Source organism: Thermobia domestica, chromosome 10 (genome assembly GCF_964235325.1).
Source record: "Thermobia domestica chromosome 10, izTheDome1.hap1.1, whole genome shotgun sequence".
In the NCBI taxonomy this organism is placed as follows: Eukaryota; Metazoa; Arthropoda; class Insecta; order Zygentoma; family Lepismatidae; genus Thermobia; species Thermobia domestica.
In genome coordinates this window covers 36402016-36646621 of record NC_137463.1, presented here as the reverse complement: position 1 = coordinate 36646621, position 244606 = coordinate 36402016, and the positions used below count along the sequence as shown (strand labels likewise).

Sequence of the window (244606 nt, the reverse complement as noted above, 5' to 3'; positions counted from 1 at the left end):
CATTTCTTCCACAAAATAACAATTAAATAATAAATACATATTACCTGTTACAGTTATCTTTAAATAAACATATAGTAGCTTATATTCTGCTGGAATTCGAAAACTTACTACAAATATCAACATCAAATCGACACTTTTTAAAATCAACAACCTATCTTTTTCATTTATTTATATTTCGCTTCGAAAAAGTTTTCATTCTTTAAATTTAGATCATATGTTACAGACCGGAAAGCTTATCACCACACTTCGAAATATGTAATGCTACGGCGAAGGTTAAGAATAGCGGCGCATTACAGACTCCCCTTTGTCTGAAAAAAATTTTGTCGTTGGATAAAATTTTCTGAAATTCAATATTCACATTTGTCTTCTTCTGAATAAAATTTAGAAGTTCGTAAACCTTTTCGACTAATCCGTTGTACATACGACTATTTAATTTTAAATTAACTTTAAAGTTACTTAGTTCGCTTGGCTTGCAGTTAATTAACATTCACAATTGCACACTTCTGAATAGTTTCCTTTTCCATATAAACGATAACAGTTTGTAGAACCACCAACTTCCATTATAAGATAATAACTACAAAAATTAAACATCAAACTATCAATAATGAAATAATATTAACTTTGGCACATGTTAAACACAATACCACTTCAAAATTTGTAAAGTTCTTCCCGAATCATTCAACCGGTATCAAATACAAATTCAGACAACCTTTCCAATCGCAATGGTTTACTGGTATCTCTGTTGCTGTGTCCTCTTTTGATTTTTATTTCTCCTTCCTTTTTATGTCTCACATGCTTCCAGTTTGTTCTCAACTTCTTCCTTCTCATTTTCTTTCTTCCTAAGTGAATCCTTCTCTTTTTGACTTTACTTTGTCTTTTATTTCTTAACTTCATCTTTTTCTTCCTCCATTTCCAACTTCGAATTTCTTTCTTTTCGTTTCGTCTAGTTTCTCTATCCTGGATTCCGAATCCTGATTTCTTTATTTCTTTATTTCTATTTCGAATCTTTCCATTTCTGTCTCTTTCCACTTCATTTTTGTGTCGACCGCACGGATTGCACATTGCCACAGATGGGTTACTCATACCTTCCATTCCCTCTAAAAGATACTTCTTACTTTGACTTACGTCATCTTTACACTGACTGACCAGTTTTCTTCCACGTTCTTCTTGTTCTCGGGCTCGGTATTTTTCTACAAACGTACCAGATGTCAACCTTTTCCTTTTCTTCTTAAAATTCTTCTTATTTCTTCTTCTCATACATTGATGTCTACCATTTTTCTTTCGATGACATACCGAACAATACAATTTTCTTATATGATTACTTAGCTTTAGGGATTTTCCGGAGTTCTGTGGATAATATTCTATTTTCTGTTTTCCAGTATTTTCGCCTTTCTCTTCTGATAAACTCTTTTGAATACTTTCACTGAAAACTTGTTCTTCTAATGGAATGACACATATATTTTCTCCACTTTCTTTTTCTTCCTTTCCAACATATTGGTTTACTACTGGAGTCTCCGAATCATCTCCTAACAAATCATTTACTAGTTTAGTATCCTCCCTAGTTTTGCTATTTTCAATATATCCTCCCTGACACTCAAGCGCTTCCATCTGATTTTTATTTTGTTGTTCCACTTTATCTACCGCTTGTGTTTGTATTTCAGTACGATCAAACTCAGCAACTTCCTTCCTTAAATGGTTCTTAAAGTCATCTAAGATATTATCCACTTTCGTTTGCAACTGAGATGCAAGTCGTGAAAATGCTTGATCCATATACATTTTTATATCTGTATGAATTTGCGTGCTCTGTTCAGCAAGACAACACATCATCTTTACGGTACTAAGATTGGCTTCTTTTGTTTGTGCATTACCTCTACCATCTCTAGTCTTTTCTTTTTTTATTTCATGGTATTTCTCTTCTACACTTTTCTTTTCTTCTTTCTGTCTGTGTCTGTGGTTTCCATTGTTTTTCTCCTTCGGTTTACTTCTACTGTGACCTAGGTGTCTTCTTTTCTTCTTTTCTCTTGTTTCTTCCTTATTTTCACTTCTATGTTTTCTCTCCTTTTTAGTATCATCTGCATCACTTTTACTTTTCTTTGATTTCTTCTTTTCCGTTACATGTTTTGTTACATCTTTCACTATTTTCTTCTCTCTCTTTTCGTTCCTTTCTTTTATGTGCCTATATTTTCTGTTTTCTTTATCTTTTACATTTTCTATTTTACTTTTTGCTATTTTCTTCTCTTTTCTCTTCTTTTCATCTGTATTCTCCTTTATTCTTTTCCTTTCCTTTTTCTTCTCTTCGCTTTTAATAACACCTTTTATTTCTCTGATTTCTACTTCCATATTTATTTTATTCCTCTTTAATTATAGTTCGGAAGAGCCTCATCTTCTTCCCCTCTTTCTATCTACCACCTTTTATTATTTTTTTTTTCATAATAAACTATTCACAAAAATTCTACAGGTTAGTTTCACATTGTTCCTTTCCCACAACGTTGTAATCACATTAAAATCCTGGCTGGGTCGCCATATTGTAGTAAACTAAAATAATCCACATATTCTTTACTACTAATTTTATTACTGTACTAATTATTATTTACAGTTAGTCTTCTCTTCAAAGTTTATGGTATGATTATTGTTTTCTTCCCGTTTGTACACAGAAAATTCTTAAAAGTATTTATAGTTGAAACTGTCGATAGAAAAGAAAAAGCGTAGTCCTCTTAAACAATATTATTCTAATTGAGATGTTAGTTAATGCTTTGGCCCTGCGCATCGGAGTCGCCACCCACTATTTCTATAAAGTAGGAAATATAGATCAATCAGAAGAAACACGATTCTTCGTGTGTTGTGAGGCAACATATGAAGGAAATGTATAATTTACAGTTTACGGTAAGTATCAATTATAACATAACTTCATTTATTAACAAATCCATTATTTATTTATTTTCTATATTTCTTCTTTCTTTCAGGTTCAGCCTAGATTTCGCACGACGTGTCCTTTGAAGATCTCGTTACATACGTGGTAAGTATACGACTTCCTGTACTTTTATCAATTATAACCATATCTTATATTTCTCATTTATATTCACATTACTCTATTTTCACTCTTTATATATATGTGTATATATCATTTAATCTATATATATATTTCACCCATTTACATTAACTAATATTTTATTTATTTTATTTTCCAGGTCAGTCGACTCCCACCATATTTGGTAAATGAGCATCTCCAGAAAGAAAAACAACGTACGTGGATAATGAACCTTATATGTATATTAATTAGTTTAGAAGACCATGGTTTTATTTTTTAATGAAATTATTAAATGGATTTCTTCAATTTATTACTGAATTGATAACTTCCAAATGTAATTTCCCGATTGTAACATCCACTTTAATTTTCCGTAACTGTATTGTCGTTATAATGTATATTTATCATTTCTATGATCCAAAATTATAGAGTTTGATATACACATGAAATTTTGAACAGTTTGATTATATCTGTATATTTTATATTTCAAATTCCATATTTATGGTGGCAGAGAATATTGGGAGAGGAAGAAAGTCTCTCCCGACCTAAGTTTTCAGTTAGAATTTCATAGTGTATTGCCACATTTCTTCCACAAAATAACAATTAAATAATAAATACATATTACCTGTTACAGTTATCTTTAAATAAACATATAGTAGCTTATATTCTGCTGGAATTCGAAAACTTACTACAAATATCAACATCAAATCGACACTTTTTAAAATCAACAACCTATCTTTTTCATTTATTTATATTTCGCTTCGAAAAAGTTTTCATTCTTTAAATTTAGATCATATGTTACAGACCGGAAAGCTTATCACCACACTTCGAAATATGTAATGCTACGGCGAAGGTTAAGAATAGCGGCGCATTACAGACTCCCCTTTGTCTGAAAAAAATTTTGTCGTTGGATAAAATTTTCTGAAATTCAATATTCACATTTGTCTTCTTCTGAATAAAATTTAGAAGTTCGTAAACCTTTTCGACTAATCCGTTGTACATACGACTATTTAATTTTAAATTAACTTTAAAGTTACTTAGTTCGCTTGGCTTGCAGTTAATTAACATTCACAATTGCACACTTCTGAATAGTTTCCTTTTCCATATAAACGATAACAGTTTGTAGAACCACCAACTTCCATTATAAGATAATAACTACAAAAATTAAACATCAAACTATCAATAATGAAATAATATTAACTTTGGCACATGTTAAACACAATACCACTTCAAAATTTGTAAAGTTCTTCCCGAATCATTCAACCGGTATCAAATACAAATTCAGACAACCTTTCCAATCGCAATGGTTTACTGGTATCTCTGTTGCTGTGTCCTCTTTTGATTTTTATTTCTCCTTCCTTTTTATGTCTCACATGCTTCCAGTTTGTTCTCAACTTCTTCCTTCTCATTTTCTTTCTTCCTAAGTGAATCCTTCTCTTTTTGACTTTACTTTGTCTTTTATTTCTTAACTTCATCTTTTTCTTCCTCCATTTCCAACTTCGAATTTCTTTCTTTTCGTTTCGTCTAGTTTCTCTATCCTGGATTCCGAATCCTGATTTCTTTATTTCTTTATTTCTATTTCGAATCTTTCCATTTCTGTCTCTTTCCACTTCATTTTTGTGTCGACCGCACGGATTGCACATTGCCACAGATGGGTTACTCATACCTTCCATTCCCTCTAAAAGATACTTCTTACTTTGACTTACGTCATCTTTACACTGACTGACCAGTTTTCTTCCACGTTCTTCTTGTTCTCGGGCTCGGTATTTTTCTACAAACGTACCAGATGTCAACCTTTTCCTTTTCTTCTTAAAATTCTTCTTATTTCTTCTTCTCATACATTGATGTCTACCATTTTTCTTTCGATGACATACCGAACAATACAATTTTCTTATATGATTACTTAGCTTTAGGGATTTTCCGGAGTTCTGTGGATAATATTCTATTTTCTGTTTTCCAGTATTTTCGCCTTTCTCTTCTGATAAACTCTTTTGAATACTTTCACTGAAAACTTGTTCTTCTAATGGAATGACACATATATTTTCTCCACTTTCTTTTTCTTCCTTTCCAACATATTGGTTTACTACTGGAGTCTCCGAATCATCTCCTAACAAATCATTTACTAGTTTAGTATCCTCCCTAGTTTTGCTATTTTCAATATATCCTCCCTGACACTCAAGCGCTTCCATCTGATTTTTATTTTGTTGTTCCACTTTATCTACCGCTTGTGTTTGTATTTCAGTACGATCAAACTCAGCAACTTCCTTCCTTAAATGGTTCTTAAAGTCATCTAAGATATTATCCACTTTCGTTTGCAACTGAGATGCAAGTCGTGAAAATGCTTGATCCATATACATTTTTATATCTGTATGAATTTGCGTGCTCTGTTCAGCAAGACAACACATCATCTTTACGGTACTAAGATTGGCTTCTTTTGTTTGTGCATTACCTCTACCATCTCTAGTCTTTTCTTTTTTTATTTCATGGTATTTCTCTTCTACACTTTTCTTTTCTTCTTTCTGTCTGTGTCTGTGGTTTCCATTGTTTTTCTCCTTCGGTTTACTTCTACTGTGACCTAGGTGTCTTCTTTTCTTCTTTTCTCTTGTTTCTTCCTTATTTTCACTTCTATGTTTTCTCTCCTTTTTAGTATCATCTGCATCACTTTTACTTTTCTTTGATTTCTTCTTTTCCGTTACATGTTTTGTTACATCTTTCACTATTTTCTTCTCTCTCTTTTCGTTCCTTTCTTTTATGTGCCTATATTTTCTGTTTTCTTTATCTTTTACATTTTCTATTTTACTTTTTGCTATTTTCTTCTCTTTTCTCTTCTTTTCATCTGTATTCTCCTTTATTCTTTTCCTTTCCTTTTTCTTCTCTTCGCTTTTAATAACACCTTTTATTTCTCTGATTTCTACTTCCATATTTATTTTATTCCTCTTTAATTATAGTTCGGAAGAGCCTCATCTTCTTCCCCTCTTTCTATCTACCACCTTTTATTATTTTTTTTTTCATAATAAACTATTCACAAAAATTCTACAGGTTAGTTTCACATTGTTCCTTTCCCACAACGTTGTAATCACATTAAAATCCTGGCTGGGTCGCCATATTGTAGTAAACTAAAATAATCCACATATTCTTTACTACTAATTTTATTACTGTACTAATTATTATTTACAGTTAGTCTTCTCTTCAAAGTTTATGGTATGATTATTGTTTTCTTCCCGTTTGTACACAGAAAATTCTTAAAAGTATTTATAGTTGAAACTGTCGATAGAAAAGAAAAAGCGTAGTCCTCTTAAACAATATTATTCTAATTGAGATGTTAGTTAATGCTTTGGCCCTGCGCATCGGAGTCGCCACCCACTATTTCTATAAAGTAGGAAATATAGATCAATCAGAAGAAACACGATTCTTCGTGTGTTGTGAGGCAACATATGAAGGAAATGTATAATTTACAGTTTACGGTAAGTATCAATTATAACATAACTTCATTTATTAACAAATCCATTATTTATTTATTTTCTATATTTCTTCTTTCTTTCAGGTTCAGCCTAGATTTCGCACGACGTGTCCTTTGTAGATCTCGTTACATACGTGGTAAGTATACGACTTCCTGTACTTTTATCAATTATAACCATATCTTATATTTCTCATTTATATTCACATTACTCTATTTTCACTCTTTATATATATGTGTATATATCATTTAATCTATATATATATTTCACCCATTTACATTAACTAATATTTTATTTATTTTATTTTCCAGGTCAGTCGACTCCCACCATATTTGGTAAATGAGCATCTCCAGAAAGAAAAACAACGTACGTGGATAATGAACCTTATATGTATATTAATTAGTTTAGAAGACCATGGTTTTATTTTTTAATGAAATTATTAAATGGATTTCTTCAATTTATTACTGAATTGATAACTTCCAAATGTAATTTCCCGATTGTAACATCCACTTTAATTTTCCGTAACTGTATTGTCGTTATAATGTATATTTATCATTTCTATGATCCAAAATTATAGAGTTTGATATACACATGAAATTTTGAACAGTTTGATTATATCTGTATATTTTATATTTCAAATTCCATATTTATGGTGGCAGAGAATATTGGGAGAGGAAGAAAGTCTCTCCCGACCTAAGTTTTCAGTTAGAATTTCATAGTGTATTGCCACATTTCTTCCACAAAATAACAATTAAATAATAAATACATATTACCTGTTACAGTTATCTTTAAATAAACATATAGTAGCTTATATTCTGCTGGAATTCGAAAACTTACTACAAATATCAACATCAAATCGACACTTTTTAAAATCAACAACCTATCTTTTTCATTTATTTATATTTCGCTTCGAAAAAGTTTTCATTCTTTAAATTTAGATCATATGTTACAGACCGGAAAGCTTATCACCACACTTCGAAATATGTAATGCTACGGCGAAGGTTAAGAATAGCGGCGCATTACAGACTCCCCTTTGTCTGAAAAAAATTTTGTCGTTGGATAAAATTTTCTGAAATTCAATATTCACATTTGTCTTCTTCTGAATAAAATTTAGAAGTTCGTAAACCTTTTCGACTAATCCGTTGTACATACGACTATTTAATTTTAAATTAACTTTAAAGTTACTTAGTTCGCTTGGCTTGCAGTTAATTAACATTCACAATTGCACACTTCTGAATAGTTTCCTTTTCCATATAAACGATAACAGTTTGTAGAACCACCAACTTCCATTATAAGATAATAACTACAAAAATTAAACATCAAACTATCAATAATGAAATAATATTAACTTTGGCACATGTTAAACACAATACCACTTCAAAATTTGTAAAGTTCTTCCCGAATCATTCAACCGGTATCAAATACAAATTCAGACAACCTTTCCAATCGCAATGGTTTACTGGTATCTCTGTTGCTGTGTCCTCTTTTGATTTTTATTTCTCCTTCCTTTTTATGTCTCACATGCTTCCAGTTTGTTCTCAACTTCTTCCTTCTCATTTTCTTTCTTCCTAAGTGAATCCTTCTCTTTTTGACTTTACTTTGTCTTTTATTTCTTAACTTCATCTTTTTCTTCCTCCATTTCCAACTTCGAATTTCTTTCTTTTCGTTTCGTCTAGTTTCTCTATCCTGGATTCCGAATCCTGATTTCTTTATTTCTTTATTTCTATTTCGAATCTTTCCATTTCTGTCTCTTTCCACTTCATTTTTGTGTCGACCGCACGGATTGCACATTGCCACAGATGGGTTACTCATACCTTCCATTCCCTCTAAAAGATACTTCTTACTTTGACTTACGTCATCTTTACACTGACTGACCAGTTTTCTTCCACGTTCTTCTTGTTCTCGGGCTCGGTATTTTTCTACAAACGTACCAGATGTCAACCTTTTCCTTTTCTTCTTAAAATTCTTCTTATTTCTTCTTCTCATACATTGATGTCTACCATTTTTCTTTCGATGACATACCGAACAATACAATTTTCTTATATGATTACTTAGCTTTAGGGATTTTCCGGAGTTCTGTGGATAATATTCTATTTTCTGTTTTCCAGTATTTTCGCCTTTCTCTTCTGATAAACTCTTTTGAATACTTTCACTGAAAACTTGTTCTTCTAATGGAATGACACATATATTTTCTCCACTTTCTTTTTCTTCCTTTCCAACATATTGGTTTACTACTGGAGTCTCCGAATCATCTCCTAACAAATCATTTACTAGTTTAGTATCCTCCCTAGTTTTGCTATTTTCAATATATCCTCCCTGACACTCAAGCGCTTCCATCTGATTTTTATTTTGTTGTTCCACTTTATCTACCGCTTGTGTTTGTATTTCAGTACGATCAAACTCAGCAACTTCCTTCCTTAAATGGTTCTTAAAGTCATCTAAGATATTATCCACTTTCGTTTGCAACTGAGATGCAAGTCGTGAAAATGCTTGATCCATATACATTTTTATATCTGTATGAATTTGCGTGCTCTGTTCAGCAAGACAACACATCATCTTTACGGTACTAAGATTGGCTTCTTTTGTTTGTGCATTACCTCTACCATCTCTAGTCTTTTCTTTTTTTATTTCATGGTATTTCTCTTCTACACTTTTCTTTTCTTCTTTCTGTCTGTGTCTGTGGTTTCCATTGTTTTTCTCCTTCGGTTTACTTCTACTGTGACCTAGGTGTCTTCTTTTCTTCTTTTCTCTTGTTTCTTCCTTATTTTCACTTCTATGTTTTCTCTCCTTTTTAGTATCATCTGCATCACTTTTACTTTTCTTTGATTTCTTCTTATCCGTTACATGTTTTGTTACATCTTTCACTATTTTCTTCTCTCTCTTTTCGTTCCTTTCTTTTATGTGCCTATATTTTCTGTTTTCTTTATCTTTTACATTTTCTATTTTACTTTTTGCTATTTTCTTCTCTTTTCTCTTCTTTTCATCTGTATTCTCCTTTATTCTTTTCCTTTCCTTTTTCTTCTCTTCGCTTTTAATAACACCTTTTATTTCTCTGATTTCTACTTCCATATTTATTTTATTCCTCTTTAATTATAGTTCGGAAGAGCCTCATCTTCTTCCCCTCTTTCTATCTACCACCTTTTATTATTTTTTTTTCATAATAAACTATTCACAAAAATTCTACAGGTTAGTTTCACATTGTTCCTTTCCCACAACGTTGTAATCACATTAAAATCCTGGCTGGGTCGCCATATTGTAGTAAACTAAAATAATCCACATATTCTTTACTACTAATTTTATTACTGTACTAATTATTATTTACAGTTAGTCTTCTCTTCAAAGTTTATGGTATGATTATTGTTTTCTTCCCGTTTGTACACAGAAAATTCTTAAAAGTATTTATAGTTGAAACTGTCGATAGAAAAGAAAAAGCGTAGTCCTCTTAAACAATATTATTCTAATTGAGATGTTAGTTAATGCTTTGGCCCTGCGCATCGGAGTCGCCACCCACTATTTCTATAAAGTAGGAAATATAGATCAATCAGAAGAAACACGATTCTTCGTGTGTTGTGAGGCAACATATGAAGGAAATGTATAATTTACAGTTTACGGTAAGTATCAATTATAACATAACTTCATTTATTAACAAATCCATTATTTATTTATTTTCTATATTTCTTCTTTCTTTCAGGTTCAGCCTAGATTTCGCACGACGTGTCCTTTGAAGATCTCGTTACATACGTGGTAAGTATACGACTTCCTGTACTTTTATCAATTATAACCATATCTTATATTTCTCATTTATATTCACATTACTCTATTTTCACTCTTTATATATATGTGTATATATCATTTAATCTATATATATATTTCACCCATTTACATTAACTAATATTTTATTTATTTTATTTTCCAGGTCAGTCGACTCCCACCATATTTGGTAAATGAGCATCTCCAGAAAGAAAACAACGTACGTGGATAATGAACCTTATATGTATATTAATTAGTTTAGAAGACCATGGTTTTATTTTTTAATGAAATTATTAAATGGATTTCTTCAATTTATTACTGAATTGATAACTTCCAAATGTAATTTCCCGATTGTAACATCCACTTTAATTTTCCGTAACTGTATTGTCGTTATAATGTATATTTATCATTTCTATGATCCAAAATTATAGAGTTTGATATACACATGAAATTTTGAACAGTTTGATTATATCTGTATATTTTATATTTCAAATTCCATATTTATGGTGGCAGAGAATATTGGGAGAGGAAGAAAGTCTCTCCCGACCTAAGTTTTCAGTTAGAATTTCATAGTGTATTGCCACATTTCTTCCACAAAATAACAATTAAATAATAAATACATATTACCTGTTACAGTTATCTTTAAATAAACATATAGTAGCTTATATTCTGCTGGAATTCGAAAACTTACTACAAATATCAACATCAAATCGACACTTTTTAAAATCAACAACCTATCTTTTTCATAGATTTATATTTCGCTTCGAAAAAGTTTTCATTCTTTAAATTTAGATCATATGTTACAGACCAGAAAGCTTATCACCACACTTCGAAATATGTAATGCTACGGCGAAGGTTAAGAATAGCGGCGCATTACAATTCAACGTTCTGAGAGTAGGTATCATCTTCTCTTTTAAAACCCTCTAATCAAGCTGGAAGTGGTAGAAATCAAGCATTTCCGTTTTTAAATGTTGATTGCTACAGAGTAAAAATGGTAAAAAGACAGCAAGAAGCTGATTTCTGCAATCAATTAAGCTTTCCAAGAATATAGTTCAAAACAAATAAAATTTCTTTACGTGATGTACACGTGGCACTCCTACTTGTTGATTTGATTTGATTTAGCATTCCTTTCTGCAGCGAGGCTATATGAGACGTGGATCTACAGCTTAAAGTAGAATCCAAACCACATGAGCTCCCACCGAGAATCGAAGGCGGGTTTCCCACGCCAAAGGCGCGTACGCTAACCGCTTAGCCACGAGGGAGCTCTACTTCTTATTTATATATTTGAGATGAGATGAGTTCTGGGCATGTATATTAAATTGTTAATTACTTGCTTTATTTTGTATTTTGTTTTTCTTTCTTTCTAAAAATCATTTTTGAAGTTATAGATAGTAAATAATGTTTATTTATTTATTTATTATTAGCATGACATATATACACACTTATTGTTTATTACTTACTTATTTTCTTTTACCTTCCTTTTAAGGCTTATTTTTGTACTTTGAATTACCAAGATAATAAGTTTTCTTTTATTAATTTATTTTCTTATTCTAGTGTCACGATTATAGATTTATAGGCGTTGCTAATAAATATAAACGGAACAAATAAATACTATTTGAAGTGCTTCTATTAGAAGATTGCTTGATAGATGAGTAAATATAGTATTGTACAAATCAGTAACCCGCTAAATACAAATGGTTAAAACACTGCATACTTACCCATTCACAATTTCGAATTTCGCAGTTACTATTGTGCTGCCAAAATGTCTTGAGCCGTGGCAAAAATGCGAACTAAAGCTGACACCCTCATACACCCTCGCGTTGAGCCAATAAGGGTTCATCTGTTGCTAAGCGAGAGAAAATGAGTGGAATTCCTTCAGACGATAGCAGCGCTTGCAACGGAAGACTAGGGATCAAGTCAATGTGGTATAATAATAAATATAAAATATTTAAATGCAGGTTAATGATTACCGGTATAGTAGGGACTCTTAGATCCAGCATTCTATCGCGCAGCGTACTCTGTAATTCGGCATCGATCGAGCTGATTGCGTTTTCTTTTTAAGTTTGATTTGGGCTTTAGTTAACCTTAACCACTAAGTGGCGACACTAAGCGGCCTTTGTTTTTAGTTCACTCAGTGTTTATCTTGACTCTCAGTGTTTATCTTGACTCTCTCTCAGTTTTCATTTCAGTACAGGATTTTAGGATTTAGGATTTAGATTTCTGGGCTTTCGGCATCTAAGGCCATTTAGCCCTTCACGATTTGAGAGATGACGTTCCTCGGCGAGCACACAATCCGGAGAAAGGGAAGGAAGAAGGGATTGAGGATGAAAGAAATCAGCCTGGGACCTATAAGTTAGGTACTACCCCGGCATTTGCCTCGTCTGAATGTGGAAAACCCAGGAAAACCTCAGTCAGGGTGGCTGGCCTGAAAAAGGGTGTTACAATTTTTCGACCGAGTGACCCTACCGGGAATCGAACCCGGGACCGCTCGCACCATTTCAGTACAGTGTTTCCTATATATATTACATCTGCACAATATTACAACTGTGTACATAGAGTGTACCTTACTGTGTCCAGCACAAGTTTTTCAAGTGCTCCTACTATACAACAAAGTTATAGATAATCGTATAGGAAAAGGCGAAAACAAACTCTATAATGCGTGATTTCGATATTGTTCCTTCGACAATTTATGACATAAATAAACAAAAACAAAAATAGCTTAAGAAGTTTGCTGCTCAAGAATGATGAAATGCTTTGTTGGACCTGTATATCGTGTGCAAAGTTTCAGAATGTGCACAAAGACACAAATAAAATACATATTTTAATCGCTCGCATTTTCATCTAGAATGATTTATCTATGGTATTCCCGTTGAAACTATATTGAAATTTGGTAATCCGGTAAAAAGTTATTGACGAATTAAAGGGAGTTTACTTTACTTTAAAATTATATTACCAATGGATTAATTGTGTGTTGTGTAATAAAGTTGGTACCGGGAGAAAAACTTCCACCAATGATACAATTCAATAAAATCAGAAATCTTTGATCATCCTAATCTTTATCAGAGATATAAACTAGGGTTGCCATATTTTGAAGATTAAAAAAAAAAAAGGACATTTTTGCCGACAATTTCAAGAATAAAATACCTTTAATACCAAATAGACTTACAAACTTACACGTGTGATTCCAGGTCGAGTCCTCCTTTATTTCCTACAGAGACAAACGTACCCGATTTATAAATCATTAATTCAGCTTCAAAGTCATCTCTACTCCTTCTAAAACAAGTATATTTCTTCTGTAATTCAATTTAAATTTAAATTTAAAATTTCCTTTTAAAATATTTAAATTTTATTTTAGGCGTTTTATTGCATACAAGTACAAACACAGCGACAGGAGCAGAGTATCGTCATCTATCAGTGTCCAAAAGTGTCTCGGTATCCCCTTTCTCACCGATGACCCCCGGCCCGCAGCCGAATGGGGTGAATTTGAAAGTTAATGCGATCGGATTTTCACCATTGATCTCAGCGACAGCGAAATATCGGTCATTTTCTACTACTTTTACATGTTCCGGTAAACACCCCCTCTGAGATCCCCTGGCTCGAATTTTGAAGAAAGAAAAAAAAAACGCTTCGTCTTGAAGCCTGGATCCAGGTACCCGTGACCAAAATTTGGTAACTCTCGGTCCACTCATCTGGTCCCCAGGCCGCACACAGACAGACAGACACACAAACAAACTCTTTTTATTTTATTTATATTAGATTTAAATTTGTGTAAACAACACGTCTTATCAAAGGAAGTAACGGAAGTCGGTATTTTAGAAGCTATGTACGCACAGCACTGCCACCTAGCAAGTTTGAGAACATAACACAATCGTTAAGCGCAAGACAAGTGTTGCCTCACACACGCACACACACACACACACACACACACACACACACACACACACATTATATATATATATATATATATATTAAAATTAAAAGGTCATTGGTCTATTATTGTCTAATAACAGTACGCAACAGAAAAACTCGGGTATTTTACCAAATTTTAAAATTTTGCCCGGACAGAAATTTTTAACTTAAAAAAGAGGACATGTCCGGAGTAAACCGAACATTAACAACCCTATATAAACAATGAAAATAATATTTATATATACTAAAGTTAATTTATTCACATTTCGATAAGATGTACAAAAAATTTATTTATTAACAGACTTAGCACTATACAATTGACAACAAAGAAAAAATACACAAATACTGTTTATTTCGTAAGTCTTCTTGTTGTATTTCATAGCAGTTTATAAAATACTGATAAATCTCGCCATTGGTTTCAATGGTCCATGAAAACTGTCGAAGAATAATCGACTTATTCACGATTATTAAGATTAAATACGCAGTTTTCACCACGAATTGCATTGTAAAACTTCTATCTTTTTTTTTTTTTTTTTTTTTTCATAACTTTAAACACCACTATCTTCATAAACACGTTTCGAAAAGTGTGATGGCTTTGTCCTGTGATGGTGTCTCATCACCATTTTGTCTTGACCTCCTATCACACAATTTATTGCGTTTCTTCCTAAAAGTAATAAGAAACAAATTAGTAAATATCGATTCTCATATACGTATATTAGAGTCACATGCTTTAAAGAGGTATATTATAAGCACTTTCGCTAAATACTTCAGCAGATAAGAAGAAGAACAGTAAGATAGAAAAAAAACTAGAACATGTTACTGAGGTAGATTCTCCTAATGCTAGAAATTCAGACGTAAATGATAAAGAAAATGGTTTAGTTGTAAATTGTAATATTATTCCAAGTAGTTGCATCAGTGTGTCAACAAGTCAACAAAATTTATCTGTAGATCAGTATGTGTTCTTCGAGCAAATTAAAGCTATGTTCGAATAAATAAAAAGTACACAAGTAACAATAGAAATACACAAGCCACTAGATCGGTATATCTAGTATAGAAACAAGTGTTGCCAATCTAGAAACGAATATCAATAATGTTCGGAGTATACAAAATAAAATGCAGATAGATATTAGGTATGTAAGAACAGAAGTTGCCACTAACAAAACTGCACTGTCTTATATATAAAAAACTATTTACAGGGTTTATCCGGGAAGTAGTAGGACTGATTTTTTCCAGCCAAAACGTGGTGAAGGAGGGAGATGTTACTGCGCTGGTTGGAGGGGGTGGGTCTTACTACCAGCACACCAGTCGTCAGTCGTCTCCAAGCCTTCACGGAGTGTAGACCGAGTTTAAGGTAAACCTCTTTCAAGGTGCATTGTCATATCAACAACGAATCGTTTGTTAGAACAGCATCACGCGGTGAAATTTTGCATCAAACTGGGTAAAACTGCGAGTGAGACCCATGACATGATCAAGACTGCTTATACGAGTGATGGGAGGGGTCGATCAAGTGTTTTTGAGTGGCACAAATTATTTCGGGAGGGAAGAGAGCAAGCTGAAGATGAGTAACGGTCAGGACGCCCTTCAATGGCAAAAAATGACGAAAACTTAGTGGAAGTGCGAAATCTCTTGAACTCTAACCGCAGATTGAGTGTGCGGATCGCCCGCGTCCGTCCAGCAATCGCTAGATCATGGAAGCTTTATCACAACAATGCGCCCAGCCACACTACCTTTATTGTCATGGACATCCTGTCTAAGCATGGCATCACACAGCTTCTCCAGCCACCCTACAGCCCAGATGTCGCTCCTGCAGACTTCTTCCTCTTCCCCCGACTGAAAAGGGTCATGAAAGGACGGCACGACGGCTCGATCCTGGCCATTCAAAACGTCGTAACGGGGGAGCTGAAGAATATTCCAGTTTCTGCATTCCAGGGAGCCTTCAGTGATTGACAGATTCGCTGGAAACGCTATGTTGATGCAGAAGGGCCATATTTTTAAAACTATTAAGTCCATGTGCCAAAATTGGGAATAACTTTTTCTTTAAAAAGATCACTTTCAGACAAACCCTGTAGAAGACAAAATTACTGGTTTGACACTCACTTGTCCAGCGTGTGTGCTTACATAATATCAATAAATAGCAAAGTAACAAATGTAAAAGAGGATACGAAACAAATCGATACTAGAGTTGATCAAATAGTTGTAGAATTAGATAAAATTAAGATATCTAGTGCACAAGTCAGTAATAATTTAAAGAACCTAGAACAAAACTTGGAAGGAATCTTCTGATAGGATAAATGGTTCTTTACAGAATCATTCTGAAACTGTAGCAAATCATAAGCGACAAGTTAAATTAGAAATAACTAGAACCATTAATCTGGAAAAGAGAATTTTAAAGTTGGAGTTGAAGGTTCTGATAGAAATGAAGTTATGATAGATCATCATAAGCATAGGTATTCTGCCCTTATTGGCAGTCACTTGCCGCAGCTGAGAAGCTTCCATGCTCCACAGTCCTCCGCTAACCTCTTCGTCTTCATGTATAATCTTTCTGTTTTTATAATTCCCATTAATTGTAGCATCCTTCGCCCTCTCCCTCTATTTCATGCCACCATACCCTCTAGCACGTCCCTCATGATACAATTTCTTCTCAGACAATGTCCCAACCAGTTTCTCTTCTTCTTAATAATAATATCTGAAAGTGTTCTTTTTTCTCCCACCATTTCTAACAGCCTCTCATTCGTTTTCCGCTCGGCCCAACTAATTCTTTCCATTCTTCTTCACACCCACATTTCTAAGGCTTACGGTCGTTTTTTGTCACTTTTACGTTATGTCCATATTTCTGTCCCATAAAGTGAAACACTCCACACGAAGCATTTTATAAGTCTTTTTCTCAACTCTTTATTCAAGGTCCCACAAAACACTTTTCTTCCTTCTAAAGCAGGCCTGTCCATGAATTGGCTCCCGGAGCCGAAGCGCGAGCGACCACGAGCGGAGAAAAGAGCAGGTGAACACAGATGGTGGTAGCTTCGCCCCTTCCACTGCATCCGATAAGTGTTGCCAACCACCATGATGGCAAAAAACCTACGGCCAAGCCTGGTCAGAAATTCGCACGATGTTGAAGCATTGAGCAGACGCAAGCGTGAAATGTGCAAGTGTGCTCTCCCCCTCCCCCTCCCCATTTCGAAAGCAGTGACGCGAAAACACTGCAGGAAATAAAATTGGTACGTTTTTTGGTCGAGGAAGACGCATGATAGAGGTTACAGTTAGCGTTGAAGTAACTAACAAATGAACAAGAAAGAAAGAAAGAAAGAAACTAATATTAAACATGTCAGCTTACAGACGTAAAAACGACTGCAAAAATCGGAAACCAATTGTTTCAGACCTTTGCAGCTTGCTTACACAATTCGTGACGTTGTATTACATTATCACTCGGTCTGTAAGTTGTCACTCGCTTCACGTTTGCTCAGTTGTAAACGCCTTTCGTTCCTAGATTGATAGCAGAACGACGGGAGATTGAAAATAATAATAATAATAATAATAATAATAATAATAATAATAATAATAATAATAATAATAATAATAATAATAATAATAATAATGCGTATTATTATTATTATTATTATTATTATTATTAGTAGTAGTAGTAGTAGTAGTAGTAGTAGTAGTAGTAGTAGTAGTGGTAGTAGTAGTAGTATTCGGACCAAAGAGGGATGAAAATGGGGATTGGAGGAAATTCATAATGAGGAATTGCATAGTTTATACCGCTCACTTAACATTGTTAGGGTCATTAGGTGTAGAAGGCTCAGGTGGGCAGGCCATGTAGCCAGAATGGAAGAAATTAGAAACGCTTTCATAATTTTAACTGAAAACCCAATTGGAAGAAGATCACTAGGAAGACCTAGGCGTAGATGGAAAGACAATATTAAGATGGATCTTGCAGAAATAAGAGTACAGAGTAGAAACTGGATCCAGTTGGCTAAGGACAGAAGTTAGTGGAAATATTTTGTAAACGCGGCATTGAACCTTCGGGTTCCATAGGGCATATAGTTAGTTAGTTAGTTAGTTATTATTATCTAAAAGAAATGTTCAAATGTTGTTAAGAGACAATTACACAGAAGAACTGAGTTCCGACCAAACACTAATTTGCCGGAAGGAAATTCCAGTGCAGTCCAGCCCACTTTAAGCGTTATCCGTGCAACCCACGTTTCATGTTCAAGATATTGGGAATAATTGTTCGTATCATTCAGTTGGAACGTTTCCTTCCGATTTTACGCTGTTACAGTAGCCCTACAACATTGTGACTTTCAAAATCAATCAGTATCTATCGAAGAAAGACAAGCGTGTAGCTTCAGTCGTTGATATGATTTAACATTCTTTTTCACTTTTAACAAGCCACCGGCAAGCAACCAGCCAGGCACAATATGTTTTTCATTATTAAAAAGACACTTCTTGTTAAAAAAAAAAACACTAATGGTAGTCACTAATGGTCACTCTTAAAAATGGAAGTCTCTTTGGCTCTCTTAATATTTTGTTTGATTCTTTGCGATCAAAGTAACTTTAAAAGTGGAGTAAGAAATATTATTCTTCCTATTGATGGTGTAATCGTGGCTTCTAATCTCCACAACCAACCCCTTGCTAAGCCTATTCGTACACACATACATTCATAAGCTAATTTTCTGGAGATAATACTTAGATAATTACAAACAAGTGCTACAGTATTTTTTTTTTTTTTTTTTTTTTTTTTTTTTTTTTGTATCAACAGATTCTCTCTTTTCCCAAAAAGCGAAACAACATAATATAACAAACCCACACGCGGATTAAGAACTTGATTATATATATATATATATCTTGAAAACCGGTTTTCTATTGGGCAAACTAGCAAATTTTTATAAATGTAAGCGTTGGTTTGATTCCACCACATCCTTCTTTAACAAAAGGAAAGAAAAAAGAAGAAAAGGAACGTACATAGTTTATCATTTGATTGCTGTTACAAGTTTGTGTTGTCTATAGTTAACGGTTACCACATTGTAAAAAACACTTTACACTAAATGGCAATCAGTTACCATACATACTTTTTTTTTATTTGGTGAGCTAGTGATTACCGCCAAGGTTGACAACACTTCCGCTCCTCGAAGGACGAAACCCGAAGATTCACGAAGCACGAACAATGGTATTTGCACGTAGAATGCTCGTGAGCGCTCACGAGGAGAGTTTCCACTATCTGCTCGCCGTGGCCAGGGCTGTTCTAAAGGCTTCTTTCGCCATTCCTATCCTTGCTTTTATTTCAGGTCCGCACTTCATGTCATCACTAAGAATACTACCCAGATATCGAAAACTATTCACTTGTTCTATTTTCTCCCCACTCACTTTTATATTTGACACCGACCTCTTCGTTTCAATCACCATGGCTTTTGTCTTTCTAACATTTATTTTCATCCCATATTCTTCAAAGCCCTTCCTCTAGTTTTCTAACATCCTATTGATTTTCTTTTCTGATTCTGCAACAAGCGTCATATCGTCTGCAAATGGTAAAAAGGTAAAGTAACTCGAACCAACGCTTATCTAATAATAATTATCGAGTAACTCGTAAAAGGTCGTTTAGAGAAACGCGTAATCGAGATGTTTTTATTTTCGGAAACCAAAATAGTGAGTCGGAGGAGAAGGATAAATTTGAGGAATAGTCACGTTACCGAAGGATGAGGAATAGTCACGTTACAGAAAATAGTCCCATGTTTAATGATCAAGCTGCTTGGTTTAATAACCAAGTTAAATAGGTTAAAATGAGTTAATTTTATTTCACTACTGTCCACATCCGTTTATGAAGGTAGAAAGTTGTGCGAAAAATTATCCTTTACATATTCAAGCACTTATAAGTTGATAAACTTTACTTACCTTCCAAATACATCCTCTTCCTTGAATTCTGCAACGTGAGTTTGGCCAAAATTAGAAGGCACTCTTAATATTGACTCTGCGTACATATATCGGTATTTGGGCAATGCAGGTCCCCACTCTGGCATTGGCCTCAAGCAATTAAGAATCCTCTGAAACGATTGACGAATATCGTACCAAGATTAGTTCTTGAAACAACCCAAGCATGATTCACAATAACATAAGCTTTCAATAATATTAGGATAGTAATTTAAAGAATCAAATTGCATACAAATAAAGTTAATGATTTATAGCTTGTCTTATCATTACCAGTAACATAACAGAGATATAGTATATCCTAACTTGATGAAACTTTAATATCATATACAGGGTGGACATAAAGTCTCTCCCTGATAACAAATATTAATAACAAGAAAACAAAGAATGATACAAGCATGCAGTCTGAAAACATCGCTTGTATGATACTTCAATATTTTGCCACAGCCTGTGCTGCCATCTACTGCAGCTGACCGCAGCGCGACAATCATTTGTTTAAAAATGGTGTCAGCAGAGCAGAAAGCGAAGTGTGTGTTGTGGTGTCAAAAAACAAAATTTCCCGTCACAGTTCAACGAACATTCAAGAGAGGGTATGGACAGCAACCAGCAGATGTTAAGAGCATAAAGGGATGGTATAGCAAGTTTATTGCAACTGGAAGTGCTTTAGATTATGGTAGAAGCGGTAGACCGAGCGTTAGTGAGGAACATGTGGATGCTGTTCGTGTTGCTTTAACCCGAAGTCCCGGAAATCCTTGAGTTGCGCATCACATGAATTGGACATCCCGAGGTCAACTGTGTTAAAAATTTTACACAAACGCTTTAAGTTATACGCATATAAGGTGCAGATTGTTCATGCGTTACCGTTCCCGACGCACAAGTTTCGCATGTGAAGTCGCATGGATGTCTTGAAAGCAATTAATGGAGCACATACGGAAATTCTCTAAATCAGGTGAAAGGGTTTTTGAATTTTCCCATTATTTTTCGCAAACCGCATGCTTCTATCATTATTAGTTTTCTTGTTATTAATGTTTGTGGAGAGATTTTATGTCCACCCTGTATATCTAACTTAACTTGGCCTCTTTAACATTAAGTTATAGCAATCTTAAGTTGAAATAAGGAGACTGAATTACATCAAGGAAATGAAAATAAATTCATTAAAAATTACAATAATCATTAGTTTGCATTCTTTATTTGCTCTTAGCTAGCACGTTTTCAGTGTGCAATAACACTTAACTTACTTGCATCAGTGAGAAGAAAGATTAAGATCAATTCCAATTGAAAGAAAAGATATTTTACATGATTAAAACGTTAAATGAACCTTTTGAAGTACAAATGTGCTGCAAATAAAGTGACAAGTAAGCTTTGATATTAACAAACAGAACATCTTTTAAAATATGTTATTGTGATAAACATTAACACTTTCATTCCTACGTACCTCTTTAAGAGATCCCTTTGCTTTTAGGAGTTCTATCGCAGCTACTGCAGGAATCGGACTAAAGGTGAAAAACGTTAAGGACCATCCTAATACCACAGCCCACGTCGGGTATACATAATCATTATAGGTAACACTTTGGTAGCTTATGGCAGTGAATAGTAGAAGAAACTAAAAAGAAATTAAATTAAATTTTATTATTATTATTATTATTATTATTATTATTATTATTATTATTATTATTATTATTATTATTATTATTATTATTATTATTAACTCACAATATATTTATATATGGTGCAGTCAGTGTTCAAACAAATCAAATTGATATTTTGGTCATTTTGAAGATACTTCATCTTTAAGATTTCTATCTGAAGCTCCTTTCAGAGCTTATTTCTATTTGAAAATTATTTCAGAGCTTATCTCTATCTGAAGATCATTTCAAAGCTTATCTCTGTCTGAAACTATTTTCAGAGCTTATCTCTATCTGAAGATCTTTTGAAAGTTTATCTCTATCTGAAGATCTTTTCAGAGATTATCTCTGTGTGAAATTATTTTCAGAGCTTATATCTATCTGAAGATCCTTTAAGAGTTTATCTCTAATGTTCCTTTCAGAGCTTATTTCTATCTGGAGATCCTTTCAGAGCTTATCTCTATCTGAAGATCCTTTCAAAGCTTATCTCTATCTGAAACTATTTTTAGAGCTTATCTCTATCTGAACATCCTTTCAGAACTTATCTCTATCTGAAGCTCCTTTCAAAGCTGATCTCTATTTTAAGATCCTCTCAGAGCTTATCTCTATCTGAAGCTCCTTTTAGAGCATATCTTTATCTGAAGATCCTTTCAGAGCTTATCTCTATTTAAAGTTCCTTTCAGAAGCTTATTTCTATCTGAAGATCCTTTCAGAGCTTATCTCTATCTGAAGCTCCTTTTAGAGCATATCTTTATCTGAAGATCCTTTCAGAGCTTATCTCTATTTAAAGTTCCTTTCAGAGCTTATTTCTATCTGAAGATCCTTTCAGAGCTTATTTCTATCTGAAGATCCTTTCAGAGCTTAAAATATTCATGTCCAGGTATCGTAAATAATTTTTGTCATGTAAAAAGCAGTATTAACTTTTCTATGTACTGAAGCGTACAGTACAAATTTTATATCTCTTTTTCTTCCAATCTTGGTAATTAGATTTGATTCCCTTGTACTCTGAACGCTCCATATTATTTCTCATATTAAAGTTAAGGTTATAAAGTTCATCTACCTCGTAACATTGTATGTACACAAATAAACCGGATGTAACGCTTAAAATATACAATTAAAATATATGCAAAGAATGTCTGCTTTAAAACCAAAACTATTCACAGAATTGTAATCATATTTAAAAAATGAGAGAGCATTTTTATGATATCGAGGAATTTCTTTTAAGAAACCACTACTTGTCAATAAACTAATCGATATGTTACAGAACGTTCAGTTTTACATAGGAATATTTCTGAACTAGAGGGCATACTATATGCCTGATGTATTCTTTGGTTGACGTATAGCCCAGAGAGAAAGAAATAGCAGTATGGAAACAATGTAAAGCTATGAGACTTACATAATTACAATAATATTTGACTTCAAGAGAAATTAAAAGCATGATCTTACAATATATATTACATGTTCTGATTAGTGTACACTGTAAAGTAGGGATGAGCTGACAAGAAAATTTCTCGATGCATGATACGAAAGAAATTTCTGTTTTTGCAATATTGTTTTTGCTATATTATGCAACAATGTAGTTAAAAAAAAAAAAAAAACTAATGGCTTAGTTTCAACGTGTTAAATCCAAATACATTGTTTCCTATAGCTACTTCTTCTATTTAATAAATTTTATCTTTAAATCTTTTCAAAGCAGAACATGAAAAGGTCTTCTTAAATATTTCATTGTTAATTTACAAGTAGTATTTGTGTAATTAAGAGTAGGCGTGTCATCGTTAGGAAGAGGAGCACACTGTTAAGTTAAGAGCGTAATTTCTTATAACTAACTAACTCTATGGCCTATGGAACCTAAAGGTTCAATACCGCGTTCACAAAAGCTCTCCATTGACTTCTGTCCTTAGCCAACTGGATCTAGTTTCTAATTTGTATTCCTATTTCTGTGAATCCATCTTAATATTGTCCTCTCATCTGCGCCTAGGTCTTCCTAATGGCCGTTTCCCGATTGAACTTCCAGTTGAAACGTTGAAAGCGTTTCTACTTTCTTCCATTCTGTCTACATGACCTGCCCACCTACGCCTCCTAGATTTGATGATCCTAACAAGATTTGGTAAACCGTATAAATTATGTAGTTCCTCGTTATGAAGTTTCCGCTATTCCCTGTTCTCATTCTTCTTAATTTCTTACAAATACAGTACATAAATAATCTTTCTCAGCAGAACAAAAACTGCCAGATTATTATTGGCTACAAACAACATACATTTTAGCGCCATAGAAATTAGTTTTTTTCTTTTTTTTTTTTAGATTTTCTCTAAAACTACTCATGAGATTTTATCCTCAAGTATGTAATTTTGTTCAGCTGTTTGTCGTCGTTGATCCTTACATGACTTCGGGTAGTTAAAAGCAGTCGGCACATTTACATCAAAACAAACTACTTTCATTGCCTCCACAGCGACTCAAATAGGCTAGCTAATTGTGCGGTTAAAAATTAAACTGGCTAAGTTGCATATTAATATTATACGATTTACTTTATCGAATAGTTTTGCAAAAGTCCATGTAAATACGATCATCTCCTCGTAATATCTACTTGTCCTCCTTATTCTAATGTACAGTATTTGCTACAGAATTGTTAATAATATTAAGATTTTAACTGTCGATTTTACGTTGGATGAAACTGTAATGGTACTCAGAGATACAATTCGATATAATTTTCAATACATTTCTAGAGAATAGATTCAAACAGCTTTGAAAAAGTACTAAACATCGAAACTGGTCTGTAATTTTGAAATTTTTGCCATTATTATATTTGGAATTAGATTTTTTCTTTTTTTTCTGCTCACTGGAGGATTTACAATTGGTAATTAAAAGGTTCAATATATAGTTTTAAGATAATTTGTGTTTTCTTTTCAATAGTATTTTTATCACAGGAAATATTGAGAAAATATAAGCTTGAACAAAATAATACCAAAAAGTATAAATGTACTCTGTTGTTAAGGTATCAGAGAAATCAATGTCCTTTTTCCTAATATAAAGCCTGTTATTGTAATTTGTTATTGAACGCATTATGATAATAATTCTTAATTCAACTAAATAATGATCTTTTGTGTGTTTTATAGCCGGTATTTCAAGTGCTTCCCGCGGACACTTATCTTCAGGGATTAGACAGAAGAAATTCTAAACCTAAGCCCTTAAGATAAGTGCCCGCGGTAAGCACTTGAAATACCGGCTATAAAACATATAAAAGGAATATTATTTAGGTGAGTTAATAATTATTATCATATTGTAACGTGATGGGAATTAATTGATGAAGGAAAAAGATATTTAATTAATAATGATCATAACATTTTGTAAATTATTGCTATGCAAGGGCGCCCATCAGGGAGGGGGCAAGGTGGGGCGCTCGCCCCCCCTAGAGAAAATCATACTTCGGAATATCGAAAACCCAATAGAATTTTTATATTAGTTACAGCAAAATTTGAACCTATATTTGAAATGTCGCTTATACTTGCCCCCCTTGGAAACCACAATATGGGCGCCCTTGTTCCTATGTTAAATGGAAAAGAAAATTCAACTAACAAACTGGTGCTGTAAGTCATTCACGTATCTTCAAAATAATTAAGGAAATCACGTAGTAACATAAAACTATGTGCATATAGAATATTCCTTCTAATAAGGAATAATATCTATGTAGTAATGTGTTGACCTAAAAATATTAACGCTTCCTACTTCAAACAACCAGGAAAATTCTTGTAATTGTTTAAGGTAAGCGAAAAAATAATCACGCCACTAAAACTAGGAAAAGAAGATAGGTGGACTGAAATGGAAGAAAACTCGAAACAGTGTGTGTGCTAGTATCTAAAGAAAAGACAATAACTCCTCCGTCATTCTCGTTGAATGAATTTTGGTGAGTACAGAGCTAGACGAAGACTTTATAAACGCATTGCTTATATTTGACTATAACTGCAAATCCTTTCTATCGTTAAAATCTTGCTTCTTAATTGAATATGTCAATAGATTGTCTAAATGAGAGCCTAACAGGCCACAGCACCAGTTTTGGATATTAAAATTAATCTGATGTCTCTAGTTTTATTTAATGAATTAAGATATTACCTACTTAATGCATAACCTGCAATTATCTGAGCTTAATGATTAGTTCATTAAGAGCATGTACTCAATAGCCCCAGTAACTAAGTTATGTTCATTAATTTCTGAAGTATAAAAATGGGTATATTCATGGTGTCAGCGTCCGAGTTCGATTCCAATTAGTGACAAATTACAATATTATTGTATTTCTCTATTCGTTTTAATATAAAAACTTGATTTCTTTGTTTACATATTTTAAAAGATAAGTTTTTATTCTCAGAAATACCCATACAGAGTTTTTTCTTTTAAAAAAAACGAAAGAAAGAAAAAAACTGGCAACTCAATAGTTTTGAGATATTCTCAACCATATGTGTGAAATTATAATGATTAATCTTGAAATTAAGATCACTATCGGGCAAAGAAGATTTCACTTTTTTTTTTTTTTTTTTTTTTTTAATTCCTTTCATACGTAAGAATATAGAGCTCTTCAAAGACGTAAGTGATCAAGATTTTTTAACAAGAATATAAGTGAAAAATCCCTCTATTAATTAAACTTTTTTTTTAAATAAGAGTTTTATACTTACAACAATGGAGATAGGAGTCGTATACTTCCAACAGATTTTCCACCATATAGATGGTGGACGACCTATCATGATATGTATATCTTCCATAAATCTATCAACGCCTGTAACAAGAAAGAATAATTATTATCCCTTTTTAAATGTCAATTTGTTTTGTTTAGGATAAGACAATTCACAGTACAACTATATCTACATGAATCAATACAAGGAATTTAGACATTGCAAGACCATACTCAGGAATTGTAACTATCATTCAACTTACAGATTTCTGTAATTCCTGTAATCTTTAGAGTTTCAAGCTTTCGACTCACCGCTGGAGTCTTGATCATAGAAGTTAGAAACAGGAAGAAAAAGAACAGAAACTTCAAGGAATAAGAAAGAACGGACTTACCAAAGGGACCAAGAACGGACTTACAAAAAAAAAACCGTCAAGTGCGCCAGCGATCTGCAGATGAAGTTGAGGCGAACTAAGGAAAAAAAACCTTCGCTAAACTCTTTTTAGTTCGTCTCAACCTCATCTGCAGATCGCTGACGCACTTGACAACGTGTTTTTTTGTACAACACAGCTTTCCCCTTGGTAAGTCTATTCTTTCTTATTCCTTGATGTTCCTGTTCTTTTTCTTCCTTTTTTAACCTCCATGACCAAGACTCCAGGGGAGAGTTGAAAGCTTGGAGCTCTAAAGATTATAGGAATTAGAGAAATCTGTAAGTAGAACAATACAAAGAAATTAATCAGAAAACACTTTTTGTTTCCACATTAATTGCATAATGTTATCTATATAGTAATCATATAATAATAGCTATTCAAATTTGACAGTGGAACCTTTTAGATAATAATAATTTTAAAATGTATACAAGAAATATTTTTAATAATACTTTGTGAATTTTTGAATAAATGAAATGAGTCATATCGTTAATCTAATATTACTCTTTCATTTTTGGTTTGTTTACAAGTTTTCTTTATTTCTTATCATACACAATGGTTGTTACATTTCCAGATTATTATTATTATTATTATTATAATATATTATTATTATTATTATTATTATTATTATTATTATTATTATTATTATTATTATTATTATTATTATTATTTCTATTCATCCTATGTCATTGGATGAAGTTAGGATGTCCTTAGGTATGTTAAGATTGTCTGAAAGAAGGTTTATTCTGGATCTTAAAGTGCTACATTTAATTCTTCACGGTAATTTGAATCTGTTATCAATAATAACTCTGTATACAACCAGTCATCATATAAGAAATACGAAAATATTTAAACCCATTCAGTTTCTCAATGATGTATCAGTAGCCAATGATTTTGCCAGTGTTATTGACTTTTTTTTATCATAATTTTAGCAATACACAAAGACAGTTATATAATCATTTCATTATCAGCTGAGAGTATTATTTTCTCTTATATAACATCATGTTTGTTTTATGCATGATTGTTTTTCCTTTTTCTGTGCATGTATCATTTGTATCTATAATGTATTATGTTTATCTTTTTATTTGCATGTTATTTGTATGGAAATTGTAAGTGGGCAGTTTTCTCTGTAATTTCCAGTATGCAATAAATTATTATTATTATTATTATTATTATTATTATTATTATTATTATTATTATTATTATTATTATTATTATTATTATTATTATTATTATTATTATTATTGATTTATGGTTATAATTTTAGGTAATTTGTATGAGCTTCAGCGAAAATCTTCTATCATTAAGACTTGCGTGGAAGAACAAAATCAGTTCCCGGTCTTGTCGGCGGACCTTCAGTTACTATTTTCATGATGCATTTACTTAAGCTTATAAGTGACCTACTTTGTCGCGTCGCGTTAGGGTATATGATATTAAATGTCAATGTAACCACAAACTAGTGCAACGTAAATATGATTTATGAATTAATATGCAAATAGACGGTTTAGATTAGTAAAATTAACATCATCATGAAGTCAGTTTCCAAACAAAAAGAGATACTGTATTTATTTTAAATATATTTTTCACACATTTCAACTCTATAGACCTGTATGTAGATTATGATAGTTTCTTGCCGCCGCGTGCAAATGTATGTATGGTAGAGCCGGGCTTGATACTGTGGAAGTCACGTCTCGTAAAAATATCCACAAGGGATAGATTATTCTTGGAGCCTTTTTTTCTTGCCTTTTTTCTTCCAATTTCCTCAAATACGACTTTCGTGATTTTGTTGATATTTCATAAAAATTATATATAACAGATCATTTCTAATATAAATAGTCTCAAAGGATAGTTTACTTTCTGAGGAGAGTTTTCTTTGCACAAAGATTTCCAAACACCTTACACTTTTATTTGTAATTCACAAACAAATGTTTCAGTAGTGATTTAGTTTAAGAAATTGAAGCAAGAACGTTTAATGTGATGATCCATACCTTTTATTAAACGTTAAAATGATTTCAATCGAAAAATATACTTCATTCTACCAAGAATGATGTATGATTAAGACTAATTGTTGGAAGATATTTCCCTATTCATTTTTTCCTTGATTTCGTTCTATAGAAAGGAAACAAACATAACAACCTGTCCAAAAGATCTGTAAATTGAACTATATAGTGGGTGTTCCAAACTTCACGCAAGAGAAAAAAATGTAAGAGCTAACAGTTCAGGGTTATTAAAAATAGAGCGCTACACAAAACAACAACGCGTATTCATTGTTAAGCACTATTTTAAAAATAATGAAAGTTTGACAACTACAATTAGTAATTTTCGTACAAAAAATGATCGAAATGGTGATATAATTTCAACAACTGTGAAGAAATTAATTTTTAAAAAAAATTAGGGATACTGGATCAATTTGTAATCTTAAATACTCCTCCAACAAATGCAGTTACAACGTGCCATTGTTCGGTACAGATTTAGGGCTGGAAGCATCATCGGACCATTCTTCTTCGAAAATATGGCTGGTCAGTCAATAACAGTTAATGGCACTCGCTATCGCAAAATGATAAACTAGTTTTTTGTGACTAAATTGCAGGATATGAATGTGGACGACATATAGTTTCAACAAGACGGTGCCACATGCCATACAGCTCGATAAACAATTCAATTACTGCATGAGTCATTTCCTGGTCGTGTAATTTCCAGTTACGATGGTGAGAATTGACCGCCCAGATCATGCGATTTAACGTCGTTGGACTTTCTACTGTGGGGTTTTTTGAAGCTAAGGTTTGTACCAACAAGTCCACGACCACCCAATCTTTGAAGGAGGAAATTGAGCGATGTATCAACGAAATTCAGACACATTTATGCAAAACGGTCATGGAAAATTTCAACTTAAGAGTGCGTATGTGCCAGCAAAGCCGTGAAGGCCATTTACCCGATATGCTATTCCATACATAATCCTATACTGTATACTTTATGAATCAATGAAATATTTACAATTTTTAATTATAAACCTGTGTTTTCTATCAAAATTACTTCTTCTGTTAATTTTGGGATGCCCATTATATATATATAATATAGACACATTTGTCAAATTATAGATGATAACCAGAATTGTTCTCTTATAAACAACAAAAAGTTAATTGTTTTTCCTTCTGTAAATTAAAAGTAAGAAGTTGGATTTCACACTTCACTTACCATATACTCTAGAAATTACAACTGTTTCTAACAACGTTACAATCATCAAAGTAAATGCAGCACTGTACCAGTCCATCAATTGCAGAACATACATGCCTCCCTGAAACGGAAATAATTCACTTACTGTAAGTAATAGTAAATCACATGCTTGAAGAAAAATTTAATTCTTGAACAAAAAAATATTATTCTAATGTCAATGCACAACTACTCAACAAAGGAGAAAAAAATCATATTTTCCATTATCACCTGACTATTTGTAATAGATCACTTTTGAGTTCAGAATGAATATAATTTGCACTTCTATTACACTTAAAAAAAAAAAATAAAAAAAAAAAGTTAACCTAGCTTTACACCACGTAACAGAAACATAAATAAGAATTTTCCTAATCTAATAATGATGTAAACTTACGAAAATTTAAATAGGATAACACTTTCTTTCATATGGGAACTTACGGAGACAATATTATACACACATTTACGTTTTCCTCGTTCGATGTTCATAAGAGCTTCTCAGATAATAATCTTCAATAAAATACAGATACCATATTCCTTAATTCTTATAGTATTTTTAATAATATATGTGAAGAGATAATTGATACACCTATCTAACACATAATTTCGATGCGCGTAGTTCTGGGTTCGATAAGGACAGGTTTTTCGGTGTTTGTTCAGAATCGTAAGGGGATTTAGGTGGTGTCTCAACTAAGAGGTAGCGAAGTTCAGAAAACTTGAGGATCGGTTTACTGACTAAATATGCAAAACTAAAAAGCCATTTGGTAACCATGGCCTCCTTCGTTAACGGAAACACGAAAGAGACTTTAATTTGTTTCATACATATACAATTCTAACTTTCCCCTTATAGTTTACTAAATTTGACGATGTTGACGGATGATTTTAAAAAAATCTATCACAACGTACTTCTTTGAGGTCACTGTAATACAGATTTCTATTTGATTGAACTAGATTCTAATTGTCATACAACTAACTGCATGACAATTAAACCCCGAAAGATTTTTCATTGCAGAAACAAAATCTTGCCATTACGGTAACATGCTCAGGAATTTTCACCATCATTTTACTTACTTGAAATTCTAATTCCTGAAAATATGTTACATTTACTTGTTTTTGGCTCTTCCTTAGAGCCCTGTTATTGGAGGATAAAAATTGGAGAAAAAGTAATAAAAATGTTAAGGAAATAAAAGGGAATAACCCAGTAGGGTAGAGCAATGCAAAAACATCTTGTCGATATCTGTTGGTCATATGACAAATCTTATTCATTCTTCTACCCAGTGAATGTGTTCCTTTTCATTTCTTTGACACCATTTGACACATGATCGGGAGCTATCGACAAGATTTGTTGTTGTAGCAAGTTTTGTACTACTCTATCCTGGTGAATCCATTCCTTTTAATTTCCTTCATCGTTTGACGTGTGACTGACAGCTATTAACAAGGTAATTTTGCAGCGTTTTATCCTGGTAAGTCCGTATCTTTTGATTTCCTTTATTTTTTTATTGTTAACTTTTTCTTTCATGAACAACGCTCGAGGAGAGAGCCGAAAGCTAGAAGATACACAATATTTTCGAAGCAACACACTGAGCAAGGCTATAAAAACACAATCACGTAACAGTTTCAACACAATAACTTTCTCTTCACCAAACTTCACAGAAGAAGGAGTGATCTTGATTAAAGTACAGGTTCCATATTCCTCAATTTTTGTAGTATTTTTATATTCTTCTAGTATTCCACTCCTATGGAGTCTGATGAAGACACAGTTGTTGTGTTGAAACCATTACATGATTGTGTTTTTTATATATTACCATATAGCCTTACTACGTGAGTTGTGTTTAATTTGACAAGATGGAAGCAAAGCTTGATAGAATAGTTAATTTTTTCAAGAACCAGAATTTAAAATAAAAACTAGCCAATAAGAATTCTTACCTTTATCACTAACAAATACCTTATTATTATTATTATTATTATTATTATTATTATTATTATTATTATTATTATTATTATTATTATTATTATTATTATTATTATTATTATTATTTAATTTTCTTCTGGATCCATCCAAAATTCTTCTTACAGACACTTCAACTAAACCCCTATACACTCCGAGGACTTTTCTAACAAACGAGTTTTCCATTCACCTTAGATATTTCAATCTTCAGATGACAGCTGAAGTTCAATATTTTCTTATTTATTAGGATATAGATATTTATTTCATCCCATTTTAAAAGCAATACAATCTAATTTTTCAGTATCAACCAATTGCGTTTACCTAGTCGAATCTATTTTAACAGTAATTTAACATAAAGAATTGTAACTAAAAAATTTTCGTTTATTGTCTCCAAACATATACACGATATTTCGCTTCAGCCAAAATCGTAACTGAACTAGTCTTTCACATAAAGGAAAAATAAGAAATGAGATTAAAGCTGTTATCTACCTTGTTTTGCATTAAATTAACAAATAATTGAATATGTTATGTTATGTAATGCGTGAAGCATTAACGTTTATCCGACTATTTCTTTCAATTACATAACCAAATAGTATATACAACCCTATCGTATCCTAAGATAGTCTGAGGCAAATACAGAAATGTATGAAATAAATTTAACAACCACTAAAGATGCCCAATCAAATTAAAATTTTAACAATCAATTTTGTAACTGTTATGTTATTTCTAATTATTTTCTACTCAATAAACATACTATAATTTTCTATTAGGTATGTAATATCACATTCAATTTATTATTTTTGTTAGTTCGCATTTGATTAGGTTATATACACATTTACCGATTAAGTTAGATTAAGTTAGATGTTCAACAAATTTTTCAATTGAACAAGGTATTAATAGTTTTCATGACGGTTTCTTGCTAATGAAAATTTACGATTTTAGCTTTGCTTCTTTTATTTTTCTATATAACGATGCTCTACAATCGATCGAAAGTACTTACAGTTTCTTCCTACGTGTATTTTTATATATTGGTATTACTCCACAAAAATTTTCTTTTATCAATTTTTTAAAATTAATCTTATATAGTTAATGCTTGTACTAAACTTCTTGTATTTTACTGATGGTGACCCCACCTTATTGAATTCTCATTGGTATTTCAGGCAAAATACACGAATGTCTTTCATCATGATAAATTCCTAAGCTTAATTGTCAAAAGTTCTCGAATATAGCACTTCGGTAGCAATAACTAATTACAAAGAATAAACTAATTACTAAGAATAATATATATACTAGTGCACTATTGAAGTATATATATATATTTTTTATTTATCTTTACAAGTTGCCTTTACCCGTCTTATGGTCAATCTTGAGAATTTCGTTGACCAATGCTCCTTCTTGTGGAAATCTTGTAGAAAATTCTATACGCTTAAGTACGACAAAGTCTTGAAATCAATGTTAGCATGACCATATTGTTTCCAATTTGGTGATATTTAGTGTACAAAAGTTTTTTATTGCCTTCTGCATAATTAATTTCCTTTTATATATATTGTGTCGAAAACTATTACGCAATACATTTGTGCTTATGATGAAATGAAAGAATACATTTGAATCGTAATCTTGACTTGCGGTGACAGATGGCAACGGAAGCCTAATTTCCAAACTATGTCTATGTAGTATAAAGCATCCTATGTTTTGGAATGTGAGAAATGTTTTCCCGTTATTTCATACAGCGTGCATTTTGAATATAGTTTCTAATTATAGATCAACTTTCGAAACTAAAATAGTTCTATTTAGAAATTACCGTAAGTTCACATATTAGAAAAACAGTTGTTCTATTTGTGATACGTAAATTCAAGTATTTGAAAGCCCAAAACATATTATGCCATTTAAAGCATAGTATTAAAAATGTTTTATAAGATAACTACACAATTTACATTTTAAATGTTACGTTATAACTGAAAGAACTACAAATATTTCGCACATGAAGTAAGTCACTATCTTTGTATTTGATCACCAAATCATTTTGAAATGGTATCAACAATTTAAGGGACTTTGAGTGAGCTCCAGGATTGCATTACAAGATATATTTATAACCATTAGTATGGATATGCTAGATCGCATGTCAGGTGAACTAGACTGGTTACTGCTACTGAAGTTATATTCTAGAAAGTGAATAGTCACTAGTTCTCAAAACTTAGCTTAGAATAGAGTTCCGCCGTGCATGTGATAGTGTTAATATCTCTTAAAGGGAGGTGCAGAAGAGGAAGTGGATCATTTCTCATTGTACACTTTTTATATTTCCTTTACAAATACTCATGAAAACATCTACATTCATCTATAACTACTTTACACGTCTTCATTTCATTTATTTTTCACTTTTTTCAACTTTTACTCCTTGACTATCTGGATAACTGGCCCTCATCTTCCCGTTGCAACTTCTTTACGATTTTGACTATTATTACACCCTATTGTGACTATACCTTTCTTTACCTGATTTTGACAAACTGTTATTCCTGATCTTGAATTTGCACAATTACAATTTTTACTTTACTACATTTTCCTTACTATATATTACAGACAATTCGACTAGAAAGTCAGCCAAAAAAATCATCCGCCATTTGTAAGCTTCTTTACAATTTTTAATCACAAATAATTCAATTTTCGAATAAGTAATTCAAGTTACACACAATTATAGCATACTTGGCCAATCAGGCTGATGCACCTAATAATTAAAACCACCGTGAATGGCGAAGAAGACAAGACAAAATAGCTTAGAATACATCCGAATGAAAGGCATTCGTGTATTACGCCTGAAATATCGATGAGAGGTAAATGAGGATACAAAAACGTTAGTACAAGTATTAATTTTGAAAATATTTTATATACGTTCAATTAGTTAATAATAATCTTCTAATAATATAATATAATAGTCTTTTTTAGTATATACTATTTCCATGCCCTGTTTATGTCTTCGAAGTAACTCGTACCGGTTGCGTAATATTTTATCTTAAAAATTAAGATAAAGAAAAGCTTAAACGGACTACGTACCTGAGTAACACACGGAATTCCCAGGAGAAAGAGAGCAATACAACCAAGGCCTGTGATAAGCGTCTTGTACGGGAAGAGAGCTCGTATTTCGTCCGTAAGTGCTGATATAATACACTCGAACATACCAAACTGAGAAAAACAAAAGATAATAAAGGATTACTACACATATTAAAGATTATTAATATTACCGATCAACTTTCTAAACTAATAGAGAATTATTTAGAAATTACCGTAAGTTTACATATTAGAAAAACAGTTGCGCTATCTGTGATATGTAATTTCAAGTATTTAGAAGCCAAAAACATACTGTGCCATTTAAAATGTAGTATTAAAAAGGTTTTATAAATTATTTGCATAATTTACATTTTACCATGTTACGCTATAACTAAAAGAACTACAAATATTTCGTACACGAAATAAATCACCATCTTTGTAGACATGTCGTTAGTATCGAAAGTATAATTGGGTTTCCACAGAGATTGGTTAATTATTGCAAACAATAATATCCTAATTTTCTCAACTATTATGACATGTTGACCTATTGTTAATGAAGTATCTTTTGGTTACAAAATCCTGAAGTGGTACCACTAAATAACTACCAAATTTACTAGAATAATTTAATACGACGACAACTATTACGATTTTTTTTTTTTTTTTTTTTAAATCTGAAAATTCCTTATTAATGGTAAATCACCTACGAACGCTTAAAAAAATCTAATAAAGTAAAGTATTAATTTCAATGTATTGTTGAAATGCACTGAAATAACTGAAAACGAATATAATAAGAAACTAGTATTAATAAGGTGGCAATTTGTTGCAGCGGTCAAAAGAAATGTAATTATTCAAGCAGCAAACTTGATTGTGTTTTGGCGGGAAATAAGATACAGAACCAAAATTCATTTTTAATATGCTTACTAACAAGTTTTCCATAGAACTGATTTTGAACTAGCAAATTTGGTATGAAAGAAACACTTACCTGTGAATCAAGACCAACAGTGAGCAACATTGAGAAAAACAGCAATGCCCAAACTGGTGGTAACGGCAGTCTTGCAATGGCCTGAGGATACACTATAAACGCTAAGCCAGGCCCTAGAAAATAAATATTTAAGATATACATAATGGTAGGTCACATATTCCAAAAACTGAAAAAAAAAGGTTCAACATTTCCACGCAATTCAATACAACAACGCACACCAAACAAGCTTCTTCTACCATCTACAGGTACGTTTTCAAATTAAAGTACTTACATAATGTTCTGTAGTTCGATCCCAACCCATTCGACCTAATAACTTAATTTCATCGAAAGTGGCTGTCACCATTATGTTACCCTGAGCCGAGCACAATTCCACATGAGCCATACCCTTAGGTGGGAATTTTGGGAGGGTGGCAAATTTTCTCGGGTAAGTTGTGTTTTCATTTTCCAGTTATGGAAATTATAGAAACTTGATAGCAAACATTGATATTAATTTTCTAATGGCACAGGTGGTAAAACTTAAAATACAACGATCCATAATGATTTGAATTTTGGTTGCACTATAAATGTTGTGTGGTCCACTTCAATACTACTATGAGTGTCACAGTGAAATAAAAGACTGATATTACGTTAATTTGGTAAATTAAGTAAAAAATAAGTCTGATCAAAGCAAACACTTATTATTAGCAATCTGTGATAGACTTTCGGCGATGTGTCTTTATCAGACACATTACCTGAATAAAGATAATGTCTCTGATGAAGGCCATGTTATACAGAGCTACTGTAAATAATCTTCTCGATTTCAAACTTTAATAGTTCACGTTTATATACCCGCAGTGACATGCAACTTACGTTAAATGAAAGAAAAATTCAAACATTTTTAGTAACTGCCAAAGTTGGTGTTCATCTACGCATTCTGCCGATAGAAGGATAGTAAATCACGATGGTAGAAACGAAGACAGGAAAACATCTCGAATTTCATGTAAAACAGTCTGTAGTTAGTGTTTAACGAAGTTTCAGGACGAATTTTGTGTTAGATTCAATCGAGCACTTGATTCTGAAGTGGTACAGACAATTTGAAGAAAGTAGGTGTATTTGCAAAAGGAAATCAACAAGCTGGCCGGAACTTGAGGATTCAACAGTTGATTGTGTGCGTATGACTTTCGCCAGAAAGCCTACAAATTCAATGGTTCGGGCAAGGAAAGAATTTAACTTGAAGCAGACAATAATATGGAAGGTTCTACGGAAATATTTGAAATTTCACCCACATCGATTGAAATTATTGCAGGTGCTTAAAGTTACTGACAAAAAAAAAAAAAAAAAAAAAAAATTACTTGAGTTCCGCGTTGCGATGAAAAAAAAAATCGTTAGTGTGAGTCAGCTATGTCTGGAGATGAGACTACCTTCTATCTTTAAGGCAAAATAAACAAACAAAATGTGAGGATTTGGAAAATCCCCATGGCTATGAATAATATATCCGTGATTCGTCTAGGTGAACTTGTTTTGTGCAGCCACAGAAAAAATAAATAAATAAATAAATGGCCCTATGTTTCTCGAGAGCACTGTAAACGGACATTCCTATCTTCACTTGCTGGAAACATGGCTTTTCCCACAGCTGGAAGAAGACACGGAAAATTTTATTTTCCAGCAGAACGAGGCATCCTCATATTGACATTGGTATGTCAGAGAAAATTCAACAGAAGATTACCAAATCAATAAATAGGACGAGCTAGTCGTGAGAATTAGATTCTGCTTCCTCGGCTCCCATGGTTGCCAGATATAATCCCATGCGACCTTTTAGTTGGATAATGTTAAAAACCAAATGTATCGGCCACCTTTACCTAACAATATACCTGAACTTCGAGTACGCATTCAAGAAGCAGTTGCATCTATTAGCTCTGAGATGTTGGAAAGAATGTGGCAAGAATTAAGGCTATCGGACTGATGTGTGCCGAATTACAAAAGGCACTCATATTGAGCACTTTTAACGTGGAGCAAAACATACATGTATTAAAATTAAAAAACTTTGAGTTTTTATTTCAATTAACATAAGTTACTTGTCATTGTGAATGTAAACTTAAGTTAATAAACTCTGAAACCAGGAATATTATTTAAATAGCCATATATTGTCAAAGTTGTACTAAAGATCAGTAATAATAAGTGTTTGTTTTGGTATACGTAGTCCCAAAGCTAGAATGTGCAACATTCTGATTTGATCAGCAGGATTTATAGTCTATGTAATATAGAGAGTTTGATACAGAGAGAGAGAGAGAGAAAAGCTGTTAGGTTATAATGCCATGCACTAAATGTTTGTGGCAGAGAAATTTGTGGTAATGAAATTTAAAAGAACACATAGTGGATATATTTGTGTAAATCATAGTTTGTAAGACTATTCTAATAATTAAACTACGCTATTGGGGGATATTTGAGGGAGAGATCCCTTCTTGCAAGTCTATTAGAAATTTAGTAAATACGTATTAAAATAATTGTAAGTATACAAAGAATAACAAAAACTGCTAATAAATTAACTGAAAGGAGATGCCTTAGTGTTTGCATATACCTAATATGGTGATTAAAAAGATACGATAAATAGTAAAAAAAAATGGAATACGAAGGATTGTGTATGAATTTAGTATAAGAATTAAATTAGCTACAGCAGATCGTCCTGCTATGATCAACATTATTTGGTAATGGAGGCCTACCTGTATTATTTAATATTGCACAGGCATCTGTATGCTCGAACACCTTGCATTATTGGTAGATGTTGGAAACACTCAGTGAGCTCTTTTGGAAAGGCGCTCGATTTTTTTTTTTTTTTTTTAAGCGGTCACTAAATAAGTCCTGCGGAACTTCGTTGCACAAAACGTCTTCGCCATTTTGCTTTTCCTGTCAGTATTCTCTCATCTTCCAAAAAGGGTCACATACAAGAATTACCTACCACGCGCAATATTAAATAAAATTTTGCCAGTTGCCTCTTATATTAAGATACAATTTGTTACTTTATTGTAAGTCGTAACAAATACAGGTTGCCAGACCGTAAAAATGTTTTTGAACCATGCTGTAGAATAAAATAATTCAAGAAAAATAAATAAATAAATAAAAACTAGTAGTCATTCCAATGAAAGTTTTCCCATTTGGAATATATAATGATTTCTCCCCATTCAGTCTGCACAGATGATTTATGCAACTGGGCAACTAGACTAATAATCTAACGAGTAACTCTAGAGCAAAATACATTAGGATTAGAATTATGAATTAGATTTCTGGATTTTCGGCATCTATGGCCATATCCTACGTATTGAATGTTGATTTGATAATCAATAAAAGCCTCCTTGAGTAAGCACTTTCCTCCATCATAACAAATTATTACTTCCTTAAAAGCTATTTGCTCTTAACCATTTCCTAAAGCCAATATCTTCATAGTGAAAATACCAATATTAAGATAACTCACGGGACAAATTACAAGTACATAAATAGTTGTGTATGTATATATAATACTTCAGATAAATTCATTCTTAAAATGTTGACAAGAAAAATCAGGTTACAAATTTAAGATACCGACCGACAAAGAACTTTCTAGCTTCTTAAAGACTTTTATTAAAAAATATATCTAGAGCTTCAATGAATCTGAAAAGTCCTTTAAAAAGAAAACAGGACAGTTTTTTTTTCTCAGAGTAACACGAAAGCTTTTCTTTTTGGTATAGTCGAGAATACCAGGAATGTTTCTTTTCTTTTTTATTTTTTTTTTAAATTATTTTAACATAACTCTTCTTACCTTCGCTAACAACTTCAGAAATTGCTTGTCCAGTTTCGTGTGCCATGAATCCGATTACACTAAACACAACAAGACCAGCGAACACAGATGTACCACAGTTTATTAATGGCAGTAAGAATGCATCTCTGTAGCAGTTATGATGAAATCTGTTGTAGCTTGCCATGGTAAGGATACCACCCCATCCAGGTCCAACAGAGTAGAAAATTTGAGTGGCAGCTTCTCCCCAAACCTAAAATAAAATTAAATTAAATTATGATATATGCATACACACACACACACACACACATATATATATATATATATATATATATATATATATATATATATATATATATATATATAAAGTGTGATCAAAAAGTACGGTAAATATAGTTGTACAGTGCCATCTATCGATGTTGTATCCACTTCAACCAATAAGCTCGGTAGCCTAAACCTTCGGTACATTCAGTATCGAGTTTGAACGAGTTGTGACATGTTAGTTGGCTTCTAGAGGCAGAAGAGTGAGGACGTGTTAAGAGTATCTGTCGCGCGCCAACATTAAGTTTTGTTCTAAGGTGCAAAAAACAAGTGCCAAAGGAGCTCACGAAATGTCAAAATCAGTATATGGCGATGAAGCACTAGCACTGAAGACTGTTTACCAGTGGTATGTGTGATTCAAAACTGCAAGAAATCGGTTGAAAACGAGCAGTGATCGAGACGTCCTACGACGCCAAAAACAGATGAAAACGTGCAAAAAGTAGCATAAATGATTAGCTCAAACAGGCGAATGACTATTCGAGAGCTTTCCGAAGAACTAAACATCTCGTATGGGTCCGTGAAAAGCACTTTAACTGCCGATTAAAAAGACAAATGTTTTCCTTCTTCACCACGAAAACGCGCCCTGCCACACCTTTCTCTTGATCCGAGAGTTTTTGGCCGAAAAAATATTCCTGTCTGTCCACACTCGCTGTGCTCTCCAGATATAGCACAATGCGACTTCTGGCTCTTCCCAAAAATTAAAATCGTGCTTAAAGGAAAACGTTTTGACACCATTCCTGACATTGAGTGGGCCACAACAGAGCAGCTGAACACCCTTCCAAAAGAGGCCTTCCAGAAATGCTTCCAGTCATGGATTCAATGTTGGGATAAGTGCATAGCTAGCCAACGGCAGTACTTTGACAGAGATTAAATAAAATTTCATGTAAGATTATTATTTTATTTCTTTTCGTATTCGCCGTATTTTTTGATCACACCTTGTACATAATCGCAATTAGATTATTATTTAACTGGCTTAAGTTCCTTCTTTACCAGTTAATAGATCAGATTTGGATAAAATAGATGTTTTACAATATTCTAAATGTTTAATATTAGCGTTTAACAGGAAAAAGTCCAAAGATCAGATGTACGTCAATCGATAGTCATCATTGAGATAAATAAAGTGATATGCGTAAGCGTATATCCTCATGAATAGTTTCCGAGAAATTTAAGAAAAACTTTTTTGTACACTTAAAAAAATGATGTGAGATATCCATGCATCTTATTAAGATGAAACTGATACTCAAGTATAAACTAATCAAACTTTATATTAAAATGAAACTGATACTGAAGTATACACTAATCTAACTTTATATTAAAATGAAACTGATACTGAAGTATACTCTAATCAAATTTTATATCAAAATGAAACTGATACTGAAGTATACACTAATCAAACTTTATATTAAGATGAAACTGATACTGAAGTATACACTAATCAAACTTTATATTAAGATGAAACTGATACTGAAGTATGCACTAATCAAACTTTATATTAAGATGAAACTGATACTGAAGTATGCACTAATCAAACTTTATATTAAGATGAAACTGATACTGAAGTATGCACTAATCTAACTTTATATTAAGATGAAACTGATACTGAAGTATACACTAATCTAACTTTATATTAAGATGAAACTGATACTGAAGTATACACTAATCTAACAGAAACTGATACTGAAGTATACACTAATCTAACTTTATATTAAAATGAAACTGATACTGAAGTATACACTAATCAAACTTTATATTAAAATGAAACTGATACTGAAGTATACACTAATCAAACTTTATATTAAAATGAAACTGATGCTGAAGTATACACTAATCAAACTTTATATGAAGATGAAACTGATACTGAAGTATACACTAATCAAACTTTATATCAAAATGAAACTGATACTGAAGTATACACTAATCAAACTTTATATTAAGATGAAACTGATACTGAAGTATACACTAATCAAACTTTATATTAAGATGAAACTGATACTGAAGTATGCACTAATCAAACTTTATATTAAGATGAAACTGATACTGAAGTATGCACTAATCAAACTTTATATTAAGATGAAACTGATACTGAAGTATGCACTAATCTAACTTTATATTAAGATGAAACTGATACTGAAGTATACACTAATCTAACTTTATATTAAGATGAAACTGATACTGAAGTATACACTAATCTAACAGAAACTGATACTGAAGTATACACTAATCTAACTTTATATTAAAATGAAACTGATACTGAAGTATACACTAATCAAACTTTATATTAAAATGAAACTGATACTGAAGTATACACTAATCAAACTTTATATTAAAATGAAACTGATGCTGAAGTATACACTAATCAAACTTTATATGAAGATGAAACTGATACTGAAGTATACACTAATCAAACTTTATATTAAAATGAAACTGATACTGAAGTATACCCTCATCGAGCTTTCCATTAAAACACGAGCAAGACATGAATACAGAGTATGGTTAATGAAAAATAGATAAAGTTATAACTTTTCTACTTTACTTTATTCTTTTGTGCAAGAACAAGACATGTATCCTATATCAATAGATAGATTACATCGAATAAAAAAAGACATGCTTTGAGGGTGAATTTCCATGCGTAGTTTTCCAGAAAATCTACAAAAAACTAAGTTTTATGATGTTTTTAACAAGGAACAGTTTGAACATGAAATGAAACGTTTGAAAACCTTCATTTCCGGATCATAATAGCAAGAAGATATTATCTTCAATGCTCCTCTTAAACGTTTACAATTTATCCACCACTTTAACCTTGGTTTTTCTTTTCCAAATATTATCATAATGTTACGGATTTATTTTACAACTGGAATTAGCGTTGCCTGTTGTGGATGCAGCTTCTCTAATTTAAATCTAATTAAAAATGATTTAAGATTTACTGTGCCCCAGGCGAGGTTAATCTGATGTACTTGATGGTTTTTGTTCTCCCAGAAGAATTCACAGTACATTTACCTGTGTACCGTAAATGTAATAATAATAATAATAATAATAATAATAATAATAATAATAATAATAATAATAATAATAATAATAATAAACACTATTAACTAGCAGATTGTAGACTCCTAACGGTGACGAACACATTTCTAGCAAAGACACACATATTTCTAACAGCGTCACACATACATCTAATAGTGTCACACATACTTCTAACAAAGACACACATACTTCTAACAGTGTCATATATACTTGTAACAGTGTCACACATACATCTAACAAAGACACAGATACTTCTAACAGTGTCACACATACTTGTAACAAAGACACACATACTTCTAACAGTGTCATACATACTTCTAACAGTGTCATATATACTTCTAACAGTGTCACACATACATCTAACAAAGACACAGATACTTCTAACAGTGTCACACATACTTCTAACAAAGGTACACATACTTCTAACGAAGATACAGATACCTTTAACAGTGACACATATACTTCTAACAACGTCACACATACTTCTCACAGCGTCACACACAGTTCTAACAGTGCCACACATACTTCTAACAAAGATACACACATACTTCTAATAGTGTGACACACACTTCTAGCAGTGATACAGATGCTACTTTGAATCCCTTTGTCCAGTAAAATCGAATCCGCTTAGAGATTATTGAATGAAAGTTTGTTTTTTAAAGCAAATTACACGCTGTACGTTTTTATATGTCAAAATATAATTACCTTGATATCAAGCAGGAGCTCCCATCTTGGGCTCAGATAGAATTTCAGTCCTTCCATTGCACCAGGTAATGTAAAGCCATGAATAAGTAATATTACCAAAACAATGTATGGAAATGTTGCCGTCACATACACCAACTATTGAAAAAGAGAAAAAAAGAAAGAAAAAACACACTTTATTTTTAAGGAGAAAAGGACACTAAACACAGTATTTGAAATATTAAACCCTACAAAATGAAAATTGTCAATTTAAAATCGATTGTTATAGTAGTATATTTATTTTTCTTTTAAAAAGGAAAATTTTTTTGTATATAGCTGTTGAAAAAATTACTACTGTATGAAAGATGGAAGTTAAATTAATTATTGTATTAATCTTGCTTAGACAAAAGATGTTTTCTTAAAGTACAGTTTAGAACATACTATAAACACTATCTGCAATAACCTGTATATACATTTACATTGTTTTTATGTATCTGTATATTAATTTTTGTATAACAAAAAGTGTAAGGCAAAACGTAATAATGAAACATAACTATGAGCATTTCAAACACCTGGTTTACATATACGAAAAACAGTGGCGCATTTTGTAATAATTGCAACTGTCACTCACAAATTATGTACTTTTCAGAGCAGAAATAGTAGAAAATATTTCATTTTTAATCCTATTTCAATTATACGAACTTAATAAACATTTTTTTTTTAAAAAAAAAAAGACAAATTACTACTATAAAATATATTTGTTCATACACTTTTTCGCCTTTAAAAAAGTGTGTATGTTGTGTTAACTAAAGATTTTGGAATTTTAGGAAAACAAAAAACATACTTAAAACAATACTTAAAAGACTTTTAAATTTCACTATTTTCTAGTCAAAATAAATACTGCTTAAGGTTTTCATCGTCTTAATATTTCATGTAAGGTAACATTAATTGGAGTGATTATTACTATATGCTATATAATTTCAAATATTTGATTATTTGTAGCGACTATAAAGTATTAAACTTCAGTATTCTCTTCAAATTAATTAAATGCTATTTACGATTTTCATTGTCTTAATATTCCATGTAAGATAACATTAATTGAAGTAGCCATTTTACACTATATAACCATAAAAGGAGAAATTCAATTTTAGTGACAACTAAACTTTAAAAGGAACCATATTGTTGTCTTTGTAGATATTTTTATATATTTATCCTCAAAGTAAATTTCCGTAGATATGTAAATATAATCTCACTTTATCATATACTAATATGAAACTAACTATAAAATATGTAAATTGTGCAATAAATTCAATATATGATTAAACAATTACACTATTTATAAATGACAATATTCGAAAACTTTCGTTTTTAAATGTAAATTTATATCCGTATAGCGTGTAGAGAATATTGAATTTATGTAATCATGTATGCAGCTTAGCTACCGGAACGGGACATATTTTCTTCAGAAAATATAGTTATCTGTTAACAATTACATTTTTATCATGTTTTCATTTATCTCCATTATCTATATTATTCCTTAATAACGTTAAAAACATATCTGATAAAATTGAAAGGTAACGTTATTTCAATTCCCTACGCATGATTGTAAAATACAATTTTGCTTCTCCACCCTTGAAAGGAAATTTTTGTTGCGTTATTGGTGTTAAAAAGAATCGTGTTTTTACAAACTAAAAGAGGCATTCATTCAAATTTCAATAAAATCGAATTACTATGCTTATCAGTCAAAAGTATTAGCTTACATTTTAATTAGGTTTTTATGGTTAATTGACTTTATAACAATAACTCCATATTATTATTGTTATTAAGATCTTTGTCTTCAAAAAGATAATATCTTGTTTAATAAAAACTAAGTAATTACTCTTCTCAAGAAAGCTAATTTAAAACATTCCATATATTTTTGTCGACAGTAGAGTTTTAAACTTTATTATTTTGATTTCTTTCAAAATAATTAAATGTTGTTTAAGGTTTCTATTATCTTATTATTTTAGATCTTTCTCCTACTAATATGGTATGCTATTTTGTACATGATGTTTCTTTTGCTTTTTACGATTATTCTTAAAATTTGAATATTTTCGTTTATAATAATTTTACACAAACGTTATTTTTACCTACATTTCATGACTAGAAAGCGATTATCTTGCCAGCAAAATTACAATTTTTCTCATTTATTTTTATTTGTCTTCCCATCTTACGTACTAATAAAGTTTTATAATAGTATGTAGTAATCCCTGAAATGGGAGATTAAGTGGGAATTTTAATAACTATATTTTCACCTACAATGATTAAGTTGCTTCTGCGAGATATTTGAGGGACAAAATTACAAATGCTTTAAATATTCAGTTTAAATAGCCAGTTTATGCCATAAATTTGTAACTTTTTCATAATATTCTAAAGAAGTTTTATAATACAGTACAATATAGTCATCTCTGAACTGAACGATTAAATTGAAATTTTAATAACTACGTTTTAATCTACAACGACTAACTTGCTTCTGCTATATATTTGTCTAACGAGACTAGTTCGATGAGATTACAGATATTACATATTCAGCTTATATACCTAGTTTATGAATGTGTTAGAAGACTTATCTTAGTAAAGTAACGATTTGTAATACAAATTTACATGTGTTTCCTCGATTTATATTTCCTAATCTTTATAGTTCTGTAATTTTCTGTTTATGCATGTGATAATTCTTTCAAAGTATTTATTTTCTCGCATAATTTGGAAAATATCACACAATCTATTCAGTGCCTGAGTAAGAGACATGAATAACTCAGTAGATGAAAAATATCTAACATCTTAATTCAGTAATTATACTATAAATGATAAGTTATCGCAGACAGCATTGTTTACAGTATGTTGAAAACAATTTTTAAGTTTCTTACACTACTGATTCCATTAAGTGCTATCACAAAATATTCATACAAAAAATGCTCACACACTCACAATCATACATGATATGTGCACCAACATCATTCGTTCAGAATTCACATCAAACACGTAAGATCAGTTATACCTCTTTCCTCAATCGGCTGCTCGACATACAAAAGAAGATGTAAGTTACATACGATTGGATTACACATCACTTTCTTTTCTTAACACATTATGGTGTAAAAAAAAGTTATGATGTGTAGCATTATATATATTTTTTTTTATCAGTCTAGTTTATTTCGGTTGAAGATTATTTTATTCTTCTGTACACGCTAAATCACATTACTACATTCTTATTTTATTTTTTTCTTGTCTTAAATTTAGTGTAAACTTTTATTTTTAATTGGTGATGTTGCAAAGTTTCTTTTTCATATGTACACAATTCCAGACAGATTTTTTTTTTCCCTGAAACACGAAACTGATGCTTCCATTTTAACCATTCACATACTATTGTTAACCATTCACAGAAATTTATTTTCATGTGAATTTTCCATCAGCTGTTTAACAATCATTCAGTTCGAAGTCAAAAATCTCAAATGTGGTGTGCTACGTTTGGTAACGATGGTTCTAAAGAAAGCAGTTCGTTGTTATTTGTGCTGGTGTTAAAAATACAAATTAGAATGCTAATACAAAGCATATGAAGTGGTATTTGGCATGATGGTTGAATTCTATTATATTCTGTAAAATTTTGTTCTTGTACTATTAGTATACAACAACAACGTAGATATATACAAATATTTATTAGAAATACTACAAATATTTGAGAACTAAACAGTGAAAATGAATCGAAGCAATTATTTCTCGATATATGATACATAATGCAAATATCTATTTTAGTAGTTCGATATTAGATACACTTCTATCGTTTTCTGTTTAATAGATCAGATATAGTTGGGCTCTTTTTTCCTTTTTTAATCAAAAGATCCAATATATTTCAATAAAAAATCTTCTTGTGGGCCTTATATCTGGAGAATTACATATAGTGTAGCCAAACACAAACTATCAATTAACTCAATATGATATGTTTATCTGAAGAAAATACGAAAATTTGATTTAGAAGTCGTTAAAAAAAATTGTGGCCCCTGATCCAATTGACCCAAAAGATCCAATCTATTTTAACAACAAAATTTTCTCGTAGGCCTTATATCTGGAGAACTACATGTAGTGTAGTCGAACCTGAACTATCAGTTAACTCACCATGATATGCTTATTCTGCAGAAAATACGTAAAAGTCGATTTGGGGCTGTTCAAAACTTTTGTGGCCCCTGATCCAATTGGATCAAAAGATCCAATATATTTCAACAAAAATTATCTCGTAGGCGTTATATCTGGAGAACTACATACACTGTAGCCAAACACAAACTATCGGTTAACTCAGTATGATGTGCTTATTCCGTAGAAAATATGAAAACTAGATTTAGGGGCCGTTCAAAAATTTTAGGGTCCCTGATCCAAAAACTAATTATTAGCCAAGATTGCAATCTTTTGATCCATTTTCTTTTAGTTTTCTTAAAATTCTTGTTTAATATTGAAAACAGTTTTATTTTAACCTATCTCGAATAATTGATGTTTTTAACTAAGAATGAGAAAAGCACAAATAACACGACTGCGAAAAAGATTAAAGATTATCGCACAAATTTTATTGCTCGAATTACATATTTTGTATACAATGACAACCATTGAAATTGTGGTTCGAAATTATTAATTCTATATAAGTTATTCATTGTCTTAATTTTGAGCTTTATTTGTTTATTTTCCTTTTCTATGATAGAGTCTATGAAGTATACCAATGTCAAGTAACCTGAATATAATTTGCTATTCTTGCGATGTAAATTAATAGACGTATTTATATCTTGCTAACAATATTTTAGTAATCCAAAATCTGTAAATATTCCAATACTTTTGTCTGTACTTACGGTATTCTTAGATATCAAAAGCTTATCGCAGTGACTAACTGCGTCAAATCAATTAAAACGCAGTTTGATTTGTTGTACGATTGTCAGTAATCGAAATGTACTGTTACTGGCCGTATTATAATTGTGAAATCTTCAACCTACTAATTTTCTTCTTTCTTTCCATTTGAAGTAAATTTGAACTTTCTAGTAACAAAAAATTAACCCAAACCGAACTATATATTTATTTTTTTTTACTTAATCATCATCATTATAAAATGTGAAAAATTGCAATAGTTTGTCTGTCCGCTTCAACAGCAGAATTATAATGTTACCTAAAATCCTTGGTCCAAATTGGTGGCTACACGTAATGCACCCAGGGCACAGGGCACTGAAATAGGTAATAATTGCACAATAACTTTTATGTTGAGGCAACTAAAGTTTGCCAAAATGGACTGAACCCATGCTCTATTACATTGAAAAAAGAAAACCACACAATAATCCATAAACCAAGTTCCCCTACCCTATCAAAAATAGTAATACTCCCATCGCCACACACCACAATTACCTAAGATTTACTTTTGCCCCACTTATGTGAATTAAATGGAAGCTAAATCTCTACTACATATTACAACGAAATTGTTCATTGCCCGAAAAATAGCATGCATATTTAAAATTTTAAAAAATACACCTGAAACACGATTTACAATACACAAAGATATCAATTATTGACTGGTACAAAATTTACCATAATTTATTAGCTATATGCATTCCAAGCTAAAATCTAATCAGTAGGAGTTTTGAACACCTGATGACTTAACTAAAAGAAAAAAAAGAAAATACTCAAAATTTCTTTTAGAGATTTAATTATGGACAATAACAGCATCTGCTTCCATAATGTACTGCATATATTTGGTTTGTAGGTATCAACCAACTAATGTATGCAAATGCGCTAACGTAAGAATATATATAGCTCCTGCACAAATTAATGTCCCAGTTTGTAGCCGAAATTTACCATTACCATAAGCATAAGTAAGGAAATATTTGAAGAATACAAAATTTTTAGTTTTTATGTGGTATACTTAATCTATGTTCCTTTTGTGTGTGTAAAATTAAAGTTTTGTAGAAATATGCATCAGAATGAAATGCTTTGAGCTCAAAAATGCTTAAAGAAGCCTGCATTGGGATTATTTATCAATCCTGCGTTGAATAAAAAGCGATACTAAAGATGACTGACATTCCTATTTCATTGTTTTGGTTGTAAAATTTTTTGATTGCAATATTATTGATGAATTCAAGGCAAAAACTGCTGAGTGCAACTGGGTAAAAAGAAAAGCTGGGTGACATGCAGTTATGCAATTGATTCTCGTTATCAGTTTTAGTATACATATTAAAAATACCTGTCGTATTTTTGTCCTTACATTTTGGTAAGGGAAATGTGCATTAATACCACAATAATTACTACAAACCTACAAAGAGATGACCCACTCGCAAGTTGATTTCAACACTGTAACAAATCACAATACATCACAACCTCATCTAGAACTAGTTTGAACAAATATTATGACACTTTTTTATTTTATAAAAACATATACTACTCTACCACACACAAACATTTTCAAATTTAGTTCTCCAAAATTCACACTTGAAGTTTAGCATTTCATTCTTTCCTTAAATATTTTAGTTCATCTGAAACTACATTTTTTACGTTAACTGATATCAAATTCAAGTCTAAATTTTTTGCTGTCTGATTCTTGGTGATTAAGATAACACATGTATTAAAACCATTTTAAGTCCTTCTTTATTTATTTGTTTGTTGTTATTGAACAAAAATGGAATATTCATAATTTGTGAACCACTCCCTATCCATTGACCATAGTTAATACGACTTTTCTCTGAAAATTCACACTCAAATCGAGTTACTTAAACGGTCAAATAACAAAAAGGACTTAAATAAATTTTGTTTCTGAGATTCATGTGATGTTAAAATATAGAATACATGTGTAAGTGGTGAATTTTGAGAACGTTTACTTACTTTTCGAAGCATACTATCACTACTCGTTTACTTTATAAAAGAAAATATAAGATCTAAGACACTCATATTTTGGAAAACGCGTAAGTAAAATAGGCAGAGAAAAATAACAGTGAAACTTAATTGTGACTGTTCTGTTTCGGTTCTATCAAAAACAGAGCTAGCCAATTTCTTCGGACATGCTGACCTATATTAACATACGTAATTCTTGAACTTAAGAACTGTGCTCAAGTTAATGCGTATTTCGTAATAAGACAAAGAAAGTGTTCGGCCTTATTGTATTTATTTATACTCTACTGATTTTAATAAAATTGTGATTTCATGGTATCCGTAATTTTATGAAATAATATACTATGAGTAGGATTTTGGTATAACTGGTGCATATACATTATTACTTTTGTTCTTTACATTAGTATTACTGTCTAACTGTGGTCACTTGGCCAGAATTAGCGTATTTTTTTTTTAAATTTACTGCAAACAAATTATAATATTTTACCTTCTAGAAAAATAGATTATGTATCCTAATATTTATATTATAATCGTTTGTGTCTTCAGTTTTAATTATTATTTGTGACGTCAGTTTATATTTTAAATTCTTGAGAACGAGCCATATACTTATTTATGTATTCTTGTGTTTGTCTATTATATTATATTAAATTATATTATATTATATTATATTATATTATATTATTACATATTTCTTTTTGAGTCTTCAGTTTTACAATTCAGTTTACTTATTAGTAATACAAAGAAAACCTAACTTTAACAAGCGGTCAAATCTCATCGTGATATATTTGTGCTTAATATGTATTGCTTTTAGTCAAACCTTTTTGAGATTTTTTGGGTTATTTCTTATTGTCTATTAAAAATATTTAGTCTGAAAATATTTTAAAAGAATAACTAACTAAACTAACTCTATGGCCTATGAAACCAGGATGTTCAATGCCACGTTCACAAAAGCTCTCCATTGACTTCTATCCTTAGCCAACTGCATCGAGTTTCTACTTTGTATTCCTATTTCTGCGAGATCCATCTTAATATTGTAATCCCATTTGCGCCTAGGTATTCGTAATGGTCGTTTTCCGATTGGATTTCCAGTTAAAACTTTGAAAGTGTTCCTACTTTCTTCCATTCTGGCTACATAAACTGCCCACCTAAGCCTCCTAAATTTCATGACCCTAACAATGTTTGGTAAACGATATAAATTATGCAATTCCTCGTTATGAAGTTTCCGCCATTCACCATTCCCGTTCCTCTTGGGTTCGAATATTTGTCTTAGGATCTTGTTTTCAAGCACTTTCAGTCTGCGTTCTTCCGTCAGAGTAAGCGATCATGTTTCGAAACCTACAACACAACAGGCATGATTCCCTCTGTCATGATCGTTTTATATATTTCAAACCTCAAATTCCTCGACAGAATTCGCGACAACAGAAGGTTTTGAACTGACTAATAACACGAATTCCCTGCTTTTAATCGACATTTAATTTCTTTGTGGATATAGTTTTGGTCTGTTAATATTCATTCTAGATTTTAAAAGAATATACAATAAAACTAACTAAATTCTTAATAGTTTTATTTATATGTAATGATTATAAATAAACCATACATTGTGTTTTTTTATGCCAAATAGTTGATTTCACCATGTCCACTAGCATGTTTTGGATATTTTAGTCTATATCTCTGTTCTAATAACACTATAGAAGAATAAACAGCAAAACACCACAGTGTATCGATTACTTATTAACTGCAAAAGATTATTGGTAATATTTGTAACCAAAAAGAAGTTCTTTGAGGTTGTAAAGACTAAATTTATACGTAATATTCAATGTATGACTTAAAGTTTAACAACTTTCAGTATATATGTATATTGGATTAGATTATGAGAATCTGAAATATGAGATCAAAACTGGTATGTTCTATTCATATAGTACTTTACATTATATACGATGTGCTGACAAAACACAAAAGAAAAAATTCTTTAACATGTTTATTTAGTTAGGTAACTTGTTTAAAACATTTTCGCTTCTGGTTAGCAATATCACGAAAATATTTTGGATGGCCTTCATTACAAAACGAAGAAAAAAAAAGACTTTCACAAAGCTCAATTAGAACTTCACATAAGTTTCACTGCACCAGGTTAGTTCTCTAAGTGACGAAAATATGAAAATACATTACATTTTTAGTTTCTAATTCAAGTATTACTTAATCACCTTTAATTGCTAACAGCAAGTTTTTTTCTATGGTAGTAAAACTTAAAGACTTTTAGTACGAATTTCAGAACAAAAAAACATCTTTTTTCCTTTGCTAATCGATTATATCGCAAAAAACAAACACATAACGGAATAGAACTCTTAGTACGACCTGTAAGAATTTATTCTATAAAATATTTGTATTCATTTGCTATAAAACTACTATCATCTAAAAGAAAAATCTTAGAATATGTTCTAATTTTTGGTAATTCTCACACTAATTCCATTTATAACTAAAATACGGTATGGTGAAATTATGAAATGAATATGAAATTTTAAATATCTTATCATTTATTTAAGGGTCAAAGTGGTCGCATCCTGTTCTGATGGTCTTGTTAGGTGAGTATGAATGATTTTGGGTTCGAATGCTATTTTTAAATTTTTTAATCCATTGATTTAGATGAGAAACTATTTTTCCATTCTTTAAAATGAACTGGAATTTTAATGTGATATTGCTGATTTCTTCTTTAAGCCTAGTTCAATGTCCCTTGCACTTTCAAAGTGAGTTTTTGTTATGTATAAATTTAGTATGACTTACATTTTCAAAACGATTTTTTGTTACGTACAAATTTAGTACGACTTACATTATGAAAATGATTTTTTGTTATGTATAAATTTAGTATGAGTTACATTTTCAAACCGATTTTTTGTTACGCACAAATTTAGTATGACCTACATTATCAGAATGCATTTTTGTCATGCATAAATTTTGTATGACACATTCTCAAAATGAATTTTTATGTATAAATGTAGTATGATTTACATTATTAAAATGTATTTTTGTTACGTATAAATTTAGCATGATTTAAATTTTTAAAATGAATTTTTGTTATGTACAAATTTAGTATGGATTGCATTTTCAAAATGAATTTTTGTTTAAATTTTGTATAAATTTTGTATGGCTTACATCTTCAAAATGAATTTTGTTATGTATAAGTTTAATACGACATATTTTCAAAATGAATTTTTGTGTATAAATTTAGTATGACTTACATTCTCAAAATGAATTTTTGTGATGTATAAATGTAGTATGATTTACATTATCTAAATGAAATTTTTTATGTTTAATTTTAGCATGATTTACATTTTCAAAATGAATTTTTGTTATGTATAAATTTAGTATGACACATTTTGAAAACGAATTTTTGTTATGTATAAATTTAGTATGACTTACGTCATGAAGATGAATTTTCGTTTTGTATAAATTTAGTATGACTTCCACTTTCAAAAAAATTGTTATATATAAATTTAATATGACAGTAAAATTACATAAAACCAAATTTAATTTTCACGACGTATGAGACATTTAAATAGACTTGAAGACAAAATTAGTAGAAAAATTTCAGTTCATTTAAAAGAAAATAGAAAAGTCCCCATATAAATGAACGGACTGAAAGAAATAAAGATAACACAAGTATTTAACACCGATACGTTGTTGATGTGTGGATGCCTAAAGCGAACAACTAACAAACAAATGAAAAGAGAACAAGCGCATATTTTTTACCTTGCCTGAAGTTTTCACTCCTTTAAAGAGTGAAAGAAAAACAAGTACCCATGCTATAAATAACGAAGTCAGTAATGGTGTCCTCACACTTCCAAGATCATCGATGCCTGACGAAATTTGCAGTACATAATTGCTGCAAGAGAGAGAGAAGCCAATTAGCACTGGTAAAACTTAAAGAAATTTGTTTCGCTTAATATAGACCATATATATTCTATTAAATTCTTCTATTTTATAAAACATACTAGCTACCACAATCGAATCGGTGAGTGGAGAAAGGAAACTATTCCAATAATAAAGGAGAACATTTCGCGATAACAATTTCTCTATAGCATTCGCAATAGCAATTTAAGTGTCTTCATCACAGCGAAATTAAACTACTGCTAATTTTAGAGTTTTTCTACAATATCTTCAAAACAAATAAAAATATTCGAAAAGCAAAAACCTAGTGCACTAGACAATATTATTTTGCATCTGATACCGTTATCACAACTCATCTATCTGCTTTCGATTTGTAATTGTCGATAGATTTAGATAGCTTTTGCGGGTTCTGTAAATAGAACCCGCATACCAAAGGCAGATAGGTGAGTTGTGGTATCGGTATCACATGCAAAATCAGATTGTCTAGTGCACTACGTGTTTACTTTTCGACTATTTTTATTTGCTTTGAAGATATTGTAGATTATTGCTTTGAGGAAAAACTTTAAAATTTGCGGTAATTTAATTTTGCTGTGGTGGAGACTCTTACTATCGTCATTACGTTTCCAGCATTTTGAGACATAAAAGGTCTTAATATACTCTAGAAACGTCCCAAACATGCATTATTGTATAAGCAACAGCGCATATTCTTCCGGTAAGCGATTGTTTTTCATTTTCGAAAAGTAAGGTGATGTGGAATTCATAGTTTCCTTTCCCCACTCACCGATTCAATTTTAGAGATATAAAATCTGCAGTTATAAGTCTCGCATTTGATGTGTTTTGATAATCTAAATTGTACTGCTGAATTCAATCCTCCTAGGTAGATATACCAATGAAGAGGACTGAAAGAGTTATCCGGTAAAATTCGTGGTGAAATGGCTAACGGTTACAAGTATCTTAAACAGCAATATCTAAACAAATGATATTCCTGTGTAAGAAAATGATGAACGTACTCGCCTTTCGTACATATGATTCTAAGTCGAATTACCACTAAAAGTTCAGTCTCAATTGTTTATAAAGTAATTATGTAAACACATAACATGAAAGAAGAAGCAAGTAATTCAACTAAAATTGAAACTTAACTAAAACCACAGGGAAAAGTATATAATAACATAACATAATTCAGAACTGTTAAGAAAACTGTACTGTATTGTATTCTTTCGCTTACTAATAGCAGACAGCATTATTACATTACGATTTACTCTACGAGTATAATAAAACAAAAGATCATTAATAATAGTATATATTTGTAAATATACCATATTGTGTCCATTATATGTACCTTTAAGATATCGAAAATATGTAAACTTTTAAAGAATGTGTTAGAAATTTAATCTAAAGTACCAAATTTTATGATTTAAGAAGGTTAACATTTTTGAATCAAAAAATTCCAATATATTTCAATCAAAAATTTTCTTTTAGGACTTTCATCTGGAGAGCTACATATAGTGTAGCCAAACCCAAACTGTCACTTAACTCAGTATGATGTGCTTATTTATATATATATATAAACGCGACTTAGGAGCCATCCAAAAGTTTTGTGGTTCCTGATCCAAGATCCAATATATTTCAATCAAAAATTTTCTTGTACGTCTTATATCTAGAGAACTACATATAATGTAGCCAAACCCAAACTACCACTTAAATCAGTATGATGTGCTTATTCCGTAAAAAATACGAAAACTCGATTTAGGAACCGTTCAACAATTTTGTAGCCCCTGATCCAAAAGCTATTGGCCAAGATCGCAATCTTTTGATCCATTCTTTGGATCATTCCTAAAATTCTTGGCCGAAGATCGCAATGTTTTGATCTATTTTTCTGGATCATTCCTAAAATTCTTGTTACAGTATTTGATCAATGTTCCTTCCTGATTATGATTTTCAGCATAAGTCAAGTACTTACAATTTATCAATTTTTTATAATGTATTCATTTAGTCTGAATGATAATACATTTGCCTTAGCATTAAAAGTGTTAGGGGATAACAAGAAGCCTTCGTAAATATATTTATCTTAACCTAATCACGCAAATAAAGTGCAAAAATTACAATAATAATCAATGGCATATTTAGTTTATAATTAGACAAAAGTATTCCTGTTGATTTTTTCCGTGTATGTTTGAATACATTAAAAAAAGGAGTTTAAATTTGAATTTTTGATATTCTAATCATTAGTTTTATCTTTTCAAAACCGATTGCTTCAAGTTAATATGAAGACAGTATTTTCTACCTTATATATTATAATCCTAATTACAAAAAGAAAATTTCTCACTCTGTGTGTCATATTAATTCCCAACAGTAATCAGTCACATTGGTAATTGTCGCTATCTTCGCTGCCTGTGCGATGCCAATAGATGTCAGTAGCGTTCAGGCAATTTGTGGATTTAATTGTGACTTAAAAACTGTATTTTTCAATCTAATTATTTCAAAATAGGACAAACCATATTTAGATTTTAGCATTAATATTTGTGTATTTCTGTAGTAATCTCCTGCGACGATTTAATTGCAACTTAAACTTTAATGTTTTAATTTAATTATTTCAAAATGAGACATGTTTAGATTTTAGAATTAATAATTGTGTGTTTCTATAGTAATCTACTGTGACGATTTAATTGCAATTTAAACTTTATTGTTTCAAATTAATTATTTTAAAATGGAATGTGAATTGTTCCAATTCACAAGAAAGGCGACAAAACTGACTGTAATAATTATCGAGGCATCTCTCTTCTGTCAACAACCTATAAAATCCTTTCAAATATTCTATTAGCAAGACTGACCCCATACGCAGATGAAATTATCGGAGATTATCAGTGCGGATTTAGACGAAATCGATCAACTATCGACCAAATATTTACCATTCGCCAAATACTCGAAAAAAAGTGGGAATACAATATCCCGGTACATCAACTATTTATTGATTTTAGAAAGGCTTACGACTCGGTTAGGAGAGAAACATTGTACAACGTTCTTACAGAACTTGGAATACCGAGAAAGCTAATTGGATTAATTAAGATATGCTTAAGTGAATCCCAAAGTAAAGTCCGGGTAGGAAAATTTTTGTCCACGAGCTTTCACGTCCAAAATGGCCTGAAACAAGGAGATGCGTTGTCGCCATTATTATTTAACTTTGTGCTGGAATACGCTATAAGGAAAATCAAAGATAGCAACCAGGGCCTACAGTTGAACGGTATTCACCAGGTGATGGCATATGCTGATGATGTAAATTTAATAGGGGATGATAGGAGAACAGTAGAAATAATTGCAGAGATCTTATTAAATGCTTGCAGAGACATGGGTTTAGAAGTAAATGCAGAGAAAACTAAATACATGGAAGTGCGTCGGGACCGTAATACGGCAAATTGTGGAGGCGTTAAAATATTAAATAATACTTTTGATAAAGTGGATACTTTCAAATATTTAGGATCAATATTAACAGAGGAAAATCATATTCACGAAGAAATTAAATGTCGAATAAAAGCAGGGAATTCGTGTTACTATTCGGTTCAAAATCTCTTGTCGTCGCGAATTCTGTCTAAGAATTTGAAGCTTAAAATATATAAAACGATAATCATGCCTGTTGTTCTGTATGGTTGCGAAACATGGTCACTTACTCTGAGGGAAGAACATAGACTGAAAGTATTTGAGAACAAGATCCTGAGAAGAATATTCGGACCCAAGAGGAACGAGAATGGGGAATGGCGGAAACTTCATAACGAGGAACTACATAGTTTATACGGTTTACCTAACATTGTTAGGGTCGTTAAGTCTAGGAGGCTTAGGTGGGCAGGTCATGTAGCTAGAATGGAAAAAAGTAGAAACGCTTTCAAAGTCTTGACTGGAAGACCCATAGGAAAACGACCATTAGGAAGACCTAGGCGCAGATGAGAGGATAATATTAAGATGGATCTCGCAGAGATAGGAATACAAAGTAGAAAATGGATGCAATTAGCTAAGGATAGAAGTCAGTGGAGAGCTTTTGTGAACGCGGCACTGAACCTGTGGGTTCCATAGGCCATAGAGTTAGTTAGTTAGTTAAAATGGAACATGTTTAGATTTTAGAATTAATATTTGTGTATTTCTACAGTAATCTATTGTGACGATTTAATTGCAAATGGAACTTTATTGTTTCAATTTAATCATATTTATCTTTCCTGGCTGCAAACGTCAATTCTGTTATCTAGTTCTTCCCATAAATGTTATAATATTTGTTAATAGCAGAACTGTCTTTATCAAATCTTTTGATATATCATGTAACGTAAGTCTTTTGTTTGTACGAATCTCTTTGTTGTACTTCATTCCCCGTCACTGTAGAATGATTTTGAGCAAACTGAAACACGCAAATGTTTTCTTTTTACATATATATAGGCCAAACTCATGACATCACTAATACTAGAACCTCGCTCTTGTAGGTACTACAAAAAATTAATGAGATTTTGCGCCTAATAATAAAGTTGATTCTACTGTACCTTTATTTTTATTAACTCCAAAATCCCGGAAGTGAATTACGGTACGTGTCATATATGACCACTAACTCACTCTATCGACTATGGGATCCGGGAGTTCAATTCCACATTCAGAAAAACTCTCCATTGATTTCTTTCTTAGCCAACTGTATCCAGTACCTATTTTGTTGTTCTAGTTTTGCGAGGTTCATCTTAATTCTGCCCTCCCATCTGCATCTAGGTTTTCCTAATGGTCTTTTCCGATTGGGTTTTTAGTTAAAATTCTGAAATCTTTCCTATTTTCCTTGTATTCTGGCTACATGACCTGCCCACCTGAGCCTCCTAGATTTAACGGCCCTAACTATCTTAGGCAAACGGTATAAATTATGTAGTTCTTCGCTATGAAATTTCCCACATTTCCCTCCCCCGTTCCTCTTGGGCCCACATATTTGACTGTCATATATGAATGGGTTAAATCCAGAAAGGTATAAGTGCATAACTCTCGTTTCCAAGAAAAAAAATAGTTTACAGTTGGCTGAAATTCTATAGGTTTCTTAAGAAATGTGCTATTACGAAGAACTATATCTCTGGTAAATAACGTTATTCTGCTTAGATCTCTTTACCACTTTAATTTTTTTTTTTTTTTTTTTGTGTAGTTGTCATTAATGAATTATTTTAATTTTGACTAAAAAGTTATTTATGTTGTTACGATTTTCTGTCATGTGTTTAATTGTTGTTTTGATAAACAGTACTATTCTAAATACTACAAGTAATACTACAAGTACCGTACTATCCTAGGTACTAAATTGTGTTTAGTACTTACTATAAATTGGGTCTTCTGATGCAGAGTTGAGGTACATGTTAATGCCAGATATAGGACAAATCTTTCACTTATATTCCTGGTATTAACTGTCAAGAAAACCAACTTTTAATGTAATTTCACTAAATTAACCATTTATAGAAACAAATAAGTAAGCAGAAGAAGAATACTTACTTCCAAAATTCTTGAGTACTTGTTATCGCGGTTCCGTTTATTCTTGTTAAATTTTTGATTTCATGTGTTTCAGCACAAGCAGGTGTGTTCCATGCATTACCACACGAAGCCCATGGTATATTTGATGTGAAGGACAAAAACAAGTAATACAATGTCCAGCAAATAATTATATTATAATATATACACACAATACCCGAGATGAATACCATGGAATATCCAATACCTGTGAAATAAAAAAAGAGGCATATATTATAAGAAGTGGTGATTCGATTCAAAGAATTTTAAATGCTACAAAATATAGATACATCTCTGATAACATGATTTGTAGAAATTGTTGTTCTAATTTTCGTTTGAAACCTCATCAGGAAGCTTTTTTTTTTTCGAACTTTTTTTCTTTAAAACTTGCAAATTTCGTTTTCCACGTTCCGACTTTCTTCAGGTAATAGCAAAGAATTAAATTTAAGGTTTATGGCAATGTTCGATTTGTGGGGAAAGGATGACACTGGGGCTTTTACTCTTCTGAAATGGCGTTGAAAACCTGCGCTATCTTTTTTCTGTTATTTATTTACTTTTATTTATTTATTCATTTATTTATTTTAAATTAATTGGAATTTTAGTGGACATTTTTACTGATTTCTTCTCCAACTTTATTTAAATGCCCCTTACTTCATGAGAATTAAATTTTGTTCTATATAATTTTAGTAATTAACTAGTCAATTACCCGCTTCACTGGATTAAAATAAGAAAAGTTAGCAATATGTTCAGTTAGCCAATCACTTTTTACTATTACTAAAGCGCTCTCTGATATTAGTCGTTTTCGGTTCTTTTTTTATATCTCTCCCTTCCCCAAATTGCGGGGCTGAATTTGGATTTAAACGACATCGGAAATGTCACTGTTCATCTCAGCAACCCCGAAAACTATGGATTCAACATTAATATCGGTCACTTTCAATCATTTTTTGCATATCTCGCCCTTTCCCTCTCCTACGTTGAATCATCAAAGTGAAATGATATAAAAAAAAAAAAAAATCCCAGGCCCGAACCTTATTTATGTTAAAGATTTGATCGAAATCGGTCGGCTGGTTTAAGAGATATGATGTCAGAAAGATAGTCATTTTCGATTTTAATATTTATATATATATTTCCCCCTCCCCTAAGTTGCACTGTCAGAATGAAATGATAAAAACCATCTCAGGCCCCAACCTCTTCTGTGTTGAAAATTTGATCGAGATTTGTTGGGTGGTTCAAGAGTTATTAAGTCACAAATAAAATCATTTTCATTTTTATTTATCTAGATTTTAATGAAGCTTATTTGTAAAGCAATAAACTATGATAGACGCAAACACGATGACTAAACATCCAAAATACACGAGACGAAGAAAGCACTCGAATAAAAACAAAAGCTTCTACCCGGAAACATCGACATAAAAGTGGGAAAAAAAAATGCTGATGAAAAATATCTATGGAGTGTGACGTTGCAGGATATGATGTATGGACTCTAGGAGAAGAGGAAAAACCAGAAAACGATAGCAAGATTTGATACTATAGAAAGATGTTGATAATTAGATGGTCGGATATAGAATCAAATAAAAGAGTACATGATGTAGTAGGAGTAAAAAGAAGTACATTGAAGACTATTCCACAAAGAAGTGATAGCATGATTGCACACATGGATAAGACACATGAATAAATCATACTATTAGCAATAGAGGAAGTAACAAAACGCAAAATATGTACAGAAAGGGAAAGCGATTGAAATATAATGTCTAAACAACACAAAGGTATAGGTAAGAAAAGAGTAGAAAGCTGCACCAATCAATCACTTGAAAACAGCTTTCTGAATTTCTAGAAAATAGGTTGTACAATATTTATTCTAATAACTTTTTATGTGTTATTTATTTTATTCTTTGAGCATGTGTACCAAAAATTACATGGTTTTCGTTCATATATTTTAGCTCATCTAATAATTATATGCATTATTATTTTTTCTGACGTATTCGACGTTGATTTTTCTTCTATAACCTTTATGTACATTAGGATCTAGTGGCCTACCACCACGATTTAGCACAAACATAGAGGGTATGCCCACTGCTGTTCGGCCTATTTAATGGACCGATATGGTTCACATAGTGCACCGTCAAGATTTGTCCCTTAACCTTGACTTGACTAGCGATGTAATCCCTATTATTTAAGGAAGTGGGATACGCCCACTGCACGGTCAGACTGAAGTCCTGAGTGCCTGCCAGTTACCTACTGGTGGAAGCGGAGTGCTAGTGAGCCAGTCCTCCCATGCTCTGGAGATATGGTGCCGGAGCATTTCAAGGAAAGCTCATTTCCCGCCCACGCTCGCCGTTACCCGGATTCCTGGGGTTGGCTCTCATGAGCTACCAAATCCCACGGTATGACAACAGCCCATAGAGTCCAACCCGATCCGGCAGCCCCAGGCATGCACGAGGGGCTTGTTCAATCTTTATGTTCAGTCTTGTTCAAAAAATCATGGCCATCAGCCACGCACTCTTACTTATAGATTGAATTAAATAAAACTAATATGGATTCGTTTTAGCCAATTAGAATATTTATTTAGAGCAGAAGTATTACAACGTTTACGTATGGTTCCGAGAATACGATCTTTTAAACCAAAGTGGGTGGCTATTGCTATTTGAACAATACTGTACAAAAAAAAAGTATAATAATAAATTGAAATGAGCTGAACTAAACAACAGATATATCTTACCCTTGAAAATTGGCGCCACTCTCCATATCGTAATTGGTCCTAGACTTCCAAACTGTCCAAGATTAACTTCAAGCATAAAAAGTGGCATTCCACATAGTATCAAAAATAGTGTATACGGAATTAGGAAAGCGCCACCACCATTTTGATAACACAAATACGGAAACCTGTTAATTACAAAATAAAAAGGGCCGAAGCGAATGAGTAAAGTATTACTGAAACTTTCACAGCTACATTAAGGTATCCTTCCAGACCATATATTAATTTGCTGAAATTAAAGTAATAAATGATTAGGAATTGATTGAACAATATTTCTACAGCATTAAATAGATATGACTTCCAACTGCTGCTAAAGACAGGATCTCGATGATTCGTTTTAAAAGGAAACAAAAATTACATTACACTAATCTAATGGTTACATTATCGTTGTGTAAACAATGTAAAATGCGCTATTATTTAACACAAAATCTCTCTTTCTTTCTCTTAGATTAGAAATAATCAATCAATGTTTCGTTAATCAATTAACTAGAAATATTTAAATTTAAGAGCTCTTCTGTCATGATGTATTATCTTCTTTTGGTTATTTTGAGCTATAATATTGAGATGTCACCTAGTGGCGTAGGCAGCAGGTGGGCTCACATGGCTTAAGCTCCCTAGTCTTTTCCTTAGTACGAATTAATCTTACTCATAGTATGTGAACTTAGGGGCCACTGTGGCTCAGTGGTAGAGCGTTCACCTCTGATACGTGAGGTCCCTGTTTTTGATCCCAGCTTCCGCCAAGTGGACTTTGTGGTGGACAAACACCATGTTCGTGGGTTTTCTCGGAGTTCTCCCCTTTCTTTCTACTTTATTTATTCCACCATTTCATTTATTTATCATCATCACTGTCTCTTTTAGCCTAGCCGGCATAATCGTGAGACGTAAAACTGAATGATTTCATATCATTTTTATTTCCGTTTGTGACTCTTAGTATTACGACGTTTTATAATTTATCACAAAATACTACTGCACTGTCATGTTTAAAAAAAAAAAATACTTCCCACAAGTTTATCTTTAACCCTTCAGCAGATTAGTTACATACTATATTCTTTGTAACTTTTGAAATTCTATTTATTGTCGTTTCAATGTTTTATCAGGGAACTGAAAGAATATGTAAGAAATAACCGAGATTTTTCAACATAATATTTCATTTTAAATTAGCATTTTTAGATATTAATCAATATTTTAAATCGCGTATATTATTGACCACAAAGAACAGCTAAACTGAATGCTAATTTATATCAGCGAAGTTGCTTATCCAACAGACAAAACCGCTCAATGCTTTTGAGACTTTCTTAAAAATTAATGTGATAGTAACATTTAATCAAATGTCAAAAATTACAAATAATAGTTATATCATAATAAATATGTCCCATAATGCTTTTATCCTTTGTGTGTGCTCCTTTGGCATAGTAATTATTAGCCCCTCCCCTCCATATAATGTTTCCTTCTGACTACATTACTGATGTAACGTAAAGATAAGAGTGTAGAGTCTCTGCCTGGTATAATACTTAATTAGTTGTTTCAAAAAATTTACAAATAAACATCTAATAAGCTTTTTGAACGTGATCTTAAAAAAAAAAAAAAAAAAAAAAAAAAAAAAAAAAAAAAACAGAAGAAAGAGAAATTAAGTCATCATTAACACTTTTTTCTTAATATTAAAAGTATTATCACATAATTATGCAAACAAATCTGCGGAGAGCGAATCAAAAGTTCTAAACCTTCTTTGTCAACAATAGCTCATCAAATCTAAGATAATTCTATTTTCTAAAACACTAAGGGTGAATCACAGATTAACGTTCCTGAACAAATATCTCTTAAAGCATTGTTTTATGTAAAAGTTTTAAAATAAAAAAGTTTTTCACGAAAAGTTTTAATATAAGTTTTTCACGAAACAATCAGATTTTTTTAAATTAATAGTGACCTTCAATATTATCATTTATAAGAATGAAAGCACGACTCGAAATTCAAAATATCAAGGATGAACGTTCATTCCGGTGTTTCTTAGGACTGAGAAGGAATATATTGAAACAACATGCTAAGCATTTATATATTAATTCTTTAGATACCCAAACATTTCAGAGGGGAAAAACTATTAATGTACACGTAATGTAAAAATTCGAATATTTCTTACAACAATATCAATATAAAATTGTAATATACGAATAGTAATTACTATATGATAGTGTTGATCGAGAATCTGAAAACATATTGATAGTGATTCATATTTAAACATTTTTTTTTTTTTTTTTTAGAACTGAAATTTATTATTTTATTTTACCGTTATAAAGAGTTCTTGTTTTAACAAATAACCCAGTACTCGTTTCTTTAAAAATGAATATAGGAACGAAACCCATGTCTCTATTAGTAGCAAAAAGACTGCAGTATTTTTTTGGTCAAAGTCTGGCTATGTTAATATTTTATATAGTTTGTTTCAGAGAATATTTTAATCACAATAACCATTTTAGATTTTAGTTTACAGCTGAGACGAAGTTCCCAATTAGAAACTACGAGGCACAATAGTTTCAGCTTATAACTCTTGAAACTGTTTCCAGAGTTTTTTTTTTCAGTCACCTGTTCCTTGTTCGCAGTGTTTCTTTCAGGCAGAGTCCTCTGGAATGACTATCGCCCGCTCCCCTCCTAGAGCTGAGATAAATTAAAAAGCGATTACATTTCACTCTTGTATAAGGCATGTCCTTTATCACACGAGAGGGATATCATCTTATATAAATAGAATGATAGTTTCTGTCGTTCCTTCGCCCAACCATATTAAAGTACGCATTCGCAAAATTTCAATATATATAATAGTGGCCCAATGCAGCTCTCTCACATTTTAATTTTGCCTCGCCGGATTGAAGTTTGTGGGAAAAAGAAAATCTGACTTTATGTATGGGTCGTAAGTATAGAGTGTGACAATTATCAGGAAGGGATTAAAACTTATTAGTGTCTGAAGTAATTACATAATACCATTTATTTTACACACAAATTATTAAATTTATCTGATGGAATTATATAACTTTTGACTCGCCCTCTTCATTTACACGAATGTAAACACATACTTTAAAGGAAAATATTACATTTCTATGCTGTTCTAGACTCCATATATGAAGTACGGTCTTTAAGTAAAAGAAGCTGGAAGTCTGGTTCAAAATACATGTTAAAACATTTACAGGCTGTTGTTCAAAATGTATGTTAAAGCGTTTTATAGACTGATTTTTTACGGTCATAAAACCTTGGTCAGAATATCTCGTTAATACGTAGATAGCATATCGAATTTGCTCTCATATTAAAAGACTGTCGTCCACAAAACGTACGAAGCATCATGATCTGAAGCAACGTACGCAACTGAAATTTTTTATTCAGTTCGAAAATCATTATCAATGTTTCGAATACTGAAAATACTGTATTACATTCGTTCAAGACCTACCAAATTAGCAATTTAATAAATACATGTTTTCATATTCGAATATGTGCTAGTACGCTCATTGTTTCCTATATGAACGTCGTAATGATAATATAATATATCAAAATTTCTCTTGCATGTTATAGTTTTATTGATATCTTTAATAGGAACACTTGATTCAGCAAACATGTGATGTGAATAAGCATAATGTATTAAAAAAGAATGTTCTCGACTAATATATAAATTCTGCTTCTAACAAACCTAAAAATGAATTATAAGAACTTTTACAATGCAGTGGATAGACACCCAGCTTCTTTTTTTTAAATGTTTAATGAATTAAGTACTTATTTTAAAAATTGATTACCGAAAAGACCGCCCAACGTACAAGAGCATTCAACAAAGTGTACTGCATATTGTACCTGAGATTTCCTGTTTCCTGTGATACATTTGGTAACAATTATAATATCTTAAGATTTAACTTCCTTTAACATTCAAAGATGATGGGTATCAGAGTCTATGATGATCTTGCAATTTAATAAGCTTAAAGCATGCATAAGTCTATATAAAATATGACTTTATGCATAACGTTTTGATTGCATATGTGCTAGTATTGGATAAATTAAGTGCTGTCTTATTATTCTAGCAGAAAACTGATGAAAGCACACGTGTTTGTTTAACCGATTATCTTTCAAATACATGATTACGAAACTTAATAAGACTACTGATGCAGCTGAAAATAAACTGAACACAAAAGTCCCATGCTGGCAAGGAAATCAACTTAAATTAGTATTCGTGCCTGAAGTAAAGTGTGTTGCGTCTATGTCTATTAATGAGCCAATTCCTGCAGTTGGAGTTTATAGAATGTTTTATGGCTGATGGACTAGTTTTAACGGTAAAATACTTGTGGAACTGCCTGATGTTCAAGGTTAATCCTCTTCCAAATTGCTTTCAAATAGCTGCATCCAATGAATTTCCGTCAAGCACTATAAACGCTCATCGCCATGTCACCGATCGAACATTAGTAGATATCTGTCAGAATGGTACTGAACGACAGCTCAAAGAATTCTAATGCGATAAAACTCGAATGCATAATGTGAGTTAGTTCGATTGATATTTAGCATCCCTTCCAGCACCTTGGCTATATGAGACACGGATCTACACTTTCATGTAATCCAAACAAAGGCGATATATCAGAGTTTGGTAGGAGTCAGTGAGGGCTGTCACACGGCTGGGAACGAGCACATCGGAAACAGTGCCATTCATCGGGTCTTCGCGAGCTGCCGTGGCTAGTGTCTTTTACAGGTGGGAAAAGGACTGTGAAACCACAAGACATAGACATAGAGTGGTCACGCATCATTAAAGATTTTGGACATCGTGAACTATCGAGGTTGGTACAACAAGATAGGGCACAAACTGTGGCACAATTAACAGCAGATTTTAACAAATTTTAACAATGGATAAAGCACGAGTGTCTGAGCACACATACTGAACACTGTTAAATATGGGCTTCCACGCCCGACGTTCCACATATTTACCAACTTTAACCGCACAGTATCATCGATAACGACTGTAATGTGCATATGCCCATCTTCATTGAACCGCAGAGCAATGACATAATGTTGCATGGTGTGACGAGTCACGATACTGCCGTCATCACGTCGATGGCCGGGTCAGAATCCGTCTCTTTCAGGAGAACACCTGGTCGAAAGGTGCACAGTAGGATGACGACCAGCCTGTGGTATCTCCATTATAATTTGCGGAACCTTCACATGGTCATTCATGGATCCAGTAGTGCATGTAGAGGGCACCATGATGGCTCCTAGCTATCGGCAGGTCATTGATGATCACGTACACCTATTCATATTGGACATATTTCCACCTAGGAATGGCATTTTCCAGCAAGACAACGCTCCTTCTCACAAGAGCAACGTTGTGCAATTTTTCAATGAGAATGGCGTTGAATTTCATTTGCTGTAATGGCCCACATACTCATCCGATCTCGACCCAAGTGAACATTTTGAGGATGTCATTGAGCGTTACATCCGAGTTCATCGACCCCCTCCGCGGAATTATAGGAATGTCTGTGCATGCAGATGTGGTGTGCATGCCTGCAGCTAGCTGCCAAGGTCTCGTTGTTTCCATACCAAACCGCATTACTGCTGTCATACGAGCTGGAGGTGTACATACGGATATTACGTAGATGTTCTGGCTGGTCGGTGTGTGTATATAAGTACTATATGTGTTTGTTTCGTTTAAAACTCAAAAATTGCTAGAACTTTCTATGAAACATCCACAATATCTTATTGGAATCTCAAGTTTGTATAGGCCACCTGTCATCATACTTAGCTTGCGGTACGCTGACCAATAATTGTGAAAGATAGAGGGCCCGATTTTGGATACATAAAAGCTTGATGTGTTCTCCGAGTTTAAGAAGAGAGTTCAAATACTTTCTTCTTCTAGTAACGGCTTCTTAAGCTAATACAAGCATAAATTTGTGCATACACTTTGTTGAATCAATTGCAATTGAAAACATGTTTCTTATTTAGTAACAGAAATTTTCTCATGAGATACATTACCTAGCCTACTATACCTTATATTTATTTACCTTGATTACCTTGCCTACATACTAAGGAATTTGATTGCTACTCCTGTGGAACCTCGCACTTGTTTGATAGAAGGCAACGGCATAGTTTCACCTTCAGAAAATAAGCAGAGATTTTTCAATTTTTGCTATATCTAACCATACATGAAGACTAAAAACCATCACACATTTCTCGCATCCAATCTTTCAGATAACCAAAAAAACTCACACCAACTCTCAAATCGATGAAGAGAACTTATGAATTGAATAAATCAGTGCTTATGTTCAGAAAAAAACATGGAAGCCTTTATAAAATGTTTAAAACTTGAATGAATAATATGAGAAAATGTGTTGAAAGTTCAGTGAATTTAATAAAAGTAAGTTTGTCTGCAGTGTAAGGTTTCGCCAACTAATTTTCTGTATAACATTTTTTTTTTTTTTTTCACTACTGAACAAGCGTTTTTATTTCAGAGTAATTGTCTTGACAATAGAAAATTGAATAAAAGGTTATCCTGACATTCGTTTAAGGTATTCACAATGAGATGGTGATATATTCGCAAAGAGAATAATAAGTTTATAAAGAGTAGCATATTGTGTAGGTACGGTTTTGAAACACTTGACAATTGGCTGTTAGATCTAAACGTTTGTACAAGGATATTCAGGAAGAACTGTTTGTTTCTATTTAACAGAAACAAGAAAGAGAATGAATGAAATTGAGGTTTGCATAGATATGATTGCTTAAAATACTCCATTAATGCTTACGCTCGTATCACACACATTCAATGTACAATCATGCAACAATCTTACAGTTAGTCAAATGATGTTAAAAAATTGTATTTCAGTCTTTTGAAGAGTAAATATTTACTTTTAAAAAGTTATTTATTTTTACATCAATGAAACTTCTAAAAAGATGCATAAAACATATAAAGCAAAATGATATTAATTTCAAGAAATTAATATACAAAAATACATTCACAAAACCATGTACGTACACCAATTCTAGAAATATCTAACATAAAAGTGCAAGTGGTTTTGATAGAGACTTTGTTTTAAATGTCTAGGCACAATTAGTTTTGACATCAAGTTAGTAACTTAAAAAGCGACCAAAACGTTTCGGTTGTTCTATGTTAAAATATGAATATTATGAATTTCTACAGAAGTTGTTTCTCTCTTATGTCATTTCATGCTAGTTATTTATGAGAAAGTCTGTTTGTACTGTATGTGTATATATGTAATTTGGGAAATTGTTCTGAATACGACGACCACGATAAATAGTGAAGAGTAAGAGATTGCTATGAATGACAATAAGCTATGAATGAAGTCCCAAATTAATGAAACAGAGACACAAAGTAATATATGCATAGGAACTTCGATGTGGTAGGAGAAAGATAAAATTGAAATGCAGTTTGCTAGATGATAATACTTAAGTAGATTTGCCTTCATGGAAGTCTTACAGAAAACAAGACATGTATATAAACACAGAGAACAAAAGTACATCTGTGCAGTACTCAAGAAATCTTAACAACCAGAAAGTACGTACCTCCATATATTTCCCAGTCCAATGGCATATCCAATAAGCGAGAGTATAAAATCTAATTTTCCTGTCCAATTACCTCGCCTAGTTTCTGCATCTTCGCTGGATGTATCGCTTTCAATGCTAGGCGTAGGATCGTCTATATCTTCTGGATATTTTGGAGTCTGAAAATAAAACATATCAAGGCTATTCTTATTTGTCAGAAACAAAACAGGGTCAAACAGGTTCAGAACATATGTGAAACAAGAAATTTTCTGTAGAAATAATTAAGAAATTTATATATGTAACATTTGCTGTATGTACACAACACTGTAATTGGGTATTAAGCCTGTTGTGTTGTATATTAAATAAATAAATAAATAAATACGCTAATACTCATTTAGAAACTACATTTAGCAAGAAGTATCTTTAATTTATTTGAAACTTTCATGACAGCAAGATATAATATCTCTCTGTATTCCACCATGCTCGATATAGACTGGAAGTTACTGCTGAATGTACTGTTAATTTAAGCAATATATATATATATATATACAAATGAAGATGAAGGTAAAGAGTGAAATCACTCAAATTTAGAATTCAAAATAATATAATGTTATATTTTTAGCTCCTAAGAAACATAACTGCATCCAAAATGAATGTTGCAATTAAAAATTATGCCCATTTCTGACTTCCACTTTAAGTCAGGCATATCAATCATAATATCACTTGCTGTATTAGTATTTATGATAGCACAATCCCTATCATTTGGACGGTATATTGTAATATAGGCACTAATCTAGCAATTCACAACTTATAGTACAGTTTTCACATTTTTTTTTATGGCCATAATATTTTCGATTTTCCTAACATTTTCAGTTTCGTCTGTTAGCCCGGTTCGAGCGTCATACTGAAGACGGAAAAGTGAAACTAGAATAAAGTAAATCAAACCAAATCAGTGAGTAAATATGAAAACCGACGAAGCTCAAACAAATTCTTTTCTTTCCTTTAGTTCGAATACAATTATCAAAGAGTGAAAAATGAACAACTGGACTCAGAATCGAATCCGGTTTCCTGCTTACCGTGCCAATACATTAACCATTACGCTATTCAATTTGGTCTCTGATCAGTAGCACAATTTTCTACTCTTTAAATCTCCGAATCACCATTCTAGTGCGTTAATCACTACGCTGCTTAGTTTGCTCTCTGATCAAGCACAAACTTTTGCTATTCTTATCCTAAGTTATAACAGATACTGGATTGTCTAGGCACAACAGGAATTGTGGTTCAATCCGTGTGGGAAATTGTGTGGCAAATCAAGGAGTGGACTGGGTAGCGTAGTGTTTAATGCACCGAGATATTATGCTAGAGACAAGAGTTGGATATCTAATCCAATATATATATATATATATATATATATATATATATATATATATATATATTTAGTTTAGTTTAGTTTTTAGATTCAGTAAATTCGCATCTGATGCGAGCAAAATAAGTTATTTCCACCATTTATCTATCTATGTTAGTACGATATACAATTCACTCTCAATTAATTTCTGCAGCGTTATAATTAATGATCATATGTAATCATTAGATAATAGATAACTGATCGCAATCTTAAACATTGCAAAAAGATGACTACATTTAAAATGATACTGATATAATAAAAGTGCTTCCTTATAAAAAGCATCACTGCTGATGGGTCTCGTATCATATTTTATGACATTTTTAGTTAGATATATATTATTAGCATGTAAATTCTGAAGAAAGAAAAAAATGTGGGAATGAAGTGGAGTATTCGAGATTCATTAGAAACTAAAATGTGAATCTCAACAAATAAGGATTGAAATAGAAAGTGGAATGGAAAAAGAAAATGTAATTCGAAAGGGATGTCACCTCTCATTACTATATTCGATACACGCATATTTAAAAGTAAATAGTGAAGAAGAGTTTGCTTAAGGAAGATAGTACATCGGTAGAAAATAGAAGGATTGCACATGCATATAGCTTTTGTGGCAGAATCTGAAAAGAGAAATGAACATTATGTTTAAAAGAAATTGGAAAAACGCTGTGAAGAATTTGGGGTGAAAATAAACCTTTGGAAAACAAAAGCAATGGATTTGAAACGAAATGGTCAGTGTCAGTCATAAATGTAGACACTGTAAATGACGAAATTAAAATAGGCTTCTACCTTACGGTTTCTATGTAACATTGATGATGTGAAGTGGAAGCGAAAAGGAAAACCAAAAACTGGAATCGCAAATAAAGGACTTAAAGCGTGTTTTCTAGGCTTTTGAATAATGTTTCTAAAAACAAATGACAAATGTTTCATACGGTACAAAAATGTGGGAAGTGTTTAAAATTGAAATATGGGTGTGAGGGGAAAAGTAAGGACATTTTAACTTTACTTGTGGAGCATTTTAATCGTGGAACGGTAAAGGAGGTAAATATTTAAAAACGCAAAAAGAGAGAGGTAAATAAAAAGGAAGAGGAGGAACTGGTTAAGACTTTATTTGAAAAGAAGTGATAGGACGTGATAGAAGGTGTGGCGAGCAAAAATCATGAGAAAAAAAGACTGAAATTCATGAATTGTATTTTATTAAAGACGACTCTCACAACGAAATGAAGGAGCTGGCGGAGAACTAATGTGTAATGAAGCTTCTTAACTTGTCCAGCAAGTGACCTACTAGTAATTCAACAATACTTTATGATAATGATGAAATGTAGAATTCGCTTCAGCCGACTGTGGTAGGTCTTGAGAATAATTCCTTTCGATAATGTAGTACATCTCGATGTACAATAAATATTACATACTCTGCCAATATTCGACACAAATATTGATTTGACGGTAACTACAAAATGATACGTTTATTACTGAATTTTTATTGAACAAGGTTATGAAAACCAAAACAAGGTTTTATTTATTATTTATATCCTTATCTTACAAATAAATCAAATATTGGCCCTATTTAACGAAACACGTAACAAGGAAAATCTTAATACACAATATCAATATAACAAGCGAATTGAAGTATAATTTCCTGTATCAGTAACCAAGACTCAAAGTTTACCACAATTCGAGAAATTCAGTAATCAAAGGAGTTTCAATTAGCTGACCAGCGATTAAGTTCTCGTAAGCAAGATATGTAACATTAACCTTATACAGTATATTGACTTGCTATACATATTTCGAAATTATCACATTTGATGTGCTTTTTTTATTAGTTTAGGTTTTATAGTGTAAGACCAAGAAAAAGTACTGTAACTTCGCCATTTAAAATAAGAGTTAACATTACATAAATATTTATTTGTCGTATTGCTGTTACGTTAAGTCTTTATCGTATTTAATCTCTTTATTAGATTAATTCTGTGTTTTCAGTTCTGTATTTTTTTTGTTATATTTTACTTTGCGTTATGAACTTATTATTTTTATTGTTTACTTTTTATTTATTTATTTGTAATTTTCGTAACGTATTTATGTAATTTTAGTTTTGTTTTGGAACTTTTCTTGTTTGTTTTAGTTTTATATTTTGTAATTTTAATTTGTAATTTTTTTTCATATAAGTTAACTTGATAGGTACTCATTTCGTATAATTTATCAAAGTTTATTTACTTATTGTATAATTTTTAAACATGAGATGGCTGGTGGAATAGCATGGATAAATCTTCCCAATCTTAATAAATATATCGAGTGTTCTAAAAATGGCGCCAACGGACTATAGAGCACTATTCTACAAGTTAATATAAGGCAATATTATATATATATATATATATATATATATATATATATATATATATATATATATATATATATATATATGTGTGTGTGTGTGTGTGTGTGTATATATATAATTGCATACCTTTTGGGTTCTCGTTCATAGATACGAATTGCACTATGTGGCAACGTTGGAGATAAAGGAACATAGAGTAGATCTACCAATCCATCAAATAGTTACAGTGATTCGTTCCAGATGGCAGTTCAAGTCGATAGATGTTGACAATAGCACCATTTATTAGCGTAACAATCGATCTAACTGTTTGACGGATTCACACAGCAATGCTAACGATAATAAGTTAATACGCGACGTTGCCACATAGTAGTGAAACTTTTGATTCCCTACAGCGGCTGAAGGAATCCCCGAAGTATATAATATTTTTGCTTCATTTTGACCTGAAGAATAACACGCTGTTGACCGTGGACACCATTTTTAGAACACTCGATATATTTCAAGGTAATCTGTTGAGAAAATAATTCTGTGACTTTGCAAGTGCAATTTGCAAGGAGCTAAAATTATTCTTGCTTTATTCAGTTGGGCTTTTTTATGCAGTAATAATTTTAGTGCTTCTACACTATAATTTGCAATATAGCTTCAGCTTAATATTTCAGGTTTCTTTGTGAAATGCAAAAAAGGAAAAAAGAAACGTTCATGTCCATTGAAGTGAAAATGTTGTAGAACAGGGTTTGTAATAATATTACCTCTAACGACAACATGTGCAGTGCTTCGGTAGCCAAGTACTCTGGGATTGGTCAAGGTCTTATAATTATGCTCAGTGTTCAGCCTATAAGTCTCTCTCTCTCTCTCTCTCTCTCTTTCTTTCTTTCTTTCTTTCTTTCTTTCTTTCTTTCTTTCTTTCTCTCTCTCTCAATATATATCTATATAGATATATTACTTGAGGCATCTTTGAAAAATGGCCTTTGTAAAACGTGTTGCTATGCTATGAAGCAAAATTTTCCATCTCAATAAATGTACAAAAGTGTTTTTTTTTTTTTTTTTTCAAAAAACTAAATGTTTATTAGTGAATGTATTGTTAATTGACATTATTTCAAGTCATCGTATCACTATAAGTTTTATTTTATTTAATTATTTTAAGTTTTTGGCTGCTACAGTAGTTTCATTTATAGTTCCTTGAAAGCGCTTAATTGTTTTAGTACAATATGATTATTCAGTAGTCGATAATAATGTCATTTAGCTAGGATAGTGAGATAGAGAGAAACGTAAATATTTAAATTTACAAAGTAATGCGGTTAATGCAAAAAATGGATTTCTTCATTTTTCAACTTAGCGAAATTGTCAGTTTTTATTTCTCTTCTTTTTTTTCTTCTTTAAAAAAAATTCTAATAGTAGGTCTAGTTTGTGTGTGGAAATATGTGATTCTATAAAGTACCTAATAGTTGTTCAAATGTAGTAATTCTTTCCCTTTCTTGAACTTAAAACTTTTGATGTTAATATTTAAATGTATAAGAAATAAGTTTAATAATAATTAATGAAGTATATAGTGATTCATAAAAACCATGTATGTATCTTTATATATTTTTTAGTTATATATTTTAGTTGACGTTGTATATTTTTTGGTTATAATAATGATAATAAAAATATTCTAATCTATTTTAAACGATTCATTTCTTCTGTTAAGTTTAACACACTAGGGTTGTACTATGAATGGACGTAATAATAAGATTTTTTATTTAGTATTTCACGATTATGCTCTTTAGGCCAAAAGAAACACATGGTCAATGTGAGAAATGGTAGAAATAATGACATGAAGAGAATAGAAGAAACAAAGGAACCTCGATAAAGCTCGAGGTCATAATATTATCCACTAACAAGTTTTACATTCTTAAGTTCAAACCAGGAACTCTACGCACCAAAGGTGAGCACTCTATCATGAAGTCACTCTGCCCTAATAGGACAATAGGATTAAAAAAAAAAGTTGAGAATGCTCCAAGAGCATTGCCAGAACGAACTTAAAAAGAATTAATTTTTCTTATTAACTTCTACAGGCTTCATACTAATTGTTCTATATACTTTATTATTATAGTCATTAAACAATTACTGTAATATTTATAATTTCCTTGAATACTACATTTTTTCCACATATTTTGTTTAAGAGTTCTGTTAAAACATTCTACAATATGTTGTTTTACGAAGACAACAAACATTACAAATGGATTTTGCAGATATGTAAAAAAAAAAAAAAAAAAAGAAAAAAGAAAGAAAGAAAAGTATGAAAAGTATAATATAATTACAAACACATATTATGTAGTATTGATATTTGTATCACGATATGCATATTGTATTCCGTTAAAAACAAAGAAAGGTCCTGAAATTGTAAAAGCAAGAACAAAAATTTAAAAAAATAAGTTGCCCGTGTTTTAACATACAAGCAAATTTAGGTGGTGAATTTTATAATCAACATGTAAAACGAATGTTTAAAGAATATAAAATTAAATCATTATAGTGCTCAAAATTTAAAAATTCGCAAAATATCATCTCTCTATGGCTTACGGTTCCCGAGGTATGGCTCCTTAAATCTCCCAAAATCGGATTTTTTTGGGGCCAACATCTCAGTAACGGTAAGAGTCACGCGAAAAGTTCCACCACTTTCTCAGATGGTTTTTGATGCTCTATCGAATTGAGGGCTCAAAATTAGAAAATTCGCAAATAATAGACACACACACACACACACACAGAGATAATTTGGTAACGAACTTTTTTAAGTTCGTTGAAAATCAATATCTTTGATTGGCAATAGTAAATATTCGATATTCCACATCTAAATTGAAATTGAAGTTAAAACTAAGGGAAATGATCCCAGCTCGCGCCGTGTGGACTTTGTGGTGGACAAACACCGTGCTCGTGGGTTTTCTCGGGGTTCTCCCGTTTCCTCCCACTTTTTTCATTCTACCATTTCTCTCATCAATCATCATCACCGTCTCCTTTAGCCTAACCGGCATAACCGTGGGACGTAAAACTTAAAGATTTTATTTTTCATTTACTTTTGTAACCTTCTGTACTTGGTTTTAGATGAAGCATTTTGTATGTCTTGCTTTGCGTGCCTTGAATGCACTGTCGTTTACAATATCTTGTCGCTGTCTTTAACATGCTGCATATTAATTAATATTACCTTTTTCATCCAACATTTCAGCCAAATAACATATTGCCTGTTTATATTGAAAGGATCCACAAAACAATCATTTTTTACAAATATTTTTCGGTCATTCGAGGAAAATCGTCAAGATCATGTGAAGAAATAGATTAAACAGAATTTCTCTTTTCGCAATTTCTTCTGTTCAATAAAGGCTGCAAAGAAATTTTCGTTTCCTGAAGTTTTCGCATATTTCACAGATTGCTGTGATTGCGGATGGTTTTCATCTGATGTCACATGTATGGAGAATTTAGTATAGAGAACTAGCAATTATATCATACGGACTGATACTAGCTATCATTTCATTGTCAAATAGAATATTTCATCCAACAGACGATACTTTTCTTTCAGCATTCCATGTGTAGCTTCAACTGCTCAACGAATTCTTGTAACAAACGTGTATCATTTGCTTCTGCAGTGAACAATTGTGATTTTTTGTCTTTAAATGCAGGCATAGAAACTTCATAACCTTAGTCCTCAATATAAGTTTTACAGGGTCTATATTTTAATCCATTGACTAATAATTTTCTAATATAAAAGTACAATTCTTATGTAGATGGGGGGTCTTGCCCGCCCCCAAGAAAAATCGGAACAGACGCTTCTGGCAGTCAGTATTCCTTTTTTTCGCGACAAGCTCACACAACCACAAAGATTTATTGTTTCGTATTTGTTTTAAACTGATAAAGGTGTTCATTCCCAAATAAATTGTTAAATATTAACAGTTTGACTAGGGATGGGGACGCAACAGGCCATCAAATGGGGCAGAAGTAAAATTGACACTTCAGGTGTAATTTCTCATTCATTTACGTAGCAAATATGTTAAAGATACATCAATAGATGTTCGTTTTGTAATTGCCCCTTCTAGGTGTGGTATGGTTAGTTTTCGCTGATTTTGACCACGGCGTACCCGTGATACAATTTTGAAAAAAAAAAATATATATATATATATATATGTGTGATTGTAGGGTTAAAGTGACATCTAAAATTATTTTTCTCATAAATGTGCTCGCAGGCCATCATAGGTCAAAAGGGGCTCAAAATACTGAATCGAATTTTTTGAGGGAGAAAAATGGTCGGAAGGAGCTGTTAATTTTCGCAGACAAAGCCCTTGTATACACCTATGCATATATCGAAGTTTGAACAAAATCGATCGAGCCATTCTTGAGAAATAAATTAATCCCATTTTTTTTTTTCGATTTTGCGCCATTCCTCATGAACCAATCAGAGTTGAAGTTTGAAACATTAGGGATTAATGTATTTTGGGGGTACCTACATATCACCCACTTGTCGTCCCAAGATTCTTTTGGGGCCATTTCACTATACTACTTATCCACCCATGCCCTTTTGAAACGAGTCTAGAAACATGACGATTTTAAGAAGTCTGTTTTGAGACGAGGAATGGGACAAGAAGAAAAATTTCACGAATACCTTGATCAACACTAGTTCACCCAAGTCCTAGATCTCAAACAGTGTTTTAGTGTTACTTGATTCATAATATAAATACTATAAATTGATAAACTGATTACATGAACACAATGAAAAACATTTATCAACGAAAGATATACAAGTCATTACGCAATATATTCCAATAATAAATAGGATTTAAATGTTAATAAATCAAACACTTCCAGGGCCTCTCATAATGCGGGAGGATTCCGATAACTTCCTGATGAAATTAAGAAAAAAATTAGGGCATAAATTTACAAGACGAGTTGTGAAAGTATTCTCCGAAATTTTGAAACAAGACGAGATTTTTTTATTTTTTATTTATTTATTTATTTATTTATTTATTTATTTATTATTATTATTATTATTATTATTATTATTATTATTATTATTATTATTATTATTATTATTATTATTATTATTATTATTATTACAAAATTTACGAGACGTGACGCGAAAAATCTTATATCTTGTCTCTTCTCGTGAGTAACACTGGTATAGTTGTTGGTTAAAACTTCTTGCTTCATTAAATACAACTCATCAAGTATTTATCACCATCTGTGTTTCGTCTCAACGCTTTTACACTTTCATTTGTTTGTCGCTTATCTCCCCCCTGCTGTTACTTTCAAGAGTCAGATTTACTGCGAGTAAACAACTTCCTGATTTCAGAGAGTATCTTGATTGGCAATCTCTTAATTGACATTTAATCTGATGCAAATTACAGATTGAATAGAGGGAATTCGTTAGCGGACAAGAAACACCATTAGAAATCAGTAACTTTTTTCGTGGATTCTGTTGCGGAGTTAGAAAGTCACAGATTTACTCTATCCATATTTCTTTGGTTTATGTTTTGAAACTATGTTGTTCGTATTTGCACGAGCATACGTGTATGTTAGTTTCTCAAGCCATTTGTTGGTTTGTAGTCTGGAAATCAATTCCTGTTCTCTCTTCCTCGTAGGTCTTCACTACAGCGAAATTAAACTACCGCTAATTTTTGAGTTTTTCTGTAGTATCTTCAAAACAAATAAAAAATATTCGAAAAGCAGAAGCGTAGTAAACTAGACAATACGATTTTACATGTGATACCTTTACCACAATTCACCTATCTGCTTTAGCTGTGCCGCTATTTACAGAATCTGCAAAAAAAAAATGTTAAATCGAAAGCAGATAAACAGTTGCAAATCGAAAGCAGATAAACAAGTTGTGATAACGATATCACATGCAAAATCGTATTGTCTAGTTCACTACGTTTCTGCTTTTCGAATATTTTTATTTGTTTTGAAGATATTACAGGAAAACTCTAAAATTAGTGGTAGTTTAATTCGCTGTAGTGAAGACCCTTAATAGCTTACATCCCTAACTCGAGGCTGCCTACAATGCCAACTATATATTCTAATTTCAAAGCAAGTTTGTGGCGTTGACGGAATAGAAACTGCTATTTGCTCTTGAAGATTAGATTTTCTTACTATTCAGTAAACTACGTTCATCGAAAAATCATATTCTACAAAAGAATCTTTGTCATATTAAAGTCAAGATTTAAAAGCTGGTATTCTTTTTCTTTCAACAAAAATGGATCGATCTGATTTTCTTAATCAAACCTTCAATTACTTTCTTCAATTAAAATTTATCACCATAGTAATGCGAGACAAAAAAAAAAAAAAAAAACTCGTAGTTAGGGCATGATGGGGCTGAACCTCCCCTACAACCACTTTCAGCCCACGCGAAATTTTCAGTTTTTTTGCTGGTATGTATAAATGAATGTTTGGTAAGCTCAAATTAACACCCTACCTCAATCAATGATCTCCGTTCCCCTTGTTTTAGTATAGTGGTTACGGACAGGCCTGGACAAAACGCACCCTAGAAACGTCCTCCCCACACGATAAGATAATGAAATTATGAAACACTGTGGAACAATTTAACAATATACATAACACATATTTTAAGAAGGATTGGAGAGACATTCACACAGCAGTGGATTGAGAATATTTGATTATACCTAGTATTTAACCGAAGTACTGACACCTCTTTTCTGCAAGTAAAAAAAAAAATGCAATTATTCTAGCCATTTATTAAGCTTCTATTTTTATGAAATGAATTTTTCAACTTAAATCTACTTGAAGGTTGGAATAATAGTCTATCAATTATTAGATAATTATAACCAATAGAGGGCAGCACCTGCTAATTCTTTGCATTTGTTAAGTTTTTGACACTTGTCTCAGGAGCCAACCAGAACGAATAGTATAACATATTCATGGTGAGCATCTTGTTTTTCAGGGTGAAAAAACACTATTATGCCTACATGTCAGAGGTGGCTCCGTGATCTATTAATCTTTAAGAAAAGTCGTGAGCGGTATCCCGCGATGGTCTGTCATATAGATACTATATTGATCACTGTTATTGTTTTATAATTCTCTAGCGAGCTAGTAAACAGGTAAGTAGACCACAAGTCACTTCTGAAGTAAATAAATAAATAAATAGTCTTCAATCTAAAAAGATTGGCCGCCGCTGCTATATGTATACATTCGCATTCAAGTCAGAAAGATTTGTTGTTTTCAGGACAACAGCGGACGTTAGCTTGAACGAAATTTTCGAAAGTGATGAATTTATTGATATTTCTTGATTTCGTTGAGTGTACATCCAGTTGGATTCCCAATAATCAGAGAAAGAGAGAGAGAGAGAGAGAGAGAGAAAGAAAGAAAATGTTTGATTTGTGACACTTTTAATTCCTCGACTATGAATCAGTAGCGACTTCAGATTTTGCCAGAAGGAGGCAAGATTGTTCACCGACATAAAAAGTTTTACCTTTGTTGTTAGTTTATTAGTTATCACAATTGATTAAAAAATATGTTTCTCAAACTCACAGGGAGGGACAATTGTCCCCTGCCCTCCCCAAATGATAGTCCCTGCCGTAAATGTCAATACCATTGCCAACAATAGTTACAAATCAATGCTAATGTTCTTCGCTATTAAGTAATCATTCCCCCCCCCCCTTCCCTCACAGCGGAACAAATTATGAGAACTGAGAGCTTGTTCGATCGTTTCCTTCCCCGTGACCTGACCTAATGCCCCAAGTATTTAGTGTTCTCGATCGATTCGAAATAGCTTCAACTAAAATGAAACATGTGCGTCTAATAATACATTGCATACATCCACAGCAACTCATACTTGTGTTCTCTCATGCTACCCTCTTCTCAGGTCAGAAATAATCTTTCAATTGATTTGACGTATCTTTCCATTCTTCCCTAAACTGACCTAGACTTTCCATTCCCATGCACTTTTTCTAGGTTAGAAATCTTTCAATGCGTATCTTTCCATTCTTCTCAATCTTGAGCTAGAGTTTTCCTTTCCCTTGAACTTTCTCTTCCTCGTATCTCGAATTATTTGATCCGTGTATTTCAATCACTGCCTTCCTCTGGGCACATTTCCATCATTTTCTTTGTAACTACTAAGCGTGATTCTTACATGTCTCATAATGGATTCAATCCTATCTCTCTTCTTTTCTAAATATTCTCCAGTAGACTGCTTTGTTCTCCTACCATTTTGAATAGGCTAACTCCTTTCATTTGACCCTGCATAAGTATGAAAACAGAAGGGATAAAAGGAGGCGACATACCTCTCAGAGGGACAGGTACTGAATAATTGTGTGAGGCTGGTCCATTAAGATAATGTAATTAGTGTAGAATTGCCAGCTTTTCTCTCTGAGATTCCCAGCCTGTTTGGAAAACTAGAATTTCGGGAGCTTGAATGAAAATGATAGAATTGAGAATTGGAAGGATCAGTGTTCTAGCCAGGAATACTTCCGGGGAAACTTTGCTCCCTCCAGCAGCTGGCCAACCACCCTTCCTTCGCCCCCTTCCCGGAGCTGAGATAAATTAAATTTCGCTTATGTATAGTTCTGCAAAACACGCCCTTCATAGCAAATAATGTTCTAATGCAGTCTCCTCACATTTTGATTTTGCTCCCTTTTCCAGGGCAAAATTTTTCAGAAGAGAATCTGGCTAGGATTAAATACTAAATTATCATAATTGTATTAATCAGATAGGGTAACTAAATTATGGTCAATTAATATACACCTGATACATTGAGCACGGTCGGAGATACGACCTGCAGAGGAAATTTCGTAGCTCTGGGGGGGGGGAGATCCTCCGGAACCATCTGAAATCACCATTGATTGTACTCATTAGCATTTTTGGTTCCAGGTAGCGAAAAATTCAAGAGCCTTTTGTCTGTCTATACGACAAAAATTGATATAGAACGTTTTACCGTAAAATAATTTATTTTTTCAGTTTAACTTTTTGCATTTAAAAGAAACTATCTTCCTTTCATGGTTTACTGCTGAAATTAAATTAAACAATCAAATAAGAAATTGAATAAATATATTTTCTTTTGTAATTTATTGACTTTTTTAAAAAAAGAAAAGTTGCCTTCTGCATGATTCTTTTTAACTATATACTTTTAGTATCATAACCTGTTATAAACTGGGTTTCCGTAATAAGATAAAGTAAAACAACAACTCCTCAAGACAGGAAAACTGGACGAGAAAGATGAGTTTTTTTCAGGTGCCGTATCGAGTTTTACGAGACAGGAAAACATGTGATCATGTATAATATGTTTTTATCTTGATTAGTAACAACTATCAATAACTAAAATAGTTTTAACATAGTAGACGTGTCATGTATACTACACGGGAAGGCATTTGGTTTGTATAGCGTGATATTTTTCTAAATTAATATTTCTACCCGTCTGGTTTTAGTAGAGAGATTAGAGTGAAGAGAAAATACATTACTGGGACGTTTAGAGTAATCGATTTCAGGAAATCGCTTCTTGTTACCGGTAACTGCTCTATAATGACCAATGTTAAAACAGGAAATGGTTGATTTCTGCACTTCCGGTCAGGGGAGGATCTAGGTCTGGACTGGGGATCTAGCCCCCCGTTTTTTATTGACAAAAATAATTGAAGCTATTATTTATACATTTCTGAAAGTTTATAGTAAACTCATGGTATACTATCATAATGTGGGTTCTGGCTACTCCTCCCCAGTTTTTATTTTCTAGATCCGCCACTGCTTCCGGTTTGAATATTACCTCATCAACGAACTCGATTCGTAGCCTTTGACTCTCTAGATCAGTGCTGTCCAAATGGCGGCCCGCCAAACCATTTTCTATGGCCCACAAACTCTCACGATTTACGGTTGTTATTGCTGATACTATTTTCATTTATATTTATTCATTCTTTTAATGTTTTCACTCTTCTTTCGAAATAAGGCATCCATTTAGTGATTCTGTACAACAAAAAGGCGAGGGAATCCACGACAACATCTTTTCCTAAATCTTGGAGTTTGGTCGGAAAAGAGTGTCAGTGTTTGCTAATACTTATTTGTGTGAAAGTGCATTTTCCACCATGAGAATTGCGAAGAATCGCTTCAGAACCTGCCTTGGAGATTCTTCTCTTTTACATCTGCGGCTCACAACAACAGGAATGACTGTAGATATCCCAGCCCTTGTAAACGCTGCTAGTCACCCTCATTTGTCACAATAATATTTCAAATACAATTTTATATTTTTCTTTTGTAGCGTAATAATAATAATAATAATAATAATAATAATAATAATAATAATAATAATAATAATAATAATTATTATTATTATTATTATTATTATTATTATTATTATTATTATTATTATTATTATTATTATTATTATTATTAATTAGCTGCGGCCCTCCACTTTACGAGTAAAGACAGTTATGGCCCTCGGGCTCATTATAATGGGACACCACTGCTCTAGATCCTGGACAAAATTGATTATCGGGTCCGGGTTGAGTTGAGTTTTTGTCTTCCGGACGGATGGATACGCATCTTTGCTCCCGGTCGGACGGATACACATTTTGTCTCCCCGAACGACAGACTCTCTTTTTTTTTTGTCTCCCGGACGGACGAACAGGCTAGGTACTTATGTGGGTGACTGTACATACGAAATATTTTGGTGAACCAATCTCCTTAATAATTTCTAAGTAAGCAAGGTGAAAAAAAAAAAAAAAAAACTGGATGTTAAGAAATAATTATTTTACTTCTTAACAGAATTTTTAACTCGCCTTAGACGGTAAACCTAGCCTAATTGAAAATAATAATAATTATTATTTAAATTACACTCACGTCAGAATTAAAGAGAAGTGTGTTATAATATTGTTTAAAATTCCATAATTTTAATCGCCAACTTCAGAACGACTTTGTACGGAGTTGACAAGTCTGTTTTTTCCATGCTGAAGCAGGACTGTAGCCAGCCCAAAAATGTAGGGGGAAGGGGGCGGCTGAAGTTAGAGGGGCCCGATGCAACCATATTATAGTTCATTTGCCAGTCTGCCGTGCAAAGTTTAGGGGGGCAGCCAAAATTTAGGGGGGCCTAGACCCCCCTGGGCCAGTGCTGAAGTCCGCCTTCAATTTGGGAACTACTTAATACTTTAAACAAAAACAACTCTCCGCTTATAGAGAGCTAAAAGCTAGGAGTAAATGGTCATATGAATTACCGTCTCTTGGACATTTGTTATATCTTCTCTCAAAGGCAAATGAAGAGTGAGGGCAAAGACACAATCGAACCAAATGAAAAGCAGGCCACTTCAGAAAAGAAACGTAATGACATTGAGTTTAGCCATCAAAACTGCAAAATACTTATAAGATCTATATTTATAACTTCTTTTTTTTTTTTAAAAAAAAAAAAAAAAGGTCGATGCCGCAAGCGAAAAATAATATTCATTTCTTGGACAAATATATGGTAACGATATCTTAAGTTAGTTAGCCTTTTAAATTAAAAGTTTCCGTGCCCTCGAGACACAGAAAAACCAGTCACGAAAGGATCACAATATTGTAGATTTCTATTGGTAGTTAAAAGGCATTGCACTTAGAAGTATGTATGAAATAGGAAGTGTCAATATGTATATTGAATTTACATTCAGAATAGCTATTGCCATTTAGTCGATCAAGTTGCACACATTCCACCTTCCACGTAATGCAAGGACACACATGGAATAATTCTGGGACTCATACCATTTTCTCACATCGAATGGATGTTATCAATGGCGGTTCTTGAAGGAAGTCCCAACGGTATAAGTTATTTTTTTATCGTTTCCAATCAGTGTTTCTTTCAGACATGTTTTTCTGGGGGGCAATGCCCCTCGGAGCTTTGAGAGTGCCGGGAGCCACGGTGGCTCAGTGGTAGAGCGTTCACCTCTGGCGAATGGGGTCCTAGATTCGATCTCAGCTCGCGCCAAGTGAGTTTTCTGGTGGACAAACATCGTGTGCGTGGGTTTTCTCAGGATTCTCCCACTTTCTTCATTTCACAATTTCCTTCATTTCTCATCATCACCGTCTTCTTTAGCCTAGCCGGCATAAGCGTGGGACGTAAAACTTAAAATATTTCGTTTCATTTATCTCAGTCCCCCCCCTCCCGGAGGAGATAAGGCCAACACGTACTAGAATAGTACCAGGTGGGAGACAAATAGTTTCAGAATACAATAAATAAATAAATATTTTAATATTGCTACTGTACAAATGTTCTAAAGCTCATGCTGAAGCTATTGGTTTATTTATTTACTTATATTTAGAGATTAGGTGGCACCTTGTGTGTGTAACTTCCAATCTTAAACAAATAAGTGACAATCGAACGTCTTGAAATGAAAAATGAAATCTTTAAGTTTTACGTCTCACGATTATGCCGGTTAGGCTAAAGGAGACGGTGATAATGAAAGATGAGTGAAATGGTGGAATGAAGAAAGCGGGAGGAAACCCCGAGAAAACCCACAAGCACGGTGTTTGGCCACCACAAAGTCCACACGGCACGAGCTGAGATTGAACCAGGGACCCCAAGCATCGGAGGTGAACGCTCTACCACTGAGCCACCGCGCCCCCGAATTGAACGTCTTATTGCACGGACTTCAGAAAAATGTAAAACAAGTAGCTGTAGGTTTTGTTAGTACGTAGTTTTAGAGTGCCCCCCCCCCTCGGTACATGTTTTCTGAAGAAAAAAAAACTGTTTCCAAGTACGTGAAGGAAACTTATCTTATGTCCCAATTGCTGTCTACAATAATTAGAGTATTAGGTAAATTTTCTTTCCTTATTTTGAAGAGAAAAAAGTCGACCGGTGTGAGTTCCTTGAAGTGCTGCCATCGGGTGTTATCTTTGTTAAAAGTATCTCTGTTATCTGTGTGCAGTTGGTTCGAAGGGGACACGTAGCTCAGCGGTAGAGCTCATCTCTGGTGAAAAGGATCCCCGGTTCGATCTCGGGTCACGTGAGTTTATAATGGACAACATCTTTGTCTATAGATTTTTTCGGGATTTTTCTGTTTCTCTACACTTCATTCTACCAATTATTTCATAAACTGTTCACTACTCTTCCATTAACACATTAAAGCCCACGCTCGAGACTCGGACGGCATAAAATGTTTGCGCGTCCCGTGCCCGAGTATATAACTCGGAATTCCGTCGCGATACCCTTGAAAACCCTATTTTGTGAATATATGTAGGTGATTTTACCTGTAGTCATTACATTCATGCCAAAATTGATTTACAATATATAGCTCGTTTATTCATGCCAAGTGTAGTTCGTATATAAAGAATGCCATCTTTTACGTGTGGTGGCTCGTGCCATAAATACAGTAAGTCATGGTCCAATCATATGCAAAGGGAACTTGTGGAAAACACCCCCGATAACTAAATGTCCAATCAGAACCTTCAAATAATTGACAGTCGCTTGTCAACTCCACGTAGAGTTAGTTGACAAAAGATTGTTGTTCAATTATATATATCTGATGTTCTAAAAATGGTGCCCACGGACCACAAATAACGATGGATAGATAGATTTGTATACCCTTCGAGTCCTCGTCTGGAGATACAAATTGCGTTATGTGACAACATCGCAAATAAACAACCATACAGTAGATTATCAATTTATCAAATAGTTATATCAGTTCTTTTCAGATGACAGCTAAAGTCGATATTGATTGACACTAGCATCACTTATTAGTGTAGCAATCAATTCAACTGCTTACTGTATTCATAGAGAAATGCTTATGGCTCCAAATTAATCTGCGACGTTGTCACATTGTGAATTTTCTTGTTTCCCCATAGCGGCTGACGGAGGCCCCAGAAGGGATTCCATCATGTAATGTTTTTGCTTTATTTTGACCTGTAGAATAGTGTTCTGTGGTCCGTGGGCGCCATTTTTGGAACACCCGATATATATATATATATATATATATATATATATATATATATATATATATATATATATATATATATATATATGGTCTACACTTTTTGCCTGAAATATGTTTCATATTGGCCATAGTATTGGGATTAAAGTACGGACAGGGGATGTTAAGACGTTGCAACCTCACAAATACGGTTTGGAGGTCAAAAGAGGGTTTGGAGGGAGGAAAGGGTAGGTTTGTAAAAATCAGCACGGGAGCTTGAAGGTAATTTGCCGAACTGCACTTCTGTTGAGTGAACACACTATACTAAAAGTCCCTCGCTTATTTTCTCACTTTGGCTGTGCACAGCATCATCATTTTATTTATTTTTTAAAGCAAGTATCGCTTCTTTCTTCTTTTTTGAAAGCTCTTCAAGAGGTCTGTAGGTAGCTAAATGACGCACGTTTACCTAGATGAAATCTTGTTCAAAATATACATTATTTCTGGTTCTTTTAATTCATAGTTCGGTAATTCTTAGTTGAATAACGTAATAATCCCATAATTCCCTCATGATGCTACGTAATAATCCCATAGTTCCCTCATGATGCTACGTAATAATCCCATAATTCCCTCATGATGCTACGTGATAATCCCATAATTCCCTCATGATTCTACGTAATAATCCCATAATTCTCTCATGATGCTACGTAATAATTCTATAATTCCCTCATGATGCTACGTAATAATCCCATAATTCCCTCATGATGCTACGTAATATCAAAAACTATGACTCAGGATCACAAGTGTTAACCTGCGGACATTTTTTTTTCTGCTCAACTCCAATCTCGGGTTAATAATCCAGTAAAAACTCGTTTCTTCAGTCATTATAGATCCTTGCTCCCATGACATAAAATTGTATTCTTCCTTCCTTGTTTGTTTGTTGGAGTTTAGCGTTCCTATTTCAGCACCGAGGCTATACAAGACGTGAACCTACAGTTTCAGGTGGAATCCGAACTACTGTAATGCCGGGAATTGAACCCGAGACTACGTCTACCAGACGCACATGCTAGGAACTGGGTAAGCGGGAAGGGTTTGCGTTCTTCCTGCTATCGTAAGTGCTAAACATAGGGAGTTCACAGGACTATTGTTTCGTTCAGTGACGTTCTTGTTACTTTTGTAACGTATGACATTTACTCATTATCGTGTAGTACTCTGAAATTAACGTCCAACTACAATTCTTAAGTAATTTTAGAGACGCTAGATATACGTATGTAGTATCTTTGAAACGGTTAAACAGTGCAAATGAACTAAACTTGTCCATGTATTATGCAGTGTTGTATAGATGGTGTGAAAATTGCATAGTAGATTGCTGTGCGATGGTAGAACTCTGCAGGCTACGTCAATTTCATCGAGAAACGCTTGAATTTTTAGTGTATTTCATTACATTTGTCTCTAAGACAAAAATTAGTCCATTTTTATGTGAAGAATTGGGTAGGGCAATCGAGCAAGAAGGTTTTCTTCGTATCCCGGATGTTTAAAGTTAAAAATAATTCCACCGGATATAGGACTTTCCTTTTTTCCATATTATCACCGACATGATCATAGAAATTCTGTCTCTACAGACGAGTTGCAAACTGAGGATTTTTAGCGCGTTATCGTATTCAGCTAACCTTTTTGTTCTGACAATGCAATTTTCTATTTAATGCCGTTCCCCATCCGTAGAATTTTGGCTCCTTCCTATTTTTCCTTCCACTCACTTTATATCAAAATCCCTCAGGATACAATTCCTTCTCGGATAGTTGCTCTCACTATTATTTAAAATTATATCTCAGTGGTGGCTCTTAAGGGGAGTCACCGATAATAAAACCTCTATCGTTTCAAACTAAGGGAAAACAATCTACATAAGGTTCTACTTGTTGTAAACAAGAATTAATACGTTACATAAGTTTTCTTCTAGTTTGAAGCAATGAAAGTTTGCTTTTAACCTTTGTGACTTCCTTCAAGAGCCGCCACTGTTGCATCTAATATTATTCCTTCTTCAACCTGTTTTCCTAACACCACCTCATTGTTTTTCGCAGCTAAATCTGTCTAGCTGAATTTTCTCATTCTTCTCCACATCAACATCGCTAAAGCCTCTAGTTTTTTTCCCTATGTCTCTACTCCATGGGCGGCGATTAGGGGGGGCAAGAGGGGGCAGTTGCCCCCCCCCCACTTTTTGAAGTGAGGCCCTAATTTATATAGTTTCGTTTGGAAATGTAAACAGGGTGTCCACACAATTTAGAGAAAAAATCTTTGACTTTTCCCTGACTTTCCATGACGAAAATTCCAGATTTTCTTGACCCCTAAATAACTTTAAAATATATAAAAAAGAAAGAAACCACAGCCTTCACACTCCCCATAATAGTTGGCCTTGTTCTCTTCCGCTCCTGTTTCTTTCTTTTTTTTTTTTTTTTCAATTTTCTTTCCAAAGGAATGTAAATTTACAAACATGTGCATTAGGCCGATATTGATTAGGCCTACATATTTAAATATTACACAAAATGTAAAGTTACAAACGAAAGTGTGCAGTATACAGAGTACTTAAGATATGAAAAAAATTACACATTATATGCTTACACATTATAATACCAATTACTAGAGATGCAAAAAAGCCGGCTTTTTTGAATCGATGGTTTTTTTCACATAAAAAGCCGGCTTTTTTTGGGAAAAAAACGAGAATTTTGGAAATTTTGGCTTTTTTCAACTTCATGATTTTTCTATCTAAATAGCTTTCTTATAGTATATTCTATAGTTAGATAAGAATTCCATGACCGGAATGTGATATTTCGCTCTGAAATTCACCATCAAGATGGATGGAGCACATGTTTTACGAATTAAAGCTAACATGAAGAATGTAGTATTTGAGGGTAATTTTAGAGGCTATTTAACTTTATTTTAACTTTTGAGTTATCGACATTTTTTTCTTCTCTAGTTTGTCATCCGTGTTTCATTTCTAAGAGCTTTTAGTACTCTAGCTTCTAGCGCAAAAGTTAAACTTGCCCGTTTTTCTATTTATCCGTCAAAGCGTACGTTTTTCAATATATCCGTCAAACCGTACTTCCAAATTTCTGTTATACTGTAGCTGTGAAGTGATTTAGCAATAATTTTCCGGACACAACCTTCAATACCAATTTATACAAATAATCAGTAGCGGATTTAGAAAAGTACTTTAGGAGGGTTTTTCTGATTGTTTCGTTTCCTAAAAAGTCCTAATTTTATTTGGGAAGTGCTTGAAGTTTATGAGTACAGGCATAACTAATATTTCGTTTCGTTTACATGTTTAGCAATAATCTTCCGGATACAACTTTAAAAATCATTTTATACTGAGAATCAGTGGCGGATTTAGAAAACTATTTTGGGAAGGGTTTCTTACTAATGTTTAATTTTTTTAAACATTCGTAATTTTTATTTGACGGGAGCTTAAAGTTTATGAGTAAAGGCATAAATAATAGATATTTCGTTTGTTGCAGACATTCCGTAACTTTGGGGAACGGGCTTCAGTCCGAAAGACCGCCCCCCTAACCTTCGCAAAACCGTCACTGCTGGTAATTAGTAATATTAACGATTTAAAAACAATAAAAAAGGAAGTCGCCCAACTCACAGTACACGCACTATTTCTACATTCACAGATGGAATGAAGAAAAGCTTTGTCAGAATGGTCGAATGCTGGTTGAATCCCGGACTTCCCGATAGAAGCGCAAAAGCTAATCACTCAGTCATGTTTGTTGTGCAGTTGTATTTAGCTTAACTTAAATATATTCCGTAGTCTTTTTTTTTGGGGGGGGGGGTAGTTCCGTAATGATATGTTGAATCCCTCTTGTTAAAAATTCAGAAAACTTGAGGATTGGGTAAACTGTGATGGTGGTTCTATAAAACTTAACTGTAGAATTTCAAGAATATACAGAACCAAAAGCTCTAGATGGGCAGCCTTTAAGTGTATCATATAAATCTAAGTATTTCTCTTATGTTTTATTTTAATTTTATTTTGTTTCAAAAAGAGGGTATGGAATATTTTGAAGTAAAAATACTACATACTATTTTGCTAGTTATTTGTGTATTCTTTAAAAAGAAGTGTTTACTTTTAGGGTTGGCTGGTTTACACCAACTTTTTTTTTTTTTTTTTAATAACTGGTTTAAACCACAAAAATAAAAAGAATGAAAAATGCGAATCGTGTGAACTTCATGGTAACGTTTCCAGATATCAAACCACCTGCAATAGTTTTATTTCCCTTTCACCTTTTAATCAAGGTGTCCCATGTTCAATTCTCGGAAGAACCACAAACCTTCTTTCATGCTTAACCCAAGTAGCGGTTCGGATGTCAGTTTAAGCGAAAGTCTTCTCCTTGATAACCTCGGTATTTCGTAAGGATGTTAAGCCTAAATATACGAAACAAACCAAATTGTATATTTCTGCATGCCTAAATGCCTTTTGTTTTATAAAGAAGCCAATATTGCTTAAATATATTGATAGAAATTGGCAAAATTTATCGATTGCCTACGTAGCTTCCAACATTAGCTTGGATTGGACTTTCAATGATATCTACGTACCGGTACTAAATTTGTAATTTAATACCTCAGTTTTAGCGTACTGATTATGGTACGTTGACCTTTAAATTTTACATGCAAAGCAATAACAGGATTTTCCCGTTATTGTCTTACATTTCAAGTAATGACGGGATTTTCCCAATGGCTAGGGCGGGAGATTCTCAACTAAAGAAATTTACTGACCGCACTTCTTTAAGCTTATGGGAGTTCTTCCGGCATAACCCCGCTGTTGCATAATAACATCAAGGCGAAACAAACTTATTTCTGTGAATATGTAATATAAATACATAAAGCAAAAAATCTAAGTCAAAAAAGCCTGGTTTAAACCAAAAACGCCTGGTTTAAACATCCCCCAAAAACGGGTTTTTGGCATTTTCAAAAACAACCACGGTTCTTGCCAACTCTGCTTACTTTTGTATATAGGAGGTTAAAAAATTCTTATTATATACATTGGTTAATCCTGTGGAATTCATAATGTAAATATGTTGAAGAAAAATTGTTTGAAATATTTTTTCGAAATTCATAGTTTATTTTCGATGTTTTATATTATTATCAGCATCAACCACTAATTAAATGATTTTTTGTGTTATAGAGAAGCGATACAAAGTCTGTTTTATCAATTTAAAGCAGTATTTTGAAAAAAGCCCAAAATTTCCCAAGCAAAAAAGAAAAGCAGAAAAAACCGAGTTTTTTTTCCAAAAAAGCCGGTTTTTTTCCGAGCCCTTGCATCTCTACCAATTACACAGCATTATAATATTGCCTATAGTAATAAACAGTTCATACATGATTTTACTGATTATTAAAAAAAACACACACACACACATTATGTAACACATACTTTTGCTGGTGCAGTTGTTAAATGCAACCCATTTAGAAATTTTTTCCCATCCTTTCTCGCATAGTTTTCTTCTCATTGATCTGAATATCCTTCTAGTTGTCTCCGCAGTTTAATTTTCTTCTCTTCTTCCTCCAGCTCCTTTAGTTGTTGCTGAATCTTCCGTTTCTCTCCTCTTCTCGTCTCCAGCATTTATTTCTCTTTTCTTTTCCAAATACACCTGATATTGCCTCATTGAACTTCTCACTGAATTTATCACATCTCTTGTAATTATTAATCCTGATGATCCACCTATTCTTATCACAGAATCATATATGATCCGTTGAGCCACCAGAGATTCTTCTTGTAAGTTGTCAACAATGAGAATTTTATTTATTGTGAAACCACTTTCAAAAAATGCGTTTCCGTGAAAGAAGATAAAACACAAAATCATAACTGACCATAAGTCAACGAAGTTCTTCATATTTCCTAAGACTAAGTAAAAAAACTCATCAAGTTCAATACCATCTCTGTCATTGGCTATGAATTCATTCGAGTGTTCCTTAAATTCTTCAGTCTGAGCTTTCACTATGAGCTTGAGATACTATTTCTTCGCGTTCTCAGCCACTTGTCCAGATATCATCTTGACACCATGCAGTTCTTCTAGAACAGCGTCTACCGTTTTGAGCAAATATGCCAGGATGCAGTTAGACATGTTTCTCGCAAAAAATTAGTTTCAGCAACTATATCAGAGAACACTGACTCCCTCAATATCATCATTGAGAACACCACATTTTGCATCCAGTAGCAGTAAAGAAATCAACCCTATTTCATAAATTCAGTAATTGAACAATGGACCTAAGTCGATTTTTCCCTGACTTTTCCTAACCAATCTGCCATTTCCCTCACTTCACCTGATACATTTTTAGTTCACCTGATACATCGATCTTTCCCTGACTTTCACTTATTTTCCAGAATGTGGACACCCTGGTAAAGGTTTTGTATGTATTACTGTTTCATAGAAAAAATGGTGCCATATGATGTTTGCCGTTGCGTGAGTACGTATTGGTTATTTGTCTTCCCGTGGAGTTAAGAAAGCTACAGGAATTGCGTTTTAATTGCAATTCAAAGCAATTAATATTACAATTGCATACTTCTTTATATCTCATAGCATATGTTTGCAATATTTACTGTATTTCATTTTCTAAGAATAAAAACATTCATTTAATGGCATGTGTAAAATTAAAAGTATAAGTTGTTCATTAATTCCCAGTTTCAATATAACTTCTGCAAAACAAGCGTCATTATTCATTACTATGATTAATATTATCCCTTCTATTTATTTGTTTTGCAGATTTATTAAACAATCTGATCACACAATTTTCCAGACAGAATTTTAAGATGTTCATGAGCAAGAACTCAAATCTCTTCTTACACTTTCGTTGTTTTAGAGTATAAAGGACTAGTACCTACCTATATTGCTCTTATGTATTTACTTAATAAAATAGAAATACAATATACGGTATTTTAAGTGAAAAAAGATAGTATCCTATCAGTTATACAACCTTTCATCAAACAGTGTTAGGAACAACCAGGAAATCTAACATTGATATACTTAGGTACAATTGTTCACATCATGCCTTGCCCCCCTACTTTCAACGTCCAACCGCCGCCACTGCTCTACTCCATAGAGCAAAATATCATACAAGGATGTCGTTCATGATGTAGTAGAAGAAAATATTTCATGTACTTAAAAAGTTTATTATAACGTTTAAGAAAACATTGATGTGTTTCACGAGGAGTACTTCCGTTCAAACTATATTTTTTTAAAAAAACTTTTTTTTTTTTTTGTACATAGTGAATATCTTCATATTTGAAAGTTACATGATTTTATTTTAGTGTTGAAGTTACACAAGTTTTATCCAATTTAAGCAATGAATAACAAGACCTTTCTTTTCTTAATTTACATATCTCAATCTTTTTGTTAAATCAAGTCACATGTTTTGTTTTTTTTCACTTATTCAGACAATGATAGGCACAAGACAATGAAACTTCTAGTTTCTTCAATCTTTTTTTTTTTTTTTTTTTTTAAGCTTCAGAAGTTACTTCCTTTGATAGCCTATATATGTGCTTGTTTTGCCTTCCTATATTTACTATGTGTAATGCGATAGGAATGTTTCCCTCATTCCCTTCTGGGCAAGATTATATTTTAGACTATTTTTCTGGTTTTTTACTCACTCTTTTCCCTATAAAAATCTTAATTTTCTGAATATTTCAAAAGAGGCTGAAACCCCATCAACTCGTCTTTTACGAGTATGTACTAGTGGGGGGCACAAAAACCGGTTTTTCGGTTTTCTCCAAGGTTCGGTTTTCTCCATGGAAGGGTTAGTTTTAATTAACAGGCTTTGAATTCCAGTCTAAGACAACAGCAGTAAAGGTTATAGAAGCCATCATCATGATCACATATTTCAACTAAAAGCACCTAGCCACTCATGATTTGAACTGCAACTCTGGGAAATTTATTCAATCTAGATTACTAGCGTGATCCTAATAGCATTACAATCTTATCGGGCCCAATAGCGTGATCCTAATAACATTTAAATTTTATAAGAACCACCTGCGTGATCCTAATAACATTTAAATCTTATACCTCCCACTAGCGTGATCATAATAACATTTCAATCTTATAAGGTCCACTAGCGTGATCCTAATAACATTTCAATCTTATAAGGTTCACTAGCGTGTTCCTAATAACGTTTCAATCTTATAAGGTCCACTAGCGTGATTCTAATAGCAGTTCAATCTTATAAGATCCACTAGCCTGATCCTAATGCCATTTCAATCTTATAAGGTCCGCTAGCCTGATCCTAATAACATTTCAATCTTATAAGGTCCACTAGCGTGATCCTAATAACATTTCAATATTATAAAGTCCACTAGCGTGTTCCTAATAACGTTTCAATCTTATAAGGCCCACTAGCGTGATCCTAATAACATTTCAATCTTATAAGGTCCACTAGCGTGATCCTAATAACATTTCAATCTTATAAAGTCCACTAGCGTGTTCCTAATAACGTTTCAATCTTATAAGGCCCACTAGCGTGATCCTAATAACATTTCAATCTTATAAGGCCCACTAACATGATTCTAATAAAACAAATGATTCTTCAACATATGAATAAAAAAAAAAAGTGATGACACTTTTCTTTTAAAGTGTTGATAGAAAACTATTCAATGAAAAATTCGAGACAAGATTTTGTCGTTAGTTAAAACTAGTATGCAAACAGGTAACAACTATTTTTTTCCCGCTGCAAACGCTATAAATAAATTCCGATAACCAAATGCTCTGCAAATATAATTGGAAGTTGATGACTTGTCTAATGTCTTTGATTGGCCTCTTTTCCGAGGTTACTGGAAACAACTAGCCAACCAGTCAAGGTAAGTAAATATACATATGTTCAAAGCCTTTGTGACATTTAAAAATAATTGGTGGAAGTACATTTTTAGAAAACCTGTTAACCAAGTCTTTTTTTTTTTAATTTTTTACGACCGCGTAAATTTGCATTGAAGAAATCAAGGTATGAGTCGTTGACATAGAGAAAATAAGAAGAAAAAATCTTGCTAAGTGCTTTCACTTTCTTTTAGATAACTGTACACATACTACCAAATCACTCCGTAAACTTCACGCTTCTCCCTCCCCCTCCCCTTCTCTGCATTCCTCCCACTAAACGTCTTTTGCAACACGACCGCACAACTGCTATTCTGTTCGAGTCGAGATATCGATCCAATGTGACGTCATGGAAAATTTCACCCTCTTCCACTCACTCAGTCCAGGTGGTGTAAAATCTAGGGAAGTCGTGTCTCTGCAATGTTGCCAGAAGATGTATCTTTTCCAGCTCACAATTGCAGATGTGATACATCACTCGCCTATAGGAAATAATTGACTGTGCTGACTCGTACTATCTTTTTCAGTTCGGGTTACAGTTGTGATTGAGTGTTTGCACTAGTGCTGTTATCAGTAGCGTACGCAGGAATTTATTTCGGGGGGGTCCAAATCCAATATGAGAGTATTTTATATTAAAATTCCTAAAATTACCCTTAAAATTAGGCTAAATTTACACAAAGTCAAAATTTCGAGGGGGGCCGGACCCCCAAGACCCACCCCCTGCGTACGTCCCTGGCTGTTATTGTTCGAATATTCGTTATTCGAAAATCCAAACATTCCTATTCAATATAACGAAATTTGTTTAAATATTCATTATTCGAACAATCCATTATTCGAATAATTGTTCGAACAACTATTCGAATAACGAATTTTGTTCCAATATTCGAACAATCCATTATTCGAATAATTGTTCGAACAACTATTCGAATAACGAATTTTGTTCCAATATTCGAATAATAAATGTTCGAAGAATACATTATTCAAATAATTGTTCGAACAACTATTCGAATAACGAATTTTGTTCCAATATTCGAATAATAAATGTTCGAAGAATCCATTATTCAAATAATTGTTCGAACAACTATTCGAATAACGAATTTTGTTCGAATAATGAATATTCGAAGAATCCATTATTTGAATAATTGTTCGAACAACTATTCGAATAACGAATATTGTTCGAATAATGAATATTCGAGGAATCCATTATTCGAAAAATTGTTCGACAACTATTCGAATAATGAAATTTGTTGGAATATTCGAATAATCAATGTTCGAAGATTCATTATTCGAATACTTTTTCGAACAACTATTCGAATAACGAGTTTTGTTCGAATATTCGAATAATGAATATTCTAAGAACCCATTATTCGAATATACACCCAGTGGCGTACAGCAAAAATATGGGTGTTTCGGTGTTTAAACCTCCTTTGCCGAACAGACCCAACAACCCAAAAGCAGCGAAACAACATATTTGGGACATTACTGCAGAATTTTACAGTTGATTAATGATGGTAACTGCTTGAGCTCAAATACTCTTTTATTAGATTCTTGGTGTGACATACCATGTTTCGAATATTTCATGTTTTCGCAGATATAATGTCATGTTTATTCGTCTTCCCATACGTGGTTTTTGGACATAGCCTATACAACAAGAATTCACAAAACACTATTTGGGACTCAGCGGTATCTTTTATATTCTAAACGACAAGATTTACAGGTCGATTAGATTTTGACGATAACTCATAAGAGAAACGTGTAGCTTATCTTTTCTCTGAATCTGACGCGTATGTAACCTCAGAAATCTTGTAATTATCTTTCAATGCAATGATTCATACAGAAAGAGGCAAACAACAAGCAAAAACAATTATGTTTAGTGAAAAGGCCATGAGAGAGGGGAGAGAATCATGTTTGTTATAGTTGCATTAGTAGACTCACACATACTCCTCATGTATATGACGACATTTCGTCCTGGGATCACTCCGGGTTATTAGGTCTATCCAGGCCAAATCGAGTCACTACGAGTCTTAGGTCTGGTGAGTTATGCGTCTGACTGCCTCTGAGTGACCCATTTCATCACTGCCCAACAACAAAGTGATAAAATATTCAAATGTTATAGTATGGTTATTTGAAGAAAGATTAGTTAGTATCCGAGCAGAAGCATCAGATTTAATTGACCCTATATAGCAGAAAAGTTTGTTCGTGGGGGGGAGTACAAAATCAAAATATGAAGGGGGATTCTGTGAGAAACTATTTGCTACAGAATGTGCAACTCACAAGAGTAACATTTAATCGCAGCTTACTTTAGCTTAGCTCCAGGGGAACAATTAGGTATCTCCAGGGGGATAAGCCTCCGGAAAGATGCTTGGAAGAATCACTGCCTACGTAGGCCATCCGTCGGCATGATTGGGATTGGTTAACTACAACAATTATTACGTTACCCCAACGCAGATAAAAAAAAAAGCAGGTTGGGGAATCAACAACTTGCCAACACTTATCCAACGGTTTTGATCCCGTATTTTCACCAGTATCCGAAATTCTGTGGGGTTGGAGAAATTTCCCCCAGTTAATGTTCTTGGTGGTAAATTCTCGCATTAATAATTTACTACAGTGTGTGATAAAGTGACAATATTTTCAGAAGTTTGCACACTAATTAGCATATGTAATGTATTGCATGTTGAGCGGAAGTGGCTCAGTAATAGAGCGTTCACCACTGGTGTATGATTCCTGCAAGTAAACTTTGTGGTGCGCAATGCCGTGTTGGTTAATTTTCTTGGGGTTCTCCCATTTCCTTCCACTTTATTCATTCCATCATTACCATCCATCTTGTCACCGTCCCCCTTAGCCTTGGTGCATAATCAACGGACGTAAAACTAAAATAAAAATTATTATATATGTAAATAATGCATGAATTGGTGGTTAGCGGTATTCCTAATCTATCTATAGTATATACTAAAATGTTACGTTTATGTGTATGTGACTAATTCCCACAAGCTCCCTCAAGAAACGCTCAATTTTCGCTGGTACCTTCAAATTTTGTGTAATTTGATAGTCCTCGTTCATTTTTTTAAAGCGCCGTTATTGTCCTATTCAACTTTTGAAGGAACATTTTAATCCCATATAATTGGTTGATATCCTTGTGTTAGGCAACCAGTAAAAGAGCTAGATATAGCAGATTGACTAATATTGCAGGCGCCTTGCTTTCATCTGAATGGCAAAACCTACAGTATTACATGCTGACAATTTCAAAAGCCTGTGGAGCCGCAATAATGCGTGCTCGGGTATGAATATATAACGGGAAAAATATCTACTTGGCAAGGTTTAAAATACAATTTTCTGTTTGAAGTATTATGAACGGGTACTGGTAATTTTATTTTCAGGATTGGGAAGCGTAGTTACACAGGCAATTCAGTTGGTTGTAAAATGCTCCGCAAAGCGATGACAGTTCGTTAGTCTACCGGTTCCGAAAGATTGACCTATTGTCTGTGCTGCTGCAGGAAATATCCGATTTTTTTAAAAAAAAAATCCCTCAGTTGGATTATTCTTTTCCTCCCTAGTTTTCTTTCCACCATTTATTACACCCATAATAAGAATTTCTTTTAATAGGTGGGGCCGCGGTGGCTCAGTGGTAGAACGTTCACCTCTGGTGCTTGGGGTCCCGGGTTCGATCCCAGCCCCCGCCAAGTGAACTTTGTGGTGGACAAACACCGTGTGCGTGGTTTTTCTCGGGGTTCACCCGTTTCCTCCCACTTTCTTCATTCCACCATTTCATTCATTACTCATTATCACCGTCTCCTTTAGCCTAAGCGGCATAACCGTGGGACGTAAAACTCAAAGATTTCATTTCATTTTCTTTTAATAGGTCTTAAATCACCTCTTTCTTCCCTACCGTTTCTAACACTATTTCCGTTTAGCAACTTATTATTATTCTCTATTCTTACCTTCATTTTGAAGATCTCAACTCGATTTATGTTGATCATTTCTACTTTTCTCAGCTCCACATACCGTACAATACCACACTCAAAAGAACTGAATCTTCTTTTGTTAATTCTATTTGTTGGCGAAAGAAATACGCACGGAGAGGCTTCTAATGGATGAATGAGTCATTTCCGGTAACAATAGAAGTGTAACGTTTCAAAAGTTCCAATTTCGGTTTCGAATAGCATGGCTGCCAGATAAAGGAAACATAGGTCTGTTTATGATTCACATTTATTTACTGTATATGTAGTGCTTCTTTCAGGTATACATCGGGAAGAGCTTTTTCTTCCTCCCATATCACTCCGGAGTTAACCATTCACCTGCCCGCAGCTAAGATAAATTAAATTGTGATTATATACCACTGTTGTGTAGAGCATATCCTTTAGAAAATACTGTCCCAATCAGGGACGTACGCAGAAATTTATTTCGGGAGGAGTCTAAAGCGTTTTGGGGGGGGGTCCAAATACAATTTGAGGCTAGATTATATGAAAATTTCTAAAATTGCCCCTAAAAGTAGACTACATTTACAAAAAAAAGTCGGGATTTCGGGAGGGGTCAGGACCCCCAGGACCCACCCCCTGCGTACGCCCCTGGTCCCAATGCAGCAGTCCGCTGATTTTGTTAGTCCTCTGTGGGTAAAATTTTCCTGAAGTACGCCTGTTTATATGTAATATTTTTTCCTTATGTTCCGTATGTTTGATATGTGTAGTTTCTTTTTACGAAACTTTGATTAAAAAATTTCAGTTCTCCCTGTCTCTCTGTCATTATGATGATGTTGGTCAATGCAAAACATAACTGTTATAAGTCCCATCATAAAATAATTCATTACTCTATGATTCCATATGTAGCACTGTTTTTTCTTTGTTTTGTTTTTTGAACTCACTGGAGGAAGTATATTAGATATATCTGACCCACCCAGTGGTGATTTCAGGTTTCCCTTGGAGATAAGAGATTTCTTATACACGAAAGGTCAAAATAGTACAGCAAAGATCAGGTAACCAAGGGCACATCCACGAGGTCCACCAGTCCGGACTTCCCCCTCTAAAAAACTTCCTAAATCAACATACATTTGTACTTTTCCCAGTAAAACTACTTGTTTAACAGGGAAATGATTGATGTAGCATGAAAATTTGATTTACGTTTCATTTGAACCCTTTCTCTTATAAAAACAACGCAGTTCTGACAATATAGGTGGAAGTATTTTACAATTACTTAGCGGATACAGAATAATACTCATTCAATATTACACAGACGTACAGCTCACAGATGACGAGAAGAACCCTAGCAGAAGTTGTGTGACGTAGGTATGGGCTCGCCCACTTTTCGCACAGGGCTTTCAAATGACACCACGGAATAACACATAGATGACTACCCGGAGTAGCAGACGACATCTAAATATAGACCACACCTCAAAAACCGAAAATGGACTTGACCCTGTCGTTGATATTTCCCCGCTTCCCCCGATTTTAGGGTTCTTCTCGTCATCTGTGAGCTGTAGTGCTTCTAATATTGGACCCCTCCCAACAAGAATTTCTAGGTGCTCGCCTGGACACCTTGAACACGATCGGAAACATGCACCGGGATAAAAAATTTCGTTGTTCGATAAATAAATCTGCAATTTTTTTTTTAAAGGCAACATTTCTTCATAAGAAGGTTCTAATGTAAGTACATTTGTTTTTTTCGCGCTCAAATACTCAAGAATGACTGGATTGGTTCACTTATAAAAATATAGTGGCGTACACAAAGGAGGGGTTTCCGGTTTTTAACCCCACCGCTAATTTTACAGTAATTATGTGATATCTTCCAATAGATAAAAGATAATTGAAATATGGAACAAGAGCGCCCTAGACAATACTATTTTGCGTGAGGTACCGTTATCACAAGTCACCTAGTGGCTTTCCGTTTTCAGCCGTTTAGAAACGCGAAAATAAATGCCGCTATTCAACATGGCTCGAAATCGAAAGCAGATAAGTGAGTCGTGATAACGGTATCTGATGTAAAATGATATTGTCTAGGGTGCTCTTGTTCCACATTTCGATTATCTTTTATCTATTGCAAGATACCACATAATTACTGTAAAATTAGCGGTATTTTAATTTCGCCGGGATGAGGCCTCTTAAGGTACGCATACGAACATCCTGAAACGATATAATCTTGGCAGCTTCAACCCCCCCCCCCTTGATGAAATTTTGCGTAAGGTACTGGGTTCACAAAAAAATCAAACTTACTAAAAGTAAAAAAACGAATCAAAAAACTGTATGTATGTATGATACTGTACGTTTAAAGATATGACTGTCTCTTGTTTTAGTTCTGGCTACACTGTACGTCAGACTGCATTTCTTTGCTGGAAGCATGCGCGCTGGACTGCAACAAACCACTCATTTCCACAGTGTAAAGCACGTGGCAAATCGTCAAAATGACAGGTGATATCTTGCAAAATGATTGCAGTCTCACATTATTGACTTCCTGGAATCTAAGTAAATTACTTGGTGAATTGCTTTGTGCTATCTCGTTCTCTGGCACAATTCAACAGATGACAGAGCATTTCGCAATTACTTTTATTCCATTCTGATTAATTATTTGAAGTGAATAGTAGAATGTCGTAGGAAGGTCAAAGTTTTTCATGTCTGCTATTTCTCTGATTAATCTGAGGTTTTAATGTACCAACAAAGACAATTCGTTATGGGACCAACAATTTGAATGCTGCAATAAAGTAATTACTTGAGAACAATTTTGTCAAAGTTGGACCTCTCGGTTGAACTCCAAAAACATGGAAAAGCAGGCTAATATCTTCATTCACTTTTATGCTGCATAGGTGTGAAATTGAGGAGGAACGCCGGAGGACGTCGTTTCCCCACTTCCAAAAAATATCTATGGCGTCCCTCCACTCCCTTAAAAAAAAAGTATAATTGGCAAAGATAGGCACGGGACACGACATGACGTCATCCGTCCCCCTACCTTTTCAGATTCACTGTTCCCCTAATATTACTTTTTTTTTTTTTTTTTTAAGAAATACTTTTGTAAATAGTAAATTACAAGACACGAAACTATATAGTTATGGCTTTGGTTTCAAACACAACAGAACTATGAATTGTTCATGAGTATTTAAGTTGAAATTTCTCTCCTGGAGAATTCCAATTTTTGGCTTTGGCCATTTGGCATCCAAGCTGTCCAATTTATTCACGTGAACATAATTATGGTAATTATAATAACTAGAATACTTATATTTGAGTTAGTAGCAACTACAATCCTTTTAACATGTGGCTTTTTGTGAAAGGATAGTTTAGACTTTCAGTTACGTATAGCTACTGCTTCAACATTATTCATGTGAGTAACACAGTTCGTAGTGCATTTTTCTTCAGAATGAAATAAGTTTTCAAATACTACCATGACCATGCGTGCTGGTGTACTGGAAAGAAAAACTGGGGATAACTCGAGAAATTTCTCTTTTCAAAATCCCTTTTGGGAAATGTGGCGTTCTCTATAGCGGTTCCAGCTAAGACTACCCGAACATAATATACAGGGTGTCTACTAAAATTCAAAAATGAAATTTCGTTACTTTTTCGTGATCTATTCTTTACCAAATCTTAAAAATTTCATAACACTCCCAAGAGCGAATTTGGGTGCGAAATAGGCCAAATTTTCATGCATGCGATACAAGCGTGGTTTGCTTGCAATTTGATAGCGTCTCAAGTCGACCATACACATTTCTGGTGCTGAATTTTGACGTTTTATAGAACAAAATTTTCCAATCTGTGTTTACATTTGTACAGATAAAAAAAATCGTGACCCAAAAGCTAAATTTCGTGACTTTTTCTTGACTTTCATAACCGTTTTCTGATTTCGTGATTTTTTCGTGACATTCGTGACTTTCGTGACCGATAGACACCCTGATATACCTTCAGAATACTATGGGATATACTGTAGGCAGTGTTCGAAGTGGAAAAAAAGCAGTGGCGGTATGTTTTATTATGATTTTGAGTCAACATACCGGCTATTTAAATATTGTCTTGATCGCTGAAACAAGCAAAGACGGTATGTCCTCATTACTGAAAAACCAGAGGCGGTATGGCATACCACTGCATACCGTCTCACTTCGACCACTGGATATAGGTAATATTTGTGCCAAATTTCATTGCGATATCTTCAATAGGTATGAGGGGGAAATACTTCCCTATCCTGTTTGACAATTAGTACATAATATAACAAAACATACATAAAACTAGACTTTCAGTTACACAGCTATGGCTTCAGCACTATTCATATGAGCATTCCAAATAACCTACAGAATTACTTGTCGCTTATGTAGAAAACAAAGCAACACCAGCGTCTCAAAAACAAATTCTGTCACGGAAAAGCGACTTCCGTTTGAAGCACAACCAACAGCGGAATAAAAAGAAAACTTTCTGAATATATGGAAGAAAAGGGAAGTTGAGGGGAAGCTATTAGGTTCGTTTTTTTTTTCAATATTTGTGCGTGAACTACACAAATGGAATATCGATAACAATGCCGAAAAACTTTTACCCATCTTGCGTTGCCAAGCAAAAGGACAAAATGCTGCACCGTATTAAAAAAAAAAAAAAAAAAAAAAAAAAAAAACATTATTGCGTTTCAAGGCAAAACTTCAAGTGACGTCATCACCCCTATTTTTGTCTGCATTGAAAAAATGCATTTCCTGTTATTGACTGATATCTCTAAGAAATAAGAAAGTACTTTCAAGCAAGCATACGTAGGTGCCTATATTTTCTAGAGCATTTTAGTAGATTTTTGTTTGTTTGTTTGTTTGTTTGGGGCACGGTGGCTCAGTGGTAGAATGCTTACCCCTGGTGTATAGGGTTTCTGGTTCGATCCCCGTCCAAGTAAGTGTGTGGTGGTCAACATTGTGTCTGTGGGTTTTCTCGGGGTACTCCCGTTTCCTCCCATTACACAAATTATTCCATTATTATTATTATTATTATTATTATTATTATTATTATTATTATTATTATTATTATTATTATTATTATTATTATTATTATTCACTTGCTTTAACCAACGTCTCCCTTAGCCTAAAGGTTATATTCGTAGGACGTTAAACTAAAAGATCTCATTTCATTTCATTTTTTACTATGTTTATCTTGCAAATTAGGGTGAAATATTTAGATTTCTTGAATTAGGCATAGAGACTCAGTAGTAAAGCGCTCACCTCTGGTGCAAGGGCTCAGTGATTCGATCCCAGGTCATTGTTAGTTTGTGGTGCATAACATTGTGTTTCTGGGCTATCTTTGGAGTTGTCCGTTTTTTCCTCCTACATCCTCATTCTATCAATTCTGTGATAATCATTCACTATTATTAATCATCCATCTCTCTCAGCCTAAAGAGCATAATCGTGGGACGTTAGACTGAAATATTTCATTTCGTTTCATTTGAATTAAAAATACCAACCCCCATTTGAGAAAAAATGAAATCTTTGAGTTTTACGTCCCACGGTTATACAGGTTAGGCTAAAGGAGAAGTGATGATGAGAGATAACTGAAATGGTGGAATGAAGAAAGTGGAAGGAAACGGGAGAACCCCGAGAAAATCCACGCACACGGTGTTTGTCCACCACAAAATCCACACGGCGCGAGCTGGGATCGAACCAGAAACCCCAAGCACCGGAGGTGAACGCTCTACCACTGAGCCACCGCCCTCCCCCCAATCGAGAAAGTTGAGCATAATGGGAGAGAGGGAAGCTAATGCGCTGAACACATATTATCGAATTAAAAAGTCGTACAGAACAATTTATGATCTGTAGCGCCACGGAAATGAAGTTTGTGTGCTTATACTGTATGTAACTTTTCCACCTCATTGTAACTTGATTTCCCACAAGTTATTGAGTCGTTGTGGATTAGAAGTTCACTATAACGTTTTTAAGATTTTTTTTTAATCCTATAAACGTAGAGAAGCAGAAGATGATCAGCAATAGTTCACAGTGCATCTTGGTTTTTGATTTTGTTTCATTAAAATAATAATAAAAAAAGAAAGAAAAATTTAATTGTCTTTTGGTAGTTTGTTATAAGAATCCTGGTACGGTACTGGTACGTATTGTTCCAGTAGTTTCAATAGATCGTTCGAGATAAATCCAGTGCGATTTGCATACAATACATAATAAAGATAAGTGTGTGTAATGAAAAGGTAGAAAAATAAAATTGATCTTGCATCTATTATTTTGATGAAAACGTTAAGCATTTTCGAAAAAAATAAAATAAAATTCTTCCTCTATTACGTAGCACTGGTTTTTTACCCCAGGAATAAAAATATATACACTCACTGGCGTCTCTGGCATGTAAAATTTGGGGGGACATCAAAGAGAGTGATTTAAATTGTACTACCTAGCCCAACCTTTTATTATCTTCGATTCCATTTGTTTCCTTTCTGCTTACCTTCACGGACCCCCTAAGGTATATCAAGATCTCTGTTATAATCATTTTACAACCTGAATATTACATTCAAAATAAATATAATTATTAGACTATTATCTATATATTATTCTGTCGTTAGTAAATAAATTAAATTATAATAAAATATTGTGTACTACAAAACATTAGGGGGCACGCGTCCCCCTCGTCCCCCCGCCAGAGACGCCCATGCTTACAGTAAAAGTTATCTTTAACAGCTTAGTATTTTAACGGTGAGATTGTAAAGTAAAATTACAATGCGAAAGATTACTGTGGCAAGCGTTAAATTACAGGGATACAAACGTAAATGACATGACATGACATGAAATGGAATCTTTCAGTTTAACGTCTCACGATTACGCCCATTAGGCTAAAGGAAACGAATGATTAAAATAAGTGAATGATAATGGAAGAATTGGTGGAATGAGAATGTGAGAAAAAAACGGGGATAACTTAAGAAAACCCACGGACACGATGTTTTCCACCACAAACTTACTTAGCCGGGAGTCGAATCAGGAATCCCACGCAACAGAGGTAAGCGCTCTACCACTGAGCCGCCTTGTCCCACGAAAAGAAGAAAAAACAATATGGTTGATCTCAAAATAAGATACATAAAATGATAAATTTACTTTAAGACGTAGATTGATTGCGTTACAGTTTAGTGTCCTTTTTAGCACCCAGCCTATACGAAACATGGACCTACAGTTTGTGGTGGAATCTGAACCGTTATAATCTGTTCGAATTTTAAGGTTTTGAGTGAAATGAATAAGAAAGCCATACACTAAAGCATTGGACCACACACCTTACAGTGGAAGGTTTATTAACTTCAAACGTATTATGTATGTTATTCCTAGCTGTAATTTAACTACCAACAACATTCTTTGCCAGTGGTTCCTTGTAATTTTACTGTTAAATTGAATCAGATTTCAGAGTCGTTATGTATAGTTCCCACTTAATATAGGGAGGTCATTGTATATGGCAAAGATAGATTGACACCCAAAGATCACCTTCTTTTCATATAGTGGAATCACACAAAAGTTTAAACCTGCGGAAATCACTAATTCGATATTGTCTATTACTGTACTAGATTTTTAGTAGTGCTATTTTGGTAAGATCCGATCCGAAAGTGTAAGACAGGAGCAGATCCAGGACGGACTTCTGGGGGGGGGGGGGCGGCGGTGAGTTGTAATACTGCCACTTAAAGCTACTTTTAAGAGTTCCAAACTCTGGGATGGGTTTTGTTTATATATAAAATAAGATAAAGTTTCCTCTTCTGGGGGGGGGGGCGATTGCCCCTGGATCCGCCTCTGGGGTAAGACGAAGAATATTGTTAACATTTTCATGGGCACTGAAGTCAGACGTCTGTTTATACTTAGTTTATTACGTGTGTTTAATAAAATACACCCTTACTTAGATTGAAATTCTTTGAAAATCTGAAATTCTTATATATAGCCTATATATTTGTTTCAACAGAATCATAGGCTTCGTTAGTGAAGTTTCATATTTCCAGTTTATGTTTGATTTACCTAAGGTTTTGTGTGTGTGTTATATATATATATATATATATATATATATATATATATATATATATAAATGTACTGGCTGTCGGTGTGTCCGTTTGGAAGACACAAAATCTTAAGAACAACTCACGGATCACCATCAATTTTGGCCAGGATGTACAAGGTCAGAGGTTAGGAATCGGGTTAAATGATGGAAAGTGATGTCAAGATACGGACAATCCCAGAAATCGGTTCCTCATGTATTCCTATGGGAGTAGTTATGAATATCAATCCTTGCAGAATAGACTACACGCAGTGCTGTTGAGATTAGGTTTGCCTACCTCACAGGAATCATGGTTCACTATGTATATATATATATGTACTACAAAGATTGACCCCAATCCCCTCTCGAGTCGAAAATCGAAAAAAAAAAAAAAAAAAAGAAAACTTTGTATCTATCTGTATCTGCTCAAGAGCAATCTGTAAATAAAATTTGATGGCTCTAGGTGACTGCTTACTATGCAAAAAATCTCATGGCAGACACATACACAGACACGTTCTTATACAAAATTTGGTGGCTCTATGTGACTTTTCTATGCGCAAAGCTGATGACAGACAGACACACTATTTTATATATTAGTATAGCGACAAACCTGTATGAGCTATAGATGAACATGTATGAAACAAAGCAAACTTATTGCTGGTTAGCGTATCACTAACTTCATGTGTTGATTATAATGACTCAATTTCCATCTCTCCACTAATTCGTGAAAGAACGACGGTCCTTTGTCGATAATTGGGACAACAAATTTCTCATTGGATTTAGATACGTACGCCAGGAAATGGCAACGTAGTATGGTTTGTGGCAATCCTAGCACATACACAAAGATTATTTGCAGACTTTTCAAGGTTTCTTGCACTATTACAGAAATAACCACTTTTCTTGGAATGTTTGCTAAATAAACAATCAATAATAAAAGATGTGTCGTAAATCTTTCAATGTTTTAGAAACAAATTTTAAACAAAACATAAACTTTATGTGTTCTATTTTCAACCATGAGGGAAGATGCAAACGAAAAACAGCTGTTTTCTATAAAAGACGATTTCCTAGTGATTGGCTCGATTCTATGAACACCAAGATTTATAAAAGTAACTCTTGAAGACTATTTTAGGTAGTCACAAATAAGTCTAGAAGGAAAATGGTTTTATTTTAGTAACCGGAAGAAGTCCATTTCTCCATTAAAATATGACTCTCGGCAGAAGAGAAACCTGTTGCCAAAAATACTATCAATTCTTGGAATTCTACAACATTATTAGAAGAGTCGCATTCAGCGAAATGACTAATTGATGAGACAATCTCTCGGTTAAACGGGGATCCGAACCACTATTCAGTTTTACATAGAGGTCCGCGGGCCTACAAAGCATATATAACTTCGAGCCCGGGCCGGGCTGGAGCTGTAAACTTTTAAATACACAACCATATTTCTCGGCCCTTTTCGGGCCTCACTTCGTAAATATACTGTACAACTACATATATTGCACCGTTCTTTCTGGAAAACTTTTAAAGCACATCTGCAAAATTAAACCTCTAATTGCTGTAAATAAAAATACAATTTTGAATTAGTTATTAAGTTTCTGTAATTCGGACATAATTCAGGCTCATTTGATTATTATATGAGCTCGGGCCTAAATGCTAAAACATATTTCGGACTCGGGTCGGGTCTCACATTGTGAATTCACAGGTCGGGCCGGGCTCAGGTTAAAAATTCCGGCTCGTGCAGACCTCTAGTTTTATACTGTATCTAAATCACCGCCGGTCACCGAACCCGAGACCATGCACATAGAAGACATAGACGTTAACCACCTTGGCAACGAGAATGTTCTCCATGAGCATAGTGCCAAACAGGGACACTCGCACGGTATCTTCAAAGGACGGGGGAGATCCGACACGCAAGAGGAGGCCTTAATATACAGGTAGTTCTACATCTTGCTGTATGCGTTCACATAATGATTCATATAAAACACGCATAACGATTCATATAATTATTTACGCACATTGTATAACTTTGTTATTTACAGTAAATAAACTATAGTACTATAGTATTTATCATAAATTTATAAAAGACTATAGTAATTTTTCAATGAGTAAACAAATTTGTTTTGACATTAATTTGGAATAACTGAACTCCCCCCCGACCCGGGAGTAAAACTTGGGTTCGTGGCTGATGTAATCAGTGTTAAGTATCAATACGGCAGGAAAAAAAATATCAATTTATTCATATGTTGATTTCAAGAACAAACTTCTATCAGCATAACACAATGATATTTCTTGGAAGTAGGAAAGGGGGCAAGTGGAGTGACAGATATTATTGGAGGTCTCTTTTTTTAATATTAACAATATAGTTTTACGAGTATTTTACTTGACCTGCATTACAATATAACATGTCAGTTGGGCAGTGTAGCCCTTTCGTATGTACCCTCTAGCGTTGTCATTGGCACAATGGTCTATACAAATTACCCTATTTTGAAATTTCTGCAACTGCCACACTCTCTGGATGCCCATGTTGACAAAAATACATTATGCCAGTTCCAACGGAGAACTGTTGCTGACAAATGTTATGATGGCTTCCAGTAGCAAGGGCGCCGATCCTGGGGGGCCGCCCCCCCAAAGTTGATGTGGGCCCCCCTTATTGTATTTAAAAATATACAATATTTGGCATAATTTGAATGCAATTTGTCTTAAAATCCTCATATATTACTTCTGCATCTGAATGCCCCCTCCCAAATTTACAGAGAAATCGGCGCCCTTCTCCAGTAGTTGTGACAGAGAACAATTGACTATTCAGAGCCATTCAGTAAACGCTCGCTATACAGAAAATAATCTTAAGTACATCATACATTGATAGCTTGACTTAGCTTATTTTTATCATAGCTTAGATAAGCATGTTTCTACCTACATATAACCAAAGAATCGAGCTTTATTCTGTTGACTTCAGTGTTGAATAAGTACTCCAACTAGGGTTGCCAATTTAACCACTTTGTGGCTAGATCTGGCCATTTTGAGAATCTGGCTAGCCACAAATTTTCAAAAAGGCCACTCACTAGTGACTTTTCTAGCCAAATGCTTTTTGCCTTTAACCATATCCAGCCATTTTCGGGATTCAGCCACTTTGATATATTTTGTGTGTTACTTTGTTATTTTCTGAAGTTTGATTCGTTCTCTAAGTGACAGCATTCTAAAATCCCACTGCTAGAATCCCACTGCTTCTTAAGAGGTAGCGTTGATAGTCATATTGGTATCTCCCCTTATTCCGGTTACACAGTAGAGAATGAGTTCAAAATCTTACCAGTATTCGTTGAGAAAAATATTCGGGGAAGAAATGTAAGTTTGAAAATCTTTGAGGTTTACGTCCCATGGTTATGCCGGTTAGACTAAAGGAGACGGTGATGATGAATAATGAATGAAATGGTGGAATGAAGAAAGTGGGACGAAACGGGAGAACCCCGAGAAAACTCACGCACACGGTGTTTGTCCACCACAAAGTTCACTTGGCGGGGGCTGGGATCGAACCCGGGACCCCAAGCACCAGAGGTGAACGCTCTACCACTGAACCATCGCGGCCCCAAATGTGTTTGAATAATAATAATAATAATAATAATAATAATAATAATAATAATAATAATAATAATAATAATAATAATAATAATAATAATAATAATAATAATAATAATAACTTGTTTAAAAAATTCAGAATAGACTTGCTGATCATATAGGCATCCTTATAAACCGACGCTTTTCAGTGTCAGAGGATTTCAAATCAGTGAAACAGTCTTTTACTGAGTTAGCTTTAGCTTTTACTTTGAGGTTTGAAGATAATATCGATAAAATTGAAAATCAGTGGCGAACACAAATTCATAAGTCTTCAACTGAAGAATTTTTTTGCAAGAAGTATGTAAATCAGTACACAGATGCTGGAGAAGAGTCCATTTTCAGAATTAGTTTCGTTGGCTTTCTTTCATACTAACGCTTCCAAGTAAAGTGTGTATATTCAACCAGATGAATATTGTCAAAAATACTCAGAAACACGTTGAAAACAAAAACGCTTTTTATAAAATAATAATAATAATAATAATAATAATAATAATAATAATAATAATAATAATAATAATAATAATAATAATAATAATAATAATAATAATAATAATAATAATAATAATAGTGAGATTTGTGTTGCACTGTGTGCAAAAGTGTTATTTCCTATATGAAATTTCAGCCACAGTTTTGCAATTAGTTGACAGAAAAAAACATCCCGGTACAACCAACCAAGATAAAAGAACCTAACCTCAACTTGGATAATTAGATAATGATTATATTTATTTCTGTTAGGGCAATTTTGCTTTAACTTTTTTTTTTTTTTTTTAATTATAGGAATCGAATTTATTTAGCTTTGTCTCAGCGCGAAACCTTGCTTTTTTCAGCTCTGCTGGCCACTTTTAGCTATTAATTTCAGTCACTTTTTCTCGGTGAGTGTTGGCTGGCAACACTAACTCTAACATCATATATTCGCAGTGCATTTCTTGTTCAGTAGTACAGAGTAAGAAAATATGGATCATATTTCCACCAGTAGATATGTTATAGGTATGCAAGTAACTTGAGCTCTTAAGTTTTTGATAATGTAGAACAAAAGAATTGCTGGATATGTGAATATACACTTCACATTCCATTTCTATTGTATAGTATGACTATTTTATCTTATGATACGAATATTATCATTTGTAATGTGCAGTTGGAGTGACTCTTACTTTACGTATATGGTAACAGATACAGGCACGCCCACAGGCAACCACTGGGTCCGGATTTTCCCCCCCAAAAAAAAAGAAAAAGAAAAACTTCCTACCTCAATACATTTGTACACTTTTTCAATAAAGCTATATTTGTTTAACAGGGAAATGATTGATGTAGCATGAAAATTTGATCTTACACTTCATCTGTACTTTTTCTCTTATAAAAATAATCTATTTCTATCATTTTTTTTTCTAAAAATATGAGTGAAAGTATTTTACAATTACTTATCGTCTGTTCGGGTGAAGAATAATACCCATTCAATACTAGACGTAGTGGCTTGTAGCATTGGAACCCTCTCAGCAAGAATTTCTGGGTGATCGTTCTCTTGTGTTCAACTTCGGTGTTACTATTCCGGTATGGAAGTTCTGTGGGAGAGGGACCTATATTCCATGTGATAAAAGAACGTATTCCCACTCGAGTATCCTTCAGCAAAAGGCAGAAACACAAAGTCATCAAATCGTAAGGGAATTTCACAATGCTTTGGAAAACGAAATTTCGTGTCTATTTTATCAGCTTTTCTTTTATTATTGCGTAGTATTAAGAGCATTCTTCTACTCTCCAACATCAAATTAGGGCATTTTGTCCGAATTAACACTCTTGAACCCAGGGGTAAAGGGGTATCTGAAAATTTGGCGAGACGGTAGGTAGCGGCATGACACCACGTCGTTCCCCCTGTCTATCTTTGACCATTGTATTTTTTTTTTTTTTTAAGGAGCTGCGGGGACGCCGTACATATATTTTCGAGGTGGGGCACGGCATCCTCCCGTGTTCCCCCGCTCTTTTACCCCTGTTTAAACCTTAATCTATACTTCCGAAATCGCCTTCAATTCACCCCACCCTCCTAAAAAAAATATATTGTAATTCATATATATACAAAATGAATTACAATATATTTTTTTAGGAGGGTGGGGTGAATTGAAGGCGATCCAGGCGATATATATAGTGGCAGATCCAGGATATGATCAAGGGACGTGCTAAACCATAAATTGCCACTTATGGTATAAAGTACAATTGAAGCCCATTTTATCCGTGTATACCTGAGTGTCAAGGGAGGGCTATAGCCCCTATAGCACTACTTTGGATCCCTGCGCATATATATGTTTGGACCCTACTTTTCAACGTAATTACCTCCGTTATTTAAGCATTTGTCGAGGTACAAGTTTCCTATGCCTTCTGCAAAGAAATCCCGTCCAACGCTGATCGGCAATAATATTATGCACACTACCATGAGAAATACCCAATTTATTTGCGATTTCGTCTATTGTTATGCGTCTGTTTGCAAGAATATATTTATTCACGCAAGTAGCGATATCAGTATTTATCGCAGTTGATGACTTCTCTCGCGCTCGCTCAGCATACTAGTGGTGGGCACAAAAGCTTTTCTTTCCTTTTTCTTTCTTTTTTTTTTTTTTTTTTTTTTTTTTTTTTGGTTTTCGGCTTTTAGGAAAACCGAAACCGTTTTTTGAAATTTTTTCACCGAAACCTGTTTCGGTTTTCTTCAAAACAGGTTCGGTTTTCACAGGGGCCAGTATCGATTATTTTCAAAACCGGTTCCAGTTTTTTCCAAAATTGGTTCTATTTCTGACCAGACTAGTGTTTCGTTGTTCTCCAAAAACCGATTCCGTTTCCACAGAAAATTTTGTTTTCCAAAAGTTTTCACGGAAACCGGTTTCGGTAAAAACCGAACCGGTTTTGGAGAAAACCAAAATGTCGGTTTTCGGATTTCAGTTTTTCTAGAAAGCGGTTATCGGTTTTTATAAAAACCGGTTTTGCCCATCCCTAACCTGTACGTCCGTTCTCAAAAACGTTGCACCAATTCGTGATAGCTTGACGTGACGTTGCATTTTCACCTTACACTTCATGCAACTGCCGATAAATTTTAGTGCAGTTATACCTTTTCGCCCACAAAAAAGAATTACTGACGAATTTCCAATTAGGACGCCACTTGCCTCGTGAAAGACGCTACGTCACACGATACAGCTACATATCTGCAGTGTTGCCATACTAACCTTTGACCGAAAATATTTATGAAGGAGTGCAACTAACTTTCTGACTGATCTATATATATATTCAGTTTTCGAAATCAGTTAAAAAGTTAAAGTTGGTTCAAAATAATTTATTCATGCTGGACACTTAGTTCTTACTTCTACCAGTGACCTCACAATTTACTTTCGCTCAGGACCTGCAAATCGATGGGACGCCCGTGACTGAAGAGGTCATGGAGATATGGACTACCTCACATTGGTGTATTTCGAACGGGAGGCGTAGCTTTGCTTGGTTTTAATATTGTATAAATCATCCAATCTTTTGCTAATAAATTATTTTTAAAAATCAATATTTTTTTTTTCTGTTTTTATGCCAAGCTGGATGTGGCCAGCGCAGACAAAACTTTATTTCTGTGAGGTGTGTAGGGTGAGGGGCAATTTATTACCTTTACATATAACATTAATAACTTGTCGGGTTTCTGGGCTCATTTCTTTCGTACGCCACTGGAAATGGCTTTTTTCTTCTTTCTTAACTGTTAATACACAAACAATATATAAAAGGTTTCCCAAAACTTGTAAAAGTTCTGATGGTTATTGATTTAAGACCTCTGTATATGTCTCTATCAATATAAATTCGATGTTTTAAGCAAGTGAAGAAAATTAACTGCTTTAGAACGAATAATGTTGCTTTAGTACATATGTACTTAACAATAGCGCCGACTTTCCAGAATTTATGTGAGTGCATATCAATGTTGGGACGTATTAGCCTATGTATATGTTTTCAGGGAAGTCTGGATATTAGATTGATTTATTTTTAGTTAAAATCTTAGCTCAGTCGGTAGACGGCTGACTTAAACGCAAGAAAAAGGGTTCAAACTCGGGTCCAAACTCAAAATGTTGTGGGTGCGGCGCACCCACAAGATTATTTGTGTGGGTACCGGAGCCCCGGAGCACCCACGTAGTCTGCGCGCATGGTACTTAATATAGTTGAAAGTTCTTCTTACTTAATTTACTTCTTATTTTAGGGTATGTTGAAGTAATATTTGTTAGGAAACTACCAGGTAGTAGTAGTTGGAAAGTAATAGTTAATGGAAGTATTTTCAAGGAATACAATCTTTAAAAGTTTGGAAGGAAGTAAGGGACGAGAAGGTCTGGTAGTTTCGGCCTTAAAATTAGTAATTTTCCCAAAGTAAGAATCTTGTTCTTCTCGTAATTCAAAATTAGTAATTTTGTTAAGGTACAGTGTAATATTGTTCTTGTCTAAATTCAAAATTATTAATTTTCCAATGAATAGTATAATATTGTTCTTGTTGTAATTGAGAATTATTACTTTTGCCAAGGTACAATCTTGTTCTTGTCGTAATTCAAAGTTATTAATTTAGCCGAGATTCAATCTTGTTCTTGTAATTGGAAATTAGTAATTTTGCCAAGATACACATTGTATAGTGCAATATTACTCTTGTCGTAATTCAAAATTATTAATTTTAATTTTACCAAGGTAAGTACAATATTATTCTTGTCGTAATTCAAAGTTATTAATTTAGCCGAGATTCAATCTTGTTCTTGTAATTCAAAATTAGTAATTTTGCCAAGGTACACATTGTATAGTGCAATATTGCTCTTGTCGTAATTCAAAATTATTAATTTTAATTTTACCAAGATAAGTACAATATTATTCTTGTCGTAATTCAAAGTTATTAATTTAGCCGAGATTCAATCTTGTTCTTGTAATTCAAAATTAGTAATTTTGCCAAGGTACACATTGTATAGTGCAATATTGCTCTTGTCTTAATTCAAAATTATTAATTTTAATTTTACCAAGGTAACTATAATATTATTCTTGTCGTAACTCAAAATTAGCAATTTCGCCAAAGTACTATCTTATTTTTATCGTTTTTCAAAATTAGTAACTTTGTCAAGATAATATCAAAATTTTAATTAAAATTAGTAATATTGCCACGGTTCAACCTTGCTCTTGTCGTAATTTAAAATTAGTAATTTTGCGAAAGTTTAATCTTGTTCTTGTAATTCAAAATTAGTAATTTTGCCAATGTTCAGTCTTGTTCTTGCAAATCGAAGTTAATAATTTTGCCAAGATACAGTATAATATTGATCTTGTAATTCAAATTAATAATTTTTACCACGGTACAGTACAACATTATTCTTGTCGTAACTCAAAATTAGCAATTTGGCCAAGGTAGCATCATGTTTTTGTCGTATTTCAATATTAGTAATTTTGGTGGATACAATTTTGTTCGCTTAATGCAAAATTAATAATTTTGTTAAGATACGGATACTATCATGTTCTTCTTGTAATTCAAAATTAGTAATTTTGTCACGGTAGAATCTTGTTCTTTTCGTAATTTAAAATTACACAGTAGTTTTCTGCTATGATACCATTTTGTTCTTGTTGTAATCAAAATTATAATTTTGTCAAGACACAATCTCGTACTTGTAATTTAAAATCAGTAGTTTTCTCTGAAATATCATTTCGCTCTTGTTGTAATCAAAATTAATGATTTTGCCAAGGTTCAATCTTGTTCTTGTTGTAATTCAAAAATTAGTAAATTTTACCTAGGACCAATCTTGTTCTTGTTGTAATTCAAAATTAGTAATTTTTGCCTAGTATCAATCTTATTCTTGTTGTAATTCAAAATTAGTAAATTTGCCAATGTTCAATCTTGTACTTGTTGTAATTCTAAATTAGTAATTTTGCCAAGGTTTAATCTTGTTCTTGCCGTAATTCAAAATTAGTAATTTTGGCAAGGTACAGAATTGTTCTATGTTAATTCAAGTAACTTTTATTATTATTATTATTATTATTATTATTATTATTATTATTATTATTATTAATAATAATAATAATAATAATAATAATAATAATAATAATAATAATAATAATAATAATAATACCGTTCACAGCCAGTGTTACTGTTTGTATGTTTGTAACAAGGCTAAGCAGAAGTATCTTACGTGCATTAGTTATTTACAATGCTAGTTAAGCGTATTCGAAGTTAACACACTACCTCAACATGATTTCACGTGTTCAAGCTGTTTATTACAAGTGACACAGAAAATTCTAAGAATTAACCAATACAACCTTATCAAGGATTAGAGACCATAAAAGAAGTATATTTCGAAGAAACTAAGAAATAAGTGGTGATAAGTTTTGATTTTTTGCAAAGGAAACGTAGCATTGTTTCACTGCTCGTAATATTCAGATCACTTGTTGCCGTGACAAACTATCACTTTTTTTTAATGGTTATCCAAGATGCGGGTGTTTTTTTTCTTTTTCTTTTTTTATTCGTTGCAAAGTTGGCTTATCAGTTATTATTTCTTGTCCATTAGAATCGAACCTCAACAAATAAAAGTTTGTTGTGAAAAAAAATTATAAGCCAAGTATACAAGTACGTAACGATTGCACAGAACGAGAATAATAATAATAATAATGAACATTGTTTTCTAGACAGCGTTAAAAAGAAGAAGAAGAAGAAGAAGAAGAAGAAGAAGAAAAGGCAATTCCTCTGAGTCAAGCAAGTGTTATGACTCAGACGCAACGACGGCTATAAAAAAAAATATGTCAAATCGCTTTGGTTATGACTGAGTAGAAATAAAAGTGTTGCTGTTTATTGTTTAACATTGACATCGCTTTGTTAGGTATGCATGCGTGCTCATAACATTTTTTTTTTCCTTCTTTGGTATTGAATTACTGATGACTCCAATAGTATAAAACTCAAACAGAATACAGTTAATATTGTAATTCTGATATCCATGGTCGAAAATTTCCATTTGGATTTATTAAACCAATTTTGCTGTTTTTACCAAAAATATCTGAATTCAATAATACCTGATTCTAGTATTATTTTATTCTGTGTTGGCTGGATTAGGGATGGTGTGGTGGCTCAATGGTAGAGCGCTTACCTCTGGTGTGTGGGGCCCCTGGTTCAATCCCCGGCCAAGTAATTTTTTGTGGTAGAGAATATCGTGTTCGTACGTTCTCTCGGGGTATTCCCCGAGGAAACTCAAGCACACGGTGCTTGTCCACTGCAAAATTCACTTGACGCGAGCTGGAATCGAACCATCAACCCCATGCACCATAGGTGAACGCTCTACGAATGAGCTACCGCGGCCCACGTAGGAGGAGGACACGAAAACGTTTTTTCCTTTCCCCGTGTCCTCCTTCTCCAACTATATATATGTAAACATTTGGTGTCTAACGATCTAGATTGTACCAAAAATAGGCCAAATGGATTGAGCTGTTTCCTGTTTGGACGTAATAAAGCTAAATATGACTTTTTAATTCTCTTCGGTGTGGCTCCCAGTCTGCTTATTGATTATTGTGATGTGCCACTTTGACAAAGCTATAATGCAATAGTGAATTGCAGACTATACTTAATGCAAATAGTACTACATAGCTATATGCATATTGTGAACTGCGTGTTCTCTACTAAGTGCAGTGAGAGGAAAAAAGACACCCTTATATTTGTTTGATATGCTGGTATGTTTGTGTATAATATATGGTGTGTTCTTGCAAAATTATCTACAAAATTCGTCGGTGATATTCGTTCAGCTTCTGCACTATTTCCCACCATGATGGATTTTAGGAGGCTTTTCAGACCCTCTGCAGCACCATTACTATTTATTAGTGTAATTATCAGTAACCATTAGTGTATTATTTATTACATTTATTATTATTATTATTATTATTATTATTATTATTATTATTTATTATTATTATTATTATTATCGGATTATTCGAAAAGCGCCCGGTTTTGTTACATCAAATTATGAACTTTATTTTTTTTAAATCATATTAACAAAATTCATGAACATTTTTATCACACATTTCGATTTCAGGTATGGTGAATGACGTCAGACACATGACCTCCTCTACTGCGCTAGCATGCAATAACTCAGTTCGTGAAATTCGCTATGACTGCCTACCAAGTTTCCACTTGGATTTTGCCAACAACTCGTCGAATTTCTTCCTTGAATTCACGCATGGAACGGGGTTTATTGACATACACCAATGATTTAAGAGTACCCCCAAAGAAAAATATCACAAGGAGTTAAGTCGCATGACCTCGAGAGCCACTGTTGGTCAGCATTAGCCGAAATGAGGCAATCCGTTCTAATAAAAGGTTTTTGACAATTAGCACACGTTGCACTCCATGGCTAGACACAGACTGAAGAAATGCGAGAAATTCAGCCCAAGGTGACAATCGAAATGTTTGTAGGTAGAGCAACAATACAAAACTATGTCGGCAACCGAGAAACAAAAAATTGCCAGACGATCTAAAACTGGCGCCCTTTTTGAATAACCCTATATTTTATTGATTACGTAGACGAAACCAAAACTGATCTCCGGCTCAACTAAATGGTTTATATTTCCACTTTTGATATTTAAAAGCATGGCTTTTAGATCGATCTATCCTGTTTTAAGAACTTGAGTAAAGTGGAAAACGACAGCTTGTTCAAAAAAAAAAAAAAAAAAAAAGGGTAAAAGAAAGAGCGGAAAGTGACCGCTTATTTTCTCATCTTTTACGCGCTACTTTTACGTTTTAGATGCATGAGCCAGATTATGGACGGAAATTTACATCATTTCACGGACAGAAAATCACGTCAGTATTGGCTTGCCTTTAGCCGTTAGGACATTTCTCAACATCATATGCCAATAAGATTCATTATAAAGTTGTCACTTTTTTTCTTATTCAAGGATCGAAATTAACGAGAAAGCAGTGTTTCTTCCAGGCAAGCATCCAGAAGGAATGGGAACTTTGGCTCTGAGTTACGATAAATTGAATTGCGATTATGTAATATTCTTGTGCAGGGGCACGTTCTTTAGCAAATAATGTACCGCTGGAATCCCTTCATACTGTGATTTTGTTCTCCCAGAAAAAAATAATCCGTAATAAAACTTGTGAGTAAGTGTGTGTAAAACAAGTGGTATGAACTACTGGGTGTCCCAAAATTCACGCACGATTTGAATTTTGTGCCATTTGTGCTGTAATTGTAGCTACAAAAAAAAAAAAAAAAAAGTGACAGCTGAGAGCTCAGGGTTATTAAAAATAGAGCGCACACATTGTTTTCATTGTTGAGCAATATTTTTAAAATTCTGAACGTTTGGCAGCTACAATTCACAACTTCCGTAAAAGAAAAAAAAAATGGTCGGAATGGTGGTATAACTTCATCAGCTGTCAAGAGATTAATTTTAAAAATTAAGGAGACTGGATCAATTTTGTGATCTTAAACACCCTGGCCGTCCTTCAAGTCGTTCAACACAAAACATCGAAGCAGTTCTTGAGAGTGTTGCTGAGAGTCCAACAACATCAATTCGGCACCGGTCAAGAATTAGACAGTTTAAAAAGCTATCTACAGCATATTTTCACGAAAGATTTATATCTTCATGCTTACAAAGTTCAATTGACTCAAGAACTGAAGACTACTGGTAAAGCACAGTGAAAGAGAGTTCGTTGAATGGATTCAAAAACAACAATGGGTGATATCAATAAAACGGAGAAGTTACTCATTACGCCCAATTTTGAAGTAGTTACTCGCATTGGTATCAATAAAAGAGAACTGAGCACTAGTCGTCTCGGCTGACCTCGGAGAAGCCCCGCCCTTTTGAAGTAACCACACCTCTATTCTCGAGCCGAGTAACTACTACGCGTTTGATATCAATAAAAATCAAAGACTCCTCTGTGATGCTAGTAACTTCTCTAAATTTGTGGAGCAAGCTAAATAGGTGACTCCGTGCGAAATATGGCAGAGTATATGATTGTTTTACTACGTAGAAAAACTTATAAACTGCATAGAAATGTTGGAAATGGAGATTACAAAAAGCATTATAAGTTTATGGAAGAAAATGTAGTGATTAGCACAACATTTTTTAAGGAGAATCAACCGAAATTCGGGGTGATGGACTACGTAATGATAAAAAGATGCGGGTTTTCTTCAAGGGCGCCGATCCTGTGGGGGCCCGGGCTCCCCAAAGCTCATGTGGGCCCCCTATTGTATTTATGAATATACAATATTTGGCATAATTAGAGTGCAATTTGTCTTAAAATCCTGATATATATACCTTCTGCATCTGAATGCCCTCTCCACCCAAATTCACAGAGAAATCCGAGTCCTTGGTTTTCTTGCGTTACGTGAGTGATCCGGGATTCCAGGTCGGAATGTCAGGGGATTCTGGTGTGGCTCAAAGTACTGTCTATGACTACCTGAAAATGAATTGTTTACGGAAGTGTGCGTAATATACAAACAGCAAAGGTAGAGTGGCAAGAACAATATACATTTCCGGGTGCTATCGGAGCACTTGACTATACACAAGTGGCATTAAAGGAACCTAGTATTTTGGAGAGTAATACGTTAATAGGAAGAGCTATTTCGTGGCTAAGCGGTTAGCGTACATGCCTTTGGCATAGGAGACCCGCGTCCGATTCCCGGCAGGAGCTCATGTGGTTTGGATTCCACGTTAATCAGTGGGTTCTGTCTCATATAGGCACGCTACTGAAAAGGACGTTAAACTAATGATCAACTCAACTCAACGTTGATAGAAAGGGTGTATACATGAGAATGTATTTTGTTTATGTCAAGGCGAAAGGGGACACGTATGGTGTGGAAAACGCAATCAGATGGACGTGATTTATGACGTGGGTGGCTGGACTTTTTTAAAAAGAAAACAAAGGAGCCAAGTGTCTGATTTCGTTCTTAAAGCCAAACAATCTACAAAGACCTTGGACAACACGTGATATGCACTTGTCGTGTTAATCTTGATATTGCTGGATTCCAATCAACATCCATCAGCTCAAATAGGTTCATTCCCATGGTTTCAGTATTACTTTCTTCTTTCCCTTTTTTTAAAATTTTTTCTTCTTTTTTATTTTTGTTTTATTCTCGCTCGAATATTAAAGATTCTTTTGGATTTGTGTCTCAGTCGTAGATGTATTTGATATTTCGGTGCATTTCACTGTAATTACAGTACCTTCAAAGTTTCGTCTTTCCTTCGTTTACTTTCTGGTAGCTGTGACTTTGAAAGTACCATTGGAAACTCTTTTATAATACAAATGCACTTTGACTGAAACTATCGTTGCTACCTGCCCGTTCCATGGCGTTTAGGATACTACGCCATAGGTTAAAAACAACGAAATGACTGCGGGATGAATGGGAGAAATGAGTAATCACTTCTTTTATTGATACGACTCAGTGCTACGTGCAGAGGAAGCGCGAGTAAACGTTCATAAATCTGGAGCAGACTAGACCTAAGTAGTGGCTTGTTTTATTGATACGAAATTGAGGGAGGAGATTACTCCAGGTGTAGTTACTCCGATTCTCGAGCAGGACTTCTCAGGAGTAGTTACTTATTTTTATTGTGGATGCTGATTTTTTAAACAAAATTATCTTCAGCGATTATTTTCATCCTGACGGCTTTGTTAGTCGACAAAATTGCCACATTTGGGGTTCAAGAAATCTACGAGTGATTGTTGAGAAACAAATGCATTCACAACAGGCCACTGTTTGGTGCAGATTTTGGGCTGGAGGCATCATCGGACCATTCTTCTTCGAAAATGTGGCTGCTCAAGAAATAACTAATGGTGCTCGCTCTGTCATCGAAAATTTCAGCAAAAGAGCGCATATGTGCCAGCAAAACGTGGAGGCCATTTACCCAGTATGCTATTCCATACATAGGGTGATATCAATAAAACGGAGAAGTTACTCATTATTGCCAATTTCGTAGTAGTTACTCGCATTGGTATAAATAAAAAGAGAACTGAGCAATACTCGTCTCGGCTGACCTCGGAGAAGCCCCGCCCTTTTGAAGTAACCACACCTATATTCTCGAGCTGAGTAACTACTCCGCGTTTGATATCAATAAAAATCAAAGACTCCTCTGTGATGCTAGTAACTTATCCAAATTTGTGAAGCAAGCTAAATAGGTGACTCCGTGCGAAATATGGCAGACTATGGGTGATATCAATAAAAATAAGTAACTACTCCTGAGAAGTCGTGCTCGAGAATCGGAGTAACTACACCTGGAGTAATCTCCTCCCTCAATTTAGTATCAATAAAACAAGTCACTACTCAGGTCTAGTCTGCTCCAGATTTATGAATGTTTACTCGCGCTTCCTCTGCACGTAGCACTGAGTCGTATCAATAAAAGAAGTAGTTACTCATTTCAACCCATCTGTTGGGCGGTCATTTCGTTGTGGGTAACTTCTGGCGCAGTATCCTAAACGCCATGGAAGGGACAAGTAGCAACGACAGTTTCAATTAAAGTGCATTTGTGGATATTATAAAAGTTCCAGTGGTACTTTCAAAGTCACAGTTACCAGAAAGTAAACGAAGGAAAGCCGAAGCTTTGAAGGCAATTACAGGGAAATGCAACGACATATCAAATACATCTACAAATGAGACACAAATCCAAAAGAGAATCTTTAATATCCGAGTGAGCATTAAAAAAAAAAAAAAAAAAAAAAAAAAGTAATACTGAAACCACGGGAATGAACCTCTTGCAACTGATGGATGTTGATTGGAATCCAGCAATATCAAGATTAGCACGACAAGTGCATATCACGTGTTGTCCAAGGTCTTGTCCAAGATTGTTTGGCTTTAAGAACGAAATCAGACACTTGGTCCCTTTGTTTCCATTTTTAAATAGTCCAGCCAGTATTTGATATTTCGTTGCATTTCACTGTAATTGCCTTCAAAGCTTCGGCTTTCCTTCGTTTACTTTCTGGTAACTGTGACTTTGAAAGTACCGCTGGAAACTCTTTTATAATATTCACAGATGCACTTTAATTGAAACTATCGTTGCTACTTGCCCATTCCATGGCGTTTAGGATAGTACGCGATAGGTTAAAAACAACGAAATGACCATGCGACGGATGGTAGAAATGAGTAATCACTTCTTTTATTGATACGACTCACTGCTACGCGCAGAGGAAACGCGAGTGAACGTTCATAAATCTGGAGCAATCTAGACCAGAGTAGTGGCTTGTTTTATTGATACAAAATTGAGGCATGAGATTACTCCAGGTGTAGTTACTCCGATTCTCGAGCAGGACTTCTCAGGAGTAGTTACTTATTTTTATTGATATCACCCATAATCTGATATTGTATACTTTATCAATCAATAAAAATTTACATTTTTTTTTTTTTTAGTAATAAACCTGTGTTTTCCATCAAAATTACTTTCTGCGTGAGTTTTTGAGACATCCTTTACATATACTGTATTAGCCATGTTAGTACACCTAATAGTGTCGGACAAGTATTAAACAGTTTTTTTTTTTTTTTTTTTTTAAATATCATATTGTTTATTGCCAAGCTTGAGGAATTAGGTAATAAAAAAGTGTAACGAATACTTAAATCGGATGATATTCTCAAACGACTGGGACAGAAAATCTATTGATGTGAATCCATAAAAGTTCTGTGGATTAGTCTTCACAAGGCCACTTTTTTTAATGTCCATTTCTTTCTTTTACTTCCTTTTTCAGAACGTGACATGTTGAAGGAAAGAACGTAGCAAGTATATTTTTAAGTCTGCAATCTTGTCAGTTTCACATCTGGTGCTGAGTCCGAAATTATTAATACCCACAAGACGCTTACGTGCTCTTAAATTGATGGACTCAGGTGTTTTAGGTATCTCATCTTCCTTTGCACGCAGCAATTTCTTTTCTTTCTTTTTTTTTCTCCTTACATTCACCTTGAAATTCGTTATATAAGATCAGGGTGGTGTCTTTCTTTCTTTTCTCTTTCCTTTCTTTTCTTTCTTTCTCCAAATACTTTCTTTTTAGCCATACAACAAATATTCGAAGATGCAGGGGAGAAAAACGAAAGACAAAAATGTTAAGTCGTATGATGTCTATATACAGGCTGTTGCAAAATACCGTTTACAACGCTTGAGAGGTGAATCTATGCGTGAATACAAATCAGCAAGTCTATGTACAAAAATGTTGGAGTTATAACTAAGCCGCAGAAATACGGGGGAAAAAATTAACTTTGAGACAGCGTTGCCAATTTGGGAGAAAAGTCGCTAAATGTAGAGGATTCGACTTAAAGAATAGGGACCAAAAAAATCCGATCCATTTTTGGTGGTTTTTAAATAAAGATTTGGCGACTTATGTACAAATCCAGCCACTTCTGTGCTGTGAGCAAATCAAATACTATTAGTTAGATGCAGTTTTCATATAGGGCCTATATTTGATTTGTTTTTACTTATTTGAATCAGTCCAAGCGTCAATGAATTCGGCAAATATAGTACAACCTATATAGCGAATGAAATCCCCAGAATCCAGCTTCGTTTTCTGATAGGCTACGTTTTGTCCCTACCGCAGAACAATTTTAATCTTCATTGTCATTTAGTTTGCAGAGCTTTCGTTCAGATGCACAAATAATCAGTGGCATATTTAGGATTTTGTTTCGGGGGGGGGGCGATATGCGGGGCTATGCACAACACATGAATAAGCACTTATATTTTTCCTTTTGGGTGCAGACAAATTTTAATGAAGTTCTGCATATAACACATTTATTTTGGGGGAGGGGCTTGATCCCGATAGCCACTCCCTAAATACGCCACTACAAATAATACAACATTACCAATTATCTCTAAAAGCTCGAGTAAACGACGAAGTGTGTGTGTGTGTGTGTAAGTTGTTCTTTGTAAACTTTTAACTTTGATGTGTTTTTTCTAAATATTTTTGATTTCATTGAAGTGAAATTGATCATAAAGTAAAACATATACTGTTATATATATGTATGTTATATATATATGAGAGATATACGGGAGATATACGGAGTATAACAAACAATTTAACGACTTTTCGCCCCAAATTGGAGTCATTTCGCTTACCATTTAGAGACTTTTTAGGTTAACTTTTTGGCAACACTGCTTTGGGGAGCCATAACGCAAATACCAACGACGTCAGAGAAAGGAAGAAGGATAACGATTACTCGAAAATCATATCCTTCGAGGAATCGGAGATGGCGTAGACCATGACCCACTGACTACCCCCCCCCCCGTGAAGTACTCTGACCCAACATGACCCACTCTGAACGATCACCCACCAAAACCCATCGTCATCAACTTTAACAATGATCCACTCTCTCCTCTCCACTAGGGATGGCCTTTTTCGAAAAATCTGTTTTTCGATTTTCGGAATTTTCATTTTTCGTTTTTCAAAAAAGATCTTCGTTTTTCGAAAAAATTTTCGTTTTTCATTTTTCGTTTTAGAAAAAGTATTTTTCGAAAAAAAATGTGGCCATCCCTACTCTCCACTGACTGAAGAGTTTATACTTGGAATAAAACAAGGCTGTGAAATTTGTACGGTCAATCGCTCAAGCACCGCTCTATTATGATACTGGTTGATCTGACCTGTATAAAATGATGAAGTGTCTTTTATGGGCCATATTACGATAAATCTCAATTTAATTATTATATAGGGCCTATAATTATTTCCTTGTTCAATTACAGATACTTTTCAGTAAAAAATAGGATAGTCTCAAATAAAGTAGGCGAAGGTTCGTAAAGTAGGCGAACGTAAAAGAGAAAAAGTGTAGTGTCTCGAAAGATAAATAGTCAGTGGCAGGTCAAGCGGGTAAGTCGAGTAGGTATGGGACTACCCAAAATTTTTGAAAAATGTATAAACGCCAAAAGATGCAAAAGCTAAATATATTTTCCGTTTTTTATACTAATGATAGATAATCATTTAACAAATACCATCAACTACTACTGTGAAAATAAAGTTCTACTCTTATTAATTAATGAAATGTGTATATGTATCCATAAGCGAGGAAGCGGGCCTACCCAGAATTAAAATCCTAAAGCCGCCCCTGCAAATAGAAAGTCCTATTGCTATTATTACTATTACAAATATCAATATCCAAAAGTACTAAAGTTCTTTTTTCACTTAGGTATAGTCATCTCAGGTAAGTACATAGAAACAAGTGAACAAAGAAGAAAAAAAAGGCCTTGAAAGTAAAATGTAGACAAATTCGTCAGTGTTCAGAACATGATGTTTGCAATGCACTGAGTAGAATGTTTCTTCGGTGGGTCAGAGTAGGTAACGGTGGGTGGTAGCTGCAGGTGGGGGTCACACATCCTGTTGACCCACGATCAACTAACCTACTCCATTTCTGCTAGGGATCACTTGCGCACATTCCTACTCGTCTTAGTTTTGGCATCTTTTAAAACTAAGGTAACCTTCACACTAGGATCCTGTGCGTAGGCTCGCGTGAGCTGCAGCTGCTAGCTTTACATTGTCTTAAATGCACGCTTTCACACATGCGTTTCGATACAAGTGAGCCACGGCTCTAAGCTACTATGAAGATCACCCCGCCAGTAGCTGGCTCGAGCGGGCTGCTGGCGAGGAAGAATATAACACGCGGTCTTATGAGAGCCCTTCACATGTGATCGTGAGTTCAGTTGGAATGGAGAAAAGTGTACATATATTTGATGTTGAAAATTTTCTCATTTTGGTGTTACTCTGATGAAATGCACATTTTATACTAGTTCGTCAAATGAAGATATAGACATCCTGAAGTAATTGAAAAATTTTCTTTCAACTTCTCTCAGTTTAGAAAATAGACTGTAATATGAACGTTCTTCCAGTCTTGATCAATTTATACGATGAATTCATATTGTTCTATATCTTATTTCCCTTTTTTCTTGCAATTTATCAAAAATATTAAAGCTGCAGGTTCTTCTGGCTGCCATTATGGTACCAGGATCTTTCGCGCGGCTCAGAAGTATTTAATGCTTTCACATTACAGGTACACATGAGCGGCTCAAGAGATAGTGTGAAGGCAGCCTAAAGGCACCAGATTGCTTTCTCTGGCATCTGAAGACAAATTTCGACCATTTCAAGTTCTATCGACATTCTGTTTCTGATCATTTGATCATGAAGTCTTCATTTCACTAAAGATTTATTCGACATGATCATTACTAACAAATATGAACCAGAATATACTGAATCATTGTTTTGGTCAACTTAGGTTCATCTGCTTCCTCGAAAAAGAGCACTCCATAATTTACAAGAATTATTTTTATTCTTCCTATCAAATGATATTATAGATGTCACAACAGGGAATTCATTATACAGTTCATTTACGTACATTGAAACCAACTTATAAGTTTCATCCCACTTCTGTCAAATCACTAAATGAAAACAGTTTTGATGCCACGCGATAGTACAATAATGTACCTATCTTTTTGTTACAATAAACAATTAATCCTTGTAAATAACTAACAACTAAGAGCATCATATAAATTGCAAAGGTAATTTAATATTTAAGCCTACAAATTTTAATTCGCTGACCCGTAGAATGTACTTCAAACCCGGTCACTCCGGGCGCCCTGAATAAAATTCACATACGTACAGGGCTGGTAGAATAAAGATATTTCATGAACAATGGGATGTTTTTCTTCCGCCACATTATCTGCACAGAAATTCCAGACATTTTCTTCATTGTGTCTGCATCAGTGCGTGAACACGCATGAACATTCGTCTCCGGAGAGGAAACGGGTGAATGCATGTTACAAGAGACAAAAGATCAATAATTGTCACTTGCTCTGTTTATTCTTTGCTTAAGAATGACAACCAGAGCACTTATCAAGGATAAATTCCATGACGATGATCACGTGCACAAATATGTTATCATTTTTTTTTCTTCATACCCTATTCTGCACCATTTTAAAAAATCGAGAAAATTTCTGTATAACAATAGTGAACAAAAAAGCAGCATTAATTTTTGATTTTTTTATATGAAATTAACTTTTTCAACGAAGTTAAAAAGTTCGTTACTTAATTCTCTCTCTCTCTCTGTGTGTGTGTGTGTGTGTGTTATTTGCGATTTTTTTTTTTTAAATTTCTGAGCCCTCCATTCGATAGAACATCAACAATTATCTGAAAGAAATTATGTAATTTTTCGCGTCACTCTTACCGTTCCCGAGATATTGGCCAAAAATGTTTCGATTTCGGGAGATTTAAGGAGCCATATCTCGAGAACCGTATGTCACAGAGAGATTATATTGGTATTGATCAATACCTAAGAGGATGGTAAACATTTTTGTACCAAACAGTAACCGGTGGCCAGTGGCCAAGTGGCGACCGCTGTCCAGATATTGGTTTTAAAAAAAATCGGATTTCGGGAGATTCAAGGAGCCATCTCGAGAACTGTAAGTCATAAAGAGATTATATTTTGCGAATTTTTCAATTTTTCGCATGTGTCTCCGTAAAACAACATATTGTAGAACGTTTAAACAGAACCCTTAAACAAAACATGTGGAAAAAATTTAGTATTCAAGGAAATTATAAATGGATATATTACAAGAATTGTTTAATAAGCATAATAATAAAGTGCATAGAACAATTTAAATAAAGCCTGTAGAAGTTAAAAGAAAAATTAATTCTTTTTAAGTTCATTCTGGCAATCTTGGAGAATTCTCAACTGGTTAAATCTTCGAATTTTAAGACGCGCGATGATTATCTTATTTCTTTAACTGGTTGGTTTGTTTAGAGTTCAATATTCAGTTTCAGCAACCAGAGTATATAGAACGTGGACGTATAACTAGACATGGTATCCAAATCGAACCAAATGAGCTTCCATCGGGAATCGAATCTAGCTCACATTAACCCTATTAAATACGAAGGAGCTCTATTTCCCTTAACCTACAAGGTATAAAGTGTGCGACGTTAAACTTAAGATTTCATTCTGATAGTACTTCAATTTACTCATTTGTTTGTTTTACTCATTTACACACAGTGGCGTACGCAAGGGATGTTTCAGGATTTTAACTTCCCTCGAGCAAAATATTATTAGGAAGAGGAAGAGAAACTGGTTGGGACATTGCCTAAGAAGAGATTGTATCATGAGGGACGTCCTAGAGAGTATGGTGGCGGGAAAGAGAGGGAGGGGGCGAAGGAGACTACAATTAATGGATGATATTAAAACAGAAAGATCATACGCGAAGACGAAAAGGTTAGTGGAGGACCGTGGAGCATGGAAGTTTCTCAGCTGCGGCAAGTGACCTGCCAACAAAGGCAGAATACCTATGATGATGGCGACGAGCAAGATCTTATGCTTTTACCATATTAAGGATATTTACTACAGCGAAATTAAACTACCGCTAATTTTAGAGTTTTTTCTGTAATATCTTCAAAACAAATAAAAATATTCAAAAAGCAGAAACGTAGTGAACTAGACAATACGATTTTGCATGTGATACCGTTATCACAACTTACCTATCTGCTTTCGATTTGGAACTGCAGATAGATTTAGCTTTTTTTTTTTTTTTTTTTTTTTTTTTGCGGGTTCTGTAAATAGCGGCATATTAAAAGCAGATAGGTGAATTGTGGTAAAGGTATCACATGCAAAATCGTATTGTCTATTTCACTACGTTTCTACTTTTCGAATATTTTTTATTTGTTTCGAAGATATTACAGAAAATCTCTAAAATTAGTAGTAATTTAAATTCGCTGTAGTAGAGACCCTTAAGATATGGATACAAGCATGTGAAATTATGTAAACTTGGGAGCCTGAATCTCCCTCCCCCCTTTGCGAACTTCTGCGTACTCCATACCTATTGTCAAAACTCCGTATTAGTGCGAAAGACCCGGGTTCGATTCTCAGTAGGAATTCGTGTTGTTCGGATCCCACATTAAGCTGTAGGTGCCTCATACACCCTCGCTGCTGAAAGGGAAGCTAACTCTATTGAAATAATCAACAAGTTGTAATGTAATCCGACATCTGAAATTGTCGAACAGAGATGGATGGAAGGGTTAATATTCTCGCACCCTAGTCATTAGGTCCCGGAAATCCTCACCAGGGTTGCCAACTTTTCTTAAGAAAAAATCGGGACGGGACAATCGGTATTGAAGCCCCCTCCCCCGGACTACACGTACTGCAAGTCATTAAACGCAATGTAAATAATCAGTTGAATAACACGAACTTGAATAAATGTGGCACCTTATTATTTTTATTTTCCTACATGGAATATACTATCATAGTCGGCTGGATTATCAACTCAAAACAGTTAGGGAATAACTATAAATTAAAGACGAGCTGCTAACTACTTTTTCACTAGTCAAATTAAAACACAAAGTTATTTAGTTGATTCTATACATAAATTAAAACTGTGTGTGTAAAAGAGTAAGTTATTCCTTTGTAAAAAGGCCAAATAAAATATTAATTAACTTTGAAAATCGATAAATCGGGACAATATGCGTCCCGACTAGTGTCCGGCCGGGACGCGGGACAAGTAAGGCAGAAATCGGTATAGTCCCGACAGAATCGGGACGGTTGGCAATCCTGGTCCTCACTGTCCATTTCTAAGTTTGCTATCAGTTTGACCACACCAATAACCGCACTGCATAAGTTATGGCCAACTTCCATTCAAAAATTGCTTTCTATCCTTTGTTAGCGTTTCTAGTGTAATACAAGATTTGAGTGGTAATAAAACAATGAAATGAAATGAAATATTTCAGTTGTTTAACGTCCCACGATTATGCCTGTTAGGCTAAGGGATGATGATGAAAGAGTTGGTGGAATGAAGAAGTGGGAGGAAACGAAAGTACCTCGAGAAAATCCACACCACAAACTTACTTGGCACCTTATGTGGGAGTGGGAGGCTCAGGTTTGATTCCCAGTGGAAGCTCATGTGGTTCGGATCCCACGTTAAGCTATAAGTCCACATATTACATTACCTCGGTCCTGCAAACGGACACTAAACTTCTAACCTACCAACGAAACATTATAAAATATTTATTCAATAAAAGTCCTGCACAAGTTCTCTTCCGGAATTTTTATATATCTCTTCCGGTTCTAAGAACGTTGCACTACAATTACTCGTAGTGTAATAAAACTTTCTTAAACTTGTCTTTTAAAACCTTCCGTTGCAACACAAATGAAATTGTCACTTGTGTTCTGTGTACTTATTAAAAACATACGACAGAAAGTCTTTCACGACATGTGGTCGTGCAACGTATTCATGAACCCATAATTACGTGTCGTTAAAATGTTGCGCCATTTAAGATTTTCTTAATTTCTCTTTTAATTTAAACAAACTACGTACGTTCTTTGCTGTCGAGTAACCACAACAGTGGTCAAATCCGCTGTTCACAAATAAAAATCAGGAACATCAAATGAAACGAAATGAAATTCCAAGATTTAACGTCTCGCGGTTAATCTACGCCCTGGAGGCTGGTGAGACGCGTTATTAATATTAAGTGAATGATCATGAAACAAGTTGACCGAATGAGAATGTGGGAAATAATGGAAAACTTAGAAAACCTCACGGACACAGTGTTATGCACATAATTCCGTGGCCTGAAATCGAAGCAAGGTCCAGCGTACCACCAGGGATGAGCGCTATACCACTAAGCTAATGTATCATGAACAAGAAATGGAAATGTATAATGAACAAGAAATGGAAATGTATAATGAACAAGAAATGGAAATGTATCACGAACAAGAGATGGAAATGTATCATGAACAAGAAATGGAAATGTATCATGAACAAGAAATGGAAATGTATCATGAACAAGAAATGGAAATGTATAATGAACAAGAAATGGAAATGTATAATGAACAAGAAATGGAAATGTATAATGAACAAGAAATGGAAATGTATAATGAACAAGAAATGCAAATGTATAATGAACAAGAAATGGAAATGTATTGTGAACAAGAAATGGAAAGTTATCACGAACAAGAGATAAAAATGTATTCTGACTTTAATTTGACGTGTTAATCTAGTATTTTCTTGGTGTATATATGAAAGAGAAGTTAGAAAATCTCGTATTTCACCGTGAAGCAATTGGGAAAAGCCAGAAGTAATTATGCTGAAAGTTCCATCTAAGATCATAACTAGGGTGAGGCAAATGCTGGGCACCGCGTTCATAGCGACGTTATGAGAAGTTGCAATGCATTTCAAGGTAAAACGTTCATAAAAGTCGCAATTATTAGTAATTATGTTTTGTTTTTATATTTCGAAAAAGTTACATATTTATAAGTTTGTGTTAATCAGTTTTATTGGTAGTAGTCTTTCAAACAGTGGCGACTTTTGAGAGAAGTCAATTCGGTAATAAATAGTTACATTTTATCGTTGCAAACTAAGAGAAGAAAGTTTATCTAAGTTACTAATTCTTGTACGCAACTTTCTGAAGCTATGGCGGTAAAATTTAAAATTTTAACGACACGACTTCCCTCAAGAAATGCCACTGCCACCAAACTGTTCTACATAAGCATGGAGAATCTTATAGAATGGTAATCTTCATCTGTCTATCGACAGGTATCATAGGAAAAACGTGTAAGGACAGTGAGAACCAGTTTTTGAAAATGTTTTCAGCGTTTCGAGAATACGTTTTCTGTCAACATTTGTCCCTCTAGTTCAAATAGTTAAGTACTGAAAATCAGCAATTTCCAGTTTCAATAATAATCTCCATTGAGCAGAAACGGTAAATGATAGTATGAAACGGACTTACTTATATACCGTCATATGGATTCAGCGTTGTAAAAATACATTGCAAATAAATAAATAAATAAATAAATGCGTGTTTGGACATTTTTTTAGGAACAACTTTTGGTCATTGTTTAACATGTCCAAAAATGACCTAAAGTATTCCATCAGTGAACAAAAAATGTCTAGAATGTCTCCTAACACTGGTTAATAGGAACTACCCTAACAGTGTTCAAAACATATAGCTGAACTTCTGATCTGTCCAATGAATATATGAGCAGAAACGACTTAGAAATGTGTAAAGTGTCTTAAAACTGTTTAAAAGTGGTTTCTGTGTCCGTATACTCATTGGATACATAAAAAATTCAGGTATATTTTGAGCAATCTGAGGTCAGTTTCTATTAAAGCACTGTTTCGACGCATTTTAGACATTTTTTGGTCATTGATAAAATACTTGAAGATAACGTTTTGCACATTTTAAGCAACGACCAAAGTCGTTCCTAGAAAAATGTTCAAATATTTATTTGTTTATTTATTTTATTTATTTTTGCAGTGTGGTTTCAATCTCCGACTTTACATTTCTCTACTAAAACGGAAACGGTAGAAATTAATTACCACTTCCGGTTTCAATATTGATTTCCGTAGACCAAAAACTGTTCGAAGGTAGCATGATTTCTTTTAACCGATTTAAGATCTCAGGAACAGATTTCATCTCAGCTCTTATATTTCTACTGAAATCGAAAGTGGTTAAAATTTACTACTATATCCGGTTTTAATATGGTAGACCTACTGATTACCATAGCATAGAGCAAAAACTATTAGGCCTATAAAGATATAGCAAGGATTATTTTCGTAAATGTGAATTCAGCGTCTGGAAAACGAGTTCCGTCTCCTACCGTTTTTGAAACTGGAACTAGTAGCGGATCTAAAAAAGTAAAAACTGGGGGGAAACAAACTAGAACTCAGACCATGATAGGTATATCATAAGTTTACAACTTTTCATGCGTTCTGAGAAAGTTTTTTCGACTTAATTCTCTTCCAATGGATATTAGGGCTAGGTTGGATGTTTTACATTGTGGACCTCAAGTATTGTTTTTACACGTTGGAATGTTTCAAAAAATTCCCAATCTATATATATAAAAGAGAACGCACAAATCTTTTGTTCCCTCATCACGCTAATACGGCTGAACCAATTTCTTTCATTTTTGGGGGGTTATTAGGATTTGGACCCTAGATGGTTTTTATCATATCACTTTAATTTTTAATTACCAGTGTCTTGAGATAATTGACCATTCAAGTGTCCATAACGTACAAATCCTTTGTTAGTTCATCATAGGTAAAAATAAACGTATTTATATGCAACCCGCATGACCGTGTCACTCGGCGGGTTAACATAAATGACAGGCGATATAATGTTAACATTTACTGCAATCTACTATGGTTTTTATCATATCACTTGAAAGCGAAAAAGTAAAAATTATCTAAGTAACAAAGTTTATTGCGTTCCGGGGTGACCCCAGCGAAGCGGGGTGAACGCTGCTAGTAAAGAATAAAAGGGCTTTCTAAAAACTCAAAAATATATAAATAATAGCTTCAATTACTTTTGTCACTCAAAAAACAGGGGGTCTAGGCCCCCTGGCACCCAGCTAAAGATCCACCACTGACCGGAAGTGATACTTCTACCACTTCCTTTTCATATTGCATCCCCATGGGTTGGTCTAAGAAGTCGACCATAGGCTACCTACTTATTAATGTTAGCAGTAATAGTTGTTGTAGTAGTACACTAAACTCTCTCTAATCCGGCCATTCCTGGCACATATGGGTGCCGGATTAGCGAAAGTGCCGGATTATTGAGTGTCTGACATTTATTTTATTTATTTTTTATCTTGTTTTTATTTATTTTGAAAACATAGGTATATAATGTACTGTACTTTGTTAAATCGAATGATATAATTTTAAAACATAGATGATATACTTTATTAAGTCCAAATATACATTAATTTTCAAAGAAAACTTAGTCCTTGAGTAGTATCACTCACTATGAAACATGTCTCTAATTTTTAACTGTCGCAATGATGATACGCGACGGTGGCATGCTTTATCATGCAACCGAACTGTAAAGAATGCTACAATTTTGAATACGTACAGTATATAAAGCATTGTCGCGCATGCGCACGATAATTTATTGTGCACGTGTTTTTGTTTGGATGTGCGCCGGATTACTGAGAGGCCGGGCTACTGATTAGCGAGAGTCTAGTGTATTGAGAGAGCTGCTGTTGCCATCTTTTTCTACAAAGCTATGCATGTCTATTTGCCACTTGCTCACTTGGTCGCGTTGTAGTGCATCTGCTAAGCCATACCCTTTTACTACATGGCAACGTCGCGTCATAGTCCTTGTTTCATCCTATTTAGCCCACACGCTATAAAATTTGTCCCACGCTTTAGTTTACATCCCCATGGTAGGAGACAGATAGTTAATGAAAGTGAATTATTCCTATGAAATAATTAGTGGAATGAGGAATACGGAAAAAACGGGAGAACCCTGGGAAAACCCACCGACAAGATGTTGTCCAGCACAATCTTACGTGGCCGCAGATATTTCTCACACCAGAGATGAGCACTGTAGCACCGAATTCCCAGTGCTCCGTACATGAGTTCGGAGTTAGGATTTAGATTTCTGGGCTTCGGGCATCTACGGCCATTAAGAGGCCTCATTCCGGCGAAATTAAAATACCGCTAATTTTACAGTAATCATATGATATCTTCAAATAGATAGAAGATAATTGAAATGTGGAATAAGAGCGCCCTAGACAATATTATTTTGCGTGAGGTACCGTTATCACAAGTCACCTAGTGGCTTTCCGTTTTCAGCCGTTTAGAAACGCGAAAATAAATGCCGATTTTCAAAATAGCTCGAAAACGAAAGCAGTTAAGTGAATTTGTGATAACGGTACCTCATGCAAAATGATATTGTCTAGGGCGCTCTTGTTCCAAATTTCGATTATATTTTATCTATTTGAAGATATCACATAATTACTGTAAAATTAGCGGTATTTTAATTTCAGCGGGATGAGGCCTCTTAAGCCCGTCACGTATGAGGGATGACGTCCCTCGGCGAGCACACTATCCGGGAAAAGGGAAGGAAGGAAGCGGCCTGGGACCTATAAATTAGGTACCACCCCGGCATTTGCCTGGTTTGAACGAGGAAAACCCAGGGCAGCCTTATTCAGGATGGCTGGCCTGAAAAAAGCTTTCTACACTTTTTCGACCGAGTACCCCACTGGGAAACGAACCCGGGATGCCCCATATATGAATTAAGAAGATAAGCAATAGATGACAACACATGCTGTTATTTTACTTGTTTAATTTAATAAAGAACCGCCAATCGGAACACGTAGCCAACCGTTACTCATTCATAATGAGTAGGGAATCCTTTTTCCACAAAAAGAGCACCGATTACTATTATTATTAGTGCAATTATTTTCCTTAATAACATAGGAATATTTTTCGTTTGTCTTTTGTCTTCTTTTGTCTGAGAGAACCTGACATTTTCTATTTGTGTACAAGACACGTGGTGAAGAGGTTACCTTTCTATGAGATTTTAGAGTTTCAGATTCAAAATCGATAAATTGAAATTTTTCATGTCGCCAACAATCTAGGCTCACAATTTGTAGTAGTGATGGTGAAGTGGAAGACAGGTACGTGTACATCTTTTTTTTTTTCTTTTCTTTTCTTTTTTTTTAAATAAGTTGGCCCTGAAATTCCAATATTGATTGAAAAACTTCAAAAGATACTAAACTCTTGGCGGGAAAGAGAGAAAATAAAAGATCCAGTTTTCCAGAAGCACTTTTCCAAGCTATTTAAGATGACCTTGTGGTCTCTTTGATGACACTCATGAAGAAAAAGATAGAGAGGGAAAAGTATGTGATGCGTTCTGAAGTTTTATATTCTTTTTTTTTATGTAATAAGGAAATTACCACATCAAACACTAAAGAAGATAGTTCAGAAAATTGCTGATGACAGACCAAAACATATTAAAACAAAAAGTGAAAAAAAAAAAAAGACGCTCAGCAGGGAGTGTTGTATACAAGGTCTACTGCTACTAAAATCACGTTAGAGTACAAACTTCCACTACACAAAGATTGCGATCTAGCATGTCGGTTGAGTAATGTCGACGGTTATTCGCTTTTGTCACGAAAACGACGAATGCCAGACGTGAAGTTATTTCATAAATGACGATGCATTCATTGACTGTTATATGACGTGCAAATTAAACTATTGTATAGCATCGATAACAACTAGGATTAATAGCTTTTAGGGAAGGAAAAGGAATAATAGAAATGCGAATGTAACTAGAACTGACCGTCACGCGAATATATACGAAATGGATGAACAGCATAATATTTATAATAAATCTACAGGGTGGCCCAAAAGTAGGTATACTGTACCGTACTGCATTTTATACCATTTCTTATTATTATCCATCAGGTAGATTTAGTTTCATTATTATTTGTTCTTAATATGTTTTTACTTACATCTTAAACTCGGAAAAGCCGAAGCAAATAAACTCATAAACTAGAATATTATACTTGATCAATGCAGGGGTATACCTACTTTTGGGCCACTCTGTATATAAACATTCATAAAATGCGTTACCGGAAATGTGTGATTATTTTAACTGTTATCCATCATACAGTTGTCAACGTTTCCGAAATAATCGAGATACTTTTGCCCTGACCCCAAAATAACTTCCATAAAATTAGGGATGCGCACGAGACAAGATTTGAGGCTGTCTCGTCTCGAAAATATGCTGTAAAAGTGATGTCTCGACTCGAAAAACATATATTTTTCTATTGGAAGAGCTGTGTCTCGACTCGAATTTTTTCAGGAAAATTCTGTCTCGACTCGACTCGTGCGCATCCCTACATAAAATGAAAAAAATCCTGGTCCATAAAATTTCGTTTTTGATTTGTGATTCTGGATCATTATTCAATTAATTTAGCTTGGGTAGACATTTTTAAACCCAGCCGATTACATTTTGGACACCATTTTCAAAGATGGCGGATAAATTTTAATGTCGACTTCATATTTTGTAAATCATAATACCTATATTCAACATTCTCTTGTCAAAAGATACGAGGTTTTCTAAGGAAAAGTAATTTCAGAACTATAGAAAATAACCTATCAGAGAAACCCTTTTGTCATGTTACAAAATGACGGCTATTATTTAGGAAATTATAATGGAGATGGCGGATATAATAAACGAAAAATTGACGTATATTAAAATAAATTAAATGAAAATAAGTTTCAATCCTTTTAATGTATATGGCAAATATTATTTGAGATTAGAATGAACAGAAAAAGTGAGTAGAGATAGAAAATTATACAAAAATATACGTATAAAGAGACAAAAATCTTTCAGTTTAATGTCCCACGGTTATGCCCTTTAGGTTAAGTGCGAGGGATGATTAAGACAAGTGAATGATAATGGAAGAATTGGTGGAATGACAATGCGGGAGGAAATTAGAGTACCCCAGGAGTAAAAGTGAATCTGATAAGGTAGGGAGACGGTAGATAGCGGCATGACGTCTCACGCTGCCCCCTTGTCTATCTTTGCACATTCTAATTTTTTGGAGTAGGGGGCGCGGTGGCTCAGTGGTAGAGCGTTCACCTCTGGTGCTTGGGGTCCCGGGTTCGATCCCAGCCTCCACCAAGTGAACTTTGTGGTGGACAAACACCGTGCTCGTGGGTTTTCTCGGGGTTCTCCCGTTTCCTCCCACTTTCTTCATTCCACCATTTCACTCATCTCTCATAATCACCGTCTCCTTTAGCCTAACCGGCATAACCGCGGGACGTAAAACTCAAAGATTTCATTTTCATTTTCTAATTTTTTGGAACTGGGAGGACGCCGTCCCCCACGTTCCCCCCCGCTTTTACCCCGTCCACTACAAACTTATTTGTCTGGGAATCGAACCAGGGAACCCACCCACCAAAGGTAAGTGCTCTGTCACTGAGCCATGTCCAAAGGATTCAGCATTCCTAAATTAGTATAGAAAGCGTAATTATAAATTATCCAAGTGTCAGGCGTAAGGGAAAGATGAGTAAGGCTACCACTGATATTACCAGTACCATTAGTCTTAGTTTTTATTGTGATTTTCTTACCGGTTCTAGAGCATTAGTAGTGTAGTCAGTAAGGAGGACTACTAACCAAACAATCTACGTTCAATCTCTGGTGAGGATACGATTTTCTTCTTGCTCTGCTCTCATTCCACAGGGTTTCACTCAACATCTTTAAAACGAGCACCTGGGAAAACTTGCGTGAAGAAAGCACCATTTCTATTATCGAGTTACTGAAAGGTAGCCTCTGATAGATAGCTGCACATCTTGTAAACGAAACGAGAGGGAGGAGTTTTCGCCAATCACAGCAGTATTATTTCACGCTGTTGCTAGGCAACGAAGGTCATTGACCGCGCTGTTGCTGCTAGTTGAGACGACTTGTTAAACGTCCTTAGTTTGTCGACAGAGCTTCTGTCTCTGTTGCGAAACCTCTGGCAACAGCGCCTCCAATACTCCACGTGCTCTACCCAACTCTCAGAAGCCACCTTTCCTTGCGCACACAGTAGTATGAGTGGAAGTCATATAAATATGGAATCTTATAGAAGAAGGTAATAAAACGAACAGATTTAGTTTTGAAGCCAATTAAACAGGAATACTAAAGCAATTCAAGAGTTTCGAAACAACTTACAAAGCAAGATTGTTAGGGATAACAGAACAGGTAAGTGTAAATGGTTTATAATGGGACTCGGTTCCCTCGGTTCCGGAACAGTTTTTCCCAAAATAAATATTCCGAGCGCGAAACCAAAGAGTTAAAAGCGGTTGCAAACCGGAAAACTCATTCCGGATCTGAGCGAAAATTGATTTTTTTTTTTTAAATAAAACCTTTTATTGATTCTGTTGCCAGAACAATATCGATACGGAAGCGAAATTACAGAGAATAGAGAAATAAGTTTTGTAACGAAACCAACTTTTCGTTGTTGTGGGTGATTTCCTCGAGTTATCATTTTACAGTTGCTACACATTGTTTGCAACTTGTAAAAATCTTCAGCTTAAAGTTGTCTGCATACGATGATGACGAAATCGTTTCAAACACCATAATTTAATCAGAGTTTGGTTTTCGGTTCCATGAACGGAACCAATATGTCAAAATGTATTTCGATTCTTTTACTGAAGTCTGTTGAATTATGATTTCCAGTTCCGTGAACAGAACCAAAATGCCGAAATGTAATTCGGTTCTCTTCTTGAAGCACGCGCAATTGGTTCCGTGAATAGAACTAGTATGTCAAGATGTGTTCCGGTTCTCTTCACAAATCATCTCAAATTACCGCTTTCGGTTATGTTAACACAACCAATACATCGAAATGTATTTCGGTTTTCATCCCGAAACATCAAATTTTAGTTTTCGGTTTCTTGAATAGAACCAATACATCAAAATGTATTTCGGTTTTCTTCCCAAAACACGCCAAATTACGGTTTCCAGTTTCGTGAACAGACTAGCACGACGAAAGGTATTTCGATTCTCTTCCCGAAACACGCCCAATCAAAACGTATATGTACGGTCATTGGAATCCAACATATTTTTCGGTTCCTTCACTATTAACGAGCTTAATATAAAGTAAGATTGCCATGAAATTTATTAGATGTTTTGCATCACCTTGTCTAACCTACGCGTGAGGGAAAGAACTGAAAGAAACAAGCATGAAACGTGCGCTTAATTAACATTACTATGTTTACTAAACATAATTAGCATTCACTCGCGTCTAACGTTATTCACAAAACCTTGCGATGTGAATAACTTCACAGGATAACCGAGACGAAATTCCATGGAACATTTCGTTCGTCCATTATTCATATTGGAATTGGCCATAAGGAAGTTGTTTCTGAAAAAGTTGTTTCTACTTTCATTATTCCTTCATTATCGGTGGACTAATTTGTGATGTATACTTTCCTGAGCCCTTGAACAACTGACGCCATAATCTCTTATCCAAATTCTCTCTATGTGTGGCACGATTGTACTTACCAAGGGGATGTTGCGAATCAGCATCACGTGAAATACCCAAGTGTATGCTGGGTTACACTTGTATTTGTAGTCTTCGTAATGTGTCCACGTGTAACTCATTGATGAGAATATGTGTCTGAAGTGCGTGGTCTGAAGTTCAAATACTGAGACCGCGTTAGCTCACTGGTAGAGCGCTCACCTCTCGCGCATGAGTCCCTGATTCAATCACACCTCTCGCCAAGTAGGTTCTGTAGGGAACAAGCACCTTGTGTGTGTGTGTGTATTGTTTTCTCGGGGTTCTACAGTTTCCTCCTACTTTCTACATTTTTGCATTCCCAAGTGAACTTTGTGGTAGACAAATACCGTGTGCGTGGGTTTTCTCGGAGTTCTCCCACTTTCTTCATTCCACTATTTTATTCATTTCTCATTATCATCGTCTTCTTTAGCCTACACGGCATAATCGTGGGACGTAAAACGGAAAGATTTCATTTCAGTATTCCTTCACTATCATCATCATTTCATCATTGTCTCACTTAGCGTTGATGTATAATTGTGGAACGTTGAACTAGAATTTTTATTTCCTTCAAACTCGAATATCAGTCGTACTACAGAATTTTCGGTTATGATCCAGCATCGGAGATACATGAATTAACAGAATGAAGCGACGAGATTAATGAGTTCTTGTTCTTGACAAGAAATAAGAAAGAAATGGTAATGAGATTCGTTATTGAGCAGCAACCACATTCCACGCAACTGTAAGCCAGGCAACTGTAATATTTTCAAAACAAATGAAAATATTCGAAAAGCAGAAACGTAGTGAACTAGACAATACGATTTTGCATGTGATACCTTTACCACAATTCACCTATCTGCTTTTGGTATGCTGCTATTTACAGAACCCGCAAAAAATGCCAAATCTATCTACAGTTGCAAATTGAAAGCAGATAGATGGGTTGTGATAACGGTATCACATGCAAAATCGTATTGTCTAGTTCACTACGTTTCTGCTTTTCGAATATTTTTATTTCTTTTGAAGATATTACAGAAAAACTCTAAAACTAGCGGTAGTTTAATTTCGCTGTAGTGAAGACCCTTAAGGCCTATCGCTCACTGGCAACTTTCTGTCGGACAACTATCTTGTTGCCCTGGCTATATGCATTGAGTCTTATGGAAGTCCGCTCACTGAGACGACGGCAACCCCCCCCCCCAAAAAAAAAAAATAAAAAAAAAATTGCCGAGGTGTCGTCAAGCAGGGCAACAGATCGGCGATGTACAAGTTGCGCAGCTACTTAAAAAGCATTGAGTCTTATGGGAGTCCGCACACTGTGGCGACGACGACAGAAAAGTTGCCGAGATATCTCCAAGCAGGGAGACGACGACGACGACGACGACTACTACTACTACTACTACTACTAATAATAATAATAATAATAATAATAATAATAATAATAATAATAATAATAATAATAATAATAATAATAATAATAATAATAATCTTTTCTGCAAGTTTTTTCGCACAACAGTTCGTTCAGTGTGTAGCGCGTGAAAAGAATTGTTTGCAATGGAAGATAAGATGTCTTTAATTAGCAAGAAAGATAATGAAAAATTAATTGAGGAAATAGAGAAATACTCAGCGTTACATATATATAAGATGTACATAAATTTTGCAAGAATATTCAGATATAGATTTAAAGAATAAATTGTGGGAGGAAGTGTTTTTCGCTGTTGTACGTAAGAAACTAGAATGAGCTTCGAGGGATAATCGCGTAAATTATTATATAGCGTGTAAAATTTTCCCTTCAGCAATCTCTCACTGTATATGATGCACCCGTACATTTTCTTCTTTTTTCCTTCTTAAATTCAGCACTCTTCGAAATCCATCGTACTGTGTCTAATCCCGCCAAATTGTGACATCAAATGCATGGGCAAGAGTGTGGCAACAAAACTGTTTTGTCTCCGTGAAGTTGCTGACTGTAGGCAACAGAGACGAGATAGTTGCACAACTGTTTTATAGTCAGTGTGCTGTAGGCCTAAGAGGTTTCAGTAGAATTACAATATGACAAAAAAAATTAGGTTTAATATGAAAATCATAATAAATGATATCAAGATAACGACCAATCTTTGTTAATATTACAATTACTGTACGAATTACTTGGAAGATTTTTGATTCTGATTTAACGACAAATTAACAGCAACATACTTGCCAGTGATGCTCTGTAATCCTACTGAAAATTGTACAGTAATGCTATTGTTAAAATAAATAACATTACTTGCTATATATATATATATATATATATATATATATATATATATATACAGACTGTCCCATAATTCGTGTGTAAACTTTAATTTCATAGTACTCAGAACTGGTAAAAGCTAGAACTGTGAAATTTGCAGGCAATTTAGAGGAAGGTCAGAAGATTTGTTTGATAGCAAAATGAGATCGCGGGTATTATTGTTTGCGGAGTTACAGGGTCAAAGGTCAAAATGCGATTTTTTCCTTATGGGATTTCAATGTTAAATAGTAGTCTCACATGCCATTTTTTTGAATATCCATCTCCGGTAGCAAAAATTGGTATATCGACATAAATTCTGATCCGAAACAATGTGATAACGAGAAATTTGGGCAATCGTGACCCGGTGACCTCTAGCAGGTCATCTGTGACCCTTGAAGAAAAAGCTCCCTTTTCAACAGCTTATTGTACACAATTCAGTTGAAGATAATGTTAAAAACACATATGCACAAAGGATCTACTGAACATCCTTTTTAGCAAAACGAAGAGGTCAGCAATATCATCAGAGGTCAAAGGTCACGTAGTTAAAATGTCATATTTGATGTGTTAACAAATAAGAAACTGTGACATTGGAAATAATGCTTTGAAGTGCCATAGAACACATGCATAATGATCCTTCCAACGAGTGTGTATGGGCATAGGGAAAAGGTCATCATAAGAGGTCAAAGGTCACGCAGTTAAAATTTCCTGTTTGATGTGTTAGCAACTATGAAACTGTGGCGTTTGAAAAATGATTTGAGCTACCATGGAACACATGCATAAAAGGTCTTTCGAATTGGTGTATATGGGCATAGGAGAAAGGTCAACAATGTCATAAAAGGTCAAAGGTCACGCAGTTAAAATTTCATGTTTGAAGTGTTAAGAAGTATGAAACTGCGATGTTGGAAATAAGGATTTGACTGCCACTGGACACATGCAGAAAAGATCTTCCAATTGGTGTGTGTGTGAAGTCAACAATATCGTAAAAGGTCAAAGGTCACGCAGGTAAAATTTCATGTTTGATGTGTTAGCAAGTATTAAACTGAGACGTTTGAAAAATGCTTTGTGCTACTACAGAAAACACGCATAAAGGTCCTTCCAATTGGTGTGTATGGGCATAGCAAAAAGGTCAACAATGTCATAAAAGGTCAAAGGTCACACAGTTAAAATTTCATGTATGATGTGTTAGCAAGTATAAAACTGTGGCGTTTTAAATATGGATTTTAGCTTCCATAAAACACATGCAGAAAGATCCTTCCAAGGGGTGCACATGACCATAATGAAAGGTCAATATTGCCATAAGGTGGAGAAGCCTAATTTTGTAATTCAAATGCTGCAGGAAATGGTAGGTATGTTTCTGAACAATGATGTGCTAAACTTAAGTTCACTCTGGGTATAAGTGTCTCTGTGAAGATTTTTTCAAGAGTGTCTTGAGTTATCTGTTCAACGGCACGCTGTATCGATCGTCGAAGTTCTTCAAGTGTTACTGAAGGAGTTTTATAAACTTGATGCTTAAGAAAGCCCCATAGAAAGAAGTCGCATGGGGTTAGATCAGGACTTCCAGCTGGCCACTCAACATCAGAAACTATTTATTAAACGGTTTCCAAAACTTCCTCTCAAAATTTGGAATGTTGCCCTAGTACGATGTGCTGGAGCACCATCCTGTTGAAGCCACATATCATTGTGTGGATCAAGATTTAAGGGATCAAGTTCAGGGAAAAGAAATTCTCGCAACATATTTTGGTATGTAAGTTGATTAACGTTTCCTTCGAAGAAAAACAGCCCTATAACAACAGTTGCTGTTATTCCCATCCACACGATAATACCCCTTTGATCTGCACAGCGTTCAATTCTTTCCGCCGGTGGACTGGGTCCCAAGAACCGTTTATGTAACGAAGACACTCTTCCATTAAAAAAAAAAAAAAAAAAAAGCTTCATCTGACATTATAAGTTGAAATAAAAAATATGGGATTTTCATTTAATTTGTCTATCAACCAGTTACAAAATAAAATTCTGGCACCGAAATAATCATCATGTAATTTATTTACAATCTTCATACTGTACGTCTGAACCTCAAGCACACGCAATATCCTACTCAGCAAACTTCTTTTAACGTTGGATGCAACACTCCGGCGACGGATTGATTTTCTTGGTGAACTAAGCACAGAACGAATCCTCGGTAGAGATCCTTACAGATGGTTCTGCCTTTCGTTGTCGCTGAGAAAGATGTTCCCTTCTAAAACAGTTATTCCGAAACTGTTTGCAAAGATGAAGAATTTGGGTATTGCTTATTTTCATACCCCACCGTGCAAACGCCTTTCTCCGCGTTTTTTTTAACCTACTTCCTACTAAGAACTGTATGCAAATCGGCACGTTGTTCCTTTGTTAGAATATCCACTGGGACTTACACAATTACACACACACACTTCCAAACACGTAGGCCTATGAGTATAGGGAAAATAAGAAATACAACAGCTTTTATTTTGTTACACACTCCCCAAGACGCACAATATTCCCAAACACTCAAGATTCACCAACTCATTTAATTTTAAGCTCAGCTCCACACTCCACTGCCTCACTGTCTCTGTCCTACCAGATTATCATTCTAGCAACACCAAACCACCCTTGTGAACGAAATAGACTGATTATTTGACGTGAGTTCAAAACATAAACAGGTCGTGTTTATGCTTCAGTCATGAAAGGGTATAAATAAACGATAAGAGTGCGTCTCTTCCTACATATGGGGAAGCAATTTATTTCCAGTGGAATTATTTTTATTTTCTCAATTTCCTGGGTAAGCATCAAGGAAATATTAAGGCTGCCATATTTATTTTCCATGAGAATAGGGACATCTTTGTTCTCCCCTCAAACTTCACAACAATATGCATTGCTTGGAAACAGTTTATTTTCAATGCATTATTCTTTTTTATATGAATACAAAGAAATAACGAACAATCTGTAGTACAGTCTGTTCTCAGGATTTTTTTTTTTTTTTTTTGAGAACAGTGATTTGCATTTACATGTGATATTTTCATTGGAAAATGCTACCCAAATAATATGTTTTTTAGAATCTAGACGAAAGAAAATCCTGCACCCACTATGCCCTAGAATGCCCTGCACACAATAGTTCGCATTCTATAATGACTTCCTAAAATTAAATATTCTTGTTATTTAAAAGAAAAGATTTCCGAGAGCCCAAATAAATATTCTTAATTTTATATACCATACCAACTAAATTAGTTCTCAAACATTGCCGTCTCATACTTGCCAATATACGAACTATAAACTTCTTATTTCGTGACCTTTGACCTTTTATGACACTGTTGACCATTAATTATGCATGTATTCCATGGGCGCCTTTTTGCATGTATTCTATGGCGGTCAAATCACTTTTCAAACGTCACACTTTCATATTTGTTAACACAAACTATCATATTTTAACTGCGTGACCTTTGACCTTTTATGACATTAACCTTTTTCTAAGACCATGGACTCCCCTTGGAAGGAGCTTTATCCATGTGTTCTATGCGAGCTCCAATTATTCTTTCTAACGTCAGAGTTTCATACTTGTTAACACATCAAACATGACATTTTAACTGCGTGACCTTTGACCTTTTATGACATTGTTGACCTTTTTGCTATGCCCATACACACCAATTGGAAAGACCTTTATGCATATTTTCTATGGCAGCTATGGCTCCCGTATTTCCAACATCACAGTTTCATACTTGCTGATATATCAAACATAAAATTGAAACTGCGTGACCTTTGACCTTTAAGGACGTTCTTGATCTTTTTCCTGTGCCCATACACATCCGTTGGAAGGACCTTTCTGTATGTATTCTATGGCACGTCAAATCATTTTTCAAACGTCGCCGTTCCATATTTTCTAACGCATCAAACATGAAATTTTAACTGCGTGACCTTTGACCTTTTATGACATTGTTGACCTTTCTCCTATGCCCATATACACCAATTCGAAAGACCTTTTATGCATGTGTTCCATGGTAGCTCAAATCATTTTTCAAACGCCACAGTTTCATAGTTGCTAACACATCAAACAGGAAATTTTAACTGCGTGACCTTTGACCTCTTATGATGACCTTTTCCCTATGCCCATACACACTCGTTGGAAGGATCATTATGCATGTGTTCTATGGCACTTCAAAGCATTATTTCCAATGTCACAGTTTCTTATTTGTTAACACATCAAATATGACATTTTAACTACGTGACCTTTGACCTCTGATGATATTGCTGACCTCTTCGTTTTGCTAAAAAGGATGTTCAGTAGATCCTTTGTGCATATGTGTTTTTAACATTATCTTCAACTGAATTGTGTACAATAAGCTGTTGAAAAGGGAGCTTTTTCTTCAAGGGTCACAGATGACCTGCTAGAGGTCACCGGGTCACGATTGCCCAAATTTCTCGTTATCACATTGTTTCGGATCAGAATTTATGTCGATATACCAATTTTTGCTACCGGAGATGGATATTCAAAAAAATGGCATGTGAGACTACTATTTAACATTGAAATCCCATAAGGAAAAAATCGCATTTTGACCTTTGACCCTGTAACTCCGCAAACAATAATACCCGCGATCTCATTTTGCTATCAAACAAATCTTCTGACCTTCCTCTAAATTGCCTGCAAATTTCACAGTTCTAGCTTTTACCAGTTCTGAGTACTATGAAATTAAAGTTTACACACGAATTATGGGACAGTCTGTATATATATATATATATATATATATATATATATATATGTAAAATTTGATTCAATTGTAAGCTTGCATGTATATTTAGACTTGCTTTATTTAGAAATGAAAGGTAAACACAAATCAGGGCTAAACAACAAGAAATCTTCTATAGAAATATATTCTCGCGTACTTTCTCAACGCGTTGGTTTTCTTATTGAAAACTATTATGCAATTTTTGCTTACTTTTAAAAATCAATATAAAATCGTTGCTTAAAGCAGGTTCACATTCTTCTCAAGCTGTACCAAAGCTACTTCTACGATGTAATCCAATGCTATGTTATTGCACATCCATCATGTGTGTTTTCTCCCTGCACAAGTGATACTCCTACAAGCTACAAGTGCATCAGCATCTTTAGAGGAGATCCCCTATCGGCATTTGGAATTTTTGGAATAGGCAACAGAACAAATACGCCAAAATCCCCGTTTCGCCTACGACGTCATATTTACAAATGTGGTCAACTTTTTAAGTTTCTGGTGAGGTGAACAAACAGAATGTTCGTTACTGGTCGGACACCAATCCTGTGGCGAGACTTGTTTAAATGTGATTTTTTTTTTTTTTTTTAATGCTGTGAAGTAGCCATAGTTGATTGAAGCGTATTTTCAATCTCTGCGAAATGAATGAAAGTATTAAGGAAATACAAAGTTTAAAAGAAATAAATATAGTTTAATTTATTGAAATAATTATTGTTGTAAGTTTTGGTAGATACTAAGGTAATTTTAAACGAACTGGGACTGCAAAATTTAATTATATATATATATATATATATATATATATATATATATATATATATATATATGTGTGTGTGTGTGTGTGTGTGTGTGTGTGTGTTACAATGTTTGCATTTAAGGTGGATCACTAGGTGTTCCAAGAGCTATGTCAAACGCTGCTTAAATAGTGTGGCGTTGCCAGATAGTGTCGAGTGTTTACTGATGCCAGATAATAAAGAAAGTAATCATGGAATTCTGCTTGGATACTTACTAGAGAAATTAGTTTACGACTCTTACCGCAATTCCGCTTCTCGAACTGGAACGCTAGAATCCAGGAATTTTCTTATTGCGACTATTACAGTAAACGTGCAAATTTGGCAACAACGCATTATGGCGTTCTGCGCAAGTTTCGTCTCAAAATCTATTTCCTTAAATGTAAATTAATATTTAAATAAAGTATGAAACATAACACGAAAAACGGCCAAACAATATATCTATTTCGTAATAAGATCGTTACTTTAAAGTACTTTAAACATACAAGTAGACATTTTGTAAAACTGAGCACTTCTAGTAAGATCTTACAGCAAGTGCCATCTTGTGTGCTGATTGTGAAACGAATCAAATATTTTCTTTTATTTCTTACATTTTCCGATATCAGGGGGCACAACCAAATGAATCAAGTGTCTTGTGCTGTAGCTGAAACATTACTCTATCTTATAGTACAATATTTATAATATGTAACGTTTCATTGTGCACTAGTTAAGGCAATAACCTAAAATATGTACTGACTTCCGGGTGGTGATCCACCTTAATCCGTGATGTTCATTAGAAAAGACAGTGATATTGTATTAGCCAAGACGATCTTTTCGACTTACAAGGTCCAACGAGACCACTGTTTTATACTAAGAACTGTACAAATAGTTTCTAGATGTCACGTGCTATATTGTGCTTGCCCTGAAGTTAATACATTGATTATAAATATATTCAAGGCAAGCTATTTGCTCATAGCATATATTTTGTCACCTGAGCTCCTTTCGCGTTTTTATGAAGGTAAAAAAAGAAACAAAAAAATCTTGTTATACAAATTAATTTCCGCGTGGGCAAATTTTGCTCTTCCGTATACACGCATAAAACTCTTACTTTTGTTAATAAACAGGTTATTTAGCAATTAATAGTTGATTATATTTAATGTTAACTTGACCCACCTTCAGCGAATAAGTTGCCACTATTAAACAACAAAAATTTCGTTATTAGTATTCTAAATTTAAAAATTAACCTTCAAGCTTCTGCGTAAAATTCCACGTGTCTTAATTTATTTACAAACGAATCGTGTATAGAAAACCTATGATCTTTCATAAGAAAGTTGTCATCATTTCTTGTATGTTCTGAGAATCAAGTTCATATCAGAATCAACGGAATGAGCTGGTTATAATCTCTTTACCGAGCATGTATCTAAACTTATTTAAGTAGAGTCTCTAAAATACGGCACTCGATAACCCGGCAGTCGGCTACATTCTGGCAGAGCGAAAAAGCCTCGCGTGCAGACCCGTTCAAGTATTTTCCTGAAGTCTGTCTTATCACGTAAATTACTGTACAGTATATACACATTAATTTTCATTTTCGTGTATAGTAAAAGCTCTATGCCTTCATGAGATACACACATTTCCTTTGTTTAAGGGTGGTTGGACAGTTTATTCTCTGTTGTATTCTCAATACAACAATCAATACATACAAGTACAGTAACTGTATTTTCTGAGGAAACACTCGTACTTATTCCTTTTTTAACCCATTCCCAATAACCCGGCATTTTCACAAACTCGGCTATCCTTCGGTCCACATTAGACCGAGTTTTCGGGACTTTACTGTATTGGGGGTGGGGCACGGTAGCTCAGTAGTAGAGGGCTTACCTCTGGTGCGTGGGGTCCCTGGTTGGATCCCCGGCAAAGTACGTTTGTGGTGGACAACATGGTGTTCGTGTTTTTTTTCGGGATGCTCTCGTTTCCTCCCACTTCCTCATTTCACCAATTCTTCCATTATCATGCACTTGCTTTATTCATCGTCTCCCTTAACCTAAAAAGACAAATCGTGAGACGTTAAACTGAAATATTTCATTTTCACGCTTTGATAGTACTTGAAATATAGCCGCAAGCACATTTTCGTATTTGGAACGTGATAGGGGGATTTCTGATAGTGACTTATCTTGTTTCGAGAGAATACAATGAGTGATTTCCATATAACTGCGACGTACCCCTGGAGATCTTAACACGTTCGCTGCTGAGGACGCCCATCAACGTCCAGTACTGAATTTGGCATATGCGCCGGACGCCGTTCGGCTCTTGTCCTTGCAGCTGATTCACTTTCCCGTCAATACCTGCACTAGCGCTGGTGGTAAAGTGAATCAGCTGCAGGGACAAGCGCCGAGAGGCGTCCGGCGCATATGCCAAATTCAGTACTGGACGCCGATGGATGTCCTCAGCAGCGAACGTGTTAAGGGTCTTCAATACTGCGAAATTAAACTACCGCTAATTTTAGTTTTTCTGTAATACCCTCAAAACAAATAAAAAAATATTCGAAAAGCAGAAACGTAGTGAACTAAACAATACATTTTGCGTGTGATACCGTTATCACAACTCACCTATCTGCTTTCGATTTGCAACTGTAGATAGATTTAACAGATTCTGCGGGTTCTGTAAAGAGCGGCGTACCAAAAGCAGGTAGGTGAATTGTGGTAAAGGTATCACATGCAGAATCGTATTGTCTACTTCACTACGTTTCTGCTTTTCGAATATTTTTTATTAGTTTTGAAGATATTACAGAAAAACTTTAAAATTAGCGGTAGTTTAATTTCGCTGTAGTGAGGACCCTTAATAGTGTAATGTAACTTACAGATTTATTCGGCATATAGAGGAAAAAGAACCGCAAAATGTACTGTTTAGTTATAACTGTTTTTTCGATGGACAAATACATTACTCGTAGCTTGCATGATATATACATTATACAATATATGATCTCGATTTGCGAATTCAAAAACTAAAATGTACAGATAGAATAGCCTTATCATGCCATACCTTACGCACTAAAGCAATTTGCATCAACACGATAAGTGTAACTGAGCAACATTACTCAGATGTACCCTATAACCTCATCAAGGTTATATTCACATACTGAGGTCTACCTTTTATTTTAGTTATTTTTTTTTTTTTGAGAATTTTTCAAAATGAAACTTTTCAAAATTTACGAGACGAGAAAAGAAAACATTATTTCTCGTCTCGTATCATGCCCAACTCTCCCTTGACTACGCCACTGCACTAATTGACATATAATATGTTTCTTCGGCATTTAAAAACTTTATAACATGCTCTTCTCAACCATTGTACAAACTGTTACATTCATTGTGTATAGGTCTAAAGTTTATAAACATTCTTTTACTAGTATTCTGTCCTCGATCGATCACGTTATATTATACAATACCAGGTGATTAGCAACCTTGAAGTGTCCGAGCACAGTAAGTTGTTATGCTTTACCATATACATAATCAGATGTCAAGGGATATGGGGATATCTATCAAGTGCTTGAGTCACCGTCTATACAATATGCAATTCAAATCAAGATCATATATATTGAACAATTTAAGTTATTTCGAAATACTATTGAATAATATTCCCAAAAGAATCTTAAAAGTCATGTCATAATTAAATAGAAGGGGAAAAATCAATTTTACGTTTGAACATAACTGACAACATAGATGACTAAATGTAAATAATGTCTGTTTCATTTGTTGTCTGCGGTTTTTGCCTATTTCGTAATTTAATAAACAATACATAGCAATTCCCGTGTGTTTCCTCACAGCTTTTTATTATGCTATCCTCCATTTCATCTGAAGTGAATTGTATTCAACTGACTTCTATATAAGGGAGACCTTGAAGTGTCAAACTCATATGGTTTGTTTAGTGCAATTACTGGAGCATGGGCAAATGTAAATGACAAATGCTATACAATGTTTTGAAGAGTGTCATGGACAAAGTACATACACGCATATTATATGATGCCATTTTTATTCTCCAGGTGCTACATCTGAGATATATAATGGATGCATGAATTTATTTGCACACTGAAAAGGTTGACAACTTCAAGCGCTAAAGACTTGACTTTCGAACCAATTTTATAACGCCATTTATATTTGTATTTTCATTTAAAAAAAGATTCGGTAATGCGATTTCATTTATTCATAATCAAGGGCGTATCGAGGGGGAGGGATTACTGGAAATCAAGTATTCCCTGAGAGGCTGTCGAACTATGTTCCTTTTTACCTTTAAACAAACTTTCTCAGAATCATTTTTAGGGGGGGGGTAGACCTTGTTCATAATAATACAAATTCTTTGTTAATGGGACAAAATGGTTCAGTGGTAAAGCTCTCATCTCTGGTACGAACGGTCCCTGCTTCGATAGGGATCCCTGTGAGTTTGTGATGGACAACATTGTATTTCTGGATTTCTCGGAGTTGTCGCGTTTCCTTCTCATTCCACCAATTAGTTTTATTATCATCCGCTCTCCTTAATCATTTTTCTCTCTTAGCATACAGGGAACAACCGTGAGATGTGAAACTATGGACTTCATTTTTTTTTATTTCAAAATCTTAGCTATGGCTTAAGCAAAAGTAATTCAGATTCAAAATACTCGTATATTGAAGTGTAGCATCCCCTTTCAGCAACGAGAGTGTATGAGACGTCAGGCTATAGTTTAAGGTGCAATCTGAACTAGCGTATTATTATTATTATTATTATTATTATTATTATTATTATTATTATTATTATTATTATTATTATTATTATTATTATTATTATTAAGTATTCTGCCTTTTGGTAAGTCATGGGACTAATTTCTTTTATTAGTTTTTATTAGGCTATTATTTTTTTAGCCTGGAAATGTTTCTTCAACGTTTCTCGAATTTCAGCTTCCTCTTTTAACTTCCAATATTTTCTTCTATTTTTCAAATCGTCGAACACTTGTGTTCTTCTTCTTCCTATTCCTCGCTTTCCTTCCATCTTTCCTTCTATGGCGGTATGAAGAAGACAATTTTTCGCAAGATTTGTCCAATCCAATCGTAGGGTGGCCAGAAAGCAATGATTAGAAAGCTGGACACACTGACTTAGAAAGCCGAACTTTATGAATTTGTAAATCTTTCCCCCCATATATGATAATTCAATTCATTAATTGTGTTTATACGAGCTGACAAAGCTACATTTACATGTTAAAATTATTATTTCATTTATATTTCTCTGCTCCTCGAGCGGCTTTTAATAGACGCTTCTTTTGCAAGAATTCTTTAAATATGTTACTACACATTTCATTCTCACTTTTTCCTCTCAAGTTGAAATAAACCAAGTTCGAACTTAACTGTGAAGATATTAAGTCGGTAGCGTTCTTTTGACCAAGAAGCATTCATTAATGAAAATACCCGTTCGCAGTAAGCATTACTAATTTGTACGGAAATAATTATAAATGAACCGACTTTCTTCAAATTCTCTTTTTCGTTTGATGTTTTCGCACGGTCGAAAAAGTTTTAAATACCCTTTTTCAATAGCTGTATAGTTCTTGAACATACATGAGGCTGCTACTTCTTGAAATACCTTGAATTCTTCGTAAAATCCATCTTTGTCAATGGATTTAATATTACAAGCCTCAACAGAACTAACAAAATCTTAATAATAATAAAAAAAAAAAAAAAAAAAAAAACAGTCGGGATTTCCAAGCGAAAGCAATCAGAGTCTCATATGTAAAGTTGTTTCACTGACATCATACTTTCGTTTTTCTACCAAATTTTGGAACTCCAAACTTTTCTTACTTTACAACTTAAAAAATGTACTAGTAATAATTAGGAAATTCTGAAATTTCTGAAACTGGAGCCATCGAGCAATGGAAAGTTAAACATTTATAATGAGACAACTGAAAAGCAGGACAAATGGGTGTCCGGTTCGACTACTAAACCGGACACAGGACAGGATCTGCAAAAGCCGGACCGTCCGGCCTAAAGCAGGACATCTGGCCACCCTATACAATAGGCCCCCCTACGATGGATGCTGGCTAAAAGCGTCATCTTCTTTCCTATCCGTTTTAAAATATCTTTGTTTGTTACTCTCTCTGTCCATTTTATCTCCTCCATCTTCCTGCACACCACATTTTAAAGCTCTATCGAACACTGTATTGTGATCAAATTCTTAGTACTCTCCCAAGAAGAATCGAACTTGGAACTATATGCACTAAAGGCTCACGCGCTAATCCAGAGGCAAAGGTTTAGATAACTGAAGATTATTTTAGGACATTCTTATTCTCTCTGGATATTATGTTACCTTATAGTTTTACTTTTTATTAAGGACTTAGGTTTACAGAAACTTCTTTATATGAGTACACTGGTCGCCCATATGTGTCCATCCGCCTGCACTGAGAAAATAAATTGTAGGTGGCGTGCTTAAAAAGGTAGGTTACATGCGTAATTTCCTGTAGTTTTTGGACTTAACGTACAGCAGAACGTGTTTTATAATACTTTCCGTATAAATGTTCCATTTATATGTACTTTTCGTATGAAACAATATAGGATATCACATACAAATGGACGTATATAACATATAGCTGAGGAATGTAACATAGGAATATGCATGTGATATACGGAAAACTGTTAGATGTCAGACATCCTGCAACGGCATGATGTAATAACTAAGGGCAGTGTGTATGTAGCATATGGATAACGTATGCTCCGTACTGATTTTTGCAGTAAGCAAGAGGATTCTGTATATTTGTACAATATACCGCTGTCCGGAGAACGGATTTTTCTCTGTGTGGAAAGGAAAAAATGTGGCCGTCTGCGAGATAAAAAAAAATCTCAGAAACTAGTTAATGGATCACTACAATTTTGGCCATGATATAGAGGATCAAAAACTAGGAATCCAGTTCGTTAATGGAGGATAAAGTCACACCGGAAGTCGTAGAAATTAACCATTTCCGGTTTTGACGTTGACTACTATAAAGAAAAAACGATAATAGATAGCGAAAAGCGGTTTCGTACAATCGATTAAGCGTCCCGAGGACCAGAAGTGATAGAAATCCATTATTACTTCCGGTTTCAATATTGATCTACATAGATCAAAAATGATAGAAGACAGCGAGAAGATGTTTCTTAAAATCGATTTAGCATTTTAATGATACATCAATCTTCTCTCTTCACCTTCTATTCAAACCGGAAGTGAAAGAAATCAACCAGTTCATGTTGACCACTATAGAATAAAGACGATAATACAGCGTTTCCCAACCTTTTTCAATTTGCGGCACACTACGGGTGTTACTTGGATTCTCGCACCACACTTATAGATATTATTTGTAAATATAAAACACAGTTGGTATTTTTTCTGTGATTATTGATCTCCTTTTCGCAGAGAAGAAAGCTCGAACACTGTTTTTTTTTTTCCCGTGGTAAATCATTATGCTTATTTTTCATTCTAATTTTAAAATAGAAAACAGTTGCAATGAAATATTGGACTCAAGATTTTAAAAATACGCTTTCTTCCTTTTACTAAGAAGGAAGATCACTAACTAACGAACGAACAAACAAATTTCTTTTATTTTTAAAACACAAATGTAGGTAATTTGTCGAAAGGATTGAATGATATTTTAATTTTTCAAGTTGCGAAATAGTCTGCAACAATAAAGAAGCAATAATGGTCATAACAATGACAACAAATACTTTTTTCAACATTGGAAATGTACAGAACAGTAACTCGGTATGAAACTTAAAATTATAGATTCATAGTAGAGGTTCATAGTAATGTGAAATACAAACATACATTTTCCCCTACGTTTTACAATTTGATTGCTATAAAATTAATAATTTTGTTTCGAGTCCTCGCGGCACACAAGCGGCCCATTCACGGCACACCGGTTGGGAAACGTTGCGATAAGAGATAACGAGGAACGCATTTATGCAATCAATTAAGTGCCAAAATCATATATTCCATCTCTACTCTAACCTCTCTACTAAAACCGGAAGTTGTAGAAATCTACTACCACTTCCGGTTTCAATATTAACTTAGAAAATATCACGCCGTTCAAACCAATTTTTCTAATGTTGTGTACACGTCACACTGATACTTGTTAATTATGTCTTTGAAACTTAACTTCCTTCTGTGACAGCAGACGAAACGACCAAATGACCAATCAGATGACTCTTAGATAGAGTTCATTATAGCCCTTTCCAACGCTAACTTCACGGCGTCGCGCGTCGTAGAAATGTGTCAAGTGCATAATTTTCGTGTAGATTGTGTCCCTGTGAATTGTATTATACGAAAATATGCGGCACAAAGTCCTGTGCCCACTACATCTACGTGATTAGCTTGAACCGTTTGCTAAAAGTGTTAGTGATTATCGGCGGTTTCTCGTTACAGGGCAAATTGCATCTCCGAAAGATAAAGCGAAAAGTCAAAATCATTGCTGGTACTACCAGACTCATCTCCTGACTGAAATGTGCCAGTATGAAATTCCAACATTGTACGAATAGGACGTGAACCAGGTTGAACTGCACGAAGACACGGCATCCAGCAGAAGGCGAAAATATGGCTGGAATTCTATCGCCGTACGAAACAGGAAACTGGGATTTTGGCAATTTCCTTCTCTGGCATCCTTGTCAAAGAGTCCAGATGCCAATCCAAGAACTGTGCTTTTGGACTCTCCAAGCGGCGCCTGTGTCGTCGCCGAGTCCACACCATCACTGACCTGTGAAAAGCCTATAAAGAGGAGTGGAATCCGATTTTTTCCCCCCAATTCTAAATCTGAGTATATAAATCATCCCTCTCTGTCTCCATACTTGAATCTCTCTCTACCTCCCTCTCTCTCAATGTCGCCCAGTAACTCATATGGCTTGAGATCAAACCTTCAACTCTTGAAACCAAATGTAAGCTCTCTAGCAATGTGCTATCGTAACTCTATAGGTTTTTTACTAAAGGCAGTGTCTTTTAGTTTTTATTCGGGGGGGGGGGGGGAATTCTCCGCCGACATAAGATTTTCACTTTTTTAAGTGTATTACTATGCATTTGATCAAACAATACGTATTTATGAAGCTCAAGGGAGGTGGAATTACACCCTCCTGTCCTGCCCAAATGATTCCCCTGGAACTTTTGCTTGCAATTACTGAAAAGAAATTAAATGAATCATTGAATAACACTCATTTCTGTCAGTAGACATTTTAGAGCTCTGTGCGTGCATTACAGACTTTAGGAAGCACAAAACCTACTGCCGTTATTGGCAATTTCCATAGATTTCTTAGGGAGCGTCTTACTAGCTTGCTGTCTTTAAAGAAGGGAAAGAATGAAACTAAAGGTCTTTATGAAACTCTGGGAAAATTGTTAGGCTCTTAAAAATATTTCAGAACAAAGAATGGAAAAGACTGTTTTAAAGCTATGACGTTGTAAACTTGATTCCTGTTTCTTTTTCAGCTGAATGGAAAGAGTATACTACGTCACACTCACTGATTTAGACAAGGAGAAGTGGAGGACGGGGAGGAGTTGTAATGAATACTAGAAGCAACTAATCGATTGAGACATGTATTTCTGGATGCATAAGAAAACGGGGCACGAGTTTGTTATTAATTTGGACTTAGAATTTTTGTAACAATTTCTATGGCGCGAACTGTACAGCAGGAACATAGTCTCCTGCAATGGAAACTCTGATGCCAAACAATAGTCAATAGAGGTGATCTGCAGATCGAAGACAACCAGTAGTGAAAATACAGCATTTCCTAGCACATTCAAATTCGACTTAATGTAAGTGAATCAACTTCTGTAGTTTAAATTATATGCATTCCTTCTTGTTCTAGATTACAATTGAACACCGTTACATCGAATTTGATCAAGCACGAACCAAATTTCTTATGTATGATTCCCAAATATATATATATATGTTTTCAGTGATATTGTATTTTAGATAAGTACGTAATTCTGAAACTAGGCGTGTACTGAGAAACATAATTGAAGAAAGTAATTATAATCACATCTCAATTCAAGTTTATCATCTCAATTCATGTTTTGAAGTAAGGTAATTGCAAGTATATACGCCAGTGCAGCTAAATACGCCACGTTGAGTGCTGGGACGTTTCCGGCGAAATCCGCTAGAATACATCTGCAATATGTGCCACGGGCTTGAACAAGCCTGATTTGATGAATACTGCGGGAGATAGCGCTGAGACCGCCACGCCGCACAGTGGAGTATTTACTAGTAGTTTTGAAACCCGGACAAAAATATTTACCATTTAGTAGTCTATCTTAAAATAATCGATTAAATTAAATTAATTTGTGTTTACCTATAATTTTAAAGATATATTATAGCCAAAACCTGGTCCTACAATATTGAACAGTCAGGGAAATCAGGAAAATTACATTATCTTATGTATTAATTATATTTTTTATTGCTTTAAACTAGGGATGCAAATAAGCAACAACATTTTACTAGCCCAAGAAAAAAAAGCTGCTAGCTCACGTCCCACAATAGAAATCATTTACTTACCTTCGGTATGATATTAAATACTCGCCCGGGTTTTAGGGTCTAGTACTACACTGTGCACCGTGCAGTGTTGTTTGCTTCGGGAAGGTTACGTGGAAGGACGTTATTATTTCAATAGAAGTAAGAATCAGTTATTAGTACCGTGCAAACTCAGAACATTGCCAATTGTTTACAGCAATGTACGCCTTATCTCGTATCCGTCTAAGAACACTTTATTTTGTAAGCGTAACTTCAGTATTTGTGATTCCATATCTACTACATCAATACCAAGCATGGTGCAGCAAAATACGCCAGGGCTTGTGTATGATTGATTGCAGAAGACAAAAGATGTTTTCATTAGTCCCACATGTTCCATATAATATCGGTGTATTACTTTAAGTCACAGTACAGTGACACTGTTTGTTTATCTTCTTACGGATTAAAAGTTTTCAGTTTGGAACTTCATTTCAACTTTGAGTATTATCGTTTTTACATTTTATTCTTTTATCTTCATTTTACACTTTGATTATTCTATTTTTTGCTTCAGCCATGCTATGTAGTAATATTTGAGTTCGTATAATACAGATGATGTTAGCAGTTGCAAGATTTATTACAGGTTTCTAGAGAATCCTAGACTTGGCGTAATTACCTGCACGTGTTCGTAAACACGCCAATTTGTTTTTTTTTTTTTTTTTTTTTTTACCTTGGGTACAAAACAGAAGTGAGTGGCATCATTGGTACATTTTTTCTACACGTGGAAAACGCTACTCTGCAAACACACGTGTGTTGTTCTTTGTGTTTCATGAAAATTAAGGCCGTAAAAAATCCAACAACCTTAACATGGCACCTACCTTATATTTTTGGAGTTGGTTTTGTGGTGTTATTGTGTTTTTTTATATATATATATATGGTGTTTACTCCCCCCAAAAATGCTGTGTATTTTTTCCACTGGGGAAAAAAATTGCAACAACCTTCGTTGCTCTCGTCTCATCTCGAAGACGAGGCGAGAGTCGTGACGAGAAGTACACTCATGTCCAAAATTATTGTCGCATGTCTATAAATATGTTGATGTGGGAATATAATTTGATAACGAATTCGCCCAGTGTTTTTTATAATGTTAGTATGTGTATAGTCGGTAAAGACATGTATGTGGCAAATTTCATGTCAAAAGAGCAGTAAATAAGAACAATAAAACGAAAACTAAACTTTCTTCTCCATTTAGCAAACATTTCGTTTTACTCATTCTAATTTTCGTATTTATAATTCTTTTCCTATGAAATTTACCACTAATATACATTTCCCGGATTATACACATAGTATCAGTATTAAAAGTACCCTGCAACATCATTATCAAATTATATTCTTACAAGAAGACAGTTATAGATATGCGACAATCATTTTGGACATGAGTGTACCTTTTTAAACTCATGACGAGGCGCAAAACATGACAAATCTCGTCTCGCTTTCGAGTCTCGTAAGAAACGTTAGTTCATACGTCTTAGATCTCAAACTTTGTTTTGGTGTTACATGGTTCATAGTACTAAGAAAAAAAAAATGAAGTGTCAGAACAACTACCAACATAATGAAGAGCATTTTCCAACATTTAAAGATACATAAATCATTACACAAAATACTCCAATAATAAATATGGTTTAAGAACTCCTATTATCACATTCTTCGTGTACCTGTTATGACACGGAAGGATTATGATATTTTACTTCTATAGATAAAATTACGAAAAACAAATTCAGGGTATACATTTACAAAACCAAGCAAGAAATCGAGACGAGAAGAGAAAGAATTTTTCGAGACGAGAGAAAAAAAAGAAAAACAAGCGTTTACGAGACGACACGAGAAAACTTATTTCTCGTCTTGTCTCGTAAGCAATACTAGGAAATCTGGGCAGTTCCTGGAAGATCTCAAAAGAAATGAAACGAAGTAAATTCTCACACTTTTAGTTGATTGGTTAATTTGAAGCTTACCGTCTATTTTCACCAAACATGAAACGTGAACCTACAGCTTAACATGGTATATGAACCACATGAGCTCCCGCTGGGAATCAAACCCGGGTCTCCTGTGCTGAAGACGTGGACGCTAACCAAATAGCCACGAGGGAGTTTCTCTTTTCATTTTAGTAGTATGAAATAGCCTAAGTATATGGGTAACTATTGGGAAAACTAGAGAGGTTTGCAATCCGGAGTACACCCAGAGTCAAGATGAGTGTTGGAAAACTACGTGAATGTAAGAAGTGACGAACTTGTCAGAAAAAAAAAGATAAAAAATATGGCGGCTAGAGTTGCGCTGTGCTAAGAACTACACATTCTCCAACATTAAATCGCCAGCTGCTTGACTTAAGAGTCTTCATCCTGGCAAAATTAAAATACCGCTAATTTTACGGTAATTATGTGATATCTTCAAATAGATAAAAGATAATTGAAATATGGAACAAGAGCGCCCTAGACAATATTATTTTGCGTGAGGTACCGTTATCATAAGTCACCTAGTATCTTTCCGTTTTCAGCCGTTTAGAAACGCGAAAATAAATGCCGATTTTCAAAATGGCTCGTAATCGAAAGCAGATAAATGAGTTGTGATAACGGTTTCTCATGTAAAATGATATTGTCTAGGGCGCTCTTGTTCCACATTTCGATTATCTTTTATCTATTTGAAGATATCACATAATTACTGTAAAATTAGCAGTATTTTAATTTCGCCGGGATGAAGACTCTTGAGGCTTTGTGGCAGGAAGATCAATTTCATCCTCGAGAAAGGTATGTGATAAATCCGTAACATCCAATATAGGGATACCCAGAGACAGGCTTTAGGGCACAGGTTGTACCCATGAGATTTTTTGAAGGGGGAGAGAGGAGATTGGCATAATTTTTCATTGGCAATCGTACAATCTTATTGGAGTATGGTAAATTTGAGAGGATAGGAAAAATAAATTTACGAGACATAATTGTAAATTCATAGGCCATAATAGTAAATTTCATGGCAGAAAGGTAAAATTCGAGGCTCAATGATAAATTTGGAGGAAAATGGTAAATTTGGGGGGAAATGGTAAATTTGGGCGGGCAAAACCCTTGGGGGAGGTGGCTACCCCTGATCCGATAAATTTGTCAGACTATGCTCATTTGAGAAACGAATTATATATATATATAGGCACGGATCCAAGGGGGGCTACAGCCCCCCTTGACGCTCAGGTATACATTGGATAAAATAGGCTTCAATCCTACTTTACACTGGATGAAGCGACAAACTATGGTTTAGCCCCTCCCTTGATAACCTGGATCTGCCACTATATATATATATATATATATATATATATATATATATATATATATATATATATATATATATACAGAATATGCTTGCTGAGGCTCCCCCTAGACAACGCTACTGAAAAAAAAATATTCGAACATATTTAAAACGTACGTTTTCAACAATATATTCTTCCTGTTTTGATATACAGTGTAGGCCCATGCATCAGAGAGGTGCACACTAACGAAAGCAAGCATCCACTATACAATGAAATATGAAAATATGTGCTAGGAATCACAACGAAGATAGGAGGAATGATGCGAATATTATTGTGAGAATAAAGGTATTCCTGGTTCAATTCTCGTGGGAAAAGGATTTGAATGAATTACAGTGATTCGGATTCAACCATACACTGTAGGTCCACGTCTCGTGTAGCCTCAGTGTTGAAAAGCGACAATAAACTTCAATAAACGGACAAACAAAATAACGGTCTTTAGACCCCTCGTGGCTATATTGATAGCGGACTCGAATTCGGTGTGCGAGATCCTGTGGGAGCTTATGTGGTTTGGTGATTTAGAATTGGTGCTCAAAGGGCGCTGAACTATAGATGAACCAACCAGGGTTGTAGTCGAGGATACACGGCGGTACACACCGTATAGGCTACTCTCTGCTTAATCTTAGTCATGTAAGTGTACCGGGCCATAACTCCAATGATAAAGTGACTATATCATCATTTTCCTCTTATATTCTTAGCAGATGTTAAATATATGATATGTTAAATATATGAAAAAAAAAATCGGCTCCATTTTTTTCTGTTCCTTCTCGGAGTGAGTTGGTTCCTTCTCCATACCTACATCCATTTATGTTATTAATGGTGTGATTTAAGTACGGAGTGTCATCAAGAAAATAGCATGAAATGCATTTAGACTATAAAACAGTAATGTTTTCTTTATATTATTAACACATACGATTTACACTTGTTCATTAAAAAAAGGCCTTCAATGTCTCTTATGACAATGATAGATTATGACAAATCAGCGTATACCCTCTGAAAATTTTAGGACTACAGCACTGGAACCAACCACTCTAGATCTTGGTGGACTGGAGGAGACATTGAAAGAAGAAATGATGATCAATAAACTAATGGAATTTTTAACTGGATACCAAGAGAGAAGAAAAGATATATATATATATACAAAAATAAAAAGTCCTTATACAAAAATAAAAAGTCTTGGAGTAACGTGGCTGTAGATAGAAGTTGGAGGGATCTTTATCCAGCAGTGGATTTTCAATAGTTCTGGCTTCACAACCCACGGAAGTCTATGGCTGTCTCATAATGCTAGGTTGAGCAAACACCCGAAAACTTTCGCCTGGAAATGAACCCGGAATAACGCACTAACCATATGTCAGCAAATCATGAAGAGAAATTTATTTTTAGAAAGAAATAAAATTTTAATAGAAACATTTGCTTACCAGAAAAGCCGGTTTCTCCACATCGAGAGGTGAGCAGTCTCGTAGATCGTTGATCCTTGTAAGGACCGAATAACCAAGAGTACCTTGTCTCGGAGGCTTCATCTCTCACCAGCTGACGGACTACTGAAGACAGCACGAGATGCCTTGCACCACTCGGCCTTCTTTTTCTTTCTTTCTTTTTTCTTATGTCGCTTTGCGTGTTGGTTCTTTGCTTGCAGGAATGGAAAAATTCCAGTCTAGTTTCTCTCTCTCTTGTGCACTGTGCGCAATTACAAAAACGAAAAAGAAAAAATGTGACGTCACTTGTACTAGTTTGAGAACCTTTCTGTATGGACAGAGCCTAATGTTTCATGCACTTATTTCTGCAAGAGATTTGACCTTGACACTGGTTTCCAACACTGTTAGGGCAGGACTAGTCCATTCACCGGCGACACTTGCACAAGTGACTCCTGGCTGGTGCGGCTACTGCTAAGCAAAGTGGCAAACGAACCTTGCTTTGAGTCGCGCGGAGAAACAGAACTGCTTGATTGGTGGGTGCAGCGAATGAGGAATTGCATGCGCGCGCTCATCGATTTGCACAAAATAATATGACGTAATGTATTTTTTTCTTTTTGGTTCAGACTTCAAAATTTGCCGTTCCGAAGAATTGGGAGTGAAGGGTGTGGATGGACCAAAGGGTGACGCATTGGGTTTGTCACATGCTATTATTATTATTATTATTATTATTATTATTATTATTATTATTATTATTATTATTATTATTATTATTATTATTATTATTATTATATTTTCTAGGCAAAAATTTAAAATTATTATGCTCATAATGAGGAATAGTAGGGTCTCCAAACTTGGTGAAAAAAAAATCATTGATAAAATCATTTAATGAAACGCTGTTGGATAATTTCTGTATGCTAGAGCGTTCATCTCTGATGCATGGGGTTCTTGGATCGATCCCAGCTCGCGTCAAGTGAACTTTGTGGTGGACAAACACTGTGTGCGTGGATTTTCTCGAGGTTTACCATTTCCTTTCCACTGACCATATTAGGACCCTCAATGTCAAAACTTTGAATCCAAACTTAATATTTAAAAAGAGCGTTTTGAAACGCTCCTTGTGGCATCTTTTTTTTGGGGGGGTACCGACCTTGGTTTGCAAATTTCCCCTCCCCAAGTTTGCCTGTTATTTATTATAATACTTCTTTTGCAAAAGATCAATTTGAAATCTATTTTGTACACAATTGCAGTTGTATTTTTTTTTTAATTCACAATTGTGCATGCAATTTATCTTAAAACTTCAAGAATCACGAAATTTACAAGCTTTAATGTATAAAAATAAAGTTTAAGTGTTGAAAAACGAAAATACGTTTTCTGATTATTCTCCCAGTTTCTTCATTCCCAAATTTTATTCAGTATCGTCATTATCGTCTGCTCCTTTAACCTCGGAGCACAGTTGTGGGACGTTAAACACAAGCAGATCAACAGTAACATTGATGGAAATGTTAACACTTGCGTTACAATAACGTGATGTAAACATTCGCTAAAAACAAACTCTAAAATACATATAATAGATATATGTAAAATATCTATGTATATCTAAAATTCTAAACACTTGTATAATATATATTTTTTAAAGAGTTACCAACATTTCTCATAACAAAGTTGAAATGCTGATAACAGATACCGAGTCAAGAAAACATGTTTCCTTTCAAAGGCGTAAAGATTAAAAGATGTTGACATCAGTATCTCACATAAGAATTAAAAGAGTTGTTAACATATTTGTTGTTAATTTTCTTCACAACTATTTTACCAGGTGTAAATGATTGTGAAATATTTCTATCGTCCACAACCTTCTACAACAACATTTTACTTCCGTTGCGTAAGTGACTCACAAGGGAACATTCCGATTTGGTGAATTCAATTGCTGAAAATGATTGCTGGCACTGGATTCAGCACCAAAAGAAACAGAGAAAAAGAGGGTGTTTAGTGGCAAACCGTATACAGGGTGGGCGATAAGTGAGGGCAAAATGGGAAGATAGAACGTAGAAAATGTCTAGAAATGCTATGTTAATTTTGAAACGAAAAAAAAAGAAAAGAAATGGAATTTTTAGTTTAACGTCCCACGGTTATGCCGGTTAGGCTAAAGGAGACGGTGATGATGAGAGATGAGTGAAATGGTGGAATGAAGAAAGTGGGAGGAAACGGGAGAACCCCGAGAAAACCCACGCACACGGTGTTGGCCCACCACAAAGCTCACTTGGCGCGAGCTGGAATCGAGCCAGGGACCCCAAGCATCAGAAGTGAACGCTCTACCACTGAGCCACCGCGGCCCCAATTTTGAAATGAGTTGAGGGATTGAGGTCAAATGTTGGATATGAGGATTGCCTGTAGATCTCCACTGCATAGTATAGGAGGCACACATATAGCTATTTTCTATTTAAAATTTTTATGTTAATTTCACCCGAAATTTTTGCATAATATTAGAATAATTTACATATCTATAGGTTAATTAAGAATATATATATATGTAATGTTAGGTTAATTAGTATATAAAATTGGTGAATTAAACATTTTTATTTGGAATATAAAATATATGTAGGAAAGAAAACTTAACTTGGAAAAGCTCCACTGAGTAAAAAAAAAAAAAAAAAAAAAAAGAAAGAAAGAAATGTTCCGTAGCAGTTAAAAGCTGTGTACGTGCACCCAGGATTGCTATCTAAAGTTAAAGAATAATTGTGATATGAGAGAAATTTTATCTAGGTCATATATTTAAATCATACTTCTAACTTAGTTAGGTAGAAGCGAGCAGAGTTGCTAACGTTGCTGCAGATAGTGGCCTGGCGACATAGATCCTATCCCATTACCTTTGTATATTTCTGCTCAGATATTTTAGCAAGTGGGTTAGAATTCTTGGGAACAATAAGGTGTTAGATTTTCTTCAAGTGACCATTTTTGACACTAGAAACTTCGAAAGCGTCAGTTGGATCCCGCCAGAAAACTATCCTATATTTTTTTTTCTTTAAAGCGCGGTTTCGACAAGGAAGAGCTTCTGCTCTTCCTGCGAGTGGGCTTTCCCCCCCATTGAAAATTATGAATGCAGTCATATCTTAGCATTATTACATATTTAGAATTGTAGAAATGTAAGATAAGATGTAATTTTGGTCAGAAAAGATTTTTCGTTGTTACCTTAACTTTAAAACAAAAGCTTATTACTTTACTGTGCTTGGTGTTGACATTGCTGTAATTGAGACGACAGCGATACGCAGTACCGTGAATGTCATAGCAGTCGATATGTGTATCTTTATTGATTATTAATTCTAAATTGAATGTCACTGCTGGAATCCTATGTAAATATAATCAGAGGAATATTAGGTACAATGTAATATAGAATATATTGTTGATTCATGATAATTATTGTGAAAAAAAGTGAAAAACCATGAACAAATGTGTGTATGGAGGTTGCGAGAGATCACCGCTAGAGTACTCTGGCGATGTAAACAAACGCACATGGACTGGTTCGGCAAGGAAGATTGTTTACAAAGAAAATGTACAGTGACGCCGGGGAAAACAATACGAAAACAAGTATTTAACATTTGGATAACAAAGTGTATGATACACCGTTTTAAAGCTTAGTATTTCCTCTATCCAGTGGTCAAACTCAATACAGATGACAAGCAATGATAATCTAAGAATAAATGAAATATTACATGAAAGTGTACTACCCAGACATTTTGGCGACAAAACCATTAGGGTCCGCTAAAAGGGACTATACATTGAATTTTGGGTAGGTCAGGAGCGAGCCTTTGAAAATCGTGTTGTTTCCTCTGAAAGAAAACTGTTTGACAGGGAAGGAGCGAGTTAGTTGGTGTTAAGACGCGATATACAGAGGTCATCCTCTGTGACAGTTAGTGCAAGACTCATCGTGACAATGGTCTGTTTTGTGAGATAGGCACATTTAAATAGTAGAATCGCGGTGTTACTCGAGATTGAGTTTTTTTTTCTTTCGTCTCGATCTGAAATATCAACTCTAGTAAGTCTTTCTCAGAATTTAACGTCATCTCAGAACTTAAACTGTGCTTTACGGGAAACACATGTAGCGAGACGAGATTTTTTGTTTTAAAAAAAAGGAGAGTTATAATATTTTTTTATATAGATGCAGAGACTGAGTTTTGAATCTGCAGCTAGGACAATAACTACTAGCGTATAACTCTCGTATGTAGTTTGCCGTGTGATATATATATAAAATTCGAAAGATAAAATTTAAAGTGCGTCATATGTGGCCAGTGTAGTGAGAACTTTGAAACTGGACCGTAGAATCAGTACATTTCCAGACTTTTGAGGCAATTCAGATGATAATTATCCAGTAACACTGCATAAACCAGATGTCTTCAAATGGATCCAGAGATACTAAGAGAGAGACACCAGTGCAGCAGAGAAACAACCAGAGCAGTACCCAGTAGCAGCAATTGTTATCATCTAGGAGGTTCCAGGAAGCCGAGCGAACTTCAGTGAGAAGAGAGAGGACAGAAGGAAGAAGACCATGAAGAACGCATCAAAAGTATACGTGCACGAACTATGAACAGAAATGTATAATGGCCAAATTTTCATAAAAAAATAATAATTATTTTTTTTTTATCGACCGGTCACTTCGATTTAATACTCATGTGAATATAAAATATTTTTTTTTATGTGTGTGTGTGAATATCAGTGTTTAAAATCTGTATGATTTCTGTGGAGGAGTGGAGTGTTTACTTTATCACCATTAAATATTCAACAAAATTACACGGAAGTCTTTCTTGTATGGATTCCAGACATCAAATAAGGTATGTGGAAATTTCGCATATGTTTTTCTTTTACAGCATGGCAAGAACATGTACAGAGAAGGGTGTATGGTTGTAACCTGACCATTTCAATGGAGCATCTGAGTTGAAGTAAAGCCACTGATTACCTGAGTTAAAGAGTATTTTGTATATTTCAAATCACTTAATTTTTTTTTTAAAAAAGCTCTACCGAATATTTCATTTATATCTTTAATATTTAACTAATCACAAGTAATTCATATAATTCATTTACATAACTTATGTTAATTGCTTAATTTAAATACTTCTTGGGACTGTCCATTCAGGGCACTCCACCATTGTGGTGCAAATATTTAAGTATTTTAATTTCAAAATTGGTTATGTCCAACACGTTCACTTTAGCCCACCACAAAATCTGGCTTACCCAGCGTAAGGCGAGATCACTTCAGTGTCACGGGTTGTAATATTAAAAAAAAAAAAAAAAAAGTGGATGCTGTCAATGAAATGTTCAGGGCCATACACCAACAATGAAGTAATAAGCTTTGTGTCCGGCAACATTTTATTTACGAATTTTGTTTCTTTGTTTTCTTGTTTATTTCGAAAAAAAAAAACAGCCAAAATTACATGTTTTATTTGTAAGAATTTAGAGTTATTTTGATTAGAGTTTTTCCATGTGTGCCTGTCGGAAAATTTAAGAGGGGGATAAGATTTATTTTGCGTGTTATTTTTATAAGATACAGAAATTAGCATATCTTAGAAAGTTAGAGTATTTCTATTAAGTTGATGGTGGTCACTAGACTACAGAAAAAGAAAATGGACGAAGACCTGGTTAACTTTCCGCAGAATCAGCTCGGCGAGTTAGAGTTAGAGGAGAGAATGGCGAATATAGAAAGTCAGGGAGAAGTTAGTAACGGAAACGGAAATCAGGGAAGTCAGGAAAACGAAAAGGAATCGATCCCTGGACCATCCAGTGTTGTGAACATGGAGACAATGGATCCATCTATGAATCCACTGTTTGTAATGTTACAACAGCTAGTAAAGAGCACTGTGAAAGAACTCGTTGACAAACAGGAAAGGTCAGTAAAGGAACTAGTTGATAAGCAGGAAAAAATCGCACAACAGCAGGAAAAGTCAGTACAAGAATTAGTGAAAAGACAGGAAGTAAATAGCAGTAGATTAATGAACAGTATAGCTGAACTGAGTACTCGGCTGGATGCAACAGCTGAATCGTTCAATGAGCGATTAGCTGGAGCATGCAACGAGTTACGAGGTTCAATAAGAGCGAACGATGAGAGGGTACAGCAGCTCGAGGCGAGTAGCAATAGAAAATTAGATGAAATACAATTAACTTTAGGACAAGACATTGTGAGAGTAGACAACCAAGTAGAAAGCGTCAGGACTTGCGTAGAACAGGTGACAAGTAGGTTGGAAAGCGTTGAGGGTTCAATTGCTCAAGCAGAGAATAATATGCAGCGTGTAGAAATACAGTGGAGAGAAGAAATGGGTCGATTACGCGAAGAAATTGGTCACGAAAACCAGCTTGAAGAGGTGCGGAGCGAATATCGGGATGGTATGCAAGAGATACAACAGAATATTACTTCTGTTTGCACCAAATTAGAGAAAGAACTTGCTTCTTTAAAGAAATCGGTTCGAGAAATTGATGACAGAGGTGAAAGAATAAACAATAACCAACCCGGTACCTCTCGAGACGCTCCTTGTTTTGTCTTTCGAGACGAGACAGAATCCCGCGTCTCGTCAAACGCTCAGCCGCCTGTCTCTACGTGCCAGCTAGCATCAGCTGTGGGACTGATGCATCGTGATCTGTCTCTTCCTATATTCTCTGGTTTAGAAAGTGAACTGCAGTCTCATAATTTTCTTGTCGAGCTCGATAATTATTTTGATCTCACGGGAGTACCGGAAGATCGAAAGCTACAGTTTGTCTCGAAATGCTTTAGAAATACATCACTGCAATGGGCTCAAGTAACCTTAATTAAGTGCAAGACGTATCACGATTTTATCATGCATTTCAAACGGACCTATCTGAGCGAAGAGAAGTTGGCGAACTTACGTGCGACCATTCTAACGGCTCGGTTTGATAGCCGCTCAAATAGGCTTCCCACGGAGTACCTTTTAGACTTGCTGCATAAGAATAGTATTTTATCGCCGCCATTAGAACCGCAAGTACTTTTAAAGATTCTGCCAAGACAACTGCCATCTTGGATTTACAGGTCTCTGATATCATCCAAACCAAAAACAATTGAAGAATTGGTTGGTCTGGTGGCAGAATTGCAAGTGACGTATCAAAATAATAGCGGAAATAATAACATTAGAAGGGGGATTAATATGATGTCAATAGAAGAAAGCAATAATGAAAGGTCTAGCGGTACATCGTATAGACATCGCCCATATTCCCCACGAAAGAATCGCAATAATCAGAATCGTGGTCGAAATACACAGAGAGGTAGAGGGAACACGAGTAGGCAATTTGGCAACCATGGAACGACATGGCCACCAAGGGATAGAAATGGTGAGAATAATAACAATGAAAGGTCTCAGGGTCGTTCAAACAACCGAGGTTCCTTCAGGGGCAGGAATAATCCCAGAGGTCGGAGGAGATCATACTCTGGTGAAGAGCAGGTTAATAATCTGGAATTCAGTAGGGGTAACGGTTCTTCTAATGAAAGTGAAAACCAAAGATCTAGGTCACAGAGTCCCCGGAATATGAGACAAACAGTTTCTAGACAGTGAGAAACGTACGCACGCTGTCTAGGAGCTACAGATAACTGTTCTCTATCTGATAGTGCTAAATTTTTACATAGTAGTGTGCGTAATGAGGATAGTTCTTATCATGCTGAACATAGTAAGGGAGAATGCGAAACTCTTGTCAAACAGTTAGAAATTATGGGATTAGAAAATAATAGCCGAGATTGCATACAATGTGACAAAATTATTAATAAACACTATTTTTCGGATGATAAAAGTGCCAAAGGTAAAGATAAAGAATTATGCTTGCTTTTGAGAAGTGGAAAAGAGATTAAATTAAATAAAGGTCTTTTTGATGAATCAAATGCCATTTTTCGAGATTTATTGGAAACAGATGAAAGGGAGGATGTACCTACCAACAATGTTATAACGTTACCAGAAGTAGAAACTTGTTTATTTGGTAAAAAAGTATGTGGTCTTCTTGACAGCGGATCATCTATTAGTGCAATTAGTAGTGATCTATGGGCACAGGTAAAGAATATCACCCCACCCCCTGCATTCCTAAAAGCAAACAATATAAAGGTTAGTTCGGCTTTTGGAAAATCTATAGCCAAAATCCTTGGACAAGTGATGCTAGTAATGACATTCAGTAATCAAGAATTCTATACTGTGGGATTAATAGTACAAGGATTAAATCGTCCCTTGATTATTGGGTCGCAGTTCTTTGCTGAGAGCAAGGCTGTATTAGATTATAATGTGGGAGTTTTGAGACTAAATTCACCAACTGAGGTTCAGGTTAGTTTTCGAGATGTAGAAATCGAAGAAAGTGAGTTAGTGGTCAGGAGTTTGACTTTAGAGTTTGAAGATGAAGAGAGATTTTTATATTCTTTTCCCATAGACGAAATAGGCGAAATGGGCGAAATAGGCGAAATGGGTGAAACGGGTATAGAATCCATCTATGCGTTTCAGATGGAAGATGTAAGAAATAGAGAAGGGCATAGTAAGAAGATGACTTCTCTCAGAACCCATCTGGATGATGGAAAATATCCGACAGCTACTGAACTTGCCAATGTAGTGTACAGCCCGAATGAATGGAATAAAGTACAAACTAAAGTCACACCAGCTGAGATTTCTAGCCTTGTAGAAGGGTACACTGACCTCAGTGTGGTCGAAAAGAAAAAATTAAAAGAAGTGTTAATGAAGCATAGAGAAGTGTTCGATTTAAAACCAGGGTGTATAAAGGGATATGAACACAGTATAGAATTGCGTGAAGAAGGGAAATTCAAAGCTAAAATGTATCCATATGCATTGAAGTTTAGGAATCAGGTGACCAACATCATTAATCGGTGGGAAGCATGGAAAATAATTAGAAAATCTGAGACTTGCTACACCAGCCCGCTTGTTGTAGTTCCAAAAAAGGACGGAACTGTTCGTATTTGTTTGGATGCGAGACGTTTGGCAGAGGTCACTGTTAGTCAAAGGGATCAGCCAGTCCCAGCACTTAGTACACTAAGAGACCTATGTGATAAACGTTGGAAAACTTCAATTGACTGTGTAGAGTCATTTCTGCAAATCCGAGTAAAATCTGACAGTCAAAAATACTTAGGATTTTTACATAATGGAATTTCTTACGTATTCCAAAAGTTACCTTTCGGCACAAAGCAATCTCTTTCATCATGTGTGAGAGCGATTGATTCAATCCTCTCAGAGTGCAGAGAGTTTTGCGGTAATTATGTTGATGACGTCATCCTTGGAAGTTCGTCTTTTGACGAACATATACGTCATATAGACATTGCGTTAGGCAAAATTAAAGCAGCAGGCATGACTTTACGTCTGAAGAAATGTGAATTTGCGAGACGAGAAATTAGCGTCTTGGGATATAACTTGTCCCCAGATGGGATAGGAAAGTGCCCAGAGAAACTTGAGAAGATAATGACATTTAGGAGGCCCAGAAATGTGAAAGAATTGCGTAGTTTCATTGGGTATTGTCAGTTTTATCGCATATTTAGTACAAAGTATGCAGAAGTCCTTTTTCCTTTATTTCAACTTTTGAAAAAAGGAGCAAAATTTCAATGGACTGAAATTCATGAGGAGGCATTTCGAAAAATAAGGGAAATCTTTCAGGAAGATGTGGTGTTAAAGAAGCCCCTTCCGGACAAACAATTTATTCTTGAATGCGATGCTTCAGACGTCAGCTGTTCTGCGCACTTATATCAAATAGATGATGATGGCAACATTAGAATTATCGAAATGACATCGCGAATTTTTAACGCTGCTCAACGCAACTATGTGATAACGGAGAAGGAATTTCTTGCGATAATAGATGGTGTAAACAAATTCAAGCACTATTTGATAGGGAACAGGTTCAAGATTAGATCTGACCACTTATCGATAAAATTTATTTTGTTGTGTAGAATAACTAATCAACGAATAGCAAGGTTCGTGTTAGCATTAAGCATGCTAGACTTCGAATTCGAGTATGTGCCTTCAAAACAGAATTTAAGTGATCATTTTTCGAGATACCCCCCTAACACAGGAAAAGAGTTCGATGTTAATAGAAAACTAGAGATAAAAGAGTCATTGATGACAATTTTGACAGGGATTCCCGGGGAACTGCGCAAGTTGATCACAATCCTTCCTGAAATGCAATCATCTGATGCATTCTGTGGAAAAATAAAGAAGTGTATAGAGAGCGGAGACGTTAGTAAGAAGATAAGAAGTGATAAGCACACTTACGAAATAAGTAACGGAAGATTGTGTAAACGCGATTGTAACGGTCTGCGCATTTGTATTCCCGAAGTGCTGGTAGAACCTTTGCTGCAGTACTACCATGACGAGAGAGGTCACTTATCTGCAAGCAAGCTTTTTCCTCTTCTTTCTGAATATTTCGTTTGGCCTAAGATGAGGAACATCATCAGAAAATATACAACATCATGTGACATATGTCAAAAGGCATCACCGCCTCAGTGTTACCAACCTGGACCACTGAATCCAGTGCTAGTAGACAGACCAAATCAATTGATATGTTTAGATTGGTTAGGGCCACTTCCAAGAGGGGTTGGTAATGTAAAATATGTATTAGTCTGCATGGATGCTTTTTCGAAATTGATCGGCCTATATGCATGCAAGACAGCTACGTCATGTTCGGCCATTAGAAAGCTTAGAGAGTTTCTAAAACTATGTCCAAATGTGGATTATGTGTTAACTGATAATGGGACTCAATTTAAATCTCAGAGATGGAAAAACGAGATGAGAGAATTAGGGCTAAAACACATTACTAGTACGCCTTATTATCCCCAGGGAAATATGGCAGAAGTGAGTGTCAAATCCACAGTGCGAATGCTGAGAAAGTACTGTCACGACAGACAGACTCAATGGCCAAAATTTTTAACGAAGGTGGAGAAGTGTTTGAATTCGGCCAAACACTTGTCAACAAACCTTAGTCCATATGAGGTACATTTTGGACAAACAATGTCAAAAGACATCGCACGATTATTTGAAATTCCAGAGATAGAAGATAGAAAGGACATAGAGTATTATGTGGAGATAGCATCCCGAAATCTAAAGAAAAGTGCAGAAAAGAGAAAGAGGGAATTTAATAAACGGCATGCAACAGTGCAATACGAGGTAGGAGAACTTGTTTTAACTAGGGTATTCCCAAAATCTGATGCATTTTCAGGAATTACAAAAAAAATGTTGCTCTTATATTCAGGGCCATTTTCTATCCTGAAGAAGACAGAACACAATGTTTATGTTTTTGGGTGATCCTGTGACAAAAGAAGAGAAATGTAGGAGAAACGCCTACCTGATCAAACGATACAAGGCAAGGACACCGCAGGAAGTCTGAGACAGGTAGTGCGGTTAACAATACGAACTTGAGGTACTCTCGAGAAAAAGAAAAGAAAAGAAAAGAAGAAAAATGTATTCACGTTCAGACTCAGATAGCTCTGTTAGTATACATTTAACTATGTAGAGGTTAGATTTGTTTATAGCGACAATTACTTGTATTTGTTTATAGCAATAATTACTTGTATATGTATGTAGAGATATCAGATTATTTAATATGTAGAGGTGTTGAAATTTTAAATGTACTTAGGAATACATTAAAAATTTCAAAGGGGGATGAGGCACACATATAGCTATTTTCTATTTAAAATTTTTATGTTAATTTCACCCGAAATTTTTGCATAATATTAGAATAATTTACATATCTATAGGTTAATTAAGAATATATATATATGTAATGTTAGGTTAATTAGTATATAAAATTGGTGAATTAAACATTTTTATTTGGAATATAAAATATATGTAGGAAAGAAAACTTAACTTGGAAAAGCTCCACTGAGTAAAAAAAAAAAAAAAAGAAAGAAAGAAATGTTCCGTAGCAGTTAAAAGCTGTGTACGTGCACCCAGGATTGCTATCTAAAGTTAAAGAATAATTGTGATATGAGAGAAATTTTATCTAGGTCATATATTTAAATCATACTTCTAACTTAGTTAGGTAGAAGCGAGCAGAGTTGCTAACGTTGCTGCAGATAGTGGCCTGGCGACATAGATCCTATCCCATTACCTTTGTATATTTCTGCTCAGATATTTTAGCAAGTGGGTTAGAATTCTTGGGAACAATAAGGTGTTAGATTTTCTTCAAGTGACCATTTTTGACACTAGAAACTTCGAAAGCGTCAGTTGGATCCCGCCAGAAAACTATCCTATATTTTTTTTTCTTTAAAGCGCGGTTTCGACAAGGAAGAGCTTCTGCTCTTCCTGCGAGTGGGCTTTCCCCCCCATTGAAAATTATGAATGCAGTCATATCTTAGCATTATTACATATTTAGAATTGTAGAAATGTAAGATAAGATGTAATTTTGGTCAGAAAAGATTTTTCGTTGTTACCTTAACTTTAAAACAAAAGCTTATTACTTTACTGTGCTTGGTGTTGACATTGCTGTAATTGAGACGACAGCGATACGCAGTACCGTGAATGTCATAGCAGTCGATATGTGTATCTTTATTGATTATTAATTCTAAATTGAATGTCACTGCTGGAATCCTATGTAAATATAATCAGAGGAATATTAGGTACAATGTAATATAGAATATATTGTTGATTCATGATAATTATTGTGAAAAAAAGTGAAAAACCATGAACAAATGTGTGTATGGAGGTTGCGAGAGATCACCGCTAGAGTACTCTGGCGATGTAAACAAACGCACATGGACTGGTTCGGCAAGGAAGATTGTTTACAAAGAAAATGTACAGTGACGCCGGGGAAAACAATACGAAAACAAGTATTTAACATTTGGATAACAAAGTGTATGATACACCGTTTTAAAGCTTAGTATTTCCTCTATCCAGTGGTCAAACTCAATACAGATGACAAGCAATGATAATCTAAGAATAAATGAAATATTACATGAAAGTGTACTACCCAGACATTTTGGCGACAAAACCATTAGGGTCCGCTAAAAGGGACTATACATTGAATTTTGGGTAGGTCAGGAGCGAGCCTTTGAAAATCGTGTTGTTTCCTCTGAAAGAAAACTGTTTGACAGGGAAGGAGCGAGTTAGTTGGTGTTAAGACGCGATATACAGAGGTCATCCTCTGTGACAGTTAGTGCAAGACTCATCGTGACAATGGTCTGTTTTGTGAGATAGGCACATTTAAATAGTAGAATCGCGGTGTTACTCGAGATTGAGTTTTTTTTTCTTTCGTCTCGATCTGAAATATCAACTCTAGTAAGTCTTTCTCAGAATTTAACGTCATCTCAGAACTTAAACTGTGCTTTACGGGAAACACATGTAGCGAGACGAGATTTTTTGTTTTAAAAAAAAGGAGAGTTATAATATTTTTTTATATAGATGCAGAGACTGAGTTTTGAATCTGCAGCTAGGACAATAACTACTAGCGTATAACTCTCGTATGTAGTTTGCCGTGTGATATATATATAAAATTCGAAAGATAAAATTTAAAGTGCGTCATATGTGGCCAGTGTAGTGAGAACTTTGAAACTGGACCGTAGAATCAGTACATTTCCAGACTTTTGAGGCAATTCAGATGATAATTATCCAGTAACACTGCATAAACCAGATGTCTTCAAATGGATCCAGAGATACTAAGAGAGAGACACCAGTGCAGCAGAGAAACAACCAGAGCAGTACCCAGTAGCAGCAATTGTTATCATCTAGGAGGTTCCAGGAAGCCGAGCGAACTTCAGTGAGAAGAGAGAGGACAGAAGGAAGAAGACCATGAAGAACGCATCAAAAGTATACGTGCACGAACTATGAACAGAAATGTATAATGGCCAAATTTTCATAAAAAAATAATAATTATTTTTTTTTTATCGACCGGTCACTTCGATTTAATACTCATGTGAATATAAAATATTTTTTTTTATGTGTGTGTGTGAATATCAGTGTTTAAAATCTGTATGATTTCTGTGGAGGAGTGGAGTGTTTACTTTATCACCATTAAATATTCAACAAAATTACACGGAAGTCTTTCTTGTATGGATTCCAGACATCAAATAAGGTATGTGGAAATTTCGCATATGTTTTTCTTTTACAGCATGGCAAGAACATGTACAGAGAAGGGTGTATGGTTGTAACCTGACCATTTCAATGGAGCATCTGAGTTGAAGTAAAGCCACTGATTACCTGAGTTAAAGAGTATTTTGTATATTTCAAATCACTTAATTTTTTTTTAAAAAAAGCTCTACCGAATATTTCATTTATATCTTTAATATTTAACTAATCACAAGTAATTCATATAATTCATTTACATAACTTATGTTAATTGCTTAATTTAAATACTTCTTGGGACTGTCCATTCAGGGCACTCCACCATTGTGGTGCAAATATTTAAGTATTTTAATTTCAAAATTGGTTATGTCCAACACGTTCACTTTAGCCCACCACAATAGGCGTAATGTAAATCATGAAGGACATCTGACAAGCCATCATGTTGGAATTAGCTCAAGAATAATATATGGGAAAGGGGTCATATGACATGTGGCTCTTGATGCACACCGTCTATTGATATCAATAGTGGCCAACACTGTTTGAGACCTCTGTAACAGGAGGCGTTCCACGCCATGGCAATGTATCAATACTGTCGTAAATTTGACGTGAATGAGGTTACTTTCTAGGCAACAAACGTCCTGATCCACCCAATATTCTTTCATACGCTGGTAAAAGTGCAAATATGACAAATGACAACCTGAAAGAATTTATGACTGACGTTTCCTGGCCTTCTATAGAGTAAATAAAACTGCTCCTCGTTGATTCATGGAGAACCAACAAAGATGAAGAGTTGGTACAGAAACCGGACAATGTTAACTTGCCCGACTCCTTATCTCTGAGGGTTTCATATCACTTATATAACCGTTGGATGTGTTCTTCTCGTTCGTATAAGAATTTCATAAAATATATATAACAGACACCGTTTTTCTATCATCTGAACTCAAAATGTGGCAATTCTAACTTGCAATCACTCACCCACTTTCTGTTTACAGCATCAAGGTTCCAAGTTATGATTAGATATGCTTCCTACGAAACTGGATATTCCCAAACAGCACCTGGCGCATTCATCACACTTGTCGACTGCTGCTTCGGATTTCAATACCGGAGACATCTGTGAGGAGCCCGATTTTCCATCTTTATCGTTTTTCAAATGTGCCCACTGTTGTCTCCAGTTTTGTATCAACCACAGAACCATTCTTAAGTTCCATAACAGTTGCAATTAAACACAAGTCTCAAACTGTATTGGCCACTATTGATTTCAATAGACGGTGTGCGTTAAGAGCCATATGTCACCTGACCTTTTCCCTATGTTCTTCTTGCGCTAATTCCAACATGGCGTCTTTTCAGATATCCACCATGATTCACATTACGTCTATTCAGTGGAGCTCTACATGCATTCCTCATATCCAACATTTGACCTCAATCCATCTACTCATTTCAAAATTGGGGCCGCGGTGGCTCAGTGGTAGAGCGTTCATTTCTGGTGCTTCGGGTCGCTGGTTCGATCTCAGCTCGCGCCAATTGAACTTTGTGGTGGAAAAACACCGTGTGCGTGGGTTTTCTCGGGAGTTCTACCGTTTCCTCCCACTTCCTTCATTTCACCGTTTCATTCATTTCTTATCATCACCGTCTCCTTTAGCTTAACCGGCATAACTGTGGGACGTAAAACTAAAGATTTCATTTCATTTCTTTTTTTTTCGTTTCAAAATTAACATAGCATTTCTAGACATTTTCTACGTTCTATCTTCTCACTTTGCCCTCACTTATCTCCCACCCTGTATATGGTCTGCCACTAAACACCCTCGTTTTCTCAGTTTCTTTTGGTACTGAATCCAGTTCTAGCAATCATTTTCAGCAACTGAATTCTTCAAATCGGAATGTTCCCATTTCAGATTAAGTATGTGTGTGTGTGCACAAAGTATATTTTAGTTATATTAGATGAAATGAAAATTAAATTCAGTTAATATCACACGATTATTCCCATTAGGCTAAAGAAGAGAGAAGATTAAGTCAAATGAATGAATAATGAAGAACTAGTGGAATGAGAGTATGGGAGGAAATAAATTTACCCCCGAGAAAATCCACAGATGCTGTTCTCAATTACAAAATTGCTTGGCCGTGGACTGAACCAGGGACCCCACGCACAATAAGTAAGCACTATACTGCCAAGCCACTGTCTCCATTGCAGATTACGTTACATTACGATATGCTATAGCAATTTTTACATGTCGCTCTTAAAAGCAGATTCAGGGTACCTTAAGTTAGTTAGATTGAAGTTTAGTTTCCTTTCTTTTTAGCAAAGAAGCTATATGAGAACTGGACCTCCAATTTAACCGGAAATCGGAACCATCTTAATGCGTTCAAATTTTTAAAGCTTTTGTCACTAGGAATCGAAACTAGACTCCCATGCACCAAACACACTAAACCAGGAAAAATGTATTGGCTATTTTAAAGATTCTGAATAAAGTCTTTGTATATGAGTTTTTTTTTCCTTTTTACCTAAAAGTTTACATTGATTAAATCATTTTCGGCCATCGTTTCCCGAATTAGCAAGTCATGTTTCTTTTTGGCAACGAGGAACCACTATTCCTATCTTCCGGTTTTTAAATCTTGAGAAGCTTATGTCAGACCCATTTCCAGAGCAACTTCTTGCCCTTTGAGTCTTTCAAAGCTACAGAGAGAGAGAGAAAAAACATAAATGCTTAGAAGCTCCAGATGAAAGTATAAGACGAAATGGTTATTAAAAGAAATTGCATGACTTAAAAAAAAAGTGAGATGACGTAGTGTTAAAATGCTGGGCTAGCACAAAACTCTGAGATTAAATCGACCTAACAGTGAAAGATGACGCAAATCATGAGCGAGCGGAGGTGTAAAGAGGCACATGCGCTCCTCCTTCTAACGTCACCGAGATAAATATCCAATAATGGTAAAAGTGGCCATTAATAATTTATATATCTTATTCACAAATTAAAAGCGTGGAATATATTCTTTTACGTGAGAAAAATCTTTAATTTTCTTTAGTTTGACACTCAGAAGTTACACAATCGATCGCGAACATAGTTTTAGCTGTTGATTTCGAGAAAAAGAGAAAAGCGGTTCTGAAGAAATTTTGGACTGTTTCCAACTTCGAGTATGAAGTATTATTGTAACGTAAGCTTTTACATCTTGCACACATGTCTCTGCCACACTTAAAGAGCAATTTTACTTTTCGTCCAAGATCAAAGAAGTTCTATTTTTTCTTTCTTTCCTCTACCTTAGATAGCTTATTCCGGTACATAAACTAAAATTTCCTTGTATTCAAGCATACGAAAAAAGTTACCGAACAAACAGCTTAGAAATGAAATGAAATATTTAAGTTTTACGCCCCACGATTATGCCGACTAGCCTAAAGAAGACGGTGATGATGAGAAATGAATGAAATAGCGGAATGAAGAAAGTGGGAGGAAACGGAAGAACCCCGAGAAAACCCACGAGCACAATGTTTGTCCACCACAAAGTTCACTTGGCGCGAGCTAGGATCGAACCAACAGGCAGCTTACAGTTCCATGATGAATGGTCAGTAAACTGTAGGGTAAACAGTTTGTTATAAAACAAATTGGAAAAACCTCAAAGATGATAGTTCAGTAATACCCGGTAGTCACGCGAAGATGGGTCCAGCGAAATCGAATTCCTGTAAGTGTTCAAATCGACATTGCCAATTTCATTGTCACGGGAAAATAGCTGAACTACTTGAAATGAATTTTTGAAAGTTAGTATTTGGGTTGATCTGTGTTTTATTTTTATACTTTAATTGAAATGCGTGTCTTAAAAGTGGAATAAGGAAACAAATTTTTCGCAAATAATAATGGCTGCATCATTTGAAACGAATGTTTGAGCATTTTATCACCTCATTTCATTTAAATACGCTTCCTAAGGTGAAGGGGGTACAAATATTATATAACGTGTTCCAGATCACTCGTACACAGTGGCGTAGCAATAGGGTAGGCAATGCACGCAGGCATTGCCTATGGGCGCAAGGAGTTTCGGTATACTAGGGGGCACCCCAGGTTTTTAATAAAAGAGCAAATTATATAAATGGAGCCCCAAGTTTTCACGGTCTTTATTTCCGAACATGGCAAGAATAAAAATTTTTGCTCACTTCGCTATCAGTTTATTACATTTGCGTATCAAATTATTGGCATTGCTGTAAACTCGTCGCGGTTATACCACTGTATGCTTAAGAAATTAATCCTCCTGTATTACTACGATATCAGTCCTATATTACATGTACTGAGCTTACTACTTTAAATAAAATTCCCCTGCGCAACAGGCTTCAACAATAATGACAAATTCTATGACTTACAAGATCTGAATTAAAACGAGTTAAAAGTGTTGCCATAATTATGATGCACAGTACAATTGCTACGTACCACGGCTACACAGAACTAAGCACAAGCTAAAGAATTGCGCAAACCGGGCAATTGCCTGGGGCGCCGACGTCAGGGGCGCCCAAAGGAGCATACCATAACAAATTTTCGAACGTATTTTCTAATATCACTGTAATAAAATGTTAAATACAGGCTAGGACTAGGTGGGGGGGGGGGATAGCAAAAGGACACTTTGACCGGGTGAAAATTTTGTTCATGAATTGGACATCTCTAATCTGATAAAAGAATTTGCAGAAGCAAAAGTGAAAAACAAACACTTCTGATTTTGTATATAATTTGTCGATTAAAAAAAAAACTAAAAATAGAAAAAAATACTTGTAAGCGGTTTCACAAGATTTTATTATTTATTTTATAATTATGTAAAATCGTAACATATTATATAGATATATTCATTTGAAATCCTTCTGGTAATACTGGTTGATACATTACTGTGCATTTAAACCAATATTGCACAAAATTTCGAATTTTACATGAGTAGGGGAAGGCGTTGTACCTTTGAAACAATGTACCTTTGAACACCTGAGCTTTTCTCGAGCTATCTAGGTGCAGTGATTAAAATTCATTTGAAAGATTAAATGAAAAAAAAAAAAAAAAAAGCACTACAAACGCGTTTGGCTGTTGTTTACTGAGTATTGTGTCGAGTAATGTTCCTTTTAATTTTTTCACACCCAAAACGAAGATTTTTTGTAGTTACCTTTTGAGTTTTGTGCTCTTCGGTTTGCGCAACTTGTGATATTTATTTGTCCAAACTTGGGGTAGAGTCATTGGTGAATACAGTAATATTTTTAGTTTTAACTTTTGTTCAATATTTAAGCTAGTGGAGAACTTTTTTTCGTAATGGTGGCCCTCTTGTACCTATGAACATTAATGCATCGTGTACCTTTGAACGATAAATAATACTGTTTAAAGCTACACAATGTAAGTAGTTAAAACAATTGATATATTTTATATAGGTCAGGTTAGGATATAAAGTTATTAATTATAATTTTAAGTAGTTTCTATATATTCGATTATTATATAACATAATGTTAAGAGTTGTATATGCTCAACTTTATTGTTCACAAGTTTTTGTTAGAACTTCTCTTCAATTTTTAATTTAATTGAAAAAATTTTAATTCTGGGGAGCTTTTTATAGTTAAACCTTTTATTGCAATTTATAACTGTTAATATTTGTGGTTTCTTTTTATATTATTGCCGCAGAAACATTGTAATTATCACTGTTCAAAGGTACAAGAGAGTCTGTTCAAAGGTACGCGACCATAATGTACCTATGAACAAAACGGATTTGTTCTTCTTTTATCTTATAAAAGCTATTGTAATTATGTAACAAGTTTAAAAATCATCCTATCTGATAGCAAAGAGAAGACACTTCAAATGTACGACAAAAATTGGGGAAAAAGAGCTGAATATTAGCACCAAAATTTCGAAGACTCTAAAAGTGTTCACAGGTACAACGCCTTCCCCTATATTTTTTTGAACAAGACACTTTGTCCAGTTTACTTTTGCACCACAACGATATGAAAAGAAAAACGGTCAATACCATGCCACTGATAATTTTCTGTTTATGGCCGTTTCTGCACATACGTATAATTATAGATGGTCATGCATGGGGCTTATTCGATGGGTGAGGAGAGGAGGGAGCTACTAGGGATTTTGACCACGGGCGCCAAAGACTATTGTTACACCACTGCTCGTACACCTCTGGAAATCTAAATAAGTAAAATAAACAAAATTTTAGGAACGATATTTCATGTCTTTGGCTATGCTCTATGGAATTGTACTATTTTCAGCTTCCAGATTTTACGTTATTCAGATCGAAAGTTGAATTTTTAAAACTCAACGTGGTATTTTTCATCACGGTTTTGGATTCTACGCGGAAAAAAAAAAAAAAAAAAAAATAGAAAACTTTATTTGAAACATTTTTTGTGAGAGACATAAAGCTGTTTCCTGAATACGGTATTAGTTTCCAGATCACCCGAACATCCCTCTGGAAATATGGATAAGTAAATTAAGCAAAATTTTAGAAACGACATTTCTTGTATTTGGCTATGTTTTATCGAATCATGCTATTTTCAGTTCTGGGCTTTATCAAAAGTACATCATTCAGATCGGATTTTTTTTTTTTTAAATGGAACTCGTTACTTTTCATAGCGGTTTCAGATTCTAAGTAAAAAAATTGGAAATTTTTGCATGAAATATTTTTGTAAAAAAAAAAATGTTTTTTAAACTTGTAAATGATCTTTCAAATCGACTGTTTCATGAATACGGCTTTCTTCTTTTCTCTTTCTTTTTCTTTTCTTTTTCTTCTTTTACGTTTTTCAGTTAACAATTACTATTTGGCTTTACAGTAGGTAGTTCGTAAGTTTAAGAATCACACGAAACTTCGAATCTTCATCTATAATCCCACTAAATTTTACTTTCTTAGGGCTTACCATTTCTGTAAAACACGAAAATGAAATGTACACACGAATTTTGGGACAATCTGTATATATGGAAAAATCTCACAAATTTGTAAGTTATTTGTTTCCTGCACTCTACTCAAAATATCAAATGCACACACCTTACACACACAAAAAAAAATATTTTCATCATAACTGAATAAATCATAGTATGTGCACTGACAAAGTAATTAACGTCTTAAAAAGCATGAATTTGGGAATCCCTAATCTGGTTTTGAAATTTCCGGTCGCGCATCTAAACCATAGAAACTGGATCTCTGTTTCGAATCTGGATCCAAGAGTCAAATTGTGCATACGAATATGGATCCTAGGTTAGGATCTAAATACGGCATCCAAATCTCGGAACCAAATTTGGATTTAGAGCCGACCAGATCCTGAACGTCTGATCCAAGATATCCAGACCCAGGGACGTACGCAGGGGGTGGGTCCTGGGGGTCCGGACCCCTCCCCCCGAAATTTCGACTTTTATGTAAATTTATCCTACCTTTAGGGGCAATTTTAAGAATTTTATTATAAAATACCCTCATATTGAGTTTGGGCCCCTTCTGAAATAAATTTCTGCGTACGCTACTGTCCAGACCGGACACAAAATGTTTTAGTCATCCCTATTATGGGTTTGACCAGAAAACCTTAAGACGGCATTTTCTTATTTTCACAGGGCAATACTCATATCTGTTATACCTTACATAAGTCTACAGGAAATTTTGACTACCAATGAGAAATAGTGTACGAAAGAATCTGTGTGATGTTTGACTCCAAGATTTTTGCCTTTCATTTGAAACATTTATTACTATATAGTGATCGCAAGGATTCGTGAAGCTTGACCTAAATTTACCAATTTCATCATCCAATAGAACGCAAGGGTTTGTCCTGGTCGGCAATCCCCACCCATGAAATTTTGATAGTGTTGTTTTTCGTGCTATACGGAGAACATCTCCTGAGAGCACTGTGTTGTCGGATTGCCGCTAAATTTCGTTTTGTTGATATTGTTTTAGTTGGTATTTTATATTTTTACTACCATTATTGCTACCACTTAATTCGAATAATAGTGTTCGTGTTATAGTTCTTTAAGTGAGACTTTTTTTGTCGCTCGTTTGCCATGTCTTTTAAGTTTGGCAACATTGTTGGTGCACTTTTTGCTGTTTCACATTTTCTCAAGTGTGTATTCGGAAGTCAGCTACGCGAATCGTATCGAATTCTTTTGATGCATCACACGAAGCGGGCAATGATGCCAATGCGTGGGAAAAATCCCATTCTGTGAGATTTTTTTACAATAATTTTTCGAATAGGGAGAAAGGGAATTTTCGTCAAAATTGGCATCATATATGGGATTTTTTTAAATATTTATTTCATCGACGCCAATCAAATTCTCTATGAGAGGGAAGTAGGCTAATGACTCTTGAATCAACATGAAATCAGTGTTAAATCAGGGGATAAAAGTGAGGGGGAACGTGGGGGAACGTGGGGGAACGCCGTCCCACACCTCGAAAAAATATATACAGCGACTCCCCCAGTTCCTAAAAAATTACAATGGGCAAAAATAGGCAGGGGGAACGGCGTGGCGTCATGCCACTACCTACCGTGTCCCCACCTTTTCAGATCCACTTTTACCCCTGGTGTTGTTATTGGAAACTGTATGTTAGTGTGAAAGTGATTTATACAGGAACATGTGAATCTGAAAAGCAAGCAACAAGATATGAAAATCGTTCCACACGGAATAATTGGAGAATGAAGTTTTGCCTAGTTTCATTACGTTCAGTACAACAGTATAGCACAAAAACGTGATGGAAATACTAAATTCTGAAACTAAATGCGATTGTTTTCATGATCAACGTTAATGGTTTCTTTTAATTAAGAAAAATGTTTATTAGGGATTTAGAAGATAGAAATTTGGAAATAATTCACTGAAATATTGAAAATTTTGTAAATAGTATAGCGCGTGGGAAATTTAAGAGCAAAATGGGATCTTTTGCCTTTCAAGATGGAATTTTATAAGGCTCTTGGTTGGCATCACTGGTGGAGGAAAGCAATTCTATGATTTAGGTAAAGCCCGGGCTTCACGAGTCGTCGCGACCGCTATAGGGGTTTCTAAATGTTTAGTAGGGTGACCAGACATACTCTTTTTAAGAGTATTATACTCTTTTCGAGGTTCATATACTCTATACTCTTTTTTCTTCCCAAAAATATCGAATTATACTCTTTTGTGGTATGTTCAGTTTCATTTAACGTTTAATGCATTTTCCCATTGAAAATCGCATTTGTTTTCCTGTAAAAATTTGGACGTTGACAACACTTGAATGTAAAAGCATGTCTTCTAAAAATTCATAGCATATCAAATGAAATCTCGGAAACTGTGTCGAACGTATTAATGGATACATTACGTCAGTTTTGTTTGGAAAATAAGGTCATCGGTCTTCTAGCTGATAATGCACCAGTAAATTTTGGAAGCATAAAAAATAAAACAGGAAATGTGCATAGCGAACTAGAGTGCAGGTTGAAGAAAAATGTTTTGCCTATCGGATGTGGGGCTCACATTCTTCACAATGGAATTTCTGTGGCGTGTTCGAGACTAATACCGATCGATATTGAGAATTTGTTTTTTAAAATATAGTACCATTTCAGTATTTTTACTGTAAGGACAAAAATTTGAAAAACTTTTGTGAGTCATTGGCTGTCATTATGAGGGTCTTTTGTATCGCTCAAAGACGAGATTCTTGTCTTTGCTGCCGTGTGCAGAAAAAAATATACGTCAGTATGAACCACTTACAGGGTACTTTTTGAGTGATTAAAATGTTCCAATAGTCAATTTCTTTCGAGACGAAACAAGTGAGTTGTGGTTGTATTTCCTGCATACTCAGCTGATCTTGTTCACTGAAACAATTACAAAAATTGAGAGGGAGGATATAACAGCGACTGAAGTTCCTGATGAATATTTTGAACTTCTGAGGAAATACAAAGATAGAATTGAACAAAACTTTTATCCGTTTTCTGCTAGAAATTTACTTACGAAACTTGTAAAAGAAGGAAATATAAAAGAGGAATATGCCTACTTAGTGTCAAGAAGGTTTAAGTTTGAAGTGATAACATACTTAGAGACGTGGTCACAACGTTTCTTCGGAGAAGTAAACAAGATGAAACATTTACTACTTGACACATCAGTTACCTATGAAGAATTTCAGGAGTCGTTTGCATATTTCTATGAGCAGGCAAAACATGTAGACAGTTCGTTGGAATTCAATGATGATATTTTTGACAGTTACTGTGCAATATCCAGATGTGTTAAAGAACACCTTGAACAATGGGGAGAGAAAAGAGAGACAATGATGGGCAAATGGAAAATAGTGTACAAAGATTTAGTGCGGGCTGGGTCAAATTTAAAAGTGATTGTGCCACTCGTGCAATTCTTGTTTACTTTACCGGGCACTAATGTTGATTGTGAGAAGCTCTTCAGTGTTATTAACACTTACTGGAGCGAGGAGAAAAGTCAACTCACAGTGTCGACACTGGAACAAGTGATGAAAATGAAGTTCAATGTAAGCATGACCTATGAAGAGTTCAGACTGACAATAAAGTATGACATTAACTTACTCAAGAAAGCAAGATCGTCGCAGAAGTATGAATGATGGCGAGTAAAACTGTTTTAAGTATTTGACTCATTTGCATGAGCATTGGATAAAACACTGTAATTCACCTTGTCTTCATACTTAGTCAATTTTTTATATATATACTCTTTTGGATTTAAAAAAATCTGGTCACCCTATGTTTAGTAATTTAATGATTTTAATTAATTCGCTGACTCTTCGAATAATTAACAATAAGTACTGATCCATCGTCAATTATATCTCAACAGGATTGCTTCAGATAATTTGCTTTCCATAGGCGTTGCTTATTTAGGAATCTTTGAAAAAAAAAAAAAAAAAAAAGAAGGAAAGAAAGAAAACCTTCCTTCCTGTATTGGATTGAAAACAGAGACACAAACTATTCAAACACAAAAGTACAATGAGTCCTTGTGTGAGGAACATAACGCTATTTCCTTTATGCATCTGTTAAATGAAACGCTGTTATAAACGAGAGGAAATGAAAGAAGAGGATATGAATCATATTCAGATATTTTCATCGCTGAGACATTCTTTCATCTATCGGGTGGAGCTTATTATGACCTTAACCTGTTAGTTTTAAATTTCTTGGAACCAGTGTTTCTTCCAGACATGTTTTCTGGAGGCCACTCCCACCCGGAGCTCTGAGAGTGCCCCCCCCCCCGAACGAGACCAAAATAATACGTCTATAATATAATAATAAATAAAATAGTACCAGAAGTGTCCCCATGGAATACTATGTGTGCCCCCACGGAACATTTTTTCTGAAAGAACGACTGCTTGGGACCTACAGATCTTTTCGATACAAGGCGCTCTGCACACGTACCGACAAACTGTCATTGCAAAATATCAAATTTCAGTCGATTCTTATAACCTAAGACATGACTTTTCATGGGTTGTGTCAGGGTTGCCATAAAATGTTTTCCTAAATTGTCACAGGTGGTTTCTCTCTTATAAGAGTGAGCGCCTACGTTAATCACTTGAACGTCATTCCCAGACAACATAAGGATCAGGAATAAAATATTTACACTATGAACAGGGTAATGTGTTTGTTATGATTAACATTACAATAAAGCACTGGAAAATGTTTTGTCTTCTGTTTCAAGCCCTTTATGGCGTCCAATCCAACAGGACAAAATTATTGCTAGAATCAGATATTTAACATTCATAATATTTTCCAATTAATCGTTGGTTTTTTTGCTCATCTCTAACAATAGTACCAAGACAGGAGTGTCATTGGAGGCTGCAGGCATGGATGAGTTATGGGCGGAAGGGGGAGCATTGCCTTCCCCAACATTTTGACAAAAAATAAAAATGCCACCTATAAGATGGCCACCTACCAAGACCTCCGAGATCGACCAAAAGGTCTGCCTCAGCACACAATTCCTAGATCCGCCTATAGCTGCAGGAAGTAACAATTGTTCCCTACTTGAGTTTAAATATATACATTTTAATCAATAGTATACTTCTATGATAATTCAATGTTTCTGCTTTTAATACTGAAGTTTTAAAAATCAATTTTAATTGAAACACATTCTCCTATTGTCACAATGCTGGATCAGAACCACAAATATTCCCCCATCGACATTCGAACTAAAGAACAACATGCTTCGAAGGTGTTGACTTAGCCATGATAAAATAAATCAATATTTTTCAGATATTGTAAACCCAGTGAATAAATCATTATTATGAACAAGTTAAAAAAAAATAAAAAAAAACATAACAGGTATATAATATTGTATTTCCTCGTTTCCAAATCTGGAAAACCGAATTTCTAAGATGTCAAACTACACTAAGTCTCCAATTATTGTTTCACTATCTATGATTCTACTATATTTAGCAAATGTATTTTATCTTACATATGTATGTATGAATGTATGTATGTATGTATGTATGAATGTATGTATGTATGTATGTATGAATGAATGAATGAATAAGTAGTGATTGGTGGTATGCAGAAGCAGCGGTCGCAATATCAAAAGTATATTTGTAACGCCAAATATTCTCTTCTCCGGTGCTCTTGAGTCTTATCCAAATTATATTTAGTAAATATGAATAGGAAAGTCTCTTCAAGCTCTATTTTTATATTTGTTGCTTTAAGAAAATTCACTAATGTTGAATTATTATATATTGTATTTGTTTCGTTTTTATGAACAATCAGTGCCAATGCACTTTTATATGTTATATATATATATATATATATATATATATATATATATATATATATATATATATATATATATATATATATAGAAGTTCTATACCGATGTTGCTGAACAAGAGAGAAATATCGGGATCGCGGAGGCTAAGTGAAAAAGCGTTCACCTCTAGAGCATGAGATTATGGTTCCAGCTCCTGGGAAGTGGGCTTTGTGGTGGGTAAACACCATGTGCGTGGATTTTAACGCTTTCTTCCGTTTCCTCCCACTTTCCTCATTCAGCTATTGTCATCCATCTCATCGTCCCTCGGTGCAAGGGCGCCCATGTTGTGGTTTCCAAGGGGGGCAAGTATAAGCGACGTTTCAAAAATAGTTTCAAATTTTGCTGTAACTAATGTAAAAATTCTATTGGATTTTCGATATTCTGAAGTACAATTTCCTCTAGGGGGCGAGCACCCCACCTTGCCCCTCCTGATGGGCGTCCTTGCCTCTCTGCATAATGGTGGGACTTTAAACGAAAAAAAAGAAAATAAATAGAATATATAACATATACGATAATGCATGAATGAAAGCGTTAAAGAAAAAGAAAAGCAAAAAGTACATATTCCAATGCACGAAGTTAAAAACAAAATTATTTAATTAAATAGACCATACGTTATTTTAAAAAGTTAAGTCTTTTCTTCAATTTTTTCGAGCAAATCTTTCTATTATCTGCTGATTGAAATCTGGAATGCTGTTTGCCAAGTCTTTCTGAGTAGAGAGCGTTGCTACAATAGAATATTGTAATTGCAATCATAGTGATTCAAAGGAAGTCTATTTGCTTTAGGGTAGAGAAGCATCTCTCTTCTCCAACGATCGGGATTTTGTTAGCATTTTTTGAAATGAATATAGGGAAGAGAAATTAATTTTTTTAGTGACCATATATTTTTGTTTGCTGCTCTACTTTCAAGAAGTATGAAATGTAGGTTTTTTTTTTTTTTTTAATCGAGACATCATTTAATAAATATCCATACTTACACGTATTAGAGTGATTTACCGTCTTCAATCAATGGGAAATACCATGAATTGGGAAAATATTAAACTGATGCTGAAATTACTTTAAACATCGGAATTCCTCTTTAGTGAGTAGTAGAAGTATATTTCCAGGTAAGAAGAGAAACACGTATCGCGCTCGGAAGTATTAGATATTTCTGTTATTACCAATAATCATTTTATTTATATTTGATTTATTGTTCATTCTGTAGGCTGTATTACATGTACGTTTGCCTATTGAGTCTTTCTAATTTCAGTTAATTGTTACGTTGTTTTAAATCGGGAAATTTGATGAAATCAAAATTAAGGTATCGATTAAGAAGAGAAAAATATACAGGGTGTTTCAAAATGAAAATGAAATCTTTGAGTTTTACGTCCCGTGGTTATGCCGGTTAGGCTAAAGGAGACGGTGTTAATGAGTAATGAATGAAATGGTGGAATGAAGAAAGTGAGAGAAAACGGGAGAACCCCGAGAAAACCCATGCACACGGTGTTTGTCCACCACAAAGTTCACTTGGCGGGGGCTGGGATCGAACCCGGGACCCCAAGCACAGAGGTGAACGCTCTACCACTGAGCCACCGCGGCCCCTAGGGTGTTTCAAAACAATACCGACAACGTTTGGGAGGTGATTCCTGACACCAAAATAAGACAAAAAGTATGGACCATCCTGGTGCACAAATGCTTCCTTTCGGAGTTATAGGCTATCGAACACACGAAAAAAAAAAGAAGAACTTTAAAGGTCCATAGCTCCAAAATTATGGGACCTACCGTAGTCGAGTCAAGACTTCACTTAGGAACTAGTGTGTGCTCTATCCAAATATCCAAGTTTCAGAATCCTGTGGTACTTCCGCAACAATTTTTATAGAGGTAATTGGAAAGTACTTCAAATTACATGCCCTTAGCTAAACTCCCTCTATAAATATTGCTTCGTGTGTACTTTAAGATTCTAAAACATGTATTTTTGGATAGTGCACATATTAGTTCCTGAGTGAAGTCTTCACCGTAGTTTTGGAGCTATGGACCTTTAAAGTGCATTTTTTTTTCATGTTTTCTGCAGCCTATAACTCCGAAAGGATGCATTTTTGCACCCAGGTTGGTCTATACTTTTTGTCTTATCTTGGTGTCAGGAATCACCTCCCAAACGTTGTCGGTGTTGTTTTGAAACACCCTGTACAGAGATTTCAAGGGGTTAGGATTAGGATTTATATTTGTGGGCTTTCGGCATTTATGACCATGTTAGCCCGTCACATATGAGGGATGACGTCCCTTGGCGTCCCTATCCGAGGGAAGGGAAGGAAGAAAGCGGCCTTGGATATAAATGTTAGGTACCATTCCGGTATTCGCCTCGTGTGAATGACGAAAACCCAGGAAAACCTCACTTAGGATGGCTGGCCTGAAAAAGCTTTTACATTTTTTCGACCAAATATCCCCATCGGGAATCGAACCCAGGACCGCTCGTATCTCAGATGCTCCCATAGAATTGAAAGACATCGCTACACAGGGCATACAGACTTCTGTACAAGGTAGATTATTATTAAAATTCTCCGTATCGTTCTTTCAATGCCATAAATTATTTCCTAGAATAAAAGTTACTTGAGTCCGTGGTTCGATCCCACCTCGTGACAAGTGGGCTTTGCGGTGAATAAACACCGTGAATGGGTTTTCTAGGGGGTTTCCCGTTTTCTCCCCACTTTCTTTATCCTACCATTTCATTCTCTCTTATCCTTCCCTCTTCTTTAGCCTAACTAATTTTATGGCCTATGTAACCCGGAGGTTCAATGCTGCGTTCACAAAAGCTCTCCACTGACTTCTATCCTTAGCCAACTGCATCCAGTTTCTACTTTGGATTCCTATTTCTGTGAGTTCCATCTTAATATTGTCCTTCCAGCTGCGTCCAGGTCTTCCTATTGGTCTTTTCCCGAGTGTTCTTCCAGTTAAAATTTCCTACGTTCTTCCATTCAGCTACATGACCTGCCCACCTGAGGCTCCTAGTCTTAATGACCCTAGGATCAGGTAAACGGTATATATTATGTAGTTTCAAGTTATGAAGTTTTCGCCATTACCTATTCCCGTTTCTCTTGGGTCCAATTATTCGCCTAAGGATTTTATTCTCCAATATTTTCAGTCTGCTTTCTTCCCTCAAAGCAAGAGACCGTATTTCGCAGCCAGACAGGATTATCGTTTCATATATTTTTAGCTTCGAGCTTGTCGACAGAATTCAAGACGACAAAATATTTTGAACTGAATAATAACACGAATTCCCTGTTTTGATCTATACGTCATAATCTTGTCATGTAAAACTGAAAGAATTCATTTCATAATAGTTACTTATAAGGCAATGAAAATATTGGTGAGGAATTAATTTTAATTTACTTAATTCGGAAGGGAGTATATAAACTTTAAATCCATTAATTTTGCGCATCGTTAACCGTATTTACGGCTTTTGAGACAGTGAACATTCTTATAAACTGCACCGATATTTTTTGAGCACAAAATTAAAATACGAAATCATTTTCTATTTTGATAATTTTTCTATTTTCAAATTAATACTTAAGACTATCCTACAAAACCGTCGTAGTACATGATCTGGTCTCTCAATCAAAAACAACAGAATCTGCAGGCCAAAACGCCGTGACAAGGCCGCTTGCATTGCAAGCCGTAACGTTACGCCGCTGCTCTTATACAATTTTTTGCACTACCACCGAGGCTTTTTTCCACAAGGAACCGATTCTTGGGGATTCGGTTTTACTTAGGAACCTGTTCCAGACCTGGACCCGAAATCCCGCTTCCTGAACCGGACCTTAGGGACCAGTTCCAGACCTGGATCCAGAAGCCCCAAAAGACCTCTAAAGGAGGCACAAAGTTCACCTTCAAAACACTGCAAGGAGAACCCAAGCACTTCTGCCCTCCCCGCCTAGACCAGCTTGTGCCCCCAGAAAAATATTTTGGTCCACCATTGGGTGTTGAACCAAATGAGTTTGCCAGTTTGCCTGTTTAGCCAATGAGTTTGCCTGTTTAGCCAATGAGTTTGCCTGAGCTCCTTCGTGGCTAAGCGGTTAGCGTACGCGCCTTTGGCGTGGGAGACCAGGGTTTGATTCCCGACGGGAGATCATGTGGTTCGGATTCCACGTTAATCAGTAGGTCCATCTCATATAGCCACGCTGCTGAACGGGACGTTAAACCCAAAATCAACTCAACCCAATGAGTTTGCCAGTTACCCACTTTGTTTAGCTAAATAAGAGCCTGGGCGCCTGCCTGTCGCTTCCCCCATTTCATCTCGCACACTGTTCACAGCCTGCCAGCAGCTCGGGTTTAGCGTAGGAATGGCCACAGAGTTCTGGTTCTTGGAGATCCGGTTTTCAGAAGCGGTTCCGGAACCGGTTCCAGACCTGGATCCGTAAAATCCGGAACCGGATCTTCTACAACCGGATCCGTTCAGAACCGAAAACTGATTCCACCAGCAACCGTTCCCGGCCATCCCTAGTATATTTATCCGTTCTTTGCGAGTTCGTGTTTTGTGAATCAACCTCTTCTTCTACGCTGCCGCAATTCACTCACTCTACCAATTGAGTCAAATCATGCCAAGTGGAAGAATTTGTATCTATTACAGAAGCTAAACTAGAGGTTGCCGAAGTCGCTGCAACTGCTAGGTGACCATACGAGAAGATAGAAGCGACTTTTTATAAATTCGCTTTCCCATGTTAAGAAATATGAATTTTCTGCCATATGCTTAATTTTACTGAATCTGGTGGCAACGCAAGTCGTTACTGGAAATATAAGTCTCTCTCTCTATTTAAGTTTTTCGAGCCACGTGACTTTTTTTTAATGACACGTTTAGATTTCCCTAGAAATATTCTCGGGACACCGGGGGGAGCTAGTGGAGAAACTGGAGTGCCCGGTAAATCCGGAATATCTGTTCACACTGAGATTCATGAAATGAGAAAATGGGATAAAATCGAAGAACCTTGAGAAAATGATCTCGTCCATTGCCAATTCACCTAGCCTGTTATTGAACAAGAGACCTCTCGTACCAAAGGTGAACGTTCGGCCAGTAGGTCACTGTACTCGTCTGTATGCTACATGTCCTTTCTTAACACTTCGTTTAGTCTGGTAGGACTAAAGCTAATTCTATCACAATGCACAATATTAAAAATTTATGCTTTCATGATTGAAGTGCAATACTCCCATAGAGTTCAGATCTTTTATTAATTCTCTCTCTCTCTTCTGTTTTTATCTTGATGTTTAAATGTCTAGTCACGTACGTTCGTTCACATATTCTTACCATGTGCATGTGAAGATAGTTAAGTAAATACTAGTTCAATATATTTAAAAGGTGTACGCTAGAAAATGTGTTAACTTACTACAGATGGTTTCGCACGTTAGCTGAAGATAAATATCAATGGATGACCTTGAGAGGTGGCTGGCAAAGATTTCTATTCTTACTATTCTCGTGTGCAGTCAGTCAGTCACACACACTGTAGACAGATTCCAAATACACCAACAGACACTACAATGTTTACTGACTTTTCAGTGAGTATATACACACATGCATCGGCGACAAGAACTTCATTCACATGCAATAGGGAAAATGAATTAAGAGTTCGTTGTTCCTCAAGAGAACATACCTTTTCTTCCTTTCCCAACCGTTCCAAAATTAGTTTTAAATCTCAGGGGGAAAATCTATTATTTTTAAAATATTATAAGTAATGTGGTTTTATACAAAACCGAGCTAAATACTAATTAATTGTACTGTTTATTATTATTATTATTTGTAATTTGTCTGCAAGAAGAATCTTCCTAGGAAATGACAAATGTAATAATTGCACTTCGCTGCAGCAAAAAGCACTTAGCTGATCGAGTTGATACGCGTATTTAGTCACGCTACTGGAAGAACGCTATTGAATATAGGATAAGGGTTAGTTAATGAATCGCAAAAAACTATAACTCATACGTAGGTGGCCGGCGCCACCTACATATGTGATATATTAAAATGTTCCACTTTTTTCTTACTGAGTTCAATAGCATATAGGTTAGTATTCACTCACATCTGTATTGGCGTATATAAGGAAAAAACATGTAAACTTGAAGAGAACAATAATAATTCATAATAATACCAATAGAGACCGTTGTAGTTGCTAAGGCTGTTGTCTCTGGTGCGAGCGGTCCCGGGTTCGATTGCCGGTGCGGACCCTCGTTCGAAAAAGTGTAAAAAGCTTCTTTAGGCCAGCCATCCTGAGAAAGGTTTTTATGAGTTTTGCTCATTCACACCAGCAAATGCCGGGATGGTACCTAACATACAAGTCCCAGGCCGCTTCTTTTCTTCCTCAATCCTTTTCTTTCCTTGGACAGTGTCATCACCGAGGAACGTTATTTCTCATACGTGACGGGTTAACATGGTCATAGATGCCGAAAGCCCAGAAATCTAATTTCTAATCCTAATCCTCATAGAGATCGTATTTAATCTTATTATTTGAGGAGTATGAATGTAGAGAGAAGTGATGGGAAGTATGATAATTGTGTATTGCCTTAATTAACAAATTCTATCTTCATCTTTTACTTGTACCTCCACCATTTATTGAGCCTCGTCTCCTTTTAATCCTAGGGGGCGCGGTGGCTCAGTGGTAAAGCGTTCACCTTCGGTGTTTGGAGTCCCTGGTTTCGATCCCAGCTCGCGCCGTGTGGACTTTGTGGTGGACAAACACCGTGCTCATGGGTTTTCTCGGTGTTCTCCCGTTTCCTCCCACTTTCTTCATTCCACCATTTCACTCATCTCTCATCACCACCGTCTCCTTTAGCCTAACCGGCATAACTTCTTTTAACCCCATCCAAAAACTAGAAGCGGTCGTTGTCAAATATAGAAGTAGGAGGGGAGAAAGTAAAACAGGTGACTAGTTTTCGCTACCTGGATAGTATTATTAGTAATGGTGTGAAATGTGAAGGTGAAGTAAAAGCAAGGATAGGAATTGCGAAAGAAGACTTTAGGAGGAAGAAAAGACTATTTTGCGGGAGCTTGAATAAAGAGCTGAGGAAAAGACTCATAAAATGCTCCGTGTGGAGTATTGTACTGTATGGGACAGAAATATGGACATTACGCAAAAATTATGAGAGACGACTGGAAGCTTTCGAAATGTAGGTGTGGAAAAGAATGGAACGAATTAGCTGGGTTGAGCAAAAAACGAATGAGAGGGTGCTAGAAATGGTAGGGGAGGAAAGAACAATTTTCGATATTATTAAGAAGAGGAAGAGAAACTGGTTGCCACATTGACTAAGAGAAAACTGTGTCATAAGGAATGTTTTAGAGGGTATGGTCGCAGGAAAGAGAGGGAGGGGCAAAGGAGACTACAATCAATGGACGATATTAAAACGAAAAAGTCGTACGTGAAGACGAAAAAGTTAGCGGAAGACCGTGGAGCATGGAAGCTTCTCAGATGCAGAAAATGACCTGCGAATACGGCAGAGTACCTAATGATGATGATGAATAACTAGAGCGTGGAGCGAAGATGCTAAAACTTTCTCTCAACGATAGATACCGATCACTGTTTGTTACAGTATGACTATCACTCATCCTGCAAAGCAAGACGTTGCCGAAAATTCTTATTGAACTCGAAGACAAACTCTGGCGGTTGCAGGATTCGAAAACGTGGGATAAAATTAACAAAACAGCAACTCCGTATGTTTATTCAGAATAAAAATCGATTACACAATTTCACAGGGCCTATTACAATGCTTTTACCGAATTACGTGACTAATGTACAACTTACTGCAAAAGCAAAACAAGTTCGGAAGTGCATAACCTATTTTCTTCATATTGAATTTCTATAATTTTAAAATTTTTGCTTTTCCGTTGATCCATAGATAAATTTGTGTAATAAACTTTGCTACGGGGAGTCTTTTCTAGCGGATAATGTATTAAACTATTTTTTTTAAAATTTTAATAAACAACAGTTTTCATTTAATAATTAATAAAGTACAAATAATAAAAGCAGATTATATTCTCCTTTCATGTTACCCTGGCGTCCATGAAACAACTGGAATACAGCCGTATACGCGTAACCCCTATTGAGCCACCGTTGGTGACAAAGAAATGCCTCTCGGAATATCGTTGTTGCTTTATCTCTAGCCCGAAGGCTTACAAGTAAATGTTCACTCCCAAGAATCGGGGATCCGGAAATTGTGCATATATTTAGATGGAGGAGGGCCACGAAGGAATACTGGTGAAATATGCCGGGCTGACAGCAAAGAATAAATCCAATATGGCCGCCCGAAGGTCATGCCAATCGACTTTTGCAAGCAACCTTTCATCCACTTCCCATGGACAGATTGACTTAATGTTTTGCAGATTGATATATGTATGAACACTACACATCTATTGGTTGGAAATTTCGCGGACGTTGACGTATTAAACCCAATAGGGCCAATCAAAATGTCAATGTGTCAACGACTCGTGTCTGGAAAACGAATTGTACTATGGAAGTACAGTATCACTAGACGTGTACGGAAAGCATTAAACGGTTCAAAATATCGCCATCTGAAAACCAATATGGCCGTACAAAATCCTGAACCAAACAGCTAGTACTACAAAAACGAAATTGTACTGTGTGGCCACGGTGCCAGTGTTGGCAAGGGCGATTTTTGTTATATATGATATGGTTTGCAAACTCTAAGACGCGTATTCCAGGACGTTTGTGGCTAGTGCGTTCTAGACCTTCCCAAATGAACTGTATGTTTGCGTGTAACACTTCAAACAGATAACACAGGCACTGGCAATATTTTAAACTTACTGACATTTCACCTGCAAAATTTGCTCCAGTGAATTGTAGGTGATTTTCATGCGAAACCACCTGAACTGTTTACAGTGTATATTTTATGTGTATTTCGCGGCTATATTGGATACACGATGGAGAAATTGCGATCCATTTGTGTTATTTTCCTCACCTACTAGTGGTAATGGACCTTTACACCAAATTTCGTTTTTGTAGTACGAGCTGTTTGGTTCAGGATTTTGTTCGTCCATATTGGTTTTCAGATGGCGATATTTTGAATTGTTTAATGCTTTTCGTACACGTCTAGTGATAGTGTACTTCCATAGTACAATTCGTTTTCCAGACACGAGTCGTTGACACATTGACATTTTGATCGGCCATATTATGTTCAATACATCAACGTCCGCGAAATTTCAAACCAATAGATGTGTAGTGTTCATACATATCATGGCATGGCAAGTCGATTGGTATGACCTTCGGGCGGCCATATTGGATTTATCCTTTGCTGTCGGCCCGGCATATTTCACCAGTATTCCTTCGTGGCCCTCCTGTATCTAAATATATGCGCAATTTCCGGATCCCCGATTCTTGGGAGTGAACATTTACTTGTTAGAGATATCTTTCAACAATGTTCCTTTAAGAAAGGATCTCATTCAGACACTTAAAAATATTCAGAAGTCGAGAGAACCTTTAGAACACATTCATAAATACTGTTGTTGACTGGAGGGTTCCGTCTCCACACTCGAGGTATAGGAAAGTGAATCTTCCGATTCTGGAGGGAAAAAAAAAAAAAAAAAAAAAAAACCAGCATATGTACGGCACCATTTCACGTCAATTGAGGGAGGTGACAGTCTTTGTAATTCGGGCTCTCCAGTCAAAAGGTCATAGGTACTCAATGGTTTTTGTACAAAACCTCGAGGAAATTTCACTCGTTTAAATCCTCGGTGCCCTAAACCTCTCGGGCCAAAATCTCATCTGGCCAAACCCTCGCGTGTCCAAACCTTCGCCGCTTAAAACCCCGCGTGGCAAAAATCTCGCGTGACCAAAATTTAGCGGGCTAAATTCTCGCATCACCCAAAATCTCATATGACCAAAATCTCGCCGTCCAAAATCTCGTTATCCACAAAAGTTTCGGCCAAGCAAAATTTTGATCTGCAAGGTTTTAGGTAGCGAGCTTTTGATCATGCGAGATTTCGGGAGGGGAAGTTTTGATCCTGCTAAATTTTAGGCGGCGGTGTTTTAGCCCCGAGAAATCTTGGGCTACGAGATTTCAGTAGCGAGATTTTCTCGCTATGTCGTACTTAATCACCTGCAACAGAAGAGCAAATACATAAACTGGAGCGATTCAATTCAAAGTCAAGATAATTCTACAAGGAAAATGATAGTAAATGATGTAAGTGATTTACTGAGGAATTGTTATCGAAAGAGAGTATGGCAACATATCATTGTATATAAGCCTATTTTCGATAACCCTAACAAACTTTCATGAAGTTAAAATCTTGACCATGGTGGTTTTGTTAATATCGTTCTGTAAAATATTATCTCAAAAATTGCTTGTTTACAAAAGTGTGGCCATGGTTGAAGACATCCCTGAACTTCGTGCTATGTTAGTTTACGAAATAATATATGTAAATGATTTCCCAGTATCTCAGCTTAAGGGATTGATTCACATTAAATAATGGTCTTTTTTCTTATCACACAGATGCTTAGGTCAATGAAGTTCTGTCGCTTTTTCACCCACCACCTTCGAACATCGATGTGTCACCTAAGACGTACCTAGAAGATCAAAAATAGTTCTCGTTAGCATCGACGACCTTCTGCTAACGTTTTGGAAGGTCATTGATACCATCGCGGTAGAACTTGGTGGGCCGTGAAGTGAAGAAGGTTTCAAGTGCATTTGGCACCTCTGCTAGGGATTTGAACTTGTGTTCTCTAAGGTGATTGTCCAAGGAATGGAACAGGTGATAATCGGACGGTGCAATGTCCGGGAAGTATGGCGGATGCAACAGTGTTTCCCATCCAAAGCGTAGAATGTTGTCGCGGGTCTTCCTAGCCAAGTGGGGCTTAGCGTTGTTCTGTAACAGGACTCCTTTGCGATTTAGAAGTGCTGGCTCCAGAGTTTTGAATTTCTCTTGAACATGGCTCAACTGCTGACAGTACACAGTTGCATTAATGATCTGACCAGGTGGTAGTAGCTCCCGATGCACGATGACGCGAGCAGTCAGCAAATACACATGAGTACCTTCTTCTGGTGTAATGCCGGTTTCGGCTGTTTTGGAACCGGTTCATGGGATGCTAACCAATGATTACGGTGCCGTGGAGCTTCGTACGACCTATCGACCAAACTTACAGTGCTTCCCAAGTTGATGAAGATGCTGTCGAATGGTTTCTTTACTCACACTGAATTGTAGTCTCAGTTCCTCACATGTCTGGCCACTGTTCGTCTCAATTGCTGCCAGGAAAATCTTCATTTTGTACATTTGATGATCTTCGGGCACGTGATCTTCGAGTGTTTCGACAACGTCCTTAAACTTGTTAAACAACCGCTGCACTGCCCAAGTAGTCACGACAGCCTCATCAAAAGCCTGGCATATCTTCGGCCCCGCTGTAGTGGTGTTTGACCTCAGTTTGAACTCGTACAGAATACACGCCCTTATGACGCTCTGTCAAGGTCCCATGTTCACTCTGTCCTTACGCAAGTTCACGGCGTAACTGAACTGTCACAACCAGGTAGTACGTTGGATATACCCACACTAACAACTGACCTTCGCCTTATCTCCATTCGCATTCAATTCACGGTGTGAGGACCAATTGAACACAGACTTCTACAAAAAGCGACAGTACTTTCTTGGTTATCTCTGTAACTTCTTGAAAATCTATAATATACATCAATTTTGATTTCTTTAACTAGTTGTTTCAAGGTTTTTAAAATGCTTTTCTCAAGAATCTGTAACACACTTCCCTGCCATTATGCTTGCAAACTGTCATTCAATGAGCGCGTTATGAGTGTACTGGCAAGTACTTGTGTAGTGAAAATGCAGTCGAATCTCAGCCGATGGAACACGTTCGAATCACGTGTTCCTCGAACCTAATTTATTTTCCTTGACAGAGAAAATCTCTCCAATTATTACAGAAATATTTTGTGATTACATTAGTAAGCAGTCCTAATTAGTGTTTAAATTATTATGAAACGGCATAATAATAAGATGGCGCTATAGTAACAAACTGGACTTCGGCCTCCTTCAGCTTGTGCCTTGATTCTTCTATGTTTGTTGTTATTCATCTCCACCTTCTTATTTCCTTCGTCTGCAATGCATCACTATGGTCCACCCATCTTGTTTCTGGTTTCCCTACTACGCCTGTGTACAAAATCTTCCCCTTATTATTTTCTTAGGGATTCTTCCCTCTGGTGTTCTAATGCCATCCCCATCTTAATTTCGTAATCTTAAGGTCATCTATTATGTTGATATCTGTACCCTTCTTATCATTTCTGATTTTATACTCCATCTTTTTTCTTTTTGTTTCGGACCGTAAATTCTTCGTAGTACTTTCCTTGCAAATTGAAGTAGGCTATTCTTCATTCTGGTTCTTAGTATTTATCTCTCACCCATGGACTATTACTGATTTGATAATAACTTATGTATTCTAATTTTGGTCGTCTTATTCAATCGATCAGATTTAATCATATCCTCGAGGGAACAATAGTATTAGCGGCCACTATCTTTGCTCCAGTGTCTTCTTGTTCATTCATGTTATTTAGTATTGTTCCTATATATTTGAACTTGTCTGGTATCTAAATATTTTCTTCTTTAATTTTTATTTTCCCTGTTTCTTCCTAATTAGTACCATTGCTTTGGTCTTGTCTATATCAACATTTAGTTCCACTTCTTTGGCTTCTTTCTGTAATTCTTTGAATTTTTATGTTTATAATATATCCATCATAGTCCTACTCAGTACGTTGATTACTTTTTACTGGATGCTCTTGTGTGGTCACCTGTACTCTTTCTATTTCCTTTGTTACATATTCCATTTCTAATATAAACAGAATCGGGACTAATTTATATTCTTACTTTCGTCCATTGTATATGCGAAATTCCTCTGTTATTTTAGGTGCCATTCTCACATAATATGCTGTTTGTTGTCTTGTTCATTATCATTCTTGATAGCTTAATTATTAATTTTTTTTTCTGAATGTTGATATCAGTATCATATTGTATATCTTTCTCTAAATACACTGTCATAAGCTTCTTGAAAGTCGACAAACAATTAGGCTCTTTCTACATTACATTCTCATGCTTTTTTCCGTAATCATTTGGACTGTAAATGTTTGGTCCACTATGGATTTTAAGGTCCTCTTTTTATTACTTAATAAACCCTAGTTATCTGTTTTATGCTCTTAATGATTCGACAAAATTTAACTATCTTTTTAATTACATTATTGAAGGCAATCGTTTCTAATTCCTCCGTGAGCTCAATTTTACTCATATGGAGTAATTAGGGTGTCTAGTCGTCTGCAACTATCCAAACTTCTGTGAGGGTTTGAGGTGTGTAACCAGAATGGGGCTGATAAGCAGGCGCTGATCCAAGGGGGGCTATAGAGGCTATAGCCTCTCCTTGACACTCAGGTGTACACTGGATAAAATGGGCTTCAATCATGCTTTACACTGAATAAAGCTGCAAACTATGGTTTAGCCCCTCTCGATCATATCCTGGAACCGCCATTGTCGATAAGTATTTATAATTAGGATCTGAACTTTTTATTTTAACGTTAACAATAAACAGTTATGAAAAGCAACATAAATCTTATAAATACGTCTAAAGTTTACTCAAGGAACGTTCAGTACCTCATGTAAACAAATACACGTGGTGATTGTTTGATTTTATTGGTTAGAGAGCCTTAGAACACCCATGCGGCAGAAGAAAATAGTCCTTGCTTATAAGGCTCATTACCAGAATTCCTTAGAATTAGACAACAGAAACAACACTTTATCTAAGAACTAAATTGAATTAATGCAATAAAAGAGAATACGCATGCATTGAAAGTGGTTTTGACCCAACTTTAGCGCGAATCACAGTTAACAATATGGTCACATGCGGGGAATAAGTAAAACATCGACAGGGTACAAGCACGTGCTTATCGAAAGAAGCGCTGACGGATAGCCAATCATCCGATGACTGGCGGAGTAATACAATTCTGCAATGTTTACATCAGGATCAGAAGGTTCGTTGAATGAACTTTAGGAACATTGAAGGAAAAGTTTTTTTACTGTATTTGAATCACGAAATAACATGAATATGGCTAATTTCTCAGAATAACACCAAATTTTACCTAATACACGAATGAAATCGCAAAACATCTTTATTCCATTAAAAATTATTGTGTCCTAAAACCAGACTAAGATGTGAAAGCACTAACCATTTTGTTCTTCGAGAAGTGGGGACAGGAAAGAAACTACAAGTTCAGTAACGAAGTGAAGCATTTAAAAATATATTCATCTGAAAAAATATTTTTATTGTTGTTGTTGTTAAAGTGCAATGTGTTTGTAAGTTTCTTTGTGGAGGGATTACACTTTTCTAATTGTAAGTGAACTGTACAAAATATTAAAGAATATTCCGGGTAAGTGAAGAGTTCAAAATGATTTCGAAGGAAGCACTTAACCCATTTTTTTAAAATTAGAATTCAAGTGAGAATCGTGATTAAGTTCTCATACATTGATGGGATAGCCCATGTTGATGCTTGGTTAGGGTATGCCTAAAAGCGTTTCTATATAAAAATAACTATATTTATTTATATACGAGGAAGGATCAGAAACTAAGGTTAGAAGGCCCATATTTCTGAAGTTTCGTCTGTTATAGAGGAATGAGGAGTGTGTGGTAATTTTTATACATGGAGTTGGCAACTGTGCAGAGTTTAAGCCATCCGCCACCTATGGCGCTAGTTGTAAGTAAACACAAATGGCGACTCGTTTGGAAAACTGATCCTCTGTTATTCGATTTCTGTGGGCGAAACATGTAATCGTGGCTGAAGTTCACCGGCAGCTGGTAGACGTTTATGGCTACCCAGGCAGCAATTTAAACTTGCTGCAAGTTGCCACAAACTTGCTGTTGCAGGCCAATTAGCTTGCCACAAGCTCTACTATGCAAGCCAATTAGCTTGCTGCAAGCTTGTGACAAGCTAGTTAGTTACATCTGGGCAAGGCTTGCAGCAAGCTTGTCTTCACAATTGAAACACAAGTCAAATTATCTCAAACGCAAGCCAAGTATAAGCGTAACTCAGCAATGGCAAGCTTTATTAAGCTTATTGCAAGCAAAACAAAGCTATATGGAAGCTTGCAGTAAGCGAATTTAGATAAAACAGGATGAAATCCGTATATATTAACCGTCTGCCTAAATCTATGCTACAATATATTATCCTCTCACCGTCCCAATTATTGAAGCAAATGCACAACCGTGAAAACATCCAAGTCTCCGATCTGCTTCTGCAAAATATCAAAATAAGCATAATAGTAACGGTTTAGCTGTGGTAAGCAACGCGCCGTTGCTTCTTACAAATATCTAATATCTTGCTATAATAGCCGCGAGTACTTGAAATTTCTATCTTTTTGTATAAAAACGCAGAAAAATGTTTGTACTTTAAACACAGAAATAAGCTTTTGTGTATAAGCCAAAGCGAAATAAAATCAAATTAAAGCGACAGGCAAGCTTGCGGCAAGCAAACATGCTGTCTGGGTAGGATTTCTCACCGAGGGCGTCATCTTCCTTCACGACAACGCGCACCCCCATACAACCCAGAAGATACTGCGCTGTTGAAACACTTTCGGTGGGACATTGTCGACCACTCTCCTTACAGCCCGGACCTCGCTCCAAGCGACTTTCAGCTGTTCCCGCACTTGAAGCAGCACGTAGAAGGCCGTCGCTTCGCTTCAGACGAGGAGATGAAACGCTTCGTGTCACCGTGGCTGAACACGCAAGGACAGGATTTTTTACTAGGAAGGAATCTTCAGACTCATCCGAAGATGCGACAAATGCCTCAACCGATATGACGACTGCTGTATGTCGAAAAATAACTTAATGTATGTGCTATCTGTTGGCTGTATTGGTTGTATGAAATAATATACACATGTTTCACTGCAGGCTTTGTAACATTACTTTCTGATCACTTCTTTTATGTAAGAGCCACGGAAAATTATTTCTTCGCGAAAAATAACACCGAATTTCGGTAAAAAAAAAGAAGAAGAAGAATAAAACCGAATTTCAGGGAAAATAAGATAAGAAGTTCAGGTCACTATTTATAAATAATTTATTTCACAGTAAAATGATAAGCTACAGCAAAAATTGTATTGTATTACTATCGAGTTGTCGTATCTGTATAAAATTTCAACGTTCTCTTTTATTATGAAAGTGCGTGAAATTAAAATTGCAATATCTGACTGTAACAAAGAGAAAAGTAACCTAAGAAATAAAAAACGTTGCAAGAAATAAAATAAAATAAAGAAATGGAGATCACTTGATGTATTAAGAGGTTTTATTCTGCGCGCGCAAGAGAGTTTAACTTCGCGTCATCCAATAGATCGATCCATTCATGCAGCTGGTGGTGACGTCATGAGAATCTCCCTGGACAAAAGGGTTCTCCCAGCTGTAGGTGAATGAGGAGAATCGATGAATTTGTTGCCCAGCTAACCTTGACCTATAGAGAGAGTGAGCGACGAACTGAATTAGGGCAGGAAATATTCATGTTCATCGATTGTCACTTTGAGATATATTCTTGTACTACATGTTGCGTCCATTTCCAGGGTTATAAACAAACCTATAATGCAACATGTACCTTTATTGTTAACAGTGTATTATTAATGGATTCATGGTACTTATCTTGCAAATTACTGTTGTGAATGTTGTAAAATAAATCTTTAACGGAAATATATACATGCTACATAGCAGTTTATTTTCATTTCCTTGAATAGTCGGAAGTGTAACGGGCGTATATCCTATTATTGTATTTTTATTTTTATTTTCTTGTATTGAAATGAAACGAAACAGAATTTCAATATTATGGCCCGCAAATACGCCCCTTTCAGGCTAAAAATACTTCAGTTTTACGTCCCACTCTTATCAGGGGCGTCCGAAGAAAATTTTATAAGGGGATCATCTCCATGGTTGGTATATTACGTCTGGTATTTCTAGTGTTTAATATTCGTGGTTTGCTTATTACGTATATATATTTTCGTGAGCCAGGAAGGCCCATTCCCCACCCTCCCCTCCCCTTCGGACGCCCATGACATGCCGCGTAGGCTAAAGGAGAAGGCAATGATGAGAATGAATGAAATCATGTAATGAAAAGAGTTAGGGGAAACGGAAGAACACCAAGAAAACCCACGTACACAATGTTTGTCCACCACAATGCTCACTTGATGCGAGCTGGGAACGAATCAGGGACCCCACGCACCAGAGGTGAACGCTCTACCACTGAGCCACCGCGGCCCTTGAGCTAAAAGGGACAGATGATTGATGATAGTGAATAGTTGGAAAGTAATTAGTGGTAGAAGCGGATTAAGGGCGGACCCAATGGAGCCCAGGCTCCAGGGCCCTCAGGCTCAGGTTCCCACCAAAAATACCTCTCTTTAATACTAAAATGTAGCAATCAACTCACTATATTATAGGCTTCAGACCTATGATTTTTTTTTCCCGCTCGCAAAGCTCGCGGTATCGCTAAAGTTAAGTCTTCTTCCACTACCGTCTTCACGATACGTATTTTGTGAGGGAGAGCTGTTTTGGGCCTCTATTACAAACCAAATTATTAGCTTGTGGTGACAATTCCTTTGAAATATCTCTGTCATTACTTTGAGCAAATCTGGAAGGTTTTCCAAATCTCCTTTACTCTATTAGTGCTTTTACAGGAACTGATGACCATTTGGCTTGTAATTGGCATTTTTGTGTTACACTGCATGAACATTTAACTGTTAATAATGAATGTAATTAAACTAATTATTGTAAACTTGGAGCACATTAAAATATTACAGCATAGTTCTCGGTGTTTCGATAAGCCTATGAGGCTGAAGAAAGAAAATTTATGAGCTGGAATTACTCGTAACATAGGGCCCCCCTTGAAATAGTCGGCTCCAGGGACCCCAAAAGCCTTAATCCGCCACTAATTAGTGGAATGTGAATCAGAAGGAATTAGAACCCAGAAAAACCCATGGATTATATGTTGTCTACCACAAACTCACAAAGCGTTAGTTCGATTCAAGAACCTTTCGCACCAAAGGAGAGCGCTCAGCTACTGAGTTCCCGTGTCCTCTTTCCTCTTATTAAAACTGTGTGTTTCATTAATTATGTTCAGCTGTATTGCTGGATGTTAAAAATACAGACAATCTTATCTTTTAATTGAGAAGTAACCAACCATATAAATCAGCGTTTCAAAATCACAGAAATGCGATGCAAACGAAATATAGCAGTGCATACCGAAGTAAGCTATTTTTGTGACATCTTTGTCTTCACTTAGAAAAGAGTAGAAAATCAACTTGCAATTTGTCCTGCAATTAGTACTGAAGAGGCAAGGAGATGGCGCAGACTTTAAAAAATGCTTGACAAACGCCAGTTATCTCCAATGAGCAATGAATTGTACCAAATGGATTGACGATGTACAGAAGTATGAAAGTTTCACCATAACGAAGTGTTATTACTCGGAAAATAACAAGATGACACTGTTCTTCTTAGAACCACCTTGGAGTATGGAGTTAATGTGTGTTTCACAAATATGCTCTAGAGCTTGCTTATTTTTCTTCGATTTTTAAACTTCCTGACTGAATTCTCTGATGTACTTCTTATTTTATTCTTTATTGGTTTCAATTTGTGATTATTCTATCTTCTGTTCCTAATTATTTTGTTTCTGATTATTTTTGTTCTTATTTATTTTCATTGGTATTCTTTTTTTTTGTTTTTATCTATTTTAATTTGCAATAGTTTTTGTTATTATTTTTCACTTATTTATTTCAATCTCCCATTGATTATGTCATTTTTTCTTCTTTACTATAACTTTCGTTTGCTCATTGTTTTGTCTTGTTTTTAATTATTTTAATTTTCCGGTTACTTTATTTATTACTCTTTTTTGTGAAAATGAAACATTTTCTAAGCTCTCCTTCTTTAGTATTAATTGCAATTGCTAGTATTTAACTTATGTTTGCTCTTTTTTCTGTTTCTATTTACTGCATAGTTTGCTGTGTCCTTCCCCCTACCGTGAAAGCAATTTTAGGATGAATCACGTGATTAACAAGTGGACCGTGTGAAAATAAACGACACCTGCAGAATGATTAATCCGATAAACAGGACCGTGCGAAATTGCTCGATAATGGGCACCGTGCGAAATTGCACCGTGAGATAATGCACCACACCACCCAACCAGTACAGTAACATCTCCCTCCTTCACCATGTTTTAGTGGGAAAAATCAGCCCTACTAGTTTCCGGACAGCCTTGTAGCATTAGGCCAGAAATACTCTTTTCGTTAAGCCCTTTTTCCTTTCATTAAAAATGAGAAAGGGAAGTGTTTAGAACTTTTTAGAAAAGTGGGGAAATAAACTGGATCCGACTAGTATTTGGCTACAATGTCAGATAGAAAATGAAAATTTGTGTGAAATTAACTATAGAGCGTCCCACCCTTAGATTGCAGTACAGGAGTAAATGGCAATGCTTTTCCTTATGCCCATTGTTACCAAACTTAGCCTGAATTTTAGAAATAGTTTATTTTACTAGGTATGAATAAATTATCGTAGAACGTTGTATTCTCTATCAAATAATCTGTTTTTCTCACATCGAGAAGAATTTTCAAGTAATGAAATACATTGAAAGAGTGAAATCTTGCTAATGGCAAATTCTAACGTCGCGTTAAATATATCACGTCATAAGTTCGGAACTCTAAGAGATACAACATTGAAACTTATACAGCTATTAACACCATATTTGGTGCCAATGTTGGAAAAGTTTGCATTCAAAAAAACTTTTTGAATTTTAAAATAAAAAATAAAATGTAAGATAAAGTGCGTATACTATTGCAATGCAATATCTAAAAAGTTGACTAGTGGGAAACTTTTTTATTTTTCAGGTTAGATGGGGGTGCAAAGCGAGAAAAATATTGAGGAAGGATTGAAGTTATTTTTAAAACAAAATGCAGATCGATATCTTTCTTTGTTTAGGTTTTATGACTTAATGTTAAGAGTCAACTTTCCAAAGCGCGCGCATCTGACCATAAGAAAGGCTGTGACAAATCTTGCCAATGTTATTTTCCTTATAATGTTTGTTTTAAAGTTACTGATGTAGAGTATTGTGCTATACCGATGAGTGTTTACTGTTGATGCTATGCGAGCACGAATCTACTGCTTAACGGAAGCATATTCGCAAAATCGAATCCTGGACCTCACCTACGATAAACATTGCGTCAACTCCACTCAATCTTAAGTTCCACTACTTACTTTGCTTGTTTTCCTTGAGTTGCACGCACGCAAGCACGTACACACACACACACACATATTATATATATATATATATATATATATATATATATATATATATATATATATATATATATATATATATATATATATAATATGACAAATATCTATTAATAATAAATCTCCTCATTCCTGGTGATAAAAAGCAATTAGTTTTGTAATTGATTCATTATGGTTCGCATGTAGTCCTTAATGCTGTTTCAGATGCTGACAATTTTGACAATAAAAGTTAGTTTCGTTTGCAATTCCACTTCTCTTATTTACTTTGAATACACAGATGAAAATGACAAAAGCGTTCATAACAAATAACTTTATGAGCTCACAAAGCAGAATGAAAGGCCTCTTTATTCTCCCCCCCCCCCCCAATGCTTCTTTAGGAAGCAGGGTTTGGTAATTCTGTTTGGTTTTGTTTCCTCGCCCAATGATTTGTATCTTGTTGGCTGTCATACGTGATTTAAAGTCACAACTTGCGCGTTTGTTTAGAACGGATATAATGGGGTTTATTTTCATTCTTCTTCTGTTTCCAGACTGATATTGTGTGTCTGAGGTGACAGAAGTGAGTATAGAAACTAGGAGGTTCAGTTCCTATTCACCATTGCATATGTCATCATCATCATCATCATCATATTTTATTGGCAGACCACTTGCTGCAACTCAGAAGCTTCCATGATCCACGGTCTTCGGTATTAACTTCTTCGTCTTCACGCATAATTTTTCTATTTTGATATCGTCCAGTAATTGTAGTCTCTTTTCGTCCCCTCCCTCTTTTTCCTGCCACCATACCCTCTAGCACGTCCTTCATGATACAGTCTTAAACATCGGAAGTGGGGAAAAGCCGCCTTCACAATATACTTTATTATGTAACATGTTTGACAAACGGAATTGGATTAGCGGATATTTTGCGTACACAGACGAATGAGCGTTCTCGTACGTCACATTTTCTCGTCACTTATCACTATCACCCTACTCGTTTTCACTCTTATCCAACTCCAGTAGCAGTATCTTACCCATTGCTATTCCTTAGTTTTCCGCACAATCGGTGCAGGAAATTTCTGTTTAGAAGTGTTTAGCCTGCCATTTATTTCAATCATATGTTTTCTATTCGTTTCATATGTTCTCTCGATTTCGTATTGCTTCCTTCAAAATTTTATTGCAACAATTTATAAACCATCATTTAAAAAAAAAAAAAAACTTCTAACACATAATTGCTAGACTGTTATTTCGTACCCTCCTATTCGCCGTTCTAAATGAATTTGCGCGATTGGAATGACAAAAGAGTTGAAAATATATGAATTTACGAAGGATTTATTTACAGACTCATCACTCTTTCTTTCTTGTTCTTTCTTCGAAAAAAAACATACGGCGGAAGAAATGTGGCAACAGCGCGCTCCATTTACTCTGTACTGCAATCTAAGAGTGGGACGCTCTATAGTTCTTTTTACTGTGAAAACGAAGGTTAACTTTGTAAACTACATAATCTCTACCCTCTATTTCGTGACGGCGGCGACGTTACTGATTCAGCAAAACTCGATATAGAAGCATTCGAAACTAGCTGCAAGGTTATACAATCTATACAGTAGGATAAAGTTAAGACTCTTTCTTTTGGGGGCACTCGGTCGAAAAAGTGTAAAACGCTTTTTCAGGCTAGCCACTCTGATTGTGGTTTTCCTCATTCACACCAGGCAAATGCCGGAGAATACCTAACTTATAGGTCCCAGGCCGCTTTCTTCCTTCCCCAATCCTTTCTTCCTTCCCTTTCCCCGGATTGTGTGCTCGCCGAGCAACGAAATCTCTCAAAACGTGAAGGGCTAAATGGCCTTAGATGCCGAAAGCCCAGAAATCTAAATCCTAAATCCCCCCTACACTTTCTTTTTAAAAATACAACTGACATTAGTTTTTCTTTGTGTTGCTTTTCATTATCATTTGGTTTCTGATAAATAAAAAAGTTATTGATTTTTTAATTTCCTATCAACACAAAATAGTAACATAATATAATAATTTCTTACACTGTCGAAAGTGCAATACAAACCTTACACATTGCTAAGCAAATTTAAGTTTGTTTAGCAATTTGTGAAGCAATTGCCAAAATCCAAAAAAAGAAAAAAGAAAAAAGAAAAAAGAAAAAAGAAAGAAAAAAAGAAAAGAAAAGAAAAAAGAAAAGAAATTCATATAAATATGCAACGTTTTTGTATCTTATACAGGGTGTTTCAGATAAAATGTCCATTGGTTTTTATAGGGATGGTATCGAGACGAGATGAGACGAGACTTTATACAGCCTCGGTCTCGTCTCGGTTGATAAGTAGCGGTCTCGGTCTCGATCTCGTCTCGAGTCAAAAATCGCAGTCTCGGTCTCGGTCTCGTCTCGGTCAACAGATGCTTGTCTCGAGTCTCGTCTCGAAAGTCTCGAAATAAATAGTGTGAAATTAAAATTGTGAAAGTATTATTATCGTACACTATGTCGTTTCCGCTTCTTATTTTTTGCCTTCATTCTTGACTTAGAATTATGGTATGATGTACCTCTTCGTAGCTAATTTGCTAGCGCTAATGCTTTCCATGTGTGTGTTCCACGTTCAATCATCAGTGGGTATAACATACCTGAGCTAAAACCCTCCTAGTAACCTATATTTCACTTTCAGCAATAGACTTTGTCTCAAATAGCTTCAGTACTGTCTATACAATTCAACTCTATTAAATTAACTCTAGTACTATACAGTAGTTTATTTTTTCCTTTGAATCAGAATTGTTCAGTACTTCCTAACGGATAACGCAACACATAGCAGCACAAATGTATTTAATCATACCGAAATTGAAATTTTACAATTTCTCAGTTATTATCCAATACATTCTGCTTTGACTGTCATTTTAAAAACAGAATATAATGTTCATTAACTTAACAAATAGAGTAAATTATTACTACAATATATGTTGTTTCAAATTGATCATTGCTTTATTACCGTTTCACATCTCAGTGTTTAATTGACACTTTAAAACAGGAACTTCCTTAACCTTGTGGTGGGAGCTACGGCACTCATCTTTGCTACCTGTGGTCTCCGGTTGGATCACCAAACAAATTAGATTCAAAGTCCGATATTTCGTATAGTTTGCGTCGCGTCTCACTTTAAGTACATTATGTTTCTTATACAAGTTCATAAGGTCGTAATGTATTACATAATCATATATCCAGTGCCGTAACATAGATTAAGCTTATTCCTGAGCTCTCAGCGGTGCATGTGATCTTTATTTGAGAAAACTAATCGTGCGTTCATTATGTTGAAATTTTATATTGATTGAAAATTACTTGCGAAACATATTAGGTGCATTGAGCTGCCACCTATTGCCAAGTATTCATTATCAGCGACCTCAGTAGTCATTAGACATCGTGAGAAAGCAGAATGGGGCGCTCCGCGGAACTCACGGACTTCGAACGAGGTCAGGTGATTGGGTGTCACTTGTGACAGAAGTCTGTATGCGAGATTTCCACACTCCTACCTAAACATTCCTAGGTCCACTGCGTTTGATGTGATAGTGAAGTGAAAATGTGAAGGGACACGTACAGCACAAGAGTGTACAGGCCGACCTCTTCTGTTGACTGACAGAGACCTCCGACAGTTGAAGAGGGTCGTAAAGTGTAATAGGCAGACATATATCCAGACCATCACACAGGAATTCAGAACTGAATCAGGATCCACTCCAAATACTGTGACAGTTAGGCGTGAGGTGAGAAAACTTGGATTCCATGGTCGAGCGGCTGCTCATAAACCACACATCACGCAGGTAAATGCCAAACAACGCCTCGCTTGGTGTAACGAGAGTAAACATTGGACGATTGAAAAGTCAAAAAACGTTGTGTGGAGTGACGAATCACGGTACACAATGTGGCAATCCTACGGCAGGGTGTGGGTATGGCGAATGTTCGGTGAACGTCATCTATCAGCGTGTGTAGTGCCAACAGTAAAATTCGGATGTGGTGGTGTTATGGTTTGGTCATGTTTTTCTTGGAGGAGGCTTGCACTCCTTGATGTTTTAAGCAATTCTTGCTTCCCACTGTTGAAGAGCACAATTCGGGGATGTCGATTGCATCTTTCAACACTATCGAGCACCTGTTCATACTGCACGGCCTGTGGCGGAGTGGTTACACGCCATAACACCCTTGTAATGGACTGACCTGCACAGAGTCCTGACTTGAATCCTATAGAAACCTTTGGGATGTTTTGGAACGCCGACTTCATGCCAGGCCTCACCGACCTACATCGATACCTCTCCTCAGTTCAGCACTCCGTGAAGAATGGGCTGCCATTCCCCAAGAAACCTTTCAGCATCTGATTGAAAGTATGCCTGCGAAAATGGAAGCTATCATTAAGGCTAAGGGTGGGCCAGCACCATATTAAATTCCAGCAGTACCGATGGAGGGTGACACGAACTTGTAAGTCATTTTCAGCCAGGTGTCCGGATATTTTTGATCACATAGTGTATTATATAAGTAGATAAGTAATTCGAGCTATATGTATCTATTTTTTCTTTCCCGGCAAAACAAGTGATTCTGAACTTTCTAGTTTTCTTTTCTATTAATTTTCGTAGTTTTGCTGCAATATGAAGAATCAAAAATATTTTTTTTCGCTGTACGAATTTTGTTAAATTTTAAATCCGTTTTTACCCTACCTTACCTAGTTAATGTTACACACACACGTATATATATATATATATATATATATATATATATATATATATATATATATATGTGTGTGTGTGTGTGTGTGTGTGTAAGTAAGTCTAAAAGCATCCTATTATTTTGTAACTACTTAGTATAGTTTGAAAAACAGTACTATAGGTCTTACTTAAGGAACCGGTTTTTCGCTTGTCCTGTAAAATTACGAAATTATAACTTGGTTTAGATTATCTCTGAGGTCCAGATATAATAGAATCATAACCATAATCATACTCCGCAGTTGTTCTTGATTTCGTCAAACCTTCTTGTACAAGGACGTTTTCTAGGCTGTTTTTATCTCGTGGTATCCTGTCTAGAATTGTTCATCGATCATAATTTCTTGCAATATGTCCAGCACATTTTCCAGTCCATGTTAAAAATAATTTCATTAGTACCAGTCATTAGTTGCAAAATAATTCATTTCTACTGTATATATTTGGCCTACAAAAAGTTCAAATCCCCTACTTTTGGAGTAGACACGCTAGTTTTTGATCTTCGAATCTGACAACACTGACTCAATGATTTAAATCAATACAATGTGAGGACCTTCATTTGGTCTAGTGGCTAGCACGCTTGACTTCGGTTCGCGTGCTCCCGAATTCGATTTCCGGTGCGGGTACAGTTGAATGACCGAAGTGTTCGGATTCCATTATAACCGTTAGCTCCACGTCTTATTTAGACACCCTAGCATAATCGTGGGACGTTAAACTAAAACAAAACAAAACAAAATTCAACATAATGTTTATTACTGACTGTAAGTCCTTGAATAATTGCATATAGCTATATGGTATGGATCGAGTTTGAGGTGGTTGGTGGTCAAACTAAAACAAGTGAAATGTAACTAGGGTGTAATTAGAGCTTTTAATTAACCATGGTTTTGTGTACATCAGAATTAAGGCTTAGGGGAACAACTAGGGTTACTGAAAAGTTATCAGTTACATTTAATTTCAGTTACAATTTGCATTTACATGTATTGCTGGAACCAAAACTTTGACATTAACATTAACATTAACATTATAAAGACTACGAAAAACATCGTCTTTTGAAAAGATTCTTGCACCATAAAACAAATTACGAGTAATTTAAAAATATTTTGCAGTTTAGCTACGTTTTTTGCACAATATTTAGAATAATATTTAACAATTTATTTAAGTTGGCAACACTACTTAAAATAATGGAACTGTGACTTGTAATTAAAACCACCAAAACCTATTGTTGTAATGTTATAGAAGCAAACTAAATCAACAATCATTATAAAAAATTAACACAAATACGTTATTTTCAGGAGTATAACAATCACTATCCATGTGTTTGCTATCTCTGAAACGGTTTGAAATAACAATTGTTCTAAATGACATGATCACTTAAGTCTTTTGGAAGCATCTACATGATGAGACGTGATATGTCAGCACGTTTTCGAATTAAAGTCTTTAGAAAAAGTTGAATTTTTCATTGCTTGTAACTTTGATCCTGCATTCATTTGAAATACATTTTACTATGATCATAGTATTTGACGCTAACATACAAATGATACGAATTGCACCGTCTATGCCATTTGAGTTATTAGAGATCTCCAAAATGTTGATGTTGGTGATACTGTATTGTCTTTTGTTACACTGAATAATGTATGTGGTATTGTGGTTTTATTTAATATCTAAATTAGAAATAGGTAATATCTTACATAGTGCAATTTGAGAAAATACAATTTTATTTTGCGTTGGTAACACTGCTTGTTTATCTAGTGGTATTGCAGAGCATCTAGAAGAATTTTCCCTTCAGTATTTCACACACACAACATGGTACATATTTTCAGTATTTTGTTTCGGGAGAGGCTTGAGGAACGGGTAAGAAACATTTGTGTAGTACGTACAATGCGAAAAAATGATAACAAATTTAATTCGGGAGGGGCTTGAGCCCGACACCTACCCCCTAAATACGCCACTGTACATCAGTCAACCGTTCCCATATTATCTCACACAGCAATGAAACAAATTTTGAGTAAAGGCAAAATAGCTGTCAATATTCGAGACGAGACCGAGACTTTCGAGATTGACCAAGGTCTCGTCTCGATTTATAGAGGTCTGTCTCGGTCTCGGTCTCGTCTCGGTATGTAAAACTCAGTCTCGGTCTCGGTCTCGTCTCGGTATATAAAAGTCCGTCTCGGTCTCGGTACTATCCCTAATTGGTTATAAATCACAAATTCTTCAGATAAATATAGAAACAAAATGTAAGACAGAAAAATGTCGGAAGAAGTACCGAATCGACTGTTCTCATTTCTTCGTGTTCCACATCATAGGACCACTGGAAGTCATCCGAACATGTTATATAATACATAGAACATGATACAGTGAAAGGGCAAATTTTCTGTTTATTTATATTTTTTTTTTATTTGGAACGCGTAATATTTATCTGACAGTGTAAAACATCATGTTAGAGTAAAACCCGTTATCACGTATGTGCTTATAGAAAGCACTGTGAGATTACTTTGTAAATTTACTATGTATATATAAAAAGGTTATCCCATAAAGAACACAATTTTTGAAATGCCCACCATTTCTGTTTTAATAAGTTGGCAGCACTGAACGCTACACGATTTTCATTTGTTGTCTTTGTGATTAGTAGTCACGTAGCGCCGAATAACGCGTGGTCGTTATCTGTTTTCTCTACGGATAGAAATGGAGCACTTTACGATGGAACAGCGTGTTGTTATAGTGAAAACTTTTCACAAATGTGACGAATGTTGTGAATTTCTACCCGTACAGAAAACAGATGACGATTTGGCGCTCCGTTTCTACTACCCACAATGACAACAGAATGAAAATCGTGTAACGTTCAGTGTTACCAACTTATTAGAACAGAAGTGGCGAGCATTTCAAAAGTTGTATCCTTTATGGGACATATTTTAGTTTGCAATATTCTAAAATGTACCTGTGTTAATTGCTTGTACAGTATTTTAATTCTCCACTGCCTTCTTTGAATTGCTTTAAAGGCGTTTGGGTTTCCAACTAAAACTCTTTTATATATTTATCTTTATGTTGGTGTGTCCGTCCTTCGGGCTGACTAAGGATCACAACAACTACTTGGTGGGTGGCAGTTTTAGCGGGTAGGCCAAGTAGGCTCGGGCCTACCCCAAAAATTTGAAAAATATATAAACACTAAAAAATACAATAAAAAGTAAACATATTTTCCACTATTTATATTAATAGTAGCTAAATATTTAACAAATAACATAAACCACTGCTATAAAAGTAATTTTTTACTGTCATTAATCAATCAAATGTGTATATGTATCCATAAGCGAGGGAGCGGGCCCACCCAAAATTAAAATCCTAAAACCGCCCCTGTTGATGACTTATCATCAATTTTGGCCGGGACGTAGAGGGTCAAAAAGTTAGAAATCAAAGTCGTTGATGGAGGCGATTGATTCACCGGAAACGGCAGAAATCAACCATTTCCGGTTTTAACGTTGATCATTATAGAGCAAAAATTGTATAATAGCGAGAAACTGTTTCTTGAAATCGATTAAGCACCCCAAGAATACACTTGATCCCTATCCTTAACTCTCTATTGAAACCGGAAGTGACAGAAATCCATTACAACTTCCGAACTTCCGGACTACATATTTGTTTGCAGGGATCAAAAACGATAAGTGATTTTTTAATTGATTTGAGCGTTCTAAGAATATGCATTATCTTCTCTCTTAACGCTCAATTCAAATCGGAAGTGACAGAAATCAGACACTTCCAGTTTTAACGTAGATCGCTATAGAGTAAAAACGGTAATGCGAGGAGTGTTCAGAAAGTAAGGTTACAAAGCCTGCAGTGAAACATGTATATCTAATATATTATTTCATACAACCAATACAGCCAACACAGATAGTACATACATTAAGCTACTTTTCTACATAGTCTAAATATCAATTGAGGTGAGGTACTTGTCACATAGTGGGATGAATTTGAAGATTCCCACCTGGTAAAAATCCTACCCTTGTGTGTACAGTCACGTTGTCACGAAGTGTTTCACTTCCTCGTGTGAAGCAAAGGAGGACGGTCTCCTAGGTCCTTCTTCAAGTGCGGAAACAGGTGAAAATCCTCCTGTTCTGAATCAGGTCCACCACTCGAGCTGTGTCCAAATCCCTTGATGCTGTGCTGGGTCGATCACTGCACTTCTCGTCGGTGACGTTTTCTCTACCAGCCGCAAATTTTCGACATCATTCTGCGACATGATGACGAGACATTACAGTCTCGTCGTAAACCTCTACCAGCTGCCGGTGAATTTCAGCCACGTTTACATGTTTCGCCCATTGAAATCGAATAACCGAGCAGACTTCTTCGCGAGACCAATTTTCCCAAGGATCTTATAAAATAGAGGATCTGCCCTTACAATAAAATCTTGAAGCCATACGTCACAGTTTCGCCACCCCTACTCTGCCCACTCCACCCAATAGAATCACAATGTTTTGAGCCAACAATCATGGCGGAAACGAAAGTAGCCAATCAGACGATGGAAGGAACAAGAGTAGCCAATCAGACGTGCCGATGCTCGGTTGTTTTTTTGGCTTATCGATTTAATAGGATGAAGATACATATGGGCAGATCCTCTATTTATAACATCCTTGAGTTTTCCAAACGAGTCGCCATTTGTGTTTACCTGCAACTAGCGCCGTAGGTGGCAGGTGGCTGAAACTTTGTTTGCATAGTTGCCAACTCCATGTATTGAAATTACCGCACACTTCTCATTCTTCCATAACAGACTAAACTCCAGAAATATCGGCCTTGTAACCTAGTTTTTGATCCACTCTCGTAGATAGTGACAAATGATGTTCTGCAATTAATTAAGCAGGGGGAAAAAATTCCACCTCCACTCTAATATCTGTATTAAAACCGAAAGTGGTAGAAATTTATTACCACTTCAGGTTTGAATATTAATCCAGAAAAAAACATGCCATACAGACCAAACTTAGTCACGGGGCATACACGTGACACTCATACTTGTTTTAAATCATAAAATTGAGGCTGACATTGAGCGCTGTTGCAAAGTAGAAGTTTTTTTTTAAATTTTAATGATAAAATTGCGAACAAAACAGTATATGACAGTTTGATTATTGTTTTCTTGCGTATTTCTCGTGACAAATAAATGGAAAAAGCAATTGCCAGTAAGAATTGGTCTTGAAATCATAAAGACACTATTTCGAAACAAATATTTTTTTGTTTTGTTTTGTTTTTGTTCCGTTTGTGTTGAAACAATAGTCTCTCTTTCCAAGTATTTATATTGAGTGACCTATGGATATATAGTTTATAAACACTGGAATAGCTTCAGCGTACCAACAACGAGACAAAAGAAATTTTCCATATCATGGAAATGTCAACAAACACTTTTTTAAATTCTTTGCGTACGGGAGTGAATGTGTTTTTATGACGCATTACATTTACCAAGCCCAAAGCCAGGCCTATTTCTTAGGAGGAGTATAAATTAATACTGAGGGGATAATGAAAGGCATCAAGGAACACTACAAAATTCTTAATTTATTTATTAGAATATCTAACTCATCTGTAGAACCATTTTATCGTAAATTCTTGACATTTTTTTTATTTTTTCCTTTCGACAAACGATAGGAAAGAAGAACATATGGTGATAGTTAAAAAAAAAAAAAAATGTGTTCGAGATTTTAACAGATTTATACTGTATGTTTCATGGTCCTTACATGCTCAAAAACGGATTTTTGGTTGCCTGTCCGCTGTTCGTCCTGATGTAAATGCTGTACGTTCACTCGCCTAAAAGCCACACATTTCAACGTATTGAGACTACTTTTTAATGCTTTTATAAAATTCTCTAGCATCACTTTTAAAAAAATTTTCTCCCTATTCCCCAAAATAATTGTAGTTTATTGAAAGTTAAAAATTATAATTTGTTGTTTTCTTTTTAAAAAAGAAAAGAAAACCCTAACGTCACTTGATTCGAAAACTATAGAGTGCTTCCTGTAAATATAGAATCTTAAAATTTGGCACAAGTGTAGGATTTGTGGAACAATTAGTGGAAAAAATTCGAAAACTAAAAATTTCCCTCTCTAATGAGGATAGTTAGGGAGCATGTTCAAAATTATCTATTGTTTGACAACGATTTAAAACCTATAGGGTACTTCCTGTAAAAATGGAAACTTGAAATTTGGCACAAATGTAAGATTTGTAGTGGAAATAAAAAGAAAACATCCGAAAACTCCATGAAGAAAAAGTAGGTGAAAAAGACAAAACAGCGTTGCATACTGTATTGCCACGTCAGTTAAGAGAAGGAATGAAAATCCAGTACTTCCTATAGACATGTAAACCTATTGTAGATTTTGTGGCACAAATAAAGGAGAAAATTCGAAAACTTGAAATGTCTTCCTCTATGGACGAAATTTAGGGGCAAAAGTGAAAAATTACATATTTGTTAGGTACTTGTAAAAACGATTCAAAATCTTCAGGGTACTTTGTGCAAACATGGAAACTAAAAGTTTAAATTAAAATGAAATATTTCAGTTTTACCTCTCAGGCTTATACCAACTAGGCCAGAAGAGACGGTGATGATAAGAAATGAATGCAATGGTGAAGTGAATAAAGTGGGAAGAAACGTGAGAACCCCGAGAAAAACCCACGAACACGGTGTTTGTCCACCACAAAGGCCACTTGGCGCGAGGTGGGATAGAACCAGGGACCCCACGCACCAGAAATGAACGTTGAATTTCTCTATCCAAAGTGAGGAATTAAGGCAATGGAAAATCAGATATTTACATCACATATATAACACTCATGAAGACGATTATAAACTTGTATCCTTCCTGTATACATGAACATTTTCATATCTGAATCATTTAGGAATACTAATTCATACACATACAGTAGGATATTTTCTCGAAACAAAGAATAAAATTCCACACAAAGGAAGTATTTGGTATAATTAAACGTAAAACCTATAGAGGAAAGTACCCAAATTTCGCCCACTTTTTTTTTTCTATTTTCTATAGCAGTTATACTTAAAGTTATGAAAAGCAAATAGATATTAGTACTTATGCTATACACTATTATCGAAATACTCATCGCACCTTAAAATTAATCTACGCAATCTACACGAAGACAATACTTATTGTATTCATTAATGGAAAATTTGCCATTTTAAAAATGGACTCCGAATTTCGCCCAGTACATATATATCTTTCCATGTGCTTAAATTTTGACAATAAGCTGAACAAAAATGTTACAAATGCTTGAAAAGAAAACATTCAAACTTAAGAATACAAATCATTCTAAACATAAGAATAAAATATTAATGAACCACATACATAACTATCTACTTTTTTTTTTTTTTTTTTTTTTTTTTTTTTTCAAGAAGAGAAAGACCAACTCCGAGAATGTAGATTTATTTCGTTCACGGCACAATTTCTAGGAAGGTCTACATCCAGGCTGAGTGATCGTGTCCGTCCCAAAAACATCTTCAGTGAATATTGTGAATTGAAATGGAACGATCCCTGTTTTTCGCAATGCAGTAACTGCATTTTCAACGGTTGCGGCTTGTGCATAAGCAGTAGACAGCACTAAAGCTACTTGGTATTGGGTAAGTATTCGACCTGGATGAGATTTGAGCCACGATTCCACAGCTTGAGCATAATAAGTCTTGAGTGGACCCACAAACCCAACATGAAGGGATTGTAGTTTAGGGGTAGAATGGGGCGGTAAATAAACAATTATTACCCCATTCCTACCCTGGTTGGGCTTCTGCTTGGGCTCAAAAATTCGACAGTGCTGGTCTTAGCCTTGATGGTAAGAACTACAGTATATACTTACATTGGTGCTCACGACATTTGAGGTTGTCTTATTATGTGAATCCATTGCCACCTTGTTATCGAGGGAAGACGGGATGCCAGCAAGGTCTCTTCTGGTGAGCAACACTAAAAGTATTCCACATTACTGCTTAGGCCCTACATTTCTCGTGGCTTTCGCTTTGCAGTCTAATCAGGCCATGATTTCAAAACGAGTTAAAACGAGCTGAACGAACTAGTCATTTATCAAACTCGACTCGACTCGACCCAACTCGACTTCAGAAACAGTGACTCGGCTCGGAACTCGACTTCAGAAACAGTGACTCGGCTCGGAACTCGACTTCAGAAACCGTGACTCGGCTCGGAACTCGACTTCAGAAACAGTGACTCGGCTCGGAACTCGACTTCAGAAACAGTGACTCGGCTCGGAACTCGACTTCAGAAACAGTGACTCGGCTCGGAACTCGACTTCAGAAACAATGACTCGGCTCGGAACTCGACTTCAGAAACCGTGACTCGGCTCGGAACTCGACTTCAGAAACAGTGACTCGGCTCGGAACTCGACTTCAGAAACCGTGACTCGGCTCGGAACTCGACTTCACAAACAGTGACTCGGCTCGGAACTCGACTCATGCCCATCTCCAAATTAAACACATGTTTAAGAATCTTTTTAAAATATATATATATATTTAACCTAGAATAGAAGAAAGGGGTGGTTCAGGGGGTAAAAGTGTGGGGGAACGCGAGGAGACGCCGTCCTCCCACCTCCAAAAATATGTAAGTCGTCCCCTCAGTTCCTAAAAAGTTACAATGAGCAAAGATAGGCAGAGGAATGGCGTCACGTCATACTAATTCCTACTGTCCCCCTACCTTATCAGACCCACTTTTACCCCTGGGGTAGTTCACTTTGATGCCTATGTGAGATGTTTGATTTTCGTGGGATACTTCGAGTTCAGTGGAAGATGCAGAGAAAGGAACATACAATATTGCCGTAGTATCACGTGGAGCAAGTGCATCTTACTAAGAACGCAACTTTTAGGATCGGTACCTTTCCACTATTCTCAGAAACTTATCTTTCTTTTTTTTTTTTTTATCAGTCATAAGTATATTCACAAGCATTCTTCAGCATCCACACTCAGCATCATCCATTCAAAGAAAAAAAAAATGTCAGGATGGATACTCGCTACAGTTTCTAAGAATTGTCTTATAGGTACGTCTCCTTCCTTTATCGTCTCCTTCCTTGCAAAAGAATCTCAAGGTCGCAATTAACAACGAAGCATCTTGTTTCTGACAAAGAATTGCAGACAACTTACTGGCAATAATAGCTCCGCAGACGTAACAAAGCGGTTACGGAAACATAATACACCTCATGTTATGTTCTGTGACTGATCTCCACCCTTTTCGAGGAAGAAGAAACTTTTTTTTTTTTTTTTTTCATAGACGACAGAAAGAATGGGAAAAGCAATTCCAACACGTCGTTAACTGCCATACCAAGAACTTTTCATTATCAACTACATATATGTGATAGGAGTAATATGCATGTGAAATGACTTTGAACTGGTTAAGAAGATTCGTTTTACTAAGCTGACCATTGTCTTCAAGACCAGACGATCTCTTTTTTTTTTTTTTTTTTGTTTTCCTTTTAGAGTTCCAAACTATGTAATGTAAACGTATGCAGCGTCTTATAGAACGGCCGTGCCCGTCCGTCTTTCTGTTGATAGGTGTCAGTTGCGTTGCTCACAAGACAGGATTTTTTTTTAGTATCGAACTGAAAACGAGATGCAAGTCCCTTTTTAGGTTCGAGATGAGGGGAAAAACTTGGCATGGTTTTCGAGACGAAACCAAAAATTCCAGTCTCTTTAGTACTACTAACTTCAAAAAACGAGAAAAGTTGAGATCTGCGCCAGTCTTTACTCGGATACTCTAAACGGGGAGTTAATTAAACAGAGGGCGCGCGGTGGCTTAGTGGTAGAGCGTTCACCTCCGGTGCTTGCGGTCCCTGGTTCGATCCCAGCTCGTGCCGTGTGGACTTTGTGCTGGACAAGCACCGTGCTCGTGGGTTTTGTCGGAGTTCTCTTGTTTCCTTGCACTTTCTTCATTTCACTCATTTCTCATATTCACCGTCTCCTTTAGCCTAACCGACATAACTGTGGGACGTTAAACTTAAAGACTTTATTTCATTTTTTAAAATTAAATAGAGCCAATAATCTGCATCAAATTATATGAAAGTTTAGAATCAATTATTTACGTTTCTTAAATGTGGAGTTTTGACTTAAGTGACCTCACAATTGGCAAACACAGGTTTGGCTCTACCATATGTGCTACAGTGAATTTGACGGGGGACAAGTTTCGAGGGGAGGGAACAAGGGCACCGATTTCTCTGTAACTTTGGGGGGCCCATTCATAAAAAAATACATATAACAATGCATATAACAAGAAAAAATACATATTCATAAAAATACAGGGGGCCCACATGAGCTTTGGGGGGCCCGGGCCCCCAGGATCTGCGCCCTTGGGTGGGAAAACCTGTCATAACTATATTATTTAAAATAAATATTTCATGTTGGAAACATACTTCATGATGATGGTAGTCAAGTTTAGTAAGTTTTCTATTTGAATACTTCATTCATAAATCATGTTTACGTCGCACTAGTTTAAGGTCACATGGACAGTGCTAAAGCAAATAGTCAAACAAATTCCAGCATGAATTGATTGATTTTTGTCAAATACAAGTACTCAATTCTCTAACAGTGGCGAACACCTGTTCCATTTAGTTATTGGTCACAATTTTGATAAGAAAACTAGTTTTGTCGTTGTCACAAAAAAGTTCCTTATCATTGAAAGTGGAAACAAGTTTTTGTTTCTTTTTTAATTTTTTTAACAGATGTAGAAGGAAAATCAAAAAATAACGATAAAAGAGGCAGTTGCACTGGAATTGCAAACTGATTTATTGAGATTGAAGCTCGATACTGAATTCTGTATAAAGGCTTACCATCTTTCCTCTACAGGTGTGGTTGCTTTCACTAGCATAATGGATTATTATTTAAAGAAAAAGAAAGCAAGCACAACGAGATTAGGTCATGTTTAGGTCTTTCTGAGTGCGAGTGCGCTCTCGCACTCCTTCGTTGTTAATAATCGTGGCTTTCAAGATTTGTTCTTTCTGGAGATCGAGGGCCAGCAAATGATGCCATTGCAAAGGGCAGCAAATTGCCTAGGGTCGGCCCTGGCAAAACATAAACGCTTTGATAATTGCTGATTCTTTTATTATACAACATTAGTACACTCATGAGATAGTGATTCTATTACTGAAAGAGATCATACCAATCAAACAAGAGTACACATTAACTTCAGTATAGATACTTTCAATGAAAATGAATATACAAGAGCTGAGAATAATATTTTGTATCTTTTTTCCTCAGATTCGTAACGACCAAAACTTCCTAATCATAATATGTTCAACCTTCTGTAGCACTGTGAGCCCTGTACAAACATTCTGTAGTACTTTGTGCGCGTTCCAATTCCCAACACTTAGCAACACTCATTCACCCAAGTCTTAGATCTCGAACCATTTTTATAGTGTTATACAGGGTGGCCCAAAAGTAGGTATACATCCCTGCATTGATCAAGTATAACATTCTAGTTTATGGGTTTAGTTGTTCCGAGCTTTAGATGCAAGTAAAAACACATTAAGAAAATATACTAAAGAAACTAAGTTACCTGATGATTAACAATAAGAAATGGTATAAAATGCAATGAACTGATCAGTACAGTACTGCATACCTACTTTTGGGCCACCCTGTACAGTATAAGGTTACCAGACGTCCCGTTTTAGCCGGAACAGTCTCTTTTTTCAACCGTTGTCCCATTTCATTCGGAGCCACAAAGGGACGCCCAAATGTCCCGTTTTTAAGTAAAACGAACAAAGTGTCCCGTAATTGTTATTCAAAATATAACAGATCAGATAACTTTTTCGTTAAGATAATTGTATATAGAGCTATTTTTGGTACCAAGACTCGCTGGGAATTTTTAGGCCATGCTTTGAACTATTATATTTTGTAACTTGAAAACACTGTTAGCGTCCTAAATCCAATCTGGTAATAAGAGGTTTACCTCCTATGATCCAGCCGATTTACATGCGTCCCGTTTTTTTTTTTTTTTTTTTTTTTTTCAGGTTCAAAGTCTGGTCACTTTAGTGCTACGTGATTCATAGTATAAAACCTACAAATGGATAATGTGATTGTACGAACATAATGAGGAACATTTATCAACGTTTAAAGATAAATACACAAGCCATTACAAAACATATTTCAATAATAAATGTGGTTTAAATGTTGTTATATCACACTCTTCGTGCGTCCCTCGTGACGTAGAAGGATTCTGATAACTTGTAGATGAAATTAAAAAGACAATATCAGGGCATAAACCAAGACGCAAAAATTTCAAAGTCAGATGCACACGCCAATCCAAAAATGATAGTCGCTATATCTCTCACGTACAAATTATGAGAGGTCCTTCCTCCCCCTCTCCCCCCGCGGTCTTTGGTTTGACAAAGAAAGAGATTGCATCAGAGCATAAAATTTCAAAACCAGACAAATAGATTCAGGATAAGCAATTTTGAATTAGACAATTCATATACATGTTAAAAAATATCTTGCCTTAAGACTTCACCTTTGTGTAACGCTCTCTCTTTCTGTACTCAAGTACGATACCAGTTGTCGATTGCAGTTTTCGGATCAAAGTCATTAGATGGAGGGCTATTTATGAAAATTGTTAATAAATCATCCGGTGACCTACTGAACACTGGTTGCCAGCTCTAAATTTCTAGTCGCCAATGGCGACCGGAAATTTTGCGTCCTGGGATAAACTTTATACATAAATTTACAAAATGGGTCTAGGGGGAAAAAGGTTCTTCGACAATCTATTGATTGATTAATTGATTCATTTTTAGTTTAGGGTCTCTTTCAGCAGCGAGGCTATATGAGACGTGGACCTACTGATTAACGTGGAATCCGAACCACATAAGCTCCCTCTGGGTCTCCTACAGTCGAGACAGGACGAGGAAAGGTTATTCCTAAGGAAACCTTATTTCACGTCTCGCATCATCTCTTAGGCAGCATTAGGTATGAGGAAAAAAAACAGTAAAACATAGCTAGATATGTATATTTTTTTTCGAATCTATTAGGGGTCCCGAGAATGAGTTCTATCTCCTCCTTTAACTCCCTATTCAAACCGGAAGTGGTAGAAATCTACCAGTTGCCATACTTAATAATAGGGCTTGGATTATATGTACTAGAAATATGGAAATATTCGTGCAAATATGGATTAAAAGTTAGAAAATATGCATCAGTAAACGAACAGCTTATTCATTATTTATTTAGTTGCTTACAGTGATTTTATTTGATTTTGAGTTTTCGTCCTTTCAACAACGAGGCTATGTGACGTGGACTTACAGTTTAACGTGGGATCAACATGAGCTCCCACCGTGAATCGAACCCGGGTCTTCCACGTCAAAGACTCCTACCCTAACCGCTTAACCATGATAGAGCTTACTTGTTTACAATGATTCCTGTGTGCAGAATGAATTTTCACCATACACGATTATAGTTTTTTTTATTTTTTTTATTTTTTAAGGTTACCTGTTGTTAAACTTCGTCTATTTTTGTTAAGAGTCTTCATCCCGGCGAAATTAAAATACCGCTAATTTTACAGTAATTATGTGATATCTTCAAATAGATAAAAGATAATTGAAATATGGAACAAGAGCGCCCTAGACAATATTATTTTGCGTGAGGTACCGTTATCACAAGTCACCTAGTGGCTTTCCGTTTTCAGCTGTTTAGAAACACGAAAATAAATGCCGATTTTCAAAATTACTGTAAAATTAGCGGTATTTTAATTTCGCCGGGATGAAGACTCTTAAAATAAGTTTATAGGTTGACCTTTCAACATTAACAGGGGAAATGATTGGAGGATAATGTTTGTAGAATGACACAGGAAGTTCGGAACATTCATTTGTCAAAAGATTTACTGATCCTACGCATGCACTGCTTGATCAACTCGATCTTTAATTTCTGCTAAACACCTTATCAAACTTCCCTTTAACCATTTTCCGTGTTTTACCCAGAGCAGAATTTAACGAAGCCCGTAGATGGTTAGTTCCCAGATGGTTAATTGTTTCATCAATTGTAGAAAAATGTACATGAGTGAAATTAGCGGTAAAATATTATTCAGGGAATAGGATAAATGTTTTATTAATAGATATCCAATACACACGAATACAGAACGTTAAGAATAATAACATTTTTCGAAGCTTCAAATATATGCAGAAATATGCAAATACCCTTACGTAGAATGTGCAGTAGACTTCAAAATATGCATTTGCATGGTCGAATATGCAATTTTTCACAATCCTGCCTCTCTATTGATTAATTTTGTAATATTGATGAAGGAAATGCGTCAGACACTTTTCGAACAAACTCTGTAGTAAATTCCAAACATCGCACGGAACGTTGAGCGATCTTGCTTTGCTCTCAAATGGTCCTGCGTTCGAAGCCATTTGCCCTTTCACAAAAATAAATAAATAAATACAGCCTTTGTCATCAGTACAATTACACAGTTTTACTGAGGCTTCCAACTGTAAGCCTATAAACGTCCCACAAATCTTAAATATCCATATATATTATAGGGCTGCAAACTTTATGCAAGCATGCTAGACTTACTAATGGTTGAACTGTATGCTTGCAGCAGACTTAAGTCAAGTCTCGTCAACTGTCATTAAATGTGTTAATGATTGTTCAACTAAGAACTTCTAGAACTTTAAGGGCCATGTAAGATTTAATTAAGTTTTTTCCTGTTCTAACTGAATGGCGAGATGTCATTCTTGTCCTATTTTGTTCTAACTGTATTGCAATGTTCCATTTTTAATTACTTTCAGACTTCACAACTTGCCTGAAACTATGTAAACACTTCGGAATATAAGTATTTTACCGTGAGATCACCTACGGGAACCAAATCATTGCTTCTGCATAGTGATTTAGTAACGAAATACTCTACACACGTAGATATTCCTCGTTTTACTCGGGTTCGATTCCCAATGGAAGATCATGTGGTTCGGGTCCCACGTTAAATTGTAGGTCCATGTCTCACATAGCCTTGCTGCTGAAAGGAACACTAAACTCTAATCTAATCAACGAACGAATTCTATACTTGGTTTATGTTATTTATAGTATTATCTCGAACATACAGCGTACTCGTCTTTTGCGCGGAAGACCCGGGTTCGATTCCCAGTGAGAGCTCACCATGTGGTTCAGATTCCAGTTATAGCTCCACTTCTCATGTAGCCTTTGTACTAAAGGGGGCACTAAACTGCAATCCAACCATTTATAGTATTGTCTTATTGTTCGTTCTCTGAAATTTAGGATCTTTTTCAACTCTGAGGCTGTATGAATCATGGTTCTTGTGATAAACAGCGCCACTACATCAAGCACCCTTCTGCGATATCTTAGGAAGTTCCTATTAGATATTTCAGCAGGTGGCAGCAGGGAACACAAGAGGATATTTAAGCAAGGGGCAAGGTGATGTCGCTCTCTCTTGGCCATCAAACGGAAGAACCAAAATGAAGAAAGAAGTTTACCCATAAGAGCATACCGGTACTACTTTTTCAGTGGATGAAATGCAACGAGTGCATCTTGGAATAGTGTACTATTGAATTATTGAGTGATGTGGTCAATTGTGGACATTGTGCCATTATACGATATCATTGTGGCTGAAGAGGAAATTGGAACATCACAGGTTAATCTCTGTGACTGAAGGACTGCGATAAGTAACAGAAAATAATCACACCATTCTAATTATAAACATCTATCTGTACGGTTTGTACGAGATCATTCTTTGTAACTAATCAATTTCAATATACATTACACTTTTGCCTCGCTTTTTTTTTTTTTTTTTTTAGTCCGCTTTACTGACACCATGATGCGCTAGATGTGTTACCGTGGCTACGTGCACTGTCACATTTGTTCTTGGGCAAATACGACGGTGAAAACCTACAGCTTAAGATGAAATCCGAATAAGATAGTGTTCAAATTTTTATTAGTGGTGGGCACAAAAAACGGTTTTTCAGTTTTTAGAAAACCGAAACCGGTTTTTAAAATTTTTCAAAAAAACGGTTTTGGTTTTCTTCAAAAACTGGTTCGGTTTTCACCGAAACCGGTTATCGATTTTCTCCAAAACCGCTTCAGTTTTTCACCGGATTCGGTTTCGATTTTCTTCAAAACCGGTTCCGGTATTTTTGCAAAATTTGTTGCAATTCTGACCAGAATAGGGTGCAATGCTTTTGCGCACACTTTCTTCCAGCTTATCATCCCATGCAGATAAGAAGCAAAACAAATAATCATTTTAATGCTTTTGCGCACAAAATGGTATGCAACGTTGCCAATTCATTCTTTGTTCTTAATATACAATATATTTTGTAGTTTTTTTGCAAAACAAGACAAGACTCATTTGATTTAATAAAATAAACTGATTTCTTAAATTACCTAAGTAACTCCAACTACCTCACTTTCTTGGCTTCTTCAAACACACTAACTCACTTATCTAACAGAATACATATCGAGACAGCAAGTGGTTCCTGATTGGTTACCGCCAGCTGGCAGCAGCCAATCCCGTGACAGCTTCCAAAACAGAATTACAAAAATGAACTTTTAATTAACGACTTTCACTTGGCAGTAGCTCGTTAATTAAAAGTTCGTTTTTGTAGTTCTCTTTGGATAGCTGTCACGGGATTGGCTGGCGGTAACCAATCAGGAACCACTTGCTGTGTCTCTGGAACTTGTTAAATACCAGATATGAATATATATACTGGAGGATACTGAGAATAATTGTAATCTGTTGAAACTGAGACGACAGTATGGACTTCGAGATATCAACTACGAAGAAAGGCGCACCATGCATAATAATGGGAGGTTATAAATATCGTCGTTTCCGTGAAGGAAGAGAAGGATCAATATGGAGGTTAAAATAGACTTATTAAATTGGTGAGAGCAGAAACTTTTGTTCTCAGATTGCTTTGTGAACAATTTTAATTTCTACAGACTATGTTGACGTTTATAATCCTTGAGTTTAAACGTAGCTTACTGTGCCTCTCCACTGGCTAAAGTAAGGTAATGAAGCAGTGGATGTAAACTAACTTAATACTCTAAGATTTCGAACATTTTCGGTTTTGAATACATTTTCATACAAAAGTAGCAGAGTTAATCTATAGACCTTTTGGTGAGGCACCTGCTGACTATTGCTCCATCTACCAATGATTGATTACTTATACCAAACCATTAATTTTGCAGGTGTACCTTGAAAACATGCTCGGCTACAATTGAAGTTGATGGTACTGAAAGCAGAGTATTACAGAAGGGAGTGGAGCATAATCATCAAGGGAGTATTGAAAATGTTAACTGGCATTTGTTGAGGAGAAAACTGTAAACGTCGTGCTGTAGAATGCCTTGACGAGTGGCCAGATAAAGTCATAAGAAAGAAGATTTCAAAAATGACAAGCTTGATCATAAAGTTATGAAAACATGCAGAGAAGCAATGTATCGATCTCGGAGGAAGAAAATGCCCAATAAACCGAAAGATATCACCGAAGCTATTCAACAATTGAAAGAAAGAACGAACGATATAACTATGGCTGAAGAAAGGTTTCTGTACGTCAATGAAGCAGCGCAAATAGTCCTTCTTACATGCAATGAAAACATCAGGTATGTGTTCCTTTTTAGTTGCTGTTGATTTTGATGTTGTTGTTTGATGATTTTGATGTTGTTTTTATATAGTTACCATTATGATTTGTGGCTTAGTTACTTTTCTTTTCGGTTTTATAGTTACTTCTTTAAGTTGTAGACTTTTGAAATAACTCTACTATCATGATTATGTCTTCTAAATATGAATTTGTGGCTACTACTCTAGGCAAGACTACTCTAGGAAATTTAAGTTGTGAACTATCCATAAAAAAGTCAACAATGTTGAACTCAATTTAATTTCTATGCTCTTTAGGTTCTTGGCTAAAGACGTTTTTTGGACTCCCGTATTTATCTCCAGAGCAAGTACCAGATGCCTTTGCTGATCTGATTTCGGTGGCACCTGGCACCAAAGGATTTAGATTTTCAGATTATGTGCTGAACAACTACATCGAAGATAATTGCAGGTAATATTGCAAATCAGAAATAGCATTCTGGTTTGATAAATGTAAAAGATATAATGAATTTTGGGGGCAATAACAACCCTGTGGCTTACGCCCGTCCCGATCTGAGAAAAAACACTTAACTTAGTTTTAACTATTAAAGAATGATAAATATCAAAATTAAAGAGGTAGAGGGTCTCCAGCCAAAGTAATTAAAAACTGTCTAGTATATAGGCTAGAAGCATTTTCATTTGAGAAATTAAAGGCACGAATATAGAAATAGCGCACAGAAATAGTAAAGTATTATATGAAATGAGATCCGAAAATTCGTTTCTACTTTATAGCAGTTCTGGAAATCAAAATATTATTTCAAAATAAAAAATTAAACGGTGATAGGATATGGTATTCATGATTATCTTTTCTTTTCAGGTACCATCCAGTGATGTGGGCTTGTGAACCATCTCCAGCACCTACGACAACAAATGGACCAGAATCTTTCCACCGTCACTACAACTGCCAGTTCTATTCTAGTGCACCTGATGTCCATAAGGTAGTATCAGTGTTACTTGAAATACAGCATGAAACACGTTTGAAGATCGCTTCGGTACGGAAAGGTGATTCGAAACCACAAAGGAAAGAAGAAATTCAAAGGAGGAAACAAATCATGAAACTATACAGGTACTTTCAAAACTCCACACACAGCGAAGTTTCGAGAATGAAATATCTTAAAGTTGTAGGGCACAAATTTCAAGGGCTAAAGTTGTAAAAAAAATGTACCATACAGCAGAATTGAATATAATAAACATTGAACAGCAGAATTGAATATTTCTTTCGTATCTTTCATATTTACCCTTATTCTCTAAAGTATTGAAACTGTGCGCAACTGCATGTTTTGCTTAAGCATGATTATATTGAGATTTGGCAACGTCGCATTTAAAAACTGTGCGCAAAACCATGATTTTATACTTTTCGATCAGCTGTCAATCAACTACAGATTATCGTAGATCTTTGGGAGAAAACTGTGCGCAAACGAGGTGCACCCACCAGAATAGTGTTTAGTTATTCTCCGGAAACCGAATCCTTTTCCGCAGAAACAGTTTTATGTGTTTTCCAAAAGTTTTCATCGAAACCAGTTTCGGTGAAAACCGAACCGGTTTTGAAGAAAATCGAAACCGGTTTTGGAGAAAACCGAAATGTCGGTTTTTCGGGTTTCGGTTTTTCTAGAAACCGATTTTCGGTTTTTATTTAAAAAAACTGTTTTACCCATCCCTAAGTTTTATACACTCTCACCAGAAATCGAATCCTGAACTGCATGCACCAAAGGCTCACGCGATATCTCCTATACCAGCAGCGAGGGTTATAGTATTGTCTTGGGCAGTATTCTTAACGTAAGACAAATCTTTTATTAGAATCGTAATTTTGAAATCCTATGCTTCAAAGGGCTAAGCAAAATTATGTTCTATTGTTTCAACTTTGTTTTCCTAGAAAATTCTGAAAATTGTAAAATGGTTTCCATATTAGGTTCTAAATAATAACTTAAAATCAAGAATTTGAAAGATGACGCAGAAATTATGCAGAAGAAAACTTGGAGGGTTAGTCAGATGAGAGCAGCCTGGAACGAAGGGAGACTTTTCGATTCCAGACTTGTTGCGGATGACCTAGATCTAGTGTTGTAAAAAAAAGGTTTTTTTTCTGTGAAGTTTTTTTTCAATAAAAAACATCGTTCTTTTTCATGTTTTTTTTCAAATGTCTGTTTTTTTTCTGGCAACTATTATTTATTGATTTATGTTGCAGATTATTGAAATAATCAACAGAACTTGAGTCGAAGCCCTCGTAACTTAAAAATCGTTTGTTTCTTTGTACCTATACGAGCAAAATTGTGTGATTATTCCTTTCGGCCCCAGGCCAATTTTGGCGTTTTCCTACATTTCCACTTAGTGACTTATTGCTCGAAAACTATTCATTCGATTGATATGATTAAGGCCTTGTTTTTTAGAAAATGGATGTGGCTATTTTCTGGTGTAAGTTGTATTGCAGTGTTGCCAACGGGTGGAAAATTATTGAGGGAAATGTAGGGGTGAAAATTTACAAAAAAATTCCCTAACCGAATTTCAAATTTTTTTGTATCTAGCACCACTGCTGCTATATGGGTTCAAGTCACCTAAACAAATGTTTGGTGTGTTGACAAGGTACAGTGAAATCCTGAAGTCGCTGGCTTCGATTCAAAGAGGGAAAGAAAAAATTCTCTCATACTCATGAAATTTTTACACTTTTTACGCCTCAGAAGCAAAAATCAAATATGCCGGGGCTACAGCTTCTCTAATTATCCTATTGAAACTTTTTATGGTGCGTTCTGTAGGGCAAAGAGGAAGCTTTCATCTAGTGGTACGTTTGTTTCAATGTAGCCAGTAAGAGGGTAATAATAGAGGGGAAAAGGGAAATTTTCCGAATTTTTCACCTAATAGCGGGAATTAATTGTTTTGGCTGGAAACGCTGCCATCAGACAGACGAAAACTATCTGAAAATAAACCGTAGTACTCCAAGAATATATCCTACAAGTATCAAGGCGATATATAACAAAGTAAGCATGAAATTAAAAAAAAAAAAACTCATTCTACCTCAGGAATTCACCATTTTCTTACCATTTCCAGAACATGGTTTATTATAAACCTCAACTGTACTTCCCCTAATTATTCTAGTGAAACTTTTTATGATGCGCTGTGTAGGCTAAGGATGAGGCTGTTAGACCCGGGTATGTTTGTTCGAATGTAGCCAACAAGAAGGAAATAATACAAATAAAAAAGGAATTTTTTTCCAAACTTTGCCCCTAAAATCTGGAATTAAAATTTTCTGTAGCTGGCAACACTATTATCAGACACACACAAACTATCTTAAAATAAGCTTATGTATCCCTCTAATATATCCTACAAGTATTGTGACGATATCTAATAAAGTAAGCATGTCCATAAAAATATCTCATTCTACCTTTAAAAAAATCACAGTTATCTTTCCAATTAGAGAACAAGGTCTACTGTAAACCTCAACTGTACTTTCCCTAATTATTCTATTGAAACTTTCTATAGTGCGTTGTGTAGAGCAAAGACGAGACGAGCAGATACTGGTACGTTTGTTCCGATATAGCCAACAGGGGGAAATAATAGAGACAAAACATATAATTTTTCCAAAATTTCCCCCTAAAATCTGGAATTAAAATTCTCTGTAGCTGGCAACACTGCTACCAGACAGACGCAAACTATCTTAAATTAAACATTGGTATACCACTAATATATCCTACAAGTATTATGGCTATATTTAAGGAACAAAGCTTCTAATTACCAAAAATATATTACGGTAAAAAGAAAAGTAGGGAAAAACTAGAAAAATCAAGGGTTAGAACCTAAATACGAATTTTACGTGCGCCCCCTAATTACCCCATTGTAACGATCTGTACTTGTGTTTGTTAATTAAGGACAAATGTTCGATTGGCGTAAGTTGACTTGCACTCGGACGGATAGGTACGGATTTATAAACAAAAATTTCTAATTTTCCCCCAAATATAGAAGAATTTTAATTTCCCTAATTGGCAACATTGTGCGCAGGCACGTCCAATTGATGTCAACAGTTAGATATCCATCCGAGGTATCTACCTAGCAAGTCTTAAGGATGTCTTTCTACAACGAAGGAAGCTACAGGAAAAAAAAAAGAGAATTCGAAATTACTGGAAAGAAAGGAAATTCGAAATTAGAAAATTCTCGAATTTTTGACTGGGGTGAAATTTGAGAAGGAAATTCGACACCAGAAGAAAAAGAAATTAATACGATAAACTATAGTCCAACCATATTTTGCAAGAATAATATCCCGATATCTTAATTAGTGTCAACACAGGAGCGGATTAAACAAGTGACACACCCGTGTGTGCCACTTTGGCCACCTGGGCCACCGAGTATACATTTGATTACATTTTTTGACTACTAACTCGTGTTGTTGTTGCGGTTATAGTCTCGACTAATAATAATATCGAAGTGGAATCTTCTCCCATTCCTCCCGGCAGGCTTTCCACAGGCCCACGAAAGCAGTGACACGACGAGAAGAAAGTATCCTTTTCAGTAGACCAAACCCGCAGAAATTCATGGGACTGGCTTCTGGTGATTTCGCTGGTATATCATGAAATGGATCAGTACGAATACCGGTGTCTGTCTCCATCTGCTTCAGAAAGTTCTGGGTAGAACGAGATGTATGTGAGGAGGCTTTATCCATATGCACAGACACTTGCTTTATGGCATGCCCATACAAACGAGGCAGATCTTCTGTATAAATTGGGGTCATTACATGTTGCTGAAAGAATGCAGAGTTGATTTTACAGTTTTTAGGGACCTGACGAATTGTTAACTTGCCCTGATAAGAGTAACCGACTACAACCATAAATCCTTTCTAGAAAGTTGCTTTGCAATGACGAATGAACGCAGGACGCTTTTTGCATCTCGCGAAGTGTAAGTTATCGAGCAAATGTTGCCACAATCTGATAGATACACCCATGTTTCATCTAGTGTGGCCACAAACTTCCACTTATCCAGATAGATGGCGTTCATAGAGGTGCCTACTGTTGGTCTTTCTCTCACGGCAATGGGCCACACTTAGGTAATGTCCATGACTTTTGAAGACCCTCCGAAGGTTTATTTTCCCACTCAGGGCGCGGTTAACAGTTGACTGTGGTATGTGGAGTCGAGCTGCCATCAGACGTTGCGGAGGGGAATTTTCTTGTAAGGCCATTCGCTGCAACTTCTGAGCTACTTGTGGAGTCACTATGGTACACGCTCGCTTCCTCGACCCCTTAGTGGGTGAATGCTTACCTGGTATGTCTTCTTTTTTATACTGCTTGATTATGTTCTTGATAGTCGTCGAACCCAATGCACAACCATTTTCTTTGCATTGGTTTTGCATTTTTGAAACCGAAAGTCGTGGGAAAGTCCAATTACGTAGCCCTTCCAAAAACGGTTCACCTTTGGAGCCATGATGCACACAATACACAGTTTTGCTTGGCAGACGATAGAATGGACCTCCAGGTATAGCACACGCGTTTAACCACTTGGTTCGGTCGCTTCTGTGGTCAGGGGTACGGGTGTAAAATTGGATCGACCTTCTGTACTTATTAAAAATGCAATCCCGTTGTGTCTGTTTTTTTCTTTAAATATTAATCTATTATGTTAGTGAAAGATAAAGCAAACACACCTGCAGAGGAAAAATGGTAATCCTTTTTATAGAATTCACTATCGAGCTTCAATCTTAATGTATCAGTTTGCAATTCCAGTGCAACTAGCTATTTTATCTTTATTTCTTGATTTTTCTTCTACATCTTCTAACATTAAAAAAAAAAACTTGTTTCTATCTTCAATGATAAGGAACTTGTTTCTGACAAAAACAAGACTAAGTTTCATATCAAAACTGTGATAACTTACTAAATGGAACAGATATTCACTACTATTCGAGAATTGAATTCTTGCATTTGACAACAATCAAGCAATTTGTGCTCGGATTTATTCGATCATTTGCTTTAGCATTGTCCATGTGGCCTTAAACTAATGCAACCTAAACATAATTTATGAATGTAGTATTCAAATAGAAGGTCTGCTTAGTAAATGTAACTACCATCATCATGAAGTCTGTTTCCAACAAGAAATATTTAATTTAAATAATATACTTATGACAGATTTTGCCAGACCATCCAAGCTTGCCGCTCCACGCAAATGCACGTGTTGCATATATGGTAGAGCCGGCTCTGCATATCATATATATCTAGTCGACAAATTATTTATATATGACATTTAGAAAAATACTATTAGGCAAATTAGTATCAGTTTTTACCTTTAGACAAGTTATTGGAATTTTATACTGTTCGTGACATTATTTTCGTACTTATTAAAGGCCTGCTTTCACGAAAAAACAAAATTTCATTTCTACTTTTATTTCTTAGTTGATATTGATGAAAACTACTGAAACCCTAATTGTTAATAGGTATGGTATTCATGTAAATTGTAAAATATTTGTAGCGTATCAGTATCTAACGTTTAATTTATGTTGCATTTTACCGTGATTACACCTACATAAAAATATTTCATACTTAAAAAGACGTAAGATGCATTACAAATGACTATTTGAAAAAAAACGAAATTTAGAAAAAAAACGAGAGGCAATGTTTTTTTTCTAAAAAAAACGTACATTTCTGAAAAAATACGAACCGTTTTTTTTCTATTTACAACACTACCTAGATCAAATATTAGATACCTCACGGAAGATATTGATTTTCCATACAGAGACAGAGGATTAACTTCCTTTTATCTACGCTTGCGATATCTTCATTTGGATACGTTGACACTTGGTGACACACAGATAGACTTCAAAAATAAAGATCAATGACAAAATATAACTTCAGTTAATATACGAGATTACTTATTCTGTCTTTTACAACACAATTATATACTCCTTAATAAATAAAGTGTGCATGTAGCGTGGTGTTCTTATTAACACTATTATGCAGCTTTTAGCCCCAACTTTAAGAATGATAATAATTTTAAGTAAGTTGTAGCGTTTGAAGTTCAATATCTAGCTATTTTCATTAACTGTTATTGAGGTTCAGACCTTGCTGCCAAAACACACTGTCACTGCTATCACTTTGTCACTAATATCAAACTTTATTCAATAACATTTTGTTTAACGCAAATCCAATAATAACTGCCAAAAGTCAAGCTCAAACGTTACTACTATAGTTTAAGTTCAACGACTGTTATCAAACACATCACTTTTGTTGAAACCCAAACTCAATACCTGGTGCAAAAGCTCAGGTTCCGCAGTGGTGCCCTGTCCATGACTCACCCCCCCAATTGTCTATCCATAGGTGTTCTCCCATGAAAAAAAATTTCGATTAATTTTTACACCCCCTCAAACATATTTATATAGATTTTTAACCCCCCAAATATTTCAACAACGCAGTTTGCGTCATAGCCCCCCCTGGGTTCCGCAATAACAGCCAAACAGAGCCGGATTTAAGTTTGATGAGGCCGTCAGCAATTGAAGGTAATGGGGCAATTTGTATGTCCAGTTGTTCAACCAGTCCATGCAGAACGTAGAGCCAGAAATGAGCAAACGAGGCTAGTAAAAGAGGGCCCCATTGCTTACATCATAAGAACTCACAAATTACTGTTGCTCTATGTAGGTTTTATTTATTATTTTTTAAAAATCTTACAGTATATATTGGAACTGTACATCCAGTTTTCTTTTCCTTTAATTTTTTGGGGCCCTAAGCTAGAGCTTCTTTAGTTTGTACATAAATCCGGCGCTGCAGCCAAAGCTCAAATTCTACAGCTGTTGTAAAAGTTAAATTCATTAAAGCCCGACAAAAATAAAACATGGCGCCCGAAGGGGGAAGCAGTCTCCTAGCTCACGAAAATATATACGAATTATAACAAAGCACGTATATTAAATACCAGACGTACTATTGCAACCATGGAGATACCCCCCTAGAAAATTTTCTTCAGATACCCATGGTCAAAAATTACTATTATTAATCTCAAGTTAAATTACTCAACGCCCGAGCTCAATATCTACTACAAAGGCTAAAGTTAATTAACGACTGCTAGAGTGAAAGTTCAAAAATTACTACTAATACTCAAATTTAATAACAAAAACAATCTAAAATCCAATAAGCTCTTGTCAAAGCTCAAGTTTAATGTCTGCTGCGAAAATTCAATAATTCATACCAAAACTCAAGTTTAAATATAGATGATATTCAAATTAAATAACTTTTTTTTTTTTTTTTTAACCAAAACATAAGCTTGAACTTTGATACGATAGCTACGATAGCTTTCTTGTTGAAGATCAAATTTAAGAGCTATTCAATATATGATATTATCAAGAACTGTTATCACTATCCAATTACTTATTTTCTTGTCAAAGCTAAGCTCAACATCTGCTTCTAAAGCTCAAATTCAAGAGTTGTTCGTTACTTGCTATTATCAATAACTGATACACAATATCACAATAACTGTTACAATTAAATCACTTTTATTCAAAGATCAAGTTCAACATCTACTGCTACAGTTCGAATTCAAGAGCTGTTCAATACTTGCTACTATCAATAACTGTTATCGATCTCGAATTAAGTAACTTTTTTGATCCAAGTTCAAAATTTGTTGCTAAAGCTCAAATTAAGCAGCTGTTCAATAACTGTTATCGAACTCTTATTAATAACTTTCCGTCAAAGCTCGAGTTTAAGATCTCTACTGAAGGTTAAAAAAAAAAAAAGCTGTTCAATGCCTACGCCTATCAATAACTGTTAATCTTTAACTAAATAAGTTTTTTTTTTAAATCAAAGCTCATCAACATCTGCTGCTAAAACTCAAAATGAAATGAAATCTTTAAGTTTAACGTCCCACGTTATGCCGGTTAGGCTAAAGGAGACGGTGATAATGAGAAATCAGTGAAATGGTGGAATGAAGAAAGTGGAAGGAAACGGGAGCACCCGAGAAAACCCACGAGCACTCCACCACAAAGTCCACACGGCGCGAACTGGGATCGAACCAGGGAGCCCAAACACCAGAGGTGAACGCTCTACCACTGAGCCACCGCGCCCCCCAGCTAAAACTCAAATTCAACAGCTGTTGAACGCCTGCTACTATCAATGACTGTTATCTGTCCCCAAATTAAATATCTTTATATATATTTATATAAGAATTTTAATCTTTTAACTTTATATATATATATATATATATATATAGAATAGAATAGAATATTTTATTGTCATTGAGCTTTACAAGCAATAGACAACGTCCGAATGAAATATACATAGCTATAGATACAGATATATATATATATATAAAATAATCATTACATACAGACAATCAGTTATTGGTTAATATTATTATGAACAATCTAATAATATTTGAAATAAAGTGATACAGCAAACTAGGACACAATGTCTTGACATTCAATAAACTCTTGAATCGAGTAAAATGGATTCGTTATTAACCAGTCATATAACTTTTTCTTAAAAACCTTAAATGGCAGCTGTTGTATGGAGGATGTTAGTTTATTAAATAGCTT

General features: G+C 35.0%; 1 protein-coding gene across 1 annotated transcript; it reads right to left on the bottom strand.

Moving 5' to 3' along the window:
• Positions 1 to 14376: 14376 nt before the first annotated feature.
• On the bottom strand, positions 14377 to 166382 carry LOC145662450 (sodium-dependent proline transporter-like). The gene is made up of 14 exons (XM_081728038.1): positions 165887 to 166382; positions 70276 to 70433; positions 62716 to 62879; positions 59982 to 60204; positions 54354 to 54486; positions 43749 to 43883; positions 39723 to 39951; positions 35951 to 36063; positions 34975 to 35103; positions 29967 to 30066; positions 26351 to 26451; positions 21497 to 21664; positions 20029 to 20177; positions 14377 to 14806 (listed from the first exon to the last, which is right to left on the bottom strand). The coding sequence occupies exons 1-14, from the start codon at positions 165986 to 165988 to the stop codon at positions 14707 to 14709; spliced, it is 2004 nt and encodes a 667-aa protein (XP_081584164.1). The 5' UTR covers positions 165989 to 166382; the 3' UTR covers positions 14377 to 14706.
• Positions 166383 to 244606: the final 78224 nt, after the last annotated feature.

What these genes read in the sequence shown, in the direction of transcription:
- LOC145662450 (XM_081728038.1), bottom strand. Translation starts at nt 165,988, where the DNA reads ATGAAGCCTCCGAGACAAGGTACTCTTGGTTATTCGGTCCTTACAAGG. An exon ending in AGTGGCGCCAATTTTCAAGG is followed by an intron (nt 60,205 to 62,715) that starts GTAAGATATATC and finishes TTTATTTCACAG; the next exon opens with GTATTGGATATTCCATGGTA. An exon ending in GAAGAGGATGTATTTGGAAG is followed by an intron (nt 14,807 to 20,028) that starts GTAAGTAAAGTT and finishes TATTACTTTTAG; the next exon opens with GAAGAAACGCAATAAATTGT.